General features: G+C 39.0%; 34 protein-coding genes, 2 long non-coding RNA genes, 3 other non-coding genes and 1 pseudogene across 72 annotated transcripts; 17 read left to right on the forward strand and 23 right to left on the reverse strand.

Annotated features, from left to right (window-relative positions):
- Window positions 1-1345: 1345 nt before the first annotated feature.
- LOC135605780 (squalene synthase 1-like) lies at window positions 1346-15255 on the reverse strand. Its single transcript, XM_065096242.1, has 14 exons — window positions 14913-15255; window positions 12692-12734; window positions 11700-11789; window positions 10560-10635; window positions 8359-8428; window positions 6542-6685; window positions 6331-6435; window positions 5200-5346; window positions 4030-4105; window positions 2997-3085; window positions 1957-2048; window positions 1842-1884; window positions 1684-1756; window positions 1346-1557 (listed from the first exon to the last, which is right to left on the reverse strand). Exons 1-13 carry the CDS (start codon window positions 15105-15107, stop codon window positions 1700-1702), a joined length of 1227 nt encoding a protein of 408 aa, XP_064952314.1. The 5' UTR covers window positions 15108-15255; the 3' UTR covers window positions 1346-1557; window positions 1684-1699.
- Window positions 15256-15704: 449 nt separating this feature from the next.
- Window positions 15705-24374, reverse strand: LOC135605779 (exocyst complex component EXO84B-like). Its single transcript, XM_065096241.1, has 7 exons — window positions 23878-24374; window positions 22671-22768; window positions 20625-21663; window positions 18366-18881; window positions 17187-17375; window positions 16946-17079; window positions 15705-16130 (listed from the first exon to the last, which is right to left on the reverse strand). The coding sequence occupies exons 1-7, from the start codon at window positions 24073-24075 to the stop codon at window positions 15968-15970; spliced, it is 2337 nt and encodes a 778-aa protein (XP_064952313.1). The 5' UTR covers window positions 24076-24374; the 3' UTR covers window positions 15705-15967.
- Window positions 24375-26759: 2385 nt separating this feature from the next.
- LOC135605781 (protein NRT1/ PTR FAMILY 2.13-like) lies at window positions 26760-29654 on the forward strand. Its single transcript, XM_065096243.1, has 4 exons — window positions 26760-26912; window positions 26997-27214; window positions 27999-28570; window positions 28647-29654. The coding sequence occupies exons 1-4, from the start codon at window positions 26807-26809 to the stop codon at window positions 29518-29520; spliced, it is 1770 nt and encodes a 589-aa protein (XP_064952315.1). The 5' UTR covers window positions 26760-26806; the 3' UTR covers window positions 29521-29654.
- Window positions 29655-29912: 258 nt separating this feature from the next.
- On the forward strand, window positions 29913-38767 carry LOC103975711 (exonuclease 1). Its single transcript, XM_009390764.3, has 14 exons — window positions 29913-30223; window positions 32136-32255; window positions 32443-32566; window positions 32753-32890; window positions 33033-33242; window positions 33990-34165; window positions 34261-34333; window positions 35187-35310; window positions 36173-36402; window positions 36473-36527; window positions 36603-36955; window positions 37043-37094; window positions 37979-38198; window positions 38299-38767. The coding sequence occupies exons 1-14, from the start codon at window positions 30063-30065 to the stop codon at window positions 38351-38353; spliced, it is 2091 nt and encodes a 696-aa protein (XP_009389039.2). The 5' UTR covers window positions 29913-30062; the 3' UTR covers window positions 38354-38767.
- A 205-nt stretch (window positions 38768-38972) lies between these two features.
- LOC135605782 (GDSL esterase/lipase At5g03810-like) lies at window positions 38973-41174 on the reverse strand. The gene is made up of 5 exons (XM_065096244.1): window positions 40272-41174; window positions 40060-40190; window positions 39752-39985; window positions 39318-39576; window positions 38973-39233 (listed from the first exon to the last, which is right to left on the reverse strand). Exons 1-5 carry the CDS (start codon window positions 40504-40506, stop codon window positions 39040-39042), a joined length of 1053 nt encoding a protein of 350 aa, XP_064952316.1. The 5' UTR covers window positions 40507-41174; the 3' UTR covers window positions 38973-39039.
- Window positions 41175-41319: 145 nt separating this feature from the next.
- LOC135605784 (peptidyl-prolyl cis-trans isomerase FKBP16-4, chloroplastic-like) lies at window positions 41320-47116 on the reverse strand. The gene is made up of 10 exons (XM_065096246.1): window positions 46976-47116; window positions 46748-46897; window positions 45752-45807; window positions 45602-45657; window positions 44698-44755; window positions 43437-43511; window positions 43087-43176; window positions 42042-42119; window positions 41723-41763; window positions 41320-41638 (listed from the first exon to the last, which is right to left on the reverse strand). The coding sequence occupies exons 1-10, from the start codon at window positions 47028-47030 to the stop codon at window positions 41611-41613; spliced, it is 687 nt and encodes a 228-aa protein (XP_064952318.1). The 5' UTR covers window positions 47031-47116; the 3' UTR covers window positions 41320-41610.
- Window positions 47117-47567: 451 nt separating this feature from the next.
- Window positions 47568-48598, reverse strand: LOC135605783 (small heat shock protein, chloroplastic-like). Its single transcript, XM_065096245.1, has 2 exons — window positions 48213-48598; window positions 47568-48114 (listed from the first exon to the last, which is right to left on the reverse strand). The coding sequence occupies exons 1-2, from the start codon at window positions 48484-48486 to the stop codon at window positions 47681-47683; spliced, it is 708 nt and encodes a 235-aa protein (XP_064952317.1). The 5' UTR covers window positions 48487-48598; the 3' UTR covers window positions 47568-47680.
- A 439-nt stretch (window positions 48599-49037) lies between these two features.
- LOC135605788 (glycine-rich RNA-binding protein RZ1C-like) lies at window positions 49038-55140 on the forward strand. Of its 4 annotated transcripts, none has more exons than XM_065096253.1 (3): window positions 49038-49134; window positions 49280-49416; window positions 53164-55140. In XM_065096253.1, exons 2-3 carry the CDS (start codon window positions 49306-49308, stop codon window positions 54010-54012), a joined length of 960 nt encoding a protein of 319 aa, XP_064952325.1. In that variant the 5' UTR covers window positions 49038-49134; window positions 49280-49305; the 3' UTR covers window positions 54013-55140. The 4 variants fall into 4 exon arrangements, with proteins under 4 accessions (XP_064952325.1, XP_064952326.1, XP_064952327.1 ...); XM_065096254.1 differs by having other exon boundaries at window positions 49104-49166; XM_065096255.1 differs by having other exon boundaries at window positions 49117-49139.
- Window positions 55141-55275: 135 nt separating this feature from the next.
- LOC135604838 (uncharacterized) lies at window positions 55276-60533 on the forward strand. Its single transcript, XM_065094493.1, has 6 exons — window positions 55276-55845; window positions 55953-56019; window positions 59852-59911; window positions 60044-60188; window positions 60288-60405; window positions 60480-60533. Exons 3-6 carry the CDS (start codon window positions 59860-59862, stop codon window positions 60531-60533), a joined length of 369 nt encoding a protein of 122 aa, XP_064950565.1. The 5' UTR covers window positions 55276-55845; window positions 55953-56019; window positions 59852-59859.
- Window positions 57612-57685, reverse strand: TRNAN-GUU (transfer RNA asparagine (anticodon GUU)). Its single transcript has one exon. It is a non-coding gene; the product is annotated as a tRNA-Asn (tRNA).
- A 429-nt stretch (window positions 60534-60962) lies between the features above and the next one.
- On the reverse strand, window positions 60963-65069 carry LOC135605789 (uncharacterized). Its single transcript, XM_065096257.1, has 5 exons — window positions 64835-65069; window positions 63238-63310; window positions 63100-63148; window positions 62514-62637; window positions 60963-61276 (listed from the first exon to the last, which is right to left on the reverse strand). The coding sequence occupies exons 1-5, from the start codon at window positions 64835-64837 to the stop codon at window positions 61196-61198; spliced, it is 330 nt and encodes a 109-aa protein (XP_064952329.1). The 5' UTR covers window positions 64838-65069; the 3' UTR covers window positions 60963-61195.
- Window positions 65070-67376: 2307 nt separating this feature from the next.
- On the forward strand, window positions 67377-83022 carry LOC135605786 (TNF receptor-associated factor homolog 1b-like). 7 transcript variants are annotated; one of them, XR_010484545.1, is made up of 14 exons: window positions 67377-67536; window positions 68064-68287; window positions 70522-70633; window positions 73762-73850; window positions 73955-74023; window positions 74117-74246; window positions 75151-75309; window positions 75473-75836; window positions 77139-77251; window positions 77676-77826; window positions 79338-79792; window positions 79873-80071; window positions 80903-82299; window positions 82405-83022. XR_010484545.1 is itself a non-coding variant. In XM_065096247.1 (13 exons), the coding sequence occupies exons 2-13, from the start codon at window positions 68101-68103 to the stop codon at window positions 82247-82249; spliced, it is 3375 nt and encodes a 1124-aa protein (XP_064952319.1). In that variant the 5' UTR covers window positions 67377-67536; window positions 68064-68100; the 3' UTR covers window positions 82250-82391. The 7 variants fall into 7 exon arrangements, 1 of the variants encoding a protein (XP_064952319.1); XR_010484547.1 differs by having other exon boundaries at window positions 77679-77826; XR_010484548.1 differs by having other exon boundaries at window positions 75151-75300.
- Window positions 83023-84759: 1737 nt separating this feature from the next.
- On the reverse strand, window positions 84760-91813 carry LOC135605787 (protein WVD2-like 1). Of its 4 annotated transcripts, XM_065096250.1 has the most exons (8): window positions 91161-91813; window positions 89679-89790; window positions 89129-89567; window positions 88509-88597; window positions 88337-88427; window positions 88173-88244; window positions 86994-87104; window positions 84760-85329 (listed from the first exon to the last, which is right to left on the reverse strand). In XM_065096250.1, exons 3-8 carry the CDS (start codon window positions 89561-89563, stop codon window positions 85027-85029), a joined length of 1101 nt encoding a protein of 366 aa, XP_064952322.1. In that variant the 5' UTR covers window positions 89564-89567; window positions 89679-89790; window positions 91161-91813; the 3' UTR covers window positions 84760-85026. The 4 variants fall into 4 exon arrangements, with proteins under 4 accessions (XP_064952322.1, XP_064952321.1, XP_064952324.1 ...); XM_065096249.1 differs by lacking the exon at window positions 89679-89790 and having other exon boundaries at window positions 91161-91797; XM_065096252.1 differs by lacking the exon at window positions 89679-89790 and having other exon boundaries at window positions 88337-88409; window positions 91161-91795.
- Window positions 91814-93573: 1760 nt separating this feature from the next.
- On the reverse strand, window positions 93574-102597 carry LOC135605790 (bZIP transcription factor RISBZ2-like). 3 transcript variants are annotated; one of them, XM_065096259.1, is made up of 6 exons: window positions 101961-102597; window positions 100055-100151; window positions 97881-98040; window positions 95157-95232; window positions 94957-95082; window positions 93574-94154 (listed from the first exon to the last, which is right to left on the reverse strand). In XM_065096259.1, the coding sequence occupies exons 1-6, from the start codon at window positions 102426-102428 to the stop codon at window positions 93744-93746; spliced, it is 1338 nt and encodes a 445-aa protein (XP_064952331.1). In that variant the 5' UTR covers window positions 102429-102597; the 3' UTR covers window positions 93574-93743. The 3 variants fall into 3 exon arrangements, with proteins under 3 accessions (XP_064952331.1, XP_064952330.1, XP_064952332.1); XM_065096258.1 differs by having other exon boundaries at window positions 97881-98064; window positions 101961-102595; XM_065096260.1 differs by lacking the exon at window positions 93574-94154 and adding an exon at window positions 94405-94519 and having other exon boundaries at window positions 97881-98064; window positions 101961-102554.
- A 305-nt stretch (window positions 102598-102902) lies between these two features.
- LOC135605796 (sec-independent protein translocase protein TATA, chloroplastic-like) lies at window positions 102903-106705 on the forward strand. Of its 2 annotated transcripts, XM_065096269.1 has the most exons (3): window positions 102975-103339; window positions 104638-104793; window positions 106339-106705. In XM_065096269.1, the coding sequence occupies exons 1-2, from the start codon at window positions 103028-103030 to the stop codon at window positions 104776-104778; spliced, it is 453 nt and encodes a 150-aa protein (XP_064952341.1). In that variant the 5' UTR covers window positions 102975-103027; the 3' UTR covers window positions 104779-104793; window positions 106339-106705. The 2 variants fall into 2 exon arrangements, with proteins under 2 accessions (XP_064952340.1, XP_064952341.1); XM_065096268.1 differs by lacking the exon at window positions 106339-106705 and having other exon boundaries at window positions 102903-103339; window positions 104638-104961.
- LOC135605794 (auxin-induced protein 22D-like) lies at window positions 106045-107132 on the reverse strand. The gene is made up of 4 exons (XM_065096266.1): window positions 106924-107132; window positions 106631-106848; window positions 106443-106545; window positions 106045-106353 (listed from the first exon to the last, which is right to left on the reverse strand). The coding sequence occupies exons 1-4, from the start codon at window positions 107130-107132 to the stop codon at window positions 106272-106274; spliced, it is 612 nt and encodes a 203-aa protein (XP_064952338.1). The 3' UTR covers window positions 106045-106271.
- Window positions 107133-107911: 779 nt separating this feature from the next.
- Window positions 107912-113363, reverse strand: LOC135605791 (F-box/LRR-repeat protein 17-like). Of its 2 annotated transcripts, XM_065096261.1 has the most exons (11): window positions 112704-113363; window positions 111583-111684; window positions 110594-110738; window positions 110322-110506; window positions 109984-110088; window positions 109685-109782; window positions 109313-109560; window positions 109163-109229; window positions 108999-109084; window positions 108412-108510; window positions 107912-108305 (listed from the first exon to the last, which is right to left on the reverse strand). In XM_065096261.1, exons 1-11 carry the CDS (start codon window positions 113273-113275, stop codon window positions 108243-108245), a joined length of 1770 nt encoding a protein of 589 aa, XP_064952333.1. In that variant the 5' UTR covers window positions 113276-113363; the 3' UTR covers window positions 107912-108242. The 2 variants fall into 2 exon arrangements, with proteins under 2 accessions (XP_064952333.1, XP_064952334.1); XM_065096262.1 differs by lacking the exon at window positions 107912-108305 and having other exon boundaries at window positions 108412-108525; window positions 112704-113355.
- A 219-nt stretch (window positions 113364-113582) lies between these two features.
- LOC135605793 (large ribosomal subunit protein uL4-like) lies at window positions 113583-117616 on the forward strand (annotated as a pseudogene).
- Window positions 117617-117958: 342 nt separating this feature from the next.
- LOC135605792 (2-methyl-6-phytyl-1,4-hydroquinone methyltransferase 1, chloroplastic-like) lies at window positions 117959-122520 on the forward strand. 3 transcript variants are annotated; one of them, XM_065096263.1, is made up of 4 exons: window positions 117959-118118; window positions 118764-119374; window positions 120467-120773; window positions 122127-122520. In XM_065096263.1, exons 2-4 carry the CDS (start codon window positions 118812-118814, stop codon window positions 122280-122282), a joined length of 1026 nt encoding a protein of 341 aa, XP_064952335.1. In that variant the 5' UTR covers window positions 117959-118118; window positions 118764-118811; the 3' UTR covers window positions 122283-122520. The 3 variants fall into 3 exon arrangements, with proteins under 3 accessions (XP_064952335.1, XP_064952337.1, XP_064952336.1); XM_065096265.1 differs by having other exon boundaries at window positions 117981-118118; window positions 118749-119374; XM_065096264.1 differs by having other exon boundaries at window positions 118015-118176.
- Window positions 122521-122673: 153 nt separating this feature from the next.
- Window positions 122674-124619, forward strand: LOC135605795 (uncharacterized). Its single transcript, XM_065096267.1, has 4 exons — window positions 122674-123285; window positions 123584-123741; window positions 123819-123899; window positions 124078-124619. Exons 1-4 carry the CDS (start codon window positions 123144-123146, stop codon window positions 124210-124212), a joined length of 516 nt encoding a protein of 171 aa, XP_064952339.1. The 5' UTR covers window positions 122674-123143; the 3' UTR covers window positions 124213-124619.
- A 989-nt stretch (window positions 124620-125608) lies between these two features.
- LOC135605797 (uncharacterized) lies at window positions 125609-129133 on the reverse strand. 3 transcript variants are annotated; one of them, XR_010484552.1, is made up of 3 exons: window positions 128637-129133; window positions 127301-127945; window positions 125609-126137 (listed from the first exon to the last, which is right to left on the reverse strand). It is a non-coding gene; the product is annotated as an uncharacterized LOC135605797 (long non-coding RNA). The 3 variants fall into 3 exon arrangements; XR_010484553.1 differs by having other exon boundaries at window positions 127301-127642; window positions 127718-129133; XR_010484551.1 differs by having other exon boundaries at window positions 127301-129133.
- A 12159-nt stretch (window positions 129134-141292) lies between these two features.
- Window positions 141293-142779, forward strand: LOC135605799 (leucine-rich repeat extensin-like protein 6). The gene has a single exon (XM_065096272.1). The coding sequence runs from the start codon at window positions 141438-141440 to the stop codon at window positions 142593-142595; it is 1158 nt and encodes a 385-aa protein (XP_064952344.1). The 5' UTR covers window positions 141293-141437; the 3' UTR covers window positions 142596-142779.
- Window positions 142780-143289: 510 nt separating this feature from the next.
- On the forward strand, window positions 143290-144459 carry LOC135583194 (non-specific lipid transfer protein GPI-anchored 5-like). Of its 2 annotated transcripts, none has more exons than XM_065096274.1 (3): window positions 143290-143835; window positions 143928-144056; window positions 144141-144459. In XM_065096274.1, exons 1-3 carry the CDS (start codon window positions 143319-143321, stop codon window positions 144215-144217), a joined length of 723 nt encoding a protein of 240 aa, XP_064952346.1. In that variant the 5' UTR covers window positions 143290-143318; the 3' UTR covers window positions 144218-144459. The 2 variants fall into 2 exon arrangements, with proteins under 2 accessions (XP_064952346.1, XP_064952345.1); XM_065096273.1 differs by having other exon boundaries at window positions 143311-143835; window positions 143922-144056.
- Window positions 144460-145160: 701 nt separating this feature from the next.
- LOC135605798 (FRIGIDA-like protein 4a) lies at window positions 145161-148769 on the reverse strand. Its single transcript, XM_065096271.1, has 3 exons — window positions 147690-148769; window positions 146181-146353; window positions 145161-145929 (listed from the first exon to the last, which is right to left on the reverse strand). Exons 1-3 carry the CDS (start codon window positions 148564-148566, stop codon window positions 145393-145395), a joined length of 1587 nt encoding a protein of 528 aa, XP_064952343.1. The 5' UTR covers window positions 148567-148769; the 3' UTR covers window positions 145161-145392.
- An 818-nt stretch (window positions 148770-149587) lies between these two features.
- On the reverse strand, window positions 149588-153423 carry LOC135605801 (autophagy-related protein 8C-like). The gene is made up of 6 exons (XM_065096283.1): window positions 153264-153423; window positions 153094-153143; window positions 151530-151585; window positions 151401-151453; window positions 149930-150048; window positions 149588-149866 (listed from the first exon to the last, which is right to left on the reverse strand). Exons 2-6 carry the CDS (start codon window positions 153128-153130, stop codon window positions 149772-149774), a joined length of 360 nt encoding a protein of 119 aa, XP_064952355.1. The 5' UTR covers window positions 153131-153143; window positions 153264-153423; the 3' UTR covers window positions 149588-149771.
- A 1490-nt stretch (window positions 153424-154913) lies between these two features.
- Window positions 154914-163734, forward strand: LOC135605800 (glutamate dehydrogenase 1, mitochondrial-like). Of its 8 annotated transcripts, none has more exons than XM_065096281.1 (12): window positions 154914-155265; window positions 155359-155423; window positions 156745-156801; window positions 156923-157051; window positions 157742-157855; window positions 159000-159221; window positions 159328-159402; window positions 160535-160651; window positions 161738-161988; window positions 162202-162277; window positions 162371-162457; window positions 163328-163734. In XM_065096281.1, exons 4-12 carry the CDS (start codon window positions 156944-156946, stop codon window positions 163511-163513), a joined length of 1236 nt encoding a protein of 411 aa, XP_064952353.1. In that variant the 5' UTR covers window positions 154914-155265; window positions 155359-155423; window positions 156745-156801; window positions 156923-156943; the 3' UTR covers window positions 163514-163734. The 8 variants fall into 8 exon arrangements, with proteins under 8 accessions (XP_064952353.1, XP_064952352.1, XP_064952347.1 ...); XM_065096280.1 differs by having other exon boundaries at window positions 154914-155261; XM_065096275.1 differs by having other exon boundaries at window positions 154915-155265; window positions 156745-156821.
- Window positions 163735-165151: 1417 nt separating this feature from the next.
- LOC135605803 (GATA transcription factor 9-like) lies at window positions 165152-166649 on the reverse strand. Its single transcript, XM_065096285.1, has 2 exons — window positions 166318-166649; window positions 165152-165912 (listed from the first exon to the last, which is right to left on the reverse strand). The coding sequence occupies exons 1-2, from the start codon at window positions 166387-166389 to the stop codon at window positions 165286-165288; spliced, it is 699 nt and encodes a 232-aa protein (XP_064952357.1). The 5' UTR covers window positions 166390-166649; the 3' UTR covers window positions 165152-165285.
- A 668-nt stretch (window positions 166650-167317) lies between these two features.
- On the reverse strand, window positions 167318-171416 carry LOC135605802 (uncharacterized). Its single transcript, XM_065096284.1, has 7 exons — window positions 170665-171416; window positions 169358-169412; window positions 169058-169132; window positions 168875-168966; window positions 168611-168692; window positions 167680-167763; window positions 167318-167595 (listed from the first exon to the last, which is right to left on the reverse strand). Exons 1-7 carry the CDS (start codon window positions 171000-171002, stop codon window positions 167476-167478), a joined length of 846 nt encoding a protein of 281 aa, XP_064952356.1. The 5' UTR covers window positions 171003-171416; the 3' UTR covers window positions 167318-167475.
- A 1148-nt stretch (window positions 171417-172564) lies between these two features.
- LOC135605804 (zinc finger A20 and AN1 domain-containing stress-associated protein 9-like) lies at window positions 172565-174263 on the forward strand. The gene is made up of 2 exons (XM_065096286.1): window positions 172565-172701; window positions 173356-174263. Exon 2 carries the CDS (start codon window positions 173520-173522, stop codon window positions 174024-174026), a length of 507 nt encoding a protein of 168 aa, XP_064952358.1. The 5' UTR covers window positions 172565-172701; window positions 173356-173519; the 3' UTR covers window positions 174027-174263.
- A 1773-nt stretch (window positions 174264-176036) lies between these two features.
- LOC135606334 (small nucleolar RNA SNORD24) lies at window positions 176037-176119 on the reverse strand. The gene has a single exon (XR_010484790.1). It is a non-coding gene; the product is annotated as a small nucleolar RNA SNORD24 (small nucleolar RNA).
- Window positions 176120-176245: 126 nt separating this feature from the next.
- On the reverse strand, window positions 176246-176326 carry LOC135606344 (small nucleolar RNA R12). Its single transcript, XR_010484797.1, has one exon. It is a non-coding gene; the product is annotated as a small nucleolar RNA R12 (small nucleolar RNA).
- A 1359-nt stretch (window positions 176327-177685) lies between these two features.
- On the reverse strand, window positions 177686-181324 carry LOC135605806 (uncharacterized). Of its 2 annotated transcripts, none has more exons than XM_065096287.1 (7): window positions 180978-181324; window positions 180801-180892; window positions 180486-180620; window positions 179526-179580; window positions 179230-179317; window positions 178229-178327; window positions 177686-178141 (listed from the first exon to the last, which is right to left on the reverse strand). In XM_065096287.1, exons 1-7 carry the CDS (start codon window positions 181286-181288, stop codon window positions 178013-178015), a joined length of 909 nt encoding a protein of 302 aa, XP_064952359.1. In that variant the 5' UTR covers window positions 181289-181324; the 3' UTR covers window positions 177686-178012. The 2 variants fall into 2 exon arrangements, with proteins under 2 accessions (XP_064952359.1, XP_064952360.1); XM_065096288.1 differs by having other exon boundaries at window positions 180801-180877; window positions 180978-181323.
- A 1889-nt stretch (window positions 181325-183213) lies between these two features.
- Window positions 183214-185469, reverse strand: LOC135605807 (glucan endo-1,3-beta-glucosidase 8-like). Its single transcript, XM_065096289.1, has 2 exons — window positions 184550-185469; window positions 183214-184471 (listed from the first exon to the last, which is right to left on the reverse strand). Exons 1-2 carry the CDS (start codon window positions 184879-184881, stop codon window positions 183355-183357), a joined length of 1449 nt encoding a protein of 482 aa, XP_064952361.1. The 5' UTR covers window positions 184882-185469; the 3' UTR covers window positions 183214-183354.
- An 840-nt stretch (window positions 185470-186309) lies between these two features.
- LOC135605808 (cationic amino acid transporter 2, vacuolar-like) lies at window positions 186310-194511 on the reverse strand. Its single transcript, XM_065096291.1, has 14 exons — window positions 194042-194511; window positions 193193-193394; window positions 192858-192942; window positions 191858-191998; window positions 191661-191779; window positions 191489-191585; window positions 191117-191289; window positions 190937-191003; window positions 189368-189526; window positions 188929-189199; window positions 188631-188739; window positions 186978-187090; window positions 186815-186890; window positions 186310-186646 (listed from the first exon to the last, which is right to left on the reverse strand). The coding sequence occupies exons 1-14, from the start codon at window positions 194199-194201 to the stop codon at window positions 186493-186495; spliced, it is 1926 nt and encodes a 641-aa protein (XP_064952363.1). The 5' UTR covers window positions 194202-194511; the 3' UTR covers window positions 186310-186492.
- A 2208-nt stretch (window positions 194512-196719) lies between these two features.
- LOC103975684 (probable inactive leucine-rich repeat receptor-like protein kinase At3g03770) lies at window positions 196720-202499 on the reverse strand. 2 transcript variants are annotated; one of them, XM_065096292.1, is made up of 9 exons: window positions 201983-202499; window positions 200500-201908; window positions 200030-200163; window positions 199192-199432; window positions 198880-199082; window positions 198741-198787; window positions 197855-197966; window positions 197371-197671; window positions 196720-196858 (listed from the first exon to the last, which is right to left on the reverse strand). In XM_065096292.1, the coding sequence occupies exons 2-8, from the start codon at window positions 201833-201835 to the stop codon at window positions 197393-197395; spliced, it is 2352 nt and encodes a 783-aa protein (XP_064952364.1). In that variant the 5' UTR covers window positions 201836-201908; window positions 201983-202499; the 3' UTR covers window positions 196720-196858; window positions 197371-197392. The 2 variants fall into 2 exon arrangements, with proteins under 2 accessions (XP_064952364.1, XP_064952365.1); XM_065096293.1 differs by having other exon boundaries at window positions 200500-201919; window positions 201983-202224.
- A 3703-nt stretch (window positions 202500-206202) lies between these two features.
- Window positions 206203-210907, forward strand: LOC135583215 (myosin-binding protein 7-like). Of its 2 annotated transcripts, none has more exons than XM_065096295.1 (3): window positions 206203-207813; window positions 210376-210426; window positions 210506-210907. In XM_065096295.1, the coding sequence occupies exons 1-3, from the start codon at window positions 206503-206505 to the stop codon at window positions 210524-210526; spliced, it is 1383 nt and encodes a 460-aa protein (XP_064952367.1). In that variant the 5' UTR covers window positions 206203-206502; the 3' UTR covers window positions 210527-210907. The 2 variants fall into 2 exon arrangements, with proteins under 2 accessions (XP_064952367.1, XP_064952366.1); XM_065096294.1 differs by having other exon boundaries at window positions 206205-207813; window positions 210376-210422.
- An 829-nt stretch (window positions 210908-211736) lies between these two features.
- LOC135605809 (uncharacterized) lies at window positions 211737-213054 on the forward strand. The gene is made up of 2 exons (XM_065096296.1): window positions 211737-212157; window positions 212370-213054. The coding sequence occupies exons 1-2, from the start codon at window positions 211831-211833 to the stop codon at window positions 212838-212840; spliced, it is 798 nt and encodes a 265-aa protein (XP_064952368.1). The 5' UTR covers window positions 211737-211830; the 3' UTR covers window positions 212841-213054.
- Window positions 213055-215315: 2261 nt separating this feature from the next.
- Window positions 215316-216149, forward strand: LOC103975681 (uncharacterized). Its single transcript, XR_010484554.1, has 2 exons — window positions 215316-215602; window positions 215815-216149. It is a non-coding gene; the product is annotated as an uncharacterized LOC103975681 (long non-coding RNA).
- Window positions 216150-220372: 4223 nt separating this feature from the next.
- On the forward strand, window positions 220373-222717 carry LOC135605810 (fasciclin-like arabinogalactan protein 17). Of its 2 annotated transcripts, XM_065096298.1 has the most exons (3): window positions 220373-221936; window positions 222441-222544; window positions 222629-222717. In XM_065096298.1, exons 1-2 carry the CDS (start codon window positions 220580-220582, stop codon window positions 222512-222514), a joined length of 1431 nt encoding a protein of 476 aa, XP_064952370.1. In that variant the 5' UTR covers window positions 220373-220579; the 3' UTR covers window positions 222515-222544; window positions 222629-222717. The 2 variants fall into 2 exon arrangements, with proteins under 2 accessions (XP_064952370.1, XP_064952369.1); XM_065096297.1 differs by having other exon boundaries at window positions 222441-222717.
- A 2321-nt stretch (window positions 222718-225038) lies between these two features.
- LOC103976287 (protein YABBY 2-like) lies at window positions 225039-230978 on the reverse strand. 2 transcript variants are annotated; one of them, XM_065096299.1, is made up of 7 exons: window positions 230496-230977; window positions 228887-229006; window positions 228230-228347; window positions 227865-227913; window positions 227651-227726; window positions 225853-225984; window positions 225039-225698 (listed from the first exon to the last, which is right to left on the reverse strand). In XM_065096299.1, exons 1-6 carry the CDS (start codon window positions 230562-230564, stop codon window positions 225859-225861), a joined length of 558 nt encoding a protein of 185 aa, XP_064952371.1. In that variant the 5' UTR covers window positions 230565-230977; the 3' UTR covers window positions 225039-225698; window positions 225853-225858. The 2 variants fall into 2 exon arrangements, with proteins under 2 accessions (XP_064952371.1, XP_009389764.2); XM_009391489.3 differs by lacking the exon at window positions 225039-225698 and having other exon boundaries at window positions 225733-225984; window positions 230496-230978.
- Window positions 230979-237352: the final 6374 nt, after the last annotated feature.

Here is a 237352-nt window from a genome sequence, read left to right on the forward strand (position 1 = left end):
GTTGCGGTCGACCGGAGAGACGTGGATACATTAACATCCTTACGTGTGCGGGCGAGTGGTTGGGATCAACTCGGACTCTGATGTCCTCGGCCAATGCCATCGTTGACTGCGAGAGTTATTGTGGGGTCGATCTGGCCATTGGTGTGTGGTCGATGAGTCGGAGAGTCGGGCACTCAAGTTAGCTTAAATGATGTGACAGCGTCACACAGTGCATGAATCCAAATCAATTTCAACATATTCTGATTGAAAAAGCATGGCATTTCAAGGGAAAGGGTTCGATCTAAAATACTTTACAGGTAAAGATGCGTTTAGTAGTATCAAATTTCAATACTTCGTTATGAGCAGCGAAAGGTAAGCATTGACCGGTCAAAAGAAGCATGTTTCACGATGTGTTATCATTATCGTATGGATAAATTCCTTGTCGACGACGATCTCTCACGAGGTTTGTTCGTCGAGGATGGAGAAAGTGAAGGAGATGGATTTTACCTTTCACGTGATAACATGGAATACATTTATGATTACAAGTAGAACACCCTCGCTCGTGCTTTTGATTGTTGACATCTCCTTGATAGATAATTTCATGTGGATTCCTTTAATTCATCAAAATGATTGTCACTTCCACAGTCATTTTGATGAATTAAAGGAATCCTAAATGTTGTTGGTTTCGATTTTGCTAGAATCCAAGGGATCGATCTCTTATCATTGGAGTGGGGATGTTCTTTAACAACAACTTCCTATATTTTGTTTCAACTAATTAAGAGAGATACCATTAATACCATTAAGTAATCTGTCATTAGAGAGAGAATACTTAATTGCTTGGAAAAAAATAAAAGGGAGAGAGAAAAATTCACTTCCTATTTAACACATATAAATAGCATTAGAATCTATCACACATCTTTTTCTTTGAATGACAATTTTCTATTTCAAAATGAATACTGATAGATGTTTACTATTGCAGGATGATGAGGCATCATACAAAGTTATTAGCTCAAGTATGTGGTAAGATGCTCACCTTCCTTTGGATTTGAAATCCATTTTGTACCGAGTTCTTTAGGTCGTCCTGTGGACATTTAAAGCTTTCTTTTCTGAATTAAAAAAAAAAAGGTGATAGCTGGTAATTTCAGGGAAGATATTAAGAGCGTGTGTGCAATAATTTGTTGATTCATAGAAGAACTGAAAGTCTAACATAACAAGAAAGCTTAGATGAAAAGGCTTCAAATCTTGATGTGTCTCTGACAACATTAATTCTTGAGATATATATTAAAAGAAGAGAGAGAGATGTACACAAATGGTGACAAATAAATCTAAATTTTAGTTACTAAGTTTTTCATTACAAAGCATGCACTGATAAAATATATATATTAAGGAGGAAAACAGTTCATTTTGTTATTCCATTACAACACATCTTAATCCATTACATGGTCAATAATACTGCCAATACTCTTCCTTGCAAGAACATGTTACCACCCACATAAGAAACGAAAGAAATCCATCGCGCGCACAAGACCAAACATAGAGCCTTCCAACCACAGTGGCGATGAGATAAGTAGCTGAGTCCTGCAGTTATCAGCAATCGGAATCAGATGGAGTATGAAAAGATTTCGTTTTCAGTTTATAAAGTTGTTCTTTCTGACATTTAGAAGAATGTACTATGAGCTGTTGACCTTTCACAATGATCCTTACCCTCAATGGAGACTAATCATTTGTGTGATAGAAAGGAAAGTAACAGGGCTAGTAAAAGGAAGACCACCATAATCTGCATTGAACATTACCAGGAAATTTAGGTGAAACTCTAGCCTTAAAGAAGCAATGATTGTTCTGGTGTATGGAGCACAACTCACCAGCAATGAAGTGTGACGATTGCTCTCGTGCATACGAAGTCCCCTAAAACACTCAAATTTTAAAAAAGAATGGCATAAATAAGAATCTTCAGAGAACAATGATTTAACAACGAACCTTGTATCAAGCAACCCAGAAGATCCACAAGCCTTCTGTATAGCCTCTACATGCTTACGAGTGAGCTTGGCATTTGGATCATTATCATCAATCTGAATGGCCAATTAACTTTTAGTCAATTCCTTATGTACGGAACTAAGGATTACGATCATAAGTGGAAACGAAGGGCAGTTTTAGCATGATCTTCAAGTTAAAAAAAAAAACGGAAATCCAGATAAAATCATGTTGAAGAAATAGGGATGAGCATTTGGTCAGTTTAGTTGGTTTTAGGATATCTCAATTTGGAATTCTTGATCAATTATGAATTTTATCTGTCAAACTGAACTGAATTATATTAAAAAAATGAACTGACCATACCATGCCGTATATTAAAATTCAGTTGGTTCAGTCAGTTTTTGACTTGCACGGGAGCAACAACTTCCAAGTGGAGGCTAGTGATTATGGCTTCATTTGTTTGTTCAAACACCAAGGCTGGTTCCTAAAAGGGGTTTGTAAATTATATTTATATTGCCATCAATAAGTCTGTTTAGTTTAATGTACACATTAATACTAAGAGTAAACTGCTCGACTAGATTGCTAAAGAAAAGTCTAATCTTAGTTTTGTTTATTCGGCTTATCCGGTTTTCATTCCACAAAACATACCAAAAAAATTAAAGTTACCAAACCATACTGACCCATTAAGTAAACCAGATTACATTTACCAAGTAGGTTTGGTTTGATTCAGTAAATTAATTTTGACCAAATAACTACAAGATGATGTTTACAAAGAATTTTAGTACATTTAACTCAGATGACATTTTGATCAAGTAAATCAGATGACATTTACCAAGTAATTCAGTAAATTAATTCATAAGATGGGGACAATGTGTCGGGACTCATTCAGCGGGTCTGTGGTAGGTGATGATACTTCCAACAATTTTCAGTGTGATTTGGTCCACCAAAATAGCAACCTCACCTTTATTCACTTTATATGCACATGTGAAAAGTCATTCACCTTCAAAATTATCATATAGTTATTCTGCATAATAGAGGATTCCTACCTTTGATTTCAGCAGAGAAGAAAATTCATAAAAAGCACCATATACATCTGACATTGAGTTTGTCTGGTCGATAATCTTAGCTGTTAGTCCTGCAAAAGAGCAGTGCCAAGAGATTAATAAGTGCAGAAATATATCAATCGATAATACAAAAAATTGGATTGTACTGAACTGAAATATGAAACTTTATAGATATCCAAGTGGAATAAAATAGCCCAAACCTTCTGTTAAGTACATCCAATAATTAAAATCATCTTGTCAACTAGTCACGGCAAGGATCATTAACAGCAAAAAGAAGGAAAAAAAAACAAACAGAGAGCCAGTCACATGTATATCATATGATTGTTATACAGTTTCATCTTCTATGGGAACAAATCCATTGTCACTTGCAATATATATTATATTTTTTAGTTTCTTGATATCAGTAAATGCTGGAAAAAAGAGTCAACCTGGACCTACTCTAGATGCTAATTAGCAAAAACAAGTGAGTCAAGCTTCAAGCAACTATAGCTGTTGTTGGTAAATCACATAGTTATGGAAGCTCAAATCCTTGAATATGGAAGCTACGTTGGAGAATCACACGCATGTGGAAGCTGTAATCCTTGAGTATGGAAGTTGCATTGCTAGAATATGAAAGTTATATTCCTATACGGCTGTATATCCTAATTTAAATAAGATAGTTTCTAAGACTTACATGTGTAATTGTATCTCTAATACATTAGGGCCGTAATATGGTTTTTATATTTTACTTTTTTGGGATTTGGATCCTTATAAATTTGTAAGCTCCTTCATGATCAACATGACCACCTTAAAATGCTTCATTAGCAAATTAAGAATGAGAGAGAGAATTTGTGCACTCCATAAATCCAAGTATTATGTTTTCGTATATAAGAGTCTATACAATAAAATAAGAGAACAGTTTTCACTATAACATCAAAACTGAATCAATCAAAAAAGAATGAATGAGAAAAAGTATACAATTAGGAAGTAGAGAAGAACATATGTAAATCATATTAATCCTGTCAAATGATCTTACCACGTCGCATTTTTACAACACCTCTAAACACCTCCACATTATTATAGCACAAGGCTAGGGTTCCAATTGCCATTATCTGTTAAATGTGACAACAATCAGCAAAACATGTCCTGATTGGATAATTAACATAAAAAAAACTTAGGTTTGAGCATCATGATGTCAATAGTAAGTTTCATACTCAAGCTATAAGGGAACCAACAATTAACATGATCTGTTAAAGGAGACAACAATCAGCAAAACATATTCTGATTGGATAACTAACATTAAAAACCTTAGGTTTGAGCATCATGATGTCAATAGTAAGTTTCATACTCAAGCTCTAAGGAAACCAACAATTGCCATAATCTGTTAAAGGTGACAAACAATCAGCAAAACATGTTCTGATTGGATAACTAACATTAAAAAACTTAGGTTTGAGCATCATGATGTCAATTGTAAGTTTCATGCTCAAGCATTAAGGAAACCAACACACTGAAAATGGAAATATAAAAGTGCATCTCATGCGTTACTCACAAAATACAATATGAATTAGAAAAGGAAAATATGAGCTGCAACAGTTTTAATTATTCTCACCTCAGATATGTATTAGACTTGGGTTAGTAAATGTCGCGACCCGGCCCCATCTTGTGATTACTTTTGTTTAGAGGCACAACACATGCAGTTTCAAGCTTAACTCATGACAAATTAGTTCATAGCAACAACTGCTTATGGTATGGCAGTCCACACTGGGACCTATTGTGCATTTTGAAGAATCTCTAGTTCCACAAAGACAGACAATAAGTACAATGGCAGTATGACATTGTAGAACCAACACTTCCAAATCCCATATCACCTATGAGGAAACCTGGTGATTCGATTTGATGTGATATGCATGTGACATGAGGGGATGTCAGGGGTTTAAGCAGGAGGATCGCAATACCTCAATCCTGTTAATCCCATATTGGATGTGGGCTTAAGATTTGATTAGTATAAGAGTCACAAAGCCAACCCCATCTTGTAAATATTTCTTCTTAGATGCATAGACCATGTGGTTAACAGGATATAACTAAGATGCAGAAACAACCTTACATCCATATATTAGAATTCATATAACTAAAAAGCTAGAAGAAAATAATTCAAATATTATGTTTGCTGTAAATGTGTCCTTGAAGTACCAATGTTCTACCATACCTGTGGAATGGCACAAAAACGAAAGATAGCAAGATCTTTTAGTGCGGACATGTACTGTAGGCAATCTTCGGCATGGATCAAAGCGTTAGTTACAAGGTCATTCAAGCATTCTACTGCCTTTGTTGAGTTCTCAGCGTTCTTGAAACCCTGAATGCCACAAAAATAAAAGTATAAACAGCTGAATCAACTTGAAGAAATCAGTGACCTGATTACTGCATTATCTAAACCTTAGTTAAACAATAAGTCTGGAACCCTCTAAAATGACATAGGCTTGCCTGAAGAATCTTAACGAAACAAATTATCCTCTAGAGTCTAGACATGAAAGCATAAATAGCTGCATCACCATGAAGCATCTCATAAATTTGATTACTGCATTATCTTAAACAGTAAGGCCAGAACACCCTAAAAAGAAATAAAATTGCTTGATGGAATGAAGAGGAAAGAGACACTAGCAAGTGTAGTAACATATTATTTGCAGGTGCTATTTTTATAAATCATATTTACAATAAATCATTAAACAGGAAACATATTTATATTTATTCACAACTAACAAACTAACATATATGTTATTTGGGGTTGGATATATCAACTGCCATTGAGCACTGTTTAAAAGACTAAGGAAAAGCCCCACACAAGACAAAACTATATCAGGTTCTGGAAGAATGGCGTGCAGTGACTTAAGTACATAAAACCCAATATTGCATGAACAAAACAATTGGAAACTGATTCATATCCAAGTAATAGATTAAAAAGGAAAAAGGGAGATACATGGATATATAGAAGATATCTATGTTGAACTAGAGTATGCATTGTACTTGTACATTGAGAAAATGTGAAATACTAAAACTAAGTACATGTGAAGCTGGAAAAATCAAACAGGTCCACTTTTGTCTTTAAGATATGATAAAACTTATCATTTGAAGTATCCATTCCTAGTTGATTTTGGAGATCTAATAAGTGAGCCTAACTCGCCAACAAAGAGATACGCATCTAACAATGTGAGATTTGTGTTTGCTTTGTATGATGGTGGCTGTTTCTCTTTTTTCCCTTGGAAGGTGACATAAGCTACTACAACTAACACGATGCAAGGCAATGATTGTGAAACTTATAAAGCAAATGCAAAAAATAAACCTCAAGCTTGTCAGCATATTTGCTCCAGATTTGGCGAGGCCAAAACATGCGTGACTTTGGAATCTCATTTATGTCCTCCAAATAATCCCGAATGATGTTTGTTTTCTGCATTTCAGAAGAAGCCACAAGCCATTACATGGTAAAACTGCAAAAAGAATAAATAGCAACCACAATCAACAAATGAAGATTGTCATATATGCCTAACACATACTTGAAGAAACAAACCCATCGAATTGGACAGATTATCTGAAGCCAGTTCTTCTGACCCAGAAGCATGAAAGAGCTTAGAAAGTCCTAGCCCAACCAGTCCTGCCACATAGTGACAATATTCATCATAATCATCTATTGATTCCACCTGCAAACAATGTAAAGAACACTTGAATAATATTTTGATTAAAGAGTATAAAAATGTGAGAAAAGTTATAGATTAGACATGTAGCATGCTTAGATAACCCAAGATACACTTTAAAAATTGTAATCTGCTACTGAGATATGACAACACTGTGAAGTGTTTTTATAATTTCTGAACAAATAAGTAAATGCAAGTATGTCAATCTACATGGTCAACCAGGCAATGGCAAGCGAATGTGACGAACATCATTCTGTAGCTCTTCTGCTTGAGAATTTTATGCATATTTAAGTTATAATGATCTTGATAAATAATAATAAATTATATATAACCACACAAACGTGGATCCGCATCTTAAGGTTTTACACCAATTATTTTTAAATTTTCTATTATTTATGAAACTATACAACAAGTCATGTTGAGAAATTGTTCAAAAAATGGTAGCTACGGCCATTAGAAGCACAGAAGCACACCTCTTGCCTATAGCTCTGTTGTTTTTTCTGGATGATCAACAGTAAGGCGACAACTTAGGTAACTAGACCCACCTACATGCCTATCCGAATCCAATTGTTTTAACAAAACCATGAAATGATTTTGTCCATATATCCATGGACCAACCACCATAGCACATATGTTGTATCCACTCTTCAAATTAATGTAATTGCAGCACAAATTTTTCTTCCAACAAAGTTTGAACAATCAGAAGACAAAGGGAAGGATGTATTGATGCTGGCTTATATAAAAGACACCTATTGGAGAACAAAATAACAATAGGTCATGGTAGCCAATGACTCTGGTAATGACTAACTTGAATAACTTTTTTCTGCTGTTAGTAAATTTGCAGCCAGTTTGCTCATGTCAATAATGATTGGCTTCACTATATTTCTCACTGAAGACAAAAAATAATAGTTGTTACATACTTACATTAATTATCTCCTGAACCGTGCAAATAATCCATTATTCTACTTTGCACAAAATAAGCACTAATGTTAATGTTGTTTCTTGAGTATGTCTTAATGAGTTTTTTCATGCTTGAAGAAAGTTCATGAATTAAATGGACAAATATATTAATTTATTTTTTATTCTTTTGAATGCTGCGATGTTTTTCACTGGTTCGATTACTGGCCAGATGCCTAGATAACTTTATAAAAACCCAAACATAGCATCACACATTAGCTGTTGGTTTACCAACTACAATTTCTAAAACCATTCATTTTGAACGTCTTCATATGTGTTAAGCAGCTTCTATAATTTGATTTCACAAGGAACTTCAATGTCATGGAAATGTAACAGCTTGATTCACTTAAATCTTAAAACTTAAATGTTTTATTTTGGCAGTGCATTACAGTTTATGCGCCGGAATTAAGCTAGAAAATTTTGAATAGCTGACTATAACTGATTGTGATTAAAGAAAGCACGCTGGAAATTAACATTTAAAATTGATTTCCATTAGTAACAAACTTAACTTCATCATAACACTCAGCATAGCTGAAATGTCAAAAACACAAAACTTACTAACAATAACAAATAATATACTGAAGAAAATCATGAATCAACTCAGAGGTTGGATCTATTTATTTCATAAATATCCAAGAAACCGTAGCAATAATTAGGTGAGTGTGGTGATTCTATCTTGTAAGTTTGTGCGAGTTGATGCACATAAGCTATTGCGTTCAGACCTCCTTGCATATGAACTTTGCCATTCCTGCACCCATTCTCCTGGTAATATCTTCAATTGCCTCTTGATAACTGGATGCCACAAAAGCAATAGAATTGGTATATCAGAACAGTCTATTTAAGTTGGAGGAGGAAAATTATCTTTAATCTAACATAATTGTGTATATGTCAAAATTGAGTGGAGATAATAAAATTTTATCAGGAAAAAAAATGAGTGGAGAACTGGACATATTAATAGGCATAAAAGCTTAAGGAGTAATGCCACAACATGTAAGAAATGAACTTATAAAAACAAGCTAACTGTATCTTAGGTTAAAGCATCAATTAGAAGCCAATGTAACACATTCACAATTTGATACATAGAATGGTGGCAGAATAATAATCTGATTCAAGAAAAGAAATACTCATTTACCATTACTCAAGCACCATTACATCCACGTAAGAATAACAAATCAAAATCAGCTTAAGCACACAGCTTTCTCACATGAGATATATAAAACTAATCTCTGCTCTTCAAGAATGGTATAGGCCTGATGGTGCATATTAGGGACAATGGCAGGCTTTATATCCAGGAGACACAGTGCTTAGAGGATGCTAGTCAAGATTCCACTGTAGAAATGAACTTAAAACAGGTCAATACTTCGCCTACTAATTTTCACTTCCCCACCTAAAACTGGGAAGAAAGAGTGTGCGATGACCAGAGGGAAACATAGGCCCTAAGAAGTAAGAACCAACCAGAAGTGTCCTTTTTGCCCCTCTGATAGCTTTGCTACCACGTTTAGGCAAGAAAGTTAAAATGGGTAAGAAATGTATTCTTGTGATCCAAAATAGGTAATTTCATAAATAGGTTAACTGGGAAATACTTTTTGACGCACATCCCCATGACAGCCAATGGTTGGCACGGAGTCAGGACAGCTTGGTACACAGTGTACTTACATATGAGTGTGCACAGAATGAGAAATGGATAAAGGGATACGACTGAGAAAAGGGCCTTTCATGTTTGAGCTGCAATCTCGGTAGGCATTCATCAAGGTCAATGTTACCAGAGAAATGTCACTGACTAGGGTAGCCTCATACCAGATACGTTGAGGATAATCATGGCAAAAGGATTCAATTGAGGAAACAAAGGAAAGCATATTTTGAGGAAAAATAAGAAAGATCTTTGTAAGGTCATGCTATCTAAATAAATCCAAATTTCTTAACACATATATTAGCATACACATGTTAATTTTACACACAAGTCAGTTTAGCAAACACCAATGCGCTTGAGGCTTCAATCCTCCCAAATTAAAACAAAATTAGAACATTCAAGTATAAAGATCCACACCACTAAACATGATCTGCATTATTTATAATGTGCTGGAATAAGAAGGAATACTGGGTATCAGCATGTAGAAGTATTAAGACAAGGTAATCATGGTTCCATAAAAATGACTTACTAAGACAAAATTTGAGATTAAACAATCCGCAAGCAGCAACGTGAGCATGGATAGAAAATTCAGCTAGAGAAAACAAGGTATCAGAAAATTTTAGGACAGAAGAATCAGAGTAGTTAGAACTGTACAGAACTCCAATTGTATCAAGTGATAATAGAGAAAGGTAGCAAAAAATACAGCAGAAACAAAAGGGGTAATGTAAATAAAGAGAGCAGACCCATTGCTTGAAAGAGACACTAATTCATCAAAGTACATGCATATATAACAAATTCGTTGCAATTCAGCCTGAACTTATAACCTAGATTCTGTTCATTCATTTCTATTGTGTTGATCATCACCCAATGATTTTCTGAACTCTCAATATCCTCAAACTGATAAAGCATCCAAGTGAGACAATCCATTGACAAAAACCTAGACAATATTCACACAATTGATCTTTTTTTAGTGGATTATGATGTTTAAGAAAATCATTGTTAACTTTAAATTTAATTTCTAGTTATATGGCAATGATTGTGCATGATAAGGATAACTGGCACCTGGTACAATATAATTACATACTTAGACACAGATGTTATATGATCATGTAAATACGACAACAAAGCACAAGCAAACATGATTGTTCACTGTAAACATCTACTGGAAATTCCAGAGAGGCAAATATATACAAGTATGAAATATATGAATACAACAAAAGAAAGTAATTGTAGGGATGCACGCATTTGACTTTTTTTAAGTTGCTAAATTGAACAAATATTGGAAAAGCTGACCTTTTATCAAGTTCCAAGAAAGCAGTTGAGACAAGATGAAATTTATCCATAAGAATTTTGTAGTCCTTTGCACCACCTATTAAGAAAGGGCAGCATGATTAGCAAAAAACCAAGAATATGAAATTGATCCCAGATTCCAGAGACCTTTGTACCATACAAAAGTTCACTGTAAGAATATAATGCATAATAATTTTTTTATTCCAATTAAAATAGGATCTGTGGTTTGTTTTTAATATCTTTAGGTGAATGTGCATTTTAGTTTCTAGTAAACTAGGGAATGTTAAAGCCAAACATAAGCATATGTAACTAATTGAACATTCCAACAAAAGGAATAGTATAATTCTAAGGAGGCAGTATAATAAGTCTATCCCAAGGTTCACAGGATCAAGATTGACATGGGCTTAGGATCATGATCAACGACACCAGATCAATTGCATCAACATCAGATACAAAAAATAAAAATAAAATGTTTTAAGAAATAATAATATAAAAAGTTGTTTATGTTAAATTTAAATGTTGACATAATATACAGATATCTAATGTACACATGCGAAACATAAATTAAACAATGTCAATTATTCTATTTTTTCCAACTAATTGATACTTAATTTGTATTTAATTTTTAAATCAGAATACATCATTCTTACCTAGTTAAAATAGGATATTCTCTCAAATTAATATATTTTTTAAATTTATTTGTTCTCAAATGGAAACCCTAAAGAGTCTATCAACCATGAGATGATTGTGTCGATCACTCGATCTTCTCCAATTTTATCAGATAGTCATATTTAAAATGGATGGTAATACTGACACTTGATTCACAAACTGTGTTTGGTCCAATGGACATGACTTGTATGATTAGGCAATTCATTTAAAACTGAATCAGAGAGGACCCAATTTGCAGTGTCATCAGAATAGCATCCTCTAGTCAGAAATCAATAACTCACAAAGGAATAATTTAGATTGCTGAAAACTGCCTACATATCATACAAAATAAACAGTTCATTTTCATAATATGTGTAAGGAAGAAACACATATCTAGAAAGTAGACATGATGTATATTAAAAACGTTATAATATTCAAAAATTGACACACAAGATGAAGGATGACCAAAAAGTTCAATTAGAAAGATACCCTTACATGAAAAATGCCATTTGCGATCATAGATGTGGAGATAAAAGTTCTGCAGAATTGGCACTTTGATGTCAGAAGGTATGCTCGTATCATCTTCTGCAATTTTGTTAGGATACAAGTTATATGAAGAGCTCAACCTTAAAAATTTATCAGGAATATACCAAGCTGACAAGTGTCAAAAAATCTGCATATTCCATTAACACGATATGGGTGCATGTCTTCAAACTAATTGCATAATGTGATGCAAATTTGGCAAAAAATGAAAGTAAGATGTTTTTTTATAAAAGTTCTCTACAGAATACTGTATTTAAAATCACTAGTTCAGAACTAGCAGTAAGATCAGCCAATTTGTTTTTAAGCTTGTTAACTTATGTAGAGAACTTTGTTTCTGTTTACAATTTTGATTTATTGCAATAGCTCATCCCGTTCCAATATGCACCATTGTTCCAAGGCCCGCCCTCTATATAGGTGGATTATAAAAGACATCAAAGAGCTGCATATATAGCATCATTTCCAAGAACTTTTTTAAAATCTTTATCAAAGTCCAATTGTTAAATCATTTGTTCGGGCATTAAGTTGTGCAAGCCAGTTTCAAGAAACTGACAAAATCAGTACTTATCTGATTGACTGAAATTTTATGTTTCATATTCACAACTTATAAATGTTCAATATTAATTATACAACTTGACCAATGTTGGATGAGTACCTGCTTTCTCCTTCACTTGGTAAAACTGCAAATCCAAGTTCTTCAGTCAAGTAAAATTTCTTTGAGCAATGTGGTAGTCAGCTAGGAAACAGAATTCCTAAAGCCATATTTTTTCAGCAGTATAATTCTACATGCACAAAATAATTTCATCTTGTTCACAATATATGGCAGCGTTGGCCATGGTTATCAGTAACAGAAGCTTCATCTCAACTCATGCCTCCTTGAACATAAAAGGTGAATGCATAATTTGGAGACAAATAATATATTACGCATTAAGAGGCACAGAACAAACCAACAGTATCGAGGGCTCTGAGCACCAGATAGAAAACACAAACCTACAAAAGCAGAATATAAGGATATTAATTTAATCAAGAACACTATATGTCAAGGAAAAAGTCTTAAAAAATTGAAGATTTTGGAACAGAAAAATAAGAGCAGATGCATTTGTAAAATTGATACTTTATAATCTACTCAACTATGATATACAAAAAATACAGGTCTTTATCTGACTGCTTTTTCTGTCATTTATGGGTCAACTTTGACAAGAGAAGTGGCAACAACAAGCCATAATGTCTCAACTATTTGAGTGGATTTTTTTCCCACCATTGAGCTCTATATAGGGGAATATCCATACTTCCATAGTTAAGTAAAAGACCAATTAAATCACTTCTTTTGTTTCTAGATAAATTCTCTTAGATCTTCACCTATCTCTTAGTGTACCATTACCACTAACATGTCGAACTATGACATCTATATGACACTTTTAAACATGTCCATATCATCTCAAATGTTTTTCGCTCACTTTATCTTCTATTATGGCTACACCTAATTGATTATGGATGACAATTTCTAATTTTGTTTTTTAGTCCCTCCATAAATTTACCTCAATAAAGACACGATGCTCATCTTTTTATTTATATTGTCTCTTGATAGTAGTTATGAAATTTTATTTTAATCAAAAGTGATGCCCCTTCTATTTCAATCACCTTGCTTTGGCTATATGAAGGATGTCTTCATCAATATTTCCTTCCCATTGAATAACAGATCTAAGATACCTAGAAATTTTGGTTACTGTAACCATTTTTCCATTTATCTTAACTGCACACTCAATTCTTCTACTGGTAACACAATATTTCCATTTAATACATTTAGTGTTAATCCTACTTAGTATAAAAACATTTCTCCAAAACTCCTTGTCAAAGAATAGATCTAGGATACCTAAAAATTCTAATTATAAGAACTTCTTTTCTATTCATCATCACTACCTAACAGTTATTCTCTTAATATCGCTAAAATTGCATTTTAGACATTTGGTCCCAGTCCTTCTTAGTGTAAAAACTATAGAGTTTAGCATTTGTCCTTCTTAGTGTAAAAACTTTTAGCATTTGTCACAATAGTTCAATAATTCAGACTTAGAATTTATTTTAACCAAACTTTCATCAATCAAGACAATATTGTTAGCAAACAACTGCAGTTTTAATTAAAAGTTCGACAAAGTTATGTACGGCAAGAGAATATTTATAGTAAATGTAAAGGTGATGTGTGCACCTACAAACATATACACGTATAAAAATACAAGAATATATGTGATTGCACATACAGGAAGTGCAGATATATTTACATGGGTATAAAAAAGTTGTACACCAATAAAACCCTCACACACTTGCCATGAGGTAAATATATCTACATACATCAGCTCAAAGACCTTCTGTCTATGACATCAATATCCATAATAAGAAAGACTATGTGATGGACCAAATCTTCCTACAAATGCAAATCATATGTATTCTACATGAAATTAAAAGAGTCTCATAGCTTATTTCCAATTTTTAACTGTAAACCTCATGTTTATGATCAACAAAATTGTGGATAGTAGGTCCATAGATGGATCACATTCTTCTATCAGGTTCGACTGCAAATCTGAACAGTGTCCTAGAAATCTGATGCACTTCATTCCAGTAATCGGAAGGATCAAGGAATAGCAGGTCCAATAATTGCTTCGATTAGTAATAAGACTTAACAAATTGATACAATAACAATAATATCCCATGTATTATAGCACAATAACGATACTGTTGGTAGCAGAGCATAGCGGTCGAAATAGGCGAACTGAATATTTGATTCATATTTTATTTGACTTCATGGACTGCATATTTGATTCTAGTTTCAAGCCGCTTCATAGCCATTACAAACATACTCGTGTATTCGAGGCGACAAGCAATGCGGTTGCATAACCACGACCACACGTTCAAACACATAGTTGAAAGGAGAAAACCTAACCGCATTCCTGAGAAATTAGCAGCATGGTTTCTAGCACATCTCCATAGACACGACTGATGTGATTCGCACTTGGGTATTCGTCAAAGAAACATGAGAAGAACATGTAAATCTGAAAAAGGCATGAAGCAGAAAAATCCGATCGTCGCAAGAAACGAAGCAACGAACAGGAGAGCGAGCGAGAGGGGACGGATCGAGGAAAGGGCGGGAGGGAAGAAGGGAAGGTGGGTACGCACGGCGTCGCGTAGCTGGGGTTCCAGCTGCTGGATGACGAGAGCGAAGCTGCGGGAGACCTTCTGGAGCATGGAGTAGGAGAAGGACCAGTGGGGCTCCGCCGGGATCTGGCGACGGATCCGGTCGGACGCCAGCTTCAGCTTCACCATCGGGTACACCTCGTCGGGATGCGTCACCATCGCTGCCAGCATCCCCATCTCTCTCTCTCTCCTCTCTCTCTCTCTCTCTCGATACGGTCGGTGTGTTCAAATAGTACTCGAAAACCGAATGCCTTTCACGCCTTTCGAAGGCGTGTAGAACGTGGTCTTCGTGACGGGTTGTTCGCCGGTGGTTTTTATTTATTTTTTTCTCTTATTTTTCCGTAGTTTCGAACCGTTTGGTTTATCCAATAATTAAATCGACTTGATCCAATAAAACGAGGCTTCGAATACTGTCCGACACCGACGGGTATACATACCCGTCCAAATACCTATTCCTCTTCCATTTCACGGCCACAAACCCATTGTCTATTTCTCTTCGAGAAAGACATGTATATGAAATGATGATATTTTCCATCTGGTAGAGGATAATAGCAGCATCCCAACTGCAGCCAATAGTTCTATTAAGATTACAACAGCAAGTCTCCAGTTAATCTATTCCATCTGCTACACTGCTAGTTAAATTAACTATTGTGCTATTGAATACAGTGTAGTAATCCTATGTTCCTTCATGCTTAAACATTTCATTCCAAAGACTACAGCTACAACCACAAGCAGTGTCTACAAGACACCATCAACGGGTGAAACACACATCCAGAAAGCAAATAGAACTATGGGAAGCATTATAGTGCGCAGCCAACACATTCCACTTGTCCTCTCATGACGGAAAATGAATGAATGAATGAGTGAAAAGAATGGTACAAGCGGGACTTTGGACTGTATAAGAAAAAGCAATAAATACATATGCAAACTCCAAAAATTAGATGACTTGCTGACATAAACCATAATCATCTAAGACAAACACACAGAGCGCAATGCTGCTTATTATACAAGAACCTGTCTGCAAGAAAAGATGCACGCTACAAGCTCCCATGAGATCTGAATGACGATATGGATTGTGCCGAGATGGATGCAGTTGGGCTGTTTGTTTCTCTCTCTCCATTGCCAACCCTTGTTCTACCGCTTATCCTACTTATAGTTTCTTGAGCAACTTCAAAGAACCAGTCATCGTTTGGAAGAGTACTGCATGAAACTCAGATGTTAGCTTGACCAAACAAGGCCTAAAAGCAATCTTAGGAACAACTTTATGAAATGCATGTTGTATATAAAACTAGGAATATGAGGCCATTGCATGCTATCTACAATAGAGAAGGATGTCTGAGACCATCAACCATACTGGAACCCATTTAATAATTTGTTATTCAAAAGGGATTTATGAACTTAAATTCCTCATAATAGTTAAACGTAGGAACTGTATTATACGTTAGTTTTTGGAGGGAGTTAGGGCCAAACTGAATTGAACATAACTTTACTTTTCTAGCACCTATGTTTAACTATTAAAATACTTCAATTACTACTGCTGGCATCCTTAACTGACTTCCTGATGGGCCTAGACACAGGTTTTAGATATTGACACCCATACCGGTACATACGAATTGGTATAGTTGGTACATTGGCACTGTTTGGTATGGTTGACACGCCTCTAGGCCAGTATGGTAAGGTTGGAAAATTTGGTATCAGAGACCATGCTGAACATTATGTTGATCTTGTACATTGGCCATTCATCGAGTCCTTTTTTTTCATTCTTTTTCCTCACCAATTGCATCAAGATGTTTCAATTTAGTGTTGCTGGTAAAACTACCATAGTAGGATTACATATAGTAAATGGAAATTAGTTAGCCATCACCAAAATAAAATTTATCACATACAGGATAAATATATGCTTAACAAATGTAAAATATGACCCTCTAACAGTTTATACATAGAGTAACAGGAAAAAAAAAGAGCAAAAACAAGAAAAATACTTGTACCAGTGCTGCAGTCACTAGATAACTGACCTATCTGGATCCATTCCAGTTGCAGAAAATGCAGCCATAGCTCTTTCAATGATGTCGATAACAACTTGATGCACATTTCGAGACAAGAAACGGCCTTTTCCAAAAAGAATTATAAATTGCATATCTAGATAAAACTGCAGGAAAGGAAAAACAAGTCGACATTAAAAAGTAATAGAAGATAAGAAGTTTCTGATTGTCCATAGTAATACAAAATATATGTTAAGGAAAACAGGATCAAGACCTGCTGAAGGCCAAGGGGACCCAAAGGTCTGTCTCCCTCTTCAATTTCCTCCCAGAAGCTCTGATCTTCTGAAAGCCATAGTATGACTGTCTCTGTGAGTCTCATCATCAACAAGGTAGCAAATCTTTCCCTACCAACAAACATATCTGAGGCAACGCTTGCCATTCGATTCAATTTGGCATATAGTTCCTAAGCAAATACAGTAGTTAGGAGCTTTTAGATTTTTGGAAAACCAGCCTGAAGAGAAACATGTATAAGCTACCAATTTTATAACCAGGTGCACATCAGCCTGTGAAGGACTCTTTTACAACCAAGTGCAAATTTTAGATACTTTAATACAAGCTTCACCAACTTACTAACTAAAAATCACAAATATCTAATCCATCATTCTCTCTCATTAAACCATGAGAATAGGTGATACAGTAAAAGATAACTTACATGAGTGATCAAGTTTTAGTAACCAATACTAATGCACATATCGTAATCTCATCTGTTAGGTACATATTAACTGGTAATATATGGTATGCCTTGGTACATTAACAAAAGATTAAAAATGTTTAATATGTCAGTATCAACCAAAATGGTCAATTCAGTGGTATATCAGGATACTATTAGACAGGTATGGTTCAATCAGTATAACAAGGCATTTGAAACCATGTTAATTCCATTCCAAAAGACATCCAATAAACTTTTATGATTGTTTATGCTTTATTTTCTCCAAATAATTTTCTATATAATTTGTGATCTTATTTTATTAAGTGAACTAAAATATTACTGATCTTTTGGAAAATAACTAACAAGCTGAAATTGAGGGTTTTAAAATCAGAAATCACTACATGGAAAGAAGCAACATTTGTGACTCTTGTAAAGGAATTACTTTGCCATGCGGCAAAGTACCTTCAGTGGCATATAGTAATACAGGATAAGTATTGTTCAAGTATTACATGATGTAATGCAATGCAACATTACTTGGATTTTTCAAGAAAAAAAAAACATCAAATGTAATCCAGAATTGGATTGTTTGATAAACCAAACATAAAAAAATGATGGAATCATCCATATTTCTTGAAGCAAATTCTATAGAGCAAGTTTACGTAACCAAAAAAGGATCCAAGTGTAACCTTGAAAATGGAAGAAACATCTCCCATGATAAATGTCTAAACATTCTGGTTAAGATACCTGAAATATTGGAGAAGGAGCCCACTCTAGCTCGTCAGAATTTAAATCCATGCTTATATACATTCCTGCACTTAGATTATTATCACCATCTTCTGTGAATATAAGATCAAGTGCATGCTGCCTACAAAAGCTATCTCGCAGCTTGTCAACAGATCGCTGCAGCTTTTTTTTCCATTCTCTTTGCTCTGGCACACGAGTGTTTCTATCTGAGCCTCGTCTACGAGAATCATCCATTCCACCAGCCTGATACATTGGTGAAAGCTTCATTGCTGCTCGAGGGAGCAACTCCTCTGCCAATAGAGATGCATTTGCTAATAAACCTAATTGTTGTGTTTCAGTCTCTGCTATTCGAACAAGTTTGTTTACTGGACCATCCAAATTTGCTTCCTCCTCTATTGAACTTGGCAATGCGTTTATCAGAAGACCGATATATGAATTGAAGACCTTTAAAAGACCATCCACGGTGGAACCCCCTAGTTGCATACTTAAAAGTGGCCCTACATCCTCAAAGAAATCCTGCAAATTTATTTGAAATCAACTATGAACAGATGAACATGAATATATGATTTTACATATAATTTAATGGAAAAGCGAGAAATATAATAGCAAGTATGGACTAATCCTACTGCATCTAGTTTGATGGAGTCATAACCATGAAACATACTTAAATCATCTAATAGAATGCACACCACAAATAAAGTTGATGAAATGGTTCGATCTGATTATTTTTCATATGGCACCAGACAATATGATGCTACTTTCCTCATGTCCTTTGCATGCATCAACATGCCAACTACTAGTATCTTGTCTATTATGCACCAGGCCTTATAGACCAGGACATAGATAGTTGATTCAGAAAACAGAATGTTGTTCCCCCAATCCCAGCTTAGCTTAGTGCAACCTCTGGCTGGCGTGTGCAGCATAATACCCACAGAACAACATAGCCATCACACAGAAGGAAGAAATATAATATACATCATTTAAAATAAATTGAAAGTATCTGTTTGCTTCTTGTACATGTCAGTCTACTAAACTGGGATGGATTATTTTAAATAATAATCTATCTTACTGGTAAATGGATTCAAGTTTTAAATTTTTGTCAAATACTGGATTCAACACCTTTCAAACTGGTAGGATACTGGTATACCAACCAGTACACCAACCTGTATAGCTTGGCACCACAAAAGAATAATGAAAAATATAGACTGGTACTGAGTTTTATGATGGGATATTGGATCTTGGTTGAACCACTAATAACACATACCAGTTTGACCAATAATAGAAACATTCGATATAGTAATATTAAGGCACGTATAATTGTTTATGCACTAATAATATTAGTAAAAACGATAAATTTGTCAAACAATGGCGAGCAATATAATAAGAGAACAACCATTTGATTCACCAGATTTGGAATATAAAGTGCACTCAATACCTAAATCTCACCTCTTCCCTTTGTTCCTATGCTCTCGGTCTGCCTTCTCATTTTCCTTCATGTTCAGACAATCAGAGCAATATAATATTAAAGGTAATAGATCAGTTCATTTAGGATCAATTCTGTTTGTGCATGAATTAACAAATTCACATAACATTACCCATTATAAGACTCAACTTGCAGCATTGCAGATGGCTACATTCAAATTGTGTCTGCATAAATGCAGAATGCTCGAGTGTGACACCATATTCATAGAGGTACACCAGTGTACGTCATGTAACAGAAGAAGATATGTAATTTACTAGGCAACCTTATGTATTAACAAAATGTACAATTAAGATAACAGCTAAGAATTTCTAACACATGATGATTACTTTAAGTCAGGAAAGACAAAAAAAGAGCCAATATTATAAAGTATAAACAAACACCCATACTACAAGCAACATCACCATATATTATTGAGAAAATGGCATGAAGGGGGGGGGAGAGAGAAGGGGGGAGTGGAAGGGCAGGGAAGAATGGAGAGAGAGAGATGTTATCCAAAGAGTTATTTCTAATAGCTCCAATTTTTCAGTTGTTCAGAAACAGAAATAAATTGGACCATCAGAAACTAAAAGGAAGGTGAGCACTCTATATCTCTCTGTAGGTATAGAGTATAAACATATATATTAGCTTTTGCTTGTTCATGTGTAAATAATCTTGAAAGTTGAAACCATATCATACGTACTCAAAAACCATATCATCGTGCAAAGTCAAACAAAATTAAACTGACATGAAAAGAAGAAACTTGGAAAATCACTAATCCCAGTGTAAATATAAGTCACCTGAACCATTGAATAGAAGCGATGTGCACTGCTTGAAAGTTTGGGTTGGATACCCACAACTGTAGAAGATATTCTATTTGATGTGCGTGCACCTGTAGGTGGATAAGTAAGTACCCAATCATCTGCAGCTGCTAAGGCAGCAGTACTCTCTTCAATTCTTTTTAAATTAGCATTTAATGCTTGCTCAACACTAGGCCTAAATAGTTTCAGAAGAACAGAAGAAAGTGACAATCTCCCACGAGCTTCAAGCATGGAACAATGTCCAATGGCTATCTGCACACATTCTGCAGCAGCTCGTAACCCTCCAGCTGCTGCCGATGAAGCTAATGCATGCCTCTTTACAAGATGTGAAAAGGCCTCTGCTCGCTTTGTAGACCATATGACCAGTTCTGATGCATACTCATCCCCAAAGACAGCTTGAGAGTCGTTCAGAGCCTGACCAATGGCAGAAAATACTTGCTGTGACAGAGCAGCAGTATATGCTCCTCCATATGAAGTACTAGTAGGATGAATAACTTGCATATTGTACTGAAGCCTCTGGTAATGAGCACTAAGCAGCAAACTGTGAGCCCGTGGACCATCACCAAGTCTTTTGAGAGCAGCAGCGGCAGCACGAAGTTCAACACCGTGGGTAGAAGATTGACAAGCAGCCTCAGCAAGTTGATCAGCTAACTTCTGACGATGTTCAGAAATAGCATTCTGCAATGATGAAAGTTCAGCAGTACCCACAGTTTGCTTTTGTTTTGCATCTATAACTAGATGTTCTGCTTCATCCAGAGCATCCAAAGCTTCATCAACTCTCCTTTCAGCCAGCAGAACTTCCAGCATATCGGGAAACTCCTCTACCCATTTTTCTAGATCTGAAGGTTCTCGGTCTTCCACATTTGAGATGTCATTTTCTCTTATGCTCTCAGAACCAGCAGACAGGGAATCAATGTTAACACCTTCGGCTAAACCATGAATTAAACCTGTCTGAGCTCCTAAAAGATTCTTTATAGACAAAAGCTCGCCTTCCAGATCTGATATTTCCTTTGATGTTCTGTATTTGGTATGTTAAACGCACAAAGAGTTTGCATCAATACTTATAACTTGTTCGTGTTGTATAATCAGGTAAAGCACACATCAAGGAAGCAAAACGAACTCAACAACACAAAACAAAAAGCAAGGTTCACCATACCGCAGCATACGGCTCAGTATGGGTGGTATATACTGGTTTGACAGAGGATCGATATGGGCAGTACATACTAGTCTGTCAGTATGCCCCACCATACCATCTGTTGATATATCAGTACGGCTCAATAAGTACTATACTAACGGTCGGTCGGTACACTGGTACGAACCAATAAGATGAACCATGACAAAAAGAACATATATTTTACATGATTCTAATAATTTTTCCTGCCAATTTGATATATTCCTTAAGTTCCTTTCTGATTTTCGCTGCATTATATTTCCAGTTTTAAATCGCACCACCTAAAACTCGGGTTAGTATTTATTTCCATTTTCTCTGTTTCCTTATGTGTCTACCTAATGCCAGTATTCTACATGGTCTCGTAATATGGAATAAACCATCTAAATAATAACCTTGAAATTGATATATAAATATTCACTAAAGAAGAAGGTTTTGCTCATGATTGACTTTTAGAAGAAAAACAGTGGCTAATCCATATGTAAGGTTCATTCGATGGCTTCCCCACTAGGCATCATAATCATTTTGCTATAGTCAAGACTATTGCACCAGCAGATCATAAAGTTAAATTATTTCTGTCAACATTCCTTTTCTTCAACACCATGAACTTCCGAAACTCTTCACTTTCAAAATAAGAAGAAAAACAAAGAACTATACAGATATTCAAATGTCATTGCCCAAGCAAGAAGACCCATACATTACAAGTTGCTAAGGAAAAGAACATTCATTATTTTTAAAGCAACAGTGAGAATATAAAAAGAAACTTAATCTTGCAAAAGCTAGTGGTATGATTCCAGTTGATAGGTTCCATGAAAAAACAATACAATATAATGAAAATAACGAATATTATAACTCACCTTATAAATGCCGCATAGTTTGCATAGACACTTTTACGCATTTCTTCTGCAGAAGCCCTCTTTAAATCTTGTAAATAATTGCATAGTTGTTTTATTTCCTTCATAGAGTAATAGAACAAGTAAGAATTCATATTGTATTATATATGCTTAAACAAGCTTTAATTAAATTACTTTCAACTAAGACTCCAGTAGAATTTACTTCAAAGGGAAATTTTCAATTACCAAATAATAACAAGAATCTATGAAAAGAAAGTAATAGCTTAGACACACCATATAGAGCTTATAATGCTTGATTGTATTATACAACAGTAATGTTTTGTTTTAAAAAAATTGGAAGGAAGGATAGAAGAGCCAGGGACAAAAAGAAAGAGAATGTGGAGGAGATCAAGGGCAAGAGCTTGTGAGGCACTGTGACCAACAAGCACGTGCTTCTTGTTGAACTACATGCATAAGCTAATAAACAACCACAATTTAGAATCCTAAATCCATGCAATGGTGCCATGCAACCGTTTGTGACCTAGGTGACCAAGGTCACAAAAACAGCCTATGTACTTGTAAGGGTAAGGATGCACATATTAATGCTTGTGGAAAATGAGAAATGCATTTCACCAACTAACGCTTGGCAAGTTAAATGGCTCTAAAGATTATTCAAATTAATGATTCAAAAGAGAGAAGGGGAGACCCAAGGGAACTTGATCAAAATCATTGACACGAACCTGGAAGTTCTTTCATAATGGAATCATGCAATACCATACAAGAGATAGGCCTTCAAAAGAAGAAGGATTTTCTTCAATTAATAAGACAATTCATTTAGGGTCCTCATTTTCATCCTTGATCAACCAATCAGGCAAGTAAAATCATAACCAGTTAATGCATCCAGAAATATCCATTCTGCTAAAAGCTTTTGGCCGAAAGAATAATGCATTCGATAATAAACTAGTTGGTTGGTGAAGAATTGTGATGGACGCACAGGGAAAACTTAATAAGTTCGAAAAAAAGGTGAGTCAGAATCATTCACCATCCCCCAACAACAACATAGCCTCTTAGGGACCATGCAAATCCACAACGGCAGCACCTCATAGATCGATATGGCCAATCAAATGAAAGATAATGCAAACAAAAGACTATTTGAAAGAAAGGACATATTCAGGGTGAAATTTGATTAAAGAACCAACGGCACCGAATTCTAACAAAGAAAACACCGGACCTTTTCGTTCATGCTCTGGCATTTCGACTGCACGTAGGCATCGGGGTCGAAATTATCGGTCTTGAAGATCTTCAGCTTGTCGGCGAGCTGGACCCCAGCCTCCTGCCCGGCGCCGCCCCCATTCGCATGGGGCACTCCAGCGGCGACCTGCCCAGACGGGGCCGAAGCCCTAGATCGAGACGACTTCGCCGAAGCCATCCCCGCGATCTAAACTCAACCTATCAGATCCCTCCCCACCCGCCAACAAACTCCAACAATTCTCAAGTCCGATCCCCAATCCACGGCCAAATACAAGGAACAGATCCCCCTACAATCGCCGCGATAGGGAGGGAAAAGGAGGCATCGTGGGGATCGCGGGCACGATTAGATCGCCGCCAGAAGGAGCATCGTGAATGGCCTGGTGGAGAGAAGTGAAGCCGGTGGCCGCGGAGTGGGACGGCGTGCGGAGAGAGAGAGGGGAAGAAAAGGAAGGCTGGTGGAGCTGTTGGGGGAAAAATTATTATTTTACAGTGAAAGGGTGGAAGGATACGAGTTGATTCGTGCCGTAACGGATCAAAGAGGAAACGCCGTGTACACACACGTCAGCACGTAGACGGCCGACCACGTGGCATCCGTTTACGGGCCGACGTGGGAACCACCGACTGGGAAACGGCTATTGGTTGATAATTGTGGGCTCCACCATGTGATGCGATTACCTCTAAACAAACAACAAATTTAATCAAAATGGGATAAAAAATGATTTTTGTTTTTGAAAATCTATTTTGAAATTTATGAATATCAATCTTATTTTTTTGCATCGTGAGCAAATATTATAAAGATATTTTCATGACGTCAATAATATATATATATATATATATATAATTTCATTCGATAAGTCCATATTCATTATATATATATACATACATATACATATATACTATATATATATATATATATATATATATATATATATATATATATATATATATATATATATAACACTTAGCATCATCAAAAACCTGACTTTTGATCTCAACATATCACTTTACGATTTATTATTATCAAAAAATCTTCCTCGAACCCCTTAGCAATTAATATCTCACCATATATGTTATCATGTTTATCAATTATCAAAAATTAAAAATATCACTACTTAAACATGATTTCCTTATAAACCATCTCACATAAATTATGAAAAATATACATTATTTTATCTCTCCTCTTTATAATCAATATAAAATATCAGGTACCTAAAAAGAATCCAATAGTACAAAAAGTATTCTTTATATCTTGCTATCCCATACCAAAATCCGTAAATACATGAGATATTTATAGAATAAACAAATCCTAATTATTAAGTTTCCTTTTTTCACATAAATTTTTTCTTGTATTATGATTTCTTATCCCATTTGAATACTAATTTCAGGAATTCTAAAATATATACCGATCCCAATAATCTCTCACGTATTTTTGTTTACTTTTGTATCTCCTAAAGGGAAAATAATTTTGATTCATATTTCATCAAATTTTCATAACTTATCCTTATTAAATCTTTGGCCAATCGATTTTTTAGGCTATGATACCACTTTGTTGGGAGGGAGAAAATTTATCAAAACTAAAAGATAATACTCATAGATATCAAAATCATATCAAAAATTTAACCAAGATTAACATTCGATAAATCTCATTTTATCAAAAAAAATATTTTTTTAAATATATAAAATCAATTATAAGACTTTTGAGTTATCCTAACTCGAGTACAATCTACCTTATTCACCTCTCACATAAACATAAAATCTCTCTCAACTGTTTCTTAAAACTCCTAAGATCATTGTTATGAGCATCTTCTCAAGTGATTTATCTTTTTCTAAATAAAAATATTGAGACTCAGTATATATTTATAAAAATAATTTTAATTTATTTTTAAAAAAATTAATATAATTAAAATTTTATACATTAATTTAAATATAGTTAGGACACCTACCAACCTGAGCACTTCAACGCATGACTTGCTGCATGCAAGCAAACATATGTAAGTGAGAGAGAGAGAGAGATGTGCACGAAGCAAAGTGATTTGAGACTGTTTAAGAGTTCATAAGAATTATGAGCTGCTGCATGAAAGCAGAATAAGAGATTATATTGAGTTGGTGCATGGAATCAAAATGCATGTTACAGGTCTTCCTTGCTGCACGATAGCAAACATATGTTTCGAGTCTTCCTAAAGCGAGGAAAGATGAGCATGAAAGCAAATAAGAGATTGTGCATCATCTACCACAAGATACATGAGTTGCTTCATGAAAGCAAAACAAACATGACTTTTTGCATGAAGCAAATTGATTTAAGACTCCCAGGCAGATGACTTGCTACATAAAACCAAACATATACATATCACCAGATCTTTGCCTTGTGATATGACTTGCTGATTTAAAGGCTCCAAGGGACATGACTTGCTGATTCCCAAGGTGAAGAGATATATGAGGTACATGAGAGCAAGTTGATTGAGACCACAGAAGAGCTCTCAAATCATTATAGATCAATTCAAATTTTTTAGAGGCGTTTCTTCTTATCTCGAGGATTATTTATGCTTCTACTTAGAGACAAATACTGCACCGTTCTTTGTCTCTCCTGCCGGACCGGCCACATCAGATCTGTCTCTTGCCATTTCACTTCTTTGGATACTAGTGTTGCTCTCGCGCTACCTCCGATCTCTGCACAGATCGGACAAAAGAATCTTTCCTCCACAAATTATTATCGCAGCATGGAATCATTTGCACTGTCAAGTGGACATTTAGAAGATTAAATGCAGGTTAAATGTAACCCCGGCTTCAACCTCGGTAACTCCTCATTAATGACTGCCTCAATCTGCACTTCCTCTCTCTCTCTCTCTAGTATAAATGCCGGAGTGAGGCTATGGAAGAGGTCGAGCAAGAGCAGTCGGAGTGACAGTTCCATGGATCACAACCCACTGCTTCTCGACGGTGCCGGAGGCGCCTCCGACGAGACCGGCCGAGAAGAGAGGAAGCCTGGAGGATGGAAGTCGATGCCGTTCATCATAGGCACGTACCGGAACTCTTCTTCCTCACTTCTTTCTCCTTGCGTGCCATGTGCGTGTGCGTGAAATTAAACTTTCATGCCGCCAGGGAACGAGGCGTTCGAGCGGGTGGCGACCTACGGCCTGACGGCCAACTTCATGGTGTACCTGGTGGAGCAGTACGGCATGAGGCAGATGGCGGCCGCAAACTTGTGCAACATCTTCTCCGGCACCAGCAACGCCGCGCCGCTCCTCGGCGCCTTCGTCTCCGACGCCTACTGGGGCCGGTTCCGCACCCTCGCCTACGCCTCGGTGACCACCTTCCTGGTGCATGCCTCCTCCCCTCTCCCTTCTCCTCCTCCAATCCTTCACTGATTACTGAACATTACGAGCTGCATCGACCATGAACGCGAGAATGCAGCAGACTTGAGATGAATTCATCCGCAATGCAATAAACTGAATCACTTGGATCGGCATTCTCTCCATGAACGCATCTCTCTCTCGTTTCCTTGGATAGGGAGATCCAATGAACCGTGCACCGGACATTGCCCGCGGTGTCCTTGTTCGGGAGTTTGAACCTCTGGACCACAATTATTGAATGCCCTCAATTACAGGGTAATGACTAGTACTCAGTATTTATGAAGTGGTAGGACTCATCTGCTACAGATCTATTCTTCGGTTCGAACTTATTTACCTTCTGTTAGATTCTTGTCCCCTTCATTAACGATCTTAAGATCTTTTCTACAATGCCACATGTTTCACGTCCAAAGCCCGTCGGTACAGGAGCAACATTAATGTATAGATATTTATTTGGGCCCGAAAAATTGTTGCCGGTGACTGTGGATAATAAATATCATCTTTTAATAATTAATAGACGTTTTTATGGGAATAAATTTAAAAGTAATAAAAAATTAAGGTTTTCTTTGAGGAATTTATTTATTTATTTTATTATTTTTGAGAATAAATAATTATTGGAAATTTTTGCTGATAATATTTTTTCTTTCGACAGCAATGGGATTTGTGTTCGACAAAAAGTAGCGAATAATAATTAAGAAGTATTTCGGTGATTTAGATATGGAATCTTATTTGATTGATCCGATGATTGCTGCAGGGAATGGTAGTGCTGACTTTGACGGCAGCAGTTCCTAAACTCCGGCCACCGGTAGATGAGGAATCCGGGAAACCCTTGGGTCCCTCCGGCGCCCATTTGGCCATACTATTCTTGTCCCTGGCACTCCTAGTCCTCGGCGCCGGCGGCGTTCGCCCCTGCAGCCTACCTTTCGGCGTCGACCAATTTGATCGTAGCACAGAGCAAGGGCGGCGCGGCCTCAACAGTTTTTTCAACTGGTACTACTCCATCTCGACCGGCGCAACGGTGGTGGCCATGACAGCCGTCGTCTACATCCAAGACAGTGTCAGCTGGCCGCTGGGGTTTGGCATCCCAACGGCGCTGATGCTCCTCGCCATCATCTTCTTCTTCGCCGGGATCAGGCTTTACGTGTTCGTGCCGCCGGAGGGCAGTGTCTTCTCCGGCGTCGTGCAGGTCCTCGTCGCCGCGTTCAGAAAGCGCGAGCTTCGATTGCCTGCACCAAACGATGCGGCGGAACAGGAGACGCTGTTGTACAGCAACCATGCTAGGAAGAGCACCGTGGTGATGAAGCTTCCCCTGACACATCAGTTCAGGTAGAAAGCCCCCTTCTGAACATGCAATGGAAACGGCGTTCTCCATTAGATGCGATCGGTTGGTACTTCTTTGCAGGTTCTTGAACAAGGCTGCTATAGTATGTGAGGGCGACGTGAAGGAAGACGGTCGCTCTGCAGATCCCTGGAAACTGTGCAGTGTGCAGCAGATCGAGGAGGTGAAATGCCTGATGCGCATCGTGCCCATCTGGGCCTCCGGCATCATCTGCTTCGTCGCCCTGACACAACAGTGGACTCTGGCGGCTCTCCAGTCCATGAAAATGGACCGCCATCTCGGCCCGAGCTTTCAGATCCCTCCTGGCTCCCTGGGCATCATCTGCTTGATGGCCATAGTCCTCTTCATCCCTGTCTACGACCAAATCCTCGTTCCCATGGCCACGAGCATCACCGGGGTCGAGGGCGGGATCACACTCCTACAGAGGCAAGGCGCCGGGATGGCCATCGCCATACTGTCCATGGTGGTGGCCGGTTTAGTGGAGAAGAAGAGGAGGGACTCAGCTCTAGCCCACGGCGGCGCGGACGGGAGCTCCCCCCTCTCGGCGATGTGGCTCGCGCCGCAACTCTGCCTGATGGGCGTAGCCGAGGCCTTCAACGCGGTCGGGCAGGTGGAGTTCTACAACCGGCAGTTCCCGGAGCACATGCAGACGTTGGCAGGGTCGCTCTTCCACTGCAGCCTGGCGGGTGCGAGCTACCTGAGCTCCTTTCTCATCGCCTTCGTCCAAAAGAGAACCGGAGGGCCAGGCCGAGCCAGTTGGCTGGACGACGACATCAACGTCGGCAAGGTAGACTACTACTACTACCTGATCGCCGCCTTGGGAGTAGGCAATCTGCTATATTTCATGGTCTGCGCGCATCTCTACCGCTACAAGGGCACTCCAGAGCCGGAAGATGGATGCAAGGACATTAAAGGAAGCTTGCAATCTGCAGCATAAGCTACAAATACAAGAGGAGAATAAGAAGATAGTAGTTGTTGTTAGAGAACACCATGCTGCCAAAAGGTTGTAACTCGTTGCAGTAGTCGCACGCACGAGCAATGTGATGACAAGCTTTGATTTGGATATGATTCTATATATATAATTATAGTCTAATATATATATATATATTATTTCAATCATCTAAATAAAATAGTTACACATTTTAAAGCAATAATGACAAGTTTTCTTTCTTCTTTTCTTTTCCAATAAGATTATATATATATATATATATATGTTTTGTTTATAAAATATAATTTTATAATGACCGTCAACTGAAATAGAACAAGAACAATAAGACCACGTGAATGTCACGTGACATAGACAGGCTTTTCATTTCCCGCCTCTTCTCTCATCGAACCCTCGGTTTTTCGATCTTTCTTTCCTTTTCTTGGAGGACGAAATGGGAAGCTTCGAGCCAAGCGAGAGGAAAGAAGTGGCAGAGACGGCGACGTCGAGAGGGTAGACGCGATCGGTTTGGCTGCGACGGCGGACGAGGAGCGATGGGGATCCAAGGGCTGCTTCCCTTGCTCAAGTCGATCATGGCGCCTATCCATGTGGAGGAGCTCCGAGGCCAGACGGTGGCGGTGGACGCCTATTCCTGGCTCCACAAGGGCGCCTTCTCCTGCGCCACCCAGCTCTGCAAAGGCCTCCCAACCTCGAAGTACTCCTAAACCCATTTCCTTCTACTGTTCTTTTTCGCCCGAAGGAAAATACTCTTCTAGATATGTAATTATGGAGGCTCTCATTGCCCATTTTGAGAAGAAAGATTCTTCTTTTTTGTTATTACTCCACTGTCGATCCATTTTCTTTTCTTCCTATTGGTTTCGACAGAGGTTTCTTTTTTCTCTTTCTTGATATTTCTTTACAAAAAAGGCATTTTGTGTTTCTGTTCTCCTGTCGTCGTTTTCATTTTATTTTCTCCTCCAGAGAAACCTTATGAAGAGCAAAGGGGACAAAGACAAGAACTCGGGAAAAAAATGATCTGACATTCATGGTCTTCTTTTCTTTTCTTGAGTCTTGGTTCACGATTCTTTTTCCTTCTTTTTCTATTTTTCCCTGAGCAATTTCATGGAAGTTTCCATCTCTTGCCGCCATTCCGCTTTGTATTCTTCATAAAGAAGACGACTGCTGTTTAATTACCAGGATTTCGTTTGGACTTTAAATTTTCAGCTTGGTGCATCTTCATGTAAGCTTGTCATTTTACCCAAATTCTGGGGCATTATACATTGTTCTGTCATCAGCTGAAATCATTATCGTCATACAGTTTTTCGATGATACTCTTGATTTATCTTCGGGCAGACATGATCATGATATCGCCCTCGAACATTCATCTAATCTAACATCTTATGTTGTCCATGGACATTTTCTACGGTTTGCAAATATTGTCCCTTGGCATCCTATACATATGATTTTCCTGTAAGTGTAGATTTGCTGACGACTGAGAGATACTTGTAATTGACTAATGGAGTTTGAAATTAGCTAGGTTAATTCTGTGATCGCATTGTGACTCTGAAGTTGATTTAGGCTTTATAGTTGACCATTAATTTGTTCTATATTAAGTGCTTTTTCTTGGGATAGCTTTAAAAATCTTAGTTTCTTGTGGCAACCTACCTCTTATGTCCCGCTTTTGCAATGAAAAATTTCAAAAGAATGGTATGTTTCAATTGGTCTAAAGTACTATCTTTGGTCCTGATGCTATGGATTTCCATAGTTATGTTCTGTGCATTGCTCGATGCAGTTGCTTTTGGTGATGCTAAGTTTTAAAACTATATTCTTGAAGTGTAAATGCACTAGTAGTCAACTGATTCTGTTGCCTCTCATTTAACCGTATCAACTTTCTTAACGAAAGATGTAATTTTGCTGTGGCATTTTAGGTCTGCTTTGAAGGACTGCTTGTTGTGTATTTTAGTGGATTCTCTGTCTAATCATATTTTTAGGAAACCAATAGTTAAGCAGACTGGCTCGTCAAATCTTTGATAAACTCTGCCTTGATCATTCTTGTGAGAATTTCATTTCTTGTGATTGTAAACATACTTTTTTTCCAATCTCTTACGAGCTTGATAATTGTCCTTTGAGACTACAAGTTGTCCTTTTCTCTTAAGAATATATGTAGGCTTTACTTTCCTTCACTCTTGCTACTAGATTTACTTGTTTCAAGCTTCTTTTGTCGTTCCTTATTTTTAATGTTAATCACATTTTGAAATATGTCTATTACATTTTGCATTCAAAATGCTTTTCCTTTTCTCATTCTATCTTTGTGCAAGTTATCAGTCAACTTGAGGCAGTCAATATATGCAAAAATGCATTATTTTTTTGTCAGATATGTCCTCTTGACTTCAATTCTGATCCTAATATTTGAGCTAGTGATTTTAGATTTATATTTTTTTGCTGGGCACCTACGGAGCAGTATTCTGAAGCATGTATGTTTACTCAAAAGATGAGATTTAATAATGATGTTTGCTCTTATTTTTTCATATGGCTACAGCCTTCTACAATTGTTTTGCAAGAAACTTGTTAAGTTCTCAATGATATGATATCCTCTAAGTGCGACTAACTTATATGTGGAATTCTAGGCATATCGACTATTGTATGCATAGAGTAAATTTGTTGAAGCATCATGGTGTCAAACCTATTCTTGTTTTTGATGGTGGTATTCTACCGATGAAGATTGAACAAGAGACCAAGCGTTCAAGGTATCGACTGTGATTGGTAATATGCTTCAGCTTCATATTTGAGAGGAATGAAAGTTGATATGAGACTTCATCTTAGTGAGGGATGTCAAATGTCAATATGTTTTGCAGGAATATGCTGGTTCTTATGGTCTTAGATATATTACACAAAATGTCATGCATGATATCTAACTAAATGAAATGAATTCAGGACCAGGAAGGAAAATCTTGCACGAGCAATGGAACATGAGACATTGGGTAATTCTTCTGCTGCTTATGAGTGCTACCAAAAAGCTGTTGATATTTCACCTTTGGTTGCATTTGAACTAATCCAGGTAGGATATTTTTTTTTGGTTACTTCTAGATCCAACATTACTGAACTCCTTGCCCATGCTATGAGATAAACTCCCTATATTCTCTTAATAATGTCTTTTTTCTATGCATAATTTGTTGACTGACGCCACCATCACTGTCAAGCAACTTTGTCTAAATCTAATAACTTTCGAGATGTACTATTGCAGGTTTTGAAACAAGATCATGTTGATTACATTGTGGCACCTTATGAAGCTGATGCTCAGATGACATTCTTGTCCATAAATAGCCTTGTTGATGCTGTCATCACTGAAGACTCAGACTTGATACCCTTTGGTTGTTCAAGAGTGAGTATATGTTAAAAGACTTTCTACTAGTTGGCTTTAAAAATGTATATCTTAATTCTTAATCATTTAGTTATCTTTTTATTTATTTCTCTGTAGTACCTTGTTTCTTTTAAGATATTAACTTTTCAAGTACCTTATTCAGATTATCTTCAAAATGGACAAATTTGGCCAGGGAGTCGAGTTTCAAAGTTTACGTTTGGGAAAAAATAAGGAGCTTGATTTAACCGGATTCACCAATCGGATGCTACTTGAGATGTGCATTTTTAGTGGTTGTGACTATCTACCATCACTGCCTGGCATGGGCTTGAAAAGGGCCCATGCACTCGTCAAGAGGCTTAAGAGCTACAATAAGGTAAGTTAAAATTATATGCATCATATTAGGCACTGCAATCGGAAAGATGATGATTTACATCTATGGAATATATAGCTGTCCTCATCTTATCGTTTTCTATAGCACTATCTTTCACTATTTTGTACTCTAGTTTTCAATTTTTTGATAAGCTCTGAATTGTTTAAATCTAGTTTGTGCAATCACATGTTATACTATAGTTTTACCTTAAAGTATGTAACACCAACTGTAAATTTATTTTATCATGATTTTAGTTCAATTATTTAATTTGGTAATCGTCAGCCATTATACTGTTTAATTTAAACTGGTTTCTTGGTGCCTGACCAGTCAAAACTTATGGAGTAAGGGCCATCGTATCGGTAGAATAGTAAGCTGGAAGTAGAATAATGCAATTTCAGAATAGCTTTCTTTTCAATTTGAGTAGTAGAACATCTAACACTTTCACTTGCTCACCTTTTTCATTTTCTCATTTTTTAGGTTTTTCCACATATCCAGAGGACTTTTTTCCCCATATTTAGAGGATTTTACCTTGAGGGTTCATGTAGCTTAAGTTTGCATCATTCATGTCATGTTTGTCTATGTAGTGATATACTGAATCACATATTTGCCATCCTTGTTTTACCTTAATGAAACATTTTCTCTTCCTTCGTCCATAATTTACTGTTAACTTGATCATGTACTAAATTCTTGATTTTTGATGAATGTTTTGACCTTCAGTTATATTTTGAATAAGATATCTTGTTCATTCAGGTAATTAAGCACTTAAGGTATAGTGCTGTTTCTATCCCACCACTTTTTGAGGAATCATTCGGAAAAGCGATCTGGGCATTTCAGCATCAGAGAGTTTATGATCCGGCAAAAGAAGACATTGTTCATTTGACGGACATACCTCATGGTGTTTTTGAAGATTTGGATTTTCTGGGCCCATATCCTTCATCTGCTACTTATGTTTTTACTATACATGCCATGCTATATCCTTTTTTCCTTTGAAATGATGGTAGCTTTCCTTGACTGAATTTACATGGTTACCACAAGGTATAGCTAAGGAAATAGCACAAGGAGACATTGATCCATTAACGAAGATGCCATTCCAGGTTCTTCTAGTTGAACCTGATCTGCTGATATTAGCATATTCTTCAATTTTTTGGGATATTAGTTATGTAAATTCTGATATCTATCAGCCCTTAGCCTATTTAAGCATTACATATCTCTTGCAAAATTAAGTTGAACTTTGATGAAAATATCTTTGATTTTGTAACCCATTAGTATCTTTCTCCTGCATTTTCCTTCTTTTGATTAGCTTTATATCTGAAAACATAGAAGCTCAAGAATATGCTCAATTTTTAGTTCATGAAAAACAAAAGAGAGTTCTTGAAGAGCTCCATTCATAGAACATGGGAGGATTAGCCATTATTCTAATGGCTACATGTCCTCAAAGGTTGATTGGTTAATTAACCTTAAAGGGTGTTTGGTCAGCATGACATAGTACGGGTAATCCTATTTAGGCCGTATCTACTTACCAAAATTGAGGCTTCGAAACCTCAGCCAAATATTTTAGAAGGTGCTAATGGCTTGCTTGGTGAAGACCATATACATTACATGTTTAACTGATGCTACATTTACATGTTCCATCAAGTAGTAGACATATTATCACAACTGATTGTCAGCAGTTCCCCTCTTAAGCTGCATTAACTAATGCTCTTCTTTTTATGGTTATCTCGTGGTGTTTTGACTAGTAGAGGATGCTATATTAGTATTTTCTTGATAGTTGTGCATAATTATACTATTAACAGGTACTAGAAAGTATGTTCTTTCTAGATCCATTTTATTTGTTGTTGTTTAGCATATATTTTCCCATGGCTTCTTTTTTCCTAATTGGCCAAATTATTCCGCTTAACTTTTTCCAGATGATGTATTCATTGATTATTTCTCGATTTATGGTTGCAGGGAAAGGACACATGCAGACAATTGATGCTTGGTAGAAATTGCTTAGAAAAAGAATCTGTACCATCAAGTGGAAGGAAAAAGCTAGATTTGCCTGTCCAGAAAAATTTATTGACCAATTACTTCTGTATCCAAATGATTTTGACAAACTTAAATATTCCATTACTGAATCCATAATTAGCATCACAAATGAATGCTTTTGTGCATCACTTAATTGCTAGTTCATATTTAGTTAGATTAGCAGATTGCTATAATATGTTTACTTTTCTTTAGCCGTACATCATGATCTCCTATATGTAGCCAACAATAGCTGGATATAGCTTATGAAAATGAATAATATTTGAGTAAAAAAAATTGGGTTTTATACTTCAAGACGTTGTGATCCAACTTTCTTGTTTCTATACTTCAGGGTAAAACACATTCTTTCTCCATTTACTTTATCTGAATTCTCGGAGCAGTCTGGAAACTTTCTGATTTTTTTAATGTTTTCCTTTGTTATTTCTGATAGTAGAAGAATTGTAAGATTATCAAAGATAACGTTGTGAACTTTAAATGGGCATCTGCAATTTTCTTATTATCAAAGATAAATTGTCTTTGGCATGTTTTCTTGCAAGTGCAATAAAATTTTTAAAGGAAATCATCAGTAGTTTCATCTTGACCTGTTCTCCTTTTATTTACTATATGTGATCAGTGCTGTTGCCTGTTCTCATTCTTAGGCTTTAAGAAGCCAAAATGTTTTACTATTTCTTTCTTCTCCCCTTAAAACATCGTTCTCATTCATCTTTGACTGATCTAGTTAAGAAATCATTATTACAGTAATTCATTTTGCATTAGTGGTCATCAATTTCAAGAAACATCATCGACCTAGGCTCTATCATCCAGTTTATTCTTAAAGCTGCTATGGTATGTTTGTTTTCATTTCTTTTTACGTAAGTGAGGCATGCTTATAGATGTTTAGCATTCTTTTCCAATTCTTTAACAAAGTAAAGGTCTAGCGTCACTTGAAGCAAGACGGAAATTCAGAGCCCCCAAAGTCATGCCAAAAGAGTTGGTGGTGATGGACTCTGATTCTCCAAGTTCAGAAAAATATGATTCTGAATCACTTGGTTCAACAGAAGAGGCTACTTGTATCAATAATCACGCAGCACATGCCCCAGTCAATGCAAGCACTACTAATGATAGTCTGCCCGCAGAGGATTGTGTAGGAGATACAACAAAAGTATTGGAAATAATATTAAAGTTCATTTACAGTCTCTCGTGAAGAATACATAACTCTTTCTTCTTTTCAGATGGAAGATAAGTCTACCAATCACAACCAGAAAGTTAGCAGGCTACCTTTGAATAGTAAGTATGCAAAATTTTATCTGCCACCATTATAGAAATCATGAAAAACTTTTTCCTGTGTCTGAACCATAACAGGTGACCTTAAGGATCTGCAATGTTCTTCCTTATTGCCAGAGCTGAAGAATGAAACATGTAAACCATTTTTGACATCACACAAGGAATATGACTTTAAACTTCAAATGGCGGATGTCGATGTCACGACAAAGTCGACAAAAAGAAAAGTCATCGTCAAGAGCTCATATTTTAGGCATAAACTATCGGATGACAATGATCCTGAGAACCAAAATGATGGCACCAATGTGAATAATGAAAATTACGATTGCACTTCTTGTGATTGTCCTGTGCCTAATGGTGCATCATGTGGAAATGCATGTCTAAAAAGTGGCATGAAGAAAAGAAAGCCAGTCAATATCAGTGACAAGCAACTGGTGTGTTTGTCTGTTGTTTTGTGTGGTTCCTAGATTAAGTAGCTTTTATTTTAAGTGCTTTCTTGCTTATGCATTTTAATGAATCAGGGAGATCTAGGATCGAAGAATGCACGGACAACTTCAACTTATTTTGAAGAAGGTTTGGAATGGCTTTGCAATCATAAACAAATTATTCTGACATAGGATTCTATCAATTCTATCTTGCATGGGTCTATGATATAGTAATTTTTTGCTTTGATTTTTCATATCTTCTGTTTTAATGTGTATTAAAAAATTGTAAATAGCCATCTTATAACTATTAGTTGGGACATTACAGCATATTATTGTTGTATGACATCTTAAATATATTGCACATTCATGTATGACTTATATTAAATATTACATGTATTGTTCTCATCTTTTTAATTATGATTTCATGGAAAAGAAATTAGTAGTATATGACTTTAGTTATGGTCTGCAATGGCTCTCTTTTTATTTGATGCTTTGTATTAATTGACTATGTAATCTACCCTTGTGGATAGTTATTTAACTTGCAACCACTTGTCATGTGTTTATCCTGATTTTTGGTTCATCCCAAATGTATCATATTATGAAAGCTGAAAACTTGGTTGCTTAGATGTTTTTTAAAATATCAGAATAAAGGCCTTAGATGTTTTAGGGTTGCTAGAGCTTTCACTTAGATCTAATAGATAGACCCCTGAACTTGCAACTGGACCTTTTTTCTTTTTTATGGCATTCAAAACATAAGAGCATGTCATTTAACATTCCATTGCTTATTTCATTCAATATCACTAGTTGATGCTCTGACCGGTCACTCCATATTGTGATTTATGTTAACATTTTTTTCAAGCGAGTTAACATTTCAGCTTATCAAAACATTAAGCTTACTGCAATTTTCAATCTCAAGTTCCTTTAGTGAATTGGATCTGAGGAGGAAACGAATCCTCAATGCTTGTTCGAGAAATATGTATGTTTTGATTTCAAAAGTGTTGCATTACCCTTGGATGTTTTTTTATCCTGCAGATGGTGAAGCTTCTGATTCTAGCAACAAAGGCAAAGAGATGCAGGAGACTGGAAAATTTGGATGCAATATTTCGCACCTGAACAACTACACCGGTATAGCAGAGAAATCAATGGAAAAATTTGTTGCGCTCATTTCGTCCTACAGATACACTTCATCAGGTTCACGTGCAAGTGGCCTTCGTGCCCCGCTAAAAGATGTACAAAATACATGTTCTTCAAGGTATGTCTTCTACGCTTCATCTGAACAATCATCCGAATGTGTTTCTAAGATTATCTCCACCGCATGATCCTCATTTTTTGTTGTTTTGTTTTAAATGAAGGCGGACTGTTGCACCCATCAATATCAACAAATTTGCATATTCATCCAAAAAATAAAGATCGTCAGCAGGATCTTCCACGTGATGGATAATACTATCATCTGGGATCTGTATGTATAAGTGGTCATGCTCATTTATCCCCATTTCTTCTGGCTTTTCAACGCCTTTCATTCCCATACTCGTTATTCATTCACATTGCTACTCAAGGACTGAACATTGTCTTTCTATATTTATGCTAATACATGTTAGATTTTTGTTCCTCATCTTTGTGTTTGGTACTTGGAAGTATCTGCAAATTTGGTGAAAGTGATTGATTGGGCTACAAGTTTGAATATGAAGTAATAAGTTTAGGTGTCAGGTAAAAGGTTGACGAGTCCAACCGATGTAAGGTTCGATAAATCAGAATTAGTGGCTGCATGGTCAGTTGTTTGTCACTTCTTTGTCACCATCTCCGACTCCTATCATCCATCATCAAATCTTGGTTAGGCCTTTTTATACCAGTTCGTGATGCAGGAGGCACTATACTACTTTACTCCTAGTAGTCACTTGTGATGATGGTGATTCATCGTACACCCCACCGTCATCTTGTTGCACCTTCAACGTCTGAGAAATTGGACAATGTGGTCGTCTGCTTCTTTCTTTATTTTTAGGCGGAGAGAGAGAGAGAGAGGAGTCACTTCCGAAGAGAAATTTATGATCATGATGTGAAAGCAAAGATAGATAGCCAGATTACACAGCAGTATATTAGAAGATGAGATCAATGCCTTGGATGATAAGAGCGTCGGCCAACACGCTGTTCGCCGCCTCCGAGGGATGGAAGCTGTCCCAGAACACGTACCCCGTGGCGTTGCCGCATGTCCCCGGGGACGCTGCATTGCACAGCAGCGACGTCTCGATCGTCCCCGTCCCGCAGCACGCCCTCCGTGCTTCCAAGAAACCTTTGCCATCCACAACTTTACAGGTCATTCGCCTTCATGCGCCCAAGAAACTACCATGCAATGGGCGGAGGAGGAGATGCGTACCACCGTCTGCGGGGTTGCGGATCAGCTTCAGCAGAGGGCCGTAGACGTCGAAGACGACCAGCTTCAGGTCGGCGTGGTTCCTTTTGAGGGCCCGAGCTGCTGCGTCGAGTTTCTCGTTGAAGGCCACCGCATCGTCGTTGAGCCGCGCCACGCAGGCATCGCCGTCGCCGCCGCCGAACAGCGTGATGGCCGCCGGAAGACAGCCGATGGGTGGCAGCGACGTGACCCCGATCCGTCTTGCTCCCATGTCGTGCAGCTCCTGATCCATGGAGGAGTTCATCGTGAATGCTGGTAACCAGAGATCAAAACAATAACAGGAACTACCGGCTTTCTTTGCATAAGAAGGTGATCTCCGATAGTTTGCATGAAAAGACGGAAGCACAAGGAGTAGATGTGGCTACGTGAATGCTTTCATCTTAACATCAAGAAGAGACCTGAACAAAGGTGGTAAAAGACTGCAGCAGCAAGCCGGAGAACTGATCCGGGCTATAAATCGCACGGAGCAAGGGATTGATGTAGTAGTTCTGAAGGAAGTCGCTGCTTCCGGCGCTCAGCACGTAGATGGAATCCGCGAACAGCGCCGTCGCGGTCGCCTTTCCCGCGATGCTCTTCACCTTCGCCTGGTACTGCTCGAAGTATCGCAGCTGCCGTGTCAGAGAGACTGCTTGCTGCCAAAAAGACACGGCCATCGCCTAATCATTCCGGCCTCTGCAACATGACAAGGATTCAGGAAGCCACTCACATAGAGACTTGCTGTAGCATCCAAGTATCCAGAAGACGCAGAGGCGAAGTTGGCACCGTTCAAGAGGTTGTTTCCTGTAGCCTCCTTGCTGAGATAGGCCGGTGGGTGTGACGTGAATCCAAGGACCTCGACTGCAGATTGTGTATGTAAAGTTCACAGAAAGACTTGCAGTAATGAAAAGAAAGAATGGAGAGGAAGAGTCGGATGCATACCAACAAAGTCGGTGACAAGCTTGCCATTGCAAAACCTTCCGGTTGGTGAGTGGTGGGGAAAGTCTCTGCCGTAGGGGGGGAAGTCGGCCTTGACGAGAGTGAGGAGGTGGTTGTTGTTGCCGACGTCGACGGTCGAGTCGCCGAAGATGATGACACCAGGGACCAGCCCCTGCCCTTCTGACACCCCCACCAGCCCGACTAACACTTGAACAGCAGCTACCAGAATCGGAACCATGGCTGCACTGCACTTGTTCTTCTCTTCTTCCTCGCCAAGCGCCGGTGGTGGCGCGGAGATGACGGGGGGCGATGAGGAGGTGGAAAAGTTAGAGATGAGTGGGGCACTTAAGAAGTGGAGTGTGAGGAGTATACCTGGGGATGGCACTCGTAAAAAGCAAAAGTGGGCTTTGGTGTCTTCAACAGGTCAGTGATTGAGGCGGCCACCAACCGCTCCTCCATTTCCTCTTTCCCTCGAAGCTGTATGCTGATTTCAAATGACAAAAGATAATAGTGGCTGAAGCATAACCTCATCTGAGAGAGTGATTCCGTTGTCATCCTTTTGATTGTTAATGCTAAAGATATGAGCTCCTGCTTTCATCATCAGGCTTCACAGTTTTCGAGTCTCTGCAACACTTCTGATGTGAACTACTCACTCCATTCTAATCATTTCAGATATTGTTCAGATGGTATATGAAGAGTACAGATGAGTATATCAATGAGGTAATACATCAACCTTTCTTTCAAGTTTCTGCTACACTTTTGTTATGAACTACTCACACTTTATGCTTCGCATACTAATCATTTCGGATGGTATATGAAGAATACAGATGAGCATATAGATGAGGTGATACATCAACAATTTACTCAGTTCTAAGTTGAGTTTGAAGGTACCGGTAAGGTTACTGCAGGAATCAGCCTCTGATCTCATATTGCATGATCTTGTCCCAGAGTGTGCATCAAGCTAACCTTCTAAGACAGTCCAAAATTGCACACCATGGTAAAGCCCCACATGAAATCATTAATACCACCAAAAGTATCAAACTTCACAATATACTGTGTATAAGGATGCCCATGATTCTATTTCCTTGAAATCAAAATGCCCAAATTGCACCATCGAAAACACAGGTTGATGAAAGTGATAATTATGAGTTATGGGCATAGCAGAACCTCATGCATCATATGAGGAGAGCCACATATCCACATAAAGAAGGATCAGAGAGACCAAATAAAAGTTGCAAACCAGCGGAGATCTGAACCTTCTTCGATAAAACGGAAACAAAAGAGGAAATTGGCGTAGCTTGAAATTGAAAGACCCAACAACCAACAATGGGGGCATGCACTTTCAGCCTTCAATAAGCTTCGCACCCGACCTGTGCAACCATTAAATTGTGAGGCTACAGGCAGAAAGGAAACATGGCAAGAAGGATGAAACGGCTGTTTGCGACTGCACATACCCAAATGGACTTTGCTTGATAGCCAGAAGTTCAACATCCAACTGCGAATGTTATGATAAGAAAGTCAAAAAGGTGACTGAATCATTCTAAGAATGATTAAAGAAACACTGGTATGCCTTCACCTTACCAATTAGAGATATGATTGTGTAAATATGTCCAGGGAACTTGCTATTAGTTTTGCCTTCAAGTTTCATATCGAAAATCATTTCCTAGAACTTTATGTGATTTATATCATTCTTAAGGATTTATTTTTTTGGACATATCACAAGGAAAGAATAGATAATTAGCTTGATGGCTTCAAATGGGATTTTCTGCTAACCTCAATTGTCGCATTTGGAGGGATCTCTTGGACTCCTTTACTTCCATAAGCCAGCTCAGGAGGAACTATCAACAATCTCTGAAGTTTATGTAACCATTAGTTAGTAAATGAACCAAAAGCACTCAGAAACCATTTCGAGTATACTGATTGAACAGAATCAATTACCAAAGGCTGTCAATTTTCTTAAACTCCAGAAGCTTGATCATAAATTGCTTTCCAAAGGAAAGGAGATTAGGTCCAAAAATATGTTTAATTAAACATCTGTTTGGTTGAGTCTACTAGTCTACAATCTTTGTTTCCCCATTGTCTACCCTTTTTTTTTGTCATCATTGAGGACATTATCAATTTCTCAAACTGAAATGAAGACATGACCCAAAGTTCCAAGAATATAGATTGTACGAGAATAAGAGTTACCATCTAACAAAAAAAAAAAAAAAGAGGGCCTCCTATGTATATAACCAGAAACCGATAAAAAAATGCACAGAAGCAGAGCTTAAAGTTACAAACTTCCAAGTCAAGATAAACAAATTCATGAGAACGATTATCATGCACCCAAATATCAAGCAAGACTAAACCAACTGAACTATTACATTAGCTGATTAGTCAAACAGTTTGCTTTTGTATTATATATGATATTGATAAATGAATTATTATTTTAAGGCCAATGGTGGTTTTAGTCACTCATAGCAGTAATTTTTAGGACACCATATAGGGAAAGAAATAAACAACCTCACTATATTTAGTGGTAAGGTATGGTTTAGTCAGATAGCATATATTGTCCCTCCCTAAAACCTGCATTGGTACGAACCTGGGCACATGTAAAATGAGAAAACTATTGAGTTCTCAAGCTTATCTAAAATTAACTCCATGCGGATCACTTCTGATAAAATGGAATGCAATTATTCAAGGATCCAGAAGATACACATTCTACAATCTTGTAAGGTAAAAACTATATGGTTGTCCATATTCCAGCAAAAAGGTATAAGTGCACAGAAATCATTTTGAACGAGTAAGATAATTAAATTAAACAACAGGAAATACAGACCTGGCCTCCCACTCTCATTCCTTCGACCCCCAAATCTAAACCTTTCAGGACAGCTCCTCTCTCAGATTGACCAACATCAAAAGCATAGGGCTGCAATTAGTGATGCTTTAGTCATTCATCACTACATAAAATTGTAGGTAAACTAATCAGATGCAAATATTTGTAGTAGCATAAAATTTCCTATAGGTTTTGTCACTTCCAACTCAAACTACCGAAAAAAAAAGCATAGAAGAACTAAAAAAAAGCATCATATTTATTGTGTTTTGTCACAATACACAGATACGGATGGCAGTTACTATAATGTATCAATTGTCAAAGAACTAAAAGCATAGAAGAGTTGCAAAGAGTACCGTTCCACCAGTGACACCAAGCCCTTGCCTACTCGTCATAAATGTTATGCCCTTCCATTTGGCGACATAATGTAACTGCAGTGAGAAATTTAACTTTCATTCATCTTGTAAAAAACTAAAAGCATGCAGCATAAAAGGAAATCGGAAGGACGAGATGAAGAAATAAAGTGTGAATCTTTTATTTCTAGTCTAAATAGCATCATATAAGCAGGTTGGATATCTGAAATTTAGAAGGCTGACATGAACAAAATGATGTGAACTGATTGAATGAGCAATAAATTACATGCAATGTTTTATATAGATTCGAAACTTCCAAGAGATAAATAGAAGCTTCAGTAGTTCATTTAGGCCACTTTGCTAAGAAAGTGAATCACATATGGCCCTTAACATGTGTGCAGATCCCATACTTTAAATAGATATTAAATAACATCCATATTAGATGCTGCGAAACAGTAGAATGGCATGATGCTTCAAGGCTCTCAAGACAGAAACCTAGTTAGAAGTAATGCACGGGGACTGTATAGAAAGAGCTCAAGAGCAACTATCATCTAAAAGGTGTGTTAAAGCAAGCTATATTATCCTTATTAAAAGATTAACCTCAACAAACTTGCATGTTCCAACCATATAAACTATTTGAATATTGACAAGACATATATTAAGAGAAAACTTTTAAGTCTAGTTCCACAGATTTATTAAAAGATAATGTCAATACACAATTACTGGATATGCTTGACAATCAAGCTTCTATTCTGACATAGTACAGCTCAATAATGTACAGCTCAATACACAATTACGCATGTCTTGATTTGCTGACAACTTCCCTTTAGAATATATGATTAAACATGTATACCACGAGAATAAGAACAAGGTTTTCTTCCACAGATCTATTAAAATAGAATGTCAATATTCAATTACTGGATATGCTCGACAATTAAGCTTCTATTCTAACTGACAAGGTACAGCTCAATAATATAAGATATGCAAGTCTTGATTTGTTGACAACTTCTCTTTAGAATATACTATTACCACTCAAATAAGAACAAGGAATGATCAATATACATAAACAGCTATTTGTTTGCTATTAATTTCTGTTATTAACTACACATATGTTGATATACCAGACTCTCATCAATAGCATCCTCCAAGACAAAAAATCTCTTATTGTCACCATGGTTACTGACTTATTCAAATATCATAATCTTTATTTCTAATTGGCAAAAGATAATTAGTTCACAGAAAATGCTTGGGACAACAATCATACAGTGACTCGTGATCCTTTCACAGCTTTAGGTCCACCTCCAACCTTTATATCATAGTACCTAGTAAGCGGTAATAAGATCAGGAAAATTGGAAACAGTTCACATGGCAAAATATGTATATTCTGAACTTACAAAAAGAGGAAACTGCAAACAAAATTAAACAAGATTGTGACAAATATGCAAAAGGATAGTAATAGTTTGATGTCTTGAAATAATAAAAAATTTCCATATATGTGATCATATGCAAAAGAGATATATTGCCAACCCATACTATGATCCATGAGCTCAAAGCTACTAAAGCAAATTCAACATGCTTTAGTAGCTTAAAGCCAAGTTGTCCTGTGGAATAATGATTAACCATTTATAGTTCCCTTCATTCCGAATCAAATTGCAGTATAAGTCAATTTTATGATAATTGTCTTTCTTTTTAATATATAATGTATCATGGTTGCTGGGTCTCAGATCACTTGTCCCGTCAAAACAGTGATACAGTTTTTTACATCCCAATTCATAGTACTGCTGTTGGCACCCCAGATGTTATTATCACAATCTTGATCCAATTCATCAAAACTAATGATTCACCTCCTTAATATTTAGTTTTATAAAGTAAACTAACTACGACAAATAAAATCCATCACCATTCAAGAAAAGCTCAAAACAATGAAAGAACTAGACAATAGAAAATACACATGCGAATGAGGCGAGTAAATACGGAAGAACTCATTTTAGTCAAAAGATGTGTAAACACACATATGAAATATAATATAATCCACTTTCAATAATGAATACCAAGATGAAAAGAAAAGGCATTATTTCTTCTAAATTACAGTCTTAAACTGACTACAGATCTACAATTGTTTATGAGAACGATAAGGCTATAACATAAGTTGAATGGCTGTTACTAACTTGAGGCCATTTGGTAGAGTAGTATATTCGGTCTCAGGAACCTTTGCCGATCTAAGCTGTAGAGGAATGAGAGATAAAAAACTCTAACAGAAAATTTCAATACGGTCTCCTTGTTGACAAAAAAAAAGCAATGAACTAAGGTTTTCTTACAGCTCTCCTGCTGGAGGATACAGATTCAGCATCACCACAAAAATTGAGTCCGGAAGCTGAAATAACGTAAGACCAAGATTAGTTAATTATCACACAGAAGAGAAAAATGAAGATGGGTGTGCATGATACATTATCTCTACATTAAAACTTGAGACACTAAAAACTAATTTGATATCAGTATTGAGGTAAAACCAATTGGGACTTTACGGCTTTGTTGGTGTAGTAGTATTGAGGTAAAACCACCATGTCTCTACCACAATCAATTCTGTATCTCTAAATCTAAGCGACAACAAATTCAGATGCCAACGTCCTATGATGATAACATCACTTCTATAGCCAAATGTTCAGTGTTCTAATCTATGCAATAGATTCAGAAATCTCCCTGGAAAGCAATCATGGTCTGAATTATCATGCATCTATAATTTTAATTTCAGATCATCCCACAAAAGTATCTACTACTACGTTATAACAAGAAATAATAACCATTCAAGATTATGCAATTTAAACCGTCTTTTATATTTCTCAGATTGTGAATTAATAATTTTGAATTAACGATTCCTCCAAGACAATCATCTTCTAGGTTTAACATGCATAAGCTACGGATCCCTTGACCATATATAACACTTCAAAATTATCTATTCGATGGCATATCCTACATACAGTAACACTGGTATTCTGTTTCCTTTTCGTAGGCTTTAGATTCTTCCCCTAGTTAATAACACTTTCAGATTCATCCAAACAGTTTATCTGATCACATATTGAGCTTTTCATTCAAAAGGTATGGGAAATTGTCAAGTTCCAGTCTTCAAGAAACTCGAGCACTATAGCAAAAGCGAAAAACCCAAATTTGGATCAAAATAACCTGTTTCTTGCGGTGGCATATATCCAGGAGCAAAATTTCAGACCCTAACTATTCCCATCGAAGTACATAAACATGCCAATCTTCACGATCTCCCATTTCACACAAGGAGGGAGCGATCAAGAACTTGTGCTCACCAGAAGCGAGGAGAAAGCCCAAGAACCACCTCCTCCCGTCGGGAGAGACAGCACTGGTTTCTTCCGGCCGCGCAGGCGAATCCCTCGAGCAGCGGCACGTAAAGGAGACGAACGGCCGCCTCTTGGGAAACCTCCTCGCAGCGAATCTCACTGTAACGGACGCATAAACCACCAAAAGATCGAGAAATGAGATAGAGAGAGAGAGAGGGGGAGAGAGCGGAGCCCTACCGGTGTCCAGAGAGGGACTCGTAGGGAGGAGGAGGAGGTGGAGGGAGAGCTCCATCGCTTGGAGCGAAAGAGTGGTGAGGAGTTCGCGGTTGGAAAATAGGAGCAAAGGATTTTTTTATTTTCCATTTTATTTATTTTTTAATATCTGGAAAATAGAGGTTGACATAAATCTTTGACTTCGATGTTGACTTCCTCATTTATTGATCAACACAAAGTCTACAGCAAGCCAATAATTTATTTTCTGAAATACTATAAGGATTATATTCCCTTCATTTAAAGACATATTCTAATTGATCTCCATCTTATCTTCTTGCTTTGCAAAATTACATCTTCTCATTATTTTAATTAAATTTTTAATTTATTTTAAAATCATTTCTTAGACAAATACACCCCTTAAATTTGAAGTGCATTTCAAACTATGTGTGACAATATATAAATTATAAAACATTAATTAAGTCATATAAAAACAATATTTTTTAATTTTAAAAAATATTGTATACAATAAATTAGTAAGTAGGAATTTTTAATATTAAAAATAAAATAAAATCTCCGACACAAATCACATGCCTAAGTATCATTGTGCAGCACAGTGTTAGTGGCGTAATAATATATTACCAGAGCAGAGAAACTGCATACACAGGATTAAGAGTGGAAATTAACATGACAGCCTTGTAGGAGCTTAACATCTGCAAAGCTTCCATGGCGTCACTGGATCTCAACGTCGATGACCTTGCGATCCGTCTTCGTCTTGGGGATGACGACCAGCAGCACCCCGTTCTTGAGCTCAGCCTTCACCTTCTCCTTGTCACAGTTGTCGGGGAGAAGGAACCAGGAGTCGTAGGAGCTGGAGCTCCAACCTCTCCACTTGGACTCCTCCCCCGCCGCCGTTGGCTCCTGCTCCTTGTGCTCCCCCTTGATCACCAGTACGTCGTCCTCCACCGACACCTTCACCTCTTCCTTCGACAGCCCCGGCACGTCGAACCTCATCGTGATCTCGTTGTCCTCCTCCTTTATCTCCCACGGCGGCCTCATCTCCCCCGTGCTGCTCCCGGGGAAGGACATCGCGTCCTCGAACAGCCGGTCCATCGTGTCCAGCATCATCTTCATTGTCCTCACGGGCGACATAGCATCAACCAAACCTTCGGTGTTCCAGAAACAGATTGCAGATATAGTGACCGTGAAGTTGTCTCCTTAATTCGAAGGATACAAACAGGCAGTCATCAAGCAAACTACTTACCAAAAGGCGAGACGTCGAAGCCCGACCGGCGACGCCGCTGCTCTATGGCGGCGCCGTTCCCGGCTTTAGCGTCCTTGTTGACGTGCACGTCGATGGAGGAGGAGGTCTCCTTGCTCTGCGGCGCCGCGGAGGCCGATACCGAGAGCCGGCGACGGCAAGAAGGCGATGGAAATGCTACTGTCGAAGGCTGGCGCTGCTTCCGGCGCAAGGTGTGCCCGGAAAGCAGAGGAGAAGGGCGTAGGACAAGGCCTGGTAAGGTAGACGCTGAGGCCATGGCAATCGGATAACAAAGAAGAGAAACGACTGTGAACCGCTTGCTGTGGAGGATCGAATGCAGAGATCGGTGCTTTATACAGAGGAATCGGAAGGGAGAGAGAGATCGGGAAGCGTCGGAGAAGGATGGGAACGTTCCGGAGTCGGCTAATATGTGGAAGTACAAGACACGTGGACGCTCGGGCGACCACCTTCTCGCGCCGTCAAGAAAACTCCAGTGTGTTCTGTGCGCGTCGGGTTCGTACGAACCGTTGGATAACGATCAAGAATCCAAATTCTATCTCAAATTCTACTAATTTTTTTAATCCTATTTATATGTATTAGTGGCAATGTCAATAATAATACATAAAATATGCAATTATTTCATTCTATCGGGACTCAAACTCGATGTCGAGGCGGTTCAATCCGAACAGGACTCGATCCGAATTCGAAGTGGTTGGTTCTCAACGTGACTCGACCAGAACTCCGAGCGGTTCAATAAGGGCAAGACCAGGACGCGAAATCCACTTATAAACCGGCCTAATTATGTATCATCTTAAGATTAAATTCATACCGCGAGGCATTCTACCGAAAATTCGTCGTTCTATATAAGCTTACGCCGCTCTCGCTCTGGCTTTTAGGGTTTCGGCCGTCGCTCCGCCTGTTCTCGGTAGGGTATTGGCTTCTTCCTCGTGGATCCCTGTGCGTCGAGTGGGGGATCGTTACATTTTGGATTTCTGTTGTTATGATTGTTTTCTAGGTTCTTTTTGAACGATATTTTTTTTATTTTTCGAATTTGTTGTTTATTTTTGTAGATTCTTTGGAGGGAACAGAAGCAGAGATGTCTGCGAAGGAAGAAAACCGGATCTTTGTCGGAGGCTTATCGTGGGACACAACAGAGAGGCGGCTGGAGGCCGAGTTTAGTCGCTTCGGAAAGGTTATCGAGACTCAAGTATGGACCGCTCCCTCATCCTCCAATGTTTTCGGCAATTCGATTAGGTTTTTCTTGTGATACATCTGTTGCTTCATCTGTTTGGTGCCTCTGACTGATATCAGAAAAAATGATTGACACTATAAAATATTCTTTATGATTTTGTGATTAACACTGCAAACTGTGATATATTTTTATTTTTTCGTAAAATTGTTACAAACTAAGCTGCCTTTGGTCTGAATCTTCATATCTTTAAGATGGTTCATAGGTTTCTTTTTGTTTAGTAGCTGAAGAAAGACACTTTGATGCTTTATTTGGCATTTAATTTCATTATGAAGTTTTTGAACTTCAATACAATCTTTAAGGATATTACCGTTCTCCATGCAACAAGCGGTACCTAAGTAAATAAAATAGATGTCCTCTATTATCTGTGCGAACATAACATGGCAGTGCTGATGTTCTATCAGTGTGTCTATTTTGTGAGACTGTATATTTTGTACCAATTTATTGTATTATTATCTTTGTCCTTCTCATTGACTCCATACTTTCTTCTTATGTATCACGGTGAGACCTCCTTCGTTTCTTGGCTTTGTGTGAGTATCAATCTCCGTTCCACTCTTTTGTGTATGTGAGGAGGAGACGTGTTATATGTGTTCTTCAAGCTGGTAAGCATAAAAGAAGGTTTGCTTTTTATCTGGCTATATCAGTGAGCAGATATAGACACCTCTACTAGTTTGGTCTTTTTGGAGGATAATGCCATCCGCTGCTGTCATTTTGCCATTGTTATGAGCTTAGTGCTGGTTGATGCCATTGCATGTCACTGATAAGTTGCTTCTTTGAGGTTTGAGCCTTGAGATCTTCATATGGAGCAGTCAATCTTCAGTAGGCTGGAAGAGATAAGTTGGGTTGAATTGCTTGTTTTGGCTTTTGACATTGACAGATAGATACTCTTCACTAATATTACATCTATGTCGTACCCTGATGGCTTGCCCATTTGAGACAGGTATATAAGGTAATTCACCTTGCATGCCCGTGGTGGTGATGTAAGGCTTGTTTATTGTTTGATGAGATGCTTGTTGGCCAAGACACTGTCTGAAATGCAGTATATGTAATCAAACGTTTGCTAGGTTCTTTCAGTTTCAGCTATATTTGTGGATTAATATCAGCACCATGCAGCATTTTGAGGAAAGATTAGGCTGCTTGGTTTAATGTTCTCTGCTCTGCATTGCATATCAATGAAAAATTTTAGTTTTGTGTAAGTCTTGTTTAGTACAATTAGGCGCTTAAGTGAAACTTGGAATTGAGAGGGAGTGGATTTTTTGGATAATTGATTTATCTATTATTATGCACCGAAAGGGATAAAGGATGCATAATGTGAAGGTTCAGGTGCATGCTTGACCATTTCTTCAGATGGCTGGCCTCTCTCAGTACATTGTGAGAAACTCGGCAGTCTCTGATCTTTCAGCTGAGGATTTTTAGAAAATTCCATGATGCCTGTTAAATTGCTTAAGCGATGAATGGTTTCTTGGCGGCACTGAGTGATGGCCTTAACATTCCATGTGTATTCATAAGCACAATGTGCACCAGGGTGTTTGATCTTTGTCATAATAAATGTTGCAGACTTGGCACATTGATGGTTGATAAACATGCGCATCGATTGCAACTATAACTTGCATCACTTCTTTCTCTGATGTATATCTCTCTCTTTCTCTTTAATGTTCTTGTTAAAAAAATTTCCTGTTAGTATTTCTGGGACTAGGGCACAACTTTTCTCAATGTATGCCACTAAATATGAACAATTATTGACACTCTAAAGGCATTTTACAATTTGCTAAAGTAAAACTTAGGCAAGTGAGACACTGGCCTTGTTATTTGAAAGGCAAATTGGCAGTAGAAAATGATTTTGGTGACAATTTGAGATCATGGAACTGAGTAAAACTCCACTGGTTGTGGGAAGATTAATGGTTAAATGTATCCTTGCTGATTTAGTTTTGGATGGTATTTGGTGAAATGTTGTTTACGGGATTGTATTTGAGTTAGAAGAGGAAGAGGAACAAATGGAACAGATGGTTGTGTTATACAAACTGTCAGATAGATACTGTATTTTTTGTTTGATGGTAAAAGTTGCTTCAAAATTGATCACAGGGTCAGTCACATCTGAATTATGGTGTCTTCTGTAGTCTTTTGAGAGATCTGAATGTACCTCTGGAGCTGCTCAACTATTCATGCTGCAGAATGTGATTCTCTACATATTGTTTGCACTAGATTGCTGCAGTTGTTTTTTCCTAAGCAACAGATCCTTTATCATGGATTGGGATTTGGATGTGGAGCAGTTGTTAGAATTACTCAGTTGAGATGTTTGAGCCTGTTTGTTATGGCTGCTGTTTCTGAAGTTAGTTTCATTCAGCAAAGGTCGTGTTAAGGTTTGAAAGAAGGTGTTACAAGAATTGAACCTTTTTATCCCATTAAGTGTTAAACTCATTGTAACAATAACATATCACCTGAGTTGATGCTTGCTGTGTTTGCAATATCAATTCACCAATGATTGCCTGAATGGTTCTCTAGGACGTTTGTTTCACACCTGTTATTGTTTGGTCGAATTTTGCTTGTTACATGGCCACTTGCTTGGATATAAGATGAAGATTTTGCTATTTTCTGGATATTCGTGAATGTCAGATGTATATATTAGGTAGGAAAAGACACTGCACGGATTGCTTTAGTCATAGTAGATTGTGGCCTATACAGAGATCACAGTGAGATGTCTGAATGAGTCACATGCATGTTCGCATAACCGGTACATCCTGTTACTCTCAGGTAAGCGATATCATCATTTTTTTGTCTCCTTGGTCGCTTTTCTTTGGCATGTTTAATTTGTTAATACTGCAGCTTCTTATGTCTAATTTAGTGCTACAAATATTTTTACAAAGATACTAATCTTCAAAATTTGATCCTCTTGTTTCATGATTAAAGATACAAGAGTTCTTTTGTACGTCTTTTTTTATCTTTTTATTAACAATATTCACTGGTTCCTGTATATTCATTTTAAAACTGTACAATTAGTTGTTAAAATGTTTCTGCTGCATTAAACATTTTTCATGTTTTGTGGTCATCATTCATGCAAGTTGAGTATAGGATCAGCATTTTTGCCACATAACAGCTATAAACATTTTTTTATAATACCTCCCAACCAAATTCTACACAATGGGATTTCATATTGCAATTCCAGTGGGTAAATCTGTTGAATATGACATCACCTTGCTTTTTTTTTTATGTCCTCTGCCTTTATATATTGAAAAGTTTTCTTATGATATAGTACAAATATGCCATATTTTTTGTGCCAAGAGTAGTTTTCTGCTGAAATATTTTCTTTGACATTTTCTTTTATAGTTTATTTGTCAATTGTGACTTTTTGATTTAAAAATACTTAGGGACATAATAATTTGCTCGGACTGAATTCTTTGAATGATATTAAAATAATAGGGAATGCAGTAACAAATATTATTTCTATTCAGCTATTGATTATCCCTAGGTATAACATGTAATTTCTTTAGGCATTTATACACAATAGTTGATTTTTTAGTTATTTTGTTTCTGGCCTTCATTTGTATAGAAAGAACAAAAATTTATCCACTAAGGGTAGCCTTGATATAATTCCTTTTCCATGTTATTGTCATCATCTTATCTCTGTGTCTGTCTCTGTCTGAAGGATGATGGTGCACCTACTTCATTTTGTTTTCTTTCAGTTCTTAGCAGTCTTTTTATGTGTAGGTCATGCTGGAGAGAGATACTGGTCGTCCTCGCGGGTTTGGGTTTGTGACATTCTCTGATCCACGTGCAGTTGAGGTTTCCATCAGCGAGATGCATGAGCGTGAGCTTGACGGACGTGTCATTTCAGTGAATAAGGCTCAACCTAAGATAAGCACAGATGACTCTACCTATGGCTACAATGGTGGAGGATACACACCAGGAAGCAAAGGAGGTTATCATGGTAATGATGGTCCACCACCCGCAGGGCGCTCTGATGAATGCTTCAAGTGTGGACGACTTGGACACTGGGCACGTGAATGCCCTTCAGCTGGGGGAAGTAGTGGCGGTCGATTCCCTTCTCGTTCCAAGTTTGGTGGAGGTGGTGGCCGAGGGGATCGATTTGGTGGACCAGATCGCTTGAGTGACCGATATGTGGATGACCGTTATGATGGAGACCGATATGGGGACCGTGATCATATTGACAGCAGGGACAGTCGATATAGTGGTGGTCGTGATCGATTTGACAATGATCGTGACCGATATGCCAATGATCGGTATGGGCCTCCTGTGGATCGTTTTTCTGGTGATAGATATGGAGGGCGCCCTGATCGGTACCCACAGAATGGATACAGCCGGGAAAGAAGCTATGAGAAGGATGTACCTCGTGGTGGTGGTGGCTATGACAGAGATGGAGGGTCAAGAGGTGGTGGTGGCTATGAGAGGGATGGACCTTGTGGTGGCGGCAGTGATAGATACGGGAGTGGTGGGCCTGCACGTTATGATGGTGGTGGAAGTTTCAGGAACAGGCCTGGGCCTTATGATCGGCCAAATAGAGGCAGACGTCCATCATCCTTTGATGTTCGCTACTGATGCTTGTGTTGTTAGCAGTCAAAACTGTATTTGTTTTCCCGAACCTTATGCTCTGGTATTTTAGGATAGCTCATGGTAACAATGCAGTGATTCTGTTAAGACTCTGGGATTGAAAATCTATGCTGTCCATTTGCTGTGAAATCCTCTGAATCGATCACTTAGCTTTATGAGACTGAGCCTTTACGCAAGTGGCCTGCTCATATTGGAATCTTAACTTTATGAAGGATTGTGCTTTATCTGAACTGCCGGTGGCCCACAGTTTGATATGATTATATCTGGTTGATCTTATAAGTCAGTGCAGGCTGTTATTACATGTTGGTTTTGGCTCATGATCAAGTTGTGTTTGTTATTGTGCTTACTATTGAGAAACCTGTCACAATATTTTACTGATAGCAGTATCTTTAAGTGCTGATCCTCTTTGTCTTCTGTGAAGCTGTGAAAATTTATAGCCCTGCTGATTTCTGCACTATAACACCATTGACAAATGAGTTCTGATCAGGTCATATTTTCTGTGCCTGTGATACAATTTGAGGCAGTTGCTTCCTGGTTGATGAGCTATCGGATCATATGGTGGGCCACTTTTATTTGCTGTAAGATTGATGGAAGATCCTTTTTTGTATGGATTCAAGTCGTTTGATTTTGACAGCACTTTTGATATACGTATGAATTTCGTTTCTGATTCCCGGCCATCAGAGCTCTGCAGTTGCCAAATAATAATCCCCACTCTGTTCTCAATCCCTTAAATTGGTTCTTTGGGCCGGATAATTTAAGCTGACTCCCAGTCTCATGCTCTATTACCTGGTTGAAGGTGGAGTCTTAAGTTCCACTTTGTTGCTGATATAGTGCAATTAGAAAGTTGTTGGTGCATGAAGGCTGGAACGAGAGTTGGTCGTTCACTTTAATAGTCGCAAATGCTTTTCAGAATTGATGTTATTGATAGCAGTGTGCTCGCCAGATGATATATGTGGTACAAGGGGCTATTTATCATATTAGTTATAGGGTATGGTTGTCATACTAACTTGATCAAATGTTAGATAGTTGTATTGAATTGTTATGTTTGCAAAGAATTCATTTGTATAATTTACCAATTTTCTCGAGCTATAATTGTTCTTTTACCTCTTACCATTAGTCGAGTATATTTTGTCATTATCTTAATCGTTTTGTTTTATCGAAGTTGATGCTTCGTTCTTAGTTTGTGTGATGCTTTGTTCTTAGTTTGTGTAGCTGACTCATTCTCCTGTTTGGGTGCTTCGAACATGTCTTCTACGGAAAGTTGTCTGACAGAGTACTTGAATTCAGTGAAGCAAGCTACTTGTGGCAGTCCCCAAGAAATATGGCAAACTTCGAGCAGTGATAATTATTCCAATACAACAAGGACTCGGTTTACAATTCGACAAACTTAAGGATTTAATTGGAATAGGGTTTAATTTGTAGGAATTAAAATGTCAATTATACCCATTGAAGGAAATAAGAGAAGCAACGAAAACTATGTAAGCAGCTAAAAAGGACGCCTTTGTTCCTCGGCTCCGCTCTCCAGCGTTGCCGTTCGCCGCCGAAGCATTGCCAGCTCTTCCGCACCCTCCCTCAAGGTTGAACCCCTCTTCTCCATTTCTCTTTTTCCTCCATCGATTTTGTCTTCCGGCCGTCGTCTCCCAATTCCCCAAAGGTTGGCTAGTTCAATTTTTTTTGTCCCCACTTAGATGGCAGTTGATTGTCTCTCTATTTGATCCATTCTAAAGGTGGATAATTGAAGTGATTGGGACGCTATATGAAAACGATAAGTACCAGTTGCAACTCGATTTCCCGGAGCAATATCCCCAAGAAGCTCCCCAAGTAAGGGAATTTTGGGATTGTTTTTGGTAGAATTATCTTCTTCTTTTTCTCTTCTTTATGTAAATTTAGGTCGATCGGATTGTGATCTATTGTTGGGTTTTGTTCAGGTCATATATCTGCATCCTGTGCTTCGGTCATCCGCACGTCTATAGCAACGGGCACACAGATGTTTAGGTAACTCTCATTTGCTTGAGTCGAAAATGAGTAGAGATTTTATATGATGGTTCGAATCAGAAATTATTGCTTTCATATGTTGTTCTTTGGTGGATATTTGCTGCCTTCCCTTATTTTAATCTTTGGACTATCGATTAGAGAAGAATCATAATTCAAATAACTACAAACAAGGCTGTATATTTTCTGTGTCAAAGCATATTTGATCTCTATGTCAGTGTTAGCTCATCATATTAATTAGAAGTTCTGTTTGTATCTGTGATGATGCATCTTTAACATGCTGATGTTTGTATCCTATTACACTGCACTCTCAAGCTGCTGTTATTTCTCAAATCCCTTTCATAATATCTCACACCATTACAAGTTTGACAAGCTGAACTGCGAAAATGTGACATGTAATGATTGTCCACACTGGCTGCTGCCATCTCATGCCTCTGGATGCATGCATACATAGGAACATATGACATGGGCATGTTACATAGTGGCCCAGAAAGAACAGGGCAGATGTGTCATGTCAATCCTCAGTAGATTACTGTCAGATTATTGTGTCTTTCAATTGTTATACCCTTTACCTGTTAAATTTGAACAATATCCTACTTAGCCTGACTACACATAGTCTATCTTAGTTTTGATTTTCTTATAGAAAAATAACAGTAAACCCATAAAATCTTAGCTATTGGGAAGTCCACTCTATGAATTAAAATATTTATGTATATAAAATAAGTTTTTATATGTCTAGATGGATTAAACCTAAGCCAAATAATAAAGTATTAAAATCTATGTAGGTAAAAAAAAAAAAAAAAACACTTATTTGTCTACATGGCTAAAAATAAGTCAAATAATAAAATCATTATTTGTCTTTGCCAACATGCATAAAAATCTTTCCATGTAAAGAAAAAAGTATTTGTATGGCTAAATGTTTATCTTTGATTACATAGATTAAACTCTTGACATGTCATTTTTTTTATATATGTCTACATGGATTAATAAAGTCTTTGTTTGTCTTGGATTACATGCATTAAAATCTTTATAAGTAAAAAAAAAATCTTTATATGTAATAAGTTAAATAATAGTCTTTATTTCACTTTGGATACATGTCTAAATGTTTATCTTCTTCTACATCGATTAAAATCTTTTTATGTCAAATAGAAAGCCACTATATGTCTAAATGGATTAAAATAAGTCATGTTTGTTTGTCTTTGGCTATATGGATTAAAATTTTTGTATGTTTACATGTATTAAAAATAAGTCAATAATAATATATTTGTGTATTAAAATTGAATATTAATAAAGTCTTTGTTTGTCTTGGATTACATGCATTAAAATCTTTATAAGTAAAAAAAAAATCTTTATATGTAATAAGTTAAATAATAGTCTTTATTTCACTTTGGATACATGTCTAAATGTTTATCTTCTTCTACATCGATTAAAATCTTTTTATGTCAAATAGAAAGCCACTATATGTCTAAATGGATTAAAATAAGTCATGTTTGTTTGTCTTTGGCTATATGGATTAAAATTTTTGTATGTTTACATGTATTAAAAATAAGTCAATAATAATATATTTGTGTATTAAAATTGAATATAAATTAATTCGCTAGAAGGAGGGCTTGAACCTCCGACCTTGTGGTTAACAGCCACACGCTCTAACCAACTGAGCTATTCCAGCTTGTGAATAATTTAGTAACATATATAATGAAATACTAAAACCATTAAATTGTGAGATAAAATGAATAATCCTTTAAGAAGTTATGTATGATTATTACTGTTACGATAAGGCAATCAAAGTAGTCGAAGAACAAAAAGAACAAGTATTAAGTTGATTGCCATGCAAGTGGATGCGACAAACCTATTATGGGTGGATTTGTAGGAAGCTTAGACTAGGGGAGAGAAGAAACTGAAGATGAGATTTGGAAGCCGTCCTCATTTGTGGTGATAGATACCAAACGTAGATTACATTTCGTTATGTTCTATGCATACGCATATGATAAGATTCGCTGTCGAGTTGGAAAAAGGTGTGATAAGAGAAGACAGTTTGTTTTCTTCTATATATACATATAGCCTTCTTTTTCCTTTTTTTTTAATGCTTCATTAGTTTTTTTCTTAACAAAAAATAAAAAAAAGATGAAAATGAGATTTGATTCGAGATTTTGTCATCGAGACTCAGAATTCTTATCAACTAAGCAAGTTGATATATCTAAAAATTTATCGAATAAGATTTTAAATCAAAATTCTTGGTTGATATATTTAAAAAAATTTATCGAATAAGATTTCAAATCGATGATTACTATAACATGGATAATGTTTTTAAATATTTTAAATATTTATTTATTTATTACTAATAGTAGATTTTAAATAACCAAAATAAAGAAAAGTAGTTGGCTTTAGATTATGGACAAATGATGTTGGAATTAAAAGACAAAGAAGAACACATGTCCTTTAAACCACATATGCCAAGAATATTAGGAAAATTGGATGCTCGGTCGATGATGGAAGTCATATTCTACTTTTGTTTTTGTTTTTATATTTTTCTTTGTGTTTGTTGATTTGGTTAAAAAACATGAAACAGCTCTTTATGCAATAAAATTAACTTCTTCATGATGTGGATCATGAGAATTCATACTAGGAATAAGATTATGTAAGTATCGATTAGGATTTGAGTTTCGAGTCAACCCTAAAATGGATCGAGTTTGAGTCGACATAGAAACCCTAACAGATCTATTCGATCGGGTCGGGTTCGACCCGAGTCAAACGGATGTCGAAAAAGAAAGGGATGGTTTGAACTCAAGAATCTGCCATCATCATCAATTCATGGTGTTTTGATTGGCTTTGCATTCGTTTGATGATTGGTAATGGTTATAAGTTGCCACCCATGAAGGCAGTTGCCACAGTGATTGCCGTACTGTAGAGAGAGAGAGAGAGAGAGAGAGAGAGAGCAGTTGTTTCAGTCACCGCACTCCTGTCTTCCTTTCTTCTTCACTCCTCACCGGTGATGCATCTCCTCATTTTCTTCCATTACTATGTGAATTACCTTTTTTTCCCCCCATTTAGAAGAAATTATGAGTTCTTTCCTTTCTGATATCCATGTCTCCTAAGACACAAGTACTTCTTTCATTCTTTTTGTCACGTCATGAAGAACTCAACAAGACATGGGGTGATGGATTGTTATGGGTAGAGAAGACATCTTGTTTTCTTTGCAATGTAATGGTCAAAAGACTTGTATTGGGTGTCTGACTGAGAATTCAGTCCACTCCTACTAATTGACCAAAGATGTTTAGTTTCTTGAGGAAGAAGAGAAGGGTATCCTCATAAGGTTCTACAAACTGCTTCTCACAGAAAAAGAGTCACTGATTTGATCTCTAATCGAAACATTCATCTATTTTATAGGGTTCTAAATAATTATGTACAAATAGCATCTTTTTTTTTTTTACATCATTATAAAGTAATTTTTTATTATATCATCCCTCCAAATTCTCGTGCAAATTCTAGTTGGAAATAGATTGTTCTTTTATTTATGTATCTCACCCTCACATCATTATTTTCAGCACAATTTAGTAGGCTGATAACTTTTAAGAACAACAAACAGAGACATTTCTCTGTGGTCCTACAGATTTCACATACGTTGAAGACACTTCTCATGCTTCACAATCTTCGTTGTGAGGGCCCAATGTATTAGGACACAGTAATGAAGCATACATACATCACGTGTTTGATGCACACAGATGCTGATTTGATGAGCCAAATCGAACATGCAATTCCTGTGACAATTGTATAGCTTTCAGACAGCAGTCATGTAATCTTTCAGGTGCAAAGCTAATAAAAGATCTCTTTGTAGTGAAGCATATGGAACTCAAATCAGATGGTTTTGTTGGAGTGGTTCTTTCTATGGAAGGAGGTAAGTTCTAATTGTAATACATGCACTAAGATTGCATGATAAGATAGATTTTAGACATCATATATATTTATGTGTGAAGATATCTTACCTGTTCTTGCATCACTAAGAAGCTTGCCATTGCTCCAAGTGTAGGTGGAGCTCAACAGAACAAGCAGCAGTTAGAACAGCAATCTGATAAAGGTGGATGCTCTCTCCTCCAGCATCGATATCTCGACGAGTTTGACGGGATCTACGACCGGCCGCTGGCGTGCTTCGGCTGCGGCATAGGATGGGCCTGGTGATGATCCTCTTGTTGTCTGAACTTTTCATGGGATTACCATCTGTTTTGGCTCTGTTCTTTGATCATTCTGTGCTTGGTGTTTCTTCACCTTGCCAGTTTCATCTTGGGCTTTGGCTTCCCTCTGCTCTGGTACATTGCTACTGCTCTTTACTTTGGGAAGTACCACCTCAAGGATCCAAGGGAAAGAGCAGGGCTTGCAGCATCTGCAATTGCAGTAAGTGAGATTAAAGCATCTGAATTCTAGTGTTCTAGCTTCACACGGTTACTGACCTTGTCAATGCTTTGCAGGCTTTGATTTGTTCTGTTGCAGCATTGATCACATTGGTGGCTGTACATCTGTAGCTTCTCTTAACATAGTTATAGTTGCACCTTGTCTTTTAGGCAAAATAATATTATGTGCCATAGACTAAGGTGCATAGAGTACATTAGTGTTGTTGCCTTTAGAACTGGAAGATTGATGACTTGTGGGTTTTGTTTCTGCAAGCATTGATTTTAATATCAATATAGCTAAAATTTTTGGATTCATTTGCTAGTTTTCATACCAGGTGTCAAAAGTCATTTCTTTGTTTTGTCATGAACAAGCTAAGCATGTGCTGCTACAAGAACAATAGTTATAAATAAATCAGTTATTAACATGACAGTATGTAAATTATTGGAAATTACATGAAGATTGGCTCAACTGGTATCACATCATGAAAAGAGTCAATTTGCATTAAAAGTTAGAAGTTTGTATACAAGGAAGCAGTGCCCCAAAAGGAATCAACCAGGAAATAAATGAGAGAGATGTCCATGTCCATTCCTTGTAATATTAAATAGCAATTCACAAAAGATAATATCTGGGAATTCATGTGTGATACATCAGTGGTGAACAGTAGTACACTAGATATATACTTCAGCAGACAAATCATCCTTTTTTTCTGTGATATATTGCACAAAAGATAATCTGACAAACAAATCTTGGAATTTGTTAAAACCAACATGTATAATCATTTCTGGGGAGGTCTTCACAATCCATCTTTCAATTTATCTCCATTTGTATTCTCCTTTAATGTTGTGGTCAATTTCAAGTTTCGTAGTTCCTCGAGCTGCAATTAACCAAATGATAATGAAATATTATAATCCAAAAAAAAAAATGAAGATTAAAAAACTGCAAACTCAGCTCTTATTTTGGTGATTTTCCTCACATAAAGCTATAAATGGAGTCTGAAGATGTTGATGTATTTTAAGATTAGGCAAGCAACAAAAGAGAAGGTATTATAATTTTGTACGTTTCAGGTTATATCAATTCCATGCATGCAGGGACCGTAAAAAAAAATGTCACAGCACTTGAGCACTGGAGCAGCACAACCAAGGCCCAAATTTCATTTGAGCCACAATGTAAAGTTAATTCATAAAATGTCATGAACAATTTAACTAGGAGTCAGAAAGGTACACAAAACTGAAGTGTCCTGCAAATTGCAATATGAAGAATAGGGAATTTTCATATAAGGTGAGAGATCATACAACTGGAAGTGAATGGACCTCTAACATATTTAACAACCACAAAAGTCAAAGTTGTAACAACAATCACAACTTAAGATACAGCAATTACAAAATGTGAAATACATAGAAATAAATTCTTGGTATATCTTGACAAAAGGATGTACAAGAAAAAAAAAATTCATATATAAGCATAGAAGGGCAATTATCACTGGTACTAGGACCATTATCGCTGCCTTCATTATCGCTGGTGCTAGGGCAATTCATATGTAAGCATATATGCAAAAGGACGTACATGCTAGGACCACCTAACCATGTTTCTCCACTTATCACCATTACCATGCCTGGTGCTAGGACCATTATCACTGCCTTCATTACTTACCTACCAACAGTCCTCTAACATCTTCTTACCAGACAAGCATATAAGGGCAAATAAATTCATGCCATGCCTAGTAGTGTTCATTCTGGAGTAGCTGAGGACCAGCAAGTTCTATTTTGGAACCAAGTGCACTTGTGCAGTGGAGCAAACAGCATAGCAAGCCTCTACTATTAACTATTTAGTTTTAACTACATGGATTCTTTCCAGCAATTCATCCCTATTACTATTTAGGGTCACCTTATAAAAAAATCTAGGGATTATTACAGCTTTTCTCTTATATGACCAAATCACATAAGTGGTTAACTTTTACAGCATTAAAAAAAAACAGCAAACTCATAAACTGCAAGTACACAAATGATAATTTAATTAAAGAAAAAGTTAAGATTTCTGATGTAGCCCCAAAGTTAAATTAAGAGGTTCAGAAAATATGCCGGAGGATATTGATGTGGCAAGTTGCAACTAACCTCTCTGCACTTTTCTCTGTGAGCTGCTAAGAGCTCATCATACTTCAATTGCAAATCCGACTTTTCAGCTAGTAGCTTTTCATATTGAGAAATTGATGGTCCACCTAACTTTTGTTGGACGAACCTGATAAAGTCATTCAAGTAACTTTGTATCAAAAAATATCTAAACAAACACAGACACTAGAATTTAAGTTCTTTCTTTCAATAGAAGCAGTCTTTTACTGAAAATAAAGAACAGGTGTATAAAAACCGGAGAAGTGAAATAACACCAGCCTGTTTGCAAAGAAGTTAAAATCGTTGCAGCTATCTATATATTACATGGACAAAATTAAATAACGGCATAAAAAAACTGTTGGTTAATCTGTGATGAAAGAGCTTATGCAATATCATAAAACTAAAATTTGGGGCTTGGTAATTAGTGCCCTGGTCAATGTAGCCCAAAATACACAAGGCAAGTAAAACATCAAGTTCCTTCAAAATGGATTCAATAGATCTATCATTTAAAAAAAATCCAAAATTTTAAACTTGATTGGCACTTTGCATCAAGTTATATTCTGAATATTAGGAACACAGTCAGAAAGCTTACTCGACAGCAGATGAAGGCCTGTCATTTTCTTCATATAGTGCAACAAGAACTGCATTACGTAATGAGGTGGGTATTCATTGGTTTACCAAAACATCTAGCCAAAAAACATAATGAAAAGAGCCAACAAGACAGACAAACCTTTAGTGAGAGCATCAAGCACCCCACTTGATTCCAGATACTTCCTGAAAGCTTCCTTTTTTGCTTCCCTTTCCTGCAGAAGGCATTTTAGCGATAAAACAACATCACAAAATAATAAACCTGAATTCGTTAATACACAAAGAAAAAGGTTGAACAGCAAATGGCAAAACAACAGCAAGTTTTATACTCATTTGATGCTAACTGTAAATCTTGTTACAAGCTTTTGACATTTCGCAAGAATGAAACACGACTCTTTAATTTATGGCCTTACATGGCTTCCTTTGACATCTTTGTATCATCATGGGTAATTCTATCTCTGGTGATTGTTGCTTCACTTGTCGAAGTTATTTAGGAAGTTAATAGTAGAGTGTAAATGTTTTTCAAAACTGTGCTTTGGTAGATAGACTGATTGAATTTGAGTGTAGAATCTCTAGTTCCTTATATGACACATAAATTTACCTCTTAACTCTGAATAAATGATGCAGCTGCTAACTAAAAAACCATACTCTAACTGCATAAGTCTTTCGGATTGTTTTTTATGATCATATCAGGGATGGTACAAAATAAATAGTTAATATATAGAGAAAATTAATTTTCTACATGCTAGCATTTATTACCGGATCAAAGGAGGCATAGATTAACCTACCATTTCATGCATAGAAGCAAGACAGGGGACAATGGTTCCTTAGTTTCATTGCCAAAATAGTCAACATTTTTAAAGAACATTAGGTTTCAGTGTCAACTGTTGAACAAAGGGTTGAAGTTGCAGATGTAATAAGTTGTATATGGAAGTTGCGTTATTTAATTTATATACCCAAAGAAGGAAATTACTGTCTTTCAGGATTTACATAGAAAGAATAGATTATATATTAGACAATTTTAGAAGTACATTTGCTCCTAAGAGATTCAAACAGCTGGCTCAAGGGGTAGGTTTCGCTTAAATTTTTTTTCGCTATTTCTTTAGTTGTTTTATTTTTGTTCTTCCCAGGACTTAAGGCTTTGTAGTTTGTTGTTTGTTTGTTTGTTTGTTTTCTTTTTATTTTTGGGAGACAATGATTACCAGTTCTCTGGCTGATTTCTGAAACCTTACCTAAGGATTTACATAAAGTGTGAATGGATTGTATAGAAAAAAAATGACCAAAATTTTTTTTTTTCTCTTTTCCTACATTATGTATAGAAACAAAGACTTTGTTCAACCTGAACATTTAGAAATAGCATAAAACTAATTTGAAGAAACTAGTTATCAAAAAAGAAACTCGATATGAGTTGAAAGTTAAATGGTTGGCTTCATAATGAGTCTAAGCATCTAATACAGAGATTTCCTTATTTTGCAGTTCTTGGGGGTTCGATGAACATTTAATATATCCTCGATCCCACTTAAATCCATATGAATGCAGCTAATCCAGGATTTTCAACAACATAGTAAATGAAACAAACAGACCCAAATTGATCGCTACAAAGAAATCAAGATCTCAAAGACCTACAACCATACACCAGCTCACTACCAACCAACCTGGATCGAGAGGAAATGGTAATGTAAAAAATTTAGGAAAGAAAATGCCTTTCGAACACGAGGCGGCAAGAGATGAGGCATTACCATGCTCTTTATAGCATCAAACTAACTCCGACGAAATCCAGCCGAAAGGATCGGTTCTTGTTGGGGATCGGCACTGGAGATTAGGGCTTGCAGGAGCGTCTCGAATCGAGGAGGAGGAGCCGCGGAGCGGGAGCGGCGAAGTCGGTAAGCGGATCCAGACCACCACGGGAAACCACTGAGACTTGCAGCATACAAGTAATTGGTGCGGAGTAACGAAGAAGGGGGGAGACTATGATCGATATTGCGAATTTGCCCCTGCCCCGGTGGAGAACGCATGGGAATCCCCTCCAAGCGTTCTATCATCCGTGTAAAATTGGACGGTTAATTTTCGAATCTATTGTGAACTCCGAGATTTGAACGGTTCACGTGAGCATGAAAAGCTTGCAATCATCTATCTCGTTGGATAGGATCCTCCTAGGGCCTGGTTGAGCAGGGCTCCTCTCCGCCGTCGGATAAGGTCGCTCGAATGAGACGTCGTTGACTTGACGTCTGTTGCCGAGCTGTCTTCGCGTTCCTGGGACCCACACTTCAACTTTGACTTGACGTCTGCTGCCGAGCTGTCATTTTCAGGTTGGATCATCGATCGACCCGATCCATTTGGCCCACACGATTCGATCGATGAAGCAACTTTGGGCCTTCAACACGCCAGTTGATGATCCAACCAGACCAACTTGCTCTATGGATTCGAGTCGATCGAGGAATCCACATCACAAGAGTTCGGGGTGGGTCGAATCAAACCCGATGCATGAGCATCGATTTCAATCTGACCTGACTCGACCTATTGCCACTTGATGCTGGTTTCAAGGTCAACAAGGAATCTCAATTGCGTGACGCCGTCCATATATCGTTCTACTTGTGCCGTGATACCACCCGACAAAGGATGGAGGATGAAGAGATCGAAGTGGTTATCTATTAGAAAAAGCCAGAGAGGTTTTAGAGTGATGGAAATTGTCCACGCTGGTGCCTATTTTGACTTTGATATGACGATACAATGGAACTCAAACCAGAGGAAATTAATGGCTCTTCTTCTTCCTCCTTTTTTGGCGTGGAGATGGATAGATGCGTATCAGCCTTTGGAACTCAAACCACCATTGGTCAACAATCTAAAAGAAATCATATATGATGTCGACGTTATAATCGATCAGTGCAAGCTCGAGGAATAGGCAAGACTGCTTAAGGTCGAAGGATCCACACGGCGAGCGGCTGAAACCTGACTCCTGCTCAGGGTATGGGTTTGTGTCTCCCAACAATTCACCGACAACTGGTGCAGGAGGCAGCCATTGCGAAGCTCGAACAAAAATAGCAACTCGAGAACACGGCGAAGAGGAGCTTACAGGTGCTGGATGATGTTTGGAGCAACCATGTCCGCTGGAGCCTCCTGCAGATGAATGGCGCTGATTCCCTGACAAAGATTGAGTAGCTTCCTTTGTTCTCCAGCCTTCCTGCAGTTAAAAGGCTTTAGATCAGCAGCTGCCCAGCTCCCAAGAAGCGGCGAGTCTCCAAAGTCTGCAACATCTGAGTTTGAAAAGGGATGTATCAATACGTGGAGTGCAGCGAAGAGCTGCGCTGCACAGGATTCCGCCACGAGCATCTGTCGCTGATGCTGCTTCCTCTTCCATGGAAAGGTCAAGGCAAGATGAAGGCTCTCTCACCGCAGGCGTATCGACCGCTTTGTGCTGTCCCCAACAGATCTCTCTTCTTCTCCGTGGGAGCAAGTCTCATCTCCTCTCCGACCGATGTGGCCTTCTTCGTTTCCATCGCCATTCCTCTTAGCATCGCACTCCCCAGCTCTGCGAGCTGAAGCGATCGATCCGCTGGAGCGTGGCGTTGACGAGAGACACGTGTGTAATTATCTATTTTACATCGCAAATTATATTTTATTGTTTATTTTTTTCTTTCTATTTTTAACCGCGAAAGCGTATTTATTTTACCACGTGCTCAACATATACGGACCCAAATCTTACCTTTCAAACTCGATCCGAATCCGAATCCAATAGAACCCTAATCCTCTCTCTTTTCCATGTATAAAATCACATTTATTTTATCTTTTTAGCATGTTGCAGTACAAAGACCGCTTTCTGTACGCGTTATACTGACAATACCTTTTAATTTAATTTTTTATATGAAAAATTACAACAACGAGAAATTAATTTAACATACTTGCCACGTGTCACCTACTTTTCCCCAGTTTTATTATTTATTCAAGAAATTGAAATAAAAATATAATACAATTAAAATATTCTTAGCTACATCAATGGATTATTAAATATAAAAAAATGTCGATAATTTAATTGGTAAAGAGATTAAAATTACCTAAAAAATATTAAAGAATATTAATGTCAATTAAATTTCAACTAACTGTCATTTTGACAGTCAACCAATGGGAGCTGCTACTGTAACGGTTTACGTACATATACGTTTTAGGTTTTCTGGGTTGAATATGATAAATTTAAATAGAGAGGCTACAAATTCAAATTGGTCCTTTGGAGGGATCTATTTGCAAATTTGCGCTTATTTTGCACCAAATTCTTCTCCCTTTTTTTTCCTTCCTTTCTGCTGCTTCCCAATCTCTTCCCCATCTCTCTCGCCTCTCTCTCGCCTCATCGTCAGCTCGTCCTTCGCTCACCGTCGAAGGCGAGTGGGAAGAAGGAGTTTTCAACTCGCTATCTCCAGCTCCTTGAGCTGCGCGGCGCTACCGCAAGGTACTCGATTTAGATCTGTTTCTTAGCTCGGGCTTGGCGCGGGTTCTTTCGTGTGGGCAGTCGATTGGTCCTCGGCGTGTCTATTGGAGGTTAATTTTTGGAATCGCTGGAGATTCTAGCTCGATTCCCATGTGGGATTTCTTCTTTGATTTGTGGCCCTGCGGTGCGGTTGGAGATGTTAGATTCGATTGGGCGTTTTGGTCTTGATTTGGTTTTCGAGGTTTATGGTTGCGGGAACACGAGGGAAAACTGAGATTGGTGAATGGCTCAGGTTTCTAATAGGATTTTTAGGGCTTGATTTGTGGCTTTCATGGAGCCTTTTCTTATGGGCATGGACTTGGAGCTTGTGGATTTCTTTTTTTGTTGACCTATTTCGTTTTTATGAATTCTAGAGCTGTAGTTTTTGCCATACTTTGTTTCAAGATTCTGTTTAGCAGTTCGGTATGGGTCATTCCGGCGAACAAAAATGGCAACATCTCTTCTTATGTCTTTTTTCTTCCTCCTCATGCATGTTCGTGTTTGATAAGTTTGTCAGGTGAAGAAGAGAAGGGATTTGTTTGGGCAATGACCGGAACTATAACGGAGGATTACGGAATGAGCCTTAGGTCTTCAGCTACAGAGGGAATGTTAAGCGAGCAGCGCTGCCCGTCCAGTGATTCAATCACGGAATGGCGGTCCTGCGAGCAGGTTGAGAATGGGACACCTTCCACTTCACCCCCATACTGGGATACTGATGATGACGATGATGGCAGTGAGATATCTTCCCCTCAGTTTGTTGTTTTTCTGTTCTTGTGAAGTATCTTCCTTGCAATCAGATCATGTGGTTTTGATTCTCTTTTGGGTATAATCAGTAGTTGTTTATTTTGTCATTTTAGATTTGTTTGCTTAAACATAAGTGTACTCATTGATGGACTTTAATCTCCATGCATCAAAAGATTTATGCTGCATTCTAAAAGCTGATTTACATGGCTTTATATTTAAATTAAGCTAGTCGCTTGAAACTAAAAATCTATTTCTTTTGTGCCACATTCACACATGAAATGGAACGAGCATCTATGTAGTTGATAAAACTGACTGATGTTGACATGTTATCAGACGGGTAATTAAAGTGATCTCTTTGTTTGTGTTTCTATTAATATATTGATTTGAATGCAGGTCTCACATAGTTTACATAATGTATAGAAACATGTTTGCTATTCTTTCTTAAGAATTTCCTCTGTGATTCTGCAGTCCCAGTTGACATTGCATCTTTCATTGGCCATAAATTTTAAATCTGAAGTCCTATCAAACAATCAGCTAAGTAGAGCTCCTGAAAAATATGGTGCCAGTTGCTTGCTACATGTGAAATTTAAGGGTTCTCCACATAAAAACTATAACTGATATATTTTTTCAGCTAGCTTCTGAACTATATTTCTGAATTGAAACATTAACATGTTAAGAAACCAACTACAAAATGTACCTTAGAATTCTGAGGAAAGATGCATATATAACAACTCAATTTGTCTATTGAATAGTTTTGAGTTCAATTTGCTTTTTTTGCAGTATGTCAGCTTTGACAATTCGGAAATTGTATATGAACTGCAAACAAGTTAGTAACACGATGAAATAGTGGGAAGTTGCTGTGCTGTTAGAAGCAAATGAGAAAATATACAAAAAGAAGTTCCAAACCCTTCAAATTTAATACCATGATGGATAGTAAAATAGGTTATGTATGAAGTGAAGTGGTCTTTCTATAGACCATTTACTTTGTAGTATGCGTTGTTCAAGAAATTTGATAGTCATGATTTCCTCTTATGTCAATTCCATTGAGTAACTTTACCTGAGGAGATGTTTGTTGGTCTGACAAACACACACTGGTGTTCGTTTGTGGGTCTGATGTACACTGAATGAAGTTGTTGTTTAGAAAAAATCATTGTTCTTTAAACAAGTTTCTGAAAGGTAGTCCTTTGTGTAACTGTTTAAAGTTGTATGCTTTTATTGTCTAATAGGTTCCTTGATGGAATGATCAATATCTGTCTTCCTCCTTTTTTCCTGCTAATCAAAATTTTGAATGTGAGATGCTGTACCATTTTTCTTTGGGTTATCACCTTGGTATCCAACAATAATAAATTTTTGTTGATATGCAAGTTTTTATAATATTAGAAACTATTGAAAGTGAGGTGTTGCATAATCATAACATTCAGTATACACACATTTGTGTTCATATTCCTGGATTTCATCCGATAGATAACTTCAGTATAGTGCTTCTTGTTCTTGAAGGTGAGCCTTTGTATTTACGTAAGGTTGCTTCACTCTGACATGGGTATCATGTTTTGAGCAGTAGAAGTAGCTTCTCCACATGCAGGTTTAAGACAGTGTATACACCTCACACCCTGCAGATGGAAGTCGTGTATGGGCTTCTCTGTACTGTTGTGCTCAATATATAATTGAGGCTATTGAGGTGGAACTCTGCAACCGATAATTTTGGTACTTAAACATCAACACAGATGGGACTTGGATTCCAGTCATTTTCTGTCTGATTCCTTCCTAGAACGGCTCTCTTATTGTTGTAATGGGACTTGCCATATTGTTGGATAGTCGATTTATGCCATCTTCTTTCTTTCAATGCTTGTATTCAATATATAATTCAGGCTACTTAGGTGGAACTCTGCAACTAATAATTTTAATTTTTTGATATAAACACAGATAAGACCTGTATTGTAGTCATTTTCTATGTCTAATTCCTTCCTGAAATAACTTCCTTGCTTTTGTAATGGGACATACCATATTGCTGGATAGTTAATTTATGTGATCTTCTCTCTTTGAGTGCTTGTATTGGTGTATGATTATACAAATGGTCTTTGAACAGATCCAGCTTACAGCCCTGAGAACTTGCTTTCAGGGTTGTATTGTTATCCTCTTGAGATGTTTGTTCTTTTTAAATTTTGCTTTTCGTAGCATTATCATTTTTCTTGAGATTGAACCTATGATGCAACATTCTTTTAGGATCAAAGACTTTCGAGCTCTATGGAAGATTTACGTGGAAGATTGAAAAATTTTCAACAATCAACAAAAGAGAATTGCGAAGTAATGCATTTGAAGTTGGAGGCTACAAGTGGTATAAACCTTATATAAAATTTTTGTGCCAATACTTCATTATTTTGTTTACTTGGTCATTAAGTCCCTGTCTTTTCACATTAATAATGGATGAACTTACTGGTCACTTACATGATAGACCTCGCTGGTGTATGTTATTTGCTGATGATGTTGTCTTAGTTAATAAGAGCCTTAGTGAAGTTAATTATAAACTTCAGCTATGGAGGTAAGTTTTAGAAACTAAAGGTTTCAGATTAAGTAGGATTAAAACTGAATATATAAATATAATTTTAGTGATTTTAGAAATAGACAAGAGGATATAGTTAAATTGGATGGACTAGAAGTCCTTTTAAGTAAAAGTTTTAGGTATCTTGGATCAATTATTCAACAAGATGGAGAGATTAATGATGATAGCATTCATAGAGTAAAAGCAGGATGATTAAAATGACGAAGGACGTTAGAAGTCTTGTGTGATCATCGGATACTTTTGAGATTGAAAAAAAAAATATAAGATCATTGTGAGACTAACAATGCTTTATGGATCTAAGTGTTGGACAGTTAAGAAAAAAACATATACAAAAAGTTTGTGCCGAGATAAGAATGTTGATATGGATGTGTGGAGTTACCAAAAAAGATAGGAAAAGAAATATTTTTATTCGTGAATAACTAGGTATCATTTCGATAGAAGATAAGATAAGAGAAAATCGTTTAAAATAGTACGAGCATATGCTTTGGAGACCTTTGGATGCGATAGTCAGAATAGATAAAATAATTAATGTTAGTGGTACGGAGAGAGATAAAGAAAAATCTAAAAGGACTTTAATAGAAGCTATAAATAAAGATTTAAGTATTCTGAATTTAACTAAACATATGACTTTTTACAGATCTTAATGGCAGCAAAAGATCCATGTAGTCGACCCAAATAGATGAGACTTACTGTTTTATTGTTGTTGTAGTCATTTTTTATATTGTTATTGTTTGTGCTTTACTTGCAGACACAATTGAGTGTAGTTCAATCTACTTGTTACTTGGGAACATTTGTGTAATTTACTTGAGAACAAAAAAAACAAATTAATGTATTCATTTAGCAAGCATTTCGTTGAGAGTGTGGGTTGGTCTTTACAAACACTCGAATTGGGATGGTTTCATGGGAGATATGAGAAAGTTTCATAATGGTCGACCTAATTTCAACCATCCAAAAGATAATGCTGAGTTCATATGCACCTTTAGGCAAAATAGGGATTTGTTTGAAATTCAAAATCACCCTAGACCAATGAAAAGTCTAGTAGGGGGATACAACTTTTTGTAAGGGTATCAATATTCACCTGAAAGGAACAAATAGACAAATGAGTTAACTAATCAAACCCAAAATCAAATAATGAAAAATTCTATCATCAGTCATATTTTTTATAATTAAGTTTCTACTGTCAGTACTATGATTTATATTAAGGAAAATAGTTGTTTTTGGTGCCTTGCTGCAGCTCTGGATAAGCTCACTTCTGTTCCTTGATTTGTTTAGTAACTTGTATTATACTAGTTTTGCCTAGCCACCTCTTAAATTTTGGTATTTGAAAAAAATTATCTAGCTACTTTACTTGAGAACAATGTTTAATTTGGTATACTATGCTTTAACAAAAGAGAATTGCTACAACATAATATCTTGTTTATTTTGCAAGCTGGAGATAAATGTGTGAACAATCAAAACAGGTTTTAATTTAATACACTCAGGCACATATGAACATATAATGTTTGTCATGTTGCTGTATGCTGTTGTGTTGAATATGTTGTTTATGTCTATAAAAAGATGGTAATTTATATACTCGAGCACATACTTGAACATGTTGAATATGTTGAACATACTTGAGCACATTATGTGCTTCTTTTGTTGTAATGGATTAAAGAGAAATATATACATGACGTCATCATATAATTCTGACACAGCCACATTACTGAATCAAACCTCTGGAGATATATATATATATATATATATATCTCCAAGTGTAGGATTTCCTGGAGCAGGCACATATGCTTGGTCAAACTTCTTTGACTCTCTTGAAATGCTCTTAAAGAGATGTCTATATGGAAAAAAAGTTAGTGGCTGCTTACTTTTGTTACCATTATAATTCTATAGATCTGGCAGATTATTTTTCCCATGGTGAGAAAAAGCTTTGATATTCCACAATGATTGTTTCATAGGATCAGCATCACCATTAAATACTATTCCGTACTTCCAACCCATTCCCAAAACATAACTTGTCCTACTTTTTAGTTTTCAGCTAGTTGCAAAGTGACCTTATTTCCATTTCTGTGTAGCTGTATATGAAGCATCAGACTTTTCTTTCTTACTTCAAATTTATATAACAGCGATGGAACCAAAAGGAAAAAAAAAAGGGAGGTGATGCAGTACCCATCTACAGCTTGTCATGCTTCCTAAAGTAGTTTCTAATCTTTATTGCAGCAGGACAGCACTTAAGCTCAAAGGTGCTTGTCACTGCTTTATATTGCATTTGTTTATCTTGATTATTGCAAATAAGTTTTAAATTTCTGGTCTAATACCAGTTCCAACACCTCATCGGATTGCTGTGATACTAGCTTGCTTGATGGTTTACTGGCTTGTACAGCCTAGTATCATTGATAAGTATAGATTGGTGCCGATCTACATGGTCTATGGAATGCACCGCTCGGACTGGTACCAAAACCCTGATTGAGAATTACCTTTACCAATTCCTTGTTCCTTTTACAAATTAATAATATTTTGTATGCTAGAACATGGATTGACATGCTGTTCCATACTGTTCAGCATGGATGATTACGTTGTCCGATGGAACGGCTAGATGAGGTCTGCCTTGTATTGTTGGAATACCTTGTACTAGAGTAGGTTGCCGTATGTGATTGCTTGTCACTACAGTTTAGTACAAGTACAAGACAAGTGACTTTCTTTATTTTTTGGTTATACCACAGAGACATTCTGGTCAAATGAATTTAGGTTGCATTGGTAGTAGCTGAAATGACATGTTTATTATTGCATCTAGGATCTTGAATAATTGTTATGTACTAATAGACATGCTTACTTATTCAGATATATCTCAATCTTATGTCTGTTGTGTAACTTTGGCTTAAGATGTAACAGTTTGTTAATTAATTTTGCAGGTACATTTTGATCTACCCACAGGGTTGTGATGTCTGCAATCATCTTTCATTATTTCTTTGTGTTGCTAATCATGACAAACTTCTCCCAGGTTTGCAGCATGGCTTTTTTCTGTTCTTTTTGGCTAAGTAGAGCCTGATTTCTAAATTTCAATAGCAAACCTTATAATTCCTTTGTAATTCATGATGTTGGAAGGATGGAGTCATTTTGCGCAGTTTACAATAGCTGTAGTCAACAAAGACCCAAAGAAATCAAAGTACTCTGGTCAGTCAATCATCAGATGATCTAACCTTACAGAAAGTCAACTTAGCCTTCACTAAGCTGCATTAAAGCTTATGCTTGTAAAGAAATTTGCAGATACATTACATAGGTTTTGGAAAAAGGAGCATGATTGGGGTTGGAAAAAGTTCATGGAGTTATCTAAAGTGTATGATGGCTTTATTGTTGCTGACACTCTTGTTATTAAAGCCCAAGTCCAAGTTATCAGGTAAACATTACATATATCTGTTTCTAGTTCCTAGTCCATAATATTAATATCTGTTTATAACTTGATTGGTTAGTTAAACAACTCTTGACAGGAACAAAAAATTAGAATCTGTAGTTGACATAGATGCACATGTTAATGTGGTCACGGTTCATAGTTTGCCTTGTGCATTTTGTTATGTTGATTTCAGTAAAAATGTGGGGAAGCGATATGTTTGAAACATGGTTTAAAATACTAGTCAAATTAGTATGTACTGACCGAAATTTACAGGTCCAACCAAACATTAAAAATGAAACTATAAGATTGGTACTGCTCATTATAAAGTTTTCTATCATTTTCTAGACACACAAGTCGTTATATCACTCTATATCTTGGAACTATAAAGGCAATCTGGTACACCAATTTCTGAAACCTTAATTGGACTGGTATATGTAATCTTTGTCTAGAGGTTTAGACCCATCTGGCTTATTAAAGAAGCATGTGTAACCAAGTTTTTCAATCTTTTCTGCATGGTGTTCTGTTGACTTCGTACTTTGGATTATAACTTGGTAAATGAGATGAAAGACATAATGACTGAAGATCTCTTAGTTCAATGTTGTTGACCTTGAATGCAGTGGTGTTCCAATACTTATTTTTTTGATATGTGTGCAGATATGGATACTTGACCTTAATCTTGTTTCTATTGAGAGCAGTACTTAGTTTTTACATATTTAATTTGGGCTGCATATTCTCATCGTTGTTTTGTTTATATACGGATACCTATTATAAATTCTCAGGTTTTTTCTAAGGACCATTTTGCTTGGAAATCTCTATTGTACTTACTATGATAGTTTATTATTTTATTTTGCGTGAGGACATTTTGTTGATCTTTACATATGTTTCTTCATTTGTGCAACTGAAACTTCAGGGAGAAGGCAGACCGCCCTTTTCGTTGTCTTGATTGCCAATACAGGAGGGAACTGGTCCGAGTATATTTGTCAAATGTAGAGAAGGTTTGCCGGCATTTTCTAGAAGAGAGAATAGGCAAGCTTAGCAAGTTTGTTGAGGATAAAGTGAGGTGGTCTGGGTAAACATTTTTCTGAGTTAATAGTTTAAAATGAGCCCTTGTATTACTCTTACCTTTTAATTTTATCAAAAGTTGCTGCATCTGGTTTTCTACCTCCTGATGGCATTAAGATTCCCTTTTGGCATATGCAAGTTTGTGACCAAATATTGTTTGGATGTTGCAGTTTTCGTGCCTTTTGGTTCGGAATGGATCTAAATTCTAGGTGGCGCATGTCAAGAGACAGAACAGATGCTATACTGAAAGCAGTTGTTAAACATTTTTTCATAGAGAAAGAAGTCACATCTACTTTGGTTATGGATTCTCTATACAGTGGGCTAAAGGCTCTTGAATTTCAGAGCAAGAACATGAAAGGAAGAGCTAGATTAGTGGATTTGGAAGAATTACCATCTCCTATGATCCTAGTTGATAAAGATTTGTTTGTATTGGCTGATGATGTAATTCTTCTGATTGAAAGAGTGGTATCAGACTCCTTGCCTCATCAGCCTTTGCCTTCGAAAGATGACAAGTGTCCACAGAATCGTACCAAGGTAGGTAAAGAACACTTTTTAGTCTGCTATCTAGGTAGACATGTTGTATGCCTTAATCTGGATGAATTTTGTTTGTCAATGGAAGTGACAATTTTTTTTCCATAAAATTCTATGAGAAATATCTAGGTTCTTTTGTGAGGTTTCCCATTTTAGCAGATGTACTTAGCTTTTGGCTTATGGAAATTTCTTGTATTATTTAGTATGCATCATTATATATTTAAGGGCTATTGTGTAAGTGCTGTTGGGTTCAATTTTCTGTTATGACCACAATTTGCAAGTTTGATGAAATGTGGTGGTTTGCAATCTGTAATCTTCCTGATAGTTACATAATTTGGGAACCTATAGTTAGTTTAGGGGATTATTATTTTTGCTTTTAAGATGGGTGTTATTCCTACTGTTAATGGCTAAGGATTGAGATATCTCTAGGCCATTTGTTGAGCTTTAATTATTTATAAGTGTAGCCGACCCTAATTAACGATGACTGCTAAGAAGATAATACTGAGGTATGGATGCTCAATTTCCTTATATGTATATTGTAATGTGTGGTTCTGTAAGGAACAACTCCTCTTAATTAATGCTTATCAACTTTGTGGAAACATAAGAACTTCCAACCAACAACTGAGAGGCTAAACCAATACTATGATAAGCTATTTACTTTATAGGAGATATAAACTCATGCCTTTCCTCTTGCACTCACTTGGTACTCGTACTTTTTAAGATGTGGGAGAAAAGGTACTTCCACTGTCCCATAAAATCCTTTTGGGTTTACGTAGTACTCATTGGCTCAATCTAGATGGTCAAATATCTTCATAGTGCATACAATAAATTTTTTTCTTCCAAATTGTATTCATGGGAACCCTTGACATTGACTTGGTAGTCTAATCCAAAATTTAGTCATGTTTGTTAGGATTTAGAATTTGGTTCTAAGGCAACTAAATTTGGCAACTTTCCATTTTGTTTGTGTTGTAAATATTCAGTAGATGCATGCTCATGTTTCTTGATGTTTATGCATCCTGTCTAGTTTAAAATTTTGTGCTGTTCAGTGTTGATTATGAACATCTTCATTTAATAGAATTGACATCACTATCTCTCTTATCTCTGGTTTTGGAAAAACATAAACATTGATTTTTTATTTAGGAAATCTTGTTAATGTGTACATAGTTTGCCATACAATAGACATTGCTGGCTTTCCCCACAGTCTGTTGTTTTGATAAAGTTTCACATAATATAAATCTTGGGCATCAAACTCCCATCTTTCAGACCTCTAGTCCCTAATATACACTAACCAAGTTACATATGTAGGATGGAAGCTCTGGGGATGAGTTTAATAAGGACTCCATTGAGCGTGATGAAAAGCGACTTATGGAGCTGGGTCGTAGGACAATTGAAATTTTTGTCCTAGCTCACATATTCAGGTAACTAACTTATCTCTGACGTTACTGGTTGCATTTGTAACCAAGTTTTACATTACCCTGTTATGTCAGTACACTATGAAGATTCTTTGTGCAATTAATTATTGACCAGGCCATGCTTAATCCTTTTAGATCAGTTTATGAACAGTAATGTTCTAGATATATCTTTCTAAAATGTCTAACCATATACCTTTAAGCATTTCACAAGCCATTCAGGTTGAGTGTTTCATGTGTGCAAGTAAATGTGGTCCTAATGCTCTTTTAATTAAAGTAGTGAAATTTAAATTTTATGAACTACCTTTTTTTATATATGTTACAGTTTGATGTTGTCATTAGTATTTGTTTCTTATTTATTCAAATTGTCCGTGGACTAATCTATGGGATCTTTTTTGTCCTTAATGTCTATGTTCTTTTATGTTGCGGGCAGCAGTAGAATTGAAGTTTCCTACCAGGAGGCTGTTGCTCTAAAGAGGCAAGAGGAGCTTATTCGGGAGGAGGAAGCTGCTGGCCAGGTTGAACATGAGCTTAAGTCAAAGCGTGGTGCTGCTGAAAAGGAAAAACGTGCAAAGAAAAAACAGGTGGGGTTTTGATTCTGTCAATATTTTGGGAATTGTGCATTGGAGACCTATATGTTAGCATCATGGGCACTGTTTAGGTTGGAAGTTTATGTGAACACTTTTTGAACCCTCAGAATATGACACATATGAATTATGACAAATATGACCAAATTACCTGGCCTTTGTTTAAGACAAAATTTTCTATGAATAATGGTGTCTAAGAGTGTATAGAAATCCTAAATTCTTTCTTATGTGCTTTACTTATTCTCCCGCATTCTGTCTGTGAAAGCCTTAGCCTCACCCATCCCTTTAATTGATCACCTCCCTCTAGACCCTCTCTTCATTTTTCCTGTTCTGCTCTTGAGAGACTCGAAATATATTCATGAGCAGCTGGAACTTGAGCTTGGTTTTATCTCAGGTTCATTTTATTTCTGAACATATGCACCATGGTTATAAAGACCGACAGTTTCTCTCAGGATGGTCAGCTTTCACCACTTTGGTAGGGGTCAACATGCGGACTAGGTGATTTTGCTTGATTTTGTTTGGGATAAGTTGTATGGCCTAGTATGCTTACTGTATACTAAGTATCTGGTGGTAAGCCTAATGTTTGTACCTATATTATTTTCTTTTTAAATTTATGACAGTTGTCACCGTTGTCAATCTTTCTTTTTTCTTCTTTCCCTCCGCCTTTCCATCTCTTTATGTCCCTGACTATTCCTCTCTTTCTCTCTCTTTTCCTTTGCCGCTGCCTCCTCCAACCAACACTGCTGCCACCTCATCACTGCCATGCTGCCTTTGTCTCCTCCACCCCCATGTTGCTGCTGCCTTCACCTATTCTCTCACTAGGTCACCACTTCTTCCTCTTCCACGTTTTCCTCCTTAATTCTTCTTCTCTTTCTCCTTCTCTGTGCCCCCCTCTCCTCCTCCTCCCCTTGCCAGACCCATCTGTCGGCACAGGAGCATAAAGATGCATTGTATGTCCAACCCTCCTGATACCTTACCGGTCCACCCAGGGACAAGTACAGGTTCCGGACTGAAATTTTAAACCTTGATATGAACCTTCTGAGCTCAAGTCAATCATAAAAACCCATATGTTCATTTGAAGCAAACACAAGCAGGGATCCATTCATGCTTGACTTATTCACCGATGGAATCTATTGCTGATCCTTCTAGATTGTCAGATCGTGTTTATTCTTGGTAAGTCAATTGCATTTTGATTTTAGAGGAGGTGACAAAACTTAAAACTTGTTGATGTTCACATGAAACCATCTCTAAGTCCAATATAACTTATCCTATGCTGCATTAGACTTTATGAGTTTTATTGTAGTTGCTTTCTTTGCAAACTCCTACAGGCATCGTGTCTCTTTGTTCTTTTTGAGCTTTTACATCATTTTTGCAATTGAAAAGATATACAGTAGCTTTTCCCCTTTATTTTTTAGCTTTGGTGTTTGATTAACTTCAGTTTCATAATTCAAGAATAGAAGTTGATGAGTTTGTAGTCTGCTTAATCTTGTTCTTTACTCTTGTTCCAGGCTAAACAGAAGCATAATAGTCGCAAGGGTAAAGACAAAGTAAAGGACGTGAGGTGTAATCAAGCACAGGAGAGGCTCCAACAAGAAACTCCTTTGGAAGAGCGAACTTCAGATAGCTTCTCCTCTGGGCAGGTAGAATTGATTATTGAAAAGATTGATGCACGAGAAGATGTGTCTGAGACTGGAGATGATGTTGCTGAGGTGCTTCAACCTGATTTAGATGACAGAGATACCAGTCCTACTAATTGGGACACAGATACATCAGAAATTCATCTGATCACTGAAGCTAGTGGCAGCGATGTGCAAAATGGACAAACTGAAAAGAGGAGTCAATCTGTTATGGATGATAGCTCCTCAACGTGCTCAACCGACTCAGTTCCTTCTGCTTTCATGAGTGGACCATATAAAGGAAACATTTTACCAAACAACAATGGTGCACAGTCTTCTCCAAACAGGTAAATATAGATATGAGCATATTATGTTGTGGTGGCTGTAACACCTGGAGTTTTTAACGAGTGACAAACTGTATATGCAGAAGAAAAAATCATTGGAGTAGAGAAACAAACAACCGCATAAGTTTAACTCATGGTGGGCAAATTCCACCTGAAACTACTTCTGTTGATGGCCATTCACATGATGCTACTGGCAGCAAGGCTTCCCAACCTGAATTGGAGGCCACTGGATTCTCCTTCAAGAATGAGATACAGCATCTTGGCAAAAATTTAGCCAGGAAGGTGGAGTTTATTGATACATTGACGTTTTATTTTTGCATTGGGGGTTTTATGATCATTCCAAACTTATATATGTTCCATATGTTAGATGTTGCTTCTTTGTTTGTTCTATACTTGACTATGCAGTAATGCCTACTTGGTGTAGTTTACTATAAATTTCTAGAGACATGCATGTCTGACCATTGTGCAGCTTTATGAATGACATTGTATGGTTATTGTGGCTTGTTCTGACATGCTTGCTGCTATTACAACTTGTACTGTAAATATTTTGGGGACAGCTTGGCATTGGCCTCAAATGTAGCGCCAATTGATGTGTCCAGTTATGTATACACTAATTCTCGTCTGTTCTATTGTTTCCTTGACTTTTTTGAAAATGCAGCTATGCTTATTATTTGTGTTTTTGAGAGCTCTGAATTTCTTATTTGTTCCCTGAAATGAAATGTTATCTTGAAGTTCCCATTGCCTAGTGCTGCTTTAATGTCAATTAATTGTCTTTGTTGCATTGTTCTGGATTCGCCTGAGTACATCTGAACTATTAGCTTTCTCTTGATTGAAAGTAATACTTTAGCACATAGTCTTTTTGGTGAGTCTTGCCGAAGTTATTAAGCTTGAATAAGGTCATTGCCTGCTGTTTCATTTTAGGATTGACATGATTGTGTCATCTGCATAATTCCCTTATTCGAGTTTCTTTCATATCCCTGTATCTATCTACTAGGAGTGTATAATCTCTTTGTGCTGATCTTGTCAAACCTTGAACATTTTACTTGGTGTTCGATAATGTTATTGAAGTTACTCAGCAAGCAACTTAATTTCATGACTTTTTCTTTCTCCCAGGAGGAAGTTTCTTCTCTACAAAAGAAATCAACATCCAAAGATCAGGTTGATGCGGAGAGTCAATCCTCTTCATCTGGCCTCGGTAAAAAGCCACTCAGCACTATTCAGCAGCCAAAGCATTCCTCAGTTGTCACCACCTCCACCACTGCCATCACGGCTGCTATCACCACAGTGGAGCCAGCTTCTTCTAAAGAGGCAACATCGAGTAGCACATCTCAAACCGAAAAGATTCTTGTTCTTGCATCAGGATCAGCACCAGTTTCGTCCAGTTCCCAGTCTGAAGCTCAGAAGCAGAACATGCCATTAAAGATTAATACTTCTCATCAAGACAATGCAATATCACGGCCTTCCAGTGCTCCTCTTGTCCCGGCACCAAGGCCACCTGCTTCCATCGCTTCCACAGTTCAAGCAGTACCTCTCCTTTCACGCTCTGTTAGTGCAGCTGGTCGATTGGGAACTGATCCATCACCATCTGCCCCAAGTTATATTCTGCAGTCATACAGGAATGCGATAATCGGTAAAACTATGCGTGCAAGGAGGTCTGATATTATTGATGAGACTACTTCCTCAGGCCAAAGTGTTTCATGCTCACAGTCTCCATCGGTATGCCTATCATCTGCCTCTATGCTTCCGCCTCAGGCCCTTGTAAGGAAGGACCAGACATCAGTTCGACCTGGCTTGACCTTTGGTTGCCTCAAGCCGGAAGTAGTCCATAGCCATCATCCGCGGATAGATGACAGCTACCATGAATCCAGCAGCAGCAGTCAGAGGATTGGTTCATCTCTTGTGGATAACATGCAGAAGCTTGACATTGATAATAATTTGTGGAAAGAACAATATCCAGCTGAGATTGCTTCCAGGATTACTCCGTATCAGGACCAAGGTACGGTGGCAGAGGAGTTTCCTCACCTCGACATTATCAATGACTTGCTCGATGATGAACAAAACATTGAACGGGCAGCTAGAGGTCCACAACATGGCTTCAATAGGCAGTATTCTTTGCCAAGTAATTTGTTTGCTGCTGAGTTTGGATCATTAGGTGGCTCTGGCCGGTTTGACCATTCAGATCAGTACTATGAAGAGGGTTTCCTTGGGGGCTACGGCACTTCCGCTAACCCCCTTCAAGGGCTGAGGGATGGAGCTCTCCAGCAGATGGATCTTTCATCATATTCTAATAACCATAGCCAGCTTGATGGATTGATGCGGAACCATTGGCCTTATGGGAACACTGATCCATCCATGCTCAGATTGGGGGACGGGGATGCTAATACGTACCCTTACCAGTTCCGAGTCTATCGTGCAAGAGGTGGAAACAGATACTTGTATCATCCTGCTAATGGGCCTTGAGAGCACATAATAGGATTGACCATTTGGTCATAACAATGATTATAATCCAGGTAATCTGTTCTTCTGAGCTTTCCGGTGAGATGTAATTCTTTCCTTGTTTTTTCCACTTAAAGAAAGGCATTTCGTAGAGAGTGATTTTGCATTTCCTTTCATAGCGCCATCTGCTCTTGAATGTTTCTCGAGTTTTTCTTGCCGGCGGAAGCGGAACCTGAATTTGTCTGCTTGCCTCGAGTGCGGAGGTGAGGTGCTAATTCTACTTATTTACTGGCATGTGTCTTTCATGTTTAAATAGGAAGCCATACGAACATTTAGTATTCCCCCCTACAAGCAAATTTCCGAATTCTGAAGCTGATTCATGTGATTTTTCAACGCCACCCATAGCAAATTTACCTTTGCCTGTTTGGTTTATTAAGATTACTTTCTCTTATGTTTTATATTCTTTCTGATGACATTACGGAATATCGACTTGGAGAAAGGGTTATTGTGAGCATCCATGTTTGAAGTTCATCCTGTAACCTTTTGAGTCGTGGAAAAGGGAAACTCTTAGGTTAGGTTATTAATTGCATGTGTTGGAGCTGTTGCTTCCGTGAAAGAATCAGAATAAGTTGGGACTTAAAATTGGCATTGATCGTTACAACAGTGTAAGCTTTGGAAAAGCTCAAATGCAACAATCTTGTTCAATTTTTCTCTCTTCTCATGATGTTCCAGGCAATTATTATTTACTGTCAAGAATGTTGATTATTTATTTATGAATTCCAACTTTTGATTCGTCATGCTTTTCCAAACCATTATTTTTATATTCACGATGTTAATGTTTGGCACAGAACATGCAGTTATTCTCAGCCATAAACATCTATCGGACATGTTCATAATATTTTTAATTTCGGATGTATCGGATGGTACATATCGGTCCATCAGCCTATCGACACATGGGTCTTCCGTTATCGGTATGAATCTCATGATGTCGATCTTAACATTTTGATCCTAAGAGAGGAGTAGGAGAGAGAGAGAGAGAGGAAAGGAGAAAGTGAGGGTGAGGGATGGGGTTGTGTCGTCTCGAGGTTGGATAGGTGCGTGGGAGGACGACGAAGTTCGTCGGGAGGGATGCAGTGACAATGGAGGGTGATCAAGTAGAAGTGTTGACGCGGAAGGTGAGTTTCGTGGGGTCGGGGTCGGGGTCGGGGTCACAGGTCCTTATTGATTATGTCAAGTCAACTAACTCGCATCCGCTGTGGTTGAATCAACCTGTATTTACTCATTAGAATTTTGGCATACTGCATTAGCAATTCTATATATATCAGTCATCCAATTCATCATCTTCTGGATGATCATTTTATCTGTTATTCTCAAGACAGATGCAAATCCAATAATCAATCACTCGACACCTTTTAATAAAGAACTGCAAAAAGAGTTGCATATCTAAAGACCACTTATCGTTTTGGTGAACATAACATAGCAAAATTAGAAATGCGACGCCATTTTTGTTGCATAATACCACAGCCTCGTACCATAATATGTTGCTGTGATGGACAACGCTAAGGAGGCCATCCTCCTCCGATGCTGCGCCTAAACATAACAACTTTATTGCCGTGATGGACAACTCTAAGGAGGACATCCTCCTCCGATGCTGCACCTAAACGGCTCCTGCGTCGGCTTCCCCGGAGGATTAACCTCGGTAACCGGGGCGCGTTGCTCGCAGTGCTGCTCGCCATTGCCGTCCACCCAGCAATCCGTGGGAGTGTCGGGGCTGGACCCGTCATCCGCTTCATCCAAAAGCCTCGCCGCCTGCGCGCACTGCGTGGTCGACAGCCATAGCACGACGGAGACGAGGAGGAGGAGGAGGAAGAAGACGACTCTTCTTCCACGGGCGCAGCTCATCCCTCGTATGTAGGCCCCTGCAAACGCTTCCATCTATACCCACACCCATATATAGGCACCGTCGTCTCCGCTTCCGTTTACTTGGGGCGGCCGGTGCTCGCTCCACAGCTTTCGTTCGTGGCGTATCGGTTGGGGCTCTCATCACTGGCTTAATTGTGAGCGTGTGAGGCCCACACGGTTCTAAGAAATATATCTATCATCCGGCCGGAAAGAAGTAAAAAGACTGAACACATTCACACCACATCAGATCCTTTCAACCAAGTAGTACTCTCAAATTTGTATCTATTTTTCATGATGTTATGCATAGATCAAATATTATTTCATGTTCAATTCCTCATAAACGTCTTCCACAATGAACTATAAGTTCAATTTTAAGTAAATATTTTCTTCTATCCGAAAAAAATAATGATATGATTCATCTTTTTCTTGTACATTTACTCTTTATTTCCCCAACCTCTGGCATAACAGATCAAAAAAAAAATAAAAATAATATTTTTGTTAACTGATGTTTTCATAATATATAGTTGAGTTGAAGTGAAATGTTATTTAACATTGTTTACATTTTTTTTTTTCCTACTACTTGAAAAAAAAAAAGAAAAAGAGTGATTGTGTGTGTAATAACTCTAATGGTATGAGAAATATTCAAATAAATTTTAGAAATATCAAGCAGGCACCAAATGTTCTACTTCAGGTTCCATGAACAATAATAAAAACTCCAGCAGCTTACATACACAACCGTCAGGATCACTGCATACATACTAATTCTACAACTTACATCTAAAGTCCACTGACAAACTTGCTCACATTGATGATTGTCACTTCCATGTCGAGGCAAATTATAGGGTAAATTTTGCGAGGCAAGAAAAATTTAAGGTCAAGAGTGCATGGAAAGGCAGACATTAGGGCTGCAGAGTGTCCGCCTGACTTGGCTCGGTGGTGATGGTGGCAGATTGAGCTGCTCCCTTGTCAGCATGGGGAGTAGAGTTCTCCCTAGTGGGTTTCGCCCCATCCTTGGTTTTGATTGCATTTCTGTTCTTGGGACTACTGTGTAACTTGTTTGCGGCATCTTTGCAAGCACCCACACTGTGCCGCTGAAGCCGAACTCGTACTCCGCTGTGGTTCTCTCCTTCGGCCACATTGCTCGCGTCACCATAGCTCTTCCTTCGACCAAACTTTGGTGATTTTGCACGAGTTGGAGGTACCTTTTTGTCCAAGGAAAATGCAAAACCAAAGGCAAGATTTCATAAACTCAACAATCAGATGTAGATAGGAAACAAATATCTGATGGGAGAAAAATCCTAAATCTCATAAACAACCAGACTTAGATTGCGAATAAGCACGTGGCCCGGATGGATATACGAAGCCATACAATATCTTCAGGACACTAAAATAACATTAAAATTTGAACCAAAGATTTACAGGAGGCACATGTTGTCGAAAGATCATCATGATAAATATAAGCCAAGATTCATAAGATATAACACTACAATCTAGATAGCAAATAGAAATCAGAATTTGTTGTGAGAAGAATGCAGCATAGAGGATCTTGGTAATTGCAATGTGCCTGGATGGGTAGAGGAAAATCGCGTAATGTCATATATGCAAGATCGAACATGGTAGGATAACATAGGAAGTTCCATGTGAGAAGACACTTGAAATTTATCAGTTAGGAAATCGCAAATATTAAGATAGCTTCTGCTCATCATTGCGAAAAATGAATCAATTTAACATATCAACCACATAATCTGGATATCAGACAAAGAACATGTATAGTTATTTGCAGTAATGAAAATTTACAGGTCAGAATCCCAAGATAAGGCAAAATACATATATATTATATATATAGAAGTAACACTAGTGATGGCATATGCTAGGAGCTTTGAGTGAAATATAATAGTATATTATGAACAAAAGTATTAAAACTGAAAACTCGTTTATGGAACCTGCACTCAGCATGGTATGCATGTCATGACAGTAGAAGGTACGATCCACAGAATTTATTGTGAAGTCTGTTGACTCAGCAGATCGTAGCAAATTTCACTCATCCCAGCCAATTCCAGCCAATCCCAGCCAATCCTGACCAGGGAAGAAGAAAGAGGAGGGGACGAGGAAGAGGGGGAGGATAATAAACAGGAGGTAGGAGAAGAGTAAGAGGTCAACCTACAATCGCCCATTGGTCACATCCTGCTGCCTCACACACCATTACAGCTTCTGTATAAAGAATGGGAAGGGCCAAATCGGAAATAGCCAACGCCTACAGCAAAATCTCATAGCCCTTTTTAATCTTAACCAATTCAAACTCTGGTGGATTTGATCCTGAACATCCTCAAGTTTGACTTTTGAACATGTTGCAAAATACATCATCCTAGTTGTCTAGTGAAGAGAAAATAAAATAATAAAAGGAAGAAAAGATGAGAAACAGAAGAGAATAAAAGAAATATATTTTAAACTAAAATTTTAACTTCAAAATAGTAAAAGAACATTTTTTCTATATGTAAAAATAAATTAGAATATGTAAAAAATATTTAGAACCTCTGTATCCACATATTGATTTCAACCTATTTAAATCATCCCTCAACCTAACATAGAACATTTAGGTATCTATATCCACACCTGTATTCCAAGTCCGAGCAATACAGTTTGTTGCCTATGTTTAAAAACTGAAGAATCAGTTCTCTGTAAACACATTGGTTTTTTCCTTCAAATGTGCACTTATTTAAATGGACTACAAAGTGTGCCTGATTACAACAATAGCAAACATGTTTGATCTGCTCATGTTATATTCAAGTTATCCAGCAAATAGCTAATTATCATAGTAACTTATTTGAATTAAGTAGCCTATCAAATGAAAGCCTAAGACAAGTACCTTCTTTAGTTCAACCTTAGGCGGAGGACCCTCATTGTAGAAGCTGGGCATTGGTGTCGCTTTGAAAGTTAAACTCTTCCTTAGTTGCTTTAGAGCTGCCTCTTGTTCTTCCTGGGAAAATTTACAAGTTGAGATTAGCAATACTCACTAAAGTATGTTTTCTAGAACTTGTTCAGCTCAAAAGTGACTCACAAGTTGTCATGACATTAATGACACCAATAACACACTGCATTACAACTTGGTCCTTTATAATCCTTCAGTCTTTTATTTCACATACAAAATAAAGTAACAACCCTGCAAGATTTCCTGTCAACATTTTTTAATGGGACCTCATATTCATATTATTCTAATATATTTTGTCATTAACAACATAATTGGAGTCAAATGACATGGAGCGAGAGAAATTTTCAACCCTGCATCCGGGCCTATTGAAATATGTTTGTCAATAATGGTATTGAGATAGCCATAAAAAAGAGGACCAATGACATCTAATGTGATGGATCTAATATAGGTAGCTCATATCTCTTGTACGGCAGATGAAAACTAAAGGTCATTACTATGCTAGAGAGGAAACAATTTAGGTATATAAGTATCTGGTTTCAAGAAAGACATTCAAGATACATATTTGCTAAAGAAAAGCAGTTTATGTGGTAGAGAGTGATGAGCAAATTAACATTGAAGAAGAGGAGATAATACACAAGCGTTTTGCGACTTTGGAAAAATAAATATTATAAATGTTTCTTCTAAATGTAGAGTCTGCTGCCTGAGTTGCAGATTTTATTTAAGTGGTCAATTAGCATTCATGCAAGTATTATGCTAGACTGCCAAAATCATTAGTAAAAGCTCACATTTAGACTGTCATAAATTTAAAAAATAGGAGTCTGCTTGGAGAATGTATAATGTGCAGCTGCCCACCCACTAAACATGATACACAATATTGATGTCCAAATAAACGAATCATAGGCACTGATCATCATTTTGGTCAGTACAAGGCCATTAAATAAAATTCGAAATGATTTCATCAGCAGAGAAATTTCATGTCCCACTTAGATACTCCACATGGAACTATGATAACGTCAAAATCCAAATATCATTGGAGCTCTAGATACTCCACATGGAACTATGTTAATGCCTTTCGAACCATTCCTCTCAGCAACAGATAGATGGAAGAAGACGTACCTTGGTCCTAGCTTCACATTGGAGCTTCTCAGCTTCTAGAGCTTGATGTTTCTCTTCTAATTTCGAGTAGAACTACATAAAGTAGGAAAAGACATTAAAAATCCTCTTTATAAATCCAGCGATGATTGCAAAATTCTAGTATTCCTTAATTTTAAAGAAGGTACCTCTTTCCGCCTCTCTGCACGTTCACTGGATCTGAATGTAGGGGCAACTGCCACTGTTCTAGCTTTCAAATTCCTAATAGATAGTGTACTACCATGAATAATTCAGGAAAAATTACTGTATTTTGTTTACAAATAAAGGGACTTCAAGAAATATAAATCAGAAAAAGGATACGAAGAAGCAACAGAGCAAGAATCCTCATCGTCTGGGTGCATGATATTATCGGGATGCAGCGGCTTCCTAGACGTGAGCATCAAGTTACTCTGCAAACACCTTGTAGAACTACCACAATGAATAAACCCACTAACTAATTTTTCAATATGTTGAAGTACCACACAAAAATACATGCTCTCAAATACAGCAATATTTTCTACTATATATAAAAAGGTTTAAACTTCAAAATTATTAAAGATGTGCAAGAGAAATCAGGAAGTTGTAGAACTAATTGTAATGCTTTATATTAAATGCTAATGAGAGCTTTAGGAGATGAAGCCCAATCATGACAAGAAAATTTAGTCCGTAATCTCTTACATATTAGCATAGGGAGGTCAGTTAGAACAAGCATATTATAGAAGTAAATTGATTTTGAATAATAAAGAAAACAAGAGATGTTGCAATATATTGACTTCTAACCCAAACATAACAGACCCAAATGTATCAGAAAATGTTATGATTCTAGTTCTTAGATTATCCAAAGCAAAATGTATGAATGATGCATTACACTGAAGCATGGTATTGCAAGTGTATAAAATAAATAAATAAAGATCAGGAGTAGGAAGCAATAGGAAACAGACCTGAGCCTTCTGATGGATATTGGCACGTTGTATATCTACATTAGGATGTTTGTCTCCACTGATAGCAGGTTTAGCAACAAAAGCACGATTTCCACCAGAAACATGCTTTTCAGTTGTGGGAGCAAATGGCTGAGGAACAGTGTGGTCAGATCCAGTAGCTTTATCAGAGTTTGATGATGCTGACTTCTGATTTGAAGATTTTGGATCACCATAGTTCTTTTCTGTTGTGTCCTGATCTATGCTCAAATTTTTAATATGAGGTACTGCATGCCCTTGAGAATTTGCATCATCCTGATTATTATCTATAGCTTCATCTGACCCAGCAACTGTGGAAGGCTTGCAGGGACTATTTTGATCAGTTTTACCATTGGGTGCATGCATGCGAACACAATCTCTTTCCCCATCCCTTGATAATTCTGTGACTTCCTTACCCATTGAGCTGCAAAAAGTGAACCACACAGATCAAATGTTTTTGTATGACAAGTGATAAAGCACAAAAATAAATGGTGTGTATATGAATCTAATGGCAAAATATAAATCAGATATTTACCTATCACATAAATGCAGTAATTATATTATCATTTGAAGGAATGTCTATTGGTTCCTATCATCACGAACATGTTCATATTCTCCCAAGAATAGTACTTCCATAGTAGGATTATCTGTAACATTAACTTAGTTGAAGCATTCTTCCTTGGTCATGTCTAGCAATGAAAAAAATGAGACATGCTTGAAGAATGACATGTGCATGTAGAACCAGTGAAGGAACATTTTTTTAATAAGAGTGCTTGGTCTTTCTCTAATATGTCCATTATATGCATTTCCTTGGAGGCAAATAAATTCTCTGTTTGCAGTTCTCCATTCAATGTTATGAGACTATAGAAGAAACTTTTCATGTAAGTAGCATCCACTCCATTCTAAAGTCTAAGGGAACAAATTGAGAGCTTCTTCCATTAGCATGGCAGAAATAGAAAATAGCAAAAGGAGAAAGGTAGCTTCCCATAATCCGAAGTATGATGGAACAGCAAAAGCAAATTTCAAGTGCCTCCAGAGTAATTAAAAAAATTCTTGCTCATAGAAATCTGTCCAATAAAATTATCACTACTTATCTGGATAACTAGCAGCTAAATGAGAGAGAGAGAGAGAGTGAGAGAGAGAGAGAGAGGGGGGGGGGGGGGGGGGGGGCATAACATGGCAGATGCAACAACATCTTTATCATAATTTGTTTTCTGAAGCCAAAGAAATTAAGAGGAATTTTTTCTTTATGTATGTCTCTGTAACATCATGCAGAGAGCTTAGATATCACTGTCAAAGTATGTTAAACAAGATTACCATGCATGATGACGCTCATATTGCATTCAGAAACTCACCTCTGAAGCATTCAACACAAGTGCGACATTCTGATACAAGTAACTCATGTGGCCTCTATAATTCTATTTGCTTTATTTCTTTCCCTTTCATATATTGACTCTCCGACAAATCAACATGTTGTTTTCTCATATGAAATCTTGCAAGGGAAATAGATCAAATGTCCAACACATCAACATTCAACAACGAATCAAGGAAATCCATCGACTGCCTTCACATTCCAACAGTAAAAATTGAACCTTTGCCGAACCAGGAATAAACTCATTACCCTATTTTGCGTGAATCAGTATTTTAGGGAAGGAATCCCCCAAGAAACCAATACAATATAAGACTACGAGAAAGTGGAATGGAACTAAAACATTATTTTACTTCCTTCAAACCACATAGAAAACGATTGGATCAGAACGAATGAGCTTAGCAGCCGAAAGCACATTCCACCAGCATCGACAAGGGGCAAATCTTTCTTCAAAGGCGTCATTTCTATCCAAAAACCGTCGCTCATGTCCACCCAAACGGTAGGAAAAACTCGAAATCCGGATAAATGCGCCAGATCTCAAACACCCACCCCAGATCCGACCCTCCCAATCGAACCCCCTACCCGCATTCGAGATCAAGAACCAAGAATGGGAGAACCAAACGGAGGAGAACGAGACGGATTACTTACAAATCGGAAGACCGGTCCAAGAGATCAGGATCTCGTCGTGAGGCGGCTTCCTTTACCTTGCGTGCCCTGGCCTTGCTCTCCTCCGCCGCTCACGCCCTCGAGAACGGCGACGACCGCTGCTGTTACTCCTATTATAGCCGCCCGGAAGTTGACGCCGTCAACTAACGGGAGGGTCTCGAGATCCTCCCGGTGTCGTCGTTCTCTCGAGCCTGTCGGGGCTCAGCGACGGCTTTTATTAGCGCAAAACGGTCACCTGTTCACCTTCCGGTGACGGGATCCCCAGGTCGCACCACACGAACTAAACCCACGTCGTCACCCCCTCGTGTTCGTCGTGACGGAACTTACTAGCCGCCCTAATTTACGAAAATACCCTCCCCTGGAAGGTTACTTTCGCCCTAATTTCCAAGAGATCAGGATCTCGTCGTGAGGCGGCTTCCTTTACCTTGCGTGCCCTGGCCTTGCTCTCCTCCGCCGCTCACGCCCTCGAGAACGGCGACGACCGCTGCTGTTACTCCTATTATAGCCGCCCGGAAGTTGACGCCGTCAACTAACGGGAGGGTCTCGAGATCCTCCCGGTGTCGTCGTTCTCTCGAGCCTGTCGGGGCTCAGCGACGGCTTTTATTAGCGCAAAACGGTCACCTGTTCACCTTCCGGTGACGGGATCCCCAGGTCGCACCACACGAACTAAACCCACGTCGTCACCCCCTCGTGTTCGTCGTGACGGAACTTACTAGCCGCCCTAATTTACGAAAATACCCTCCCCTGGAAGGTTACTTTCGCGTTTTACCCCCTGTCGACGTGTTATTTGTAGATGGGTACCTCCCTAGCGCACAATAATTGTGGCTTAATACTTGGCTTTTAGGTCATTGAAATGAAATGTGGGACAAATGTTTGACTTTTAGGTCACATTCGAGACCATGAGTTGACTAAATCGAGCTGCATAACATGATTTTGGATTGCACGTAAAGCGATCTTTTACGTACACATCCTCACGAGGGCGTTGGTGTAAAAAGGAGATCCTCGGAGGATGTAAATGGAAGAATGGCCCACCTCATGGGTCGGACTGCGAACTGAGCGACCCGCTCTGCAGCGGCTTTTGAATTGAAACGTTGGCGCCTTCTACAGATACCGACGCGAGACTTGCAATGGTCTTCCGCCACGTGACCCACCATTCCTTCAACACGGGTCCCACCACGAGGACCAATCGGCGCATCTACCGGACCGTCACCAACACACCTCGAATTGCTGGATCACGGGAATCGCGTGTCACGTTGATTTCTTTGTTTTTGTTTTCCTTTTTCTTTTTGGGATTAGGAAAATACATATTGGAATAATTGGATAATTAATTCGAATTACTACGATTCGGATATTGACATACGTCTGTCAATCTATCTAATTTTTTGGGGCACTCGTAGCTTCTAAGAATAAGGTAATTATGATATACTTAAGTTGGAATAAGATATTCATCGATCTAAATTAGATTTGAGATTGATAATATTATTATACATTCTGATTGTTTGAGGTTATCGCGATTGCTAATCTTGATCGTTATCAAAGCCTATCACAAGCTAAGGTGCCAAGAAGAGAGAGAGAGAGAGAGAGAGAGAGAGAGAGAGAGATGATGGTTCATGTAGGACTACTATAATCTGCAAGTCACTTTTAGCTTTGAGTGAGACGCAAGAGGATGTATGCTTCACCAAGTAAAAGATGAGTCAAGCTTAATGATTGATGCCTCTTTCCATGGTCTGTTCTCCCTTTAGACCTTCTTTGACGAGCGACCAGTGAGATCCAAAGGAGGCTGTGTAAGCGACAATTGTCGAGTCTATGTCGATTGACGTTGGCTGTAGACCAATCGGGACTTGGCCGGTGACCCTCGTCCTCATCGAGACCACCTTCTTTGTCTTGATTTCGAAGAGATGGCTCACTGTTCCACCGGTAAGGTTCCAAAACTTCAAATGCTTAGATCTTCCTTCCGTCCTTAGATTTCATCTATTAATTACGTCAGCTGTCAATCTGATCTTCCTTCCCAAGTAATTTTGACTTTTCTAATTATCCTCGAATGAGAATCCATTCCCATGTGATGGAATCGCCATCAGTATACTTTTCTTCATCTAAGGTTTCCTGAAAAGAATTAAATACTCAGTGACAATAAAAGATCCATAGAATTCATATCATGTCCACAGAAGAAGAAGAAGACATGAGATTTGCATGCACTCAGTAATGTGTAATCCATCACATCCATTTAATGACGTATCATTTCATCCGTCATGGTTTATGAAAGCTGGAACCACATGACAGGAGGAGGAACCACAGAGAGCGCTTCAGCTGTAAATACACTGTCCTGTTTCTGGTGTCGATAACACATATTTGAATCAGTTTTGATTCACCAGGGCTGTTCTATGGAGAAAAAAAGGAGGAGAAATCACCTGAGATGCCTTTTTTGCCCTTCCAAACAGGGACTTATGTTTTGACAAACAAGAAAGATGAGATCATAACTTGTAGCATCCAAAACAGTAGTTAGGTTGCCTTCACAATGGACAATGTGCTTATGACATCTAAATATGACACAGTCCCAGAAACTTGTTAGCCCTGATTCTTTTTGCCAGTGACAGAGGTCTTCGGATCCCATGCTGCTGAGTCCCATTCTGGGGATGAGTTTGGTCCTCCGAGGATTCTTTTATGAGGATGCTCCAGGCTGTCAGCTTGCCGCATGGATGCAGCTCCGTCAGCCTTCCCCGCAGCCACAGCACCATGGACAGCATCCTCAACCGGAGGAGGGATCCCAATGTCAGGAAGGCAGGTGTTCGTTCTCTGATCGTATGCTGACACATGGAAGAAGCGGTTTGTGCTGTCATGAACAGGAATGACAACATTGGAGGTTGCATCAGATGAACTCCCGTTAAACGGTAAACTGATATTTGACATGTCGGAGATGATCGGGTACAAAGGACACACTCCAGTTACCCTCTTTACAGTCTCCTCTGCCATTTTCACCTGAATGCCATAGATATTAGACTTGAGCAAATAAGTTCTGTAAAAAAAAAAAAACCTTCTACTACAATGCGTTTGACGAAACCAAACTCATCTTAGTAGAACTTCAGAACTAATCATAATGTTCTTAAGCAAACTGATTATAGTTGCAAGAATACACCTACAGACTACCACTTACCTGTTCTCGTAGCCACAGGTGCTTTAAAGTACTAGTTGTCTACCACTTCAGATGAAGTGAAGAATAATAGGAGCTTGATGATCACCATACAATCACAGGGGGAATAGTGGTCCAATGATTGGCATTAAAAGATGATTGAGATGGTGCAGATGGACAATGCACAAGTCTTGGCATTGCTTGTAAGTCATGTCTGTTTTGTAATAACATTTAATTAAGCAATTTGTTCATAGGATGTCTAAAATCAAAAAGTTTTTAAAGCCAGATATAGCATCAATAATATAGAAGTTGTTCAATGCATTGTTATCACTTTATGTCATATAATCAGTAGATTTCATGCCATTCACATGCTTTCATTTGTCATTATAATGTTTTCTTGTTTGCAGATTGTACCACTCAAAATGTTGTATTTGCTTCTATGCTCTTGAAAAGTGTACTGACATTGAAACCTTCGATATCATCTCCATGAACAATAGCCATGCAATTGATAAAATAGCATCCTTAGAAAGATTCACAACTTAAGCAATAAGAAATGACATAAGTATTATTTACCAATTTTCTGCAAGGAACAACAGAATGGATTCAGTCACAGGTCTAGCATAAACAAACATCAACCAGCGAACAGCTTACCTTTGCTCTTAATGTCTCTACATCTGCTTTTAGTATCCTATTGCCAACAGCAGCATCACCGTACTTCTGATTAATATCAGTTAGACGCTTTAACAGTGTTGAATTCTCAATTTTTAATTCAGAGACCTATCAAAAAGTATGACAAATCTTAACACTAATAATTTTGAAGATACAAAAAAAAATCAATTTCAGAAAGCAACCTGTCCCTCAAGTTCACTTAGATGTGCTTGCTTTCTCCTTCTTGAACGTCTTGCAGATTCTCGGTTTGAGAGCATTCTGGGCACAAACAGAAAGAATTCAGATTCACTACACAGAATTAAAAGTATTAAAGTAAAGATACCTGCACAGGATACATTTCACAAATCTAGAATTTATCTATGTATGACATTTTACGTCTTACCATAGAGAAACACAAGGCCATTCTTTTAAATAATTGTAAGAATGATGTCACATAAAAACGACGAGATACAAGATCACGTATTCTCACGGACAAAATTGTAAATGGGATATTCGATGTAATGCTTATGTATGTCTGTGTCTTTCGGTTTTGCATATAAAGGGCTGGCACTAGGCTTAGTTTTCTTTGGTTTTGATGACCGTTTTAGGCTTGCAAACAAAGGTTGTGTCATATGGGCACTTGTGGGGATCTCAGACTGTAGTGGACCATTTTGGACTCTTTGTTGTGCGACCATTCAGAGCTTGTAAAGTATGTTTGTAATTTGCATTGGCTATGAAGTATTTACTGAAATGATTGGTTGTGAATCCCGAGTGAGACTTTCTCTAACCCGTTTTCCCTTTTGTAGGTCCTAAGGGACCACAGGAGGTTTCGGGGAGGTTGACCTTTGCGAACAGACACGCAAGGGTGCCGCATGACTTAGGCAAAACAAGTTAAGTGCGTGACAGTATGGTACCACAAAACAAAAAAAAGTTCAAGAAAACCAACATTTTGTATTAATACACCAGTCATGCAACCAATGTAACAGAAAATGAAAAAAAAATGCAACAAGAACTTTCTCCGAAAGAAGCACAAGGACATGTCAAATGCATCTCACTTATGTTCTTAGTACAAGGCCATTTTTGTCACAGTTAGAACTAAACTTGGTGGACCATTAGCCTTAACGGATCTCTTTGTCATTAGGGTTATGTTGAAGGAACTGGCCTTTTTTTATCATTTAACATGAAAGACATAGCAGATACTTCTTGTCACCCAAAGACCAGAGTATCATGCTTATGTTGGATTAAGCTTTTGGTGAAAGGGGCCATCCTGGATCCCAAAAAGTACCATACAAGTGGCTGAAAGCACTTTAAATCAAATATCTCAAGTGGCCAGAAGCACTTATATTGCACACCTTATTCCTTCCTTTTCTACTATGGCTCTACAAATGACTTTCTTATAGGCTAAAAGCCAACACTTCATGCATTCTCTGCAGCAAGTTATCCTATCAAAGATGTACTTCTCATTAGTGTAATGGTGGGAAATTGGCCTATTATTTTAAAGAAAAATTTTCAGATTTACTTATGTGACTGGAAGTCTGAAACAGTCTTCCAGATTATTTGGTTCATTTAATTTAATTTTAAAATTTAATTTCTGGTTATCCTTCAGGTGAGTTTGTTGGAGTCCTAAATCTCATGAATGACCTTTATGTGAAAATATGAATTCACGAGAAAATATATATAGTCAGAAATACAATAATTTCAATTTAAGTGGATTGCATGTCCTTGCTTTATTGAAATAATGTCCAACAGAACCTTTTAAGTCTGGAATCCTTTATTAACAGAATACAATGCTCTAGAGTTCTTTGTTGGCAATTGATCCTACCTAGGGCTCACATTGGAAAGAAACTTGTGCAGTGAACCATCCTTTTTTAATGTCTGAAGAATCACAACAATAAAAAATTTATTGGTGATGAATAAAATTCTCACTAACTAGAGCAAACTTCACAAATTCTTATAAATCCTTTTATACATTTTCTCTATCTTCTAAGTTCCATTCAAGAATCTACAAGAACTAGTCAAAACCCAGCCAAAATCAACCATTCCAGCTGAAATTCATTTGTTTCTGACAGTGTGTGATTGATCTCATGAAAATTCAGGAGTCCTGGTATAGGTCTCTCCAGTTATGAAACACAGAAGGAACGGATTATGCCACTGAAAACCAAGAGAAGAATAAGCTGATAGCAAGAGCTTAGATATAGGCTGCCCAATAAGTGAAGACAGCTCAACAAAGAACTGACAATGTGGATATAAGGAGTTCAGATATCATCTGCATCGCCTCCACAAGATGGGATGCCATTTCCCTGACTGGAATTCATTAAGCCCGTTGCAGAATGCCTTGCCACTGGTCCAAGTGGAGCCACTACCATTCACTAAACTTAGCACAAGAAAAAGAAATGACAAGTATTTGTTCTTGTAAAATTAATGCACTATTGCCGACAAACTAGCAGCACATTCTTGTTTATTTCGCATAAAATAGCAAACCACTCTGTTGACCAACACTAATTATGGGAACAGAAATCCAAACCCAATATACTTTTCGGTGCCATTGCCTTATTTATTCATTTCTCAGTAATTTTTTTCAAAAATTACCCGGATCTATCAGAAAAATCCACTTTGCAAGGCATGAAATATATTCAGTAAATTAGTCTAGCTACAGCAGCATTTTTGCAGCTCCAAAAACTCGGATTTCCAAGCAAATCTGAAAATGACAGTTCCTTCATTTACCATTCCGAAGCTTGAATAATCAAAGACTGATGAGCCAAGATAAACCTAGGGACAGGTGTTCATGCAAATTATTGGTGTGCACAAAAACATTCTAATCAGACAACACAATGAACACATGATTAATAATGTGTGGGAGTAAAGGTTAACAAAGGCTTACTATCTCAAGAAAGCTATACTCAAATCAGCACACAATCATATTTTACCTCCTCATGCGTCTTCTTTCAGCAGGGTCCATATTTTCATTGGTCTCTGCTTCTCCTTCAAGTTCATCATCATCATCATCATCATCATCAGACTGGTCCCTTGATGAACCACTGGTAGCTGGCTTCCCTTGGGTACCTGAGTTCTGCAAAATGGATAGAGCTGGAACTCCACCAGGTCCATCACCTGTTTACATTACAACTTAGAAGCATTTCCTAACTATGCAATGTTAAATGCAGAAAAGGAAAGAAAAATAAAGAAAAAATATCAAGTTGCAATAAATATGCATCAACCAAATTTTATCCATGCAAATTAGCATGCTAAAATTTTTATATGTGCTACAACAAAAGGTATGCTATCACACTGCATTCAACCTTAAGTGATAAACAAAAGCTACCCTTTCTAAATTTAGACCATGTCGATATTTTAATAAGACACGGCTGTATAAAAGCTAGCAATCAAAATACAACATCATATTCTGAAAGATGCAGGTTATACAGCTTTTGGGATCAACTCAGGCTACATCAGAACTTTTACACCTAAAACTTACAAATGCACAACATAATCTATATATTCAGCAATTTTGCTAACAAAATTAAAGGTGCTCAAAATTGTAAGCAGTGATCACCAATAGTGACTGATTATGGAGTTTAAGAAAAGAGAGAGTGAACCAAATTCTATAAACATGTACCTGATGTTTTCAAAAAGCCTACCAAATTTCCAACAGATGGAGACTGAAACTTACCTATCTCTAATATAAAAATTAGATATATAAAATCTTTTTCTCTATGAAAATATTGTCCTTAAGATGTTTGGGATGTTATATTGTCCATAACCCAGCTTCTCTGAATCCATATAAATTGATAAATTCTGTCATTTCAAGATTGCACATGAACAGATACATTAACAAAATTTTCACCATATCACTATCAATGAGTATGTCATCCCGAATACTTCCTAGAATAAACTTCATTTTGTTTGGTGGATCAATCAATAATGAATGTTCATAAAGTACAGCATTTCTAGACAACAATGTCATTGACCAAAGAATTATCATGGTAAACTTCAGAAATCAGAGGTAAGAATTTGTTCCTTGAATATTCCATTAAATAATTTATGCTCCCCATGACTATATTTCTTTATGATCCATTTTGACAGCTCCAATTTGGAGATATAGGTGGTAGTACAGGCTCATTAAGGTCATCTTGCTGGAAGGTTGTGGTTACTTCTTCTTGCGTGTGGTTCATCCAGCCCTACAGATAAGCCAAAGCTTCCCCCAAGTAATTGAGTTTAACATCCTTTTTGAAATTACCAAAGACGTTTTCCAAATATAACTATTTTATTCTAGCATCTTGATGTAGCTCTTATTGATTTCAGGGGTCGTAACTTTTCATGATCAAATCCTGCATATCAATGCTTCCATCTAGTATACAACTATAAACAAATCATGAACAATGAGGATTTATAATAGTGATGGCTCTAAAGATCATCTCAGAATAGGATGACTGGTAATTCAGTATATTTTATTTGTTTAATATAAAGACATAGAAGAAATAAGTCTAAACATAAAATGCATAGGGATGCTAGGCGGAACAAGACTAAAAAAAAAGAATGACAAGAGTGGCCTAAACATAACAAAAAAATTATATTCTCAAAAGAGATCATGTACACAATCCCTTTTCTCTTCAGCTCAGTCTAATCTTTACTAGGAAATGGTCATGTTCCATTTAATCCATGACACAAAAAAAGAATAAGATCAACCATATTTATTCCTCACTCAACATAACTACCATTTTTGGACAAATCCGAGCCCTTCAATGATTCTTTGACTTTCATATGAAATAAAAAAAAGGACAACTGGTTATATATAAGCATATAAAATGTTATTTAGCCCCTTCTCTTTTCGACATAAGTCTCTAATGTAGCTCCATAACCCAAATAAATTTATAATAGATATACCAAAAAGAAGAAATTTAAACTAAACTGAATACTACTCTACCTAATTAATCGAGGAGACAAACATAGTAGGGAAAAAGAAAGTCAAAAAGCCACACAAGTCCATGAAGATGCATATCTCTTTAAACACCCTCTTCATCCGAACAAATTGAAAATTCAGAAATGGATAAAATTAGCCTAAATCATGTCTTCAAACACTAAATTGGACTAGCAATTATACCCTTCACAGGTACTTGAGAACCAAACTGTGAAGCATCTGAAATCGGTGACCTGCTGTCAGCTACAGAAGCAGAATTTTGTGGATTCACACTAGAGCTCTGCAATGAAGAAATATACAATTTGAAAAACCAAATCCAAACATCCACATATGTTTTCTTTTTTGACTAATAGAATTTAAAATGTAATAAAAGTCCTCCATATAAGATTATACTGAAGAGCAATTATCCAGGGCACCAAGAATGTATAAAGTCAATTTCTTTTTAATGAGAAACCAAAGATTAAAAAGAAAAAAGAAAATCTCAATAGCTCAACATACAATCATATCTTTCAGTAATAAGAGAAACATGAGTGTTATACATAATTTTTTGTTCTTTATACATTTTTTGGTAAGCGTGTAAGTGATAGTTAAAGATTAGAACTTAATGCATACAACAAATAGATTTAAAAGACAGCAACAGTTGATTAGTAAGATAAAATACATGTAAATGAAGTAGATGATATTCATCAAATACAAAACATGATAACATCCTGCTTAAAATTTTCAGTCTCAGAGGAGTGAAACCTCATATTCCACAATTACAGAATGGTTTGACTGCAGATAATTGCTCCCTTTTTTTTTTGCTTGGTTACTAGCTTAAGGCTAATGATAAAATGAATAACAGTAACTCTAAACAATGCATGAGGAAGGTCTCAACTAACGTAGCTAGTAAAGAATTTGATAGTTTATCGCAAGGTCTTGGGCTCAAATCCTACCTTCACCATTAACCCTTTGCCAAAAAAAAGAAAGACGCATGGGCCAAACCAACCACCAAGATGGTTCCTTGCATAGGTCTACATAACTGATTTGCTTTAGCACCGACGTTAACCTCGAATCTTAAGGAAGGAAGTAAACGAAAGCATTCCTTCTAATTTTCAATGTGGTAAGCAATTAAACAGACAATTTCATACTTCCATGTAACTATTGTTTCTTGGCGTGAGAGTTCTGTTCTTGGAATGCTTATTAATATTTAGCAACTTACTATTAAATGGTCGCAGAGTTAATGAAGTATGCATTCTGCCTGAAATTTAACTGAAATTTTGTATCCATAAGTATACAAAATAAAATTTGAAACTTGCCAACTCATTTTGGTCACACTTGATTTAGCTTATAGTATCAGTGACTAAATAAGTTAATTTTACATCTGACTCAACTTTATAATTTATCTATTCAGAAATCCTTTCGTCTCTTGGTTTGGATCTCAATTATCAAAGCATGGTTTGATTCAAGTATACATGTTTGAAAAGCTTTAGCAAGCTCCATTGAACCATGAATCTCAAACAAGTCATTCATAGATAGTCCAGTGTTAGTCCCTAATTATATCAGCCACCTTGAGCTCAATTTAGACAAGCTGTTTCCTGTCACAACTTGCTCAAGTTTGGTTTAGATGTTTGCTTAAGTAACTAATGGTGAGACTTGCGCTTGAAAAATAAGGAATTTACCCCTTTCTTCCACTCAAAGATGTGCTAACAGGTCGTATAAGCAGCAAACTAGGCAGAAGGAATAATTTGGCCAGTAAGAAGCAATTCCTATAGACTTCACACATCCCAACTACTTTGAATCAACAACACTATTCACCATTTCATCCTTCTCAAAAATGTTGAAGCAATTATCTAGGCCAATAGTGACAGTATAATATAGGTGACAAGATGCAAAATATATGGATAACAGTCAAAAGCTGATCCACAATCTTAGAAGCAAAATCGCCAAATCCCCAAACCGAAATATGTCAAAAGATTTTCCTTTTATGAGATTAGAAGAGATAAAACTTGTTTAATTTCCATATATAAGATAAGCATATTGCAATTGCGCAGAAAATATTTCACCACAAGCTAAATACTTCATCAAGAGAATTAGAAACAAGGTGTACTCGAGACATGGCGACTGCAGCACAGATCACGTCCAGCTTTTGCTTCAGAAGCGCTTGGTAGTTCCCGGGATCGACAGCAACCGGCGGACCGAAGGGGAGCTTGATCTCCACCACCTCGCCATTTCCGACTCGTCCAGAGGCCCTCGGGGCCCCACAAAAGTTGGACCCCACGGTGGAGGACGAAGCGCTGGGATTGGGTGCCAGGTTAGGGCTAGGGTTGCGGCTAGAGGCCGAGGAGACGGCGCTCGGAGGATAGGGGACCGTATTACAGTTATTTTGGTTGGCGTTGAGGCTAGGGTTAGGGCTGGGGGCGGAGAAAGCGGCGGCCTCCTCGAGGAACTTCTCTAAGTACCACTCGGAGGGGCACCGGCTCATCGCGGCTCCGGCGGGCGAGGGCAGGCCTGCCGAGGCGGGAGAGGCGGCCCAGAAAGAGTCGGCGATCTCATCCGCCGAGAAGACCCTCTCCATCTCTCTCGATCAAGAAGAAGCAGCAGAAGCAGAGTTGAGATTTGATGCTGCCGGTCTTCCTACCCTCCTTTTTCTTCTTCTTCGGTGAGGTGGGGGAGGCGGGGAGACGGCACGCTGATCGTCTTCTCCTCTCGCCTACCTGACCTCCAATTAGCTGCGTAGAGCAAGCACCAGAGGGGCCACCTTTACCACCAATAAAAAGGCAGGTAGCTTCTCTGGGTAAAACGTGAAGAAAGCTTTCTTCGACCTTTTTCTCGTCCTCCGTCCCTTTTTTGCTTCTGTTGATGGCTTTTATGTATTTATCTTTTTAATTATATTCGTAGTTCCGACAACTTATGTTAATAGCTATTATTCCAATTAATAAACATTTACTATAATCAAATATATAAGTTAGGAGATTATGAAAACAGCCACGAAAAATATTTATAGTGACATTATGATTCGACATAATTTTAATTCAACGAATTATCATGTGGCGATATTTGTTTGTCGCTACGCCGACTTTGCTCGCTGTTCCCAATCTCATGTTCTGATAATTATCCATTGAGAAATAAATAAAAGGAAAAAAAGAAAAAAATCGATCGCGCGTGGCGGGAGAGATGGTGGCGATGGCCTTTGCTGCTTCGCCGGCCGCTCTAATGACGACGTCCTCCTCGCCTCGGCTGCTGTCGAAGCGCTCCTCTCTCGCATCATCCGAGTCCCTCTTCGTCGTTGCCGCCGCCCACCGCACCCGCGCCCTCCAGAGGAGGCTGCGACCCGGGAGGAGCGGCGGCCTCGGGTGCCGCTGCTTGTTCGGCCTCGGGGTGCCGGAGCTCGTCGTGATCGCCGGGGTCGCCGCGCTCGTCTTTGGCCCGAAGAATCTCCCAGAGATTGGCCGGAGCATCGGCAAGACCGTCAAGAGCTTCCAACAGGTTTGCTGCACTCAAAATTGTTCCTTCTGATGGTTTGTCTCCATTTGCTCCCACTTTGTCTCCTCCTCCTAAGAACAAGTGGATCTATCGATGAATAATAACTAGGCAATTATGATTGTGTTATTCCATTAATTGGCATAATCTGATCGACTATACTGCTACTGCTTTCAATTGTTTTGCCTGTGAATGCTTTATAACTCGTCATCACAAATGCAACTTGCCAGGGCAACTCAGGCTGTGTTCAGCCAAAACTGGGCCATCTCAAAATTTTCTTTCGGTAGATGAACCAGTTTCTCCCATCTCAATCTTATCTGACCATGATTTGATTAACAGATTGATCTCCAATTGGTACATAGTGTACCTCTGTCAGCATCACACCCAAATTTGAGAATTGCTGGCTAAGCAATAAGTAGCAGCATAATATGTTCTCATCTGGTATTGTATGATGAATATAATATTTGCCGGGTGATGTACTAGAGATAAATTTGTCATGCAACAGAGCTCTATCCCTGAGAAAGGTTGAGAATAGATTCTAATACTTTGTCAATTTTGCACTATTATCCAACTGAGAAGTGCTACTATAATACCTGAATTTGTATCACAACAAAAGCGGAAGAAGATTTGAATAGATTTATAGAGACTACACGAGTTTACACTTAAGCATTTTGGACCACTAGTTTAGGCTCAACAAGTGTTAATGGTTCAATTGTTCCATCTAGTTGGATTATTACAAATAATATCAAAGGTGATCTAGTATTAGGCGTGATAAGAGGCAGAGTAGAAAAGACTATCTGTGAACAAGACTAAAGCACACATCACGACGTGGAACTACAACTAGGCTGAGCTTCACCATGATAGGTTTTGATTATTAACCATATTGGTTCTTGACGAAGATGTCAACTTATTCCCATATCAGTAGTGAGAGAAGACTTGAACGAATTTGTAAAGGCTAGATCAGTCCCCTTCCATTAATTTTGGCTTAAGAATTGTGGAACAGTGGTTCATAATCATCCCATTTAGGTGGATCATGAAAAATACATATCTAGGTTGGGTTGCGTTGGGTCCAATACACTCTTTTTGTGTTTTAGCCCCTTTATTAACCCAGCTAACCTGATTTGTACAGTAAGGAAAACCTTTGTTCTTTTTTACCTTCCTGAGCTTTTTTCATATTATGTAGTTACTTTGATTGAGCACTGCATATTATTCAATTGCCAGGGTTCTTTACTTTTACCATATTGATTCTAGAGTTTACTTCTTTAATCTGAGTCTAACTGGCCAGCTTGTCTTTGATTGTTCAGGCTGCAAAAGAATTTGAAACCGAGTTAAAGAAGGATCCAGAAGATTCAAGTAAATCTCCTCCAGCTGAAAGCCCTAAAGCAGTTAGCAGTGAAGATGAAAAGAAGGAACTTGAAACATCAGGCACAACAGACAGCTCATGATCGACTGTTGACAAGGTCCAAACTATTAGTATGGTGCAAATGAGTTCTTCCTTCTATTATGCAAAAGACATGAGAGTCTGAATTAGTTAAAGCTACCACGGCTTTTCTTGGAGTTTCTGTAGCTGCTTATAGTTATGTTCTAATAGTTCTAGCAAGGAGGAATGAAGTGGCTGTTAGTTTTAATGCCTATCAACTTAGATTGAAGCTCAATCTTTTAATCTTATGAATCTTATGATCTGTCAGAGTTGATTGACCAGGTCATAACACATCGTTGAATTGATATGACCAATCGATTGTTTCTCCACAACCTTTCAGCACTGGAATTGCTCATTTTCATGTATTGAAGGAGTGCTTTTATCCTGCAGGCAGGGATTTTTTTTTTTCTTTATTGTAGTACAAGATAATCGATGTGCATACTGTAGCAAGTATGTTTTTAGAATCAATATGCAGCATCTATTGTTGGGGTAATTGATTGATTGTGCTGGACATGATTAAGCTTCAAGATGATCAATCCAGGCATGTAATGCACTTCCACCTGACTTAGCTTCAAGATAAATCTTCATCCATTGACATCCAATTTGGGGTTGATTTGATACCAGTCTTGGGTCAAGTTTACATCTCTCTCTAGCTTTTGTTGGTATTGGTGGTTGATCTTTGTGCTATCATGTAAGTGAAAATTACTTTCAAGTTTCAGATGCAAAAAATATGACAAATTAAGCTGATAAGAGAGTAGTATTATTTGTCACAGATCTGTTCTTCCATTCATTTTTGTAGGCTCCTAATTTCTTAAACATAGTTCAAGTCACTTTCAGGCACAGATCTGTAATAAGCTGGGATCCAACCATGGCAACCAAACTGGAAGTTTCCATCCTACTCTCATCCATCTGCATCACATGTGTTGTCAGAAATGTTGATTCCCACTGTCTTGGATTCAAGGAATATGGACTGGCCTACTTGGATCTTGTCAGCCACCAACTGTTAGCTTTATTTGCACACCCCCATCACTCTGATATAGAAAACATTGTTTGACTTTGAGATCCAAGTGTTCCCACCATGTAAATCTCTGCCCAAGTGGTGCACTTTGTCTGCAATGCAAATTGGGCACTGGTTTCAAAAGAAGGCAAGTTCCTGTATCAATGCATTTACCTAGAAAACTTGAGAAGGAATAGAAGTAGAAAGATAGAGATATCAGAACAATAGGAGAGATTCTGAAACATGGTTTATCTTCTTTTTTGTTCTGTTTGCTTCTTCAAATTCAGATCATGGTGGTACATGAAATAGGAAGTCAAGCAATCCTTTGATTATATAGTGTAACCAGAACTCAAAAAAACTTAAAAGAGATCCTTTATACAGAAAACATCTCATGCAGAACAAACTCTGCATCTTGTGAAGTTGGAATACAAGATTGTTCTTGACACAGACATCATGCTTCCTTCTTCTTCTTTCTCTTTCTTCTTCTCTCCATCTTTGTTTCTTCTTTGTAAGCCTGTGCCCTAGCTATATTGTCTTGTTCTCAGGCCTCTTACTTCGCATCCTTTCATTATCCTCAATCTTCTGCAGGAGGAGATGAACATCCTACAGACACCAAATCAAGAAGACAAAGCATGTCAGCCAAGTTCAAGGAGAAGGAGATGAGATCTAACAGGAGCAGATCAGATGCTTACTCCCAGGGAACATCACCGACCAACATCAAGTCTCCATCTTTGTCCTCATAGGTGATGGCAGATTCAGATCCACTGCTGCAGCCTTCTTTCCTTGAGACCTCTCCTGCAAGAAATGAAGGGAGATCTGCATCATTCCCATGGCCATGCTTGTTCTTGATGTTGCTGTTGTTGAGGATGAGTTCCCTCACCTTGAGTGAAGCACTTGAACATGTTGTCGATGGCCTCCCTTAGCTCCTTGTAACCCTTGTAAACCTTGAGGTCAATCTTCCTCAGGTAAGGAGCCCCGTCCATGCTCACTTTCACGTACAGTCCGGCGGCCTCCGCCTCCGCCTCCGCCTCCACCTTCCTCGGCGGGAAGCTGTTCCTCCTGTACGATCGGATCGGCGGCCACCCAACTATCTGCGTTCTGCCATGTCAAGGAATCACCCATCAGCTAAACAAAAACCACATGGTACCGAGAAATCATTCAAGGCACTCTTACTTTGCCGCTGGTGCTTCGCCGCAGTCCACCTCCAAAGGCCTGCTCTTGGCACGGCTTTCCATGTCGCCATCTTCCTGCAGCGCTCTTTTGCTGCCCCTCGTCGAGGGGGCCGCCGGTTTCTCGGGCGCTTCGGTGCCCGGCAGCCCGAGCCTGAGTTCCGTGTCCCTGAGGTCGTCGCCGTCCTTCACGTAGCTCGCCGCAGCTTCCATGGTGTGCCAAATGGAAGCGATGCCGGCAGACCGTGCCTGTGGAGGTGGAAGAAAGCCTTCCGAGGATGGTAGAGATATATAGTGGCTGACATGAAAGCAGCAGCGGTAGTAGGAGAACGCACGCTGTGCGAAGGCTTTAGTGCACGGAGGACGCTGGTCGCCCGGATGGCGGACAGGGGTGACCACCGTGCCGGACCGATTAGGCCTCGGGCCGACCCGATCCGACGGCTGGGATTCGTTGATCGGTGGTTTAGCAAAGATCGTGGCCGTCGAACCATCCCCGCCGGTCTGGCCCAGGACAGCGGCATGTGGTCGAGGGAACCAACACAGCTTTCTTTGGAGCTCGCAACAGTGGAGGAGCACATGAGGTGTTTGGGTTTGGTCGGTAGGGCTCTTAACACCATCTAATTTATCTAATCATCGTAATATCTGCATAATCGCACCGTGCAAATTGATCTGTTCGACAACAATTAGTGATCGATATGTTGGACGACGTTTATTGACCGACCGAAAGGTGAGAGACAGATCGATTATTATAAACGAGGGGGAGACAAAAGTCAATTTCACGACAAGTTCTTTTCTCTTTGTATTTGAACGTGTCATGTCAGTGAGAATCTTTACATCTTTCAACAACGAGAAAAGCATGACTGACCACTCTGTCAAAGTTGCTGAATTTGAAGTTTAGTACAAAATCGTGGTCCATTGCTAGTTGGATTCCCATTAACAAAATCATGTTAATCTAACAAAAGGGAGCATTTTAGGTGAAGCAACATGCGCTGTGCAGGTTTATAATAGATAGATAGATGGATTGATACATGTTCAGAGTTCAGCTACTTTATATCTCTCGAATGATTCATTCACAACATTTGTTGTAGTGAATTTGAATCGCATCAGGACAATAAGATTAAGATTCCATGGTTTCAAATCTATGGATGAGGACTTGAAAACCATCCAACTAATAATACAAAGCTAAAAAATTTCTGGGCAAAGTGAGCAATAACACGTTGGGAACAATCTTATTCTTCTACAAGTCCCTGATTCCTGAACGCTTTTGAAGTGCTTTGTATGTCACATTAGAGGTTGAAAGATACTTGACATTGTTGGAGCTAATTAGTCATGATGCACAATGCATTGGGTCATCCTTCTCCTCTTCTGTTTCTCATCATCGGATAACTGCAAGCAGCAGCAGCAGCAAGCATATGACTATGTTTTCAGGAAACAAAACTTAGCACCAAGGTACTGAAGAAGCAGGCGTAGCTCTGAAGATGCTCGTACTCACCTGCTGGACAAAATGGGGAACCTGGACCCTTTTAGATCCATCAGCTAGTCGCTTACATGGTAAATGGTCTTTGACAGCAGCAGCAAACTCATTGAGTACCTACAAGTATGGCCACTGGTTGAAGAAGAGAAAAAACAGTGGAAAAACTTCTTTCATTTGAGTGCCAGACATAAAGCAACTTGGAAACTTAAACAAGGCAGTATTAGAAGGGGGAGGGAGCACACTGAAGCATAGCAAGTTTTCAGATGAAATGTGTATAAAAGAAAGGGGGCAAATTTCCCACCCTGTTTACATTTTTATACAACTAAAAAGGAAACAAAGCATCTTGAAGAAATGTGGAACACCATTTCTTGTTCACCAATAACACATTTACATGTGCCATATGAGGCCTAGTGATTTACATCAGTCTTGTTCTAAACTCTTTTACCACAAAAATATGTGCTTGGTCTGTATACTGCTTAAGTTTACTTCTTATCTTCATAAAAATTGTGTAGGGTTGGTAAAATTTTTGTTAATTCAAAACAAAAACAGGTGTCTTTGTCATGCACAAAACACAAGCAATTAAATGTAGCTTATAAGAATGGTACCTGATTCCGTATAGCTCCAATTAGCATGTCTTGACATCCGGAAGCATGTACATTCTTCAAATTAGGGCATTGGAGCAACAACCTTTCTGTGTGATTTTAGCATACCTTGTTAGAAACCATGATGTGTCATTATAACATCATAAAGTTCAATGGCAGTATTCTACCCGGATGTAAGTTTGTACATGAGTTAAGATTAAGATCATTGAGCTCCGGACAGTTCAAGTACAGGGTCTGCAGTGCCAAAGTCATTTCAGAAGGCATGATGAGAAAGAAATCACGGAAGTTGCTGCTGATTCTTATGCATTTTCACTTACATCTAAACCTGAGCAACCCCATAAACTGAGCTTCCTCAGAGTTCCATGTTTTATAATAAGCTTTTGGTAGATCTTCTGTGACTTCATGGTAGGTGATTTCTGGCACTTGGTATATTCTCCACTCCTTTCATTATTGGGATATACATTTTCTTCAGCACTTTCGTTCTGGTAATCAGTATCACATATGCTCATCCCACAGTCAATTAGCTGGAGAAGAGGCAATTGAACTGCAGCAAACTGGACTCCATCTGAAAAAGATGGACAGAGAAATGAGGAACAATGCATGCAGTCACCCGATTTACAAGGTATGGTAACCCTTGCTGGACAAAGGAATTAAGAATCCGAAGGATGAGGAAACAAACAAATACTTACTTGAAGTAATATTTGGGCACAGAGCAAGTAGGAGTCTGGATAGAGTTTCAGGAAATACATTGCATATCATTCGGATTCCACTGTCAGTGATGCTTGACCTAAAAAATCAAGCAAGTGTGAATCCAGAGAACTCAAATAATCAAAAAAAGAGTGAAAAGCATGTACAACTAGAACTCTAAAGGAAATGTGAAACAGATTGGCATTCACATAGAAAATTGATGTTACAATGAAATCTAAATCCAGAGATTCGAAGATAATAACTACATATAACCACTACTTTAGCACAGAATGAAACATACCCACTCAAATCAAGCAATTCTAGACTTGTGCAACACGAAACAATGGCAGTTACAGCAGCATCTGTGATTCTTGAACCCAGAACCAATGACAACATACGCAAATCCCTAAGAAAACAAAATTTAACCATCAATCTACTGAAATGGAAACTAAGCAGCAGCAGAAAAATAATGCTTTTTTAATAAATTTCATCTAGTATGATTGGGCCCTAACATCTGTTACATTATAGATAGAAATACATCACAAAGCCTACTTTAGCATTAGAGTCTTTATGGGATGCATGTGCCCAGTTCATAATTGTTAAACATCATCATGAATGTACCTCAAGCATAATACCTACCTGAGATTTGCACTTGTAAGAGAGAGGACAGCTTCATTAGAAAGATGAATCGAGGCAACATGAATATTTCTTAGCCTTGGACAGGTACGCCCCAAACATTCCATCATCGTGATAAGATCTGTCGAATCATTTTCTTGTCGTGTAAAATCAAGAGACAGCTCTCTCAGATTAGGACATTTAAATACCTATCAAAATGATTAGAAGTCCTTACATGCACAAAAGGAAAGATAAATAAATCACAATGAACTTTTATAAGCAAGACAGTCACATACCATTTTTGAGATGCAGTAAAGATTTGATAGCCAGAGTGATGAAAGACTTGATGAAGAGATACTGAGAAATCCAATGTTGGTGCAACCCTCGACTTTAAGCGTTGAGAGACATCGTTTCTCAGCAACAAAACGACCCAATTCATCCCTACAAACAAACAAAAAGATGGCACACATATGGTTATGCACAAGAAAAATTGCATTGATTTTGTAAATGACCTTGGAAAACAAATTCTATTAGTAGACCTTGGATGTGGCTGAATTTACAAGACTAAAAGCACAACTATAGAGTTTACCACCAGCATTCTTCTGAAAAGAGGTATATATCAAAGATTTTCAGAAGAGATATAAAATCCTGGCAGGTAAGGCAAAAAGAATTGAAATAATTACACAAAAATCAATGTATTATTTATCTTAAAATCATGCATGAAATGATAAGTACATGTGAATCACTCTTCAGGATGTGACAGTTCACCCTTCTTCGAGGAAATATGTCTGACAATTGACATGCAACGATAGAAGCACATCTAATGAGAGGTAAATTGGTCTGGAATGGTTCAAATCTTAAGTAAATCAAGTAAATATTTTGTGGTCAAAAGTGCCAGAAAAAATGAAATAGATAGGACAGGCAAACATCCTTGAAAACATTAGTAGGCCTTTCAGCAAAAATATAATACACTAAGTTGCAATTGCAGTTAATAAGAATATACAGTGTGTGTCAAGCAGATGGTCTGCACAAAACCAGACCTAAGACAGGAAATCAACACTAAAACCAAAACAAGTCATTCTGTAAAAAATTGAGCTCTATATCCATGCGCCAACAATTCAGTGCAGTAGCTTAACATAGATGAGGATCAACCAAACTTAGAAGGCACGAGTGAACTGTTAGCTTAGACCTAAGATACTTGAAACTACACAGGATGATGCAAGGAATCAAAAGCAAAACATAACCAAGAAAAGAAAATGAGTGTTTAAAAGCCAATGACATATACCCTGTTATCCTGTTGACCACATTTTCAGCCATGTTTATCTCAAAAGCTTCTAAACTAGGCAGCGAGAATGCAACACAAGCTAACATGGTAGCATCAATATCACTGCAGAAAATGAACAAAAAGAGAGATTAATCAGACATTATGCTACCAGATTTTCACCTAACACTGGTAAAAGAAGCAAACCAAATGATAAGATCTGTTACATAGTCCAGTCTTCAAATGCTTGAAAAGGCATAACTTTTATTTCTGGCGTGTTTTATCAATATATTATTAGTTTAAAAAGCCACTAACTGAGTTGATTCATACTAGATTGTCACAAATGTATCTCACTCAAAACAAAGAGAAATGATAGACAAATGAATCCATCTAACCTGAGTCTTCATCAATCATTAAACCTTCTGATCTGCGGAACCCAAGCCAGACACAAAGAAAACAATAACAAAAAGTGAAAAACCATAATCAAAAGGAGAAGTATATTTGTACAAGAAAAAAAAAAAGAAAAAGTATAAAATGCAAAATGTAGTATGCAGATAGTATTAAGATCTAGCCTTTCATCAATATGACAGATCCGAGCATTCTGCATCATTATTTAACTATTCAGCCAAATCAAATAGATCATCAAAAGGCATATTGGTAGGGCCTCTGTGATCCATGTCGCCAATGCAAGTTCTTCCCTTCAGATCTAGGACATATGAAGACACAATCGCATAACAGAAAAACAGATCTTGAAGTGGGGAAGGAAGATCTCCACTCATTCAACGAGTAGAACATGTCCTTATCGTTTCTTCCTCACAGTTCACTTCAACAGATGTCATGGTTCCCTTTCACAGGTTGACTTGGATCTACAATAAGATCAAAGCCAAAATTGATAGATCCATGACCAGATCTGATATTGTCAATTGACCAACGATCGAAATATCAAATTTTCATTCTTATCTTAAATCTGCTTCATATAAATCTTTCGCGAGGTTTAAGCCTAGATCTGCCCCATGTGTTCATCTATTACCAATATTTGACTAAAGGTTGGTTTTTTTGTCACTGTCATGTAATCTTAATTAAGTTGTTTTCCATAGCCGATCCAATCGACCGCCCTCATCCTTCTCAGAGAGACCAAACCCTACCTTTCCATCGTCAGAGTGAGCCGCGTCAATCCGGCACATTTGTGGAGAACCGACCCGACAAACCCGATCTGCGATTGAGGTGAAACCCTAAGCCTGAGCTCCTCCGCGGAGAGCCACACCTTCCGCACGCACTCCCTCCATCCCCGGCACACCGCCGCCACCCGCATCAGCTCCTTGGGCGACAGCCGCCTTAGGATCTCCACCATGCACGACGACGGCAGAGACCCTTCTCCATCCCACCCCGCCTCCTCCTCGTCGTCCTCCTCTCCTCCCTCCTCGACGACCACCTCTGGCTCCCCCATCGTCACCACGGCCGCCGCCTCGATCACCCTCTCGTCCTCATCCTCCAGCGCCGGGGCGGGGGACGAGGAGGGACGGTCCTCGTCGAAGGAGAGCGCACGGCGGAGGCGGTTGCCGGAGCGAGGGAGGTGGAGGGAGGCGGATCCGCCGTCGGCAGAGGGGCAGACGTGGCCCTTCTTGGGGAGGCCGCAGCGTCCGCAGTTGTAGCTGCCCCGCTTCTTGGGGGCCACCACCCTCGCGGGGGCTGCGGCGGTGGGCGGATGGTGGATCATGTTAATGGAAGGAGATCGGGGCTTCGGTCGCTCAGAGAGCGAGAGAGAGAGAGAGGAGGGCGGAGTTGAGGTGGGTGAAATAGAGGCGATGGGAGGGAAGCGTCGTCGGAAAGTGGCGGGAGATTAGAGATGATTTCGCGCCATTTCAGTCATGTGCGCGATCACGTCAGGTCGAAACGCGGGGTTGTGGAGAGGCTATAAATTTACTCAAATGACCCTGATCACGTATTGGGCCTTAACTGAATTGGCCCAATAACGATGGTCCATTACATATTGGGCCTTCTTCCCATTTGTGCCTCCACTATGACATCAGGCGCATCAGTGGAAACGCACTGATCAAGACACAACGGACGGTCATGATCAAACCCTACCCTTCTCTTATAGAAGTTTGTTACCCTTCACTATTTTAGCCTCGTCTCCCGTTCCTGAAACCGTAAGTCGGGGGGACTTGCCTCCTCGTCCGATGGCCGCCGTCCGTCCCCTCGTCACCGTGCAGCCCCTCGAGGGCCACATGGCCACTAACGCTCTTGCCGGTGTCCCCCGACCCGACGTCCTCAAGGCCCCGATGCGCCCCGACGTGGTCCGCTTCGTCCACGCCAGCCTCTCAAGGAACAGCCGCCGGCCGTACGCCGTCTCTAAGCACGCCGGCCACCAGACCTCCACCGAGTCTTGTGGAGTACCGGCCGCGCCGTCTTCCGTATCCCCCGCGTCCCCGGCGGCGGAACACACCGCGCCGGCTAGGGTGCCTTCGGCAACATGTGCCGCGGCGGCCGTCTGTTCGCCCCCCCACCAAGACCTGGCACCGCCACGTCAACGTCAACATACGGCGCTACGCCACTGCCTCCGCCCTCGCCGCCTCCGCCGTCCCCTCGCTTGTCCTCGCCCGCGGCCACCGCATCGAGTCCGTTCCCGAGTTCCCTCTCGTGGTTTCTGACACTGCCGAGGGCGTAGAGAAGACCGCCTCCGCGATCAAGATCCTTAAGCAGGTTGGCGCCGTCCCTGACGCCGAGAAGGCTAGGGACAGCCAGGGCATCCGCCCTGGTATGAGAAAAATGCGCAACCGCGGCTACATCTTTCGTATGGGTCCTCTGATCGTTTACGGCAATATTCTTATGTCAAGCGCCTCAACCTTGTAAAGTTGGCTTCGGGAGACATATTGACAGGCTAGTCATCTTAACATATCATCCTTATACTCTCAAGTTATATGGGGAAAAGTAAAATATTTAATATCGTTTTTTTTTTACGTCGTCGATTTTGTTTCAAGTTATATTGAGAAAAATAAAATATTTAATCTCTTTTTTTTCATTCTGTTGATAGAAATGCTGTATGTGCTGAAACCCTAAAAAATAATATTAAAATAGAGTTAAAAAGATAATTTTATAATATTTTTTTATTGTCCAAAGAGAGAGAGAGAGAGAGAGAGAGAGAAGGAGTCTTGTTGAGAAACAAAATGGGATAGTGCTATTCAATTGTTTTATTTTATTTTTGTCTTCGAATATTTTGTTGGAAAGTGAAGCATTCGATAGAAAGGATCTCTCTTGTGATCCTATCTGTTCATCCGTTGACTGTTACAGAACTGTTGATTTCTCGACTGTTGTTTTTACAGAAGTTATAAAAAGAACAAATTAATATCGATGAGTAGCATTGTGAAATTACCTTTTAAACCTTGTGTTAACGTTATTTTTCGTGCGTGATAGCACATGCGGTATTTCTGTTAGTAGAGTTGATAACGTTAGAAAAAACGAGATTAAATGTTTCATTTTTGTAAGTATAGAAATATCAATGCAATTTTTGAAAGCATATAGATCAAAATGCCAAGAATAGTTAATTACAAGAGCTAATCTATAATTAGCCCGAAGTTGAACTGTGTTTGGAACCGTTGATAAGCCATCTGAGAAAAAGAAGGGCTATGTGCTGTTGAGGTCGAAGATGCACAATGCGGATCTGTCGATGATCATTAACTCTGACGAGGTGCAGTTGGTGGTGCAACCGATCAAGAAGGATGTGAAGAGGCACACATTGAAGAGGAACCCTTTGAAGAATCTCTACACATTGCTGAAGCTTAACCCCTATGTCAAGACAGTGAGAAGGATGGCTTTGCTTGCGGAGGCACAACGCTTAAAGGCAAAGAAGGGGTAGCTTGACAAGAAGAGGACCCAACTTCCCAAGGTATTGCAATTCATCATTGTTATCTTGTGGATTGACCTATATGTGGAAATTTAAGCTGCATGGTTGACTGTTTCTGTTTTTTTTTTTCTAGGCTAGTATGGAGCTTATAATTAGTCCATTTTTCTGACTTCTATTATTACTTCCACTGTTCTTGAAATTTCTTGATTTAATTAAGGAAAACATGGAGGTAATATGAAATGTCTCCATCTGCTAGGATGCTTTTAATTAGATTTGTAAGTGTCAAAAACTCTTGTTATTTGATTGCAAAATCTGTACTGATATTTGACATTAATGTCTAAGATGAAAATAATTTATGTTAGCATTCGAAATTTGGTACATATATTTTTTTATGATTGATTTCTTTGGAACGATTATTAGTTCCAGATTCCATGGCTTTTATTGGAGAAATTCCAGAATAATATTTTAGCAGGTCGCAGACTTACCATGAAGACAGAAGACTTATCGCAACATCCCTAGTGAGCACCGTCGGGAAAGTTCTCCCATCTTGAATATAAGGAGTATCTCTCGAATGGGTGTCCATGTCTAAGACTCAAGATCTCTCTAAACGTGGTCATACCAGTTGATGCCACTAAGGCGGAGTACATTTTAAAGACTATAGTTATAATATGAATAATTTTCAATATAAGAACAAAAATATGTACTATAATATGTCTCTTAATTGCATCCAACAATGAACCAAAAGCATTGAAAAAAATTGACATCGTCTACAAAATTATTCAAGATTAAAAGGCTGTTGTTCTACTGTATGAAATTGAAAGAGAGAACGTGAGATGGAACAGATATCCTAATACATGACATACTGGAATCAGGAAATTGTCTTTAACACATTCTCTTTTGAAATTTTATTTGATAAACACCTGGTGATTTTTGTTGAATTTTAAGTGTAAATGCGGTTGAATGTTGTCCTAGACTTCTTGGGTCGGTCCCTCTTGATAGTGGTAGTGCAACAACTAGCCTGGATAAAGTAATATACAACTGATAGTAGTAGTGTACCTGGTGCTTTCTGGTTATGATGTTGATGCATTCAAGGATGCCTTCTCTAGGAGTATATTTACTCGAATAGGATGAAAAAGGGTTTCAAAGTATAGTTGCTTGCTAGTTGAGGTGTCATAGCCAAAGCAGTGGCTGAATTTATGAATTCATTAATAAGTCGGCAATTTTGGACTTTATTACCAAGATGCTCATCTTTTAATGGTCAATAGGGCTACACTTGCCAATTTGTCTTGTTCTAGTTTTGTGACTGGAGTTTTTTTTCCATCTTCATACTCCTCCAGGAAGAAGCTGCTGCAATCAAGGCTGCAGGTCCGGCATGGTACAAGACTATGATCTCAGACAGTGAGTGTTTGGTGTTCAGCATAAGGTATGTGTAAGAGGGAATTTTGCATCCCGTTGCGTTTCTTTAAGAAAAATTTTGGTTATGACTATTGGTACAAGTCTATGAAGTTTATATTAAATGTATGGATTGCTAATCATTATTATATGGTCTAGTAGTTCATGAGGTAGATTTGGTCGACAAACTATGAGATCTTACGATTGCAAATATGCAGTGATTTTACAGCTAGGGAAACTTTGGAATCATTTGCTACCAATTTGATGCATTATTATATGGTCTAGTAGTTCATGAGGTAGATTTGGTCGACAAACTATGAGATCTTACGATTGCAAATATGCAGTGATTTTACAGCTAGGGAAACTTTGGAATCATTTGCTACCAATTTGATGCATTGCTTCCAACAGTTTTACGTGATTCCTGTATCGTCATCGATGGCAGCAGGCAACAGCCCAGTATTTGCTCTTGCCCAGATGAAAGTTGATGAAGCCCTCTCTTTTGTCTTCCTAGAGAGATTCATAGAATCTACATCCGATGGTATGTATGACCGGCAAGCACAATCGATCAAATCAATTGCAATTGACGTATTAGAAGTATTCATTGTGTTGAATCTTTCATTCCGATTTGTTCAGATCACAGAATGCAAGTGGAACCCACGGACTCGCAATGTCCGGTTCATGTTCGTCAGATCACTCTCGCCACAGCATGACCTTTAGAGAAATTTCTTACTTGAATTGACTTTAATCTTCAAATAAAGTTTTTTTCTGTAATGTAAATAACAATAATTTTTAGTAAGTTTTAGAATGCTATGTTGAATCTTATTATTAGATCGTTAAATAGTTATGTTTCTTAATTCTAATTAACTAAAGTATCAACCAATTTTTGCATAGTAATATTTTGAGTAGATTTGATTTGGGGATCACTAAATTTTTTTTAAAAAAATAATTCATCAATTATTTCATACTTTTTTATAGGCTTCAACAATTCCATTTCTTTCCCAAGAAAGTAATTATGAAAGGGTCGCACCGCATTACATGAATCAACAAGAAATAGCAACCAAACAATAGAGTGTGTTACGGATGGAGAAAGATTAGCCCTCCATTTAGCTTGGATGGTAGGAGCCACACGTGGCAATCACATGTCTCTCCTCATCCTCGAGCCATTGTGAGTCACAAATTAGTCGCCGGCTATCAAGTATACGCAATCATACACCCGGCACCCTACTACACACCCATCACTTCCGCGTCCGAAGACCTGTGGTGCGTGTGGGAGTACTGCGCCTCTTCCCTTCTCTCCAGTGTCTGTGAATCCATCGGCGAACAGGTAAGCCATATCCCGGCCATATCCCGCTGGTTTCCATCTCTTCAGGCTTCCGTTCTTGGTAAGGACAAGACTGCTCCTTTTCAGAGAAGTGCAAAGATCCCCGTTTTCTTGGCTGTTTTTTGGTGATTTCTTTTTTCTATCTTTCGTCGATCCGTCATCAAGCCCCTAAAGGACACTTTTTTCGACTGAAAAAATCGAATTGTCTGTGATTATCGATGAAACGTAGGTGTTTTTTAAAGCTTTGCAGGAGCGTGGGAACAGCCATGAGGGTTTGAAGGAAATAAAGGGTGGAGAAAATATAGATAATTTTGCCAAGATTTTGGCTAATTTTGGTTCTCTCTTTTGTCTATTTCAAGTGAAAATATGATATTGTGTCTGATTGTGATGGAACATTACTGTTTTAAGAGCTTTTCTATGGCGTTGGAACAGCAATCCAAGCTTTGGAGGACAGAGTGTGTGTAGAAAAACGACGTCTGTTCTTTTGACGAGCGCTAATATTTTCATTTGTTTGGCTTAGCCTTTAGTGCAACTTTTGTCTCTGACCCACCGATCCTCTCTTAGATCTCTAAAAGAACGCTTTTTTCTAGTAAAAGATTTGGTATTTTCTCTGAAATTTGATGAACAGAGTAGTTTCTTCTGTTGCAGCTTTGCACGTTGGAGGGCCAATCTGCACTACTGTCTGTGTCACCATAGATGACTTCCTATATGCTCAATGGAGCTGAAGCGCTTACTTTCCCCAAAGGAAGAACTCCAACTGGGTTGGGCTTCAGGGGGTCTTCTCTCAATGGGATGTGCCTTCCCAAGATGGGTGTGGTCTCCGTTGGTGGTGGTAGTATGAAGGCCAAATCTTTAGTGCCAGCGTGTGGCCTTTCCTCTTCTAGGCCAGCTTCCCAACCCAGGTTCATTCAGCACAAAAAGGAGGCGTTTTGGTTTTATAGGTTCCTCTCCATAGTCTATGACCACATCATAAACCCTGGCCATTGGACTGAGGACATGAGGGATGAGGCGCTCGAGCCTGCAGATCTATATGATGCAAGGTTGAAGGTGGTAGATGTCGGCGGTGGGACTGGATTCACCACATTGGGCATTGTTAAACACATATACCCCAAGAACGTAACCATCCTGGACCAGTCACCGCACCAACTCGAGAAGGCGAGGCAGAAGGAGGAACTGAAAGAGTGCACAATCATTGAAGGGGATGCCGAGGAACTTCCCTTCCCGACCGACTCTGTGGATCGGTATATTTCTGCAGGAAGGTAAGATTTCCATGACTTGTTTACAATACGTTTGATAAAACCTTTTTTGAAATGGAACTCATATTTCTAGTGATCCAGTGATAGTCTATTTTGAAGATGCTTCTTGCTAGTTTGATTCCTGAGTTTATATTCCTCAGCACATAGGACCACATAGAGCTGTGATTTAGTATGATGATCGAATGACAAAAGTTCTTCTGATTCTTGTTTGTGAATATCTTATTGAGTAGAAAACCTGATAAATTTCATCGAAATTTTATTTTTCTGGAGGTTTTTACATATCTATCCTTGAAAAGTTTGGGAATAGTGTATTTGTCATTATAAATTTTAATATAGAATATATGTCCCTCTAGATATTAAGATCCTCATGTATTTTTGGTTTAACATCCATAAAAAATTTAGAATTTAAGCACCTCTAACCATTGTCAATGTTAGCATGTTTTTTAAAAATGTATGTAAAAACTTAAAGCACCTGAAATACCCCTGATGTTCTTACAAATTACAAAAAGGGTCCTATCATGAATCAGAGTTTCAATCAACAAAGGCATGTTGATTGTTAATGACGATTAACTACAAGAGCATATATGCAAATTTTTAGGTTTTGGAAAATGTATATTTTAAAATAAATTTAGTGGAGATGACTTTGAAGTTATATGTGTATGCAATTTTGCCATTTTTATTAGTTAATTATGAGCATAAGCCAAATCTTGAAAGAGTTCTGCAGTGCTATTTATTTAATAGATATTCTTCATGAGCTTCTTGTGAAGCTCCAAAACTATGATAGCTTATCAGAAGCCTCTGTTTCTTATCAGAAGATCCAGTTTCAACTTGCTTCCAATTGTCTTTCTATACAAGTCAATAACAATTCAAAAGAAAGAAAAATAGGAGATTTAACCTTAATTGTCAGGACAATCTTTACACTCGGGCATAAAAAAAATAAACATTTTTAGAGATATGTTCTAGCTAAGATTCTACACTAACTCTTGACTATTAGCAGCTTTCTTATTCATTTCAAGGAGATCATGGCAAGTAATATTATTATATCATATACCGTGGTCTTTGTTTGTTAATGCTTACTTTATGATCAACATCTAGTATTGAGTATTGGCCCGATCCTCAACGTGGAATCAAGGAAGCATACAGAGTGTTGAAACTTGGAGGGTTGGCCTGTATCATTGGTCCTGTATACCCAACCTTTTGGTTGTCACGCTTCTTCGCTGACATGTGGATGCTGTTCCCCAAGGAAGAGGAATATATTGAGTGGTTCAAAAAGGCTGGTTTTAAAGATGTCAAATTGAAAAGAATTGGCCCGAAATGGTACCGTGGTGTCCGTCGTCATGGTCTCATTATGGGCTGCTCTGTCACAGGTGTTAAAAGAGAATCTGGTGATTCACCTTTGCAGGTAATTATTTCTTTCATCAGACATTATTCTAAGCATTCTTGGCATCAACTGCTTGGTTTTAGTAAAACCTCGACTATCATGTCCACTACCATAGATCATGTTGCATTCATATGTTTCAAGTCATATACTTAGATATGCATCTATGAGTTGGATGCTAATTGAATTTTTTGGTAATAATTCTCAGCATCATGTGAGATTGTGATGGACCTTTTTGTTTACCTTATCATATGTGATGTTGTTACATATTGGAAGATACACATCATTAATAATTATTTGAAGTTAGTTATCTGATATATGCACCTATGTCCTTTTAAATTTTTTTAAAAATTAATATAAATTATTTCTGAAATTAAAAATGTGAACGGTTTGAAATATCTACAGTCGAGAATAAAATGAGAGAAACTATTTAAAATGATAAAACATGTTTGTGGTGAAATAAAAAGAGAAAATGGAGACTTAAGGAAGCTTTTTAAGATACTACAAAAAAATACATGATGACTCAGTTGAAATATTGATATGGGCCTCGATGAATTTCAATGGCCGGAAAATATTCATATAGCATAATCCGCACTGTGAGGATGCCTTTTTTGGAATGATTTGTTAGTGCCTTAAAATTTAGTTAAGTTTATATTCCTACTTTGATCCTCATATATTTTGGATTCTACTGTTGACTCGTGTGGAATGATTGAAATATTTGCAAAAGATTTATGACTGACTTAGCATGGAAATGAGTTGTTACAAGCAAGGCTTCTTAAGAATGAGAGAATGAGCAGTGAAATATTGATAACAATAGTGATAACATGGTGGAATTTGAATACCTACCATCCTTGACTTATGTGGCCGAGCCAGAATTGGTTATTGTTATTCGGTTATTTTCTAGCTATGTTTATATATAAAGGTATTTATTTCTCTTTTTTCCATTATTGTTTGTTAGTACCAAACTTTTATTGACAACTTTAGCCACTGAGAGCAAAGAATTCCTCAGTTGAAGAGACTTTGACTTGGTAAGAGCAATCATGTGCATGACCTGCACATACTTATTCTGGTTCATAGTGACAAGAGGATTCGACACCTCTTGAGATCGCTTGTTTTGGTTCATAGTAGCAAAAGATTCATAAGGTTAGGAGTTCTTTGTTTCTTCAGCATTTTTTAGGACTCGGAACTGACTTCAAACTTGTCACGATTTGGCATACATAAGACAACTCTTTCCACAAAATGTTGGGAAAGAACTATAATCTACTTCCATAAGGTGCAGTTCATCAACATCATATAAAGATAGCGATAACATTTAATCAGTTGCTTCATAGACATATTACAATTCTCTGGCTAAGAAATTATTGGATCATTCTGCAGCTGGGTCCGAAAGTGGAGGATGTAAAGAAGCCTGTGAATCCATTTGCCTTCCTCCTACGCTTCATTTTGGGTACGGTCGCAGCGACATATTATGTCTTGGTGCCGATCTACATGTGGATTAAAGATCAGATTGTCCCCAAAGGGCAGCCTATATAGAGCAGTAGCCTTGATCCTGCGACGAACATCACAGTCCAAGATAATAATCCATTGCATGTAATATTTTGTTTTAGATCTTTTAAGTTGTTCTTTGTTAAGTTTGGACAGCTTGTATCAGTCGGAAATTAAGGCATGCATCTCCTACGAGAAACACTTAAATACTCATCAGGGAATTTCTTCTTTGTTCTGATTTGTAGCAAAATTATTTTATTATCCATCATTAGGCCTTAAAATTTAATAGTGGTTGTAAATTTTTCACTGTTGGAGAATGTGTTTGTTCCATAATTTTACAACTTCTCTGATCTTTTTCTCTCATACAGTTCTCCTTAGGTATCCAAATGAAAAACAAATCTGTGGGGTCCCAACCATATATCAAAATGGATAGATAGCTCAAAATGTTGTGTTGTGTTTTATTATTATTATTAATTTTTTGGAAATATGGGATTTTTTTTTTATGTACATATGTTCTCGAAAGGTCATGTTATTTTCTCATCAGCTTCGTCTCTAAATGGTGCAATACCAAGGAGTAATCATCAAAACTTAATAAACAACATAGTATTTTAATCTGGTTGTACTATTGGTTGAACAAATGCAATGTATTTTATGGTTGAATAAATACAGTGTTAATAATTTCATGATCAAACTTTATCTTGAATGTGTAATGGTAGGTGACTGACACACCTAATCGATCCCACTTAGAACTGGTTTGAGAAGACTTTTATTTGTTCTTCTTGTTCTCTTAGATGATTTAAAAGTCATTTCTTTCCCTTCTAGATTTCTTATGAGCCTTGATGAAGTCAGACGTCAAAATAGTCTCCGAGAACACATACCATCACTCCCTGGTCTATAAAAGGTCAAGGCATGGTTATGGTTTCCCCTCATAGCATTCCACCATCCAAACCTCTAGACCATTTCTCCGCTCGTTCTGGTATGGATCTTCTGTCGGAGGACCAAATCATGGAGTTCAAGGAAGCCTTCTGCCTCTTTGACAAAGATGGAGATGGTTCTCTCTCTCTCTCTCTCTCTCTCTCTCTCTCAGTTTTTATTTTTTATGGGTTAAATCCTACTATATTTACTGATTGTTTCCAAGGGAAAGTTTTAGGACTTGATTATTTATCCTTAAACTCGAAAGCTGTAAGTATAATGGCAATTGAAGGTAGATATGTTTTTGGTGGATTCATGGAACTAATTACTTACATGGCTTTGTTGTTTTATGTGGCATTTAGTTGGAAGTATAATTGAATCTTCACTTTGTTTGACTTGTTTCTACATGAATTATTTGCCTTTGATTGGTTTTTTAGGGTGCATCACACTGGAAGAGCTTGCCACAGTCATCAAATCATTGGATCAGAACCCAAGTGAGGAAGAGTTGCAAGAAATGATCCGAAACGTCGATTTGGATGGCAATGGAACCATAGATTTTGGAGAATTCTTGAACCTAATGGCTAGAAAAATGAAGGTAAATGACATGGAACTCTGGCAAGATGTTTGCATTGTAAACAAGGGAGTTGACACACAACACTTGCCTCCTTGCAGGAGACAGACGAGGAGGAAGAACTAAAGGAAGCTTTTAAGGTCTTCGACAATGATCAAAATGGTTATATCTCGGCCAGCGAGGTGAAACTGAGCTTCATCTTTGACTCTCTCTCTTTCATGCTTTTGTTGGAACGTTAATTGTTAGTTAAACCACCAGTTCATGAGTTAAAATGATCACTGAGAACAATTAGATGGATCATATGACCATGAATTCTGTGTACACCTCTCAAGCTTACACCCAACTTTCCTGTTGTTGCAGCTGAGGAATGTGATGATGAATCTTGGGGAAAAGTTGACTGATGAAGAGGTGGATCAGATGATTAGAGAGGCAGACTTGGATGGAGATGGGCAAGTGAACTATGAAGAATTTGTGCAGATGATGATGACCACCTGATTGGTTTTCAAAGAAGAGACCACACAATGGATTGATCTACACTGATTTCCATCAGCTGTGTGTCAAGAAACCACATCTTCTGATACTAAATTGAATTTGTCTTCTCATCACAGTCTTTGTTTCTGTCTAATGAACATTACTTTGTCAGCAGTCTGGTCTTCAGTTTTCTTCTTTCTTCTTCTTGGAATCACTGAAGCTGCAAATCGAAAGACTATAAGCATTCATTGAGATTGTTTGTGGGTTCATCCAATTAATGAAGCTAGAAAATTCACAATGTAGTATAATGATTCATAGCGCAAGAGATTAGACATCGTCTCGAAACATGCTTCCCTGATGACATCAATCAAACATCTCAGACCAAGTCAAGGAAACAACAAATCTTCCAGCTTACTTGGTGGATACTTCAAGTCCTCATGTTGCTCTCTTAACACACGAGGTGTAGTGTTTCTTTCTCCTCCATCTTGGACACATCCAGAGAACACTCCCTCGTTGACACGGCAGATCAAACATCAAACATGACTTGCAAAGTCGAGTCGATTTCTTCCTCTCTAATCTGCCAAACCAAGGTTTACTTTTCTGCGCATGCATGCCAAGCTCTCATAGATGTCTCACAACATGAAATGACAGAGTCTATGCAGTGACATCCTGATAGTTGTATTCCAAGTCCTTCATGATCTTGCATGATCATTTGTTATCGTATTGAAATATATTTTCTGGCCTTAAAAATGGATAGTCTTTTGAGAAGGAATGTGATTTTTGTGTGATCTATATACATTTATCCTTCAATAATCCTACTACAGGATGCTAATATCTGTCTACAATGCCTAAACCATTTCCAGCGTTTGCAATGTGTTGGATTGAAGAGATGTTGACATGGAGAGCAGGTCCTCACTTTGACCCAGTCAAACTAAGAAAGAAAGTCAAGTAGAGTGCTGACTCAGGTCAACCATTCCTAACATTTGTCATCTGCAGTCCTCAAACGTTTGCATGGGAACTCCTTTGTCAAATGACACTGATCACAAAAGTTGGTCTTACTTAATGCAACCTTTTTCTTTGAATGAAGGCTTTAGCATAGCACTCCATGACGAAAAAGAAGGCAAAGGAAAGGGGGAAAAGAAAGAGAAAAATAATTAATATTTTTTGCTTCCATTTAGGGTTTTCTGTTCTCATCATCGGAATAAGAAGGCTGATCAGTTTTTGGCCATGGACGGGCTATGCACTGTAGCTGTACATATCTTGGCAGAAGAAGAAGAAGACTTACTTGATGCAAATAATTAGTATGTTGAGAATGTCTGAGCTCGCAGGTTTTGCATTTGCAGCTTTTACTGAACATAAGCTCATAGGATGCAACTCAGAAACAAAACTGCACAAAGTATAGGATTTGTTCTAATCTATCTATGCACAGATAAAGTTTGTGATGTATAGAATATAATGCTCGTTGCAAAGTATAGAAAGAAGCGTTTGGGTTGAGAGCAGTACATGATCTCATTACACCTTCCACGCTAGGGAAGAATGCCAGACATGGTTTCTGATTCTTTTGGATGATGCCGGTGGAACAACTTGGCACTGTGAAGCAAAATCCAAGCTACAGTTTTCTGTGTCCCTGTGTATCACCTCCGTAAGATCTTTCGGTTGTGGAGTTGCTATCAACCAACCAACCTGGAACTATAATCCATGACAAGTTGGTCCATGGCTACAGCACCTCTCTCGATCTGTGTCGCAGTTCTTGTCCGTCAGTTTGGACATGGCTTCCTCCTCTGCTGAAATGTAGCTTTGGTTTCATCAGGTTATGCTAATACTGCACTCACTGTTCATGGATCGAAGTAACTATTAGAAGGGTAAGATTGCTTCTTTGCTGGTTCAGAGTACATGTATCTGCCGCTGCAAGAACATTTCTTGCTATAGTTTTGTGTAAGCTGCATCTGCTGCAAGAACACAATACATTCATTGGCACAATGATATGTGGGCTTATCAATTTCATGAAGCTACAAAAAAACATGAAATTTTGATCCAAAAAGCTTCCACTGTGGCTGATGATGATCCTGATCTGCAAGCAATAAGTACCACAGGGCTCCAATGATGAACATTCATCTCAAATGAGAACAAAGCTTTCTGTCAATGGGGTGGACCATAATGCTAACCTAATCAGAATACGGTCGATTCAATAATTGAATAGGATCCTAGCTAGCCAATCTCATTCACACAAAAAGAAAGAAAAGCTTTTTCTTCATATTATTCCAGACCTCAATGAAGACTAAAAGAAGAACAATTTCAATTCAGTCAAGAAGCTAAAAGGAGTGTAGTCGGAGAATCTGAAGAACAAACAGCATTGTGCATGTTGCTGAGTTGAATGAAGAACTTGTGTTCGATCAACAACTTATACTAACAAAGAATGATTGATACACATGATTGACTTCGCGACAAACTCAGTTAAAAGCAAGCAAACAAACAAAAACATGCAGATCTTTTAATTTTGATATGATGTTCATGGAAGTCTGAACTTAATTCTCATTGAAAATTTAGATCTTTGTTTTATATCATCTCTTCCACATATTATATCAACAGTCTTTCTTGGATTTCCTCTATCAATTTAAGATCCCAAATTGGTTCATCTTATCCTTTTGTGAGTGCAAATTTCTGATGATCCAACTGATTTTACTGTTAATGCTACATCTAATGTTTTGTTTTCATTTACCATTAAGAAAGTATATCCTTATTAACAATAAGAAAAATACATCTTATGGAGCTACCAACTCATTGCAGATTGCAGTGCTCATAAATGCATAATATGTGAAGCAGACTTGATTACCCAATCATAAGAGTCCTTTCTCATAATCAAAGATAGTAACCATTTCAGATTTCTCATCAAATTAACTATACAAATTCTTATTTATCTTAATTGGTCACTATCAGAAACAGCATTGATTGCTCATTATCTCTCAAATTAGTGCATGATGTTTTGGTATAATACTGTCACTAGTCATGGAACTCTTTTGTTGTTTGGATCAATGGAATTTGCTACCATGAATGAACAGATTATCCAATCAAAATAAAATTGAAGTTGAATCATTTTCCAATCTGACATCACCTGTGTGATAAATCTATACAGCAAGTTTTGTCTCTGAACTCTGTCTGTGTACTTCAAACCGATCATGGTCTGCATGTCTCATGGCAGCAATTCCTGGAGTGTCAATTAGATGTTGGGCAAGTTGTTGATGGAATCCATCAACAGTTCCACAAAGTTTGAGAAACCAATTAAGTACTACTGTCTGTAACATCAGCAAAGAAAAAGACATATGACTTTCTCACCTTACAATGGGACTTCAATTCTCAGGGACAGATCACTTTCCTCAATTGCATCAACTCCTTTTTACTCCTTGCAGTCATCTCTCCCTTTCGGCATCCCTTTTGTGTTTAGATGCCCAAGCCACTGCCATGGAACCAAACATAACAAGAGCCATGGGGAGAAGCTTTTGCAGTCATATATGAACATACATAGCCATACCATTTTGGTGCTAAGCTCAACTGAGGCTCCACAGGTTCTGGACTCCATGCAACCAAACGGTGAGGCTGCATGAGACAAACGCTACATGGATGGGAACAGTTCAACATGTGTCCTCCACCAGTGAATCGGGCATTAAAAGCTACGAGGGCACCAAACAAATCATGCTAATATAGCTGGATTTCCTTGGCACCCATGTAGCTTCCAAGGAGAGGAAAGCAAGTCGAACTGCTGCAAGCAACAAGCAAGAGAAAAGAGTTGAAAGGAAAGGAACGAGTGTCGTTGAATAATCAACAAATTAACATTGATTATAATCTTTCAATTGAGAGGTTAATTCAAATTGCTGTTCTTTATAAAGAAAGCCACATATATGTACCTTAAAAAGAATATAAAGAGAGAGAGAGAGAGAGAGGGGGGCCAAAAACAACAGGAGAAGACCCTACCTACTTACCTAATCTTCTGGCCATGGGAAGCTTCAAAAACAAAATGAAAAGAAGTTGAAATCTATGACAAATCTTGAGTTCTTTAGGTACTCAGATTCATATAAATACTACACAAAAATAAAAATCTCCATTCTAATGCAAAAAAAAAAAAAATGCAGCTCTGCTAATTCCATGCTTTTCATCACACAATTCCCAATTTTGAAATTTTAGGTCATGCAAAGATGTTGGTGCTCAAAATGGTTCAGATCTTTCGAGATTATTCTGAGAGCAAATAAGAAGAATCTTATGCATGCAAGTTGGATTAAAATTAGTAGCAGTCATGAAGTCAAGTAATGAGCACATACATAAATTTGTGCGTGCAAGAGATGATGTTATAACCTGTAAATCTTCCTAGATATTGGTATAGAGACCCATTGTCAAGAGAACATTGCATAAAATATGGCAGCCGAAACGATTCATAGAACAAAACAAGTACTCACAGGGTAGGATGCCTTGGTTCTCTTCCAAGGTCGAGATCTCAAAGGCACCAACAAAATGAGAGCCAAGCCATCCCATTCCTCTTTACATGATTAGGGGTCTTCTTTGTTGTCACAAGGTATCAACAGTATCAGAATAGAAACAAGCACAATACCCATGAATCCAACATGGTAAGGAAATCAAGATCAGCAAACATCTCATTTACTTCCCAGATTCGTCATGCCAAGCGAGTCAAGATCAGCAACCATCCCATTTACTTCCCATGAAACCTTAATTATTAGGTTAAAAGGAGAAAGAAAGAAAAAGTAGGCTGAGTCTTCTCTGTGCTCTTTTGGTGCTCCCACCAGTAGATGAAGCTGCAACATGATCTGCATGACTTCATCCAAGATCCAGAAGATAGGGAGGATGGAGTACTTCTCAGATCATGCTGGCAGCTTCAGCTTCTCATGGTGCACCCCCATCACAGTTAAACCCATGGCCAACCACCAAGAGAGAGAGAGAGAGAGAGAGAGAGAGAGAGAGAGAGTGGCGGCTGTGGAGGGGAAAGGAGGTGGGGAGATGAAATATATAGAAGGAAGGAGGAAAGGGGAAGGTAGAGAGAGGCAATCTTATTTGGTTGTCATGGGATTTCTGGCTTAATTCTGAGCAAAAAAGAAGGCTAAGAATAACCTAAAAGTGTGGTCCAGAATCAGAAGACAACATTGAATGTTGTCATACATGCATGGGCCAGTTGGGGGCTTCTAACTTTATTGTGAGCTACACCGAAGACTGCTGGTGACAACCTTTCATGCATCTGCACGTCCCTTTCCATGGAATGCATGCCCTACTACACACAGTGAGAGGGGGCGCAGGATAACGAAGGCCATGATGGACCAACACCACCTTGCTTCCACAAGTACGCTGTTCTCGCACAAGGATGAGGTGAGCATATCAACAAGTGCATGTGATATCTCTTCCCTATGTGTCTCTGTTTGTTTGCGTGTGGGTCGGAGGGATAAGCTCAGATCTCTCTCTTGTACGTTTATCACAACTACAGTTGAGGCCCAGTTTTGGTGGCACACAAACATTTCTTTGACATTAAATTATATTTTGATTAATTTTATTTGCCTTTTATTCTGAATCATTATATTATTTGCTGAAAAAACAATTTTTGTAGGTCGAAGAACATCACTAGTGACGATCCACTGTCCGCGAAGAGAATGCACATCTGTGTCTCTGGCATGTTGCTTGCAAGAGGTGTATGGTGTAGCTGTCTTCATATGGCAGCATGGTGAAACCAGCATGCACAAGCCACTGCATGACTGAAGCGACACAGTGATACGTCTGGCAAAAATGTGCTTTTGGATCGGGGATTCTAATATGAGAACAACTGTTGGAAGGATTCAAAAGATAAGAAGAGATTTCGGCAGGAGATTTGTTTTGTTGCTATCAGTTCAGACAAAGACTATATTTTGGTTTCTGTTCTTCTAAATTTTCTTCCCCGTTCTTAGAATCCAAAACCTTTCTCTTTGCTCGATGCTCATTTCACAATCTAAATCTCTCAAGTTTGCTGAGTAAGAGAGGAGATGAATTTTGATGGCAAACTTCACAGACTTCTCTATTTTTCCATTAGTTGATGTGAAGATTCACTTTTCCACTGATCTTTAATTTTTCTTTGATGATATTCCAAATACCTCTGTTAGATCTAAATGTGAGCTCAATAGAGACTGATATCTAACTTCCAACTTTTGGGAATCCACACTTTTCCTTTACACTGTCAAGTCCAAACTTGTGTTTGCTGCAGAATGAGCATTTGCAGGTCTTGCTAATTAATCACTGTAACATTGTTCTTATAAAGAAATCGAAGGCCTTAATTGTATTGCCAAACAACTGTGCATTCTTTGTTATGCATAGACTTGGAGAATATGAATTGCTTTTCATGAATTAAAAATGTATGTAAAGTTAGGTGGTATATATTGAGCTCAAGTCAAAAGTAATAGCAAGTGGACACTCCTTTTGAGTAGGATTAAAATGACAGCATTGGTTCTCATCACACATGAACAAGAATCATTTCTTAGCAATATTAAGAGAAGCCATGTCAACAAGTCATTTTGTTCTATCTATCTGATACCATACAAGAAGAACAAATCCCCACATGAAGGATCTGAAGCAATCATGCTTAGAGATTAATATTTGAAGATCTAGTCTGCATGAACTGAAATATGCAACACTTAGCAAACAGGCTAGGGAGGTAATGTCAAAAGAATGCCTTTAGATTCTCTACAGTTTTTGTGGAATGGATTAAGTTAAAGGTCTGAAGAATGAGACTGAAGTTGATGAATATTTGTAATATCATCTGATTGAGTTACAGCATGTGATGTCAGAATGATCTGAGAACAAAGGTTTCTTGGATGGACTCATCCCTGGGACAAAGTTCATGGGGCAATTTGTTTGTCTGCAGGTGATGAAAAGGCATTTGCCTGAGTTAGAATTTGCCCCTTCAGAAGAGACTCAAACTTAACCTACTCAACTTTTCTCAGATGTCATTAAAGTCTCACCTTTCTTTTGAAGTATGTCACGAATTAGTTTCCTGCTACCAAAAAGGATTGTGCTAATTGAACTTCTTCTGATCCAAATGAAGCAAGAAGATAGTTAATTGTTGGAGTGACATCTATCACATACTACTATCTTCAGAGTTGTCGACAAGTCAGAAACTTGAAAATGAAACATTCCATATCAGTTTCAGAACCGTTCAATTCTGGCATCAATTACTTTATTTCTTCCAAGCAACAATGTAGTCGTTTGATCATTGTGTTCTGGTCAATCTCCACTGACGCTAGAAATATATTTCTTGCACTGTTATTTCCAATATTATTGTCCGAATATATTAGTTTATTCTGAAGGTTAGGCGAGAGTGAAGAGGACATGTTTGTCGCTTATCTTGACTGTGACCTGGTAGAATTTACAGAGCTGAAGGAAGACGTGAATCTTGTCTCTTAGTGAACCCGACCACTTCAAACGACGGCAATGGGATGTTTTAGCACCAGAAATGGGAGGTGAGATTTGTGAGCGAGGAACAAAGACTTCCCAGGTCAGTTGTCTTCGGCAGCTACCAAGTGGCCACCATGCATCAGGGGATGCAGTGTTATCTTGATGCCTATTTCCAGTGATCGTAGCATGAAATTATCATCACAATTGTCTTGGACTTTCTTGCTTCCAATGAATCCTTGCATCGGAGGCTAGAAAAAGCATCTGAGTGTAAACAGATTAGTCTTGGAGGATTCAGAGAATGCTTGCTTAGATCAGGGAAAACAGAATCACAAGAAAATGGCCACAAATAATGTGTGTGCTGAACGATGTCAAAAGCTACTATTCACATCACATTCATGCCTTTTTGTTTTAGTTAGTGCTTTATATGACTGTAAAAAGCAAAGAAAATTAAGAGCAAGAACACATGTTGTCTGTACGAGAGGCAAAACGCGAAGGTCTCAAGAGAAACAGCAGGTGAAGTGGGTCTCCTCTTATCTGCAGATTCTTGACTTGCGCAGAAAATGGAGATTTAGATGCCACATCTTCTTTGCGCACTCAGGCTTTTGCAGAGACTAGAGATGTGGGGATGCCACACCGAGGAAAACACAAAGTCAGCATGATGTGAAGGGAACACCACAAGGAAAAGGAGCATACTCAAAGGTACTGCTGCTGCTGCTGCCTCTTGTTCTTCGTTTCCGGAGGTGATCGTGATGCCCAACAACGGGAAGAAGTGAGGCTGGCACAGCATGACCTAGCAATGATCAACCTTCATAAACACGCATACGAGTGTTCTGGTCACCCAAAGCTAGATCATGCTGGCAGCTTCACTCATTCCTCTGGGCATTTCTTAGTAGCCTTGACTGAGCTCTTCCATCAGAAAGAAAAAGAAGCGTGTGGATGTAAGAGTATGAGAGAGAGAGAGAGAGAGAGAGAGAGAGAGAGAGAGAGAGAGATAAAAGAGAATGCGAGGGAACAAGGGAATATGACATGATAACTAGGTTAACAGTTTGAGAAAGGAAAAGGAGAGGAGTCCAAAGAATAAATGATTGAGAGCTAGCATGAGCATATATCTGTAGGTCAACCCCTACTATATATCAAAATCCAGAGGAATGTGAACCTTAACCAACAAGCAAGCAACACAAGTTCTCAAAGTTCATTCAAGCAAACAGTGTTATCAAAGTCACATAGATAGATGCATATAATACATCAACTGTTGCTTCTCCAAGGGAAAATAATAAGAACAAATTGGTAGCTTTATGGAGCTAAAAACAGAAAATCCTGGATCAAGAAATCAGGGAAAGATCAGAGAAAACTAAAGAACAAACAGTGTGATGAAGAAAATTAGTAGCTAAAAAATGATCAAGAAGAGAAAAGAAAGATCAAACTAAAGCAATGAAAAAGTTCAAATCCAGAGAAGAAAAAAAGAATCTGTATAGGTGCAACTACTTAACTGGAGCAGCTCCAGACCAGACGAAGAGACAGGAGAATCAAAGGGAGAGGAAAAAAAAAGGGGGCAGAAAAATGTCAAACTATAGCATGTAAAGCAACATTACCAAAAGGAGGAGAGTATGCCCGGAATAGAATAAGCAAGAAAACAAAGGTAAAGCATGGTGGAGGAAGTTGATGGGAATATGTCACACTCAAAAGACCCAACAACTGGATTTATAGAGGGAAGGATGAAGTCTGTCTTTATGCTGGTGGTGCGAGCAATCCCCCCCAACATAAAATATTCAAGCCAAAGCCAAAGACAAAGGTAGTTGAGACACATAAAGTGAAGAGTTAAAGAGAGAAGGAAGTCGAGACAGCGGCTAGTGAGAGTGTTTAGGTGTTAGGGTTTGGGTCAGGGTTACAGTCATACAGTGCTATATTATGTCTAGGGTTTTAGGGTTGCAGGCTGTAGGGTGGCATAGTGCAGCACCAAAGGTTTGGAGACAGTCATATATATATATATGAGAGGCCGTACTCCATGCGGATTCAGAAGATCGATTATTGGGTCTTAAAGCTTCATGCTACAATATCGAGGACAAAAGTCCCTCACATATATATTCTTATGATGTAGTAGTTTCTACACATATAAAATGCATATTACATTGCAGGTATAGCCATGCATTAATTTTATATATATACATATATATACATATATTATATGGCTATCAACAAGATTAAATGCATGTAAGGTTATGTCCACATGAAGTGTTGGATGAAACAAGATGGAGGAGTCTGAGATGTGAGATCATCTTGCTATATCCGAAGCAGTGGAAGCCAGCTCTGAGATGGTATGCAAATTATGACCTCTGAATCACACAACAAGAGAAACAGCGTAGCAAAGATGTAGAATGATCTGTAGCTTCATGATACATTTAGCTCTGTGATGGTTTGATGAACATTTAGCTGTCCATGTGAATTCTTTCATGATTGTTTCTTTCCTGATAAGTTTGTGAAGTATAATAATAATTAATAACATGAGTAGAAAGAAAAATAATGAAAATAGTAGAATGGATTTGAGAATTCTTCCAAATTCAGTTTCATTTAATTTAGTGCTTTGAATAATTCGGGAACCAAAACATTTATCAGTGAGTAGAGATAATGCAAGATTGTGGCTGATTAAGTTAACCTAATCAGATGCTAAAAGATGGTGATGAGCTAACTTGATTCAATTGTTTGTTGTGCAAGACATAATCATGGTTGAATCTACACAAGTCTATTGCATCAACCAGCTCAATTATGTTCTTGAATGACCCACAATTATCATCGGTCATCGAATTCGTCATAAACAAGATTTAGTTAGATAAATTTGTGATCGAGAAAATTACTTGATGTTGGCTTGACTTAATCGTTTATCTATTTTCGCTACTTTTCTTATGTGCAATTATGCTTGACATCATGTTGTTCAGTGGGAACTATCAAATGCAGTACTAATGAATTCAAGTGTGAATTTGCAATCCATGGGAAGGGAATAAGAAGACAGAATGATTTGTGAGATTATGTTGTTCCCTGTTGTCACTGAAAAATGTCATCTTGTGAAGGAAGTGCTGCTACTCCCAGACTGGGATGATGAGGCCACTTCATATTGAGAAGGACATCAAAATCTTCTCTGATTGAGTTTGCATTGTTGCAAAAGTACATGAGAACAATGGAGAGAGTAGAGAGAGAAAAAAAGTACTTGATCCTCCAAAGGAGGAATTTATATCTTCAACTTTCATAAGGATCAGGCATTTAGTACCACTCATCATCAACCTAATAAATCAATATAATAACCACCATCTCCAATGAACATAAAACCCAATTATATGATGTGAATAACCCATTCAAATTCAAAATGGTAACAACAGATGCTAATCCAATGTCTCTCATGTCAGATGGATGAAGATGCCAATATAAATATGGAGACAAAAATGAATTGAGGCTTTATTTCTTGTTGCTCTTCTCACTTTACTGTGTGAATTCCCTGTTAATAATGTCAAACAACTTAATTACCTCAGATAATAGCTTTCTTTCACACTTTATCCCCTTTCACCAGACAAAGCTTGCTACCCATACAGTCTTCTTCTTTTCTTTTATCACCTCTCAAGGACTCCAGTGTTTATTTTCCATGCCCTCTTTCCATCCAATGCTTGCTTTTGTTCCTCTTGGGTGCTCCTTTACATGTACTTGTAAAGTTGAGTCTGCACTAGTTAAAGAAGTACTTGATTCAGCCACCTAATGCCAAGATAAAATGTGTATGTTGTGTGTAAAACAGAAATTATAATGACAGTAGTAATGTCTGCATCGATTGCAATATATGTCATTGAACTATTTATGTTTCTTCTATATTGTCAGGGCTGGTGTTGTATATCTAATAGTGTTATTAATTAAGGTCTTGTCAATATTCTTTTGAAGCAGTAGTACTCGACCATATACAAAGTCTTGCTTTCAGCCTTCCCAAAGGGCCAGATTCTATTAGGTAAGCAACATGCATATTTTGGGAAGGCAACCACACTTCCACAACATTTAGATCGACTGCAGAAAGGAAGGGAATGTCACCATGATCTCCACAATCCTTCTATCGGATACAGCTCCCCTGAACAAGTGTGTGTGTGTTTGGATAATAATTTAAGAGAGAAAGAGAAGAGGAAGAAGGGAATGTCACCATGATCTCCACAATCCTTCCATCGGATACAGCTCCCCTGAACAAGTGTCTGTGTTTGGATAATAATCTAAGAGAGAAAGAGAAGAGGAAGAAGGTGAGATGAGAAAAGAAGAGAGAGAGAGGACTACTTTCCCTTGCTTTGTTTGGGTCACAAAGAGGGAACACAAAAAAGATCACTTTCAGTTCTTTCATTCTCTTCAAGTGTCTCAACTTTGAGAGAGAGAGAGAGAGAGAGAGAGAGGATGGAAGTTTGGGAAGAAGCTGCTGCCGTCCATTTGTGTCCACTTTTATGTTAAAGTTATTGCATCCAAAAGACGATCTTAATTATCTGCAAGAGCTATTTTGTTCCTGCCCAATGGATCTTATGCAAAGATGATGAAGTAGTGCACACCCATCTTTTCGTTCTCCTGTATCTTTTCTAGGGTTGTACTCACTTTACAGCATGAAAGCAAACGACTCCCAGCCATAGAGAAGTGAACAAGATAAAGATCTCGATGCAACCTGTACTATGTATGATCTTCTGCTGGTTCTTAATTATGAACCAAAAGAACTTGTGATCTCAAATCTTTACGACAAACCTTTGCTCACCTCAAGCAGGGAATGACTCTCTGTTTCCTGTGTTTGATTCTGTAATCTTTTTATTTCCTTCCGACATTATTGTATCCAAAGGAGAGAATCCACACCCCTCCATGGATCCACGTCTTTTCACCTTACACTACCTTACCAGTATAGGAATTGTTGGTGCCCCACTCGGACAAAGTTGTGGCTCGACATCTCTTTATCGTACCGGCAGCAAACATTTATGAGTAGGTTTATTGGATAGGGGAATCAAAGTACCGGTGGCAATATCTGCAACCAAGTTTTCATTTCATGGTGTAAAGCTCAATAATGTGATCGGTGGGCCATCTGAGCATCCATGTAACGATGATCTCTGAGGTTCCAAGGAATCAACACCTCACAGTGCAGCTGCGATTGTACTCAGCTCTGCAACACGACGCAGTGGTCCATGGTGTAAGCGAAAGAGATATACATGGAAGTGGTATGTTAGTAGGAACAGATTGGAAAGATGCTCGTGTACCATTCTCCACAAAACAAACAGTTCACCCATCACCGTCCCTGCCATTGCATCTGTGAGCTGATTCCAAGAGGGTGCCAGTCTCCCGTGCAGGGGCTTGCAGACGGTGAAGCAACTTCCTGCGGAGTCCTAATAAACCCTAGATAAAAAAGAAAAACCCTAGAATCGGAAACAATGGCTTTGTGGTCCATGCATGCAGTAGCCTTTCTTTCTCTTTTCCTTGTCACCACCATTGAATTGCTGTGGTCCTGTCCTCTCTTCCCCATTCAATAATACTCACCACCACCAACGAGCACAAGCAGGCCATTAAATATCCGATGCATCGCAGCAAGTGTGTACTGCGTTTTGCATATTATTAGGTCATCGAGCAAATTGGATTGGGACCATCATCACATTACGCCTAATTATGCTCTGTATCGCTCGCACATGCCATTGTGAAATCCGATGTTACGCGTGAACGAGAAGTCCAAGTCCAAGATCGTTTGCATGTTGTCGAATGATTAGCTCATGCACAAAGTAGAGCTCGATTGCTAACCCAAAGAGCTAACGAGATAGCAGAAGGCACACTTGTGCTGCTTAAAGCAGAATGCTTGACGAGGAATGAAAATTCCACAGTGTTCATGAGAGTTGAATTCGATGGAGGTGAATTCCTTCCTAGACATGGATATGCAAGAAGGCCACCGTGATCGACCACAGTGCGTTGCTGGACAGATTCAGAACTGGACTGCCAGCGGAAACGGTGGCAAATCCGGCCAGTTGAAAGATCAGAAGCAGTGCCGAGTGTGGCCTCAGATGCACCACCGTCTACTTCTCTCGCAAACTGATACGTGAGGCTATAGATGATCCGTAGAGAAGCATGTCATCGCTGCAGCAGTTGCAGTGGGTGGAGACTTCGATCTCAGCCATGGCTCATCTGGGTAAATCGAGAAACAAGGTTGCCGATGGATTCATGATTCTAGCAAGCAGACATGAAGCTTGCAACATTGCATGATTCTGTAAAACAAGGTGGAATCGAGATGAGAGCTACCAGACGATGGTGAGATCAAAGGATGAAAAGAAGCCTAGGTTTTGTAGTAAAGGTTGGCACCATCCTGCAGATGGATAAGGTTGTAGAGTTTCGATAGAAGGCTTGCGAATCTTTTGAGAGGCATTTGTGGTACTATCACCACCACGCGTGGCATTGTCATTGCTCGACATCAACACGGTAGAAAGAACATAGATGCTGATGCGATGAGCAGCACAACAAGCACACATCAAAGATGCCAACTCGCCACCTTCACCATTGTTTGGGCACAAAATGCAAGGTAAATATATGCCCTGTGATCAATGTGTTATCCACATCATATCATGCATGATGTGTGTGTTGAGGTTATCACAAACAAAGTTCAAACATAGGCCGATTGTTGGGCCAAAATCCATAGGCCCATGGGCCGGTGAAAGCATTATATGATAATAATAATAATACTTATTATTATATTTGAATAATTATTATACTTTTATACTGGTAATTTCATACTTGGGATTAGGTCGAACATATGGTAGATAATTATGTTCCAGACTCCATGATCATCAGTCCAAACTTAATTCACAAGTATCAATCAACAGACAAAAATGAAGAATTGTAATTACCGAATAAATAAGGATAGGATGATTCAATTAATATACAAGAATGAGTAGAAAAAGTGACTATAGACTGGCTCATAAACTAATGATCATCACATCTAAATAAGTAAGAGATAACGAATAGAAAGAGATAATGATCATTTTATTATGAAATATAGCTGCAATAATATTTCATTTGTACAAATAGAATATACAAGAAGCAATCAGGGAATAAACAACAATATTAGCATATTTACAAATAATTGATGCACTCTTCAAAATTAAGGCTATATGCTTCCTTGATCAGAAACATGAGAGCAAAAGATCTTTTGGAAAGTGGATTTCGATACATCAATTTAGGACTAACAATATTTTTTGCTTGCTCGATTTCAGAATCGTACGATCAATATCAAGATCTTTATCAGCTAGACTAATTAATTAACATCTTGCATGTGATATTTGGATCAAGTTTAATTGAATCTCCAACACTCATCCCTCCAAATCAGAAAAAGAAAGAAGGAAAAATAATAATAATAATAAGGGAGATGGTCAAAAAGGCATATATGGTTGAACAGTCCATGACAAAGCTTGTTTGATGCAAGTAGTAGCATCACAAAGAAGGAATCCAAAGTATTAAAGTGATGCATTTTACTGGCATGAAATGAAGGCTCTATGGCACCATCCTCTTTCTTTTCATAGGACCCTGTGACCACAATGACTCAGACAAGATTCTTCTCACTGCCTTGTTCTTGAGGGTGCTCTCTCTCTCTCTCTCTCTTCATCTGTGTGCATGATGTGGACATTGCTGCTGCACACCCATTGGACCATGGAATTCACGTCAAACCATGGTAAAAGAGGAGGTGACATGGTCACCATGTGTGATGGCATGTCAATCTAAAATTTCCTGAAATATGTAATGGTTAATCAATCATTTTTACAAGATATATATGTATATATTTTTTTTCTGTGCTCGAATAACCATTTATGAGATGATTGAAGGTATCTGAAGAATTAGTATTATATGCATGCAATATAATAGAGTATTCGAGTTCGATTATATGACATTTAAGATTGATAGTTATTCCACATAAAATCCAAGAAGTAATAAACTAATGTCTCTACAAAAGGGATTGGCTACCTATAACCACTCGCCCCCAAACAAAAGGAAGGATGCCAGGTAGTCAACATCCAACCACATAAAAGTATTGCATAAAAAGACTTACTTCAAGTGGCTCCCAAAGATCACATCAATCAAGCAATGTAATATATATATATTATACATTGTAGGCAAGATTGCTAAGCAAATTGATAACATGTACTTGTCAATTCACATTGAGTGGTGGTTGATTTGAGCATTTGAGTAGGTAGATGATACCTTTCATATTTGTATGTGCAAGTGAGATGGTCTAAGAAAGAAAACTGAAAACAATGAGTTGAACTCTTCATAAGCTCAATTTCTTGGATATGTATTCTGATTAGGTCTATATAATGGAATAGTTCAATTCCGACCCTAACCAAATTGGATTTGGCCAAAGATCATCAATCATGTACTAACCATAGTTTTTGCTAATATAATAGCCACTGAACATCATAACTAAATCAAAATTATATAATAAAAAAGTTGGACTTGGGTTGGGTTACCCACCTATATATGATTAATTAATGGTAATGGATGCTTGTGTACATACATGTTTAAGAGATAATCCAAGACAGCTATTTTATGTTGAGACAATCATATCAACAGATATTTAGGGAATGGATGTACTACAAGTAGATACATGAAAACAAAGCATAGGCCAAGAGGAAGGGTCATCTTTGTGGACCTTAGCACAGTAGTAGACCTTAAAAGGACTGGCAAAGGAGAATCTTATTGCAAGGACCCAACTTATTGGTCCCAAGATTAAACCTTTTCCAACAAGTATGTATGTGACTCTTGTGTTTTTGTTGAAGCCAATAAGAAAAAAGAAGTTTGAAGGCTTCATCTGAACCCTTTTAGATCATTTGGTGGGTTTGATCTTAACCATCATTTTGATTTAATGACAAAACATTCTTTTGTGTTTTTGTAATCATCAAGTCAAATATATAGGAGGTTGTAGATGAAATTGTGATGGTGTATGACTCATGAGGCTTATTCAAATACAAGATTACATAATTATTATTATTATTTTTATCTCATGTTTGTAAATATTTATGCATTGATCTCTATTTTCATTGTCTGATCAATGAATAATAGTCAGCTGATGAAAGAGTTCTTACAGCTTAAGCAAATGGGCACTACCTGTGGTTTTGACTTGTTCTTTCTCCAAAAGCATGCATGATTGGTGACCATAAGTTTGACTTGTCAAAAGAAATCTTTTCAAAGATTTCAGATCATGGAAATGTCTCTCCATAAAATTAGAAACAATGAGTTACTTCTAATTAAGAAGAAAAGGAAAAGCTACTACAATTATTCCAAAGATAAATAATGCAAGAAGAAGAAGAAGAAGAAGAAGAAGAAGAAGAAGAAGACATCCTCAAGACCAAAAGTGGTGGATTTAGCAACCCAACATGCAAGCAAAACCCTAATTGATATGGGTTTTCTTTCCTTCCACATGCCTTCTTCTTGTTGCAGCGTCCATCATGGCCATTGCAAGCTGGTCTCACAACTCATGTGGAAACCCCAAACCGTGTATTTGGTGTCGCAACAGGCAATAGCAGTCGCCCAACGAGACTATTATTATCTTATTCTCCATTTGCAGCAACCGGACAGTGCATTGTCCCACAGTCGTCTTCCTTGTGTTGCTGTCCACCATGCTCGCCCGCACACTAACCTGAAACACATGCTTCTCTTACCCAGTCAACCTTCATTTCCTGGATCCATTTTGCCACATCGTAAGAGATGGAAGCATCCTGCCATTGCTCATCTTTGGTCCCATTCATTGTCTGTGTATATATAGAAGCCAAAGCCAAGCCAGTCTCCGACACAACCATTAAACTTCATGTGGAAACATGGTCACCTCTATCAGCCTGCACAGAGCCTTGTTAGGCCTCTTCTTCCTGTGTCTTCCCCTCCTCTCGTCGGCCTCTGAATACTATCCCCCTTCCAACCCCCGGCTCGAGAAGGCCTACGTGGCTCTGCAAGCATGGAAGCACTCCATCACCTCTGATCCCAAGGGCTTCACCGAGAACTGGTGCGGCCCGCACGTGTGCAACTACACCGGCGTGTACTGCGCGCCCGCCCTCGACAACCCCCACGAGTTCACCGTCGCCGGCGTCGACCTCAACCACGGCGCCATCGAGGGGACTCTCCCCGAAGAGCTCGGCCTCCTCGCCGACCTCGCCCTCTTCCACCTCAACTCCAACAAGTTCCACGGCGCCCTGCCTTCCTCCCTCGAGTGCTTGAAGCTGCTCTACGAGCTGGACGTCAGCAACAACCAGTTCGAGGGATCGTTCCCCTCGGTCGTCTTCCAGCTGCCGTCGCTCAAGTTCCTCGACATCCGCTACAACAGGTTCTGCGGCGACGTCCCGCCCTGCGTCTTCGACCTCAAGCTGGATGCTCTGTTCATCAACAACAACCAACTCACCTTCTCCATACCAGACAACATCGGCAACTCCCCGGTGTCGGTCCTGGTGCTGGCCAACAACCAGATCACCGGGTGCTTCCCCAAGAGCATAGCCAACATGCACGAGACCCTGCGGGAGCTGGTGATCCTGAACACCGGCCTCAGAGCATGCATACCGCCGGAGATCGGGAGGCTGGACAAGCTGCGGGTGCTCGACGTGAGCTACAACCACCTGGTGGGGCCGCTGCCGGAGAGCATCGGGGGGATGAGGAAGCTGGAGCAGCTGGACGTGGCGCACAACAAGCTGTCGGGGGAGATCCCATGCAGCATCTGCGACCTGCCCAGGCTGAAGAACTTCACCTACTCCTACAACTACTTCTGCGGGGAGCCGCCGCAGTGCTTGAAGATCCGAAGCCACGACGACCGGAAGAACTGCATCCCGTACCGGCCGGACCAACGGCCGCCGGAGCAGTGCATGGCCTTCTTGTCGAAGCCGAAATACTGCGACTCCAATGGCTGCATCGCACGGCCACCACCGCCGCCGCCGCCTCCACCTCCACCTCCACAGCCATCCTCGCCGCCGCCTGTTCATCATCATTACTGAGATCGAGCCGTGATCGGTGCACATCATTGATCAGAAGTGTGGACTATTGGTTGCTGGACACAGACTACATTCAGAATAAGGATTTGTGTGGAGGAGTGGGAGACGGGCAGTTCATCTTTCGTTTTCTTGCAGATAGTGACATGTATGAGATAAAAACATCAATTAAAAACACTTCTTCTTCTTCTTCTTCTTCTTCGAAACCTCATCCTAATCGATAAATAATTTATGAGATAATTATAAGATTTGGAATGAAAATACAATATAGTTATTGTTTGACTTGGTCAAGACCTGAAGGATGCCAGGCTGGTGAGCACCATGGAATCGAAAGTCCATGGCATTCGGCTATGTAATGCCAAGAGAGATGTCTTTTGACTTTGACAGCCTTAACTCATCCGCACCTTCGAAGCCGCCACGAGAAGAAGACTCCTATGCGAGAAAGATTTACATTATTATTAATGAGCTACGAATAAAAGAACAGAATCATAGAAATCGATTGGTTAGATCTGATTCAATTCTATTGTTGGGTTTTGTAAGGTGGCAATTTTGACTTGACTTTGTTGGGCTATTCGTGGTGTGAACCCATAAAGTCCAACTTCTAAATCCAATCTAAATTAGACCATATAATCGTATAAGCGAAGCTAACTATCATTATATACGGTTTCAATCAAATCCTTGTCTCCAAACATTCGAAGATGATGTTAATTGTGGCCAATAAATCTTTATATGTACGTAAGTAGATATAGTTATGTCACCTACTTCCTTCTTCCTTTGAGGCATCCATGGACAGGCAGAATTGGCCACCCATTTGGAGGTCAACCACGCCATTCAAACTGCCATATGAACCGCTCCTCCCTTGCTCGCCTCGCCACAATCACCACCGCTGCCCCCCACGAGATGGAGATGACGACAACGACCACCGCCGCGACCGCCTTCGCCACGGCACTGATCGCCGCGGCGACGCTCTCGGACCCAGCCTCCGCGCAACTGGGTTGCACCTCCGTGATCATGAGCCTCTCCCCGTGCATGAGCTTCATAAGGGAACGAGGCGTTGGATCACCTGCAGCACCCACCGCCGCGTGCTGCACGCAGCTGGGCAGCGCGGTGCGGTCCCAGCCGACGTGCCTGTGCGCGGTGCTCAACGGCGATGCGGCGTCGTTCGGGCTCGCCGTCAACAAGACCCAGGCCTTGGCACTGCCCGGCGCCTGCAAAGTGAACACCCCGCCACTTAGCCAGTGCAAAGGTACGTAGCCGGTGTTTCTAAGCCGCCCCCCCAACCCCGCCGGGGGCCGCCCGAGGCGGCATTGTTGACGTCGAGTCGTTTCATAGGTGCAGCAGCAGGTGTCAGCGGCGCACCGGCGGCCTCACCTGCTGCACTACCGGCCGCGGAGACCCCATCGACGCCGTTGGTTCCCGCCAGCCCAGCGTCGGAGATCCCGTCGACGACGCCACGGTCAAGCGCAGGTAGAGTCCCACAATACTTGATGCCTCGAGATAACGAAGAAGGTGTTGGTTCTTTTGTCTTCTAAAGGAGATGACACCACACAGATTCAGGCAGCAGATCGAGCCGTTCTCTGATAGTTCCGCTCTTCTTCCTCTCAAGTACGTGGGCATGGAATCAATGATGGAGATCAGCATGGGTGGAGTAGAAGGCTTCGTCTGTGAGTGATTTCTGGGACTGCTCTTGCTCGTATCTTCCGACAAATATCAGCGAAAGTAGGCTCGTTTCATGTATTGCTTGTTAGCTTGAGAAGACAGTAAATTCTGTTGTTGTGCGTCGTAGAATAATGTAAGTCTCTTGATGAAGAGAATTAACGAGAGATGATAAAATGTCATTGTGCTCACAATGGCCAAAATATTTTGAGAATTATCAGATATGTTGATGAATTATGCAAATTATATCAACATGATGTGAAGCTTGTCGCATAGAGAGGGAATACAATGAGAGGGGATATGCCCAATAAACATGCAAGAATAGCAGAGCTAGCAACAAAAGTAGATCCTGCTGCACCTTATCCAAATAATTCAGACAGCATAACCACTGCATTATTATCAATTTATTATGCGTTTGAGACGTTGCAACCTTCTTCAGATAGAACCCTGATACATATGATGACAAACCAGCAGAGAATTTTGTGCACCTAAGCAACCGACGGATTGGAAAAGCAAGGCAAAGAAGGGCATCTTTTTCTTGATGTCAGGCTGTGACAAGTGCAGCATTCATGCAGCAACCACCAGAAAAAGCCAAAAGCTATTAAAGTGATGATGAAGTAGGCACACACTATGCCAACAGATGAGATCAAAACCATGTCAACTTTGCACTATCAACAGGGGTTTCAAAGAACCAAGAGCACATGGCAGGTTCCCCTACAAACATCAATACAACTACCCAAGGGAACTATCGACACTGACCAATGACAGGTTCATACATGCAATACCTATTCTTCATGTCCAGTACAAAAGAGTTTTACAATCATGATTGTCTGAAAAGCAGCAAGTGTTGAACCAAGATACCATATACATCTCTATGATGGATTAAGTAATCTGATATGAAAAGTATTCGGCTACTAAGGATTAAAGCATCTTGAAATTTTGATCCAATATAATTTACATGCAGTAGGGGAAAGCAGAATACAGATGATCTAAACAAGAAACTAAAAGCAAACCATCTAGTAAGCACACATCACACATCCTACAGTTTTAGTTAGTTGCTACAAAATAGGCCATCGAGCAAGTGGCTGAAATTTATTACACGTTATATCATCCAGCCAGGTCAATTTGTCAAAGTCTCGATACAAACCTACCTGTAGTAAGCCTGCTGGTAGACTGGTGTCAATGCATTGTTGTAACCTCCCAAGCCATTGTTGTAATTCCCATAGACTGAATAGCTCATAGGTGGCGAGGGGTATGATGCACCAAGTGCAGCAGAGCCAACTTCAGCTGGGTATCCATAGGAGTCCCTGAGAGCTGGTGGACTCCTGCTACCATAGACCCCAAGTCCTGCTGGACTATCGTAAGGATAAGGAGCAGCTGCAGGGTATGTCGCATGGGATGATGGTGATCGTACAAAGGCGGGAGCAGCAGGGAAGGAGGAAACACAGGCATTGCTAGTCAGACGACCAGCCTTGGCAGGAGGCATTGGTCCCCCATTACTGGCTCGGGTTCGCTTGTTGGCAGGACCACCACCAGAAGGTCTTTTCTTCTCAACTTTGGCCTTCTCCAATTGTTCGAGTCGCTTCTGAAGCCCCTCTAAAGGAAACTCAGCTTCGAGCTTGTGTTCTTGAATACATTTCATAGCAGCCCGAATAACTGACTGTTCCTTGCGGCATGTGTTATTCTGCAATAGAACAGAATGAGCACCCTCTGGCTTCTACGTCCATGTGAAACATTAGACAAGCTACAAAATCATATTAAGCATCTCAAATAATTACTAAGCTTAGGTATCCAAGAATATGAGCATAAATTTATCAGAGAGACAAAAAGAAGCAGCCCATATGGAAGTATCTAAAGTTAACATTATTGAATTAAGCTAATGATTAGTCACATCAATTGATTAAAGACAAGACCCTCCAGAATGCGTAGGTATACCACAGATTGCCCACAATTGTTGCGATCCTCAGAGGTTGAAGTTGCTTTCTTAGAGTCTTTGAGGAAGGATTTTAGCAGTGGAACAGGAGGGAACTTGTCCTGAAGACCAGCCTCATAGGCAAAGTTTATTGCATCCAGCTGATGCCCATTGCTGATTAGTTCCTCAATAATATCTGCAGATGAAAAAGAAGAACTCAAGTAAAACATCTAAATGTGATGGGATCTTCCATAGAATAATTGGCAGTAGCACCGATCCTTCACAAGCTGCATTTTCTTTCCTGCAGACATTTAAATAATAATCCTACAAAATCCCAAAATGTACAGACTGAATTCACGATACATTAAGGTACAGTTCCAAAAGGAAAGACTACAAAGAATATCAACAAGCTTTTAAGTATTCAAGGACTAATGCAACTCTTGGATCAGATATTAAGTGATCAGCTCAAGGAATTCTGTCTAGCAACGATGGTTATCACATAGCACCTAAACTTTATAGTTCACGTAATATGCCATAATAGTTATCAGATAGTCCTCCCCAGCTCAAATAGAGACATTGACACCATCTAAGGAGCGTAATTAGAACTCCACAGGAGTGCGTTAGGTTATTCATATCTATTTTCAGTTGTACCTCAACAGAAAATATATATAATTGTGCATGTTGAACTCATGAAAATGCATTCCAACAGGAAGCACTTGTTAACATGAGCTTCCACAGAACACATGATGAGTGCTTGAAAGCCACCAGAGCACATTCCAACTTCCGACTACAGAAGCCTAGTTCCAAGTAGCCCAAATAACTCGAGGCCATTTTGAATATGACCAAAATACCACAGTCAATGAGAATAAACAGGTAATTTATCATCTAGAAGAAGTGGAGTATGCACTTTGATGCAACAACCATTGATCCATATTACACCTGAAAATGATGCAGCAGCTGCCGAACATGAGTCATCCACAGTCAAAAAATGCCTAGCCAAGCTGACACATGGCACTTCAAGATGGTTCATGTTGTTTAGAATTGCTGCCATGCATAAAGCATAACAAATTTAATACCGACAAAATACCCCCTCATGGTCATTGGAACTAAAGAATTGGGAGATAAGATAATATGATAACAGCATGTAGCATTAAGTCAATCAACATTACCCAAACTTTCATATATATCCCACAGGGTTATATTTGTTTGATAGTTTATGGCAAGCATGAAGATAACAAGCTCCAGATAACTGTAAGAGATAAAACCTTATTTCTCCTCATCTTCAAAGCTGCACATAGCAGTACTAAGACTAGCAATTTCATAATTGTTCTAGTTCGAACATTCGTAGACTACAGCGCATAGCATTACTAAGACTAGCAATTTCATAATTATTCTAGTTCGCTAAAGAAACATTCTTACACTACTGCGAAGACAACCGTGCAAATGTAATAGTATTACTTTGATGATCTAATATCAGGAAGCCCTAGGATGCATTAGACTACCGAAAAGGAAACCACAGAAGAAAGGAGTACCTTCCATTTTATCCTCAAGACCTAATGATATAGCCAGCTTTGGCATCTGCTTCCTCCATGAAAAACTAACCACAAGCCTCTGGTATAACGCCTTGTCATCCTTCTCTACGATCCCAAAAGTTACCACGAGCTGGAGAAACGTGTGCGCATCAGATGGCTTTGTGTTCTCGACCCCACCGTGCTGCTCCAGCCCCTCCTTCCACTCCTCCGCTATCTCCTTGGCCCGCTCCCTTGTGGTTCGAGTTACCAACAGCCTTGCCGTCCCCAGCTCTGGATCCGCCAGGACAGGCACCAGCGACTCCAGAATCAGCACGCAGGCCCACCCGAGATCATTCGGTGACTTCACCAGCCTCTTATCGACAGGGAAGACCCCAGAGATGGCGTTCATCACGAACTTGGACGGATCGATGCAGTCCGCGAGGGCCACAGGGAGTTCCGACCGGAGAAGCTCCACATCCTTCCTCTTCGCCACCACGAGGTCGAAGAACCCGTCGAAATCCATCTTAGTGCACAGAGATCGCAGCTTTTCGGGGAGACCAAGCTCGTCCCCTTCGGCAGCGGCGGCAGCGAGGGCCTGTACGGCGGCGACACGGCGCTCGTCGAGCTTGGATAGGGCGAGGTCGACGGCGGCGTCGATGGAGAGCTCGCGGCGGCGGAGGGAGCCGAGAGTGCGCCGGGTGGAGGCGTCGAGGGACTGGCGCTTGGACCGGAGGGCCTCGGACTTGATCTCGAGCCCCCGTTCGAGGGTGGAGAAGTGGTCGGACAGCTCCTTCCACAGAAGCGTGCAGCAGGTGATGAGCTCCCGCTGCTTCTCCAGCTCCGCGAAGCTCTCCTGCACCAGCGAGCTAGGAATGGCGGCGGCCGCCTCGGATCCCATCTCTGATCTGACCCAATCTCAGTCAAAACCCTCGATTTCTGCTCTTGATCGCCAGGGCAAAGGGAGAAGGAAGAGACGAAGAGGAACCTAACCCTAACCCTAGAGAGGGAGAGAGGGGGAAAGAAAACAAGGGTCGGAAAAGGGAGGAGAAGAAAAGGAGGGCTGGGTGGAGGGAGTAAGTACGGTCGGTGGAGGAGCCAATGGGAGGACGAAAAGTGGCGGTTTGTTCACTGTAAAGTGTTAAAGCGGAGTAGAATACAAGGGGGTGACTCGTCACAAGTGAGGAGGGAGGTGCCGATGAGACCGGTGCGCTTACCGCGTGTCACGGGACTCGAGTAATGATCTCATGGGCCATGACCCAGAATTCCGATGTTCGGAGGGTGACTAATAACGGGTCGTATGATAAGCTTCTGGATCCGAGTGAAGCCAGTCTGGTCACATCAACAATGGCGATGTTTTAGCCAAACGAGATCACCTGGTCTATCAAGTGACCGATCTATGGGGCTCATCGTAATCAGGTCCACATGTTTGTGATGATTCGAACCCGATTATGATTTGCTATATGCTTAGGTTCAGAATTGAATCGAATTACCTTAAAATAATAAACAATCTTTTACACTTTGATAGGACAAACCTACTTTGGGGATTTACCACATCGACACCAAATTTTCAATTAACAGATAGGTGGAAGCCATAAATAAAGAGGAATTCACACATACCAATAATTTAAGTTAATAACACGCAAATGATTCATTTATTGTGGCTGAAACCCGAAATTCACATATGCCCACAAAATTTCAAATAGAAAGAGCATTCATAGAGCTTATCAATCTTGAAGGACTATATTCCAAAAAAAAAAAATTCATAAAGGTTTGCTCTATCATGAAAGAATAAAGCACGTAACTCATATCGTGTGCACAGGAATAAAGCACGTAACTCATGTGAAGAATTCCCAATACCGGATTTCCATATACAATAACACACTATCACAGCAGGCAATCAAGAAATAACGGTGACACGATGACAAAAGAACCATTGGAAACAATAGTTAAAAGAGACGAATGTACATAAGAAACCCAACTTCAAAAGTATACCGAATTAGACTCGTGCATATGAAAATGGAACAGTACTGAGAAGCTCACAGGGGGAGTGAGAAGAATATACATAAATATCAGTTCTTATTTACAGCAGATGTTCTGCTTTGCCTACATGGATCCAAATGTGTTCTCCCCGCTGTAAGTCATGTACAGGAAACCATCCTCATCCTTACTTTCCTCATAGATTGCGGACATCATGGCAGCTGCAAGAAAATTAGTGTTAAACTACATTGAGAAACAATTAATTTAACACTTGTAGAGCTTACCTGTTGATGGAAGAGTATTCTTCACAAAGATGAAAATGGCCTTCTCAGCACTGAGCTTAATCCTCTTCCGCACCACATAAACAAATTGTCCTACTGTGAGATCAGCGGGAACCAGGTACCTGCATTAAGTTGTTATCATAATTGTATGACAATATCTTAGCACAAAAACCTTGCACAGCTAGATGAACTAGTTTTCTACCAAGACCACAAGAATTATCTACATTCGAGCATCACTCATTCTGATAAGCAAGAAGTACAGAATTATTGTCCATATTTATTATCCAGCAACGTGTCTATGCCATTAGGATGAAGGGTGACACACTGCTATGCTCCTATAAATACCCTTACAGCTCACTTGAGTAACATCATTCAATCCAAACTGAGAACACTCCAGGGGCTTTGGATTCAGCTCCCCAACAATGAACAATCCAGTTCAAGTGTTCTGACATTTGCCGGAACTAGCTCAGCTAGATATCAGATCAGGTTTTTTTTTTTTTTTTTGCAATGAGGAGTGAAAGCGGGATTCGAGCTCAAGACCCGGCGATAAGCTGTTAAAGTCTTTACCAAATAAGTTAGTTGACACATTCATAATTTATTATAAATTACCCAGGATCATCTCATTTCATTTTGCCACTATGTAACACTTAAACTACCAGGAGTTTCTTCAATCATGTAAAATATAGCTCCATTATCCACATCACATAAAAAATGATATCATAATGAAAATTCCTTGGTAGATAAATTCAAAACCACATGGAGAGGGTGAATATAACTACAAAATAAATAAAGTAGGTAACGCCCATAAAAAAAGACTCAGCTTATGTACTGCCTAGTGCTACAGCAAAAACAGGAAACCATAGAATAGCATCTGCTTGTGTCCATCGTGGAGTCACATAAATTGCAATAAATGAGCCACAACAGCCCAACAAGTAAAATGTAGTAATACACATGTAAAGTACATATTATAAATAGTGAAAATGTAGCCATTACATGGCACATCAGCATTATGGCCTACAGAAGTGGCACACAGCATTGTAAATGACATGTCACACATCAATGAATCCATTTAGGAATTTATTGTATCTCAATGTTTTCTTAACTTCACTTCAGATGAATAACAAAATATATTCCGTATAAAGGAAGAAATAATAGATGCCATGTTATGCAAAGTGAACCACCTAAGGGTAGAGTACAGTATCTAACATGTAGATGATCTATTAGTAAAACATTAAAAAAGGACAACCCAATAAGACTATAATCGCCAAAGACATGTAACACAACATGATAGTTGTGCTTAGCTTTTAGCATGTAGGAGAACCTAGCGGTGATCCAAGTTAATATAATTGGTCAGTTCAAAACAAACTATTAGACTGTTATGAACATGCAAGGTTTTATAAGTTCCTCATAATATGTGAGTAGTTATGAATGAGACATGATTCAACAGGTAATGTAAACATGTTAAGAAACTAACTTCTTCTTGTCAATGTCTGGAATGTCACTTCTTTCAGCCTTCTCCACAATCACCTATATCAAATGAAGCATTAGACAAAATAAAACATCAGTTAATTATTTCATGCATGATCAACATGATGTCAATTACAGGAATCCTGTCAGGATACTTCTCCCTGATACGAGCAGCCTCTGCTTGCCTCCTTTCTGTAACACAATATATGCTTTAGAGGAATTATAAAATTAAATCATCTTGAAAGCCATTTCAATCAGACTTAAAAGCATTGCAACACAAGCATACTTGATGTTACATGAAGCACGTGTCTTTTGGAAAAATAAATAATTCCCAAGTATCTATTGAGATGCAATTACCTTCTACTTCTCTAAAATGTAACCACATGCTAGACCAGTTAAAGTTTCTCTAGTCAGTTGCCACAACAAACAAGTTTGATCATGTGATGCGTAGCATTTGCAATTGAAAGGAAGCCAAACCATCAGTACCACATAGCCCCGAGGAACAATTAAAATAATCATTTCAAATTAGTCTTATCATGTAACACTTTTCTAGAATGCAGTGGACTGTCTTTTCATGCCTACTTCAGGTATCCATGGTTGCCAACATCTAACTGAAATCATAAAAATAAAAACTTCTAACAATATGAAGAGATTGCATGTTGGGGAGAACCAAAACCCCGTTTTCGTTTGAATTGATAGACTGAAAAAGATCAAGAAATTAAAGTATATATAGGAAACTGAATGAAAGGATTATAATCCTATAGAAGTCTTACACAAATGGTAAACTGATCAAAGAGCATTTTTCCATGTTTTCAAAATTAAAATTTAGGACAAAGATCAAAAGCATGGCATGCAAGAAATGAATTGTGTTCTAAAAAAGAACAAAGATTGAAATCACTACAATTCAGGAACTACCCCAGAAACAATTTATTCTTTGCATAACAGATGTTTACACAATAAGCAATCAAAACAATTGATGGCCAAAATAATTTGTGATCAAGAACTGTAATGCTAAAAGGAAGCTAATGAGAAAAAAATGTTGAACTAATCGAACAAGAGACAAGAATTCTTAGGTTATCGACGTACTTGAACCCTCAACCTCAGAATAGAAAATACAGGTCATTGTGAATCGCTTACGACAGGCACTTAAATAGGCTGTTAAAGATCAATCTTCAGTTACACACAGTCTTCCTCTACCCTACGTCCTAATGTGGTCAGCCAGTGACATGAAAAACACATATATTTAACTTGTGCAATTTAAATCCTGTGATAAGTTTTGTATAAAACATGATAATTTGTGCCAACATTATTATAAAAGGAGGGGATTTTTTTGTTACATAAATTTCAAAATGAAAAGCTGAATCCTCTAAATGCGTCCAATTTAATTGTCTAAACCTGTTATTCAACGACAACAGAGAGTACCAATCTCCAAAGACCAGAGAACTACCATGGCCAACATTGTATTGACAAAAATAATTTCTGTCAACATTATATTCATAAAATTATGGAAATTTTGTTTTCCCAAATGTAATTCTCAAAGGAAATTTCCAATCCAGGATCTCTGTAACCAGTTCAACTTCAACAAGAATTCAAGAGAACCCTATATCACAAGAATAATCACCCAGAAAAAATAATACAAACATCATATCATATTTAATACAAGAATAATCAAGAAGGGGGATAAAAAGAAGGGCATGGACCGAGAGGATGTTCCAACTTGAAGGAACTCTTCGCCATGGATCCTGTTTTCCTGCAATCCCAGAAACAAGCCGGCATCGCCATGTCAAGATCACCAAGAAAAGAATCGTGAAAGAAGATCTCCCGTTCATCGATCAAAATCGACATGATGAATACCAGAAAGATCACGCACCTAACGCAACGAGGATAGATCGAAGGGTCTTCGGGTCGATCGACGGAAGGAAGATAGACTCGATAGGGATTTGGGGGAAGGGAAGACTCTTACGTTTCTCCGCGGCGGCTGTTACATGTACGCGCAAGAAAAGGGAGCGGATCTCCCGTGTGATACAGGGAAGCCCATCCAAAATAAATTTGACCCCGTCGGACTTGCTGGACTTGTTTACCTGTCTTTTGATTGGGAATATCAGCAATATTGTTGTGGGCTCCGTATCATTCCGAATCACGAGGCGGATAAATGTGGTGTAAACATTGGCGCGATCCTTTACAAATCTGCTCTGTATGATTAGAAGATGGATCTCCGTATAATACGAGGAGACCCAATGGAAAATAAATTTTCGACACCTCGTCTAACTACTCGACTTCCATACCTTTGTTTTGATTGGATGTACAAGAAGAAATTTGTGGATCCACGTGGTCCATGGATATTCCTGAATCGAAAGGCAGGTACAGCCGTGTGTTGCTTGGGAAACTAGGAGGATCTCTCCGCATGATACACCAAAACAAATTTCACCCTGCCATGATTACCCGGTTTGCATACCTGGATTTCAGTTGCACACATGTGCAGTAATGTGGTGGGCCCTAAGGTTGTCGGTGATCAGCAAATCCCAATGAGGTAAACTTATGTGTAAATTGTAAATTAGGAGAGGATGGCGTCTCATCGACATGATTCTTACAAATACTATCATAATCCTCCGTACTTCGCTTCTTCAGGTCTTCGTCCTCCATCTATTCTTCTCCCTCGCTCCTCCTCCTCCGTTACTTTTCCTTACCACACTCTCTCAGTATCTAATTATCCTTCTGCCCCTCCACAAACACGCTCACATCCTAATCCACATTTACTTTCTAGATCTCAGAATATTTGCAGTGCACATTTGTAATGAGTCACTGGCCACTACAACACTACATTCATTCCCAGGGAACATTGTTTGATGTCAGGTTTGTGCCAGTTTCCATGAGGAATCCAGAAGCTTTTCCTCCTTTTTCTCAACGCGAGTGCGTCGCGGTGATGCTCGTTGCATGCAGCATAAAGGAGAGGAATGGGACGCGAGATGCCACTGTCACCGGCAGCAACGTGAGGAGTGCTGGAATCCCACTGCCTTCCCGTTCTTGGTGGTGGTGGTGGTGGTGCTGCTGCTGCTGCTGCTGCGGCAGCAAGAACTGCAGGAAAAAGCTGCTCTCACTCTTCCAAAGCATGTGGGAGTGGAATACAATTCCATCATCCCACATCATCCTGTCAGTGGATCGTGATGCTTCCCCCTCATCAGTCTGTATCTTGTCAGTGGGCCGTGATTCCTCCCTCACCACCATCATGGCGGTCCTTTCTTGGTTCATCTCATGTACCATCACTGATGTCATAAACTAATGCGCATTCGAAGTGTACCATCGTAGCGTATCAGTTCGATGTGTTATTAAGAATATAAATCAAAAGATTAATGCATAATTTAACCCTTTTTTTTTTTAATAATTAACATTATAAACAAAAAATCTCGAGCAAAAAAAAGTTCAAATTTTGACTTGTTTGGAGTTCGTCCAAATTAAATTTCTCATAAATTTTTGGGTGATCACATATCCTCCATGGAAACCCAAATCAAGCAATCATCACCTTGGACTAAACCCTAACCCTAGCTTTAGCACCCAAGAGTCTCTCGCTTTCTAAGCAAATGGGGGATTGTCAAGGTGGGAAGAGGAGGTGGAATCCAGGGACTGGCTCGCGCGACTCCCGCAATGGCTCAACGTGGTTCCCCCCATCTCTCCCTAAAGAAACAAAAATGAAAGAGAGAGGCCATTAATGGAAGCTGATTCCACCGGCAGTGCAGTTGGCCCACCGGCCGCCGAGGATTCCTCATCTCCGGATGTGGATGCGGATGCCCTCGCCTTTCCCCGCGGCCTTTTATACCCCCTTCCCGTTCCCGGAAGCTCTGAGCTCACCATCCTGCGAGACATTGGTTCCGTAGGTCTTAAGCCCTCATCTTCCTTACGTTTCCTCTTCGTTTACGGAGGCTTTCTCCGAAGTCTGCGCTAAAGAATCGATCTTTATTGGATTTTAGGTGAATTCCGTTTGCATCTCCGCATCCGGGGCTTGTGGGAGGCGTTTCCACCGATTCCCTTCGAGGTATGATGAGTACATAACGTGGCTTTATTCCACTGCGTCGAAGCCGGTGGGGATCTTCCTCTGTGTGTAGGTCCCATCCACTTGTCAAGATTGTGAGGGTGCAGTATGGGAGGAGAAAATTTTTGCGAGGGAAGTTTGGAACACAAAATGTTATCCTTTCCCACATAATAGTTGCATAGGCATAGTCTGAAGTCCAAAAGAAAAAAAAAGATATTTTATTGTGATTAGGTAGCAGAGACTGAACCGCCTTCAGATTCCAACCTAAAGATAGCTCCTTGGTTAGGCAGATTAAAATAGAATTGGTAGTGTGATGCTTCTTGCGGGGCTGTTCTTGTGCCATTGTTCAAACAAGTAGACAAGATGGCTAAAGAAGGGCAAATCTGAAAGGTCAGTGTGATACACCATTACGAACATATAAGGGTTATTGTATTTTGTTAGTCTTAATAGATTTGAACTCTTTTGTCATTTGCATAATGTGTTTTTCTGCAATCTTGAGGCTTCTAAGCAGAATTACATTGATCGAGCACTTGTGAAACCTTTGCTAGTGTAACCCATCAATTACCTATAGAACCCATACAAATTATGGGGTTTGATGATTTTTGTTTCATGGCACAAGGACATGCTGATAATGTTTACATGCAATGTGTGTCAGCATGATATGTGTTGATCAGCATGGCCAACTTTTGCCATTCCTGTCTGGAACTAGAAACATGGAGGAAAGAACTGTCTGTGTGTGTTCCTGTCACCTAGTTGATTTAGAATGTCTTCATGTCAGCCTCTCCAAGTCATAGAACCATTTGAGATGGTTTGTGGGTTACTAAATGTGCCAAACATGAGACATTTAGATGACTTTGATGGTTATTTAAATGGCATCTCATCTTCTACTTTAATATCATTTGTTATGGTTGCATTAGGCTAATCTCATGAAGTTATTTCAGAGAAATAATAATGCACTATGTACATATTTTGCCTCCTATGTTGAATAAAAAAAATATTCTGGTTTATCGTACCCTTCTTAATCCCCCTTTCAACATGAGATTAGATACCATTAATTCTTACCTGGGATGGATAACCCATTTCCTGGATAAGTTTAACTCAAATATTTAACACTGGACAAGGCTTTTAGTCAGCAATTGGTGGTATTCCTATCTTCTGTTATGCATGCCTTTCAGGGATCAACACATGGGTCATCAGCATTGATCTGTACTTCTCCAGTGCATCTATTACCATAGTCTTGTCTGCTTCTCCATCTCTGTTCTCTTATACATACCCTAGGTTCTTAACCATCTTCCATGCTTAGTCACTGACTACTCATTGGCAGGTTTGCGTTTGATCCTGCGGAAAGCCATCACAGAGAGAAGAGAGATTCCAGCAGTAGGTAGGCTTGCAGAACTTCTGGTAAGGAACTATGCCATGACTTCAGAGAAAGGAGATGGCCATAGGCTTTCCTACTCTTTATGGGTTTTTGGTATCATTAGCTTCCTTCTTGTGTTATATAGAGTATCTGATATTTGGAGAAAATGAACGCACTGGTCGCAACAAGTAGAAATTTCAAGCAGGCTGCTAAGCTGCTGGGATTGGACTCTAAGCTGGAAAAAAGTTTGCTAATTCCATTCAGAGAGATTAAGGTAAGGAAGGCAGCACAAACCTTTTTTTTTCTTCCCCCATTGGTCCTGCTTATGTTATCTAACTCTTCATGTTGAAGTATCCTAGAGTCCAGCCCATCTTCTCTAGTTTTTCAGCCTGATTACCCTACTATAATACTCACGTCTTCAATAGCTTCTCTAACAGAGGTGCACTGGTACGAGTTGTAAAGAATTCAGCATTGTCTGCATATTTGGATGACCTTCCTTCTGAACCTTTTGGCATGATTCAATTAGCTGTTTTTTAAAATATGTTTCCACTTCAAACCGTTTTTACACACTTGCGAATATTAGTTTTTTTTATCTTTATGAGCAAAGATGCCTGTTTGTGTGTGTCTACATATTTCTTGTTCTGTGTATGCCTTCCATCGTGATGCCCAAGTCTCCAATCTCATCATGATGCATATCTCTCTGGCTTTAGATGATAGTAAAAGATGGTTGATTTGTGAATCAGTTAAACTGAAATGGGTTCTGACTCTTGAGTGTTGATTGTTACTAAAGAAGCATGTTCTCTCTGATACTGGCGAATGATTTATCAGTGAACTAGCTTTATCTATGATGAGTGTTATATTATATGTTTAGTATATTATATGCTTCAGGGAAAAAAGAAGATACAATATATTTATGCAAAAATTGTTCTATTTCATTGGCAGCATCAACATTTTTGTACTGCAGGTTGAGTGCACAATTCCAAAAGATGATGGCACTTTGGCATCTTTTGTGGGGTTTAGGGTGCAGCATGATAATGCCAGAGGCCCTATGAAGGGAGGAATCAGATACCATCATGAGGTGGGTTGCTATATCATGTTCCCATTCTTATTCCTGTTGGATCTTTTGTCAAATCACTTGGTATTTGTGCCATTGTATTCTACGGTCACTTCTTTAAGTGTTTATTAAAAGCATGATTGACACTGTATTCACAGATGTGAAGGCAGTGCAATTGTACAATGCATAACCTCTAGTATATTCAGTAAGGTCTCAGATCAATTGCCTCTGTCAATCACTAGCTCCAGTAATTTTGATTAAGAAAGAGTCAAGTTTTTTTTTTTTTTTAATTTTCTCTTCTAGTAACTCCTTGTTTTCAGGAAAATTGTCAAACAGGATTTTCTTCCTAATGAAACATCTGACAAGGTTTTTGCCTCATCCACACTAAATCTGCAATTATCAGAACAGATTATGGATTTTACAAACAAATTGTACTTGAGTGCATTCTATTTGTATATGTATAATAATTTTCTCTTTTGTGCTGTTTCATTGTGTGAAATGTGTTTCCTTGCTACTTGTCATATCCACAATATTTATATTTAATAAAGCATAGATGATGGGAAACTACTTTGCTTCTTTCCATATAGAAAGTAAAGACATTATCCTATTGATTTACACAGTTTTCTGAACCAGTTTCCAGTAGTCATCATTATGTTTATAATTATTATTGAAAAAATATGAGGATCACAAACTGCTCCAAAATGCTAATTGCCCTCTTTACCTTGTTGAACTACTAAAATGAAAAAGGGAGCTTATGCATACATGAAGGAAATAGATGATTGGTGTTCTGCGTATCTTTATATGTTGAATAAGGAAATGTATGCTTGGGGTAATTTTACTTTCTGTATTCAACTTGAGGTATATAAAAGAATTACTCATGCAAGCCAAGGTTTCAAATATTGAACCACACCAACTGGTACAAAATTAATATTGGTGAGAAAACATTATTTATATTGTTTTCCTAGCAGTATGCCATACCAAATTTGTCTGCATCCAAATTATTGAACATAAGTGCACATTCATCATACTATGTGGTTGTTCTTTTTCATGTCTATGCTTGAGCATCAAAGATGTTGATAAAGCAAGTCCAATAGTACTTGAGGACACCAAGCGAACAATTTCAGATTTTTCTTTTTTTTAAAAAATTTTAATATGTGATATACTTTAGGTTGACCCAGACGAGGTGAATGCCTTGGCACAATTAATGACTTGGAAAACAGCTGTAGCAAATATACCATATGGGGGTGCTAAAGGTGGAATAGGATGCAGTCCTGGAAAACTTAGTTGTTCTGAACTTGAGAGGCTTACCAGAGTTTTCACACAGAAGATACATGATCTAATTGGCATTCACACTGATGTTCCAGCACCCGATATGGGAACTAATTCACAGGTTATTCATTTTTGGTTTCACTTTTCTTTTATGATGTTTAGAGAAGTTATATATATTATGTATGCTTAAAATACAGATTTAATTGTTTTTACTGTAAATGCAACAGACAATGGCTTGGATACTTGATGAGTACTCAAAATTTCATGGCCACTCACCAGCAGTTGTGACTGGAAAACCTATTGTAAGTACACTATGATTTGGAACAACTACATTTGTTACTACAGATAATTTGAAGGCTTATATGGCCCTGCAGATCTGCTGTCACTATAGTTTACAATTCAAAAATGTGACTATTGGTGATTACTTGTTTACCTGACATTTAAAGTTCTTCATATAAAGAAAATGTTTAGTTTTGCAGCAGGATGGAGAATAATAAGGTATCCATCTTAGGTTAAAGTTTGCACTTCAGAGCTGCAGGTTATTCCAAACTAAGTATGTAACACGAAGTACTGGTACTTGAAAGGAAGATTGAGATAGTTCACATAAAAGGATGGAGAATATCATAAAATTCAATTGCTTAGAAAATCGTTCTGAATTATAAAAACTTTTGTCACACCATACAGATTCACATTTTTAGATATGCCATGAGGCTCTATTGAATTTGACCTTGGAGAATAATGTTATGACCAGAAAATGCTCACGTAGCCATCACAAAATACTTTTTGGACTGCGAATATGAGATTTATGATGACCACATTTCTGTGATAGAAGTCTTCCTATATGTAGAAACTTCATTTCACTATACAAAGGTTGTTTATGATCTTGCTTGTGGTTAAACCCAGTTTCTGGAAAGTCATGCAAGATATTTTGTCACAAACACCACTAAGAGCATGCTAAATTAATATTTAATTTAAGCAGGATATATGCAGTTGATTAGAAACAAATAATTGTTAAGTCAAGCTTTTTTGGTTTTAATTGCAGGTTGAGTGAAAGTTACAAATGGATCTTCCTTTAATATTGCTTATCTTTTTCTTTATGATTTTCTGTTTATTAATGGTATCTAATTTCTGGCATTCATCTAGCCTAGAATAGCTGATGAACAACTTCGTCAATCATGATAAGATGGTTGATACAGTGTTCTCTCTATTTAAAGGACCAGAATATGGTCTTCTGTGTTCCATGCTTACCATGGAATGTATCTGGTTGTTCCTTGATGCCATTCTATGCAATAAATTCTCCATCTTAGACTAGCAAATAAGGCTAAGGTAATTCCTTCATTTTATGCTTCACTGAGAGAGAGAATATTTTAAAATTCTTGAATACTTTGTAATTAATTGTTCCTTTAGGATACCTAATGCTGATTTCCTTTAAAGGATCTTGGTGGATCTCTGGGTAGAGAGGCGGCTACTGGAAGGGGGGTCCTGTTTGCAACAGAAGCCGTACTTGCAGAATATGGAAAGAGCATTAAAGATCAGCGCTTCATAATACAGGTAAAGCTATGGTTCTTCAGTAGTTGTTGATCATATATGAACAGACCAATTGCAAATGGGAATTAAGAAAAGTCATCACAACAATTTGAACCATAAATCTAGGAGTATTAGCCAAACAAACAATCGTGTGATTCCTTTTCACAAAAGTAACACTAATATGATTACTCACAAAGAGAACCTTTGAGGTCTCTAATATACAGGGGAGTTGGAATGTTAAAATAAGAATTTCTTTACTATGTATAAAGAGGGGATGATATTCATTGAAGGGAGAGCTATTTGCATATTGTTATAAGGAATAGACAAGTCTTTAACATTTACAATATTTAAAGAAAGCACTTTTTTGATGCTCTCTCTTTTGTGCCCTGGATGCTTCTTTTTTCATCACTGTGGATGCTAGGACTTACAGAATTAATTTAAATACAATAACTGCTACTATTGGGAAAGCACACACCTCTAGCATGCCAAACTTAACTAATTCTTACTTTCTCGAATCATCTTTAGCTACTAGCATTCATACGGTGATTCATATCATCGGTGATCAAGATTACTAGTCCATCTAATGTTATGACAAAATCACTTTTATGAAATGAGGCATGCTGGCAGAAACTTCACTGGTATTATGCATCAATAGTTTTGTGGAATTAGTTATATGGCTTTCAAGTGGTATATGACTTCAATTTTCCACTAAACAAATATAGCAAAAATTAGAGATTTCTTAAGTTGTTTTATAGAGCAGAATTATATTCTTTGGCTTGCGAATGTTTATCTTGTTGACCCGTGGTACACAGATATGTGGTGGTATACAAGTGCAGATCTACTGCAAAATGTCAGCTGCCTGCCCGACTCTCGCATTCCTAATACCTGAACTGAAGTTTTTTGCTCCAAAATCAGTGGCCCCTTATAACTTATTGTACTTGAGTAATCTTATCTTTATGCCATGCATGCATGGTAGTTGCTCAAAATCTTAGTTTGTTAATTCAGATTTCATTACATGATGATTCAGTCTATTAAACTGAATGAAATTACAAAATCAGAGACTTTTGAGGTTCGTAAGGGTCTCAACTCCTCATATCTTTCAATAATCAGGGCTTTGGTAATGTTGGTTCTTGGGCTGCCCAACTTATCAGTGAAGCTGGTGGTAAGGTGATTGCTATAAGCGATGTGACAGGGGCCGTCAAGAACACTAATGGTCTTGACATCGAAAACCTACTTAAGCACAGCGCGGAGAATCGTGGAATCAAAGGTTTCAGTGGTGGAGAATCAATTGATCCAAGTTCCTTGCTTACCAAAGACTGTGATGTTCTTATTCCAGCAGCACTTGGAGGTGTAATAAACAGGTTATTTCTCTTATGATTCTTAGTTGATTCCAGAAAAAATACAAATTATTAAAATTCTATAGGCTACTAACAGTGGTTCTTGAGAAAATTTGACATGTAACTGGCTAGAATAAATGAAATAAGTTGTTTCTTTTCCTTGCTAGCTGATCTTCTAAATTTACTCATTAATCTGATATCAACTTTTTATTTTTGGCCTCTTCTGCCACTTTGAAGGGAAAATGCTAATGACATAAGGGCCAAATTCATCATTGAGGCAGCAAATCATCCAACTGACCCTGAGGCTGATGAGGTGATACAACTTTCTAACTGCTCTATAGACTAAGAATATGATAACTGTCGGCACAATGGGAAGCTATTCTCGGAACTTTTTCTTCTATTTCAGATCTTATCAAAGAAAGGTGTTATCATTCTTCCAGACATATATGCAAATTCTGGCGGTGTTACTGTGAGTTATTTTGAGTGGGTTCAGGTTAGTGTTTAATTTCCGTCCTGTTCATATTATTTTGTTGAAACTCTTATTTCATCAATGAACTTCTGACTATGTACGTTCAATTTCAACGTCTAAATCTGACATTTCTTTATTTTATGTAAGAAAGTGGAGTAGATCATTGATAACATTAAAGCACTCATGACTCAGTAATTAGCAACGATCTAACCAGTGATGCATCAATAAAGAAGCTTCAATCACTAATTTTTGATAGACCTATACTGAGTTCCACAGAGTACTGAGGATCTTGCTTATCGTCTCGTTTCCTTATTTTATTCTGCATAAGAATATCTTATGATAGTGCTGTTAAGAATGATGAGTGCAACCGGACGTCAACATATTAATGCAACATCTGTGTACAAGAGATGAAAATATCAGCTTGTTCTGATGGGTTTTGAGTGATCTTCCAGGAGGAGTTTAGGCTTTCTGCAGTTAACTGTGACAAATGTCATTGTTGTTTGATTAAACATCAGTTTCTCTTAGAGCAAAGCATTTGTCCTCTAGAACAACCCTTCTAGACCAGTAAAGTCACCATAGAAACCACACAACACAGCGGATTCTTTTTCGGTAGAAAATAAATTTAAGATGTTGAAATCACTTAGCTTTCATATCACCTCTCCACATGGTTGTTAATATGGCAATTCATTAGTTGAACTATATGTCCTCACATTTAGTTCCCCACAATATGGGCTCATGAACCACATATGAACAAGTAAAAACTTATTTTATGAGCTGCATGACTACTTATATCAGAAATACTAGTGGGAGGTGCGTACTCTCAACAGTTATCCTGTTCTTGTGTAGTTTGCATGTATCAAAGTTCAAAAGTGTTATTTTTCTCTTTGCATTCAGAATATTCAAGGATTCATGTGGGATGAAAAGAAGGTTAATGCGGAGCTGAAAACATATATGACTCGAGGCTTCAAAGATATGAAGGAGATGTGCAAGACGCACAACTGTGACCTCCGCATGGGTGCTTTCACACTTGGAGTCAACCGAGTTGCACGAGCAACCGTTCTCCGAGGATGGGAAGCTTAGTGGCCTGATTCCCCCTTTTTCCATATTGCGACAAAATAATAGTTCCCTAATTGTCATTTAGAGAACAATTTGGGCCCTGTCATCAACAAAAACTTCACCTGATTTGACTTTGATGTGAGGTACTGTGAGGTTGGGTATGCTTGATGGTCATCAATCACTTTGATTTTGATGATCTTCTTTTTCTAAAACCAAATCATTAGTATTGATCTGATTTTATGCAAGACTTCTTTGGCAAGAGAATTTGTGAAACTTGCTTTTGCTGATTTTATGTTGTTGTGAAAATTCAGTGATGAAGAAAACAATTGGAACAAGGTAGTTGGCCAATTTCCTGTCAGTCTTGAAAGTTTGCCATGGGCAATGTCACATATTTATGTCATGCAATTCAATTGCCCACAATTAATTAGAGGCAAACTGATGGCTCTTCTTGTGACTCACATAACACAAGGACAGCATTCTTGAAACCAATCTTTCTTCATGGCTGAACATTTTATTTGATGCAACTCCACCAGGTCAGTTCAGTTTGACATGCTTCATGATCTGCTATCCAAAACATTCTTGGCACAAGTGTCCTTTCAGAAATTTCTTATGTGCTTTTCTTCCAAGATTCCATCTGATAGGTTGCTTTCCAACTTGGAAGACTTCACTTCTTGGCCATCCTCTGGTAGCAAAATTTCCATGTCATGCATTACTTGTTTTCTTTGCAAAGCAGGTATCTGGTGGAGGCACATTGTTGCACACATTCCATTGACTAGACTCAAAAAATTGTTAGGTTTCGCATGAATTCATATATTTAACCTAATAATTAGTGTTAATTCATGGTGTCGTGGTGGCGTAGAATAAACTACACTCCGACAATAAGACTTTTATCGAGTGCATCTCTCGATAAGGTCACTCCGACATCTGAGTTATGAAATTTTAAAATAGATTTATGTGTATTTTCGATTCTTGTTGATGTGGTGGATTTGATCTATCGCTTTTATCTTTTATTGTTAAGTTGATATTACCTTTATCGTTTTTTGCTATGTTAATGTAACTCCTAATTGAGGATGAACATTTTTTTCTATCAATTAGGGAGATATGTATAAATAAAAATCATAATGTATATATATAATTTCGCCTTCAAATTAATAAGCTTGAGGAGTGTGGAACCAACCCAAAGCATTCAAGTCAAAGGATACATTGAACCTTGCCCATGCCACTTATCTTGAATGGCATGGTTGATTTCCACAGAGTATTCATTGAAGGTAGCACAGGTTGATAACACATGGACTGGTTACACACAACCAGCTTAACAGTGATGTTTGAACATGGCTGGTCCCAAAATTATCTTTCCTTGGAGCTTGGAAAGTGAACCAAAAACAGGGTTTTGAATCCTTATCCATTGTTTTGATGTGATAGATCGATGACATTCATGGCAATATAATATTATATGTATTATACCAAACATATGTATAATAAAAAAATAAATGATTTGTTTATATTTTTTTATCCATTTGAAAGGGGGAGTAGTCAGATTGTTGTCATGCTTCCCCATTTAAAGTTGAAGAGCTTATTTCCATTGATCTTTCTTATATTTTTCCCTTGCAATATGATAAAGAAGTCAAACTGGTGCACTGAAGAGCATGCAACAGTCAACAATGCTCATAAAAGGTAGTTTAGTTCAACCAGATTTTAAGCATCATATAGGCTCAACAAAAGGAGAAAGAAAAAGAAAGCAAAATATGAAAGATGTACTTTTATATGTTGCATATGACTGACTACTAAGCATCATCTTAAGTGGAATTGGAGGACAGTAAAGCCATCCTCATCTCCATCACCTTCTTGTGTGAGTTGGAGTGCTTGTAGCTCACAAAAGTGGGGCTCTTTGCTGGCCTGTACTCAGGGAGCAGCCTCCCTGACTTGAACCTCACACCACATGCATTGCAGAGGGTCTTGGGCCCCAAAGGCCCTGCCCTCCACTGTGGAGTCTTCTGTGACAGGCAATGGCTGCACCTCCTTGGCTGCACCACCACCTTCTCCTCCTCCCCTACTCTTCCTCCACCCGCGGCTGCTGTCTTGCCCCCTTCCTCCTTTATGGGGACGATCAGCTCACTCTCTGCAAGCCAGTAGGTCTGCTGGAGGAGAGGTGGGTCTGAAGAGGTGAGATGGAAGGTTGAGAAGGCATCAGGAGAAGGGTTTCTTGGGGTGATTCTTCTTCTCTTGGTTCTGGCCTTTGCTGGGACTGCAAGACTTCTGCATGAAGTTTTGGGGTCTGGGTTTTGTGGGAGTCTTGCTGTCGGTGGGAGGGGCTTGGAAATGGTGGTGGTGGTGGTGGTGGTGGTGGTGTAGGATGTGGCACCAGAGAGGCAGTCCTCCACATATATGGACAGCCATTCCAGGCTCTCATCCTCTCCTTCTACCTGCATGCAAGAACAGTGAGAGCAATTCAAATGTCTTTTTTTGACTTTAATGAATGCAACCAAACCAAGAAAGAAGATCTGAAAGCAAAATGAGGGCAGAAATCCACAAATCAAAAGCTGGCAACCATCAGAGTCGAAAGATTCTTTTCTTGACTCTAAAGATAGATCACAAGTGTTCACAGGAAAATCAAGAATTCAAACATACGAGAGCAGTTTTCAGAGTCACGAAAGGAAAAGAAGAAAGAAGACTGAGAACAAACTCAAAATTGTAGTCCCTCAAAAGAGATTGGTGATCGTTGCACCAAGCAACCACAACCAAGAACATATCATCCAAGGAATAAATTTCAGCACTCTAATGGAAAATCCACTGATCACAGGGAGAAGAAAATGGCTGAAAAGAATGACCATGTTATCTCCAGGGATGAACTCCTCCAACAAAGAACTGCCAGCAGAGGAGGATTTGTTGCAGGTGTCCATTTTAAGCTGCACAACAAGCCAGAGACAAAGAACAAAAGAAGAAGAAGATGATGATGATGAAGAAGAAGAAGAGGGGAGAGCAAGTGAGGTGGTAAATTCTATGTTTGTTGTGGGTTAAGGAGGCCTAAATAAGAGGGGCAGGCAACAGCTGCCTCCCTCTTTTCTCTGGCCTTTATCTCCGCGTTCTTTTGTCGGTAGAGGAATACAACCAGACTACAGACTACATCGTCTTCCACACGGATGGACACACACACACACATACATTTCTTCCTCCAATATGTATGAGTATACTACACACACACATCTCTCTCTACCCTTTTAAATTTTGAATCCATGATGCAAGTGATGATATCTCTCCTCCCTCTTCTTTCTGTGGGTCCTCGAGTCCATATCCACAACCCTTTCATGCAGCAGTAAATGGGGTGGATGGGGTGTTGAGATGCTGAGGTCCAACCACCATGACAAGCCATCTCATCTCAGGGTCTTGGCCATGGGATTCTATTTAAGCTCAACTCTCTTGGATTAGCTGACACTGAGTTTGAATGAGGAAGGAAGAAGGGGTTTTGGTATTTCTTGAAGCTTGTTTTACTTTGGAGGCTCTACTTTTGGAGGAACTCCATTACTTCCACTTGAGCACAGCTGTCTTTGCTCCCTCTTTCAAACTCATCTTAGCTAGGAAACAAGGGACAAGCTGTTGGCTTCCTTGTTGACCTTCCCCTCCTTGGAGAGTCCTATTTTGTTGTCACTTCATCTTCATCATCTGCACCATGATAACTTGGACTACAGATTAAGCAGCAAAGAAGTTGCTGGTACTGTATCAGGAAGATGTTGTTCAGCATTGTTTGCATGGACTTCAACACCCCAGAAGCTTTATGATTTCTGCCCCTACACATACCCATTATACACGCTGCCATCAATGATTGAGCAATGAGTGAAGAAGAGATTGTTATATATATCTGTGGTATTGTTATGTACATGAGTTGCCAATTTTGTGCTCATAATAATAATACATGTCGAGCTGGGATTCTGTGCAGAGGACTTGAAGGAAGCCAATGAGGCTGTGTGGGTCACTGATGGCAAGCATGACTATGGACTTGGCTTGGAGAGGTACTGAAGCCACTCTTCAGGCACCCCTTTCCTCATCTTCAGCATCTTGACAGCAGCTGATGTCAAGGGAATGGCAAGTATGTCATAGTCTTTAGGAACCTGCAATGGGAATTGAAGGACACATTGGTGTGGAAAATCCATGAGAGTGGCTGAGAAAATTGATCAGAAATAGTTGCCAGAAACCTTGGGAATTTTAATCAGTTTCATGTTTGCTTCTTCTAAGGTCTTCTGTCCCTTCCTGGAGTTACATCTTGCACATGCGGTGACCTGCAAATAGGATAGGAAGCATGAGAGGAGGAAAGGTTCAATCAATGCATTAGAACTATGCAACATAACCTGTTAGTGCTCTGGTTCAAACTCAGATTAACAGTTCTATGATGCGGATTTATGAAATGACCCTCACAACGCAAACCAAAATCATTGCTAGCATGGAAAATAAGATCGCATGATAGGCATCTGAGGCCATTTATCATAATATCGTGCCGTGATAATTCAACTTTTAAATCAGAAACTGTTCGCACTGCAGTTTCTGTTGCACCATAAATCAGTGTTTCCTGAGTGCTTTCAGCTATTAGCTTCAGGTAAATTTAAAATCTCATCGGTACTCGTTATTATATGCTAGGAACACTACGCCTTCATTATTATCAGATGGAAAAGGATCATGTGTGACTATTGTTTGAGGTTTCATATCATGATGAAGTGAGTATGCGCTATTTGGGATAAATTTGACGGTGAACTGAATGACTAAGAACTACAAATACTAGAAACGTTAGATAATTTCTTCTTAGTGGCTACACTGTTAAGACTACATAATTCACTTAAAAGAAAATTTCACTTTTGCTTTCATTTTATCAAACATTCAAAATGTATGACCAAACGGTTCAAAATTACAATCCTGTTATATACCACTTCATTTAAACAGCTATGACAACATCGTTCAAAATTCAAGTACTTCAACATGTACATACTGGTCCAAACAAAAACAAGACATACATTGGCTTGAAACGAAACATGTTATTCCCAGTAAACAAGAGATATAGCACTCAGAATTGAGTTTTCAAGTAAGATGAAATTAAAAAAATATGATATGGTATGCATTATAAGTGTTACATACCAGATTTTCCCACATCCATTCACCACCTCGTGAAATTGGTACCACATGGTCAACCGTCAAGTTATCTCGAGAAGAGCAATATCTGTAGAGAACATAATATGCTTGTTGCTTCAGTGATAAGCTGCAAGCCTTGACTGGATTATGCTATATGGCTAAATTAAACATATAATAAATAGGATTAATTTTTTGGACTAATGAACTTAACAAAGATAACAGTATGAAGTTTCCAATTCCCATCAAATACTGTTTTAAAGGAACACTTACTGACAAGTAAAAGAATCCCTATAAAATATGTTTCTGCGACTAAGGTTTTGTTTGATCCTTCTCCTCTTGACAACTTGCAGTAAATGTGGAATCTGAGGAGTGGAACATTATTGAACATAACTTGTTAAGAAGTAAAATAGGACATCGTTGTTGTCCAAAAGTTACAAGAGGTGTACAACAAACCTGCAAGACTGCTGGTATGTAGAAGGATCCTTGCGCCGAAGACACCGTCTGGTCATAGTATTCCAGAACATCAGCCTGTCAGTCGATATCAAGAATTGTTATGTTTCGTTGCTCGTAGGCAGGCATGCAGGCATATGGGTAATATAGTTCCACATAACATGGCATATATGCTTGACAAAATTGTATGACAATATGTCTAAAGAAGATCACCAAATATATCCTTGATATAAAGATCAAAGTTAATCTCTATTTTTGATCCCAAGCAGCAATATGATCATAGACTGCACAAAGCAATCTAACCTTCTCCATAAATTCCAGACAGATGGCACGCTTCCAGCAGACAACATTTACGGGCCTAGTGAGCATGATAAAAGTTAGATCCACACGCAAAAATGCAGAAATTTAAAGGCTCTGTACTATTTCTTTTTTCAAGTTATTCTGATAATAGAACTGTGCACTGTGAAATGACAACAAGAACGATGCAGAAGGCACATGCTCTGATATTCAGTAAAATAAATAAGAAGAATTTTGATATCAAGCGATGGTGTTAAGCAAACCATACAACAGTTTGCTTAGCGTTTTTTTATTCATCGAGACGCAACTTTATTTGTGTGCTGCTATGTATCAAGAAATCTGAATAAAAAGTCTGATAATGCCTTCATAACTCTGCCATCCCTGGATTCCTGTTCATCAAGCCACTATGAGATTCATCATGGTCTTGTAGAAGATTTAACTGTCCTGAAGAACGATGTCTAGGTATGTTATCTAGCCTCGTTATTGCCAAATACCCTGAATTGGCCCCATCTTGGATAAGTCGCATATTTGTTGTGTTGGTACTTGGAACAATTTTCTTTCTAGGATTCTTTTCAGTTCTTGCTTGAGTCTTTAAATTAGAACCCCCTAATTTTCTATTTGCAAAAGTATCTGCTTGAAGTCAGCCTTCAGCCTTTACTAAAATTACTAGACATCTTCATATTATATGAGCAGAATCTAATCTAAAAACTCCCATGCCATAGGATATGAAAATTGTATGGTACTAATGGTATGATAAAAGAGGGGCCAATTTTGCAATAGAACAATATCGGTAAAATTTTATGAACTACATTATTTGGATAATCCTTGGAAATGAATTGAACAAACAACAGGAAAGCCTAGGTATGGATGTAAAAATCAATTGATGATCATCTGCGTCACACAGCAGCGCAAACGATCATATACTGCAAAGCTCAGGCTCAACTATAAAATGCTGTTGTTTTGAAGCAATGTACGAGAAGTTGCTGTTGGCCAAGAAAGACCTTAAGAAACTAATGCTACTGAAGATTGTCTGAGATGTGATCCAATCAAAACACATGTCAAGAAGAAGATCATTTGAAAATAAACTAAAGGCAATATTTTCTTCCTACAGCAGCAATGTTCCAAAGGAAATTTAGGTGCTTCATTAAATGGGGAACATCAACAACATTGAGAAAGATCCCTAACCAACAATAATCTTAAAGAATTTATAGCAGCTTCTTAGTTCCAATTATTGTTTACCCCAAGCAATGAAAACCTTAATAAGGATCTCACTGGACTGATAGATAACACAAAATGTAAATGAAATTGATTACCTGTAGGAGACATCCAACACCAAACCTCTGAAGCATGACAACTCATCCCTCTGCAACTCATTCTCCTCTTCCTCTTCCTCATACTCCACCTCTTTACCCTCCCCACTCTCAAACTCATCAGGCTTAAAGCTTTTTGACTTCTTTCCCACAGCCCAAACCCTACCAGCATCAGGAGACGTGAAGCCGCTGCTACTCCTATGGATCCCAACTGGGCTATCAAGTGGCCTCTTCCCACCACCAATCCTGCAGCGAACCTGGTCTCGTGGTTCACACCAGAAGGAGGCTCTGTCTCCGCACAAGGTCAGCCTGAGACTCCCCTGGGCTGTGAGCTTGGCCATGGGGGTAGCTCTGGCTTCCAGGGTCCCTGTCTGAGGGTGAAGTTGTCAGGTCTGAAGCCTGATCCAAGTCTGCAGTAGCTGAAGCCTTGCAAATGACCTGTGTAGTTGTCTCACCGAGCTCAACTCTTGGGTTCTGGGTGGCACATGGGCCTTTGGGGAGCAGAGGCAGGGAAGGATCCTGAGTGGGAATGGCGAAGGGTGGGAGAGTATTGGATCTAAAGATTTCTTTCGAGCAAATTGGATGCAAGACCTGACGAGAGGTCGAGTGAGAGAGTTGACAGAAGAAGGCCTTTGACGGAGTGTGGCAACTGTTGAGGTTTCACAGCCACAAGTTGTTTTTGGCACAAAGGAATATCTCTCTCTCCCTCACAGCCTGTGATTCCCAACACCCCATTTCTTAGATTTTTGAGATCTAACATAGATTGCTCATCAGTCCCTAAATTACAATTGTTTTCACATAGATCAACATCCCAAGATCCTTTGCAGGTGCAGTCATTCCTCTGACATTTACATGATTTGCATATGCAAATATGCCACAAAAAACAATAGAATTTAGAAGAACAATACTAAACTACAACCACAGAAACCCAGACATCATTGAGCACATTCATGCAGCTCTGAGATTCCCAATTTGCCAGCTTCTGTGGATTACTAACTATGAACTACCATGACTATTTGATCCAACAGCTACTAAGAACACTAAACATCCATGTTCTGAAAGAAAACCAAAAACCCCCACTCCATTCTCATTTCTTGTATTCTCATTTCATGGTAGGTCCAAATGGCTTGATACCATTGAACACACTAATATAAATATTTGAGCCAATAAAGCAGAAAATGAGCACCAAATTATATATATATATATATATATATATATATATATAAAGCTTAAACAATGGCAATAACATCACAAGCAAAAACTGCAGTCATAGAGTTAAAAACTAGCTAGCTTGCAGCAGCTGATACAGCTTCAGTCATCGGTAGCAGTAAATTCTCATTCATTCATGAAAGTTTCAGCATGAAAGACCAGTATCCAAAATAGATTCTTGGTTGTGACATTTGCCTATGATGGATTGGTGGGCTAAATATGAGAACACAAATGAGCCACATCAAAGATGAGACTCCACCAAACTCTTCTTTATTTAGTACAACCTCATCTCTCCATTAATGAAATCACATACTGTGACACATGATTGGATGGACTACTATTATCATCTCAAGTATCCCACCAAACATCATGCGATGGTAATCTTAAAGTTCCAATTGTGGAACTCTTGTCCTCCACGAGGCTGACCTTTTGAGTTGGGGCCCGATTAAAACCTACTAACACTAATACTAATCATTTGTCCCAAAGATTTGCTGCGCTACACTTCTCCACGCGTTAATTTATTACCCTTTTTCTTACCTTCTTGTAGTACGATGTGTCTGTGTGGTGTCAGCTTGCGGGCCCGGTTGATTCTTCGAATTGCTAGCCAAGTAAGATGGCGAGTAAGGGCAGAGGGTAGGGCAAGTGTCTTGTAGCTTTTCTTCCTATTAAGGATCTTCCTAAGACATCGAGAAATAAATGAAACCCTAACCCTGCAATAAAAATCCTGTCGCGCTCTCGGCCCCCTCGAAGCAGATCGGTCGAAGGTTTCCGAGGTCTGTGGCCTCTGCTTGGCCAATCTTCTGCTTCCAGTTTCTCTTGTTCGAATTTGCGGTAATCCGATCCCTGCCTCGCTTGTCAATTGCGAGGACTTGATCTTTTTTGCGTCGTTGCAAGAATTGCTTTGGGGTTTCCTTGTTTTCATCATAATTCGGATGTGGATCGGCCTTTTCTATGGATTATTTACCCTGCGAATTCGAAGTAGATGAATTTCTTGGCTTCGATTCGACCAATTTGATTGCGATTCGTGGGGGATGGGACGCATTTACCCCTGCCTTTTTCGATTTGGAATTTTTCTCGTTGAAATTTCAGATGTATTGTGTTCTTCGGGGATCTTCTGTGTCATCAGCGTGTAAAAAATAAGTATCTTTTCCTCGTCACAGATTTTTTTTCTCTCTTCTTCTTGCAGTTATCATTCACTGATAGGCTTTCAGATTTATTTTCTAGTACTTTGTTGGTGTTCATGCGATTGATGTCTGTGAATGATAATATCCCTACGAATTTTATGCTCTTGATAATATGGAAACATATGCCTTCGAACAATGGTTTCCTGATTTCTACTACCGACAAAACATTATTGGAGTTAGAATTGTGCTTCAAGGAATATGATGCTGTCTCTCAATTGTTACATTTGCATTATATATGATCAACTTGTTCTATCTATTGCTGCCTTTCTTATGAACTATAAATTCTCAACTGATGTTGTAGGTCCTGTATGATGTACTGATTACTCACCTCTGCCTGAGCTATTTGACTTGGAACTATATGAGATCTTCAATTGTTAGTGCTTTACGCGTTTATTTCGAGTTGGACAATAGCAAATAAGGTTTCTTGAGGTCTGTTGAGATACTGCAACAGAGTATCTTGGAATAATGGCTCAGGAGAGTTGGAAGGAGACTGAGCAGACCGAGTGTGAGACACCCGAAAGCCCAATTTTATGCTCTAATAACTGTGGCTTTTTCGGGAGTGCCATGACCAATAACCTGTGCTCTAAATGCTATAAAGACCTTGTCATGAAACAGAATTCCATCCTGACGACTCCTCCTGCTGAGGCGGAGAAGACAACTTGTATTCCATCTTCTTCGGTGAAAATTGAACCTACTGTTATCAGCTCGGATGAAGTTGATGGACCATGCGACATGAAAGTTGTTAAGGATCAAGTGGAGGACTTATGCAACAAGCGGCCTGCTAACCGCTGTTTCCGATGCCGGAAAAAAGTAGGATTAGCAGGGTTTAAATGCCGATGCGAGAACACCTTGTGTTCGGCTCACCGGCACCCCGAGGCTCATGAATGCTCATTTGACTACAAGGCTGCTGGCCGGAAGGCAATAGCCAAAGAGAACCCTGTTGTGAAGGCAGAAAAGATCAACAAGATCTAAGATTGTTCTGATGAAGGTATAAAACATCATTCGCTGTTTATCTTAAATGGTACCTTCCCATAGATTTCAACAGTTTTAACTTTTATGAATGGGGATTTCACAATATGGTCGGTCTACTATCAGATTGTGGATGTTGATGTGATTTCCAGTGGTAAATAATGTAAAAAAGCATTGAGTGTCTTCTCATTGTCCATGTTTCTTGTAATGTGCTTAAGTATCTTTCCACTCTTTGGTGAACTTTCAGGAAGCTCTGTTCTGGATTGTGGGTTTGTCCATGTTTTTTCTGGTGGCATATAGAACAAAGTTGTGTGGTTGCCATGTCAAAACTTTAGGGTAGTCAAATACTGCAACTGTGGACAGACAAAACAAGATTGGTGATCACTAAACTGAAACTAGTGCAATTTTCCAAAATGTTTGTGACAATTTGGCAGCCTTTTTGGCATTTTTGCAGTAATATTCACCATTTACATTTTGATGAGCTTTGATGGCTCATCAACTCTACAAGGTAATTTGACTATTTATAGATGACATTTGATATTTTCTAATCAATTGATGACAACTTTATTAACTATTTAATATTCATTAAATGAATAAGATTATGAGAAATACCCTGACACAGGTTTCTGTCACTCTTGGTGTTAATCAAGATTCAAGAATTCTGGGGGCCAACCAAATGGCATGGTTGGTTAGTCTGTGATTGCAACACATAAAATTGCATTTGATCACAGAAAAGGCATGGTAGACAACCTAATGCTAGCCATCTTATACCTAACATTCTGGTGATACAACTTAATATTCAAAAAGGTGGTTCTTGACCATGATTACCAGTACAAGTGCGGCTTTCTCAAGCCAGCCATCAACATGGAAGATTGATTCAGACAATGAGACTTGTATTGCTTGCTTGACTTTAGTTTCATTTGAGGTATGACAATTTCTTCAAGGACAGGATGTTCAAGTGCTCTGCAAAGATAAAAGAGAAAATTGGTTTATTGCATTAGGTCCTTCAAGATCTGTCAGTGTCACCTAAGAGAGGAGGGGTCATTTGCAACAACAGGACTAGCATTGACAAGTTCCTATAATAACATATTTGCTCAAAGCTCTTCTAAACCTGAGTTAGTTGAGAATGATTTAGGTAATGAGGGTAGGCAGAGAGGTTTTGCTTAACAAAATTGCTTAAGACCTGTAATTCCAGCTCCAGAGAACCTGCTCTGTCAGTAATATTTCTTTAAGGCCTACTCCACATTATCATTGCTCCAACGTGAAAGAGTTGGCTGGATGTAGCATGCTTCTTGTGGCATTGAAGTAATCGAAATTAAAAGGTAGAAGTTAGATTTGTGAAACCACAGATGCTTTTGACAATTATATACTGAACTTTGGGACTCTTAACCTGCTCCTTGTACTGATGCTATATACATCTACTAGTCATTTTTTTGCATCAGAAGTCATAAATTCTGGTGATCTTTTCATGAAAATTATGTTGGTCCCAGAAAGTTCCTATCCTGAAAATTTCTTGCACATATTGACCTGAATGACACATGCAAGTGCTCCATAGACTGCTACTATGTGTTAGCATAGCAGGATCATTTTCTACCATAAGAAGTTGGTTTGTTCAGTCCCAGATTAACTCATGTACTGATTGTGAAATATGTTGTTTTGCATCAGAAATTACAACACTGATGCCAACTACATGACAATTATGTTAGGGGCTATAGAATATTTATTCTGGAAATGTTCCTGCACATTTTGCTGCAAGCACAAGGATGGATATGATTTTGAATATTTGATCCAATAAAAATGGGTAGATAAAAGAAGAAAACCAGAAAACTTGAGTCACAATCCAGATAAAATAAAATTTTACTTATTTTTCATAAAAACAAAATAGCAACAATCATGGTAATATAATATACTACAATAATTTATAAATACAGTTGACAACAATAAATTATAATAATTTTTGTATGATTTGTTTATTATAATCATTTCATATAACTCATGGTGAATCATGAGATGGGCCTCAGAGATCTTGGTGGATAAGGATCATCAAATGGGTGACCCCATCAAGAGTAGCAAATATTATTCTCACATCTTAGGCCCACAAGAAACCAAACCTAATCATACATATGAATTGGAACGCTTTTCCAAGTCCAAGAAAAGAAAATAGATAGAATTCATCATGCAGAACATAAGAAAAACTCTAGTTACTGCTATTTGTTCCAGTGATGTGTCAGAAGTAGCTGGTTTCTGATATCATCTTTTGGACATCATTGGGAATCCGTCTGATTTTTTTCATCATCCAACATCACGAGTAGAACAAATCAAAATCAGATTTTGAACTAAAATGACGCATCTAAGGGCAATAAAACGACTGTACCACCAAAAATCCCAGTTTGGACAGATCAAAATCGGATCTTGAACGAACATTAAACAGCATCGAAAGACCATGCGCAGCACATAATCGATTGAGAAAAGAAAAGAGATATGTATCAGCCTTGTCACCGAAAAATCCTACAGAGAGAACAAAGTCGAGTAAAGGATCATCGGAGCTAAAGGAAGAAATGTATCTGGCCCAACGATAGATTCCTTGCTGCACCGCAAAATCCAGCAGCAAAAATTTGCAATATTAGGCCTTCAAACCGAGATAAGAAACCCTAAAATCGGCGAGAACGTAACGAATAATCAGAGATGATCAACAGCCTATTCAGAAAATCCAAACGACTAACAGTTGCATCTAAAAAGGTATCACACAAGGGTGGCAGAGGACGGCGACACACGATCGAACCCTAAACCATAATTCGCCTGCTCGACACCCTTAATTTATAGAAGCGGTTGGTGTTTCTGCTGTCCCGCGGTGCAGTACCCGTATATTGAACCGTTTTGCCGGGGGTGTTTTTATGACCACGCTGGCCGAACGGTTCAATATATGAGAAATGCACCGCGGGACAGCAGAAACACCGGCCGTTTCTATAAATCAGGGGTTTCGGGCGCCCAAATTAGGGTTTACGCTTATAATTTTGGGTGCAGCTTTTCCTATACAAAATCAATTATCGAAATACGATTTAAGTGGCTCCTATCAATAAAATAATATATAATAATAATAATAACATTCTTGAATTGATTCGATCATTAACATAGATATGCTAATAGATGAATGCATATTTCTTTCCTAATCCAACTAAATCCGAATTTAAATTTACATTAAAAAAAACACTAGATTCCTAATAGATATGCTAAAAATTGCGACAGGCCAACCTTGAAAATATAAAATAACACTATATATATATATATATATATATATATATATATATATACATAGTTGATTTGTGCAAAAGGGAGGGATGAAATTATGCTGAACAGAGTATGTCTATATATATATATATATATATATATATATATACATATACATATATGTATATATATATATGTATTTACATATAAATATAAATATACATATAAATACACACACACACATATATATATATATATACATATACATATATATATATATAGATTGGTGACTCAAGATGTTGATGTGGCATCCACATGGCAAGTGAGACTATATTTGGAGCTTGCATGGATCCACTTCATCACATACACCACATGCATGCTAATGCATCAGTAAGTTCAACAAAAACCCTAAATCTGTGTATCATATCTAGTAGTACAGCAAAACCATTGGATTAATAAAGATCATCTAGCATCATCTCCAAGGCACCAATTTTGGATCATCTCCACTGAAAGGAAAATTCACAAGAAGCTGTTGAAATTTTACAGTGTCCATTATTGCTTTGTCTTTAAAAGCATCACATGATCCAAATACTAGTAGTGTGCCTTGTGATATCCATCTCCAATCTCTATCCTTCTTCCTGCAGCCACTTGGAACTTGCAAACACTTTCAGCTGTGGCCACAGATTAAGTCATCATCTGAGGTTGATCACCCCACTTTGTAATGAGAATGAGAATGATAACTGAGAACCTATGCATGCTTTTCAGGCTGTTGGTGCTTCTGAGGGCCGAACAGTATCGACTGTGTTATACTCTTTCACAAAAGTTCGAAGGCATCCATTGATTACCCGTGGGGCGCAACCATCGCAGAACCGCTTGGCGAGATCAACAGCCTTCACGACAAGAGATCAGAATCGATTATGAAGATGATGAAGGCTATATAGGCAAAGATAAAGGTTCTGTGGGATGGGGAAACTTGCCTCATTGATGACGATTTGGTGTCTTGTTCCTATTGATGTTATCTCTGCCATGGCAAGGTGAAGAATGCAGAGTTCCAAGATTCTTGCTGCAGGCTCATCCTGCGATTTTAGATTGTGTATTGAGGAGGGTGTCTTGAGTTCAATTCCAGAAAACTAAATGAAACCGGTCTCAACAAGGTATTCACAAACTACGATAAGACATATTGCAAAAGCTTTTTGAACTGGAAGTAATATCCAAGAACCGCATACAAATACTAAACAAAAGAGTCAAGAACTGGTATGTTCACCGACAAATGATCATAATGATATTGAAACGCCTATATTTCAAATAAATCATATTTCTCCAGTTAAATTAGAAATATGTGGCTTGATTCTGCAAACCTACAACTCAGCCCAAAATATACCTAAATTAATTATTTTATCAAACAATTAATGTGTTCTATGGAACAAATGGTAGAACATTTTGTTTGAAAGCACTCATCTACTGTATCTAAAATGCCTTTACTCATTGTACATACAAACTCAATTTCATGTAGGTAACAAGAACAACAAACCATAGATTCGAACAGTTACTACAGGGACATTTATCAAAGACAAACAACAGACACCTCAAGACACAATTTTCTGAGTTAGAAATTTCTCCATAAGTTTATATACATAAGAGCATATGCCGTAGAATAAGAACTTTTGGGATTTCAGATTGCAATATTTTGTGTGATTGAACAAATGAAGATGCCCATCAAAGAATGTAAAGAAACCTGCAATTGTCAGAAATGATAATGCATATAGATCTTTTGAGCCAACCAAAGCCTGAAAGTATCAAAGATGTCTCACGCATGCAAAATTTGTGTTAGCCTAAAAAAACATATCATTAAGTTTCTTTACTTGAGTAGGATTATTACATGAAGCCAGTTAATTGTAAACTCCAAAGTTTGATGTTCCCAGTGTCATTATGGAAAAGGAGAAGAGCTCACTTAAGCCTTGAGACATGCACACCGTACCTTCCAATTTTGGGGAATTACTTTGGCGATTAGACGAACATGATCATTCCACCGATCAACCACAGCTACCAGTATATTCCTCGTCAGGCTGGAAAATGCATTAATCAACTTTATAAACAATAATTCTTGATTTGAGGATAATGTGAACCAAAAGAATAAAAAGAGCAATTAGTGATCAACATGATTAACTGTATCCATAAAATTTATCAGTAAGATGTTAGATTTATGCAGCTTGCATGAGATTTTTAGCTAGATGGAAATGGGAGAAATGTCAGGCTGAAGGAAGAGGGAAGCACCGCAAAACAAATTTGTTGTAGACCAGCTTTGGAGGAGCTGATAGAACCTCTGCTTCTGAAAATTACAAAAAATCATGAGGGAATTATGGTTGAAAACTATGTAAAAGGAACCAACAGAACATGTCATATGAATAACTTGACTAATGTTTCAAGTTTCAACAAATATGAAATAAATTACTAAAAAAAAAGCTGATGCCACAAAAGTCTGTATCATGCGGTAAGACAACTAACAAGCATCAGATCCTACAAGTATTTATTACTAAATGACAACTCCAATTACTATGAAATTTTGATAACTGAAACAAAGAGAACATTTTCCCCTCCATGGAACCTTGATATTGTGTATGGGGATTGAGGTGTCTTTCTTTCTTGGTTATTATGTGATAGGATGTAGACCAATTGAAACTAAGCTACCTTTGGCAGTGATGCAGAAAACAATCCAGTGTGGTATTATCTCATCACTTGCATCTGGTTGATACTTGGTGAAGTAGATTATTTAGAATCAATTTCTAACATCTGCTGATAATTACAAACATGTTTATTTTGTATAATGAAGTTATTTGGAGGCATATACTGCAACCATAAACTGTATTTGGAATTGTAATATAAGCCATTTGATCTTAATTTCCAGACAAAATTAGCGTGCATGTATATGATCACAAATGTCGACTACTTGCAATTTAACAGGCACCACTTCCACTGCCAAAGTTGACCATCATGAGCCATGTATGCCATCCTTTCCTACAATTATTGTACCTCCACAACCTATCTTGATCATATTGATTATCATGATGCTGTCCCACTTATCTTGTCAAATAGATGCCCTTCCAACAAAGTACAACCTACTGATATCATTAGGCAATTCATGCACAAATAATCATAATAGAAGCATTTGGTTTCATTAACTTCAACAAATTGAAACCCAAAAGAAACTGTAAGACAATTCAGGAACCTAATTACCATTAGCTGAATCCTTATCATTTTGAAGCATCAGCCCCTCTGCCTCTTCTTCTGTTCCTACCTCAACAGGAGCCCCACCAAAGCTCATGTGATCATACTGTAACAGGATGGCCTTGTCGAAAACATATCCAGGCTCTGGGAGCAGAAAACCAAGGAAACCATGTATAATAGATCAACAAAACCAATAATAACCAGCCACCATTCAACCCAAGAAGAAAAAGGTTCAATCATAGAACAAATTTCTCGATTAACCATACTTCCATGATTAAACCATCCAAAAACAACGGCACCTGCATGGATTATAAGAAAGCTTGCCTCTTTTTGCATTGACTCTCTTGTCGAAGAGCCGAACCGGATCAGACCCCTCTAAACAAGCAGCATAAGCGATCATCCTAAACATCGCCATTCTTCCCTAAGTTAAATTCTTCACCAATTGCCTCAAAGAAACAAAAAAGGAGAAAATTTTAAGACCCAAACGAGGTTCCAACTCACAGAGCGAGCTCGCGAGCGGCTCTAGGGCTACAGAACCTCCCGCTTTTATCGACCTTAGACGAGGACGCGCCTCTGGGGGACGCCGACGTCTCCGCCGCTTGTTCCAAGGCTTCGGCAACCGCAAAGGGTGGCGAAATTTGCAGGGAACTCCGAGAGGACGGCGACAAGATGAGGCCTTTTAGGGGTATCGGATGGAAGCTTACGAGCAGAGGATGCCTACGAGCAGAAAAAGGAGAAGAATTGGGGGAGATATTGAAAGAAAGATGGGGCTTTGGAGAAGAGGAGGAGGAGCAGAGACAGCATGCCTCCATTCTTCGCCCCCGACCCCCAAGAGTAACTATAGATAAGGTTTTGCATTCAGGTAGCCAAATATATAGAAGAGGGGTTTTAGGAAATAGAAACATCTATGCAAACATAACATAGGGTTAAAACCTAATTAATTTGACTATTAAGGAAAAAAAAATCCCCTAAATGCTTTGGAAAGAAGAATATGGAGAAAAATAAAATATCCTATAAATTTTTTTTGCAAAACAAGCTCTAGTAATTAAAAAAAACAACAAAATTATGAATCAGAGCCTCCACTTTTTTTTAATAAATTATTATTTTTAAAATAATAAAGGTGTAAAACCAATATAACTTAATAACTTCTAATCTCGTTTACATAAGAGATTTATATACTCGATCAATATAATCTTGGATTAAAATCTAATATAAGTGTATATGAAGTTTAGCTATGTATCAATATGTTTTATAAGCTCGTTTACGATGGATATATATTTACTTAAAATTTTAATAGTAAAATTAGTTTTGATATCATTTAGTGATATGACCTAATAATATAACTGATAAATTAATTTTTAAAAATATAATTAATTGATCCAGAGCATTTAAACTCAATTTACCCATGTTCCGTGAACCTCCCACTGTGACGCAATCCAACTGGCAACAGGATCGTCCTAAGGGCGAAGATCTCAGTCGAGTAGGTCGAGATTAGACTTGGTGGTGACGTGCTTCTCCCCCGAACTCGTTCGTTGTTGATGCACCTGAATTTCTACGCATTGGCATAAGTCGGGATGAGGATTATCCCAACTTGAGCCCCTATAAAGCTTGAGTCAGTAGTTTGCTAATGTTCTCATGCTTCCCGTAAGATGCTGGTGAGAGATTTTTATTGTGACCCCCGGGGGTCGGCCGTACGACCTATCCCGATAAGCCACAAATGTACCTTCGGATGTTTGTTGTCCAGGATATACGAAGATGGCGCCATGCAACGTCATCCATGGTTTCTCAGGATGATCCTTGTTTCGACAGGATTAGTTGGCACAACGCCGAACAACATGAGGAGATGATCGTTGCATCTCGAATTATCGACAGCACATCTGTCGTGACTCTATCTCCCTCCCGAGGTCTTGTGCTCGGGCTGATGTGACGGGGGGTCAAGTCAATAGAATGATCCAAAATGTGCCCTATCAATACACACATTAAACTATTACATATACATCAATACAAAATTTTACTCTCTTGACTCTAAATCAAAAGTATTACATATTCATAATCACATTTATCCTTTGTAATTTTTTTGATTATCCTCACTTATTCTCTACATATTATATTTATATTCCTTGTTAGGCTACACATGTGGATAAAGATTTTTTATGGGCCAAGCAAATCTTATATTCACTGAAGGGCTAATTCTTTATGCCTCTCTAACTCTGGAATTGAACTCCCTAAAGCTACAGGAGATCCCATGTTAACCAACCTCAATGGATCATGTCCTCTAATCCAATTGGCCTTCAGATTTATTTATTGGGAGGGATATCTTCATAAGTTCAGATCATACTCTTCAGTCAGATTCATTTATTGGGAAATAATTGAGCTTCTTCATATGATCTGTCCATGCACTTCACATGGCATCAATAATTGAGACTCCATTTCAGATGGCTACATGCATTCTGTGAGGAAATTAACCACTTGCTCAGTAGCATGTTCTCCTGCCACCAATTTGGGCACCTCTTTAATGGCATTGGCTGTCTTTCCAAGTTGGCCTCAGTTGAAGACAACAAATAGTTGAGGAAATAAGTAAGCATACTTGATATGAAGTGCCACCTTTGCTTGATAGAGAGAGAGAGAGAGAGAGAGAGTGAGAGAGAGAGAGATTAATCCAAGCAATCTGCAAGATCATGCTAATCACATTGATAAGAACAGAGTTTGGCTATCTCGAGAAGAAGCACAAAGTAAATGAGCCCAATCACTCTAACCATTATTAGTAGATGTAATGAATCCAAAGAACTACACTTCCTCAAGAATGTCACGTACAAATATGGCCAGCAACCCAAAACCATCACACCAACTTACACCCTTCGACGACAACTCCAACCAACTACAGCAGCAGAAGTGCCATAACGTATGCATACATCATAAATACCACAAGCAATGGCTTCATGGGAGCATCGGCGACAGAAGTAGCAATCTGGATGGTGAAGTTGCAGCCGGCCGTCGAGGGATCCTGCGTCGTCTCCGTGGCCAATCCCTGGAAGTTGCAGCTCAGCTCCTGGTGGTTCTGCACTTGGTAGTACATGTTGAAGGCGAAGGAGGCGTTCCCATTCCCATCCAACCCATTGCACGTCGATCCATAGCCCAGCGCGGTGCAATCCGACCAAGTGCAAGCGAACGTGATCTGGTCCCCGAGCGTGCTCACGTTGCCGCCACCGTTCGGATCGAACACGCACCACTTCTTCGGCAGGTACTCCACGTCCTTCGCCGGCACAAGCGTCTTGGCCTGTCCCTGCCCTGAGAGATCCATGTTGTACTTGGGCTGCCCGTCGTACTTGAGGACCCCCCAGTGCCGCTCGAAGTTCCCCGGCTCGATGCTCTTGGCGTCCTCGTCGATGAAGCTGAACAGGTAGACCTCGATGTACTGGTTGGGCCGAAGAGGCGTGCCGTGGTTCGCCGCGAGACGCTTCAGGAGGCCGTCGTAGAACCTCTGGGCGTAGGACGCCTTGGCGTTCTTGTCGCCGTCGGTAGGCCAGCCCACCTCGCCGACGATGATCGGCAGATCTCCCAAGCCGACTCCTTTGAGAGCTGAGACCAGGGTGTCGAAGTTGGCGTCGAACACGTTCGTGTACTGAATCCCGTTGTCCACGACGGGGTCGCTCCCGCCGTCGAAGAAGGCGAACTCGACTGGGAAATTGGGGTTCCCGTAGAGGCTCAAGAAAGGGTAGATGTTGACGGTGAAGGGCGCACCGCTCTGGTTCAGGAACTGGACGATCTCGGTCATGAGATCGCTGATGTCGGTCCTGAATCTTCCGGCTGAGGGAACCGGGTTGCTTTCGGGCGAGTTGTAGACGTCGGCGTTGAGGGGAACGGTGGCCTTAATGCTGCCACCGACCCCTGCATCATTGAGGGCGTTCTGAATGTTCTTTAGGGCCGGGAAGGTCACGTTCAAGAACGAACCATTGTAGGATGACAGGAACGGCTCGTTTCCGACTGCTACATATCTGCAACACCATGGACAGAATCAATGGATCTGCAAAGAACCAATACAAGAGAAATCAATGTATGTTAGGATGACTCACTTGATGTTGACGCCTCCCTCGAAGTGGTAGCGGGTGACGTTCGTCTTCACCCAGTCCCGGGCGGCGCCGTAGTCGGTCATGGTGCGGAGCATGTTGTTCGGAATGGCCACCATGACCTCGATGTCAGACCCGGCGAGGGCCTTCATGGTGGAGGAGTCGGCATCGAAGATCTTGACCTTGTCGATCCCGTTGTCCTTGAGGAGCTGAACCACGATCTTTGGCGGCAGCGGGTGCGACGCCATGGTGCCCCAGTTCACCCCGAGGCCCTGGGCCAAAGCAGAGCATAGCCCCACGACAAGCACCGAGACCACCAAGAATCGGCTCCCCGCCATGTCGCTGCAGGGACAGGGTAGGATGGAGGAGGAAGAAGAAGGAATGTATGATTGGGAGCGCAGCCGGATTGGGATACTGTGTGAAGGGGGTGGGTAATCTGCGGCGCTTCGGAATCCAATCGGTTAGCTGGATGAGTTGACCTGGAGAAAACCAAGAGATATACTCGAAGACAAATAAATTAATAGGGGAGACACCAAGAAGAAGAAGAAGAAGAGGAAACTGCAAGAAAGAGGAAAAGGACAAGCAAACCACAAGATGGCAAAAAGCGCAAGAACACCAACTTTTCCTCCAGGAAAGTGATGATCTTTATGCGAAAGTTCGAATCTTTCTTCAGTCTACCAAAAGAAAACACGCTAATTTGCCCGGACAAGGAAGAAAGAGCAGAACACAAGGCGATTCAAGCTCAAAGAAGAGATTTTTTCTTGGTGAAGCAGGAGCACAAAGGAGAAGCTTTACGAGTGCTCAGCTTTCCGAGATACTCTTCCCAGCATCGACAACAAGAAGAAGGACGACGGCAACAAACATGAAAGGGAGATGAAAAGCGTGAGCACTTTGCAGAGAGAGCGAGAGAGAGACGGATGAGGCTATCAGAAATAGCAGCAAATCCACGTGGCGTGAGGGAATTTTGGGGAAAACATACATATTATCAAAGTATAGTATAAAAACATAAACAATTGAAGAACATTTACATCCATTGGAGTTTGCAGTAACTATCAATAGTCGACGAAGGGAGAAGAAATAAACAATGATTTGTTTTGAATTAAATGATCCAACGGCTATGTGTCAGTGGCGCATATCCAAAGTGCTCGTCTCCTCTGGCAGATCGAGACACACCATCCGATAAGGTGGGGGCCACATGCTGCTATTACACACTGCTGCAGCACTTCATTTGCTGTGTGCACATTCCTCCGATTGATTGGAGATGTATCAATTTTGATTATATTTTTTGCTTCATCTTACAAATTATACTTAATCGACCATATTAATCATGAATTTTCTTATTAAAAAGCATTTTTGGCTAGAATTATAGGAAGAAAAAGACAGCAATCGTGCTAATTGAGGAGCGTGTGTCAAAAGTCAACTTTTAGGATGAAAAAGTCAAAGGCAGGCGGAGCCGTGGACAAAACATGCACGCAGTTTACTAAAAAGGATCATCATATTCACATCATCATTTTCCACACGTTTTGGTAGTGTTTTTTATAGGGAGAAGAAAAAGCTAATTTTGCTATTGTAGAGATGAAATTGGCCTGTTGAGTTCCCCAGTTTATGTAAATGTTACATGATCTAATTTTATTTATCTGGAGAAAAACATCACATCATGCCAATTTAGGATTCATTATATCAAGGGGTCACATTATAATTTGGTTAAATATAACTAGAGAGAAAAGTATATGATGATCAATCCAGAATTAAAGCACAGGTTCATCTGATACAATCGTTTATTCTAACCATTTGCATTCCTCCTGTAGGAGGTAAGCAGCAATGCTTGTTTTAGATGGTCGTATTACATAAACATGCAGGGATGAAATGAATCCTTGATGACCAAACCACAATGATAATCGACATGATAACGCTAATGAATAAGATATAATACAAGGTTGTGATGAGTTCTAAACGACATTTTCTGAAGTCTTGTATATTTCATCCACATGTGCTGCCGGCACGTATACGACGTCAGTCAGCGAGCTGTGGCTTCGTCCGTAGAACAAGTACACCAAGACCCCGACCAAAAGCCATGAAGAAACACGTAGCCAGGTGCCAGCACTGCGTATCAGAAAGTAAATTGCGAGTTTAGAGTTGATTCTGATGATCCTGACTTCATGACAAGCCATCCAACATTATGTTAATTATTTCAAACCATTTCTGTGACAATCGCCATAATACTGACTAGGTGATTAATTATTGATCGATATGCCAAAATTTATAACTTACCCAAGATTTACCAGCAGATATGCGTTAACGAGGATGCAGCAAACAGGAAGAAATGGAACAAAGGGGCAAATAAAACCTGCATAGACCCAGCCTCGATTGTCAGTAGGTTGTCATCATATCATAATAAGCTATGCTACAGGGAATGAGATTATATGTATGGTACCTCCGGCATGTCCAAATTTATGACGACCATCGTCCTGATCGATCCAGGAGAGAACAACTAGACCACCCAGCACAAGTAAGCCTCCAATAGAGCAAGCCAAGTAGCGGACAAAGCTGTTATGATAAGTGAGTGGAGAATCATCAGGAAACATAGATGATGAATCTGAACATTCAAAAGATGCACATCTAACAGATAATCTGATAGGAGAGTAGTTTTTTGTTTGGATGGTCCAAAAAGTCGCTTTTGGAGCAAGCAGAGCACCAAATGGAGCTCAGATCTTGAATTAAACAAGAAGTCGGAGCGTGTAAACTATTTGGGGTTAGCCATATGTTTTCCATTATTGAGCCCTATGTATAATGCAACATCTCTAGTTAAATCAAGATCATCCAATTTTTATCATTCTAGTAAAGTATTCTTATGTTTCCCTCTATCTTTCTATATAACATTGATCCTAATTGACTTACATAGCCTAACCATAGTATCTATAGATCTCTTTCAAATAATTTATACTATCTTAGATATTTTTTTCTTATTTTATCCTCTATAGAGCTTACATCCTTTTTTTTTTCCTTGAACGAAAATATTTTTTAACTCCATGCATCCACCTCTATTTTCATTATTTTTTATACATGCTATTTCTTAACCTCCTAATAAAATAAAATGCTTATGAGCAATTATTTAAGTAGCAATCCGATATTAGTTTTAGTAATAAAAATAGAAATTTCTAATATGTACTAGAATAAAACTATATGTTTTGATATCAATATTGGCCAAACCGATAAATAATAGGTCATTATGTATCGGTTTGATTAACATTACAGCTTGCTTATGAGATATGATGAAATTTTATATCAATTATAGGTAGCTTTCTAATCCCTTTATTTAGTCAAACATTAGAAGTGATGTAAGATTTAAATTGACTTATAAGGGAACGATGAATGTAGCATTATTAACTTTAGTTTAAGCATTTTGAGTCGATGGTTCAGGCTAAAAAAAAATTCATAGGTCAGCTATCCATCAAGTCGGATCGTGACATTGGTATTAGAACCGAACTAATACTAAGACATGATGAGAGAAGGGGATATTTGTGGACAATGCTAGAGGGCACAAAATAGCATGGAGTCACCACAGGGTTAAGTCTCATATGTACCATTGGGTTAAGTCTTACATGAGCCACCTTAATGAGGACGTCAAATCCATAAATGAAAGAGATTGTAATACCCCAGATTTAGTCTCACATCGGAAGTGGGTTAAAAATTGGATTGACTTACAAGGGTCCAATGGATCCACTAATATTAACTTTAGCTTAAGTATTTTGAGCCAGCGACTCAGATCCAACAAAGTTCATAAGCTAATTAGCCCATCGGGTTGAGTCGTGTCAAGCTTAATGCAACCCTCCATCTTTTTCTATCAAAACTTGCACTCGGGATTCATGGTGTTTTGGAATCATCCCCAAGTATTTGTCTACGAATGCACCATTATTTTAAGAAACGAATAACTGAGTTTAGTATATTTTGCACATTTTGTTATTGTTCATCGTGGCAATTGGTAAATTATTTAGTAAACAATTCATCATAAGACCCTAGAGAGACACATGAAAATTTTCATCAGCATCAGTGGCAGGACATATATACAGTTGTCAGCTAGACTTACACAGGTAGGAATGAGTAAGAAGCTGCTGTTGTGACGAAGACAACTCCAACACAAATGGATGTTATGCTCCAAGCTGCTTTTCGTCGCCGAGTTTGTTCATTAGAATCATCTGCAAAGTTAACTCATAAGATGAACACTAGAAAATAATGATCGCCAAAACAACTAGAAAGGAAATACATGTATTTGACTGTTCAACAACTATAATTACAAGGAACTGAAACTAGGTGCGAATCACGTTTACACAGGAAATCTCAAATTACCAAGAATCCAGAAGAGTGTGAATGACAGCCATCAATACCTTGATTATTGTCCTTCACCATGAGAGGATACTCAACTGATTCCTTAATTATTGCTTGAGATGAGACATCACGTTGGTTTTGGTCACTGTTCTTAATTCCAATAGGATCCGTCTTTTCTGCATTGTTCTGTCGAACACTATAGCGAAATGAAACCGATTCAATTGATTCCCTAAGAGATGACGGCAGAGGTACTTCATCCGGCGGAACGTATCTCAATATCAAGATTGAAACTGCAACGATGGTGAATGCTAGAAGTGTGCCAACACTGACCTACATAAAACAGTACAACAGTCCAATACAGAATGGTCAATTGCATGACTTCATGCCTTGAATAATACAGCTTATCACAGTTTCTTTTCATTTATCCTTCAGATACAACTACAGAGTGAAAACTTAAAACTTGTTAAGAAAATGATAAATCCTAAAGCAATATTTTACCATTCCTGCGAGTTGTGATACATCCATGAAGAAGGCTAGGGAAGCTGCAAAAATCCCGGTTAGAATTGTGCTCTTAACCGGAACTTGAGTACGCTTGTTAACATCTGAGAAGAAAGATGGCAACAAGCCATCTCTAGCCATCGCCATCAGTATTCTTGGCTGGTAAAAGAAGCAAGAAAAATCCAAACATCAGTAGGTTGCATTATCCACTATTTTGTCACTTCCCAAAATTTGCTTCGACTTGAAATAAGCTATAGGCATATGAAATAATCTCAAAGGTTAGTGAATCTGTATGAGACAAGCAGAGCAGCAAACTCAAAAATATGTGTATGAGCTTGTAAAACTGACAACTTATAGCTGAGGAACTGAGTTATACTTGAATTTTTAAACAAATCTGATATTAAGACAACTTATCCAGTATGTCACAAAGCTGCAAGAATCAATGTGATATTGATGCAAATTTCTCTCAACTACACCTTCATTGTTTTGATTTACACTGACTAAAGGTATAATCATACTTCCATGTATTCCCGTTTGTTCCTGTTTATTCTAAAACCTCTTGATTTCTAAAATTTCTCTATATGGATACAATCTGTCCTCTACTCTTGCTATTTAAGAGAATAGCAATAAACTTTCAAATTTACCCATTAGCTAATAAAATTATATAGACAACTCAAGGTTCTTCCTCTCATGTGAATCTCTTGTGACAAGCAACTCACTTTTCTTCAAACATATACTTGACCATATCAACATCGAATAGATACTCCTTTCTGTCTGAAACTCATTTTATTGTGTTTTAAAACCTTTTTATTGTCTTCTTCTCTCTAAATTTCTATTAGCCAACAAGTAAACAATCATGTGGTTGATCTTGCCAACTCAATATCAATGTATCAGAAATATTCTCATTTAATAACTTAATTCAAAAGAGTCTTTCTTGCTTGAACATATTCAGACTGGAGAGTAGGTACCGACTAAAAAGTTTTTTCAGTTGGCTTTATCACAATGTTGTGTCAATCTGTTGGATCCTCAAACCCTTCTTGAATTTTCGGTTGCATTCCATAGTAAATCCTAATTAGATAGGACAATATTTGAATAAAAAGAATATACAGATATCCTTCAGTTAGTCTATCCCATATGTTTCTATAATATCAGAAAATGCCCGAGTCTTGTATATAAACACAATGGTGTATTGCTTCCTCAAAAGGTTTTTCTCTTAATTAATAAATTTTACTAAATTAGTAGTTACCCACCCAAAGCAATCTATTACTGTTTGAACAATTCCATGCTTCAATAATAATACTCAGTTGCATTTCCAGAAAAGTTTTCTTTTCCATACCAATTCTTATTTTATATGATTCTATAGTTTACAGCTCTATGGCTAACCACATGACTTTCACCAAATAATTGATGAATAGTCGAAGATATAGGTAAAATAGATAGATTAGTAATTCTCATAATAAAAGCTTTCAAGTTTCAGCATTTTGGATCTATGGGTCAACAGGAAGAGAAGTTTAAAGAAGATTCACTCATAAATAATAGTTACAGTGGAGAGGGGAAGTTGACTCATACCTGTGGGAGAAGGGAGCCCATCAAAGCTGAGCAAAGTGCAAGAACAGCACCAGATGTGATAACATACCTATTAGTATTCAAGATAAACAAAGACCTAAGAGAAGGAACAAGGATTCTAGTACAGAATAACTGCATATAGAATTATTGAAATGCAGATACAAGTATACAACTACTACTTACACTGCCCACTGCATATCATTCCTTGCAAACACAGATGCGATTGGGGTGTCGGGGTCCATGGCAAAATACGGCACCAAACCAACAATGACAACAGAAACCATCATATAGAGTAAGCAACATATGGACACTGAAGTTGCTATTCCCAATGGCAAATCTCTTCGAGGGTTCTTAACCTGCAAAAATTTAAATGCTTAGCACAAGAAAAGAAACTAATCAAGAGAGAAGCCAAATAATAACTCTATCATTTTCAGTTTATAGAATATAGTCACGAAAGGAACTTTTGGACATCATAATGTAAATCTCATATAAGCAACAGCTAGTCACCTAGTGCATTGATGAGCACTAGAAGCAAAAAAAAAAAAAAAAACTTACTTCCTCAGCAGTGCTGGCAACAGAATCAAAACCTATGTACGAAAAGAAGACAGTTGCTGAACCAGCAAGCACTCCATTTACTCCATAAGGAAAATATCTGAAGTTGAGAAACAAAATGAGCGAGTTACAAGAATCAACTAAATTCCTGCATGAGATGTTTAAGTCTGATTACCCGTCATTAACAGTATATCCAACCCATCCAGTCTGAAAGCCAATATACCCACCAGCAATAATGACAAATAACAACACACAGACATTTGCAGCTGTGACAATTGCTTGTACAAATGAGCTCTGTGAGGCAAATCACCCAAGGTTATTATCCTAACATACTCGATAACAGGGATGGCCAGAAAACAGGAAGCAGCATACCTTCTTAATTCCCAAGCATAGTAATCCAATAACAATCAAAACAAGAACTGCAGCACATGGATCAACAACAATATCAGTGCCTGGAATGTGAGCACGTGCTAAAAATGAAGGCAGACTATCTTGTCCTCCGAAAAACAAGGCCTGAAAATATTTTTAAGAAAAACCGCATCAAGAAAACAAGTGTTAATTTACTCTCACTGCTCGTAAAACTTGAATCAATTATGGTGTTTCACTAATGTTGTGATTATTCTAATTAAACAGTATATGCATACAACAAAACATGGAAAAATTGCACTATTACCAACCAATGGTGTTACACTAATGTTGTGAGGATTCTAATTAACAGTTCATTCCTTGAGAAACATATGCAATAGGTTAAGAAAAAGGTGCAACCAATGGACTCCCAAAATCAAACATTACCTCTCATCCCTACAAATATCAGCACACATTGTTGACCATTAAGAAAGATTGAATATTTTATCTAACCCTAATTCTAGAAAGAATTCCATATGAGGAATTGCATACCTTGTTCCGACTATTACTTTGTTATACTTGTGCTATCTGAACATTACTTCGTTGTACCCATCATGAATTAAGATATTCCAGAGGATATGCAACTTATCAGGGAATAAGATATCTAAGTAGATTTTGCAAGTATCTTGGTTTCAGTTATTTGAAAGAAAAGAAAGAAATGACAACAAATTTTGTGAAGTGAATCCTCACTGATGAGTGCAAGTACAAAATATTTAGCCATTTTAACACCAGCTGGTCATTGCTAGTATCATTCCAAACATCTTTGCATCAGAATGTGTTAGCTTCAGAATATAAAATATGCCAATATTGTTCCAAGACATGAGTGCATCAGATATACAAGCTCATGTGTGATACGTTACAAAGTCATAATGAACATGCCTAATATAAATACATTATGGTGCTTATTGTATATAAGTGAGGGATTGACTTAAGTGAAAGATGAGTGAAATAATAAAGTTTTACTTACCAAATTTGGGGATATGCCACGTGCAACAGCTGCTCCACCAATCGTATATTCCAGAATAAGAGCCCAACCAATCAACCAAGCAACACTGACAATAAGATTAACAAAGAGTCAGAATACCCAGAAGCCTATTGGTACTGGCACAATTAATTGATGCCATCATTCTATTCATAACAATATTTGTTTTCAGTCACTAGTATACTTTACACTCTCTGAACTGCTGAAGGTAAATATTATCAGATATAGTTTGCCTTTTTGAGATTAATCTTTAATTGACTTATCTAATATCATAAATAAAAAAAATGCAAGCTGATTCTTTTATAAACTAAAAAATTTACCCTTCCCCAACACAGATGTATGAATAGTGATAGGCACTCCCTGCAGAAGGGCAGCGACTCGCAAGCTCCGCATAGCAGAAAGCAGAAAGAGCAGCTGCTATCCCAGCTATCAGAAAAGAAATGGCCAAAGCTGGTCCAGCATGTTCTCTGGCAACAGTTCCAACAAGAACATAGACTCCAGCACCTATTGTCGCACCAACACCTGGAACACAGGAACTGAATTTTTTTAAGAGACATTACCTAACATTATAAAGTCAGGCTTGAAAATTTTACACGAGCATGGAAGCATGGAAAGCAAGTTACAAACTACTAACCTTGGAATACTAAAAGCTGAGCATAATCATTTTCTAGCACTCAGTGGTCACAACAAAATCAAATTCTTCAATGTTCTAATATTTCAAGACGATTATAGGGATCTTCATGTGACTTCATTAGTCTGAGGAAGAATGTTCATTCTCTCTTCATGGATGGACAACCAATAAGACAAGACCGAAAAATACAGAACAACAGATTATATGAGTACTGGCACCAAAAGGAATAGGAATTGATACTGAAAGCATAAGACTACTAAAGAGTCAGTGCACCGTGCCAAAACCTAGCAAAATCAATTCCCTTTCTCGAAGAGCGAACAAAAAGGACAGAAATCACACACAAGGGGAAAAATGCCTGTCTCTACGAATGCACTGACTGCTGTAGAAATCACCTTTTTTTTTCTTTCCTCCTTAATTCTAATCCAATCGTCAATTAATTGACAGGGCAAAATGGAAACAAGGCAACACGACTGGATAACATCTTGGTTCAGAACTACAAGATGATAATAATAACGATTTACGAGGCAATCGACGATACCAATCGCAACGAGCTCGGGTACTGACAACGCCTTGGCGAGCTGGTAATACCCTCCGCGGTTCCTGACCCGATCCGAATCCACCTGCTTCCTCCTCGTCAGGAACCGGAACCGCGCCCCAGCTCCCCCTCCCTCCTTCCCGCTCCCCCCTTCGAATCCCATCACCGCAAATAACGCACCGAACCCCGAAAAGATGCAAAATTTATCCGCAGATTAGGCGGCAGAGCTCGCTCGATGTCGAATTCCTCGAAAAGATAGGAAAGTTATCCCTTCTTGCAGAGAGGAGAGAGGAGAGAGGAGAGAGGGCAGAGAGGAGGAGAAGTGGGAGAAGAAAACGACTTCTTCTCCCTTTTGTTATTTGCTATTCCTCCTCCTCCTCCTTCCCTCCTCCTTCGTGCTATGACCAGGCGCTCTCTCTCCCTCTCTCTCCGGCCTTTTACTCCTCGATAGACAGCCTCTTCCTACGGGCCGAGACCAGAATGAGAGAATATGATTAGGAGAGAGATCCTCTCCAATCCTACTTTTAATAAAACCAACTACGCACATCTATACCGTTCAATCTGTCGGTCTACAAATATCTCGAAATCTGACCGTTCAATGGTGCCAGATCTGTGATTGTCAGTGGAGAGGATCCCACCACCGGTTAAAGAAAATGACCCGGTTGGATGATACGAGATGGAAGTACATCTTCTACCCGCCTTAACTTTACCCCTAGAGGTACCCAGGGATTATAACTAGAAGACCACGTGGGTCCCGGTCTCAAGTCCAATTGCCTCAGGGTAGCCCGAAGCGGGTGACTCGACATGCGAACTTACCACGTTAAAAACTTGTGTGGGAAGGACACTGAAGAAGATTCCAGAATCAATCTTGAGGCTTTAACTAAAATTTCTAACAGCATTAACATCAACACGTGTCAAGCAATTTAATTGGTGGAGATAGTTGACATTTGACCTTCTCGGTCAACGTACTCGCCACCAGCGCACATAACATATTTGATTTTAAGGAACATTTGAATCTCGATATTTTTACGTAATTATGGAATGATGGAGATTAGAGAGAGAGAGAGAGATAGAGAGGTGGCTTTTGGCATTATGTGCATGCGAAGAATGAAGGAGATAATGGTTGATGTCACAAGCAGCATCCATTATAATATATAAAGAACAGAGAAATCATGAAACGCAACCATGAGAGAGAGAGAGAGAGAGAGAGAGAGAGAGAGAGAGAGAGGTGGCTTTTGGCATTATGTGCATGCGAAGAATGAAGGAGATAATGGTTGATGTCACAAGCAGCATCCATTATAATATATAAAGAACAGAGAAATCATGAAATCAACCATGATTGATCGATACCTGCAACTTGCAGCCGTGTTCTCCGCACACACTTCAAGACAATTGGCAGCTCATCAATGGGCTGTGTGGCTGCTGTTTCTCATGTGACCGGAAACGTGGAGTGAAAGCTTTTGTTTGTGACCTTCAATGGAGATGAAGCTTCTGGTGTTCATGGAGGAGGAGGAACCACAGATCCCAATTCTTCAGACTTCTGAAAGCACAAAGAAGAACACTTGGAACTTCACAGTTCAGATGTGCAGTTCCAATGATTTTTCCCTTTTATTTTTGATAGTTTATTATCTCTTCATTCATATATTTTGGACAATTTATCTAAAAAAAAAAAAAACCAAAGAGTGCTTCATATGAATTTGCAGTGGGCATGTTCTCAAGATCAGAGGTCAAGTTTTAGCAAGAGTTCTTTTCTCCAATTCAGCTTGAGATGATATGATTCCTCATCTAACTTTTTGCTCCAGTAGTAGACAAGCTAAATGTGAGCATCAGGAAATATCTCAACATGAGATCTGAAAGTGATTTCCACTTTGGCACATCCACAGCATTGGTTGCTGTGATTTCCAGATAAGGGTTCAATAAATATTCAGTGTGCCAGTATGATGGAAATCTATAATAGTATGGGATAGGTTCATTTTCATCCAACTCAATACAGTAAAAAGTGCCATGAATTCTCCATTTTCCATAGTTGTTTGATTTGTCCTGTTTGAGATTAGAGAAATGAAGAAAAAAATGTTAGCAGATATGATTTGAGACAATTCTAAACCTAACCAAAACATTCACAGAACACACAGGAAAGCTGGCTGTGTTGTGTTCTTAAAAATCTTATAGAAATTTTTACTCAGAAAAATCAGATGGCAAAAAACACCTTTCAATTTATGGTCACAATTAGCTACCTTGGAAACAAACATGACACAATTATTTCTCTGTTCTCATCCTTGTCCCATATAATGTGGCCAAGCTTGATGACCATGGCAAGAACCATCATTATTATCATCCTTTTGATATTCCAGATCCAGGTAGAATTTAAAAAGAAGCATGAATTGTTTCAACCCGAGTGATGTATGCTGAAGCCGGATCTGAGATACTGTCACATAGGAAGAAGATATCATAAGAAGACAACCCAATGCACACAGCTCTTGCCAATGCAAAGTCATGTAAGACATCATGGATGTTCTTAGCCATTGCCCATGTTTGAATTTTTATAATAACATGGGGCCATGTCGAAAAGGAAGAAGAATATTCCTAGGGTAAATACAAATTGAGGATAGACATGAAATCTGATATTCATCTTGCAGGATTTCTTTCTCTGGTGAAGTTAGATTCGAACTTCAGGTTGAGACAATAAAAATATTGAAGACCCCATCTAATGGTGATTGATGGATAGGTATCTTCATAACACTCATCGGTTTTGTCCAGACCGACACATTTACAGGCTTCAATCCTTGATCCTAGCTGCTTGGGAATGAGAAGCCGATCAACCTATACAAAGAAAATATTTATCAAATCATTAACAACAGCAAGTTGTGAAGAAATTTCTGAATGGCAAATACCGAAATGACAACTTTTGGATCCCAGAAAATTCATCCGTCTGTTTGATCAATTGAAGACTTTATGATCAACAGATAACTAAAGTATGTGCAAAGCAAAACAAAGCAAATATAGGCAACAGAGTGATATCAAAACTTGGAAGCGTCAGTCTCTGGAAGAATATGCTATCTCACTTCACTTGTAGTTTAAACCATACAAAGCAACAATTTTATCGAATGTGCAGTATGGGAGGGATTTAATTAGGGGACATTGCATCACGGTCATGTACTCATCAGGTTTAAATTACACAAGCCTTTCGTACTAGTCTATTTGGAAGAGAGGAAACACTTAAAGAGTTCCAAAGTTCATGTTAAATGATACATCAACATAAAAGAGGCAGCAACTTCATATGGCAATTAACTGAATTGAACAGTCACAAAATTCATGTCATGATTTTCACTTACTATCATGTTATATTTCGTGTTCCTAATTCAGTATGATTGGTGATTGAGGCGGCTGGGAAGGTGAAAGTGATGATTCCTCACTCCTTTGAGAGTCTCCCCTCCAAGATTCTTGGACCTGAGCAGCAAATTGTAAGTTCCAAAGCACATCCTCAACTGAAGGTCTCTGTGTTGGTTCCTCTGAAAGGCATCGTAAGCAGATCTCCATGACAACCTTCAGTGATTCATCACAGCATTGCCTGCTTATGACGGGATCCACAATGCTTCTCCTCGCAGTTCCATCAGCTACAATGTTTTCTTGTAACTACAAAAATAAAACTCAAGGTGAATACTGAAGCATGCAGACTTAATAGATCCAAAAAAATATGTTTCACAAATTCACATTCATAACCAAATTTTCTTATTCAATTTTGAAAAATACTACAAAAGCAGTTGCAAACAATAAAAAAAAAATGAAACATACATTAAAAACAAAAACAGTTCACACCTCATCTTTCATTATGTCCAGTTCATTTGTTGATATGATTGGTCTTCCAGATACAATCTCGAGCAAGATGACACCAAAATCGTAGATGTCAATCGTATCCAAATGCTTAGTTCTGCAAAAGACCACAAGTCATAAAATGCTTACAACATTTATAAATAATTCAAAGATGCAAAACACATATACTATCATATATGCAATTTATAACTGACACAATGCCAATGCATGCAATAACATAAGAGTGAGGGCTCATAAACAATAAAACAAATTTCATAAATTCATTCAAGAAATACAGACATGCAATGCGTAAAAGAGCATTGATTTCATGCAAGTGATTTGAATATTTGAAACACAGTACTGATTGTGCTCCTACATGCTTGACTAAAGCATGCAACTTACTCTACCAATTTAAAAATTAATATCTTAAAAAATCATGTTTTCGGAGCAAAGCAATAAATGAACCAAGTATATAGAATCTGCTTGATGGCTATATAATGTTTCTAGACAATCTTTATATGTTGAAGTTCATATAAGACGAGGAAGTAGATACAGTTTTGTCCATAAACTGTGTTGGAAGTTGACCCGCACAACATGTAGAGTAAGCCAATTATAGCCTGATTTCCGAGTTAACTGATATTTGTTCTTCAAAATTTATTAACATAAGTTGATTGCAAAAACACTTGTTTTCCATTCAAATATTTGATCATAAATATTATTGGAAGACATCGTAATTATAAAATTATTGCCCAATTCTAAAGCCCTTGATTCTTCATTTTGTTCATCTGTTAAGTTGATATTCTTCGGTTTCCTTTGTTGGACGCTACTATATTTTGTTGTCATCTATAGATCTTAACTAAGCATTTAAGGTATCAAATGTCTTTCCACATGCCTTTCTCCGAGCAAATTTGATCCACTTGAAGAACTTCCAGCCAGTACCTACACAAAAACAAAGATGGATATCAGATAGAATGCATGGATCAAATAGGTCAATTAACAGGAGCCAGAAAGCTGCAGAAGCTTTATTTTACCATGGCTTTCATATTCTCTGCTAGTACTGGAAGATTATAGCTGCTAATTTTTGCAATAAGGTTCTGATCTAAAAGTATGTTTGTAATTTTCAGATCATTTGCAAATAAGCCGGGTATAATACCCCCATGCAAAAACTGGATACCCTTTGCTACGCCAATGGCAGTAGATATCCTCTGCATCCATGTTAACTTATGTCCTTCCACTGAAAAAAAATTGTATAATTGGAATAGGTTAAGATTATAATCATAGAGAACATAATTGTCTAACGAAAAATGACATTGGATATTTCTAAGGCCAAGTTTCCCTCATACCTGATATATTGCTTCTCAATGTTCCATTTGTCACATATTCAAAAATGAGAAATAATCTGCTGACACTGGAATCATCAGGGTGATACTCAAAGCAGTGACCAAGGGCACTCACTAAATGATGATACCTAAGCTTGGAAATTAGTTCAATGTGGTGATTGAAGTTCTGGGAATTCTGGCTCTTTTTCAGCTTTAGGCATCTTATTGCCAAAAGGGAACCATCTTTGAGTTTTCCTCTGTATAACTGATGTCACATAAAAAGGGTTGTCAAATAAATTGTAGGACGAATCAGAAGGTTCATAGAAAAATACATGAAAACAATAGTCGAATGAACCTAAATTTTCTGTCACAATCATTTATACCAAGTGAAAGAAGCATTGCAATTCAGCATCCATACGTTTAGTTGATATTTTTTTCTTTTGAATTTTAGTCGATGCCGATGATTTCATCGGTTAAATATGGATAGTCAATCTGGCTAACACGACTCGATTAGAAAGCATGGCTATCGTACAATGTTAAAATTGTAAAAACAATTTGGTTGATTCATCAATGTTACATGGCTTCTGATACAAACATTTGGGTAGATCAGGATAAAAACAATCATAGAAATCTCAGAAGCAGAAAATTGTGTTTTAATTAACCCATTAAAACACATAACAAAAACATAAAAAAAAAAATGTTAAGCAAGTAATCGACAAAGCAGCAATATAAGCAAGTACTCGATGAAGCACGAATAGGCAGACTGAAAAGAAGTTGTTTGTGATACATTTAAAGTATAAAACATCTGAGCTAAAAAGCATATGTTTGAACATGATGCTAAGACTATGAGGTAACGGCATACCTGACCATGAGAACCTTTTCCCATTAAACTTGATGTTTCAAAGTTGTTTGTAGCAGCTTCAAGCTCCTCCAACGAAAATGATCTATAAGATGGTATGCCAAGTGCTCCCAGCTTCATTGTCTGATATATGTACCCTTTGAAAGAAGTACAAAATCAATATTATAAAGCAGAAAAATGAGTGGCATCAACATAGAATAAATGGAACAGATATGCAATGGCCTCATATATATTAAGACCAAATACTTGAAACTTAGTAATTGCACAAATTTAAGACATTACTATCCAGCTAAATCTCTTCTTTTTCTTTTTCTTTTTTAGAGGCATGAGCAAACATAGGACTAAGTTTCATGGACTATAACACCACACCACTGTACAGAAACAACTAGCAATACTACTTGACTAAGTTAACAACATATGTGCAGTCTATAACAGAATAAATAGAGGGAGGGAGGCAGGGATGGAGGGTATACTTGCATCAGCCAGCAACTTGGGAGGATAGCCATTTGAAGCATGCTCTACTATTCTTCTTGGAGGTTTCTTCATTGGCCTCTTGATATTTATTCTTCTAAGCACAAAAAATACTGCAAGACCGACCAAGGAAACACTTACAACAATTCCTCCGGCTGCACCTACCGCCATAGCTGTTCTTCCACCTGATACTCTCATTTCTTTATGAGGCAGTATTCCCGCAGCTAAAGCCTGAGTCTGGCAAAATGAGGATGGGTGCTGACTATGATCTTTGATTCTCAAGCAATTTGAGGAGTACAGAAACACCTTGTTCTTAGAATCTGAAGTCAGGCATGTCGGCAATTTCCCAGACAGAAGATTTGAAGACAAGTCCACAAACATGAGATCATCATTGCATGTCATGTTTCGGAAAAGCATTCCAGTGAATCTGTTTCCAGCAATATTTAGGTATCGAATAGAAGGGAGAGACAACAATGACGGCAGAAACGGCCCGACGAATCTATTGAAAGAGACATCCAACTGTTCAAGCAAATAATATGAGCTAAGATTAGCTGGAAACCCACCACCAAACATATTTTTGCTCAACATGATTGATGCCACCTTCCTTCCCAAACGTGGAAAATTAGGTCCAAGATAGTTGTTCTCTAGATTAAGAACTTGGAGGTTAGTCAAACGGCTAAGATCAGGCAGATCTCCAGACAAACTATTTGATGACAGCACAAGGACTCGAAGTGACTCCAGAACACTAAACGATTTTGGCAAAGGCCCACTGAAGGTATTGTTCCTTAAACTCAACACAGCCAACAGATGAAGTTTGCTTATAGCATCAGGAACACGGCCACTAAACATGTTATGATCAAGTATAAGAGTTTGGAGGTTATCCAAACTAAAAACTTGCTGAATAATTGCCCCATATAAGTAATTTGAGCTCATATTGACGATCTCTAAAGAAGACAAACGAGAAATCTTTGCTGGCAGGGGACCCCAAAGGCCTAGTGATGTCAAAGAAAGGACCTTCAAGTTTGGGAGCCGAGTGAGGGTAGTGAAGAAGGAATCGATCGAGAAACTCCTCGGAAGAGGCGGAGAGTTCTCACTACCGCTTATATGCAATTGGGTTATGCTGTCTTCATAACAAACGACTGTCAGATATGGATTTGGATCGGCATTACAGAAGTCTGTGTTGGTGCTCCAGTTGCTCAAGACAGATGGATAGTTTAGAAGTCGCTGGATTCTCAGCAGGGACCAAGCTTCTGATGATTGCAGCTCATTTGTGTTGGGTACAAGGACCAAAACCACGAATAGAGTGAGCAGACAAGCAATGTAGCTTCCTGGAGACATTGCCCAGAACAAAACTAGCAGCTGAAGCACAATAATCTTTCTCAACAATATCCCTGCTTTCTGCACCAAAATACTGCAAGAGAACTATAAAAGATAGTATTTGGAGCCTGCATCTTGTTCTATTAAGGACAAAGAAATGGAGCATACCTTCGTTCAGTATGCCTCAAAAGTGTGTGTAGGAGAAACCGAGGATGAACGAATCAAAATCGCAACTTTTGAGTGCCTCAGTAAAACGGAGAATCGGTGCCACTCGAAGAATTAAATCAGCTCCAGTTGGATCAAAATGAAACAAAGTTCACTCTTTTTCTCCACATGAACTCCAAAACTCGCAACTTTACAGTCCCAAATCCCTTCGACCATCATTGCGTCCTCCAATCCAGATCCAAAAACGCCAACCTAGGGCAACAGAGAAGCCTTCCTCTACCTCCTCGGGTTCTCTCTCCATCACGGGTGAATTGGACGGCGAAAACGCCAAAAGATCTGGGGAAGCCGAGCTGGAAGTGGCCGGGAGCGGAAGGCGGGTGGCGACAAAACCCACCCTCCTTTTTCTCCCTACGAAGCGTGGCGGTCTCACGGACATGTCAGCTCATGCTCTCTCCCTTGCGGATTTCACCACTGCCATTAGAGCGAAAGAGCTGATCCCCCCGGAGAGGCTTTCGCCCTTCGATCTCTCGTAGGCGTCTCTCTCTCCCGCCCTCCTCGTAGCAGTGTCGATATTTTTATTGACGAAATTGCCCCTAATAAATAGTCGACAGGACACACGAGTGCACTCTTATCGGGTCGGATTCACCTGCCAGGCCAAGCAACCCATACTCGATCCGACAACCATCTCGGATTCGGGTTAATGATCTACATCCAAACACTGACGGCCACTGTCTTCTCCGACAAACGCATGAAACAGCAAAACATCACATAAGGATGAGACTGAGAAGCCCACCACGTTTGCAGAATGTGTGCAGCTGAAACTCGTCGAGTTTCTGCCATTAGAGTGATGATCTGTTATTCCCCGCTGAGCTGAGACATGGGAGAAGATAGGCTTGAAGTTGCGGGGTATGAATTGAAGTGCTGGGTCTCTCACTGCACTCGCCGTCTTCCTGAAAGAAACAGAAGAACAAGAACTTTGACTGCCGGTAACTGCAGGCATATGGTGTTCATGTTTGATTGATGGTAAGAGCCATGGTTGAGAAGTCGCCCTCTTAAGTTCAGAAGGACAGTAATTAATGAATTCCGGACGATGTGAAATCTTTCTTTCTCATTTTGGATTTAGTTCTCAGCATCAACCTCAACATTTTCAACAATTAAAGAATTCTACTGAGGAAAAAAAAAAAGAAGAATTTAGTTTGATAAGATGAGCTGCAAATTGTAAAGCACACCAAAAATACAATGGAGAAGATAAGTTCATGATCATCTTCCACTTCACCCTCCATTATATAACTATGGAATGCTAGAAAAGTAGAACTAGGTTATAATTTTGCTCCTCATATTTCAAGATCTGAGGTGAAATGTCAGTGTTGGATATCCTGTTATAGCTTCCTTGGAGTGCATGCCAAGAATTGGATTCTACTTTGTTGGTTGCTAACTATTCTTAGAGCCTTTACAGACAAGAAGGTTCTTATTGGAACTTTTTCCATGGTGGCTTTCAGTTTGTTTGGCTTTGCAAAACCCTCACTCATCCTAAGAGGTTGATACCTCTTACTGCAGACACCCATCACTGGTGGCTCTCAATCTTTTTAGCCTTGTATAACTCTAATCATAAGAGACATCAGAATGCAGACAACTATCACAGAGATATTGTAGCAACATAATTGTGTCCTCATGACTGTTGGCTTTCAGCTTGATTGGCTGTAACAGAACCCTAACCCTTAAAGATATCAAAGAAAGAGATTGGACATTGTCATCAACACAGAAGGGGCCACAACAAAGTGGAGAGCACAAACTTCAGAGGAAAAAAATCCATAAATGATGAACTCTGAGAGCTAATCCAAAAGACAATGCAGACTCTCCATCATGTGATGCTTCTCTTTCCCTCGACTGGCCTGAGCTGGAGAATCACATTTTTCTTATTATATTCTCAATTAATTTTGTTCAGTAGCATTTTAGCACGCTTCAGTTATATTGTGATATGATAAAATGCAGAGAACACATAAGTACACACTAAGACTGCATACTAATCTATAACTAGATTTAGTTTTTAATGACCATTTGCTGAATCAATATTGAATAATTAAATATGAAAGATACAAAAAAAAAAAAAAACCTTTTAACTCCTGTAAATCTTTCTAAAAGCTTGAACTGATAGATGAGATTGGACTCAAATCATTTGTCTTCCGGCACAAGAATTAGAACTTTTGCAGGTGAGATCCCCAACTTCAAACATCATTATGAGGAGCAATCATAAGCAACAACTCAAAAGTTTTGATCATATTGCAGCATCATTATCTACACAAGCAGCTAACAATTGGAAGAAATGATCATTCATGCATCTCAAGCATCTTCTGTGGAGAAAGCAGAAAAGAAGAGCATGTCCAAAGTAATAATAGCAAGTGAGAGACATGTCCCAGTGATAGGTGGGCCATCATCTGATGGTTGAGTTCTATCCAACAAAAGAACATAACAAGTTGAAATACCAGTCCAAATCAGATGTGATGTTGTTTGATTCTGAAAAGTATAACCTCTTGTTGTCAAGTGTGACACAGCAATTCCTTCAGACAAGGAAGAAAGAAAGATACAGCTATTGTCAGACTCATTTGTACAACAGTTTAAAGCACATAACATCTAAAGAATCCAAGATTGATTATGAAACAAAATCATATGTACATGTAGGCCATATATGAGTATTTTTTTATCCAGTATGATTATAAATGTTTATTATGCCAACTATGTTTGAGCAAGTGAAGAAAAAAGAATATATATTCAAAAGAGACAGATGCATTGTTTAGTATGACTGCAGCTTATTTAGTCTTGGATTTGATGGAGTAAAAATGATCATGCCAGCATTTTTATAATTATTATACCACTTTGAATATTGAGAAAGTATTTTTTTCAAATGATGAATAATAAAATCGGACACTAATACAAGCAGAAAAAAAATAATTTATTTAAATATGGATTGTCTCTAATATATTAAAGATCATATCATAGTGTCTAGATTTTGGATATTGTGACCTCCTCATCTTAAATCTTCAAAAAAAAATCTAAAAGCTTAAATATGTAGATGAGATATGATCTGATTTATATTTTTACCATAACACAAAGGATGAAACTTTTTTATGTTGATAAACTATATATAATACTAAAACTTCAAAATTCTTTTCATATCAAGTAGCTGTCCAATGATCACTTTCAAGTATCATTCATGATTGGCCCATTTACATTTACATATTAAAGTTGTGACCAGTGGATCAAAAGAAAATCTCTTGAAGATAAAGCAGAAGATTTAGCAAAAGTGCCCATCCATCCAGATATTAATTAATTTTTAGTATCATGTACAAATTTATGCCACAACATAAATCTCTTTGATGATATCATAATGTAATTGACTTTGGGAGTGGGATCCTTTTAAGTAGGATCACATTGTCATTTCACTAGGAAACATATGTATCCAAAGAAGATAGATTCATTGTTTGATTTATTTTGAGATTTGTTTTAATCTCCCTTGGGTTGCTTAAACATCTATCCATTGATCATTTTTGGCTGATGTAGTTGGTTCTGATGCCTCGGTATCTTTCACAGGATATATTCCTATCTACCCATCCCAATCCCAATCCCAATCCCAATCCCAATCCCAGTACTCAACTTAAGTTACGACTTAAGGTACGATTCATGTGGATTTTATTTCGATTGACTTGAATTGGATCTTAAATCTAATAAGAAAATATCTGAATTCGATTCGGATAAACCCGTAATATGCTGTTCGTCGCACATGATTTTTATAAATAAAAGGATTAATTATATATTATTCATTGTAATTTAATTAGATATATTTAGTATTGATTTTTTTACTTTTAAAAGTTATATTGAGATCTACACTTAAACATCTAATCTTATTTTTTTTCATGTTATTTATTTTTATTGATGAGAATACGATATGTATTCGATGATAAATGACAGATTCAATATGTGCTAAATAGTAAATCCTACGATATTTTTTATTAGTAAAATTAATAATATAAAAATAAAATATTTTATTTTAATAAATATTTTTTTTATAAAAAAAATTAATATAATTTTTTAAAAAAATATAATAATTAAGATACTAAATATATTTAATTAATTATGAATTGTGATTAGGCTTACAAAAACAGTGGCCCGGGCCGAAAAGGTGTACAGCACCTCCAACGATCTTCGTGTCGTTGGTTGTGGCGTAAGTTGTTCCTTCAGCTTTATCCCTTCGTTGTTTATCGACTTCATCCGACGTCAGCATTCCCGACCGGACGTGTGTACGATTGCCTACCATCGCGTTCCGAGTCGCTTCCCAAAACCCCCAACAAAGACGAGACCGCTTCCGCCCCCGCTTCCTTTCTGCTCCTCTGTTGATCGAATCCATCGATAAGAGGCGGAGGAATCCAACGAAGAACTCGATCTCCGATTCCGATTCGCTTCTGCTTCCTCAGTTTTCGTCGAGAAAGATCGTGCCTTTGTGATCGCATGCTCGCCCCCGGTCCATCATGGATCTCGAGACCCTACTTGTACCAGACGCCGCCGCTTATACCCGTCTCTGCCCCTGCGCCTGCCCCTTCTGCTGCCGGTCCCCTTCTCCCTCCTGGCGCCGCTCCATAAAACGCCGACTTGACCCAGAGGCGTCGGCCGATTGCGCCGCCCCTTCTCCGGCCGGCGGCGATGTCGCCGCCAGGGTGGAGGTCGAGAACGAGGTGGCCGCCCTCAGGGAGGCCGTGGCGAGCCAGCAGCAGTCGATCCACGAGCTGCTCGTGGAGCTCGAAGAGGAGCGCAACGCCGCCGCCTCCGCCGCTAGCGAGGCCATGTCCATGATCCTCCGTCTCCAGCGCGAGAAGGCCGAGGCCCAGATGGAGGCCCGCCAGTTCAAGCGCTTCGCCGAGGAGAAGATGGACCACGATCAGCAGGAGATTCTTGCCCTCGAAGATCTCCTCTTCAAGCGCGAGGAGGCCGTCCAATTTCTCACCTTCCGGCTGCAGGCCTATGCGCACCGCCTTCTCAGCTACGGCATCGACCCCAATGCCGTTGGTGCCGATCTTGCCCCTGCCTCCACCAGTGGTGCGAAAGACGACGCTTGGACTCCTCAATTGGACGAGTTCCCAACCTTTGATTACCCTCGTCTCAAGTGCACCCTGCCCTATGATGTCGAACACGAAGAGGACCATTATGATGAGGCTCCTCATCTCGAAAAGTATGCTTCTGTGGAGACACCGCAGGCCAAAGAAGACCTCGAGGATTTGGAGCAGCGTATATGCCAGCTCGAAGCCTATCCAGACGACATCAGTCTGATGGAAAAGGGTGTCATCGAGGAATCGCCACGGCCCCTCAGCGATTCCAGGCATTCGCTTGCTGATAGCCATGGCTCTGTGTCGGCCAAGAATTTGCCAGGGCTCACAAAAGGCGAGGAGTTTCCTGCCTCAACGGACAAACCATTGGACGACGGGAGTGGCTTTGATGACATGGCCGATAGGGTGTACACCATAGATACGGTACATGGAGTTCCGATGGTCATTGTGTCCGAGGATTGTGTGGACACGCCAGTGAAGGAGGAGAAGAATGGGGAGATGGATGGAAGATTAGAAGGTGGGAGTCCAGATATAAAGAATCTGTACATGAGGCTACAGGCGCTTGAGGCAGATAGGGAGTCGATGCGGCAGACCATCATTTCCATGCGAACAGAGAAGGCACAATTGGTGCTGCTCAGAGAGATAGCACAGCAGCTTTACAGGGAGGTGGCTCCTGAGAGTAAGATCGTCAAGAAGAAATCTTCGACTGCGAATTTCTCCATCGTTGGTCTGCTTAAGGTAATATTTTCCAAGTGTTTGATCAAACTAATTTGGTTTATTTGGGAAATTAGAGCATATTTCTTTTTCACATAGTTGTTATCCTTGGGTGCTGTAGCCCAAATTTTGGATTTGTGGAGAGATAACAGTATTACATTTATTGAAAGCATCAGAAGAATGTAGAGAAGCAATGAAATTTAAAGAAGTAAATTATACTGAGAAATCATGTTTACAGAAAAAAAGAGAAAAAAATGAAATTTAAATAAGAAGATTACACAAGTGGGACTAGTAAAATTTCTGTGACAGTGAGACCTTTCAAAAGCAGTTGGTAGATTGTCTTTGTCGCGCCTAAGACTAATGATTCGTCAGTTAATATGTCAATTTCATGTGCGTGACACGTTTAAGTTTTAACTATGCTTGTTATCTCCAACATTGGAAGCTTTGGTATTGGAAGTTTCCTGGGTTAATTTTTCAACATACCTATCTAGTATAAGACCTGTGTGATGGACCTAGAGTAAATGGTTCTTGCTATATACATTGATTTTCTGATTAGTGGTAATATAATTTGCAGTTATGTTCCCTTTTTTTCATGCATGTTTGATTTCTTTCTTTGGCCATTAGAGTGTCTTGCTTTCTGAAAAAAATATTCTGTCATCATATTTATTTTTTTTGTGGCATCAGAATGACATGGACCAAGAAGATGTTAATGAGTTTCAGAAAGAGATGATACATGACATTGTAGAAAGTAATAAAGTCCTTAATGTTTACAACATGATCAATCTACACTTGTACGAGTTATTCCGGCAAGAGTCATCACTCCTCTGTGACAATAGTGGTAATTTTAACCCAGTTCGGATGTCTGATTGAAATTGAGATTCTCTTTTTTGTTAAGGTAGGTTTATACATCAGTAGGAAGTGTGGCTTGTTCATCATGGACAAGTCTGCTTTGATGAGTGTGGCTTAAGTCTTGAATTTGTTAAAAAAACACAGGAAGAGGGGACCTATGCATCAGGGAGAAAAGACAATAAGCAAGTTCCACAATATTCTTTCCATGGGCATGCCATTGGTGTTAATACATTCATCAGACAGAGTTATGCCAATGGCCTAATCCTTTTAATTAGTTAAATTTAATCACCATCCCAAATTTTGAGATGATTGTATTTAAAAAAAAAGTTTACTTGTCAACTGGAGCCCAGGTTGAGAATCAAAACATTGTTAAAACTTAAAAGAGTGGTGACTAGATTTACATGGAAATAAGAGGGAAAATTAAAACAAGAAAGAGGTTGGGAGAAATTTTGTCAGTACTTTTGAAGGAAGACAGGCCCACAGTGTCACTGCTGGAGCACCACATCCTCTGCTAAGATGAGTTCGGCCACATGAGGCAACACTAAAGGGAGTGTATTTGAAAAAATCTTGATATTAAGGTGTATAAAAGCAAATATCCTGCTACACAATTATCAAAAAGTGATTTTATCACAAAATAGGCTATGTAATACTGATAATATTGATAATTACTTTGCTGGACCAGTAGTAACTATGCTTAAAATGTATACCATAATAAGCAGAAGTTGGAATGCAAACATGCATCATAACAAAATTTATGGTGCAACTTTTGAAACCAAAGACAACATTTCTTGCAGTAAAATAGTTGCATGAAATTTGTTTGGAATTGACTATATATCATGCCTTTTTAGCAAGTTTTTGTGATTTCAACAATCTTACATGAGGATTTGTTTGGTGGTGTCCAGATCTATTAAATTGACAAGGGCATTAGTTGGGGTTTTTAGGAGAGAAGCCAGTAAAATACTTATTTTTCTCTTAAACTGGTATGAAATTGGCAAAATAGAAATTCTCAGTGATTGGCTCCTTTTAAACTTCTGTCAATTGACTTAGCGAGCAACATCAGTCAGTTACAATCAAGAAACTTGCAAGGGATGGCATGATTGTAGGCATTCCTGTTTTGATGATATTTCTGTCCGAAATTTTATGCTGCTAAAAGTACTCAAAATTTTCAATAACTATTGCTTGGCAGTGGTAATTCACTAAAAAGTAGAATTTCATTTCTTTTGCTGTTAATAAAATGAAAGGAAGGAACACTACTGGATGGGCTTCTACTTAATGGATGGTTTTTTCTTTAATTTTTTGTTCACAAAAGAGGACCCTAATCTTAGGGTAGACTTACCAGTAGTTTTCACTCCATGGGCTGGACGCTAGTGGCAGGTAGTGGGATGCATCTGCATGTGGTCATGACTTGGGTTTTTTAGGATGAGCAAACAAATGCTAGAAGAACTTTCAACTTGGTGTTTTGTGATTCACTGTTTATTTACTGCATATTCCCTTGTTATTCACCACTTTCAGTGGTGGCGTTGAACACTGAAAATGTTATTAGTGTTCTCTGATTAAGTTCTAATGTCCTACATTACTTAAAACCCATTGAGGCTGCATTTCAGTTTCAACTGCATTTTTCTCAATCCTATTTGGTTTTGAAGCTGTGTTGATTAAATTTAGGAAGCATATGTTCTTATTTGTTCTTTAGCTTTGTTGCCTTGAAGCCAAATGTTTGTCTTGTGTTGCCTGTTTCAGTTGATAGTGTCATTTATTGTCTGGAGAAAGAAGGCATCACGAATCAAGTATGTGAGCATTCTCATCTTTTTTGTTCCTTTTTTAATCCAAAAGCCAAGTGATGGTGCTATACCTTTGGATGTTACAACAGGTACTCTTTTGGGTCATCTAATAACAATGCTGGATTGCTGCTGCTTTTAGACAAGACACATCGAATCAGCAACTGGAAGTGTGTCACAAGAACACATGGGTGAATTTGACTATGTTTGACTTGTTTGAATTCAAAGTGAATAAGATAAATGTAAATCATGATATTGTTTAACCAAATCATCATGTTTGGGAGTGCATTTTTCGCGAGGATCTGTTTGAGTCCCAAGTTTGCTTCTTTTTTTTTTTTTACTCTTGTAATCGTTTTTTGGGCTTGGAGGTGTTCCACATGGTTTACAAGTAAACCATGAGCTTGTCTGGGGAGGGTTGCTCTTTAGTTCTTAGGATTGATATTCGAAAAGCATGTTGGTTTCAATCTGATGATGAAATTGTACTGTTCCAATTGTGCTCCTGTGTAATTTCTCTGTACCTTTTTTTTTCTATTTATGTAATGTGTATATGGATACTAAGAGGGTCACTGTTTGTTTATCATTTGGTTACATAATGAAGTCTTAAGTTGGACCATCTGTAGGATGGATATCTGATCCTATCATGCAGGTTACATTATTTTCTGGAACTAAGTTTATTGCTCATGTTGGTTTCTTGAGCTTCTTCTTCTTTGCTTTCCCCCCTTTTTCTTTTCCTTTTCCTAGTTGTGAGAGAATAATGTTTTGTTCTGTGTCTCATTTTTGCTAGGGTATCTCTTGAGGCATCTAATTTGAGTTTCTAAGTGAAAATTCAGAATAATGCCAATCTTCTTCCTTTTTTATGTCTTTATTAAGATATTCGAATTAATTAATGTATTTTTATATAAATAATAGGAATCCATATAACTCGTAATGATATTTTTATATATAAAAAAAACCAATCTGTTTTATTTTCATTATATACCAAATAATGGTGTGGGGATGCAAGCTGGGAAGCATCTCCAATCAAACACTGAAGTCCACCGAACTCCACGTCGACATCGCAGACTGATCACATCATAACAGTCTTAAAGCCTCATCATCAACTATTCATCTATTATGTTAATGGCATGTGGTTCTCGCGTGCTCGCCTTCTTAAAGCCACGTACGTACGCACACTCTCCCTCTTCATTGATCGTGTTTGCACGGTAAGAATCTATTGCCATGTGGACATCGCAGAATGATCACATCATAACACTATTAGAGCCACATCGTCAATATTCCTGTATCCTGTCAGTCGCTTCAAAATATCCATCCAATGTCAATGCTATGTGGTTCGCGTGCTCGCCCTCTTAAAGCCACGAAGCGCACGCTCTCTCTCTCTCTCTCTCTTCATCGATCGTGTTTGTAGGGAAGGAAGGAGATGTCGATCTTGTCCGGCTTCCTCTACCCGCCGCCGCCCTCGGCAATCATCACGGCCATGACCGCGATCAGCAGCGTCGCCCTCGTCTACTTCGGCCTCTCAGAGGCCTGGGGCAAACACCTGCAGTACTCCAAGTTCTGGAACGCCGGCTCGGGCCCCTCCGGCGAGCAGATCCGCGTCTCTAGCCGCGTCGGCATGCTGCTCCTCTACACGCCAGCGCTGGCGGCCGCCGCGGCCGCCTTCGCGGTCCCCGCCGTCGTCGCCGACGATCGGTGCCGGCTGCTTGCCCTCGCCCTCGCCGTCCATTTCTTCAAGAGAGACTTCGAGGTATGCATAGCCAGGAGTTGATGGAATATTATGGAGAACTCTCTTCCCCCTCCCACCCCCCTCTCTCTCTCTATCTATCTACTAAAATAACACAAGAAAGGGAAGAAAAAAATCCTATACGTCTCTGTGACACCGAATCTATGCCTATATTCTGCAAAAATCGTATACATCTCTATCTTGATTATGTTCTCTTGAGCTGCTTATTCTTTCAGGTGTTGTTCATCCACCAATACAGTGGAAATATGATGCTGGATTCAGTCATCCCGATAACCCTAAGTTATTTCACGGGCACTGTGTGCATGATCTATGCTCAGTATCTCACCCAGGGAATGCCAGGGCCAAAACTGGATCTGAAGGTTGCAGGGGAGGTGCTTTTCCTGGTAGGGATCACAGGCAACTTCTACCACCATCACCTGCTTTCCAAGCTCAGGGAGAAGGGTGACAAGACATACAAAATCCCAAAGGGTGGCCTGTTTGGACTGGTCATCTGCCCACATTACCTCTTCGAGATAATTATTTTCATTGGGTTCTGCCTCATCTCCCAGACTCTGTATTCCTTCTTGTTTGCACTGGGGACACTCTGGTACTTGATGGGCAGGAGTCATGCAACAAGGAGATGGTACCTCTCCAAATTCGAGAACTTCCCTAAACAAGTCAAGGCTTTGATTCCCTACGTTTTCTAGCCACATGAATTGTGTTGGGAGATGATGATCACCTTCATCTTCATGATATAGTGTGGGAGTGTCTCCTAATAATTAGCACATCTCTATGTGCTGAGAAAAAAAGGTTCAAGTGTGTCTGGAATCAGCATCCATGTGTAAAATGCTTGGAGACTAGTCTACATCTCAGCAAGAAAAATATGTATTCATGTTATGTTCTATATTTCCTTTTCCATCATGTTTGAGATTTTAGTGTCCCTCAAAATCTCAAATGCTTGATATTAGAGCTTACCTATTAGTTTTTCTCTGTTATTGAAGCCCTCTTAATAAAATTTTGTGTGCAGTGTACTGTGTAAAATTTGGTTCTTGGAAGAGATACCTTCATTCCTTGTGCAGAAGAGATTCATGAGAGAGAAACAAGAACACATTATTTGCTGAAATATAATGAATCATGCATTTACTGCAGTTATGAGTTTACAATCTTGGTAACTGTTACAATAGTTTATGTTATGTCCAACACAAATTACTGTGAATTCAAGCATTGATCTAATTCAAAGATCTCATTTTTGATAATTTCCATCAAATTTTCATTTTTGGACCATAGAAACATTTTCTAAACTCATAGGAATCAAGATTCGAAGGTCTGATGTCTTATATAAGATCTGAGAGTCATCATCTACTTTGCTCTTATGGTGTGTCTTATCTTCTTCTTCTTCCTCTTTTAACAGTTCAGTTCTACTCCCTTGAGCTCCTGCCAAACCTTCATCAGTTTTTACTCAACCTCTCCCCAGTTTTCTCACCTCCAACTAAACCCTAACAAGCCATCAAAAAGGATCAGACAGTCTCTTTCAGCTGCACTGTTCTTAAATTGTTGCGCATGTTACCTCATCGTCCATTTCATCAGCACCATCTTCCAATACCTCAATATTTGCTCACTTTGGAATCAGGAACAGACACAAAAACTCGTACAACTTCTTAAAGAAGGTAAGACGACGTGCATTGATCATTTCTAATCTTATATGGCATGGTCTATCGCATGCTGAATGACTCTTCTTTGTTTCATTAAATTGATTGATACAGCTTAAAAAAGGACAAAAAAAGAGAAAAAAAAAATTCAAGAATGCTCTGTTTCTACTGTTCACATCCTCTTCCTGTCCTACATCAGTACTGTTTCTTATCTCTGCTCTGCTCACAATCTACTGTGTGGTCCTGTCCTCCAAAGACATCTGGTCCCAAACTTTTCTGACACTGAATGCTATCCATGCATCTGTGTCAAACTTCAGCTTGAAATTTGGCACTGCATTATAGTTGAAGGCACATTAATTACATGCGAGCTCACTGTAACCTCACATTATTGACATTTTTCAGTTCTAGAAGGATCCACCCTTCTGATAGTATACAGTGTGATATGTGTGCTAACCAGATAGTGAAGGTTTTGTGGTCCTCTTGACCTTAATCCCCACACTATGACTTCATTCTGTAGTGTGTTCCCTACCTCCATGTTTGGTCACATATAATTAATGCATGGATTAGACCACTAGCAAAATATTAATATTAAAATCATGATATTTAACCCATCATCTTACTGCATTTGTTCTATTAACCCTTTTTTTTGGGATTAAGATGATGAAATTTACTGGTTTGACTTGGAAATCCAAAGTCAACACATGTTGACAAACAAACAAATAAATAAATTGTGTTTATTATGGTGACACATGCTAACTAAATAAATAAATATTTTTTTAGCAGCATTATTTGTTTATTTTAGAATGATGAAGATAATTACATGGATCAAATTTTTGGGAAACTGATCCGGTCAACATCAACATCCAAATCGAAATGAGTCAACCCAGAAAAAAGAGAAGAAGAATATCTCATAGGAGGGCATTTGGGTCATTTCATTTCACCCGACGATACGGCCGAGGTGGCGTCCCTCCGAAGAGACGGTTAAGAATGTCTTCCGGACAACACTTCTCCTCCTCTTCGACATGTACCCGTTTCACCTACCTAAACCGTTAATGGATTCTAGGATGGGCCCAGCAGTACCGTTCGACGGCAAGGCGTCCTCAGCCAGGACAAGTGTTTCTCCTGATGGGGGGCGCCACGACGCCAAATGAGAACTCGTTCTGTGTCTAAAGTTAACCCACTTTTACCCCAGCCGTTTACCCACTCAATCAACTACGTGGGTCCCACGGGGGATCAGAAAGCAGGTACGGGCGCGAGTAACATGCTCTCGTACGATGGCCTCTCGACGGAGTCAAGCAAGAATTCAGCAAATGCCAAACGAGGCCACCTCATCTTCGACACCAGCCTTGCGATTGGAGTTATTTACCCGGACCCGCACGGTTTCCATTCTCTTGCCAATCAAAGACCAGCTAAGGAATTGGGGAACCGCCCGATGAGTGGTGAGAGTATTGTTGGAACGAAGTCAAACGAAGATTCATCAAATTCCAAAGCGTGTCCTCCCTCGTCTAAATGTAGCCCAACCCTTTGCTTTTCCCGGCCCTTCCTCTTCCCTGTTTCATCCCCTTCCCGCATTCACAGCGCTTCTCCCAATCCAAATCCAATTCTCTCTCCTCGCCCTCCGTCCTCATGGATTCGTAGTCTTGCTCGAAGGAAGAGGGACCAGGAAGGCATAACATAGATATCAAAGAAGCAGATGGAGAGCTCCAACTGCATGGGACTCATGGTGGTCGTCGCCGTCTCCAGCAGCGTCGCCCTCGTCGTCCTCCAGATCCACAAGCGCCTCGCCTCCGATTTCATCAAGAAGCTCGAATCCGAAATCGGTATGTCTTCGCCACCTGTCTCTTGATTCCGCTTCTTGTTTTGCCCTCATGTCGACTGCATTGATGAGATGTTCGAGAACTGCTTCTTGTGCTGATTGGTTTGGGGAGTAGTGGATAAGTGGAGTTCTCTCTCGGTTTAGTCTTCCTCCTCGATTTGTGTCGTTTAGGCCACGTACAAGCATTTAGTTTGCTCTGCAATCGAACTTGGATAGGTCGTGAAAGGAACAGGCCGAAGAAGAAGGTGAGGTTTGCCCCCGACGTGATGGAGCCGTCGTCGAACAATAAGGAGTATCGGAGGCGTAGGATGATGTCGTCCCTGTAAAGTATCGGTGGAGTTGGCCGAGATTTTGTTGTACAAAGTAACAAAAAAACACTACTTTTTTGTGGAATTTTTTGTTGTAGGGCAAATCGGAAGGATTAGTCTGTTCTGTATCTGAATCCTCCTAGATTCATGTCCCTGTCAATACGCCCACACCTACATGTTGAAGGCAACACCTTTGTGCCATCTGCTGAATCATAGCTGCGACTGTGGATTCCCTGGATTCAATTTCTTACCTTGGTTGTCGAACCGGATGGCTCTATGTAGTTTTTGAACGAAAAGAAAAAATCACATAGGCGATACAATTATTGTCATGATAGGAATTCCAGTCCAGGATCATATGGAAACAAAATATTTCTTGAGAGATATCTCCTCTTCTGATGACAATTCTAGGTGTTCCTTTGCTTCTCTTTCTGCTCTAGGTTTCATATATACATGGTGTTTTGGATTGCTTGATTGATATGATAACTATCACTAGGCTTGTAATGGTGATGACTTTAAGTTTTGATTCCTGATGAAAGCTGTTAAGAGAGGCTAATGTGAAGGGAAATCAATGGTTATGTACACTTCTTTAAGATAACTAATTATGTGCATTGAGACAATACCGAACTAATGTACCTTTCCCTGTGCATTGGTCATAGTAGTTTGCAAAAGTCAGTTAAGCTTCAGTGACAAAAGATGAAAGAAGTTTTAAGTGGATGATGTAGACCAAGAACTTATCTAGTCTAGAAAATTCAAAATTATGTACCAAAGCTAAGAACAGTGATGGTTAGGCAAATGAAAAGTATCATAGTACAAATCTAACTTGACAAGTATGAACATCATTTTCTAAAGCTGACCACTGCCATCAGTTGTTTGTCCAAATATATCAGTCTCAACGCCCATTGGATTGCTGCATCTTTATTATGACTCTCTCTCTCTCTCTCTCTCTCTCTCTCTCTCTCTCTCTATATATATATATATATATATATATATATAGGACAAACAGTGTGCTATTAGCATTCTACCTAACATTTTGCTTCTATATGTACTGCTATATTAGGGTCTTATCATTGTAAACTGTTGGGTAAAACTAAGGAAGTCTTTTGCTAATTTTTCTAGTTAATGCAATGATTTATGGTCGGAAGTAAAAAAATAATTGTCATGAATACTGTTGGGTAAAACTAGGGAAGTCTTTTGCTAGTTTTTCTGGTTAATCCAATCATTTATGGGCGGACGTCAGACAATAATTGTCATGAATTTACCATATGTAATTTTAGGAAGAATATCAGTGAATTAATCTCTAGAAATTAAAGGTAATGATTGCTGAATCTTCCTGGTAATATGTTCTCTAGTAGTCTAAGTTGGATTAAATGTTGTAGCAAAGACTAGGACTATAAGTATTATGTCTTTCAATGATTGCGACAGATCAACTCATTATTGCAAGGTGGTTCACATCATCAAATAGAGTCGAGAAAATGGCTAACACTGATCTATCTTGGATTTGCATGAAGTTCTCTAGGCATTTAACATTTAATTTCCAGAAACATATTGACACCCGTTTTGCTCGTATTGATTTGCATCATGAACCTAAAGAGTCAAGCAAATGTCAGACTTAAGAGCAGTAGAACAAGCTAATCAAACTGTTTGAGACTTTTTACCAGAGCAACAAATATTTCGTGAGAAGTCTGAGATGGTGTTGGATATAACGTTTTGATGATGAAGAGAATAGTGAAAGCCAGGAATCAATTTGCCCATAGAATATGGACTGATTATTATAATGGATTTGAGAAGGAGAAGTTGATGAAGCTAAGCAAAGCAGCTGCCTTCTGAACCGACACTCGAGATGGAATTACCCAGAGAGCAGGGATTACAAGTTACATAAAGAACACATGTAAGGTAGAACCCCAGCCGCCCCCACCCCAAGACGACAGTCTGTATACGGAAATTGCTTCTCTATCCTTGTTTCTTTCTCTTTCTGCCAAGTGTGAATGAGTGATTGCACTGCTGCCTCCAAGCAAGCTGCATGGAGGATAAGAGGATTGATCCAGAGGCACCTGGTTTTCCTTTCTTCAGTTTGATTGCTTTAGATTGGTGTAAACACCGAAGAGAAAAGTTGTGTGTCGGTTTAAAAGATGTTTGAGGGCCTGGGCGGATGTTAGAATAGCTCATCCATGTCGTATCTCCTGCAGGTAGATAATTCTAGTGACATCAACTCTGAAGAACAAATTCTTGTACCCAAACAACTATGGATTGTCAAACAGAAGATTGTAGAAATTTGGTTTTCTTTCTTTTCTTTCTTGCGTGGATAAGTAAGAGATCTTGATCGTAGATCATTCAAAGCAAAGACTCAACTACAACACAGGAAACAGTGTGGGAAACTAGAGAGGTTTTCTCTGTAATCTCCTGTAGTTCAGAAGCAGCAGCAAATAGGCACCTTCTGAAAAATTCAAGAGTTATATTTTCCTCTTAGACTTGTGTGAAAATATTATAACCGTGTTAGATTTCATCAGTATTTAACTTGCTACAGTTTGTTGGAAGCATAACAGGCTGGTCATTCTCCTCATGTAATCTATCTCATCATTCAGAATGAACTGATTTAGAAAGAAAAAAACCCCACCTAAATCAATCCAGATGCTTTTTCCCAGCTCCAAGTTATCATTGTGTTATTAATAATTGGCCCCCCAGCTATATATATAGAATTGGCCCCCCTAAAGCCCAAAGTCTAAAAATGTTGGTTCATCAAAGAACATTGATGGATAGAAGAAATCAAGGATACAGCAATAACCTAAAATTGTGTGATGTAAAGAAGCTATTTGGCTGGAAATTTAATGCTATTTTGACTTGAGATAATCATGTCAGGGATTTGAATTAACCTTCTTGGTTAGTTTGTATTCGACAAGACTCAGAGCTTCAATGGGATTTGATGAATATACATACCATCATTAGAAGAAAAGCTTTCATCAATTACTCTCCTTTTATTAGTAATTGATATTTCTCTTCATTTTTCATGCACATGGCGTATCTTTCTCTTGATGAATAAAATATTACTGTATGACCTGATAAGAGAAAATAATATATATATATATATATATATATATATATATATATATATATATATAATAAAAGTGATCCGATAAGACAAAAGCAGAATGAGAGATGCAAAAGGATATTTATCATTCAGATAGAAATGGACGACTTGATGTGCATTCCATTGATCCAAAGAATGGCCTATTTCAATCACATCAGCCTCAAAAGAGACTGATAGTTAATCATGCTGGTTGTCATTGGAGTCATTGGCTCTGCCGGCCAAACAATTTATTAATTGATTAATGCAATGCAAAGCAGATTAAATAATCGAGGGGGAAAAGAAAAATTAAGGCCATCTCTGAGCACTTTATGGAATTATATTATGTTTGACTATTACTGTCGAACCCTACAAGGTGTTGGTGAGACATATATATCAATTTTTAGACCCATGCGACGTGAAAATTGCTTAGCTATTATTCTATTCGAAGAAGAGGAGAACATGAGGGACAAGTGAGTTGCATTTGTTCTAATAATTAATAAGCCTCTTGACTTAGGAGGAGGAGTCCACAAAGACAGTAGTTAGCCTATCAAGTCAGTAAGTGGATTGCATTTGCATCTACTGATTAAAGCTTGCAGTAGTATCAGAGGCATTTTATTGGTTTACTGATGGAAAGGCCTTTTGACATTAATGGCCAACAGAAACATGTAGTACGTAGAAACGAAAGCTGCACTAGGACATCAATGGCCGAAAGAACCACCACATCAGAACGTGGCAGCGAGTAAGCTACTCCCGAAAGAACCACCACACTGGCAAAACGATGCTTTTCCCTGTTCATTTATTTCTTACCCACTCGCTTACCTGTTTGTCTGATCGGGCCCACCATTATCACCAAATCAAAAGGGCAAAAGAAAGAATCTAACCTCACACTTAGCCACCCTCGAAAATTCACCACGTCTTTGTTCCCCTCACCTTCCTCTCATGGGTCCCACGCCCGAGTCATTTCCTGGCGTCTCAGACCCCACCTTCTGTTTTCATACTCGATATATATATACATACCAGATTTATAAGGAAATTCGAAATTGTATTTATAAGAATATATATATATATATATATATATATAATATTACTAAAGAAAAATTAAAGAAGACTCTGGAAACACTCAGCACCAAAGCGAAGCAAGTCCGCGTGCGGAGTTACGGCGTGGCACGGTCATCGAAGTCGGAAGCAACGCCGACGGCTCATCTTCCGTTTCCCCGATGCGGCTCGTAGGTCCTTTTACATGTCCCTCTAGCACTTCTCTTATTCTTTTACGTCCGGCCAAATTACTGGTCCATCCACAGAATTATTACTGGGTTAGCGATCTACGTGAGGGTAGTTACGTCTTTTAGATGTTGCCGATTGTTAGATCTACCGCATCTACAGGCGACGAGTCGAGATCACGTGTCTCACCCAGCCGGTGGGCCGCCGCTCCTCCCTCTGCCTTCACTGCAAAGCCTGCGCACAAGCGAACAAGCTGCAAGTACCCCTCTCTCTCTCTCTCTCTCTCTCTCTCAACGCGCCACCAAATCAACAGCACAGGAAGAGGAAGAAGCGGAAGCCCATAAAAAGTGTCTTGAGAGGTCCCCCCACACCGGCCCTCGGCGTCGCCATGGATCGTGCCACCCTCGGCGGCGTTACCGCGCTCCTCCTCCTCATCGTCTCCGCTGCTGCGGCCGCCTCAGAATCTTCGCCTGCATTGCGCGAATCCGTCGCCACATTGCCTGTGGCGGCCTCTGGCGGACAGATCAATTCCAACTCGGTGCTCGTCGCCCTCCTCGACTCCCACTACACTGAGTTGGCGGAGCTGGTGGAGAAGGCCCTTCTTCTCCCCTCGCTGGAGGCCGCCGTCGGCCGCCACAACGTCACCATCTTCGCCCCCCGTAACGAGGCCCTCGAGCGCGACCTCGACCCCGAGTTCAAGCGCTTCCTTCTCGAGCCTGGCAACCTGCGCTCCCTCCAGACCCTGCTCCTCTACCACGTCGTTCCCTCCCGCGTCGCCTCCGGCTCTTGGCCCCAGTCTCGCCGCCCCACCCTCGCCGGCGACCACGTCCAACTCTCATCATCCTCCTCTGCTGGCGCCGCGGTTGACCGGAAGGTCGGCCTCGCGGCTGTGGTCCACCCGGACGCGGTGGTGCGCCCGGACGGTGTGATCCACGGCATCGAGCGCCTGCTAGTGCCCCGGTCCGTGCAGGAGGACTTCAACCGCCGGCGTAGCCTCGCCGCGATCTCCGCGGTGCTCCCTACCGGTGCGCCGGAGGTGGACCCGCGGACGCACCGCCTCAAGAAGCCGGCGCCGCCCGTCCCGGCCGGCGCCCCTCCCGTGCTCCCGATCTACGACGCCATGGCTCCCGGGCCGTCGCTGGCCCCTGCCCCCGCGCCAGGGCCCGGCTCCGGCAAGCATTGGTTCGACGGCGAGAGCCAGGTGAAGGACTTCATCCAGACCCTGCTCCTCTACGGCGGCTACAACGAGTTCGCGGACATCCTGGTGAACCTGACGTCGCTGGCGACGGAGATGGGGCGGCTGGTTTCGGAGGGCTACGTGCTGACGGTGCTGGCGCCCAACGACGACGCGATGGCGCGGCTGACCGCGGACCAGCTGAGCGAGCCCGGGGCGCCGGAGGCCATCATGTACTACCACCTGATCCCCGAGTACCAGACGGAGGAGAGCATGTACAACGCGGTCCGGCGGTTCGGGAAGGTCCGGTACGACACGCTGCGGCTGCCGCACAAGGTGATGGCGCGGGAGGCCGACGGCTCCGTCAAGTTCGGCGCCGGCGAGGGCTCCGCCTACCTGTTCGACCCGGACATCTACACCGACGGCCGGATCTCCGTGCAGGGTATCGACGCCGTCCTCTTCCCTCCAGATGAGGAGGCGCCCCCCGCCTCCCTCCTCTCCCCCGCCGCCCACAAGGCCGAGGTCGCCCAGGTCAAGGCCAAGGCCAAGCTCAAAGCCAAGCTCAGGAGAGGTAATCATTATCACCATTACTACTACATTTCCTCAGTTTTTTTCCTCTCTTTAGAAGCAAATTATTACCATTTCTTCTCTTCTACGTGCAATGTGGTTTTTGCAGTATTATTCATTCTAAGAACACACAACAATTTAGTTTTTAGAGACATCTATCATCTTTTCTACGTTTTTTTCTTTTGTAGGGTGATAATAGATGAGAAAGTAGAGGCCATAGAATTATGCTTAGAGTTCTTTTGTCCAATGAAGTGATCATCTCCACCATTAACGTGTTATATTACTTAAACACAAACAGGTGATTAGTCACCTTCAAAAGCTAGAATTATTTTCTTGGTGGCACTGCAAAATCCCACCCTGTTTGACATTGACCTCTGAACCATTCCCCAAGGAAAATGTCAACTTTTTCCCTCAGAATTCATTCTCAAAGACCAAATTAAGTTGGCATATGTCTTTTTATTGTGCATGGTATCAAACTAAGATATGATTCTTTGTCAATTTAATGCAGGGAAATTGTTAGAAATTGGGTGCAATCTGCTCGGGGCGTTTGGTCAGCGTTCTCACTTTGCCACCTGCCAATAAGAGAGAAAACATTAGAACAAAAAGCCAAAGGTAAAAGCAAGAGAGAGAGAGAGAGAGAGAGATGTATATGCCCCCTCTATTCTTTACGTAATAATAATAACGATGATGCTGCAGGGAGGGGATGAACTGAGTGTCTGCAGTGTTGATACCAGTGATTACTGAGGTGTATGAACATGTATAGGCAATGCTTCTTTTTTGCCCTATGTTGTTGTCAGCCATATTTGTTTGGATACAAAGTCAATCTGCAATAATGCCTTCGAAGATTCTTCTGTTTAAGAATGAACGGTTGGTGTGTGGATCATGCACTATGTCACTGCCTTCTCTCTTCTCCACTCATTTCACATTGCAGAATTAGAAGAATGAGTTTTCTGATTCAGGAAAAGGAATTGTTTTCTGATTTAAGAGCTGGAGCTCATGGGGAAGAAGATAATTGTATCATGCATGAAATAAATGGCCATGCATATGATGATTGTGGGAAAGTGGAAACATGGCATAACATGCAAATATGCCACCATGTTGATTGATGTCTTCGGCCTTTTGTGTTCATAGCTGTCTCTTCCTATTCTGCTGTCTTCTTCCAGCCTGGTTGTCACCAGGTGATCATGCTCTCCAGTTGGCCTGCTTTAGGTCCTCCTGTTCTGTGAACTACAAGCTGACCATTTCTTTCTAGTTCAGAGTCAGAATTTGGCTGAATCTGTTTGATCTCTGACCTCTCCAGCCATATTTTTGATTTGCCAATGCTCCATTCGGTCTTCATTCCTATTCTGATTTCGATTTTAAGTTGTTTATCTTGCAAAACAGATGTATAACATCTTATAACAAAGGTGACTGTGATTAAAAGTTAAAGGCCTTCACTCCTGCATTCTTGAATCCTGATGGCACCCGTCTTTACGGATCCAATGATTTTAACTACTTTCGTGTACATTGTTAAGGACGATATGATGAATATGGAGGATTCCCCGACATTTTGTTGCAATGAATTGAGGAGGAGGCTGGTCTCTTTCAGAACACAGCTATGCTTGTGTCCAGAACAGGGAGGTGGACAGCCAATTATTGGCTGTTCTTGAGCCGCTCAACACAAGAATTATTGGGGACTCGGACATTCATGAGCTCTGCATCTGGTCCACCTGGGGAATCAATTACTGTTGCTGCAAGAGGAACGCCATTGCTGGCTTCCTCCTGCAGATCTCATCCATCTATTTGCTAAACACAACAGCACACAACATCTGGTTTCTTGAGTCTAGCAATGTTTGACTCCGGAGGACAAGATAGGATGAGGTATGGCTGCATGCTTTTTGGATGCACACTGCATTCATGATGAAGGCAGTGTTCCTTTTTCTTTTTTTGGTGTGTGTGACTTGGATCTTCGATGAAGGCAGGAACTGATTCCTTATCTCTGTTAAAATCTTCTCACAGAAGCCCACAATGAAATAAGAACTCAGATGCATACTGTATGCAACATTCGCACTCGTCGTAGAACACTTGCTGTGCACGTTTGATCTCAAAGCAGAGCGGGGATCGAGTTGGATTGAATTCAAAGCAGAAGGTTGGATGGAGAACTGTTGTCAGAATGAGCTGCTATTTGCCAAAGAGTGATGTCACAGTGTATGACTTAGAACACAACTCATGTACTATTTCTCTTGGAAAACAATGCCGTAAGTTAAAGAGTTTGATAGCAAGTAAACATCACTCTAATTTCCCTTGATGGTGAGCTCTCACCCTCCTTCACCAAGCCCCAAACAAGTGGAATGGTAGCAGCAGGATGATGCATATTGCTTCAAGTTGCCAGGAATGAATACATCATCCAAGATTTGTTAGCAGCATGTTTGGAAGCCATCAAGGATGGTCATGTCTCGACTACTGTAACATTTTTGTGGAGTAATGAGGTCAAAGTCATTTACTTCTCTCTCCGTGAAGCAGCATGATGAGGATACTGCACATTGCCTGTGCAGCCTGTTCTCTCCATTGGCTGTGTTCCCTGCTCTTCCTCCATTGGAATGGATCTCCTGGAGGCATCCACATATCTCCTACGTAGGATGTCTTTACCAGGTTGTTCAATGGGTAGGAATGGTACAAGTAGCTTCATGTAGTCTTGAAATTAAGTGCATGGTTGGCCGCCTTTTTAGCAGGCCTGCAAGCTGCAGCTTAAGCTGGTGGATTGGCAAATTGGTTCTGTTGTGGAATCCCAGGCAAAGCAGAGAGAAGAAGACCGAGAAATTTTAGGGAGGGAGTGTCCTTGCAATGTTGTGAGCTACAGATTTTTGCAGTCCCTCGCACATTCTGAATCACTGTTGACAGTGACACTTCATTCTCTCACCGATTCCCACCGTGATTCCCTCTCTCTCTCTCTCTCTCTCTCTCTCTCTCTCTCTCATACATTAGTTATTGAGCTTACACTCATCTTCACACATTAAATTATCCTTCAAGCATTGACCGAAAGAACAGCAATGAGCAATAATAACACTCACAAATCACTGCCAATGACACAACTAAACCAACTCAAAGGTATGGAGGAAACAAGATGTGTGACATGATTTGTATGATGTTAAGATCATGTTTGTTATATATCAAAGACATTCATACAGTTTTGAGAAGGATAATTAGTATCCCTCTATTTGCTGCTACAATTTAGATTATAAATCTGCCCACAAGAGATAGAAGTAGCTGCATTTAGAGTGCGCCATTGGTTTGGTTGAGAAATGAAGGAACAGTAATGACCATATCATCTTTCTCTTCAAGAAGCAATTGGATTAGTCTGTGAGGTTTTCCCAGAGAAGAAAAGCCATTCTCACAAAACCACAGCACATCATCAAGCTGTGTGCTGAACCCTTCATTACAAGTCCAATCCTCTGAACATAGACAAAGGACTCGTAGGCTACAGCATCCATGCATTATCTACTCGGATGTGCAACACCCAAGAACAACCTAACCCTAGCTGTATATCTTTGGTCCGTTGTTAGATTACAACTCCATCTCTATGGACATAGGCAAAGAATCCATAGGGCCACCACTGCTGCAGCTACTAATGAACACAACATCCAAGAACCCAACATGATCTAGATAGGTATCACAGAGGAGGAGAAATAAATACCAGCCTGCAAGTGTTTCATGGACATTTCAAGCACAACTCACAATCTGTAGATTTAGATGATATCAGAGATTTGATCTCCAGTGCAAAGGCATGCTGAAGAGAAGCAAAAAAAGAAAAAATTATTGGGTTGGCATAAACATAGAAAATTGCATTAAATAACAAAGTGCTTAGATGATCATTCTATTACAATGAAGTGCTCATATTCTACAAATTGACTTGCAGAACAGCATCTACTCACTACACATACTAATTATCAGCAGAAACTGTGACCCTTTTGGCCCCCAGGTGTATTGGCCGGTGCACTTACTGGCTCATCAAGCTTTGCTTGCTTATTGCCATCAATGTTTAACCCAAAATGGATGCGAGGAAAATGTGCCCACTGCAAGTGAAAAAAGGAAAGAAATTTAGCTTGAACATTATGAAAAGAATCGAGGATTTAAAAGTAGTAATTATAACTCTGATCTTTCCGACGTAATCCATATATTAGAGGATGAAGTTTTTGTGGATGGCCAATCTCTCTCTCATGTTGTTCCAAGTGCCTTGTCCTAGATTGTGAATGAATGTACTCAGAGGTTTCTCTAATGCAACAGTGCCTTTTCATCTTTGCTGTGTTGAGTGATTATTGTGTAGATTGTAATTGTGTTCATGTACTCCGTTTTAAATTTTTTTAAGCTGTTTCAGCAAAAGATTAAGTTGTTTGAATTATTTTGATGAATGAAATGCATGAATAGTGGCACACAATAATTTTTACTGGTTTTAAGAAAATATAGAAAACACGATTCTTCGTATATAATGAAAATATGGTGAACTTTTAGAAAGATTTCTAATTAATATGATGAGAGAAATGCATGCTGCTATAGCTACCAGAGTAAGAACAATATTACCAACTCAAATTAATTTGCTAACTATTGCAATATTATAATAATCAAGTATCAATATCCGATGTATAATTTATCTGCACATAATGGATGAACTCACTAGGGGCATTCAAGATGAAGTTTCATAATTTATGCACTTTGCTGATCATGATGTCCTGATGAAATTAGAGTAGCATAGTGATGAAGTATTTGTAGAGATGCAAGGATGACTTTGTAACTTAACAATGTAAAGTGCAATGTAGCAACATAAATAGAACAAGTTATGATTGAAGAGCATGCTGCTCATATGATGACAATGGGATGGCTAAAACAAAGATAATATTAAAGCCTAATCCAGCTAATGATGAACAGTCCTCATGTAATCAATCTTGGTTTCCTTTTGTTTACTTATGCATATACTTATGTCATCAAATCACCAATTCAATCCTAGAAAAGGTTTCTTGGAATAATAATTTCTTTAAAGATTGCTGCGTGAGTGAATTTTGCATTATTACATAAATTTTGGTATTTCAACTTCACTACTTTGATTTGGGAAACAACTGTATTTTTATCTGAGGCAACCATCAGGTAGTGTATATGTCATGATAATGTTAGATACATATTGCATCTTTCTTAAGTTCTTTGTATCAGATTCAAGTATACTATTTTTCCTAATGGTTATTACTGTACAACTTTTCCATATACTAATGCAATCAGTATCTTGATTCTAGTTTCTTGATAGTTTGCAGGCAGCTGATGTTGATGGAACATTCAAAATATTGAAAGGTGAGTATTGAAATGTAATGAGAATTGAAATATTTCAAGCTTTATAAGACAGTAACTTCCTATATGTTCTTATCCATATGTTACATTAGGAGAAGAGTAATTCTTGTTCCCCTTCTTCCGAGTAATATTCAGTAGGACAGCCACTTCATCAATTGTATGGATGACATCCAGAGAGAGAGAGAGAGAGAGAGAGAGAGAAGAGGTGTAGTTCCTGTAAGCCAGAGCCAATCACTGAGAGGCTGAAGGAAAGATACTGCTATTGTTTGTTTAGGAAGGTTGCAATGGACTAGAGATCCAAAGAATCTATGTTTATTGACCAAGATATACTGCTCATTCTACAGTTCATCTTAGTATATCATTTAGCTTTCCTTTTCATCTTTTGCAACATTATGGAACACTTACATTCTTTGCTGCAGTGCTGAATGCTTCTCTGTGGCTGATGTCTGGATTGTTAGCCTTTATCCTTTGTATTTCTTCCCTGAACATGGAGTTAAATACTTGCAAAGTAAATACTAACAATGTTTATTTAGCTTAAATTTTCCATTATAAGTGTCCTGCATAAATGTTGCAATAAAATTTTGCTCAAACTAGTGAAGCACAACAGATCAAAACTCACTTGATAAACCTGTTATATGCAGAAGGCGCGCGTTGTCTCTTCTCTGGAGCTGGTTTTGCATAAAAGAAACCAGATTAATAGCCTGATCACAACTGGTTCTTGGTCAACTTAGCCCTTATCAAGCTAACCACCATGGTCTAATCAAAGAGAGATGAAACCAACCACCAAGAACAAAAGTAGGAAGCAACGGGCTATGATGACTTATTATGTGAGGTTAGCATAATGTAGTTGGTCTTCAATTAGCTAAAAAATACATATTAGTATGAAGCCTCCAACCTTTGTTGCATGAGATGTTCGCTTGAGAATTCCTTGCAATTCTTTCGACATACTAGAAGAGAGTAATTTGGAGAGTTTTAGAGGCTTACGATGCATCGGTAGCGTTTGTTCTTGATCCTTTGGCATTGTGCACAACAATGAAGTCCTTTTGCACTTGGAAGGTGATCCACATTCCACTCCATTTCCTTGAGAACATATGCTGCGAGTCTGCAATTTTCTCTCCCACCAAATTAGCAGATGATGATATTGTTAGATTCTACTTTTGCTTTGGATTCAAGTGTAAGAAGTGCTTGAAAACTCAAAAATAATTGCCTTTACAAGGAGAAAAACAATGTAGTCGATTTACATTGGAAGTTTGCTCTCCCTTCAAGCATGCTTTCACTTCATTATGGTATGTTTTCATCAGAAATGAAGAAGGTCATTTTCCTACTTTATGTACAGAATATATATATGTATGTATGCATCACATGTTAACCTCTTCACTATAATAAGCTTCTGCTGGATTCAAGCAAAAAGAACAATTGATTTCATATTAGCGAACCTAAGAACTTCCATCTAATTCTGATAGTTTTAGTGATTTGAACATCTAATTATCATGCTTGTTCTATTTCAGCCACCAGAAATCGCAATGCAATAGATCAAGAAAAAGAATGGTTATGTCGGAACCTTGGTGCCTTAAACATTCACCAACAAATAAGTAGATCAAACACCTCAAGAAATCACAGGATGGGAAGGTACATCCAGACCTGAAGACTCTGAAAAGGAAGTGCTTGAAGCAAAACTCCCATGTTGACGGACAGAAGATTAGAACAGTGCCCACATCTCACCGTGACTATGTTGAGCAAGCTGTTGCCAGGGACACTAACCTGAATCATCAAAGACGATCAAAACTAATAGTAAGTTGATCTCAAGAATGCTACTTCATTCAGCTGCAGTAGCAGAAAATATCATGATTGATGACCCAAAACATTCTGTATGACCTCGTTCTTGATGCATCGATGCTCGTCTTATCAGAAAAATGAGCCATTTTTAACCAAATCTAACATAACAGCGTGCACAGGAGAAACAAAGTATTTGCAGGATGAAAAGAAGGTTAGTCGACAAGAAGAAGAGGAGGATGAAGGAAAAGGAAGAAAGGACATAGTAAAGGCAAAGTGGTGAAACAAGATTAGCAACAAAAGATGATGGGTCTCTTCGTATCTTCGACAAGGATGGGTTTACTTTTAGGTATCTCACTTTTGTGTTGTTCTTTAGATCTGTAGGTTTGTAGGAGCTCCGTATACCTGGAGGACTTTTGGACCTTCTCTCGGGCGGAAACAAGGGTGCACTCTCCCTGCTAGAATTAGGGTTCAGAGGAGTCAGAATAGGTCTAATGAAGAAGCAAAGAAAAAGAACCTGTGAAGAGCATCATTTTCTTTTTCGAAGACTCATCTCATCTTTCATCTCTTCCGCTTTGAAGCCACCATTATTACCCAGCCAGGAAAAAAGGACCAAAAAGATTTGGCCGTAAAACCCCACTCCCCATGCCTTTTAGTGTGGTCTCAAAATCTTGAATGAGATGGAATCTCCTATGTTCTAAATCTCCAAGGAAAAGAGGATCTTGACCATTATAAGTTGGATTCTCTCTTTTCTGAACAAAGAAGCACAAACAGTTGTTGAGATCTGCTCATTGCAAGGAGCTCACTGGAAGAGTGACTCTGATCACATCTTGATTCAAAAGGAATTTGATGTTGCTTTGTAGAGCCAAAAAAAGAGAGGAACTTTATCACATCTTTATGAAACCAAAAAGTGATTTTGACCACACAAGAAAGACACAACAACATAGAAAATTTAGAAGGGAAGGCATGCAATAGATCTTTAAGGACACTTGATGGATTCTCAGTGGATCCAAAGAGGTCAAAAGGTATACCTATTTTAGTCTGAAGCATCAACCTATAACCTATACTCCACCTGAAACTCTTCAATACGCAGCAAAGGTAGGATATTGAAATATATTATATGTCATTCACCTGTCAAAGACATGATGTGTCCATGCAAGATATCATCTTGACATGATATGAGATTTTGTCACATCATCCGATTAGAAATGTAACATTCTAGACCCATTCCATAACAATATCAAGCCTCTTCTTCTTCTTCTTCTTCCTCTCGTCCCGCAGCTAACATCAAGAATTACTTAGAACTCAGCCCATTCTGCAAACTTCCTTAAGCTCTGGATTCAAGCTTTTGTAGCTTAGCTAAACTAATTTTCTCGATATGATCAGAACTTGGATCGAATCAAGAAAATTCACGGGAACAAACTGAGATGAGACAGAGGAGAGGAGAAAATAAAGGGGAATTCAGGATGATGGATACCGCAAGGACGGTGTTGCAGAAGTTGCAGTGGACATAGCAAACGTGCTCGGGCAGAACTTGGGCCGACATTGGCGATCAATGAAGCGCGAAGAGGAGGAGGACTCCGCACATAGGACGAGGAAGACGGAGATGGACACAAGCGACGATCCGAGGAGCAAAGCTGACGGCGAGCTTATGATATGAAAGGGAAGCTCTCCTTATCTTTCTTCTGTCCGCCTGTTTCTCGGATCTCTTTTGTAATAGCTGGGATACAATCAAAAGACGATGGTGTGTGGGTGGGGGCAGCACACTGCTGCCCCTTCTGAGAAGATGGTCTTGAGGGAGATTTGAGGGGGCCATGATTGGATCAACGAGTAGTGGGTGAGAGTATCCTTCTTCCTTGCTTTTCATTCTCTCTCTTTCTGTAGCTCGACATCATGTGGGCGGTGGCAAGGAACTATTCTAATGGAGAGAGATGAAGGTGAATGAATTGCTAATCCCTTCAAGAGAAGATCATGGAGAACATCTATAGATTACAAAGGATGTATTCCTATCATATGATATCATTGTGGTAGATGATTATAGATAAGAGCTACTTTTCCTTATATTAGACACACATTATGATAGCTTATAACGATCATTTAGCAAAGCAAAGATCGATCCTGAAAACTGTTTGATGAAAGATTGACAATATATAGCATCTACCGATCTATGTTGTCAACAAGTCAAAAGTAGAGAGTAAGAAATAGTGTTTGCTAGATCAGATTGCTATGATCCTTTAACCATGACTTGTGGTGATCAATTACCATGTCCGAATGCTGTTTCCAAGCACATGCATGCTTTGCTCCAAAATATCAGCATGAGTCCTTCATTCACAGGACCCGAATTGTCGTTTGCGCAACGTACATTTGACATGGACGACTCAGGAAGATGCAGCATAATGAGCAAAGTTCCAAACGTCTGCTACAGTTCTGGTGATCCGAAAGCATCAATCATCGATCGACTATCATCGCACATTTATCGTAGACTGTCGGATCGATTCACGGTCACATGGAATGTGGAGCTTAGATCTCCTTGTCATTTGGGTCTTTGCTGCTGTTCTGAAGTTGAGATAAGGGAGAATCCAAATGTGATGAGTGAGCTATGACCGAAGAAGATGTCAATGTCTCATCTAGATTCATCGAAATTGGTCAATTTAGTCTCCCCAAAACATCAAAATTGGATCAGATTGTATTGTTGATAGGAACAACATAAAGATTACCCCTACTAGACATGGATTCAGTGTGTGATCTTTGTCCTTCCAAGTGTATCTACCATCAGTTTGGTCTTGTTCATCTTTGAGGCATTTTAATGGACTCTACAAGGATTCTTATAACCATCTAATCACAAACTAATGTATCTCAATCATCCCTAACTATGTCTAATGATGGAAATGACATGGATTTAGTTCTATTACCAACATTGATGCTCTCTGAAAAATGCAGAAAGTACCTCCAAAAATGTCATGTGCTTGAGTTTTTTTTTTAGACCATGTTATGTGAATCTTCTGCAAATTAATTATGAACTTTTGACTGAACTTAATTTTGAATTAAATGGTTGCCATTTTTTTGAAGTAGCAGCAGACATCTCCAGCTACACAAGTGTATATTCTATGAGCATAAAAGACAAGCATTACAACCATGTCCTTGTAATGATGCCTTTGATAGTTTTCTTTATGTTCATGAGCAGCTGTTCCCAGGTGCCCAAGCTTTGCTCAAAACTTTTGTATGAGATCACCCATGTAATATCACATAGATTGGACATTTTGGATCCTTCATCTGGAGCACATGTGATGATTGAGATGATGGATGTGATATCTAGGTCTTGTCATGATATATAACATGATTAATTCTGCTTGCCTCCTCCTCTGTCAAGTACAGGTAGCAGTTAAGTTCATATTTTGATAGAATCTACTGTTCAGTGGCACTCAAGAACACATCTCCATCTTCAATGTGCTACACTGCATCAAACTGACTTCTTCCTCTTGATATCTCGATATAGAGTTAACATCAAGGATTTGTAGCCACATAAGCTTGGTATTAAGTCATGCTTTTTGCCATGTCCCTTGATAATGATGCATGCCTTGGTTCTTTCCTTCCCTCAATAGTATTTGAGTACCTCGAGTGGATGCAAGAATTGACAAAACAAGACATGCTACACTGTTCACAGATAAAAGAAAGCTGCAAAGTGTTTGTCCCTCTTAACTACATGCTTGACTTGATTTGTTGCTGACCAACTTATCTATGTAATTGCAACAAGAACACCAAGAAAAAGAGGGAGGCTTGAGATTCAAGTGAGCATGTTTGATCAAGTTAATATTCTGAAGTACCAAGTTTCATAGATGAAGAAAAGATAACAATAATTATGAGAGATTTCACAGCTAAATTCTTTTTGAAAATTCTTTGTCATTCCATATACAAAGCCAATCCTTCGAAGAGTAATGTCATTCCTAGATTTTGCTCCTCAATCGTAGCATTTTTAAGACTACAATATAAGAAATTAAAACAAATCGACATGTCGATTCTCGTCGACTATCTCAAAATCATCATCATCAATGACTTCGACTATCTATCGATCGGAATCATCCAATCGATAGTTGCCACATGCTAAAGTCATCCATGAAGTGTTCCATCCAAGTACTTTGTGATGAGTAATGCTCAAAGCACTCACAAGTAATTGTATCTAGTCATCCTCAGTCAAGTCCATCAAAGCTGAGGTTATCTCCTTTACATTGTGATTAGCAATTTTGTTTTGGATTCCTTTTGTGAGGTTATTTCTCTAATGTCATCACAACTCATCAAATCACTGGTCTCTTCCCCTTTCTGAGAACAAATCACTGGTTATCTAGCGAGTGTTATCATCTTCATCTTAGAATCATTCATGACCAATGTAGATGCATACAGATAAATGTAAACTTTTCCTGTGCCCACATAAAGCTTCACGATGGTTTGGTGACAACATAGAAGACAGGGAAGACGAGGACAAAGCACCGGGTGCAAGATCTATAGAAGAATGGTCTACAGAGTTTGCGTCCCAAAGACTTGTCCCTTTCTTTCCATGAGGTAAGGTTGATTTGATCATGGAAAAGGGCTACAAGTGTCCAAGAGAGTAGTTCCAGTATTGCATATGAATAAAGCCTAAAACCTAGATTCATGGAAAACCCTCACCCTTAGGTTTTTATTGACTCGGTGATGGGCCAATCAAGTGGAGTTCTCTTCCTCTGAAGGTGGATATGGCCACTCAAAGCAGTAGTTTCTGAACTTTGACGATCTTGCTGTGAATTGTAGTGGTTGTCCAGTGGAGCCAACTCCATCCACAGTCACCAAATAGAATGGCAACATGCCGAAGGGGATGCAACCTCGCTGCCGAAGGCCATCGGTTTGCAGACACAAAGCCACACAGCTCACAAACCATTTGCTCGAGCAACTTTTCTTGAAGTTGCTCGAATGAACTTTGGATCAGATTCAATGGTCTGTGCTGTCTATAAACTTCTTCGATGGGATCATTGTATGAGCTTGCAGTGATATATAAGTGACTGCATTCCTAATTCAGCATCTCCATCTCTTGCCAATGAACTTTCATGATTCTTCATCCTTAGGTTGCACCGTCACCCTCCTTATTGTCGCTTTGCTTGTAGCTTGAAAATGAGAGCTCCCACCACCAACATAATGGCCAGCAGGAAGCCATGAATGATGAACATGGAATCGGAGGAAGAATGGAGCCAGTACAAAGGTGAATCTTGGCAGAGGACAGCAGGGCTCGAGGTTTCTGCAAAGATCAGCTGCTGACAAGTAGGTGAACATTGCAGTTGGTCTGCACGCATCAGGCAAACCTAATCCACTTGGATCATGTTGAGAAATCTTGGTGGGAAACATCTGGACCTCAGGTTTGGACTCAACCATGTCCCACTCTGTAGTGCTCTCAGCATCCCCACATTTTGAGGACTGCTTGGCATTCACTTGGATCCGAGGAGAAATTGTTCGTTCGATTAAAACCGAGTGAGTAAGATTGTGTATATCGACACTTGCTAAACTCGCATTCAAGCAAGCATTAGACTGTCTTATTTAGGTCATTAAACTGCTCCAACTCATTTATGATGATCTGCAGTGGGTCACAGTATAGTGGTTGGTTGGTGTAATCAAGCTCCTGTTTTGATCCCTGAAGTGGACAGCACATTAGCAGCTGGAATCTGACATTTCTTTCATCGTATATGCCATCAAATAAACAATCAAGCTCGATAGATAGTTGCAACAATCTTCTTCTCTCGATTCACTGTCTTGGAAGAACTATAATTAATCAGCTAATGCAATGTATCGGTCACTTCCAGGGGAAAGATTTTGAAGCACATCAATCACTGGAGTAAGGAGCATTTCATCCCTTTCGGCCATGTGATGACAGAATCCTCTCCCCAAGGATAGAACGGGATGCTTTCTTCTCATGGCACATCCATGAGATGAACTTGGGGACCTGTGACATAGTGGAGATCAGAAAGGAGAAGGATCCATCAATCACAAAGGCCACAGGGTGTGTGGACCTCCAATCTCCTCACCCTCATCCTGCCATCATGTCCCTCACTCAGGTGAGGCATAAAAAATGGAGCCATCATATCTCCCACTAGCTCTCATCCCCTTCCTCGTTCTGGAGGCTCAGCTCTGCTCTAAGCTCTGGGTCCCTTGCCATTTTCTTTTTGACAAAGGAGCTTTTGCGTGACCTCTTGGCCACAAACCAATGTTCAAGATTTCATTTTTAGGTAGTGTGATGGCATTGTCTAATCTCCAAAAGCAGCATATGAAGGTTGGGTGGATGCCTTGCTAAGCAGGTGTTGCTTTTTTAAGATGGTGGCTTCCATGTTCGATAAATGTCGGCCAAGTGTTCTTCCAGGAATCATCCTATCATTGGCAAATCAAACATTCATTCTCACGAGCTCACTTCTGAGACTAGTCGAACAGGTGACAACAATCATTCTTGCTCTGCAACCAAATTGGTGTGATTTGGTGCCAATACATGACACCAGATCACACGAATATAATATGTTATACCAGAAGACGAAGCTGACATTACAAGTGGTCAGCCAGTGTGCAATGATGTTTGGCATCATACACACTCGGATAAATTACCTTCAAATCAAAGTAGAATGCAAGAGAGGCAGATGCCAAGTGACTCATTGGAGCATTTGGTCTGCATTTCATATTTCTTGGATATCACATCGAAGGGGAGAAGATTAGAACAAGAAAGTGTGTCAAAACTGTTGCACTCACTAAACCACCACATCTTTGTCCTTGTCATTATCATTAAACAACTGTCAGGCTCACAACAAGGGATGGAATCAGCAACCATTGGAGATAAAGCCAAGTGATGATGGCTGCAGCTGGGAAACCTTTCCTTTTGTCTTCTTGGCCTCGAAGTGGATCAAAAGGAACAAGTCACAGCCAAGGACAAATGGTCGGTGATTGATTGAATCCACTGTCGTTTGTTGGTGTTTTGTGTCACATCTGTGGAAGAGCTGAGGTCAGTGGCCAAACCTATGCCATTAAGATCCTGCCAAGGCCAAGAGCTCAAACAGGCATTAGGTTCTCCAAAAGATTTTGTTTCCTTGTGTTGCTTGTGATCTTGGCTGTTCAACTTGGATTCACAAAGTGGCCTCTTTTCATATTTTTAACAATTCTTTAATCAATCATCAATGAACAGAACTTTGCCCAAGAAAAATGCAGCTGACTACTCTCTGATTTAGGACTGATAACTGCACTGCAAATGTAGGCCTACTGATTTCCTTTCAGACAAGTGGAATTTATGGTAAGATTTTGAAACAACCTAAGAAGAATCCCCTGCCTCATTCAATTCTTTCAGCAATCTTTTGCTGAAAGATTGGTTCTTGAGTAACTATGACATGTTCCTTCCTTCCTCGGTTGATGGATGCTGGAACCTGTCATTGAGTGAGACCTTGTTCACAAAAGATCTGTACCGAATTATCTTACAGATCACCATCCAACAAGGAGTCATCACCTGCCTTGCTCCATCATCCTTTTTTACTCTGTTGTAAAGAAATCAAGATGTGGTAGGTGGACTTTAAAGTGTTTCCTCCAAACTCAACCTAATATAGCACTTAAACATGATGAACATTCATGGTAAGAATCACTCTCACTGTGGTCCTAGAATTCATGAATCACTCAATGAGGTTTTCAGGTGTTCATCTTCCAATGCCCAAGTAGGGACTGGAAGATAAGGAAATTGAATGATGCTGACAAGTGAATGATAACATTTCCTATGGAAATAATTATTAGCTTTTCATTTCTTAGTTAGCAGCCTTGACCAAATCTCATTATTCAGTCTGATGATGGTTTAGGTGATGAGAGAAAATACAAGAGATCTTTGATTTCAAGCAAAGCAAGTGCCACTGCCAAGGCTAAAATGCAAGCCATTTCAAGGAACACAACATGTCACCCCTCACCACATGTGAGCATATATATCTACCTTGTCAACACCAGCAAAATGAGGGCTTCTCTTTGGAAAGTGTGGAGACCAACTTTGAGGGCCAGAAAGCCAATGACTCAACACATCTCAGAGGATGTGCTTCCCCTGTGGTCATGATGTCAGAAAGCAAATTGCCAAAACATGTGAGTGTGGGTGTGGAATCTGTAAGCATTTTGTCTGCTTGTTTGGTATTGCATGAGACTAGAACCAAATAAGTTGTAAGAAAAGCAAGAAGCAAACAGCAATGGTATGAAGGGAACTGAATGCAGAAGCACAGAATGAAACAAGTTGAGATTGATGACACATTTAGCTTCTAAAGAAAGGCACTTGCCTGAATGTAGTTCCACTGCCTTTGCTCATTGTTCAGA

The sequence above is a fragment of the Musa acuminata genome, chromosome BXJ2-2, assembly GCF_036884655.1.
Source record: "Musa acuminata AAA Group cultivar baxijiao chromosome BXJ2-2, Cavendish_Baxijiao_AAA, whole genome shotgun sequence".
In the NCBI taxonomy this organism is placed as follows: Eukaryota; Viridiplantae; Streptophyta; class Magnoliopsida; order Zingiberales; family Musaceae; genus Musa; species Musa acuminata.

Coding starts and splice junctions, on each gene's coding strand:
- LOC135605806 (XM_065096287.1), bottom strand. CDS start 181,288: ATGGAGGCATGCTGTCTCTGCTCCTCCTCCTCTTCTCCAAAGCCCCAT. Junction 179,581..180,485: donor TGATAAGGATTCAGCTAATG/GTAATTAGGTTC, acceptor TGTAATTTTCAG/AAGCAGAGGTTCTATCAGCT. Junction 178,328..179,229: donor TAATTCCCCAAAATTGGAAG/GTACGGTGTGCA, acceptor CTAAAATCGCAG/GATGAGCCTGCAGCAAGAAT.
- LOC135605796 (XM_065096268.1), top strand. CDS start 103,028: ATGGTGGCGATGGCCTTTGCTGCTTCGCCGGCCGCTCTAATGACGACG. Junction 103,340..104,637: donor CCGTCAAGAGCTTCCAACAG/GTTTGCTGCACT, acceptor TTGATTGTTCAG/GCTGCAAAAGAATTTGAAAC.
- LOC135605810 (XM_065096297.1), top strand. CDS start 220,580: ATGGATCGTGCCACCCTCGGCGGCGTTACCGCGCTCCTCCTCCTCATC. Junction 221,937..222,440: donor CAAAGCCAAGCTCAGGAGAG/GTAATCATTATC, acceptor AATTTAATGCAG/GGAAATTGTTAGAAATTGGG.
- LOC135605787 (XM_065096250.1), bottom strand. CDS start 89,563: ATGGGTAAGGAAGTCACAGAATTATCAAGGGATGGGGAAAGAGATTGT. Junction 87,105..88,172: donor AATGTGAAGCTAGGACCAAG/GTACGTCTTCTT, acceptor AAATTTTCCCAG/GAAGAACAAGAGGCAGCTCT. Junction 85,330..86,993: donor CTAAGGTTGAACTAAAGAAG/GTACTTGTCTTA, acceptor TTGGACAAAAAG/GTACCTCCAACTCGTGCAAA.
- LOC135605794 (XM_065096266.1), bottom strand. CDS start 107,132: ATGGAAGCTGCGGCGAGCTACGTGAAGGACGGCGACGACCTCAGGGAC. Junction 106,546..106,630: donor GTTCAAGTGCTTCACTCAAG/GTGAGGGAACTC, acceptor CATTTCTTGCAG/GAGAGGTCTCAAGGAAAGAA. Junction 106,354..106,442: donor GTCGGTGATGTTCCCTGGGA/GTAAGCATCTGA, acceptor TGGTGTCTGTAG/GATGTTCATCTCCTCCTGCA.
- LOC135583215 (XM_065096294.1), top strand. CDS start 206,503: ATGGATCTCGAGACCCTACTTGTACCAGACGCCGCCGCTTATACCCGT. Junction 207,814..210,375: donor CCATCGTTGGTCTGCTTAAG/GTAATATTTTCC, acceptor TGCCTGTTTCAG/TTGATAGTGTCATTTATTGT. Junction 210,423..210,505: donor AAGAAGGCATCACGAATCAA/GTATGTGAGCAT, acceptor ATGTTACAACAG/GTACTCTTTTGGGTCATCTA.
- LOC135605808 (XM_065096291.1), bottom strand. CDS start 194,201: ATGGGATTCGAAGGGGGGAGCGGGAAGGAGGGAGGGGGAGCTGGGGCG. Junction 193,395..194,041: donor ACCCGAGCTCGTTGCGATTG/GTATCGTCGATT, acceptor CCTGTGTTCCAG/GTGTTGGTGCGACAATAGGT. Junction 192,943..193,192: donor TACATCTGTGTTGGGGAAGG/GTAAATTTTTTA, acceptor TCTTATTGTCAG/TGTTGCTTGGTTGATTGGTT.
- LOC135605781 (XM_065096243.1), top strand. CDS start 26,807: ATGGATCACAACCCACTGCTTCTCGACGGTGCCGGAGGCGCCTCCGAC. Junction 26,913..26,996: donor GTCGATGCCGTTCATCATAG/GCACGTACCGGA, acceptor TCATGCCGCCAG/GGAACGAGGCGTTCGAGCGG. Junction 27,215..27,998: donor CCTCGGTGACCACCTTCCTG/GTGCATGCCTCC, acceptor TGATTGCTGCAG/GGAATGGTAGTGCTGACTTT.
- LOC135605788 (XM_065096253.1), top strand. CDS start 49,306: ATGTCTGCGAAGGAAGAAAACCGGATCTTTGTCGGAGGCTTATCGTGG. Junction 49,417..53,163: donor GAAAGGTTATCGAGACTCAA/GTATGGACCGCT, acceptor TTTTATGTGTAG/GTCATGCTGGAGAGAGATAC.
- LOC135604838 (XM_065094493.1), top strand. CDS start 59,860: ATGGAACTCAAATCAGATGGTTTTGTTGGAGTGGTTCTTTCTATGGAA. Junction 60,189..60,287: donor TGCGGCATAGGATGGGCCTG/GTGATGATCCTC, acceptor TCACCTTGCCAG/TTTCATCTTGGGCTTTGGCT. Junction 60,406..60,479: donor TTGCAGCATCTGCAATTGCA/GTAAGTGAGATT, acceptor AATGCTTTGCAG/GCTTTGATTTGTTCTGTTGC.
- LOC103975711 (XM_009390764.3), top strand. CDS start 30,063: ATGGGGATCCAAGGGCTGCTTCCCTTGCTCAAGTCGATCATGGCGCCT. Junction 32,256..32,442: donor CAAGAGACCAAGCGTTCAAG/GTATCGACTGTG, acceptor AAATGAATTCAG/GACCAGGAAGGAAAATCTTG. Junction 38,199..38,298: donor CAAAATACATGTTCTTCAAG/GTATGTCTTCTA, acceptor TTTTAAATGAAG/GCGGACTGTTGCACCCATCA.
- LOC135605803 (XM_065096285.1), bottom strand. CDS start 166,389: ATGGACACCTGCAACAAATCCTCCTCTGCTGGCAGTTCTTTGTTGGAG. Junction 165,913..166,317: donor TCATCCCTGGAGATAACATG/GTCATTCTTTTC, acceptor TCTTGCATGCAG/GTAGAAGGAGAGGATGAGAG.
- LOC135605804 (XM_065096286.1), top strand. CDS start 173,520: ATGGCTCAGGAGAGTTGGAAGGAGACTGAGCAGACCGAGTGTGAGACA.
- LOC135605786 (XM_065096247.1), top strand. CDS start 68,101: ATGACCGGAACTATAACGGAGGATTACGGAATGAGCCTTAGGTCTTCA. Junction 73,851..73,954: donor TCATGACAAACTTCTCCCAG/GTTTGCAGCATG, acceptor TGATGTTGGAAG/GATGGAGTCATTTTGCGCAG. Junction 75,837..77,138: donor GTCCACAGAATCGTACCAAG/GTAGGTAAAGAA, acceptor TTACATATGTAG/GATGGAAGCTCTGGGGATGA.
- LOC135605784 (XM_065096246.1), bottom strand. CDS start 47,030: ATGGAGCTCTCCCTCCACCTCCTCCTCCTCCCTACGAGTCCCTCTCTG. Junction 42,120..43,086: donor GAATGAGAGTGGGAGGCCAG/GTCTGTATTTCC, acceptor CATAAACTTCAG/AGATTGTTGATAGTTCCTCC. Junction 41,764..42,041: donor CTCCAAATGCGACAATTGAG/GTTAGCAGAAAA, acceptor TAACATTCGCAG/TTGGATGTTGAACTTCTGGC.
- LOC135605798 (XM_065096271.1), bottom strand. CDS start 148,566: ATGGGATCCGAGGCGGCCGCCGCCATTCCTAGCTCGCTGGTGCAGGAG. Junction 146,354..147,689: donor TCTTGAGGATAAAATGGAAG/GTACTCCTTTCT, acceptor TTTCATCTGCAG/ATATTATTGAGGAACTAATC. Junction 145,930..146,180: donor ACAATTGTGGGCAATCTGTG/GTATACCTACGC, acceptor GTTCTATTGCAG/AATAACACATGCCGCAAGGA.
- LOC135605800 (XM_065096281.1), top strand. CDS start 156,944: ATGAACGCACTGGTCGCAACAAGTAGAAATTTCAAGCAGGCTGCTAAG. Junction 159,403..160,534: donor TTGTGACTGGAAAACCTATT/GTAAGTACACTA, acceptor TTTCCTTTAAAG/GATCTTGGTGGATCTCTGGG. Junction 162,458..163,327: donor GTTATTTTGAGTGGGTTCAG/GTTAGTGTTTAA, acceptor CTTTGCATTCAG/AATATTCAAGGATTCATGTG.
- LOC135605807 (XM_065096289.1), bottom strand. CDS start 184,881: ATGGCGGGGAGCCGATTCTTGGTGGTCTCGGTGCTTGTCGTGGGGCTA. Junction 184,472..184,549: donor GAGGGAGGCGTCAACATCAA/GTGAGTCATCCT, acceptor ATGGTGTTGCAG/ATATGTAGCAGTCGGAAACG.
- LOC135605782 (XM_065096244.1), bottom strand. CDS start 40,506: ATGGTTCCGATTCTGGTAGCTGCTGTTCAAGTGTTAGTCGGGCTGGTG. Junction 39,577..39,751: donor CTTTTACCACCTTTGTTCAG/GTCTCTTCTTGA, acceptor TCCATGGATCAG/GAGCTGCACGACATGGGAGC. Junction 39,234..39,317: donor CCGCAACCCCGCAGACGGTG/GTACGCATCTCC, acceptor TGGATGGCAAAG/GTTTCTTGGAAGCACGGAGG.
- LOC135605792 (XM_065096263.1), top strand. CDS start 118,812: ATGACTTCCTATATGCTCAATGGAGCTGAAGCGCTTACTTTCCCCAAA. Junction 119,375..120,466: donor CGGTATATTTCTGCAGGAAG/GTAAGATTTCCA, acceptor ATCAACATCTAG/TATTGAGTATTGGCCCGATC. Junction 120,774..122,126: donor CTGGTGATTCACCTTTGCAG/GTAATTATTTCT, acceptor ATCATTCTGCAG/CTGGGTCCGAAAGTGGAGGA.
- LOC135605791 (XM_065096261.1), bottom strand. CDS start 113,275: ATGATCCACCATCCGCCCACCGCCGCAGCCCCCGCGAGGGTGGTGGCC. Junction 111,685..112,703: donor CTCACTCTGACGATGGAAAG/GTAGGGTTTGGT, acceptor CATTTTCTGCAG/TGATATTGATGCTACCATGT. Junction 110,089..110,321: donor CTTACAAGTGCAAATCTCAG/GTAGGTATTATG, acceptor TTGTTTTCTTAG/GGATTTGCGTATGTTGTCAT.
- LOC135605801 (XM_065096283.1), bottom strand. CDS start 153,130: ATGGCGAAGAGTTCCTTCAAGTTGGAACATCCTCTCG. Junction 151,586..153,093: donor CAAGTTGGAACATCCTCTCG/GTCCATGCCCTT, acceptor ATTGTGTTACAG/AAAGGAGGCAAGCAGAGGCT. Junction 151,454..151,529: donor AGTATCCTGACAGGATTCCT/GTAATTGACATC, acceptor CATTTGATATAG/GTGATTGTGGAGAAGGCTGA.
- LOC103975684 (XM_065096292.1), bottom strand. CDS start 201,835: ATGTCTCCAGGAAGCTACATTGCTTGTCTGCTCACTCTATTCGTGGTT. Junction 199,433..200,029: donor GAAAAGGTTCTCATGGTCAG/GTATGCCGTTAC, acceptor ATGTGACATCAG/TTATACAGAGGAAAACTCAA. Junction 197,967..198,740: donor TCAAATTTGCTCGGAGAAAG/GCATGTGGAAAG, acceptor GGTCTTTTGCAG/AACTAAGCATTTGGATACGA.
- LOC135605802 (XM_065096284.1), bottom strand. CDS start 171,002: ATGGCCAAGCTCACAGCCCAGGGGAGTCTCAGGCTGACCTTGTGCGGA. Junction 169,413..170,664: donor GTGTTGGATGTCTCCTACAG/GTAATCAATTTC, acceptor CATGCTCACTAG/GCCCGTAAATGTTGTCTGCT. Junction 168,693..168,874: donor AGGGATTCTTTTACTTGTCA/GTAAGTGTTCCT, acceptor TGTTCTCTACAG/ATATTGCTCTTCTCGAGATA.
- LOC135605779 (XM_065096241.1), bottom strand. CDS start 24,075: ATGGCTTCGGCGAAGTCGTCTCGATCTAGGGCTTCGGCCCCGTCTGGG. Junction 21,664..22,670: donor AACTATGCGGCATTTATAAG/GTGAGTTATAAT, acceptor TACCAAATACAG/AACATCAAAGGAAATATCAG. Junction 17,080..17,186: donor GTCCCCTTGGCCTTCAGCAG/GTCTTGATCCTG, acceptor CCTTTCCTGCAG/TTTTATCTAGATATGCAATT.
- LOC135605790 (XM_065096258.1), bottom strand. CDS start 102,428: ATGGAGAGGGTCTTCTCGGCGGATGAGATCGCCGACTCTTTCTGGGCC. Junction 95,233..97,880: donor GAAAGAAGACGCATGAGGAG/GTAAAATATGAT, acceptor GTTTGTGCCCAG/AATGCTCTCAAACCGAGAAT. Junction 95,083..95,156: donor TAAGTGAACTTGAGGGACAG/GTTGCTTTCTGA, acceptor ACTTTTTGATAG/GTCTCTGAATTAAAAATTGA.
- LOC135605799 (XM_065096272.1), top strand. CDS start 141,438: ATGGTCACCTCTATCAGCCTGCACAGAGCCTTGTTAGGCCTCTTCTTC.
- LOC135605780 (XM_065096242.1), bottom strand. CDS start 15,107: ATGGGGATGCTGGCAGCGATGGTGACGCATCCCGACGAGGTGTACCCG. Junction 12,735..14,912: donor AACCCCAGCTACGCGACGCC/GTGCGTACCCAC, acceptor CTGCTTTTGTAG/GTTTGTGTTTTCTATCTGGT. Junction 8,429..10,559: donor TTCTTGGAACTTGATAAAAG/GTCAGCTTTTCC, acceptor TGTGGCATCCAG/TTATCAAGAGGCAATTGAAG.
- LOC135605795 (XM_065096267.1), top strand. CDS start 123,144: ATGGTTATGGTTTCCCCTCATAGCATTCCACCATCCAAACCTCTAGAC. Junction 123,286..123,583: donor CTTTGACAAAGATGGAGATG/GTTCTCTCTCTC, acceptor TTGGTTTTTTAG/GGTGCATCACACTGGAAGAG. Junction 123,900..124,077: donor GTTATATCTCGGCCAGCGAG/GTGAAACTGAGC, acceptor CTGTTGTTGCAG/CTGAGGAATGTGATGATGAA.
- LOC135605809 (XM_065096296.1), top strand. CDS start 211,831: ATGTCGATCTTGTCCGGCTTCCTCTACCCGCCGCCGCCCTCGGCAATC. Junction 212,158..212,369: donor TCTTCAAGAGAGACTTCGAG/GTATGCATAGCC, acceptor TTATTCTTTCAG/GTGTTGTTCATCCACCAATA.
- LOC135605789 (XM_065096257.1), bottom strand. Junction 63,149..63,237: donor GCTTGATGCTCTCACTAAAG/GTTTGTCTGTCT, acceptor TACGTAATGCAG/TTCTTGTTGCACTATATGAA. Junction 62,638..63,099: donor AGGCCTTCATCTGCTGTCGA/GTAAGCTTTCTG, acceptor TGACTTTATCAG/GTTCGTCCAACAAAAGTTAG.
- LOC135605783 (XM_065096245.1), bottom strand. CDS start 48,486: ATGGCCTCAGCGTCTACCTTACCAGGCCTTGTCCTACGCCCTTCTCCT. Junction 48,115..48,212: donor CTTCGACGTCTCGCCTTTTG/GTAAGTAGTTTG, acceptor GGAACACCGAAG/GTTTGGTTGATGCTATGTCG.
- LOC135583194 (XM_065096273.1), top strand. CDS start 143,319: ATGTACGTAAGTAGATATAGTTATGTCACCTACTTCCTTCTTCCTTTG. Junction 143,836..143,921: donor GCCACTTAGCCAGTGCAAAG/GTACGTAGCCGG, acceptor GTCGTTTCATAG/GTGCAGCAGCAGGTGTCAGC. Junction 144,057..144,140: donor GACGCCACGGTCAAGCGCAG/GTAGAGTCCCAC, acceptor GACACCACACAG/ATTCAGGCAGCAGATCGAGC.
- LOC103976287 (XM_065096299.1), bottom strand. CDS start 230,564: ATGTCGGCCCAAGTTCTGCCCGAGCACGTTTGCTATGTCCACTGCAAC. Junction 229,007..230,495: donor TCTGCAACACCGTCCTTGCG/GTATCCATCATC, acceptor TTGATGATTCAG/GTTAGTGTCCCTGGCAACAG. Junction 227,914..228,229: donor ACAAACGCTACCGATGCATC/GTAAGCCTCTAA, acceptor ATGCAAAACCAG/CTCCAGAGAAGAGACAACGC.